This window comes from Chaetodon auriga, chromosome 16 (assembly GCF_051107435.1).
Source record: "Chaetodon auriga isolate fChaAug3 chromosome 16, fChaAug3.hap1, whole genome shotgun sequence".
NCBI classification, from domain to species: domain Eukaryota; kingdom Metazoa; phylum Chordata; class Actinopteri; order Chaetodontiformes; family Chaetodontidae; genus Chaetodon; species Chaetodon auriga.
This window is the reverse complement of record NC_135089.1, coordinates 21,388,145-21,664,554: the sequence shown is the minus strand read 5'-3', so window position 1 is coordinate 21,664,554 and position 276,410 is coordinate 21,388,145. Positions and strand designations below refer to the sequence as shown.

At 41.0% G+C, this 276,410-nt stretch overlaps 11 protein-coding genes and 1 non-coding gene across 14 annotated transcripts; 8 read left to right on the top strand and 4 right to left on the bottom strand.

Annotated features, from left to right (window-relative positions):
- Window positions 1–24,485: 24,485 nt before the first annotated feature.
- On the bottom strand, window positions 24,486–36,362 carry LOC143334590 (primary amine oxidase, liver isozyme-like). The gene is made up of 5 exons (XM_076753443.1): window positions 34,692–36,362; window positions 33,054–33,172; window positions 28,505–28,671; window positions 27,216–27,348; window positions 24,486–27,097 (listed from the first exon to the last, which is right to left on the bottom strand). Exons 1-5 carry the CDS (start codon window positions 36,262–36,264, stop codon window positions 26,804–26,806), a joined length of 2,286 nt encoding a protein of 761 aa, XP_076609558.1. The 5' UTR covers window positions 36,265–36,362; the 3' UTR covers window positions 24,486–26,803.
- Window positions 36,363–68,514: 32,152 nt separating this feature from the next.
- LOC143333909 (sodium- and chloride-dependent GABA transporter 2-like) lies at window positions 68,515–86,574 on the top strand. Its single transcript, XM_076752285.1, has 14 exons — window positions 68,515–68,644; window positions 74,468–74,602; window positions 75,530–75,667; window positions 79,443–79,554; window positions 79,679–79,811; window positions 80,421–80,555; window positions 80,699–80,802; window positions 81,289–81,413; window positions 81,559–81,671; window positions 83,262–83,399; window positions 83,509–83,611; window positions 85,503–85,603; window positions 86,164–86,334; window positions 86,458–86,574. The coding sequence occupies exons 1-14, from the start codon at window positions 68,515–68,517 to the stop codon at window positions 86,572–86,574; spliced, it is 1,755 nt and encodes a 584-aa protein (XP_076608400.1).
- A 4,174-nt stretch (window positions 86,575–90,748) lies between these two features.
- Window positions 90,749–108,130, top strand: LOC143333908 (sodium- and chloride-dependent betaine transporter-like). The gene is made up of 14 exons (XM_076752284.1): window positions 90,749–90,922; window positions 92,562–92,696; window positions 93,354–93,491; window positions 101,401–101,512; window positions 101,616–101,748; window positions 102,364–102,498; window positions 102,643–102,746; window positions 104,039–104,163; window positions 104,307–104,419; window positions 106,057–106,194; window positions 106,304–106,406; window positions 106,934–107,034; window positions 107,727–107,897; window positions 108,014–108,130. Exons 1-14 carry the CDS (start codon window positions 90,793–90,795, stop codon window positions 108,128–108,130), a joined length of 1,755 nt encoding a protein of 584 aa, XP_076608399.1. The 5' UTR covers window positions 90,749–90,792.
- Window positions 94,348–98,803, bottom strand: LOC143333828 (uncharacterized). Its single transcript, XM_076752188.1, has 6 exons — window positions 98,797–98,803; window positions 97,544–97,791; window positions 95,716–95,738; window positions 95,512–95,582; window positions 95,227–95,382; window positions 94,348–94,788 (listed from the first exon to the last, which is right to left on the bottom strand). The coding sequence occupies exons 1-6, from the start codon at window positions 98,801–98,803 to the stop codon at window positions 94,469–94,471; spliced, it is 825 nt and encodes a 274-aa protein (XP_076608303.1). The 3' UTR covers window positions 94,348–94,468.
- Window positions 108,131–111,403: 3,273 nt separating the features above from the next.
- Window positions 111,404–113,160, bottom strand: LOC143333678 (protein FAM200B-like). The gene is given in 1 exon segment (XM_076751858.1): window positions 111,404–113,160. A coding segment is annotated over 1 exon segment (1,722 nt). The 5' UTR covers window positions 113,126–113,160.
- A 4,276-nt stretch (window positions 113,161–117,436) lies between these two features.
- On the top strand, window positions 117,437–133,065 carry LOC143333907 (sodium- and chloride-dependent betaine transporter-like). Its single transcript, XM_076752283.1, has 14 exons — window positions 117,437–117,580; window positions 119,205–119,339; window positions 120,010–120,147; window positions 126,025–126,136; window positions 126,261–126,393; window positions 127,015–127,149; window positions 127,294–127,397; window positions 128,307–128,431; window positions 128,577–128,689; window positions 130,605–130,742; window positions 130,852–130,954; window positions 131,865–131,965; window positions 132,658–132,828; window positions 132,949–133,065. Exons 1-14 carry the CDS (start codon window positions 117,451–117,453, stop codon window positions 133,063–133,065), a joined length of 1,755 nt encoding a protein of 584 aa, XP_076608398.1. The 5' UTR covers window positions 117,437–117,450.
- Window positions 133,066–140,940: 7,875 nt separating this feature from the next.
- LOC143334338 (sodium- and chloride-dependent GABA transporter 2-like) lies at window positions 140,941–162,145 on the top strand. Of its 2 annotated transcripts, none has more exons than XM_076753101.1 (14): window positions 140,941–141,141; window positions 142,255–142,389; window positions 142,971–143,108; window positions 149,752–149,863; window positions 149,988–150,120; window positions 150,391–150,525; window positions 150,670–150,773; window positions 151,568–151,692; window positions 151,781–151,893; window positions 158,612–158,749; window positions 158,859–158,961; window positions 160,394–160,494; window positions 161,568–161,705; window positions 161,829–162,145. In XM_076753101.1, exons 1-14 carry the CDS (start codon window positions 141,012–141,014, stop codon window positions 161,943–161,945), a joined length of 1,722 nt encoding a protein of 573 aa, XP_076609216.1. In that variant the 5' UTR covers window positions 140,941–141,011; the 3' UTR covers window positions 161,946–162,145. The 2 variants fall into 2 exon arrangements, with proteins under 2 accessions (XP_076609216.1, XP_076609215.1); XM_076753100.1 differs by having other exon boundaries at window positions 161,535–161,705.
- A 4,840-nt stretch (window positions 162,146–166,985) lies between these two features.
- LOC143334235 (glucose-6-phosphatase catalytic subunit 1-like) lies at window positions 166,986–171,058 on the top strand. The gene is made up of 5 exons (XM_076752914.1): window positions 166,986–167,209; window positions 167,423–167,532; window positions 167,626–167,715; window positions 167,794–167,928; window positions 170,306–171,058. The coding sequence occupies exons 1-5, from the start codon at window positions 166,992–166,994 to the stop codon at window positions 170,827–170,829; spliced, it is 1,077 nt and encodes a 358-aa protein (XP_076609029.1). The 5' UTR covers window positions 166,986–166,991; the 3' UTR covers window positions 170,830–171,058.
- A 1,954-nt stretch (window positions 171,059–173,012) lies between these two features.
- Window positions 173,013–201,836, top strand: nbr1b (NBR1 autophagy cargo receptor b). Of its 2 annotated transcripts, XM_076752056.1 has the most exons (23): window positions 173,013–173,249; window positions 176,260–176,322; window positions 177,075–177,093; window positions 177,217–177,239; window positions 177,999–178,187; window positions 179,798–179,875; window positions 180,038–180,294; window positions 181,602–181,727; window positions 182,716–182,922; window positions 185,012–185,171; window positions 185,930–186,013; window positions 186,156–186,341; window positions 186,547–186,663; window positions 187,508–187,583; window positions 187,888–187,998; window positions 189,566–189,742; window positions 190,847–191,119; window positions 193,062–193,242; window positions 193,555–193,806; window positions 194,279–194,364; window positions 194,490–194,568; window positions 195,915–196,008; window positions 196,355–201,836. In XM_076752056.1, exons 1-23 carry the CDS (start codon window positions 173,148–173,150, stop codon window positions 196,526–196,528), a joined length of 3,114 nt encoding a protein of 1,037 aa, XP_076608171.1. In that variant the 5' UTR covers window positions 173,013–173,147; the 3' UTR covers window positions 196,529–201,836. The 2 variants fall into 2 exon arrangements, with proteins under 2 accessions (XP_076608171.1, XP_076608172.1); XM_076752057.1 differs by lacking the exon at window positions 190,847–191,119.
- Window positions 201,837–203,122: 1,286 nt separating this feature from the next.
- LOC143334659 (transmembrane protein 106B-like) lies at window positions 203,123–211,460 on the top strand. The gene is given in 9 exon segments (XM_076753546.1): window positions 203,123–203,256; window positions 206,323–206,505; window positions 207,827–207,890; window positions 208,505–208,658; window positions 208,787–208,927; window positions 209,854–209,897; window positions 210,203–210,256; window positions 211,183–211,298; window positions 211,301–211,460. Coding segments are annotated over 8 exon segments (771 nt in total). The 5' UTR covers window positions 203,123–203,256; window positions 206,323–206,324; the 3' UTR covers window positions 211,318–211,460.
- Window positions 211,461–216,001: 4,541 nt separating this feature from the next.
- Window positions 216,002–216,073, bottom strand: trnae-uuc (transfer RNA glutamic acid (anticodon UUC)). The gene has a single exon. It is a non-coding gene; the product is annotated as a tRNA-Glu (tRNA).
- An 11,855-nt stretch (window positions 216,074–227,928) lies between these two features.
- Window positions 227,929–231,557, top strand: LOC143334440 (ADP-ribosylation factor-like protein 4D). Its single transcript, XM_076753248.1, has 3 exons — window positions 227,929–228,074; window positions 228,847–229,565; window positions 230,502–231,557. The coding sequence occupies exons 2-3, from the start codon at window positions 229,122–229,124 to the stop codon at window positions 230,664–230,666; spliced, it is 609 nt and encodes a 202-aa protein (XP_076609363.1). The 5' UTR covers window positions 227,929–228,074; window positions 228,847–229,121; the 3' UTR covers window positions 230,667–231,557.
- The last annotated feature ends 44,853 nt before the right edge of the window (window positions 231,558–276,410 follow it).

The window sequence follows — 276,410 nt, the reverse complement described above, 5'->3', positions numbered from 1 at the left end:
CTTTGGATAAATGCATCTACAAATGACTAATTGACTAATAATTGACTAATTTTGTGCCTGTTAGAGTGAATCAGTCAGCAGGAATACTATGCAAACTTGTGCTATTTTACTTTTGCTTGTCTTGAACAAATTGACTGTAAGTAAATCCTCTCTTAAATTCCTGCTTTGTGGCATTGTGCCTCTTTAAGAAGCCGAACAAACAGATGTTCAGTTGCTCGGTTACTGATCGTGAACAAAGATGAAGAATGATTTGGTTAGAGTTTCGCAGGTGCTGGAACACTGTCAAAGCTAAGCAAACTTGTCTTCTTTTGACAGTCAAGCTGATCCATTAATTATCTTTGCTGAAAGCTTGCTGTTGAAGACCTGTGAGGAGTCCAAACTGCAGTGTGTGTATTTGACTGTGTATGAAAATAATAACTGCTTGTTATACTGTATATTGTGACTGACTGTGTGTATGCACACACATGTCGCTTGCTATGTCGCTTTTAGGAGCTCAGTGAATTCCAGCGTGGTACTATGATACGATGCCACCTGTGCAAGAAGTCCAGTTGTGAAATTTCCTCGCTTCTAAATATTCCACAGTCAACTGTCATTGGTATTATACCAAAGTGGAAGTGATTGGGAATGACAGTGAGCGGGGTCAGCGGATGCTGAGGTGCATAGTGCGCAGAGGTTGCCAATTTTCTGCAGTGTCAATCGCTACAGACCTCCAGACCTCATGCGGCCTTCAGATTAGCTCAAGAACTGTGTGTAGAGAGCTTCATGGAATGGGTTTCCATCGCCGAGCAGCTGGATCCAAGCAATACATCACAAAGTGCAATACAAAGCATCGGATGCAGTGGTGTAAAGCACGCTGCCACTGGACTCTAGAGCAGTGGACACACAGTCTCTGAAGTGACGAATCGCGCTCGACCATCTGGCGATCTGATGGACAAGTCTGGGTTTGGTGGTTGCCAGGAGAACGGAACTTGTCTGACTGCATTGTGCCAAGTGTAAAGTTTGGTGGAGGGGGGATTATGGTGTGAGGTTGTTTGTTCAGGAGCTGGGCTTGGCACCTTAGTTCCAGTGAAAGGAACTCTGAAAGGAACTCTTCCTGTTCCAACATGACTGTGCACCAGTGCCCAAAGCAAGGTCCATAAAGAAATGGCTGAGAGAGTTTGGTGTGGATGAACTTGACTGGTCTGCACAGAGTCCTGACCTCAACCTGATCGAACACCTTTGGGGTGAATTAGAGCGGAGACTGAGAGCCAGGCCTTCTCGTCCAACATCAGTGTGTGACCTCACAAATCGCTTCTGGAAGAATGGTCAAAAGTTCCCATAAATACACTCCTAAACCTTGTGGAAAGTCTTCCCAGAAAGTTGAAGCTGTTATAGCTGCAAAGGGTGGACCGATGTATGAACTCTGAACTGTCTGTTCCATTTGCAGAGCAGTCCTGTTTTAATAGTCTGAAAAGCTGAAGTAAAACCCAATAACAGCTCAGTGAGACATGCTCTTGGCTTGTTCGTGTTGTCATTTGAAGGATTACTAGAGTGAGAACCAAAATGTTTTAAAAATAAAAACACTGATAACATAAAAACAACAAAGAAGAATGTTAAATAACCACAAAATGTATGAAACATTGCTGTCAGAAGATGACAGAGCAGAAGTGACAAGCTAAAACCAATACTTACTGTAAAAGGCTGATCTAAACCAGGCCTTATATGGTGCTGGTTTACAGTCCATCCCAGTAAAAGTGAGCCTCCAGTAAAACTTTCCTCACTCTGCTTCAAGTGTTGGAGTGTCAGTGATGGCCTGAAGGATTTTCAGAGGCTTTTCCAGGCCATAGAGGCATGCTTTGTTTTTCCTGAAAGAATGAAAGTATGAAGAACAGGCACTCTGTTGATGGTCTTCTGTCATGTGATTATTGGCTGAGCAGTGACACCATGTGGTGAAGTTTGAGAATGACCATTAATTCAGATCTTTTTTCTTTTCTTTTCTTTTTTTTTTCTTTGCAAAGGTATTTAGTGTGGTTCTTTTACAGTCCTCCTGTATTAGTGAACAATGATATAATATTATAATTACATGCTTTTATAATGACCAAAAATCAGGAAGAGGAGCACCTTCCAGGGAACAATGCCAGAGAGGTTTGGAGGGGCCTGAAAACCATCTCAGGGCACAGCAGCTGACAGCGGTAGGGGCCCTGAATCTGGAGACTGGGAATGGGCTAATGACCAGAATCTGTTTTTCAACAGATTTGATTCTACCCCCATTCCACCCCCCACCCAGAGTCCAAACCTGACAGTGTTACACTGAAAGAAGGAAACTGGCTATCTCTTGGATTTATGTAAGCATCTTGGGTGGGTCATTAGCGGCATTAAGTTAGCTACCCCCCTCTCCCTCTCCCCTGTCCCCTCTCTTCCCCCTCCCCCTGTCCCCTGTCTCCTCTCCCTTTTTTTCTGTTTTGCTGCAGATTGACAAACAAACTCAAGTCTGCATTTCACCTGGAGTCAGCTGATGGATTGTAGGCTCAAGTTTTTGCGGTGAGAACAGGATGTTGTATTGCTCTTAAAGTTCCCGTAATTCTAATGTATTACAGATTTTATTGAATCACTCAGCACATGCATACACACACTGGCCACCTCATTAATACATCTGTGAAATCAAAACTCTGCCATAGGTTCAACTTCTGCCTGTATATATTGTCAGACAGGTGATTAATGTAATCAGTTTAACTGAAATCTTCAAGAAATGTTTAATCTTTAACCAGGACATGACTGAGGCCACTGCACTGAGTGCCATTGAGAAAACAATGGTGGGAATCTACGTCACCAGAGAGACGCCAGGCAATGACTTTTATGATGTTGGCATCATCATCATCGAGGGTGTGGTGGTTCTTCAAGATCTGGATAACGCGGCCCTTGCAACAGCCATGCTGTTTGGACTTTTTTACTCCCTGAACATGAGTTACCCATCACAGCTCCGCTACACTTTCGAGGTGATTCAAAAGATGGTAATGGAGTCGGATACGACTCAACTCTTGAGAAAAGCCCAAAACTTAAAGACAAAACTGCTCCAGTAAGGAGAGCTCACTGCTGTTGTGCATGTGAGGTGGTTAGCTCCAAGAGGACATTTAAAGCTCATACTTGCTCTCCTGCATTTTGGAGATTGAAGTTCCAGGTGAGCAATCAGCAACCCACAACAAATCACAGCATCATTGTTAAGTGTTTATACTGTAACTGTTATTCTGTAACTGCCATGTGGACAGGGCCAGTTTTTATTTCCCTCTTCCTCTCTGCTACAATTTCTCTGATTGGCAGCATTCTTCAATTTTAGTTTCTATTTGTCTTTACGAGTGAAGAGATGGAGAACTGTACACAGTCTAAATAGTCACATCAGGGCCGTGTGAAACGGGATGTTTAGTTTAATTCAGGTGGAGTTAAGAATTTTGAATACTTCCTCTAAGAATACTGTTTTGAACCAAGATGTCACAATAAGGTCAGTGTTGGAATTTTTAAAACTCACTGTATCACTGTTTATCCTGTGGCTCTTGAATAAAGGTTTTGACATGGAACTGTTCATTTTTATTATTAATTGGGGTAAAAATGGGTAATGTTAGTGATTAAGAGAATTAATAAAAAAGTGTTTGCCATTCCAGCAATAATTTATTTTAATGTATATGTAACTTAATGTTTAATCAGTTCAATAGTTACATCGAATTGTTTATAATTACAATTGTTATTTAATTTAATCTTGACAATAGAGGCCTTAAACAGAATGTTGGTATTGTTCTCTTCCAAGATGGTTGCCTGTAACCTTTTTCAAAAGAAAGGGCCTAATTTCTATGCCGTGATTGAGTTGATAGAGAAGGCTGAAGAGGTTTTGTAATATTATGAGATCATTTGAGCTATGACTGCCCTCAGTTCTCTACATCAAACTGTGAAGAACCTGCATCGTTCTTCACTAACAAAATAACCTCAATCAGAGCCAGCATTACTGCTGAGTCGAACACAGATGAGTTTAATAAATCCTGTAAAAAGATGTAACATGGGAAAATCCATCTATATTACATTAGCTGAGCTCTGCAAGACTGTCACTGAGTCTAACTCCTCCACCTCATATGTCTACCCTGTACCAAGATCATTTATAAAGCTGGTGTTTGACAGTGTGTCAAATCATGTCCTGAAGATTACAAATATATCTCTGCAAACAGGTATCTTCCTTGATGCGTTTATAACAGCTGCTGTACACCCATTACTAAAGAAACCCAACCTAGATGGTAATGCACTCAAGAAATACAGGCCAATATCCAACCTTCAGTTTGAAAATAAGGTCCTCTTAGATCCACAAGCAGCATTTGATACGACTGACCATGACATCGTAATCAATCATTTTGAACATTTGGTTGGTCTTTCTGACTCTGTGCTACACTGCTTTAAAACATACATCAAAAGGAGAAACTTTGATGTCAGTCTTGGAGATCATGTGTCTGAGAAACATGACATCTGTTTTGGGGGTTGCACAAGGCAGCAGCCTTGGTCCATTACTGTTCTCACTATACATGCTGCCAGTTGGTGACATCATTGGAGAACACAATGTATGTTTCCATAATTACACAGATGACACACAGCTGTACATGTGTGCTGAACCAAATGATACTGCATCTGTTGACTCCGTTACAAACTGTCTGTTGGCAATAAACAAGTGGATGAGCAATAATCTCTTCAAGTTAAATGAATACAAAACTGAAATCCTACTAGTTTTGTCTAGGACACATCAGAAGCCAGAATGGACACAGTATAAGAGGCCACAGCAGACCCTGTCACTGGGCTAGCCCCTGGAATAGGCGCACTTGGGGGTGGGCCTCATTTGTCCATGTCCTCTAAGACAAGGTAAGAATGCCAGATGATGCCTAATGAGTCTGAACCCAAAGATGGTGATGGCTAACATTTAGTGACCCAGACTAGGTTTACTGTATGCAGGTTGCTTGGTTCTCTCTGTTATGAATGCTGTCTGTGTACTGGTAATCTCATGTACTGTATAGGATAGAGAACCTCCAGGTTGTCGTGAGCCTTGCCTTTTGTCAACTCATGCATCAGACCAAAACATGATAATTGTAAAATCATCATTAATGAGTATATCAAAGGCTTGGACATGTGCAACCGTGTGATTTTGGACTACAAACAGAACAGCCGACATCCAAGGTATATCAACTTTGTGTAAACTGTCACAATTATTCCATGAATTGATCCAAGTATACTTTGAAGAGCTCTTGTAAAGTGGGTCATTTTAAGGTATTTCTGCAATATCTTTATTTTTTGGGCGGATTTATATCAACAACATTTTAGAGATGTTTAATAATGTGACATGCTTTTTAGTCTTTAGTCTTGCTTTTTAGTCTACATTTGGACTGTAAAAATGCTGAGAATGTCTCCAATAAATATTTGTATTTCAAGAAAAACGTTTTTTTTGTTTGTTTGTTTTACTTTGATTTGATATTACGAGGCACCTTTGCTGCCACACTTTTTCCAATTTGTTTTAACATTTATGTTGAAATTAAAGTTTTATTGTAAAAGAAAAAAAGAAAGTTGTCTTTATTTTAAATTCAGTAACAGGAGGTGTATTTTGTATATTTTTACATAGAATTCAATAGAATTTAACAATCAGAACATTTAAGCAACTGGATAATTCTGTTAAACAACTAGAATTTCCTGTAATACTACTCTACAGAATTGAACCATTATTTTATGGCCAATGATAACCTTTCGCTTTGCAAAGTTACTGGTGCAGACTTTCTGAAGTCAGAGAATATAACCACTGATCCGATGTCTCAGCTTGGCCTTGAAGACTTCAATGAACAAATAAATAAAATGAATTGTAATCATGTCCAGTGTTGGATTGAGGGTCAGGGGCAACAACAAATGAATAATTAAATGAATTAAAAGGGCAACAGCATGCAGAAAGTTGTCCTGCATTTATTTTCCATACCTGGAGATTAAAACTGTTTTATTATGTGACTCAGATTTAAAGAATACAGAGCCTGTGAAGGATCATGCAATATCTTTGAATGATGACATAATCGAAACATTTTATTAAGTCTGCACCATTTAATAAAATGTGAGCATTTAATTAACTAAGCACACATTATATTAACTTGTGTTAACAAGTAACAACTGTATTGCCTCAAGAAGGGTTAGGAGTTGATGGTGGCATTCCTCAAACTAATTAACAAGTGAGTTGCAGTTAGTTGCAATTATTTGACTCAAATTTTCACCATGAACCAGTTTTTCATATTGCTAGATTAAGCTGGTTTCAACTTTCTTTTCTTAAAGATATTAAGGAACTTGTTGATAAATACCTGTGGACATTCTTTTAATAAGGAAAAATCTTGTTTTTCTAAGCACACAACCCCCCGATCTGCATATGTTTTACATACAGGGCCGCTTTTAAGGTTAACTGTCAACATATTGTGACTGTCTGTATGCCCATTATTCTTCTTCAGTCTGAAATTACTTGCTGAACAGGCAAGTAAATAGAAAAGTGGCTTTAATTTAACAAACAATTTGTTTTATTAAGCACTTTTTTTTTTTTTTTTTGTATTTTAGATATGTGCAATGTTTAGGTAGATGTAAAAAACCAAAATATTAAAATGAAACAAAAATAGGCTACAGAATAGGCTACTTTATTTTCTTTGAATTTGCACACTGGGATTCAAAGGAGTGATGTAAGACATGTAGGTATTGATTTATCAAATATAACATTTCGAAAATATAGCCTATTTTTTCTGAGCTATGCACCATGTTGAGTTCTGGCTGATTTACATGTTCAACAATAAACAGTGTGTTGTTTTTGAAAACGTATTGTGTGTGTGATGCTCTCTACTCCAATATCAGCAGACGCACAATGTTTTACAAAGATACAATTCTGCTGCCTGGTGTGAACAATTCGATAACTGTAATCCTCTCTCATACATGACAATAGCGCAAAAATCAAGTACATCGGGGTCGCAGGGAACGGAGCTGAGGAATGTGCAGTTTTCTTTGACAGCCAAGTCATTCTCATTCAGAGGAACGAGGTGATTGTCAGCCCCCCACAGATGTGATGGCACATATGACATCAGGTATGCCAGACAGAACACCTGGATTTGTAGCGGGTCGAATGCGATGCGCACCCCACACGTTTATTAAATTTGGACCAATGGTAAGTAAATCGTACTCATGATTTTCTGATGTATTGTGCCCACAATTTTCAAAAACGGGTACACGTTTTGTTAATCGTGCCCATGCTATAGTAAATTTTGCTCACGATGATATATAACGTGCTCTCAATTAACTTTAAGGTGGCCACGATGTGACTTTTTTTCCCTTCACGAGCTCTTAGAGGCGCCGTAAAAGAATATTTAACGTACTAATAAATATAAAATTGACTTTTAATGGACGATTAATTCAATTAAAATGGCATTTAACTGTTCGGCCTTTTGAATGAAAGTTTAAAAGATTTGTTTTATGTTTAAGAAATTATCGAATGGGCCTATCAAATTATCCTGGGAGATACATCCTCCATACTGAAAAATGGAAAAATAGAAGTCACCTTCAGAAAAAGTCAAAAAATTCTGTTACTTGACAATGACTTTTCTTTCTGTTTGTCTTCAGAATTTGGTGCAATAAATTTACTTCCACTTGCAAATTCTACAAAATGTGTATTCATTGCTGCAACATGACAAAAAGAAAACAACAATACGAAAACGTAAGGGGTCATGTGTTAAAGTCAATTACTTCAGAATAAATGTGTTGCCTTTTTGTATCTTGAAATCACCAGATTTCACTGCATCACGTCTCACGTTCCTGGCCGCGTAATTGTGTTCTTAACATGTAATGTAAATAGTCTGCCGGAAGATGGCGCCGCTTCCTCTCCCTCCGCTCAGACACTCAGAAGGCTCCGATTCCTCACCACTGAATGAGTGGAGCCCTTTTTCTCTCTTCGATCACAGAGGGAATGGGACAGACGGAGTTAGAGGTAGGCAGAGAGGAAAGTCAGCTGGGCTTTTGCCAGATCTTACTTTTCGTTCGGGATTTCAAAGAGCAGGGAAAGACTGAGGTTTGGTGCGTAAACAGGATAGCTTGTTCTCCAAATTCTGAGGAGTTGTCTTACGCTTTGAGACAGGCCGAGCAGTTTAGTTGGAGGTAGTGTCCTGGGTGCAGTTTACTTTGACTCGTAAGAATATTTCATACACATTAAGTGCACACTTATCCATCTGAGCATCATTTATTGTCATTGTTTTGTGCTTGTCTTGATTTTGTCTTTATCATAATTCATTAGTATTCAGTCTGATGATTTTGTCTCCATTGCATTTCAGCGCAGGAGTCTCTGCGGTGCACAGATCGCAATGCAAAAGATTTTGGAGGTTTGAGTCACCTTGGTGACAGTTTCTGGGATGACCAAGGGGTCTTTGGAGGATATGATAGAGAAAGGGAACCCACAGAGATGCATCCCCGACTTCGTCAACTCCGCGATTGGTGCAGACGTGCACCTGTGGCAACCCCGCCGCCAGGTACTGCGTGGTGACCGAGAAGAGAGAGGGGAGGACCAGGGGACCCCAGGAAGTCCCATCCACCGGTGTATTTAACTGACTTCAACAACCCTCACAACTTCACCTGCTGGTCTGAAAAATACGCGCAGTATCCGCAGGACGGTCAGCTGGGCGCTGGGTAAAAAGTTTGGAGTCACAGCTTGCAGTTTTGCTCAGAGACCTGAGTTTCTGCCAATCTACAAATCCAAGGACTACGGTAAATCGTGCCGTTTCAGTACTAAAAAAAAAATAAAAAATAAAAAAAAAAATGAACAACTGGCAACATCAAGGTGATCTTCAGCTGGCTTCACACGTTCTGAGATGACAACGAGCACGATTCGTTGATGGTCCCGTTACGGGACGATGCAAATGCAACGGACACGCTTCAAAATGCGCCAAAGACAGAAAAGGGAATCTGGTCTGTGAGTGCAAACACAAGTGCGACAGGTGCCACAGTTTCCACTATGACCGACCTTGGCAGCGCGCCACGGCCAGAGAAGCCAACGAGCGTGTCCATACGTCAAGCCCCTCTTTTGTCCTTCACTGTGGAATTAATTTGAATTCAGTATTTTTGTGCTTCATTGTATTATTAGATTCGTGTTAAAGGTGCTGTGACAAATAAGTAATTTTTGGTGATCACTGAGTCCTGCCGTTACGCACAAAGATGACGCGACAGCCTGATGTTCTTGTTTGTGTGAATTTCATATTTACTATTTTATTGATATCTGCAAAGATAATGTTCTTGATGTTGCTCTAAATAAATGTTTGTGCTATAGGCATAACAGGTGGTGATCTGGCTTTCAATGAGGTAATACGTGATTTGATTGTCGCCCGATAAATCCGAGTAGAAGCAAAGAGAAAGGAGAAGGCCTCGAGCTGAAGCCCCACCTCCTAACCGGTAAAAGAACCATCCGGGTTATTAAAATCAAGAGACGAAATCAAGAGATTAAATATTTAAACCCAATTGAATAGATTTAAGTATTTATTCGAAAATCAAACTGCGTCATTGCTGGTGTTAATGTTTTTTGTGCCCAAAACGAAGTTAACTACTTTTGAAACCAGCACTGAAAAGAGTGACATAAATTTACATAAAATACATTCTGTAAATGGAAATACATTCAGTATAATTTGGGCCTAAATACATCAGACATTGTTTCAATAAACTGTTCAAATTCAGGCATTCAAATTTGTAGCAGAAATTGATATATTTATATTAAAAAAAAAATCTGCCTGTTAAAAGAAACTTAAATGCACGCAATTTATCTAACTTGTAAACATAACACAAACCATATCCCCTGTATGCCAAGATCAATGTTTCAGAGGCTACATATTTTGCCCAATAACAAATAGGCACTTTGTTGACCCCTGATTTTGGTCAACGTTAAGAAGAAAAGAAAAGGCATCAGTCAGACAACTTTTCGTTTACACTAACCGGTGTATGTATGCCGTCGACGCTTGCGGTGAAGCGGACTGGCTCTGCGTGTTGGGGAGGGGGGGGTTGCAAAACTGCTGACCTCCAACCACTCATTCGTCACTGCTGCTCCATATAATAGAGTAGCTGTATTTACAAATGCAAACATACAAAAAGGGTTTGCACCAACATAAATGTGACTGTTACTCTGAATGCATCCATGATCACCATAGCCAAATGAAAATGTAAACATCGCACTTTTGGCGCAGCTGCAAGGTAATGTGACGTCAGCTACCTAAAACTACGTTTTCCTCCGTTTTTCTCAGTTTACACGCAAACGTGCAACCGAAGTTTTCCAAAATCTCCACTCTGGCTGGAGTTTTTAGAATGCATGGTTTTAAGAGCCGTATTCTCCTTTTGCGTGTAAACAAAGGGCAGAAACGAAGGGAAATGTCTCCGTTTTTCAAATTATCCGTGTACGTGTAAACGGGGCTTTAAACTCAACGTTTCTTGCTCCTGGTTGTCGGATCATTCTGGTATCTTGTATTCTGTATGTGGCAGGTGGTAGGTTTCGTTGCCACGCAGCCTCTGCTTGTTTTCTGAGACTGTTTCTGTATATTTAGATTCCCGCCTGCCCGCCTCCTTAGTTTTGTACCATTTAGTTTGTGGGACACTCTTAGTTATCTTGTGTTTTGTGTTTAATGGTTTTTTATCTCCTGTGGGAGAGATTTATCTTAGTTGCCTTATTTTTTTTTTTTAGTTTTACTAATAAAGCCATTTAAACGGCTCTCCCGTGTTTGTCCTCTGTGCCTTGGCGTTTAAATCATATTGTTTAAGTGGTCTACAGACCTAACAAGAAAGTGCGTCTGTCCGTCCGAATGCGTAAATGCGTTTTGAGCAGTGTTTTAAAACCGCAAGGAAACATTGCAGCCGCAGAGATAGACTGCAGGGGCGTGTTATGTTTCCACAAGCAGATGTTACAGATTGGATGGGCGATTAAGGCGGTTTTATTGACGTTTTTGGAACGTAGAGTATAAAGTGCCACTTTGCAGCCAGTCAACTATTAAAAGAGGACGATAAAAGTGCGAGGTAATTTGCAGCCAGGTCTGACATTTTTTTCTAGCAACAGCGAGCGTAACAGTGGTTACAAACGTAGATACACAAAATTGCAGAAAGTGGAAAATAACATGTAGTCAACTGAAAATGTTCCTTCTCCAGGAGTGAAGAATATTTTCAACGAAAGACACGTGGAGTTTGTGAATGTGAAAAAAAAGATAAAAACACTACCCATTATTATCATTATCATCATTCTTATTTTCATAACAATTCCAGTTGAAGTTCATTTGTATTTCATGATAGACATTTTTATGTTAAAATTCTATTTTCAAGTCTCTTGTAATTTCTCCCAGTGAACATATTTTCATTTTTTTATTTCACAATGTCTCTTTTTATTTTATTGTTACTCATTACAGCAATGGGCAAGTGCTCTGATTGCTATTTAGCACAGGAAGTGGGGATGTGTTGCATTGTGTAGATTGACAACTGCTGCTTGTGATCACCTTGTGTCTACATTTTTAGGAAATATCTGAACCAGCTTTAATAATCTAACTTTATCCAACTCTTTCTTCAATAGCAGTTTGACAGACCTTAACTCCAACATCACAACACCAGGATCAGCTGGTCATGTTATTCAGTCACAGTGAATGCTCAGAATGTGTTGGTATTTGTGCTTTACTATGTGTTTATCACAATACGATATTGTAACATATTGTAACACATTATAAGATGATTAGAGGATTAGACTTTGTGTTTGTGTCTCAGAAATATGTGCTACTGTCCTACAAATGTGTAGACTCTAATATATGTTGTACATGATTTGAAATTTGTCATTCGCTTGTACATGCCATAGCATCCTAGCTATTCAGTAATGATATTTCTATCAAGAGCGAACCGCTGCAAAACCCCTTTTATTTCCAGAAGCAGTACCTCCGCTTTGGTCATGCTTTCCAACAAACACAACTGGTCATGTTTGCTGATGGGAAGCTGACCTGACTTGTCCTTGTCAGTGCCAGTGAGTCCTCCTGGGTGGTGGGATCACATGAAGAGTAGCCTGATAGTCACACTGAAGAGTGCTGTTCCAGTCGGGCCAAATGGCTTCCTGCTGCATCCACACAAACATGAATGTCTCTTCCAAGATTTTCCAATTTTACTGAACCTAAGGGATCAAATTCTGATAAAACAAAAAAATATTTTAGTGCATTTGTGTTAGAAAAAAAAAATGTTTTACAGCAGTTCCTTTTGCAGTGACTGTGTATGTGAAAATAATTCTTAGGTCAGTATGTGTCACATGACCCGCCATTCCCTGTCCCTCTCAGAGCCTCCACAGCCCCAGCAGACCACTGCATAGAAAACTGCAGATGCCACCACAGAGTCATAAAATGATTTTAACACTGTCCTCCATACACTCAGTCTTCTTAGAAGATGGTGACAACTTTGGCCCCTCCTGTACAGGACATCTGTGCTGTTTGTCCAGTCCAGTTTGTGGTTAAGGTGAACACCCAAGTATTTGTACACATCCACAATCTCAATGTTCAAACCCTGGATGCTGACTGATGTAATCCATGGCACTTTCCTGTGGATGTCTTTCAACATGGCTGTATCATTGTGGCAGTTGTCAGTGTTGTGTCTGAAGTCTGATGTGTAGAGGGTGAAGAGGAAAGGAAAGAGCATTGTACCCTGCAGAGCCCCTTCAGGAAGCCTCACATACTATGGTCTGTTGAGAGGTAGTTGATGGTCCATGCAACCAGGTGACAGTCTATTCCAGCTTCTTCTAGCTTCACCCTGGGCAGTGATGACTGGATTGTGTTAAAAGCACTACAGAAGTCAAAAAACATGACCCTCACCGTGCTCCCAGTATTCCCTGGGTGAGAAAGGGATCTGTGAAGTAGGTAGGTGATCACATCCTCTACTGGGGCTGTGAAAGCTCTGAGAGGGACAGAAAAAGACTAAACTGTTGAATGGAGAGCTCACTCCGTCCAGGACTGTGCAATAGTACAAACACTGTATTTATCTCCCTCAGTGTATTAACCTGAACACTGTTTCATCTTTCCCAGGTCTCTTCGGCAGCAAGGGCCTGGGCTCAACTTTGGCTCCCAAAAACAACTTTTTCTTAAGCTACTTAAATAAGCCAGTGGCCCCTACGGCTTAGAGCACTGTGCAGAGACTCACAGAATCAGGATTTACAGTATGTAACTTAGGTTCATATGGACATCTCACGAAGGCTATCGGTACCAGCAATGATAAACACATTGTTTTGTGTGGGCTTTTCTGTAAGGCTATTGCTACCCACAAGCACAAACCTTGCTAGAGTGTTGCAGCCCAATCATGCATCACCGTACATTCATATACGCACATAACTGGTATTCACAATGAGGGAATGGGTAACACTTTTTTTGATAAGCTGACATGACCCTTTCATAACAATGACATGACACCTGCCATGAACAGGAAAGACTCATGTTTGGGAAAAGGAGAAAATGTCAAAACTAGCCACATATGACAGTGTAATGTACTGTTAACACATAAAGCTAAATAGTTTCTTTCATTTTGATAAGTAGACTTGCTAAAGCATGTCCATGACATGTTATGTTGTCTTGGTTTATGTCATAGTGTCTTAACAAACACATCTCAAACAATGTTAACTTTGTGTTACTAGTGACATAATTGACCAAATGACAGTCAGAAACATTCATAAAGACTCCTTTGTGTTACCGACAGGTGTCATGTCATGTTATGATGATGTCATATTAGTCTTATGCACATCCCTTCAAAACAAGTTCTACCAGGGAGAGAAAATAGAAAAAAACATAAAACCTACAGCTGTGAGAAACCGAAACAATGGTTACTCACTGTAATAGTCCAGCAGAGAGCAGAGAAGGAGAGAACACAGCTGCCCCTGCAGTGAGTAGTGGTACAAGGGTTAGCATGCCAGATAATAATCAATCTGACAAAACAGTCAATACAGACAGCCATACAGCCAGAGTGCATCATAGAAAAAGAGGATATCCTGTGGAAAGAAACAAATGAAAGTGCAAGGGGGTTTATAGATAATTAGAACACTAAAAATTATAAGAAGCTCTCTTTCAAGTCAAACCCTTTAAGACATGAGTACAAAGTATTGTTCTCAGCTGCATTTCGGATATTTTTTTGACTCCATCATAGCTTAACTAAGTCATGTGATATGCTACTACTGTATACTTAAATAACAACTATCACTGGGATCACTACAATTGCAGATAAACATTTGATATCCAGGAATTTACATTATACACACTACCGATGACAACACACTAGGTTTCAACCAAGTCTAGTATAAACATTTAAACAGAAAGTCTGGACTCGGTTGTCATATTCTGCTTCTCTGCTTAGTAATTAAAGGCCTACTGTTTCTGTGATCGTTACAGCAATGCAAATATGCAACAACACATATAAAACGTGGAAACAGCATACAGTTTAGCCTGGCAGCCATCTTGTCATTGACTGCTCTATTTTTGTCATATTGTCACCATCTGTTGGACTGGACCAGTGGGCCTGACATTGGCTAACAGCGTGGTAATGACATAGGCATGTCCTATGAGGCCACCATACTGTGGTTAGATGTGAACAGGAAGAGGTTAAATAAAGTCAGATCTCAAAGTAACGCAGTGCGTCCTTTTTGATAACACACTTCTTGGTAATGGGCAGCCTCTACTGTGTGACTGCCACTGATACATTTCACTGAATACGTACTAGCATTATACTATTTAATAACATCAATGTCTTGTAGTTCCCTCTGATAAACAGCAAGAGTGTATTTTAAGACATGAGATTCTGAAGCAGCTTTATGTCAAGACAAACTACAAAAGATAGGGAGTGTGTTTGTTTGTTGCCTTTGTTGTGCTCTCTTTGTTTTTAGCCCACCCTCAAACCCACTGTTGCCTATTGTATTTGATAGGAAACGGTTGAGGAAAGGAAGTGCTGTTGTGTTGTGCTGATGTGATGTTTGTTTTCATGCTAAATGCTACTAGCAGCATGAAAACACACACACACACACACACACACACACATCCAACGTTCCAGGTTGAATAAACAAACCACAGTGCTTTCAGGAATTCCAGCACTTATCAAAATGCAGTCCTCAGATCTTTAAGTCACATAGTCACATAGTCACATAAGCAGAGACAGTAACCTTCCTGGACCTTTATTGGAAGAGGGAATGCAAATCACTGTGATTTATGCTTTGTTAAATAATTCTCCTGCAGGATTCTCCTCCTCTCTGGCTAAATGCATCATTTTGGCCTACAATGGCCATTTATGTTGGTGTCGTTGGCCCCAGGGTCTGTCTTTCATGGGAGTGTTGATTATATAGCAGTAACCTGCATAGTCCATTTTGACACCTCTGTTCCTCAATATAGTGGAAGAGTAACTACATTTATCTGTAAGCATGTAAAAAATAAATTTAGCAACATTAGCGCTAGCACTATTTTGGCCACATGTGCCAACATTGCCTCATGCAAATGGGAGCTAATGCTGCACAGTCCATCATCACAAGCTAAAACTGCTTTCCCACACTACATGCCTCCGCTGAAAACGGAGCTCCTAAATCTTTATGCTAGGCTTTCATCTTAAATACAATTTAAGGAGACAGGAGACAAGATAAAGAATGAAAATTATTTATTTAACAATAAATGTGAATAAAAGATGCACTCGTAAGGAGTGGAAAAAAGATCCACAAGAAACGCAATCTTAAAGAGCAGAGAAAACCAACACAGAGTATTCACTACGAATGGAAAAAACTAACATAGGAAAACCACCGGACGGGTTGAAGCAGAGCAAACGCTGGACGTGGCTCGTAGTTACTGAATCAAAAGAGCACACAAAGGGCAAAAAGAAAAAAAAAATCTGACATGTGGTTCACAAAAGCACACAAGGAAGATACTGGCAAAAGACTGGAAAATACTCACAACTCATGGAAGAGATCAGGATAATTTGGCAAGACACTAGAACCAGACAAGTTAGCAGATCCTAACACTTTACCCTGGGAGGAGTTTTCAAAAAGGGAAGACAACCTTCCCCTTCCTTGAATTGCATAAATGGGGCAAATTCTACTGCTGATTATAAACACTGAATGACTTAAAGCCAAGATCTGCTGCTCCATTATGAAAAAGCCACTACCTTTTATTAAGTTCAACTCTGCACTATTTAACCATATCTTGCAGTGCATGGTAGTAACACTGTAAGTTTTACTCTACTTAATCTTATTGCATCTTACCTGAGCTTTGTCTTCTGTTTTATTTTTGTTTTCCTCTTTAAAATCACATTTACTTTGCCCCATGTTTCATTTATATCTTAAAGTCTTTATTTCTTTAATAAAGCCTTGCCTCACCATCATCTCAATGAGATTACCTGATTAAAGTAAAGTTATACTGTATTTTGAAATCACTAACATCTCCCATTAATCATCTCAGGACAACTCATGCAGCAGTAAAAAGCTGCTTCCACATTGATGCATCAGTACTGACAATCTAATACTGTCATACATTAAGAAATCAGTTGCAGGGGATATTTTACTTCGTAACCACTACTTTTACTCACTACCTTAGTTTGATAATACCTCTGCACTTTTTCTTAAGTAGGATTTTAATGCAGAACCAGTCTGTCTCAGCATGGTCTAACTTGGTCTTTGAGTGGAAGTTTTTCCTGATTGTTTATAGGAGCTCTGCTCTTCTTCGTTTCTCACATCCTTCCACAGCCTTCCTCCAACAAGTTCAAGTCACAAAGGGAAAAGAAAAAGAATGAGGGGTCAAGGAGTTGAGGGTAGTGATGGGCACAGCAGTTCTTTTAGATGTACTGAATCTCTAGAATCAGTTCACTAGAAAGATTCGTTCAAAAGATTCATTCACCGAATCACCGAATCATTCAGTGCTTGGCAGGAGGAGCCTGCGACTCCTGAATTGATATACGACTAAACGGTTCAGGTTTCAGTTCAGTTCACAGCTTCCAGGACCGAGAGACGAGAGTGTTGTGACTGTGTTGCTTTGACAAACACATTTGTAAATATAAAACTCGTTTATAAATCATGATGTTTTAAGTGTCCTGTCCTATGGTATGCTATCTAACTGATCTACTTGGCAAATTGGGCTCAGTGAGTGTGATCCGTTCACTGAATATATACCCCACAGTACATTCAGTGAAGGATTCACACTGAATATGCACCGTTCCCTCGCAAATTGTCGCAACGAGATGATCAGACAGTCACGCATTTTCTCAAACTGCGGGTTTTATACACTACTTGTTACATGCTGTGTCCTACTGTACGTGAGTTGTTGCGGTGGCAAATTTAGCAGAGTTAAAAAAAAAGTTCGTTTTCTCCGAGGTACACTTGAACACAACGACACAACACTAGCGCGCGGTCCCTCCCTCCCTCCCTGCCTGCAGCGGCTCGCCGGTGCTGACAGTTCAACTGAACTGACTGAGAAACGAACGAATCACTTGAGGAAGTGATTCGGTTCAGTACGTTCACTTAAAAGATTCATTCTTTTGAACGAATCGTTCGTGAACGACACAACACTAGTCGAGGGATAAAGGGATGAGGGTCGAGGGGTGAGGGTTGAGGGGTGGAGGGATGAAGTGATGAGGGTTGAGGGATGAAGGAATGAGGGATGAAGGGGTGAGGTTAAAGAGGATGAAAAGGGGAAGGGGAAGGAAGGAGGGGACAGAAGAACAGATGGTGGACTTTGGGTCTTGGATGAATGGGGTGCGATGTCAGATCGGTGTTGGCTGTTGGTGAGGGAAGGGTACTGTTAGGATCTGCTAACTTGTCTGGTCCTAGTGTTCTCTTTTCCCTTTTCCCTTAGTGTTATTTGTCTGTCTGTTCCCCTGTCTGTTTTAGCTGGGTGTGTCCCTGCACTCAGCTGGCTCCGCTCTACCAGCAGCACACCTGCGGCACATGAGCCTGATTAGGGCTGAGTATTTAAGGAAGGCTCTCAGCTTTGTCTGTTGCCAAATTATCCTGACCTCTTCCATGAGTTTCCAGAGTATTTGTCTTGTGAGTATCTCCAGTCGTTTGCCAGTTGCTCTCTGTGTTTTTTGTAAGACTTAGAATAGTCCTTTTCTTTTGCCACTCACGTGTGCTCTTTTGTTTCAGTGCCTACAAGCCACGTCAAGTGTTTGTCCTGCCTCAACCCACCATGTGGTGTTCTTTTGTTTGTTATCTCCACTTGTTGTGAGTGTGTTTTGTGTTTGTTTAGCTCCACTCTTTGAGAGTGTGTTTTTTGTTGTTCTTTCCACTCCTTATGAGTGTGCTTTTTGTTCACCCTTATTGTTAATAAATGCTTTTCTTTCCAAACTCTTGTCTCCAGTCTGTATTTTGAGTCAGGCAGCACCTGTGAGAAATGAGTGACCTGGGTACAGTTCAGGTTGAATTCTGGGTCTGAATTAAATTCGGTGGAGGCGATGGTAAAATTGGAAGCGTGTGGCTACGTGGCCCATTTCAGAGATAAAGGAAGGATCTTGGGGTGAAGCTCGATGGCTAGTCTGAAGCCTACATAGTCACGGATGGGTTCGTATGGACTTAGAAATGGATTTAATCAGAAGAAGCGAATGTGTTGAGGCAGACCAGATTAGGTTGGTCTTACTGCGTTTGAGGTGGAAGACACGATGGTTGGGCGAGAGGATGGAAATATCAGAGATGGCTGCATGCCAGGATGGTTGGTAGTCTAGATCAGCGGCAGTGAATTCAGAACAGCATAGGAAGCTGAAGGATGCGGATAAGAACATGGTTCCTGGTACATTGTCTAAGAATGAAGACAGATAATATGACCACAGAGTAAATATGCAGCGGGCCTGAAGGTAGGAGGTGAAAGGCAATGTTGAGAGATGGGAAAGGAGGGCTGAAGGAGGTGTGGAAAGCTTTTTCCATCTAGTCAGATAAGAGGAGAGTGTTCGGGGGATACTCTATTAAGGATGGCATCTGGCAAAGCGATCCATGAATTTCTTTAAAGAGAAGCGAGAGTGAGTCAGCGATTGAGTTGGTCTGGAACATGGGATACACTGATGATGGACTGGTATTGTGCTGAAAATAAGGTGAGCCTCTGCACGAATTGTGTAATGTCTAGACAGTCAGTGTGGATTGCGATTATCTTTTAGACCATTCGTGCTCTCAAAAATGACTGGATACAGTTTGCATATATTGGAGGAAGTTTTTGGCTGAGAACCGCTTTCCACCGTGGTAACCAATGAATCCAATGGAAGAAGCAGCATCTGTGAATGTGTGCATATTTTCTTGCTTGGTGACGTGGTTGTTGTAGAGGGAGATGCTGTTCCAGGACAATAGGAATTGGTAGCACAGGAGGTGTGACACAAATGATCGACCTTGGGGGATAATGGAAGTGGCATAATTCTCTGAAAATCTGGAAATCAAGGTGTTATAGACGACATCGATAGTAGCGCCAATAAATAATAGAGACATAAGGGGGAATAGAAATACGAGATATGAAAAAAATATCAACTGTGTGTATGTAGGTTCTGTCTGAAAAAGGGGATATAAAAATAATATTGCCAATGGAAAATTGGTAGGGTATGGAAAATTAAGTACAGTGTTTTGTTGCACAGTATTCTAGAGCAGTGGCTCTCAACTGGTCTGGCTTCAGGACGCACCCCTTCATGACAAGTTGCAACCCAAATTGAGGAACATTTTCAACTTCTCAAATTTATTTAATGAAAGATAGTGCAGTTTGAACGTGAGATAGTACAGAATATCACAGTATGCAAACACAAAAAACAGTTTACTGATAAACCAAAACGATGGTGGCGATGCTAGAGAGAGAAATATTCCCTTTTACACTCAATTAGCTGAATTTTAATTAAAAACCAAAAAGTGCTCCTTCGGGACACAAGATAATACAACATATATATCAATTCAGTAACTTCAGCCTTTCTTAACAGACTCAACAGTGCACAAACATGAAATAAAAAAGTCCAACTACTGAGAAGTAGTTTAAAAAAATTACTCACTCACTGAATCTATGACAACCAACACTGCACTTTGGAAAGAAATCAGTGTCTTGACCACCAGTTTTTATCCACAACCTCAAATTAAACAAAAAATGCAATTCAAAAAGATTCAAGTATGCAAAATTAACTCTTCTTCTGATTAACTTATCAGTAGGTAAATATTGAAAAACATTGTGCTTTGACGACAATTAAGCAGCACTCACTTCAACCTTAGGTGTCACACTGACATCACAGACCTGAGATTGGAGGAATTAATGGGAGAACTGGGGATATTTTTTACTCCTGACAACAGTCTCAAAGTCCGGAGTTATAGTACTAGAAGGGAACTCTGAGGTCATGCTCAATGTCCAGTCTGTTTCTGTGTTTTGTCTCAGCTGAACCAGAGCTAAGAGGCCACACACACACAGATAGGTAGTGCTGAATGGTAGGAGGATTTTTACTGCTTGAGTGATAAGGGAAGGATACTTGCTCATCACAGTGCTGCACCAGAACAGGGAGAGGCTTACCTCCGTGACTTTCTTTTTCAGCATGTGGTCACATGACAGCTCCACCAGCTGACTCTCTTCGTTGCATGGCAATGTGACGCTTTCCATGTTAATTCCATAGGGGTGACGTATTAAGTCGTCATCCCTCTGTTTCTCGGGAAAGTAATCATTAAACGGCTCCAGGCGTTTATTCAGATGTGCCGTGATTGTTTTAATTTTTTGCTGCGGTGTTGCTGTCCCTCATGACAGGCATTGGGGAACATGTCAAGTTGTTTTTTAGAGACATGACTTACCCACATGGAGATCTTTTTTTTCGAAAGCATAGATTGTGTCATCATGTTCAAAATTGTTGTGCCCCCTCCCCTGCATAGACACATTTAATGTCTTCAATTGTTCAAACAAATCAGCAAGGTAAGCAATGTGTGCTTGTTCTGGCCGAGAAAGCCTGCAAATTCAGGTTGTAGTTCATAAAAACAACGTAAACGAGTAAAACCGCTTTGTTATGTCTGTAGATTTGTCCATTTGTAATGCAAAATGACCACTTGCCTTAATTCGAGCTGTGGTCTGTTGTTTGATGTCATCCGACATGTCTTCAATTTGCCTACTTACAGTGTCATTTGACAGAGGTGTAGTTTTCAGTTGATCCAACCCTCTCTGCAGGTAAGATAAGGTCCTACATGTGCTTCGGTTAATTGTGAAGTTTGGGAGAAAAGGGGTGAGAGGATGAGACGACTTTGAAATTAGGAGAGCTTGAATAAGATTTAATACAACTTGGCCCTCAAAGGGCTGATGTGGAAGGCGCTGTGATGTCATCTGCATTGACATGGATGCTGCGCTGGGAACCTGTTAGTGCTCCAGGTGATTGTGTTTTCCTCCATCAGCGGTTTGAATAGTTTTGTTTTTTCTTTTCAGAACGGTGAGGAGGGTTGAGGGATGAGGGATGAGGGATGAGGGGTGAGGGACCGGCTACGCACAAATTGTTGGGGGTTGTGAGATGTGATTGTCAGGGGAAGTCTATTTCTGAGTGCAGCCGGATTTGCTGGCAGTGTTGGAATGCAGACAACAAAACCTTGCAGAAAACGAGTTGAAGGGGAAATTAATGAATCAGGAACGTTTCAATACCTTGGTGTGGAAACAGGGTGTGTTTGAGGTGTGGTCTTGTTCCTGAACTTAGTTATTAAACTTCATTTAGAGCAGTGTTTCTCAATTACGGTTCTCGGGCCCCCCTGCCCTGCATGTTTTAGATGTTTCCCTCCTCCACCACAGCTGATTCAAATGATCGGCTCGTCATCAAGCTCTGCAGTGGCTTGATAACGAGCCACTCATTTGAATTGGAGCAGGAAATATCTAAAACATGCAGGGCAGGGGGGCCCGAGGACTGGAATGGAGAAACACTGATTTAGAGTGTGTAGGAGGTTACACTGTGCATGTGTGTGTGTGTCTGGTGGGTTTTTTTTGGTTTTTTTTTTCTTATCTAACCCCTATTTTATTTCGTTCAGATTTCAGTTTCCTCCTGTGAGGAAGTGGGACCTACACATCCATGCATCCATGCATGTGTGTATGTGTATATATTCACAGCATCTTGAACTTATATTTTGTACCTTATGCTTTAAATATCCTTAAATGTCTTCAAAGCAATAGTGACTACACTAACACTAATGTGCAAATCAACATTTTGATGATTTTGTCATTCTACAAAATCTTGTGACAATTTTCTTAAAACGTGTGTGTGTGTGTGTGTGTGTGTGTGTGCGCGTGTGTGTGTGTGTGTGTGTGTGTGTGTTTGCAAAGACCAAATGTGGCAGATCTGTGGACTCTTTCTTCAACAAATAATTTCTTCTTTTATTTTGAGAGGATACAAAAACCACAACAACAGTAGGTCAAAACCTACAGTATAAGTGCTCCTGAGGACATAATTGAGGGATGTCCACACCTCACTGGAAAGCTTTGTTTATGCTTAACATAGAGCTGGCCCCACTCTTCTGCGGTCAAGCCAAAAATCTACAAATGAATCAGATATCAGTCAGATTCAGTAACCCCATCCTCGGGCCACATTAGAGAGTGACCCTGCTTTGGGCTGAATGGTTCATATTTGTCAGTGCACACATTTACACACAGCTGACGATACAGTGTCAGTTTACAATGTATTATCACAGTTTATATCACAGCGGTTCATCAGCAAGAAAGAGAGAGAACAAAGAAAACAAAGAATTGTGTCTTTCCAATTGCAAACATTACTGAAATGATAGATGACAGCCTCTTTGCTTGCAAAATCTAAAACCATGTCACATTCCTGAGGACGTCGTCAAATGATTCTGAAAAAAAATAGTGATGAATCCCTGGCAACAATGACTGCTGATAAAGTATCAGCTTAGCATGGACATTCTTGGAAGTAAATGTAAAGTAATTCATTTCCCGTAAAATATAACTCGTGTTGGCACAAACCTTATTCCTGTGAACCTAATTCTACCTACAACTTCACATTTTATTTTAATAATGATAAATTTCTGTGTTAAGTTTTAGAAATGCAATTACTAACTAAAATTAATAAAATCCATCTCGGAAACTCATCTCAAAGATTGCTATCTTTGTTGATACCACCAAAAAAGGCAAAAAAAAAAAAAAAATAATAATAATAATCATAATAAAAAATACAAAAAAAATGCCATACAGCCATGCTAGCACCTCCATGAGACTGTGCTCATGCACAGTGGCACTAGATGCTAAAAACAGCATGCTAACATGTGCACAATGGCAATGCTAGCATGATGTTATGCAGGTTTGACCATTTCTGCATTAGCTGTCTTAGTTTAGTATGTTAACATGGTAACATTACGTAACAGGACTGAACACAGCTGAATCTGGTGAATTAGTTTTGCAGATATTTTGTCAGAAATGCTCTGGGAACCTTGAATGTTCATGAATCAATCCATTCAATAATTATTCAGATATTTCAGTCTGGACTAAAGAGACAGATTGACTGAGCGACTGACCTCAGTCATGTACTGTGTTAACAGAGAAACATGTTCATTTGTATCATTTCTATTTAAACAGTTGCTGTACTTTATTACTTTAATTCTTTATGGCACGCAGAGGAGGTTCTTGAACATTTTGTTAGTCTGGTGATATTTCTATTTTTCTTATTGGCAACAAATCCCATGCATCTTATTCCTTGATCTTGGAACCCATCGACTATCATCTGACAACAGTTTAGCCTTTGGGGGCAATGGCCAATGGTTGAAGCCAGCAGATCAGCACAGTCAAAAATATTAATTTAGGTGGTCCTGTGGGATATAATGTGTGCAAGAACCAATGCAAAAAATGATGTGGAGATCAAAACTTTAGTACTAGCCTACTATCAGTTTTATAGATTGTAGCGATAGCTACAAGCTCCTAGTTTTGTTTACTGTTGCTTAGCAACATGTGATAGTTTAGGAAATAAGGTGGCAGAGGCCAGTTGTAACATTATTTCTTCATTTAACACTGCAATGATTTATCCAATACCATCGTAGTACAACTGTTGCATAAAAGCAATGTCAGACCTGGATTTGTGGCAACCGCAGTGGTAATTTCTGAATAATGACTGAGCAAATCCACAGATTACGTTTTGACCAATGCAATCCACCTCTTTTGCTCTCCACACAGACTGTTTACATGCATGTAACCAAAGCCCACTCAAACATGATTGGTCAGTACTACTCATAATACCAAAATCCTGTCCCTTGCCGACAGATTCTGCATTCATATGCCAATACTGTATCTGTTTTTTACAGGTTTTTATTCTTTGAAAAAGATGCACATGGGATTCCGCATACACAGTCCTGCTTACCCAAATACTCACTGGAGTCCAAATGTGGATTACTCTGCTGTAGAAAATAGTGCCCAACAAATTATTCTCCTGTTTGAGTAAGCATCACTGGGCTGATTTCCTAAATCGACCGAGTTACTCGAAAAATGTAACTAATTTTTGGGAGACATTTTTTTTTTTTTGAAGATTTATGTCTTGAGTAGGACTGGATTGCCTTGGGACTGAGGGTAAGGAGAACATATTGAGAAATGAATATTTCATGGGATTTGTTGACAATAGGAAAAACATAGCATAATAGGAGCCTTATGAATGATGATTTCTCACTGATCCAAGTTGAACAGCAATAGTAAATTAATTGCAGATAACGAAGTTGAGGGTTAATAGTAAAGAAAATGAAATGTCATCAGGCAAGGCAGTGTGGCTCTCGTCTCTATGTGCTTCACAGATGTTTGTTTTCATGTGGATTTCCAGATTAGAATTATATCACTATAATTATCAAACTTTTTGATTGATTCCCCACAGGTTGCTCTACATATCTAACTGTGAACTTTGCCAAGGCTGGACTAACAACCAACAACAAAAACTAGCCCAGGAGCCCAAAGGGACCCAGGTTTATTTATCGTGTTGTAATGATTTTTATAAACTTGTTTGGTGATATATACCACTGATACACAATATAAAGAAAAGCAACAAAGAAATAAGTCCCATGAGTTGGCTCCTGCATTGTTACTTAGTCTTGCAGTGATATTATATTTACATGGTACATATTCTCAAATAAATTTGCATTTAATGAAATTACAGAGCTGAGCGGGGAGTCTACGGGGGCCCGTAGCTTGGTTTTGCCCAGGACCCCTTTGCAGGTTAATCCAGCCATGGTTTCCATTCTCTTTAGTACAGTATAAAAGTCATCATTCAGAGATTTAAAACATGCTTGAGATAACTAATTTATCTCAGTAAACAGTTTATTTTTGTTAAAACTAAGTTACTTTTCTATTGGAATGGAGATGCAGGACTGTTTACTTTCAGACACCAAATATAAAAATATGCTGTCAGTAAACCAAACCCAGAAGATACAGGAGGCAAACACAAACAGCTAGGAAATATTTGGCCTTGCATTGAAATATTTCTATTTGCCAGCACAGTCTCACATTTCAGAGCATAATTTAAAACAAACACAGTGATAATTCTGAAACCCTTATAACTGTACTGTCATGTGATGTCAATGTAACTGACACAACATAAGGCCACATGACATTCTGGGGCATGAATTATTTACGTCAAGCATGTTTCAAGTCTGTAGTTGATTTTCCAACTTAGTAGTGAAATGATTAGAAACCAAGGGCAACCTGGAAAATAGGAAATCACTATAAAAGCGCTTTGAAAAATGGTCAGCAGTTATGCATGATTTGTGGTTGATGAGCTAAACCATGTCAGCCAAAAGAATGGACCTCTAAAGCTGCACATGCCTCCCTCAGTGGCAGTGATCACTGAGAAGATTTCCCACCAGTGTCCATACCAACATGATTAGGATACATGGAATTTGTAGAGGACTCCATTATTGGTGACAGAATACTATAATGTTTCTAGGTCATATAGGCCAATAACTTCTATTTCATATGAATATTTCAGTATTTTGGGAAATCATTATTTTTTTTGTCTTTCTTAGGATTGGATGAGAAGATATCGATCTCATGTCTGCATGTTAAGTATTGAGCTAAAGTTGTGATGTGGTTAGCCTAGCTTAGCATAAAGACTGGATGCAAGGGGGAACAGCTAACCTGGCTCTGTCCAAAGAGAAAGAAAATCCTCCCAGCCTCTAAAGCTCATGTATCGTGTTTGTTTGACAGGTATCAAAATATAAATCCAAAACTTACCATTTAATGGCAGTTACATGCTTAAACAGTTCCTGAACTAACACATTTATTCATCCACCAAGTGCTTCTGTGCAGCATCTCCAGCTAAAGTATGGATTTCCAGATATGGTCTGTGAGCACATTTTTGGTTTTGGTCTCAGTACAGGCATAACATTACCAAACTTGGCAACCTCACTGTGAAAACAAATTATGGAAAGCTGCACAGTCACTGCAACAAACTGCTGTGAGTTAAGAGAGTAAGAGTAATCAGCTTAGATAGGTTACAGTGTCTTAAATAGTAAGCTTTAGAGGTAAGGGTAGACATATTTTTTTAACATTTTATACAGAAAAGCTGTTGCCCCTCTACTTCCAGTCCTTATGCTAAGCTACGCTAACCAGATCCTGACTCCAGGACAAAATTTTCATCTCTCTCTCTCTCTCTCTCAAAGAAAGTGAAAAATGGTTGAACAGCCCTTTATTCAATTTATTGCCTGGTGTAGCTTTAAAACACATAATTATGGCACAAAAAATGTTGTCCCACACTGCCTCCATACACATGCTAAAATTGACAGTTTCTTGATAGATCAGAAAACGACCCCAATCTTACCTCTGTGTTCACCAGGGCTTTTAAACTCAGTAGTGCTCTATCAATCAGTCCAATCCTCAAACTTCATGACTCCATCGAAGCCTTGGAAAGTGAAGGGTTCCAGCACGGGGCTGCAGGTCTCTTGAGCAAGGCAGGCCATCCTGTTGTTGTCACAGCTGTGCTCATTGCCCACCTTTATGTACACCCCATCAGCAGAGTGGATGGACGGGTCCTCATCAAAGTAATTGTGGGGCCGCAGCAGGACCCCTCCCCCATTGCCCACTGTTACTGTGTTGGGGATGTCCTCAGCGTGAGGGATGTGGAGGAACCCAGTGGTCACCCAGGCAACCAGGTCCTGCAGACACATTTTCATACACGTCAGGGAAATTCTTTCAGCTAAGTTATCCACCTTCAGATTCATATGTGTTTGCATTATCTTATCATTTTTACACGCAGATTTTATCTCAGCACACCTCGTCTTCGATGCTTTCGTTGTCTTCAATGTACTTGCTGAAGTCAACAGCTGGAGTCCAGATGTTGTTTTGACTGTACAGACTGCTGCTGGTCTGCTCTAAGTCCTTTTGCTTGGTGATAGCAACCTTATACCTGCAGCCAGACAGAAGAGAGAGAGATGGCATTGGATTGGATGAGACATTAATGCTCGTCTCCTGCATGAAAGTCTGATGTACTCCACAGACTTCTGTTGCATGGACTGCCTTTATATAGCGCTTTCCTAGTCTTACCAACCATTCAAAGCACTTAACAACTCAAGTCAGCACTTACCTATTCACACACACATGCATACACTGATGGCAGAGGCTACCATGCAAGGTGCAATCTGCTCATCAGGAATTCGTTCACACACTGATGACACAGCAGCAGCAATTTGAGGTTCAGTATCTTGCCCAAGGACACTTTGACATGTACAGTGCAAACTATCCTGACCTTCTGATCAGTGCAAGACCACTCTACCTCCTGAGCCACAGCCACCCCTGATGATAAACTAAATTATGAGTTAACTGATTGTTGCAGCTCTGACTAGTAGCACAAGTAGAAAAGAGTCATACCATTAGAAAACTGACTCAGTGATGCCAGTTACACAGCCATGCCTGTCTAAAGTTTGCTAATATTAGCTTTATGTTACCCATCATAAGCTACTTTCCTTGCCAGACTAAGTAAAGCCATAGCAACAAACCACTGAATGTACTGAATTAATTAAGGGTGTGCTTTATTGAATATAAAGTCGACTTTCCAACTTCTTTGTAAAAGCAATATTTTGTTATTTTTCAAACCAAAGGTTACTGCTTTAAAGGTTATCAGCATGCATATTGGTGAAATATGATGTCATGTTTACGTCATATGTGGCACAGTAACAGCATAGAAATAGAAACTGAGATTGGTCAGAAAATTAATCATTAGGAAATTTGGGAAATGCATTCTGCCGTCAGGGAGTGCACATGAAAAAACAGTCTGGCTCCAGGACTTCCCTGTCCACAGGGAGTCTCATCCTCTCATTGTTACTTTCCAGTCATGGGGTACTGACTGTGATTTTCACAGGAATAATTTCCAGAAATGTTTAACTTCAGTTTAAAATGAACCTGCTGGAGTTGACCTTCTGAGATATCCCTATAAATATTTTTAGAAGAAAAAAAACATCTTGTTTGACTCAATAATCAATAATCATCAAGGCAAAAGATGTGCTAGCAATCATCAACTTTTGAGTAACAGTTTTTTTCTTGACTTTTCAAATGTCAGGTCTCACCTAGCCCAGGACATGGCCCTCTCTTCGGCCTGGCTCTCTGGGAGGTGATCTCCAGCGAAGGTGAACACCTGCAGCCTGTAGGAGCGCTGGTGACCCCAGCGGTTGGTTTTTTGGCTAGCAATGTGGAGGTAGCGAGGACTACTGGTGTCATAACGCAGAGCGGCCTCCTACAGAAGTGTCACAGTAGACATTAGTGCCACAAGATTCAAGAGATACTTTGTTGACTGTAGCACTGGAGGATTAAGAAATGCATCATGGGTCGCTGGCAACAAGCAAGAAATGGGCTATTTGACAAGTTGTAAGTAAATAGACAGCCTTTTGAGCTGCCTTATATCCTGCAATATTACCACAATAATAGAACATAACCACTTGTGCATCTTAAATTACTGATTAATTTAAGTCTAACTGAAATATAACAAATACCTTTTGCAATAAAAAAAAACAATGGCAAAATGTTTTTTAATATCATTTTTATGCAAGGTGGAAAGGTCTTTGAGTAAATATTAGAAACATTTCTTTTTCTTTCTTATTGATGTCTGTGCTTGATTGACAGTGGAGCCGACAGCCTGAACCCCAACAGGGAGTGCAGGGGCAAACAATTTTGTGCTGTAGCTTACAGGCCACAGGCAGACAGCATGACACCAGCATCAAAACTGGTGGAGAAAACATGCAGCTATGTTTACATGCATACATCACTGATGATGTGTCCCAGCACATCCGCAAGATGTTTCTCTCACCTGTCAATCTGGCCTAGCCAGTGACGCTCAGTAATGGACTGGAACCCAAATTGCTTCAAAAAAGCCTTCTGAGACATACCCCCAGGGGAGTCCGAGAGGGGGGGAGAATGACAGCCCCAACCTGTCGTACCGGTTGGGGCTGTCATTCTCGTAACTCATCGTAACGGTATTGACCCATGCGAGCAGAAATTCAACCAAAAAAAAGTGTGAAAAGTGTGCAAGAACTCGCGTGGCCTAAAAATACATCTGGCCAGGATGAAGTACAGGTAGCAGGAGAATATATTGCAATACACAGGATCTGATCCTGGTGAGACGCAGGAGGAGCCCGGCCAGGAATCACCCCACAGAGCCCAGTCCCTCCAAGCAGTAGAGCCTCCGAACCCCTGCCGAACAGTCCAACAGAAGCGGATCAAGTGGCCTTCAGCTAACAGCCAGGCAGTGTGGACACAGTTTGATGCAGACGTGAGCCAGATCTTGGAGACTACAGTCAAGGGAGAGGTGGACCGGTGTCTTGAGACCATGATGGCAATCATAATCAGCTATGCAGCTGAGAGGTTTGGCCACATTGAGGGCAGGAACATCAAGACCAACTACACGATGAACAGTAGAGCCACCCAGATTCACAAACTACGTCAAGAACTCCAAAGCCTCACAAAACAGCACAAGGTGGCTAGCGAAGAAGAAAAACAACTACTTGCTGAGCTTCACAACATTCTGAGGAAGAAGCTCATGACGCTGTGCTGGGCAGTGTCACCGAAGGCCGGGGAAGGAAAGAGCGAGGAAGCGCACCGCTTTCATCTCCAACCCTTTTACCTTCACCAAGAAGCTGCTGGGGGACAAGCATAGCGGCAACCTCATGTGCTCAACCGAGGATACAAACTCCTTCCTGCATAACACCCTGAGCGACCCAGAGAGAGACCAGGAGCTTGGACCACAGAGGGCCCTCAATAAGCCCATAACCTCCAACAGTGAACTTCAGCCCCAGGCCCCAGCGAGGTTCCATACATCGTGTACAAGCGCTGCCCCCAACTCCTTTGACACCTGTGGAAGATCTTGAGGGTCATCTGGCACAGGGGAAAAGTTGCAGACCAATGGCGGTGCGCAGAGGGTGTGTGGATCCCCTAGGAAGAGGACTCCAAAAACATCAGTCAGTTTAGAACCATCTCGCCGCTAAGTGTCTAAGGCAAAGTTTTCATCAGCATCTTGTCATGACGACTAACAGAGTTCCTCCTGAAGAACGGCTACATCGACACCTCTGTTCAGAAGGGTGGGATCCCTGGAGTGCCCGGCTGTTTGGAACACACTGGCGTGGTGACTCAACTTATCAGGGAGGCCCATGAAGGGAAAGGAGATCTCACCGTACTTGGGCTGGACCTCGCCAATGCATACGGTTCCATAACGCACAAGCTTGTTAAGCTCGCCCTTCAATGACATCATGTTCCCAGCCAAGTCATAGACCTTATCCTGGATTACTACAATAATTTCAGTCTAAGACTCACTGCTGGGTCAGGTACATCAGACTGGCACCAACTTGACAAAGTCGTACTCAGTCATACTTTTTGCCCTTGCCATGAACATGATAGTTAAGTCAGCAGAGGTGGAGTGCAGGGGACCCTTGACCAAACCAGGAGTACGCCAGCCCCAATAAGAGCCTTTATGGACGACCTGACTGTCACCACCACATCTGTCCCAGGCAGTAGATGGATTCTCCAAGGCCTAGAGAAGCTAATCACCTGGGCAAGGATGAGCTTTAAGCCAGTAAAATCAAGGTCTTTAGTGCTCAAGAGGGGAAAAGTAGTGGACAAGTTCCGCTTCTCACTATCTGGAGCCGCCATCCCATCCATCACAGAGCAGCCAGTTAAGAGCCTCGGGAAGTACTTTAACTGCAGCCTGAAAACCAGCAAAGATCTTGAGGACTGGCTGATTCAAGTTGACAAATCAGGTCTGGCAGGGAGGTTCAAGGCCTGGATTGAACAGCAATCCATCTTGCCCTGGATCCTGTGGCCTCTGCTCATGTACACGGTACCCATGACAACAGTCGAGGTCATGGAGAGGAACATCAGCAGCTACCTGCGTAGATGGCTTGGTCTACTGCACAGTCTGAGCAGCTCCGCCCTGTATGGGACCAGTAGCATCCTGCAGCTTCCATTCAGCGGCCTCGCCGAAGAGTTCATGGTGTCCAGAACACGGAAGTCTTGCAGCACAGGGAATCCAGATACATACATAAGATATATCTTTTACCACACATGGTTTTTAAAGGTCCCATATTATAAATCTTTTTCAACAAATTAACATGGATCTATGAGTTCCATGGTAATGTCCCATTACCTTTTTTTATGTGAAAGTATTGAATATTATCAGTGGCCATATTGCTGCAGCACGGATACAAGGGACTATGAAATAGACTTTTTGTTGTGATTTGTTTATTTCATTTTCTGAGTGCTTCGGAGGTATTAAAAACAGGAAGTGACATTGGTCGGGAGAGACAGACAGAGAGGAAAGAGAGAAGAGGTTACGTCGGCATTTGGAGGTTAGCGGTGTGGGAGGATAATCGGCCTAACTTTCCTTGGTTTAAGGACTCTAACCGAGGTATGAAGTGTTTTTTGGGTGGTGTGAATTGTGCCTCTGCATCACCGCAAAGGGGACCTGGATTCCAACAGGACATTTTTTGGTTCTTTTCTTTGGACTCGGACTACTGGGGGTAAATCAATCTTTCATGGGACTGATTTATTTTTATTGACGTACTGAAGAAACCTGAAAGATCTCTGAACTGGGTGTATGTGCTTATGTTGTTTTTGAATTGTTTATAGGTGACCATGCTGCACTGTCTAACCCGTACTGCAGGGGACACGATTTAAGTTTGTTTTCATTGATAAATTCTGATAATCAGAAGTTGTAGAAGCACTTTCGTTAATTAATAATTTCAACATTAATTTTGGTTGTGGGTTGGTTCATGTTTGTGCTTTTAATTTATGTATAACTTGTTTGATCAGTCTCTTGGGGTGGCCTAACCCAACCGCCCATGACCTATAGATTAGCGCGTAGCTTTTCCCCTTAGGTTTTTTATGAATAAGGACAATTGTTACCACCCCTCGTTTAGAAAAAGTCTCCTGACTAATCCTGCCTTGTACTGAGCAAGGTTGGAGAAACAGTCAGCCTCGAAGCGGGTGGGAATATGTAAATGTGCCTGCTTGTTATGTCAGTGTAGGTGCCGAATTTGATCAGCTCGTTTGGAATCTGCAGGCAGGCTGCTTTCAGAAAGGCGTATCTCACTCAAAAAAGCATGGACGGTCTTATTTCACACTTTGTATGCGTATGGCAGCACTAGAGACCCAAAATAGCAGCCCAAATTCCAGAAAAAGTGAGTTTTTGATAATATGGGACCTTTAATGTGCTGCAGTTGACTGCCTAATGAACAATTCATCCTACAAACTGGCGTCAACAGTAAAGTTTTCCCTGGTAGAAATGTGTTTGGTCACTATGTTCATCAGTTAGTCCCTGTCTGTCAGAGCTGCTGCAGGACAGCTCATGTACAGTGGATTCATGAATATGCAAATGTGAGCAACAGGTGCATCTAAAATTCAATGTGTGTAGTGACATGCAGTCTTTACAAAAATAAATTGCACTGTGCCTTTGCAGAGAAATGTTCATGCTTTCTCCACACTCACAAAAATCTGAAAGAACTACTCATGACTGTGACTCTTTACTGTCCTTAAGGAGTCCTTACTGTCCCTCTGTACTCCTTAATGTGGTTAAATGAAACCGAAATGTAAATGAACATTTCAAAGAAGTAAAAGAAGATGAAGCCAAACCTGTTCTGTTTTGAGTTGCTTCTCCACGAGCTGAGGGACCATAGCGTAGTGATCAGGCATCCATGGCAGCGACACATTGACAAATTCCATGTCTTTGGTCTGGAAAACATTCTTCACCCCTGTGAAGGAAATTATGCAAAAATGTTTGCAATAATATTTGTTTTCTGTTGTAGTTTCCAAGCAATGAAATAGCTGCATTGGACTTGCATGCTCCTACAGATTCATGTCAAGTGGTTCTTTATTTTTTTAGGAATTAATTTAAAACTGCACCCTTCAATATTATTAGTCAACAATGGACCTAATGGCTATGTGTAATGTGAAAAGGGGTTCTTGTTCTGATGAACCCACAGTGAATTATCACTAAATCTGAAGTTCCCCTCAGCTTTACAAAGTGTTTTACAGTCATTCAGCTCATTGTTTTGGTGTTACATCTTTAATGTTCAGATTGTGTAACCTGAAAATTAGATACTGCTCATCCATTCATATTTTTGCATTTTTATTCCCACATTAAATTCAGTTCAATCCACAACAGACACACAGCCAAGTTCTGTGATTAATAATGGTTCATCCCTGTTCCTTTGTAAGGCTGGACATCAAGGGCTTTGTGATCCATGAAGTCACAGCAGCCGATAACAGGCAGAGAAACATATAGTTTTGACTCTATATCATCAAAAGACCTTCAGACCTGCATGGGAAGTCAAATGGATGGAATCAGCTCTCTGGTAAGGGGCCCTGGAGGTGACATAGGTGAATTGTTTTTTATCGCGTGGCAATGACTTAGTAAGGCGAGGGAATGAGTTACTAAGGCAAGGGAACGAGATACAGAATCTGATGTTGACAACACTGGACCAGAAGAGCTTTGTATGGCTATTATCTATCAAACAAAAAGCATGGATGAATTTGATTTGCTGTCATTTTATTTTAACCTTGGGATGAATTATAATGATATCTTGCAATCTCTTGCGGTTCAGTACAAAGCTCGTCTGTATCTGTATGTTTCTGTATCTCGTTCCCTCGCCTTTGTATCTCGTTCCCTCGCCTTAGTAACTCGTTCCCTCCCCTTATTAAGTCGTGGCCACACAATAAAAAAATTCACCCATGTCACCACCAGGGCTCCCTACTCTGGCAATCAGCAGTACTTTGGGTGCCTATTTTGGACAAGCAGGGACGAAAAATCCAGTGGACCAATTTCTCATCACTGGTCAGAAACCAATCTCCCTTAGTTAAATCAAAGGCGCCTTGTTTCACTATGACATACGCTTTATAGTCCACAATATGCGTGCATTGTTGCAACACTATCATCGCCATGGATAAACCTGCTGCAGGGCCCAAGGTAGAACTTGCTGTTGAGCTGCTACTGCCCCCCCCCAATTTTTACCATAGTGTCGGCTTACAATTTTTGTGGGTGATGTGGGGACCTTGAATTCATCCTGGCTATGGTTGTAGTCATGAAGTCCCTTGGCCATGGATGCATCAATTGTTTTTTCATAGCTAAACGTTTATTATGAAATCAGATTCTTCTCTTTGTGCTAACAGAACTTTTAACTCTTGACAACGTTTTTCCCCCACATTACCGTACTCTTCAGTGTTCTGTGCCCTGCACAGATAAACAGTTTTAAATGTTGTGCTGCCACTCACCCAACACATCCAGGTCCACTTTAAAGTTGATGAAGTGAGTGTGGATGTTCCCCAGCACCTTATCCGCCACCTGGTGTCCGTATTTCAGGCTACCGTCCATCAGGTAAGAAGAGGTGATGTAGCCGGTGGCGTGCACCTTGGCCTCCACTGATCCGCTCTGGTAGAAGATGAAATCCCACATATAGTCATAGTTTCCTATAGCTGTGATGGTCCTGAGCACCAGGGCGCTGTTCACCATCCCCCCGTAACTGTTGTGGAAAAAGTCAGAGAAGTGCCTCCGCAGGGGCTGACCCATGTTGTGCTCAAAGAGACAGATTGAGTTTCTAAATCTGATCGGAGCTGGGGCATCAATGTAGCGGTATGTATCCACGTAGGTGGCTTCGTAGGGACAATCCACGCCACGGGCCAGTTCGTGCGCGAAACGCCCCACCCCGATGCTTGAATCCAGAAACTTGGTGAGCATCATCCCTGGAGTGACTGAACCGTACACCGACATGGCCTCTTGCACGCTCAGTTCGTAGATTATCCTCTCACCCTTGAAACGCACATCAAAAACCCTCATGCCTGTGAGAGAGCTGAGTCCGAAGGCGAAGCTCCAGTCCAGGTACAGGACGTGGTTATTGCTGACGCCGAAGCGCTTCCCCTCGGCGTAAGACAGCTGCGGGCCGATCTGCAGAGGCTTCTTTCTGGGTTTCAGTGAACCATAGTCAGGCGACTCTTTGTAAACTATCTTCTTGACAGATCCCGCGTCATATTTCTGTCTAAGTTCTTCTACGGTGTCGAAGTATTGGCCGTTATAAAGCAGCCGCTCCACTCTCCAGTCGGATGCGTTTACGCTCTCATGGTTAACCAGCACCTCAAAGCCCACAGGGTGGATATACATGCCATCCATATTCCTCAAGAAAGACACCCAGGTCTTCCTGTCCCCGGATCGGACTCCACGGGGCATCTGCTCAAACGCGTCCAGATTCTTGTCCTCACCCACGTCGAAGCTCTCTTTCATGAGCTTCTTCAGTTTGGAGAAGACTGCAACCTCAAAAAACTTGAAAAGCAAGGTGTATTCCCCGATGGTGACAGTGCGCGCATTGATAGGCAGATCCATATTATACCTCTCCTTTGTGACATCTTTGTGGTGTGTTGGGTTGGGAAGCGGCCCCACTGTGTATTCCTTAATGTAGCCTTGCGCGCCGTAGAAGACCACCACTGTCGCCTCTCTAGCCGGCTTGGCACCTTTCCCGTCCAAGTAAGCCAGCACGTCCGCTTTCTTGGGCAGAGATAGGTCTATTAAAAACAAGAAATTTTCCGATGGCTTGGTGATCTGGTTAGTGGATATGTCCAAGCCTTTCTGCTTGAGCATGTACTGCTGGACCTGCAGGTACTCTTCCCTGGCGAGGTCAGCGAACACGAGGCTGCGCTCGTCGTGTTTGCCCCGCAGCGGGTGGACACGCTGAGTGGTACATTTGGGCGCCCTGCTGGAGTGGATACCGATCAGGATGATGTTGAGGATGACGGAGACGAGGACAAAGAGGATCAGCGCCCATTTCACGAGAGAGTTCATTCTCCTCTCTACCATTGCGCACGGCTTTGGAGAAAAGGCGGAGAGGAATGAGTTCTAGGCGGCACAAAGCTGTCTGACCGTTTTGGAAAGGAGAGGCGCGCCCTCAACTCTGCAGTTTCCCACCCCTCTCCACATGGATTCTATAATCCTCTGCCCCTCCCTCCCTCTTGCATGAGGAGTTCTGGAGCTACGGTTTCATCCAGCCTCTGTTCAGCTGCACAGACCAACATGATTTTACGCACGGTCATAGGCGCTAATCATCGCGATTAGATGAAATAGAAAAGTCACAACGAGGTTATGAGTTACACATACACAATTCCCTAAAAACAAAAACTATGACTCTGAACTATAAGTTTGCTATGTTGCATTACATGCACAGTAAATGCACTTGTGTTTCTAAAGCATATAAAGAGAACAGTGGGAAAAGGAAAATGTAAAAAACAGACAGACAAACAAACAAACAAAAAACAAACAAAAACAGGTGATTGGAACAAACAAAAACAAACATCCCCTGAAATTGAATATATTTCCTGAACCCTGTTTTCTCGTGTTATGTTAATATTGAGTTTATCAATCTGACTGTCCAAATTCATACATGTCAGAAGCTCCACATATATCATTTTCTACACTAAATACACTTTCTGTGGTCATAGCCAAGGGTTCCAAGCTGCCCAAGCAGAGACGCTGTCAAACAAATTCTGTTTGATTTTCTGCAACAACTAAGAAATGACAAACTTTCATTTTTTTTCACTGTTCAGCTATATTTTCTGATAATCATATCTACTTACAAAGAGATGAAATCTCCCAGCCTTTTCCAGTAAGCGTTCCTGATGAAGACTTCCATCCCTTTTAGCCCTTTTAAATTACTTAGTTTATTGCCATAACAATATAAGATACTTTGTCTAAAAAATACCAGAATCAAACATGAAAAATCCCCCAATCAGAAAAATCACTCCTCCTCCAGTCACAAACCGTGATAACTTCACCAAGAGCATGAACTGTGTGTCTTCAGAGGTATTCACTGCCTATGTTGTACACTGTCAAAAAGATAACTTCTGCACTTTTGCAAAAATCACAATTTCAAGTTGTCCGACCTTAGAAAACTAAATTATGAGCCGAAAGTGTGCTATCAAATCAAGCTAGTCTTTTGCTTCAACCAAAGCAAGTCATTTGAATTCTTCATCTGCTATTCATTAAAAAAAAAAGTTCTTTTCTGCTCTTTAGTTGGGAAATGCAGAAAAAAACACCTTTCACTTTGTGTCAGCGCCAGACTCCTTTGCACTGTAAAGTCTCACATACAAGTTTTAAATGAACGTTTAATTAACTATTAACCGAGTGTAATTAGATACATTTGTCTTTTTCAAGATTAAATTCTTTAAAAATTACTTTCAGAACTTTCCAATAAAGCATTTATGTAACTCATCAAATTGAATTATTTAGAAACTATTTTAGCATATTCACATATCATTCCCAACATGCATTGCATTAAAGTTAAAATGATGCAGGAATGATATGAAAAGAGTTACATGGTGGAGACATTGTGTAACTCTTTACATATCAGAAGAAAGAAAGACTCCTACTTAAGCGTCTTTTTATCCACGTCTCTCAGAGGAGTGAGATGCTCTTCTCCCTGATTGAAATTAAACTGCAAACCATTTACTTCAGTCAGTCCCTGAACCCTTATTGCATAAAGCATTTAAGTAATAAGGCTAATATAGACAATCCTGTCACTTGTTTAAATGTGACTGCCTAAAGCTGCTTATTCAATTGAAGAGCTGCATTAGCTCAAAGTGAAATAATAGAAGCAAAAATCTAATTGTGATTAAGTGAAATAACATGTTACTCTAATGGGATAAAGCTGTAAAGAAGAGAGTAATAATTCTGAATTGGATGAACTCAAAGCCTAAATGTAAATTGACATTAGACGTATAACTAACAGATCACTTTGCTGATGTGATTCACTTCATTCAGTCGAGTTCAAGGATTCAAAATTCAAATGCATCTCAGTATCTTTGTCAGTAAGTGAACACATCAAGGTCAGACAGCCGAGATGTTCAGTGTTGATTCTGTCTGTCTTAAAGTCAGTAATATGTTCAGTCTGTTGCTAATCAAGTCAAATCAAATTATATTTCTATAGCACAGGATCAGAAATCAGCTTCACAATCTGTACAGAATATGGCACCCCTATGCTTGGACCTGTCTTGTCCATTAACAGGGAAAAATGAAAGAAACAAGGGATGAGGGGTCCTTCTCACAGGGCGCACAGACATGCAATAGATGTCATGTATACAGAGCAGACCAACATGCTAAAATTACAGTAAATTGGAAATTGACTCAAAACATATTTGAAGAATATATCCAGGAGGACGTCAAGCAACTTGGTGTGGCCAAACAGATGTGAGCTAAACAAACTTTTCTCCACCATAGAGACCTAGAAAAAGCACAGGCAACACAAACACACATGGGGAGACAGTTAAGGACAGCATACACACAATGACGAGACAGGGAATAGGAGACACTGAATCTCCTGGAGGACAAAGACAAAAACATGTGGAATGAGGCACCAACAGCCGGGGGGGGGAGAGAGAGAGAGAGAGAGAGAGAGAGAGAGGGAGAGAGAGAGAGAGAGAGAGAGAGAGAGAGAGAGAGAGAGAGAGAGAGGGGAACAATCATCAGTCCAGCACAGAGAAGCCTGGGTGAAAAAGAGGAAAAGGTGGAGGAACTAGGAAGACAGCTGCACTTGTGTGACACAAACAAACAGTATTCTCATCTACAGTACAAACATGGAATATAGCACTAAGTTTAATAGATGGACTGAGACTGAGATCAACCCACTACATACACATTAGTGCTCCTCAACACCTCGAAACAAACGCTGTTATGGAGAAATGGTGGAGTTCTACACTTCATCTTAATTCTAAGAAAAAAGCACTTTTTTTTTTAAATGTACTTTAGAAACATTTTACTCTGAGCAGCTTTGTATATATTGACTATTCACATGTTGATACATGGTGAGATACACCTGGAGGAAGAGAGGAACAGGAGCTTTCTTCAGGAACTGATAAAGTCAAACAGTGAAATATGAACCCATATTTAACATCCTCATAGCAAGATAGGTGTAATAAATGAGCTTTCCAGTTTTAGCTAAATATTTTAGTATATCTCTCTTCCCTGAATAACTCCTCTCCCATCAGTGAAGCTGGACCAACAGGACCAATTTAGACGCCCATTGTTGTTTTTTCCAGGTCCTGTTAGGTCACACAGAAAAGGAAAGCAGCTCTAATTGGCCTGCTCTTGACCTGCCGGGCTTCCTGTCAGCCTGGTGGGAAATGTTTTTGTCAGATTAAGCTTGCAGCCAGCATTTTCTCCCACATTCTGATGTGTTTGATAGCCACTGGATTTTTCAGCCTTTCCTCCAACATGTTGGAGAGGGAGAGATGCAAGAGAACAGAAACAGGGTTTGGCACAGAGTATGGTCTGCTTGAATGAAGACAGTTTTGCAATACAGTGACTTTTTTTTTTTATGTGCAATTCACAATTAACTACTTTGATTAAGAATACTGACATGTTTTTTAAGAGCTTTTCCTCTGAAAACAACTGCCTTTGCTGCGACTGAAAACAACAAACACTTTGTTTTGCAGCCATATCCGGTGCATACAGAAAGTTTTCACGCCCTTTCAAGTTTTCTTCTCTGAAGGTAACCTGGAGCAGGTTAGCACTGCATTCATGGTGATCTACCTTGGTTAAAAGAGAGGTAGCTTGTTGGTACCAGTTAAACCTGAAAAGAGCTGGAAAATCCCCTGATACAGGCCCCTCGTCCACAGACAGGACTGACATGTTGTCTAGTGGAAAACGCACCTTTCTGACCTTTGACAAAAGTGACGTTTTTTTCTCTGCTGTACTTTAAAGCGGTGTTAGGTGTCACGCTTTGTTCCTTGTGTTCTTTCCACTGTTGTTTTCTGCTGTCTGCGACCACCATTCAGTCTCTTCTCCTTTTATTTAAAGAGATACAAACATTATGTGTCTTGCTTTTGTGCACGTCCTTTGTGCATGTTGCTTCTCTGTCTCTTTTTCCTCACACAGGTATCATCTTGAGCTCACCATTCGATCCCTTTTCTCTGTGTTTTCTTAAGAAAGAAGTGCCAACTGCTTTTGTGGTTCCATTCCTAATTTCTTGCAAATCAGAAGCAAATTTTTTACCTTAAGAAGTAATGTTAATCAATAAGTAATAATTGTTAGAACTCTTCTTGGCGGGGCTCATCCTCTTTGATTGGCCTGTGATGGCAGCTGACCTGAGAAAAACCCTCTCTGGTTGACTGTCGTAAATATTCAAAAGAATGCTAAGAGGAAGAAGAGGTCTGCAAACTCTCCGTCCAACACATACACATTTAACATTGGGAATGTTAATAGACTGCTGGATGGATAACTGCACTGCTCTAGTTGTAAACACACACACACACACACACACACACATAGAGCACACAGTTGTTGCACACTTGCATGGATCTTGCACATCCAGTTCAAATGAACACACATTCAGGAAGGCTCTCCTCCACACAAAGACACGCACGCTGTTCCCACTTAGGCTTTATAAATGGCTGTTTAGATTGACCCTGTGCTCTCCATACATTCCAACTTTTTCTGGACACACACCCCCACTCAGCCTCAGCTCCAGATGGCCAAGTCGTCAGAGATCTCCCTCTCTGCTGGAATGCAGTGTGTATTATTTGCTTTCCAATTCTCCGGTGGATTCCTTTATGCTTTCATAGTTTGTTTAGTGTCAACTTATCTCAACTGGAGCTGTAGCAGGAGCTGAATTCTCTTACAAATGCTGAAAGTCCCCTGTCTCTTCTTGTTACATTAAAAATGAGGCTCATTCAGTGAACAGGATGCTGAAGCTCCCACCCCCAACTGCTCTGTGCACTTCTGTGAACGTGGTCCTTCCCCTAAAGCTCCTCTGCTTTTTCATGGATTTAAGAAGTTATATAAAATGTTAGGACCAACCTGTTAAAGTTTTAATCCTCAGGATTTTAATCAGACCCAGTTTGTGATACCATTTATGGTGAGCACTTTTTCAGAAATGTATTTACATTGTGCATTTACCTCTAGAACAGAGCAGCCAGATTAGTTCTTCACTGTTCTCTCCATACTAAAGTGTCTGAGATACATAAATGGATATTTGGGATAACTGTGGAGACTAATTTAAAATCTAGTCTTCTGTTATTCATGCAAATGTCATTTGAGATAATACAGCACAAACATTTTGTGAAAAACTGTCATAATCTGTTTTTGTTAGAGGTATAATACACGTCAAGTGAGCACTGGTCATCTGATGATGTCCACAAACACATGATACGAACCTTTTTTTATAGAGCCGTCTGCATGGAGTATGCTCCCCACCAACATCAAGAGTAGATTCTCCTTCAGAAAGTTACAATATGTTATTTATTCATTTCTTATTATTTAGTTATCCATTTATTTACTTATTTATCTTTGTCTATTTGTTCACCCTGTTTGTTTTCCCTTATTACTACACTATGTAATGTATATTTGATATACATTTGCATCATATGCAGCAATATCTAGGTATGGGATATGTAATTTTTTTTTTTTTTACACACCACTGATCTTGTCTCAGATACTGTTCAATGTTTAAGAGAAAAGAAAGAAAAATCTAAATAAAAAGTTCTAAAAAAAAAAAAGAAAGAAAGTTACAATAATAAATAAATAAAAATAATTGGTGTGTATCATGTTCCTTTTAGTTTTTGCTGTTTATTTTCTGATTTTTAGATTTGTCCTGTGTTGGTGTTTATTTCTATTGATACTGTGTTACTTTAAATTGTTGGTTTTCATTAGGGGTCCAAGCATTAAGGGTGCTGCTGCTTTGCATGCATGGGCCCCAGCACCCAATAGAGGCTTGGGCCTCTATTGTAATCAATGAGATTTTCTTCCATTGATAAAAGTGGTACTGCAGCATACACTGTAAAAGTTATGTAAGGTCAAATTTCAGGAGTGGTATAGGACTGTACACATACATCAAGCACCAAAACTTTCACATATCCACCAGCAGGCGGCACTATATCAAGGTAAGTGCATTTTGGCCAGTAACTCCAACATTGTACATCACACATTCAAAAACTTTACATGCATGCCTTCCCTGAATTTATCTGAATCTTTTGACATACATAGGTCATGACCATGTCTGCTAATGTTATTTTTTTTCCTCAAAATTGTGAAATATGTTATGTAACCTGTTATGTTGTTAAAAAATGTCTAACTTATATAAGAACAACTTCCTGTAGGCTACAGTGAAAACAGGAAGTGACTCAGGTCTGTACTTCACCTCGCTGGAATGAGGCTCTGTCTAAAATTTGGTACCAGTCACCCACTAGAGGGTGCCACAAATGCAAAAAGTTCATATCTTGTAATCAGCTACATGGATTAATTCAAAATTCTGTTTGTGTAATCTAGTGTCATGAAAATCTACCTGGCCCCAGTATTTGTAATTGACATGAAACAGATTTCTCAAAACCAACAGTCTGCTGTTGCTGTTGTTTCAGATGATCAAATGAGGCACCAATGGCATGCACACATTGAGGTGTTGAAGTCATTGTTTGCCAAACTATGCTTTAAATGTACACACTGATACAGAGAAACCGGAGTTTTGAAAAACCTCCACTTTAGAAGGTGTTTTTAAAAAATCTCTGTTAATTGCCTAAAACACTGTTTGCCTGTGAACAAGAGGCCCAAATGCAAAGGAAAATGTTCATTTTGCAAAAATATCTGTGTATGTGTGATCAAGCCTTTGTCTTTCACAAGTGAGAATGGGGCGAGGTTCAGCACTTTGTTAACATAAATAATTGTATAAAGGATATATCTACATCTACATGGGCTTGGGAACACTTTGTAAACTGTTGTTGGCAAACACAATTCATTTGTAGATGATTGCATTCTGTTTTTATTTAGGTTTTGTACAGCGTCCCAACGTTTTTGGAATCAGGATTGTAAAGAAATCTGCATGTGTACAGGAGCACAGCAGTCTTCTGTCATTTTGTCAGATGTTTTCTTCAGCCCTGAATAATTATCCACAGTCCACTTTGAGCTTTTGAGTTTGTCACTATAGAAGACTCCGGTGTCGAAATTTTGTACGATCTGAGAACGCAACAGAAGCCACACCAATCAGACAGGCTTAACAGGCAAATATGTGGAAATACTCGTGTCTTACAGGCTGACAGGTCTGTCAGTTCTTCAGTTGATGGGTTACCACCAAACGTTAGCTCAGTCCGCCAGTCGAAACGAGAAGGAGAAGGTAAAGTTTGAATATCACGGCAGCTCAGACTAAAAACACAAGTAAATTGAAACGTTAGCAATTCAAATGGCAGAATGTTCTGACAGAGAATGTTGGGTCAAATTGGTCGCTGTGACTTGTCTGGAAAGTGAAAGTGTCTGTTGTGCATTTAGTGTAAAAGAACGTTAGCTGACGCTGGTGAGCAAGCTTGCTCCGAGACTACCGGCTACTGCAATGTTAGTTCTCTGACTCTTCTTGAGAAGAATCTGGGTTCAGCTCCTGATAGTTAGCAGTACAGCCAACGCCCCTGGTCTGAATCACGTATCTGAAAAAGTTTATTCAATTATGCGCACAAGAGAAAAAGACTGTGAGAGCAAAATGAGTAGATTCTGACTTGGAATTTCCCATTCCTTTTATAAGGACTGAAAAAACATCTTCCACTCCAAGTTGACCTTCACGTGATCTGGACATGATCTTGCCTTATGACCGCTTCTAACCAGTTGGTGTATGTGCGCACACACACACACACACACACGCATGCAAGCACACACAAACATTTGCAATCTAGCCAGATCTAGATGAAAAATTAAACAGTATCTGTTCCCTGACTCTTTCATGCAATAGTACTTTGCTTGCTTACAAGAACTCCATAAACTTTTCCTTGACACAGTAAGCTGTTCATACTTACTGATGAACTGATACAATATTAACCTTTAAGTTTCTAAACCAGTTTATTCCTAACGCACAATTTAAATGCTTCTTTTCCCTGTCAAGCAAAGCCACTTACTTAACAGCATGTTTATGTTCACAGATGTGTGAAGGTGCTAAATACGATTTTAAACAGTAATATTTTCTCTGTGAAGAGAACAGGACCAGTCACCAGTGACTGACCTTTGATCCCTTTCCTGTAACGTTAGGGCAAGTAAATGATTAACAACTAAAAGCAATAACAAAAACATGTCTCTCTCACACACACACGTACATACATCATGCTTGCACACACACTTAATTCATTCCTGTATGTATGGAACAGATATGCCCTCAATTGTACAGGAGGAACTTTTATTTTATAAAACCAGGGGCGGGGCGTGCGGACAGGCAAGCCAGTTGCTTGGAGCCCCCAGTCACTAGGGGGGCCTCGGCCATTTATTTACAACAATGATTATTGATAGGCCTGGGCTTTCAGGTCCCTGGACCTCACTTTGAGAACCACTAATCTATTTTTTCAGTATTCATCTCAAATGTCCCAGAATTTGTGCATTTATGTGTACAAAAACCAAATTTTTGCAGCGTGCTTGGGTGGGGTGGGGTCCCCAGGGATTTGTTGCTTGGAGCCCCAAGAGACCCTAGCAACGCTGTATAAAACATATCTTGAGTGGGTGATGGTCAATCATATGTGTTGATAGGGACATGTGACGCATACGTATAAAACCGTGTGTGCGCTACAATAAATTCTCTTTGTCCTTTTGGATTGAACGTTGAGCAGTTTATTCGTCCATATTATTAACCTCTAGGTTTTATCAATGTAACTGAGTATGCATGAATCTCTGTGCAATTCAACTCACAACAATTCCTAATTCCCAACTTCCTCTTGATGTGATAACCAATCTCTCCTCCCATCCTCCCTCCTTTGTATCTTTTCCATTCCCCCTCCACTGGCCGCAGTCTGTTGCTTCAGATGGAACAGTACTTCTTTATCACATATGTTATTTAAAGCTTTTTAGTTAAAACATCCACACCTAAAAAAGGAAAAACTTATATGCTATGATGGGATGTCAGGGCCACTGTTAGAAAAACAGCAACGACTGAGAATTTATTTTTCAAGGAAAAAAGCTACAATATTTCAAAGTGGGAGGTTGCTTCCAGAACAAAATGTTGTAATTTATTTTATTATTCTTTCGCATTTTTGTCCTTATTTCAATAGCTGGCACAGAAAGAGACAGGAGAGGGTGGAGAAAGAGGGGGCTGACTATGGCCTGCATCGAGGGTCCCCTGACCAGAGTTTTTGTTGTATTGTATTTTTTATTAATGATTTTTATTTAGTTTTTATTATTATTTATTTATTATTATTATTTATTATATTTTTTTTTGTTTCATTTCTGTTTAGTTTCTGTTTCTCTCCAGAGTAGGTTTGCTCATTTCAGTTGAGTTTTTATTCTTTCCAAATGTTTGTTTTAGTTATTAGTTTTCAGTATTAGTTATTTTCACCAGTGTAATATGGGGAGGGGTATTTGTCAGCGGCAAGACTTAACAAGTTTTTTATAGGTGATAAATAGAAACACACTTGTGTCCATGACCGACTCACAGTCATGTGACATGCCAGTCTCAACAAACATACACACCACTGCCTCCTCATGCACATATTGACACGTTTCACCAACTTCACAAAATGTAAAACTAAAGACTATGTCGGTATATTTTATTTTATCTCAGTTTGGTAAGTACACAATATCATTTCATCTACTTCTCTTTTTTCCTGTTTTTATTTTTCTATCACTTAACTGAAATGATTTTTTACACCTAGTTTTAGGTTTTAGTTTCATTTTAGTTAATAATAATAATAACCTTGCCCCCAGCTGGGAGTTGAGCGGGAGACATTAGGTTATGTGGTATGTGCTTGAACCTTCTCCAGCTGTAATTGCTTTCTAATTTAGCTCAACCGAAGCAAACCAAATTCCTGCTGTGCTCCAGCTACCACTCCAAAATGTCTGGTGGTGTGATTACGAAATCATGTAACCAGCTTCAGTTCACTTCCATATGTTAAAGTCTTATAAGGCACTCATTGGGAAAACCTTTAACTTAAGCTCTGACCTATTTACTACTAACTAAATAATAGTAAACATTTTCAGTGGGTGACAAGTCAGGACTGCAGACAGGCCAGTTTAACACCCACACTCTTTAGCTACAGAGCCATGCTGTTGGAATATGTTCAGACTGTGGTTTGGTCTTCCCTGAAAAAGACGTCGTCTTCTTGGAAGCATATGTTACCCCAGAACCTGTATACATCATTCAGCATTAATGGTGTCTTCAGAAATGTGCAGGTTAGCAATGCCATGTGGACTACTGCAGCCCCATACTATGATCCATGATTTCCAAAAAGAATTCTTTGTTATCTTACATTGAGAAACTTGCACAACTTGTCAGCGCAGTCTGTCACAGAGTGATTATCCCCTCCTCATCTTTCCTTCAGAAACACTCATGTTAGTAACCTGTTGCCAGTTAACCTAAATTCACTGTGAGATGGTCCACCAGGTGTTTGCTTTAAGCATTTCACAACGTTTCCAGTCTTTTGTTGCCACTGTCCCAACTTTTTGGAAACTTGTTGCAAATTCTAAATGAGGATATCATTTTCAAAAACAAATGAAATTTCTCTGTTTCAACATCTGATGTTGTCTTTGTGTAATTTTATAATAAATATAAGGTTTCAGTGTTTAGCAAATCATTACATTCTGTTTGTATTAACATTTTTGACAGCGTCCCAACTTTTGTGAAAACGGGGTTGTACATCTTAGTAGCTCCGTAACACCTATTATTTAGGTAAAGATATTATAAACCCCCCCTTGTTTCTCCTATAATAAGAAAGCATAGGAGTTTGATGAAGGACTGCAAAGACTCGATGTCTTCACTACATTTCTTGAATGAATAACATTTGCTTTTATGCCCTCCTTTCTTTCCACTGTGGAAAGAAGTGGGAGAGACAGAGATATACAAACTGTGTGCAGTAGATTTATGTCTGTGATGTTATTAGCTGAACCTGTGCGCCTCAGTCTGTAACACTCCTCCACTCAGTCCTTTTACAGAGACAGAGACTGCAGCGTCTGGTCTTTCTCTGTAAGACTTTTGTCATTTTAACTTTAGAAAGCTCCCGTTGCTGATTCATGTCCACATAACTGTTTACATTTCAGTTTATTTCCATCTACACATCCAATCCTCTGTGACTTAGTTGGGCTGTATACTGCAAGTAGTATTTTATCCTCAGCAAGTTTGACAAACCAGTAGAAATACTGGCAACAAATGAGATACTTGCTGTTATCTGTCTTTACACATTGTGACAAGAAGAGGGAGCTGCTCTCACACAGGAAATAGAGCCTTGTCTGTTGGCCAGATCTCAACAATTACTGCATGTGTTGCCTTTGCTGTTGAAGTTTGGGTACAGACATTCACCTTCACAGAGAATGACACCTTGTGACCTTGTTGACACCCTGACTTTTCCTCTTTGGTTTATGACCAAATACCTGTATAACTGTTGACATTGCCATCAGCCTGAGATATACTTTGTGTTTCGTGCTAACTAGCAAATTCTGACATGCTATCACCCGAACATGGTGAAGATGGCAAACACTATACCTGCTCAACGTCAGTACGTTAGGATTGTACAGCCTCGCTAAGCTCTGGGCAGGGGTGTGTTCACTCTGAGAAACTGTCAGGAAAGCCTTGCTCATGCTTACACAAATATACTCAATAAAATACACTTGATTATTGGCAGAAAAGTTATTGCGCCTGGCTAGACTCAGCTCAGCTCAGTTGTTAGGGTGGTAGCTGACAGGTCAAACCAGGAACCTCCTCTGTGGTTATTATGAGTCAGGTACGCTTGAAACTTCCTGTAAAAACCTTGAGAATGTTTTGCACACAATTGTTCTGAAGCTTTTGCAACTGCATCAAAAAAAAAAAAATCACTAAAAGGAAACCATAAACGTGGTGCTTCTGGGTTTTTTGTATTGTTTTTTGAGATTCTGGTGTCTCACTCTCTCTCTCTTCTGTGCAGGTTGGAGGTGCAGCAATTATCTCCACCAGTTTTAAGCTCCACATTTCTTGCTCCTTGTTGTCAGATTGTTTTTGTATTCTGCGTGTGAACTCTGTACCCTGTTTCATCGTTCCTGGTGAGGTTTCACTGCTGCACCGCTGCTGCTTATTTCTGATACTGTGTTTTGGTATACTTACTTTCGTGCCTGCCTGCCTGCCTCCTTAGTTTTGGACTGTTGTGTTTTAGGAACACCCTTTGTTATCTTAGTGGTTTTGTCTTTTATAGTTTATACCTCCTGTGAGAGGGATTTTTGCTCTTGGCTTTTCATTTGACTAAATAAAACCGTTTAATGGCTCTATTGCAGTTTGCATATTCTCAGCACAAAGGCTTGGCTGAACCACAGATCGCATGTGTGTGCTTGAGCAAACAGCCTGAATTTAAATTTTTTAAAAAAAGAAAAGAGCCTTTTGCTCTGAACGGCATCCGTTCTAAAACTTAAATGGGATGCATAGTACAGACACACGCATGCATTATGCCGCCCCAAGCCTTCTTTTAATCTACAACAATACCTTATTTAGTCTTTGGACTGGTAAACAGAGGAAGAGAGGGAGGAGCGATGCTTGGAATGTAGGAATGTACCACACACTTCACTGCAGATTATCCTGTGCGTCAAACCACAAGCAGTGTACAGTTTCAAACATGTGATATAATCAGCCCAGTGCTTTACTAATAAGCAGTGTAACTTTCAGCATTTGTGGCTGAGTTCAGTAATCTTTCAACATCAGTCAAGTGATGGCTTTCCCTGTTACATAATCAGGCTGATCATGTCAATTGAGGTTTGGAGTTTGTATTTTCAAGTATGTAGCCTACATATATACACAGTACAACTTTATTCAGATATAGAACAACTTTCCATAATGAGGTAAACTCAGACTGAACTGTGCTGGAGAACAAAATATGGTGAAATTAATGAAGTTACGTTACATAACAGTAAAACAGTAAACACAACCAGAGTCATTGATCATACTTTAAGTGTAATTGTAAAGTAAGAAGAAAATAAGTAATATAAATAAGTCAAAGATTCATTTACACAAGGTAATAGTAACAGAATACATCAGCGCTTAAGATGAAGCACTGAACTGTGTTTGTCACCGGTGTCAGTTTTCCTGCCTGTGTTCCTCATGCCATATCGCTTTGGTTACTTGTTTAGTTACTCCCTCAGTTTTTGTTTCCTACCCGTTTTGTTTGTCTGGAATCAGCTTTTCGTTTTTTGCTTTTCCCCCCCAACTGATTCAGAACTGATCTGCCGTGGGTAAACTCTGTTTTTGTACATCCAGCCTGGTAGCATCCAGCCCACCAACCTCTTGCCTTCTCCAGCTCCTGAGTCAGCTAGTCACTGGCCTTCTAGCATTAGTTAGTTTCTCTTCCTGAGTTGTCTAGCTTCCTGCCTGATTCCACCTCCCATGTTTCCCATTTTTCTGCCGTCTAGAGAACCTGGCTAGCTATCAAGATGGCTGTCACAGGATAGTAAGGCTCCCATTGACACGCAGGCAGTCTATCATCTAAGTCCCTGTCATTCGGCTCCCTGCGGCCATATTCACAAACCTTCTGCTCGTAATTCTGCCGGTAATTTTAGTACTTAATCTATTTGATAGATCTGTTAAAGGGAGAAAAATTGGCTCAGCTTTCATCAATTTCTGTGATTGTTGATGTTATAGGGTCATTGCACTGGGTGGGAGGTGTGAGCAGATCTCTAATGAGATCTACCACAAATATCATCCCTGCACAGTCTAATCTGTAGCATTTCATTAACTCACTGTCATTCAGCAAGAATATTTCTCCTGCCTCTTCGTCTTTCTGCCATTTTCTCCTCTCCTTAAGAAACTCTTTAAACTCATGACCAGTTGGGAAGCAGAGAACCAGGGAGTACCCCACCTGTTTCTGGCTTGGAGCCACCTTCTGGGAAGCCTGAAGTGACTAATGGCAGCAAAAATTTGATGATCCACCTGAAGACCAAAATAAAGAAAAGGAAGAAGTCGTAGAGCAACCAACACATTCGCATCAGATTTGCAGAATCAATGATACTCATCCACATGAAATGCAAAAGTACATTGTTTATGAGGACGGCTTGCTGTAGCTCTTCAGAAGATGTTTGTTTTGTAGTCACAGATGTGACACAGCAGTTTTATGTAGGCACCACGATCAGCATAGAAGCTACCTGTACTGGAAGAATACAGACAGATACAGCCTTAACCTTTGAGTGGTCTAATGAGCTAACATATAGCCAGGCTGGTCTAATTAAGCCAGAGTGGTCTTAAAGGGAGTGTGAAGCATATGAGCAAGGACAGTACTCTGTAGTTGCAGTCACTCACATTCAGGTGTTCTCACTTCAGAATGAATATAAAGATACTAATATTAAAGGAGGTCATTCTCTCAGCCTGAAACTCTGTTGAAGGTTGTTTGCAAGTATGAAAATGAAGACCATGTTTGTGCATGGATGTCTGTGTGCATTCTAACTCTAGAGGGTGACACTAGTGCAGTGTTTATTATTTTGTTATGTTTTTCTGTGTATCTGTTGTGTTTCAGTTTTCCTTCCAGTTCTGAGGTGTGGCCACGCTGAGCACACCTGATGCTCATCCACTGATTCTCTCATTTTAAGCGGCTGTATGCCGTCGACGCTCAAATGTCCCAGACATTGTGCATTTATGTGTGCAAAAACCACATTTTTGCAGCGTGCACGGGTGGGTTGGGGGCCCCAGGGATTTCTTGCATGGAGCCCCAAGTGACCCTAGCAACGTCACTGGAAAAGGGTTTGCACCAACATAAATGCGACTGCTACTCTGAATGCATCCATGATCACCATAGCCAAATGAAAAGGTAAACATAGATCGCGCTTTTGGTGCAGGTGCAAACTCCGTTTTTCTCGTTTGTGTGTAAACGAAGGGCACAAATGAAGGGAAATGTCTCAGTTTTTCAAAATATCCGTGCATGTGTAAACGAAGCTTCAGTCTTGTTCCTTGTCGCCTGTGAGTGTATCTCAGTTCAGTTTGGTTTGTTATTCCTTAGCGTGTTTCTCTAGTTTTGTTTTTTTGTTCTAGTTGTGCATTTGTTCCTACCCGCTAGCCACAGTGTAGTTGATTGTTTTGGGGCTGTTTTTGTGTTTAGGAAATTGTGTTCTTTTGTTTGTTCTCATTCATACTAGTGTATCAGGGTTTTTTCATTCTTGTTAATAAACCGTTCTTTGGTTTAAACAGCTCCCTTCATTCCGTGCTTGGAGTCTGCTCCTTGGGTCCTATTTGAATTTATTATATCATAACCTAACATGTATGTGTTTTTGGTTTTGTTTGACAGAGCAGGGAAGAAAGGTGCCCTCCGAGCTGTAGCATTTGCTCAAATTAAATAAAATAGGCTTGTGCCTTGACAATCAGCCCGAATTCTTTTGGTTGTGTCTCCTTACTCTCAGGAGTAAAATTACGTTAATTTGATTTGAAAATTTGTAAATAAATAAATAAAATAATGTTGGACTAAAACTGGATTTAAAATTATTTTCAGCTCGCCATTGTGTTCAACATTGTGCAGTATTACAGAAAATACTTAAAGAGTTAATGTCTGTTGCATCTTTGCTGTGTGCTCTTATCATATTTTTGCTTGCGGCCTTTTAATTAATCCACTGAGTTCACCTCACTGATTCTAAATATTTACTTTCAGGTACATAATCCTATTTGCACAGCATACACACTGAAAGGCTTTATAATGGTAAGTGCTGTCATATTTCTTTTCTTTTGTGTTGCTGTTAAAGCCCTAAATCTGCATTTTTTTCTTTTTCTTTTTTTTTTTTAACTTTTTGAGGTACATTTCCAAAAATATTTGAAGACTTTGAGTTACAGATTGAAAATATCAATTATGTTTGTTTCTCAATTGATAATAATTGAAAATATAGACTTGCCTTACTCTTACAAACATTGTCATTGTAAACAAGCCTTTAACAGCATCAGAAAACATTAAAAACACGTTTAGTCGTTTAGTGTTAGTCCTTGTATTTAAAGACCTGTCCATTAAGTTGGAAGTAGATTTTCTTGATGTGTTTTGAATTTTGGTTGTGCTGTAGACCATTTTGTTTATATCTGAATTGCAGATTGGAGCTTTAATGATGTGACTAATGATGATCTTGATGTGTGTTACAGGGTTAGGTGGTGGGAATGTGGAGTTGTAAGGCGTGCACAGAAACCATGTCAAGTAGGTCCAAGCTTTTGTATCACTACAAATTAAAGCATCCACATTTTGGACATAGTTCTCGCTTTCCATGTACATACCTGCTCTGTGCGTGCACATTTAAGACGTGGAATGCCCTTATTGTCCACCAAAGTAAAATGCACTCCAGAGGGGTCACTCGCAAAGAGGAAGCAATATTCAGTTGCCACCTATGTGCTTGTTGTGATTTAGCATCAAAGAGGGATTATTTTGGTTGTATAAAAGCACATCTAAAAGAAAAAGAGAGACGGTCATTTGTGTGTTTTTAGGCTGTGACTTTAAAACCAACATCTATTGTACATTTAAATCACACAAAAACCAAAACACACTGCCATCATACATTGGTTGATTTCAAACCTGGAGTAGCTGTAACTACTAGGATATCACCTTGGAATGAATTGATTAGTCAGGAGTGTGTAGAGCAGTCAGATACTGCCATTCCTTCAAATAGTCATTCTCATACTATATTACAGTATCTTTTACATTTTTGAGAGTTGTGGAAAGGTTTTGAAAAAAAAAAAAATGCATTGGCAAGAAGGGCATACAAATTGTACAGAAAGCCAGGGAGGCTTTACGATTATGATGTATTTGTGATTTTGCGTTTTGATTCCACTGTGAAATCAGTTAACGGCAACTCCACTGAGTCCTCCATTCTGGGTGAAGTTTGTGCATGCTCAATATAACTAAAATTTTCATACACTCTAAAACACATATGTCAAACCTATTCCACAAAGAGCCAAGTAACTTTTCTTTCCAACCAAGCAGCAGCACACCAGACTTGACTCATTTCATTAGCTGATCTCAGTCTTCACCGCTGATTGGTCAGACTGCGTGTTCTTGATTGGTTGGAGGAAAAACCTGCAGCCACACGGCCCTTTGTGGAATAGGTTTGACATGTCTGCAAATCAAGCAAGGAGGTAGTAAATTCAGCTTAAATAAATATGCAATTTCAATATAAACATCTAAGTAAACCAACTTGAAAATAAAAGAAATTATCCCAACTCATTTTCATGTGTAATTTGAATGAATAACAGTGCATCAGCTCAACAAGTCACTAAGTTAGCTCAGCTAAAATAATCTTTTGAAACCTGTGAAAAGAAGAGGGTGGGTGTGGCTTCTCAAGCAGCAGACGAGAGACTCCAGGTGCAGCCAGTTTGGAACGTCGAGGCACACGTGTTGCAGAGATCTGCCCCCTGCTTTGAAGTTTCATGTCTTGCATTTTCTAACAGCTAATTTTTAATCGCCTGGATTGCTGAGCTGCCAACGAAACGCCAGGTTCTCTATCGGGATCTTAATTATTGCTGGACCATTAGTGTAATGTTCTCACGCAGAATGTAATGATTCTGCTTTAACATCCAGCTAAACCTTGTCCAAAGAAAACATCAGCCGTAGTTGTGGATTTGACTTTTACTCTGAAGTCTTCAGTGACATTGGTGAAAAGGCGTTGCCTGTATAATGCTTCTCAGTGTACAGCTGCATTCAGCTCCAGCACAGTTAACATGGCTGGCTCACTCGAGGAAAGGAAGGTAAACAGAAAGTAAATTCAACACAGGCGACTCTCAAGGAAGTGATGTCGTCATGCCTTGACCTTCAAAATAAAATCCCGTCAAAAGACTTTTTAACATTTTTTCTATTATTTTAAACATTATAAATTATAAATGAATTGCTTTATATGTGCAGATAAACAACAGAAATGCCTTAAAGGCAACACAATTAGCCTACCACGTGCCTGGCTGCCGTTGCCGTTTGAGAGGTAAGCCCTCTGACCGCCATTTTAGTAGCTCGCTAGCATCAGAGGAAACAGCTATTGATTGTTGACTGATTGATTCTGACTTGTTTATTGTTAAGCAATGTTTAGAATGTTTTCACTGAATCTTTTTCACAATGAATTGGTGCTAAAATTTGTAAATATGAAACACCCAGAAAGACTGAGCGTTTAAAACACTACAGGCTATGACGTGCATTGTGGACAATTTCTGCTTTGTCTGTATTGGGAATGCTAATGCTCTTTCAAAACATGGGCCAGCCTTAAATCACACATGACAAGAAGTCATTCATCTTACCAAACGACAAAAGTGAATGATGTCTTGTCTTTTAAATGTCCATGTTGTACCCTAAGCACCATCACCACAGAGGGAGTACTTTGAGCATATTGGCCATCATTTTAAAAAACAAGAAACTGTTACATGCGTTTTTGAAAATTGCCATTTCAAAACAAACATCTATGGTACTCTTGCCTCTCATAGGACACGCAAACACACTCCACTCACTCAATGACTTCAAGGCTGGGCTTGTACACAGGTATGTGTTAATGCAGGGGATGATCCTACAGATGATGAAGATATTGAGTGTGGGGAAGGCTATGATGAAGGAAGGATAGAATTGCCTAATATAATTGAAGCTAATCTTGCCCACCTCTTTCTGAAATTGGAAAGCATATATAATGTGCCCAAACAGTGTATTAATAAGATGGTGGAAGAACTAAACTTTATTTCTGTGTGAAGTTTGCATGTTCTTCCCGGAGAGAACCCCGTGCATGTGTGGGTTTCTCTCTTCCACAGACCAAAAACATGCTCATTAGGTTGATTGGTGACTCCAAATTGTCCTTAGGTGTGAGTGTGAATGGTTGTCTGTCTGTATATTTTGCCCTGCAATCGACTGCCGACTGGTTCAGGGTGTACCCCGCCTCCCGCCCGTTGACAGCTGGGATAGGCTCCAGCCCCCCGCAACCCTGAAAGGGATAGTCGGGTATAGAAGATGAATGAATGAATGAAATGCAGGATTTCCACATAAACAGTGGTTAAAAAAAAAAAAAAAAAAAAGGACAGAACACAGAAAATCAGTATGCGTCATTTTATGATGCTACCCACTTTAAAGCCAGTTAATTATTCTCCAAAAATGATCCAGCAGTAGCTCTTAATTTATATGTGGATGAATTTGAAGTGTGCAATCCAGTTGGAACAGAAAAACAAAAAGCAGAAAAAAGAAAAAAGCACAAAATCACTGCTGTCTATTGACTTCTTGCAAATGTACTACCATTGCTCCGGCCCTCACTGACTTACTTTTAGCCATTCTGTGCAAAGCTGAGGACATAAAACAATATGGATATGATGCTGTGTTGGAGCCACTTCTCAAAGATTTTGTTAGTCTTGAGGAGGATGGACTTTACATTCCCTCTCTTGGCAGACGAGCTAACGGTACTGTCTTTTCTGTCATTGCAGACAACCTGGGCGCTCATTCCATCAGTGGATTTGTTGAGAGTTTCTCAAGTTCATATTTCTGTAGATGGTGTCTTGGAGAATGCTCCAAATTGCAAGACTGTGAGGTTCGAACAGGAACATTTCCTCCCCTGACCAAAGAAGACCACACAGTGCACGTTCAGACTGCACAGGTGAGTGGGTGCCATAGCTGTCGGGTAAAGAGACTATGTCCACTAATAGATAAACTTAAGCATTTTGACGTTCTATCAGGCTACCCCCTTGATTTGCTGCATGATCTTTTTGAAGGTGTTGTACCAAAAAATGTAGCACTGTGCCTAGATACATTGATTAAGAAGAAATATTTCACTCTCATAGAACTGAATAAATTGATTGCAGAGGTTCCATAAAGTGGACAGATAAGAAGGATGCACCACAACCAGTACCCCTTAATTTTTGCTATCAAAAAACAGTTGGTGGGAATGCACATGAAAATTGGGCTTTGCTGCGACTCCTTCCTTTCATCATTGGCACGAGCATACCGCTGAGTGACCCAACATGGCAGGTAGATTTGACCATGCTGACAGAGGACATCAAGGGAGCAGTGGAAGCCAAGAACCCTAGTAAGTCATGTATTCACTTGGCTAACACTGTGTGTTACAGTGGCACTAGATATGCCACTGGAATGATCTTGGCTAATGGTTCAACAAGTGGCCTCCCAGATTTTGGAGAGCTGATTCAGACTGTGGTTGTTGATGTTAAACCTGGATTTATTGTGAAATGCTTAGATGCTTGGTACATTGAGCACCTTGGAAGCTATGAGCTTGAGAATACTATTAAAATTTTTGAGCCAGCTCAATTGTTCGATATATTCCCTTTAGCTACATACACCATTGCAGGGAAGCGTATGGTCACTCTGAAGCAATACATTTACTTGCCATAGATGCCTTTTCTCACACTGTCTTTGTGTTATCTTGTGATAGCAAAACAAGATAGCAGATTTCACAGCAAACAAGCAATCCCAAGGTACAAACTCTCATTGTGTTCAATGGCATACAGTATGTTGTTAACCAATGGACTGCTAATTTGACACTTTTTTTAAAAGATGATATGATGCAAGTAAAAGTATTTGCTGTTTTATTCTCTTTATGCAATACATTTTCAGGAAATATTTTCCCTGCTGAAAGAATGCTGAATGCATGATGCAATGAAATGGATATTCCTGATTTAGATGTTCCTGGTATGTTGTAATTCTTAATGAGGTCCTGCTAACATCATGACTCCCAAAAATGTAAAATGTATGCCAACAAAATCTCAGGCTGATGTTGCAATGCTCACATATTATGTCAGATCCACATTATGTCTTTTTTCTTTACAGATGTACAAACATCTCATCAGAGTAAACCTGCTGCACTTCGTGTTATTGTTCAAGACCATATGATTGACAAGCTTGAACTGCCTTGTGGAGTACCAGAGACGGTGGATGAGCTACAGTCTATTGTGCAACAGAAATAAAGATTGGAGGCAGGGAAATTTACCTTACATTACAAGGATGTTGATTTTGGAGGGGAGTTTTTTTCTCTTGCATCAACAAAAGATTTTAAAGACAAAGACACAATTAACGTTGTCCATATTGTTGATCTCACCTCCATGCAATTCATTGTAACTGACCTGGAAAGATCCAACACAGGTGCCGCCAGCAGCTCCACTCAGCCTGCCAGTACTGCCTCATCTGATACAATGATCCTGTCATCAACTGAGCATGGGAATCTGCGCTGAAAGTCTTGGCCCTCTGGATTTCCAGTACCACGCTTCCGCAATGACACAGAGCTTGTGCTAGTAGCAGGTAAAGAAGCTTTCAATAAAGATGGATGTCCACTCAGCTCTACTACCATCCTGCCAAACATCCTTGAGAGATTAGCTGAAATCATCTTTGAGTTTGTTGCATATCCTACAAGTGCACAGTTTGCTGATGTAGCAGAAGCATTGATTCGAAAGCATCCTTGCCTGAAAGAACCAGGGTCCTACAATGGATGTTACAGATAGCTCAGAGACTGAAATTTAAAATGGGCAATTACAGATCAAAGCTTATGGGTCTTGGGTGCCCAGAGCTTGAAGTTAACTCCCTCCAAAAAAAAGCGAGCCAATGAGAACACTCCTGCAAAGGACGTGAAGAAAGCACGTAAGGGTGAGGCAAACTACCTGCCACCTTGTCCACTAGGAGAAACAGAGGAAAGCCTTGAACAACAAAGACTCGATCTTATAAGTGAGGTAAAGAAGAGAAATAATTCCCAGATCATCGCTCACTACGTTAACATGCAGTCAATGCTCGGGTTATGGTCATTTTTCCGGTTTCTGAAACATTCGGAATAACCTGTTTACATGTGTGAGCAAACAGGGTTATTCCTGTATACATGGTAATTGTAATCAATTGGGATACCCCGATCAAAACAGCGACGTATGGACAACGTGTCGACGCACGGACAATGTCATGATGCAATGCGCGTCATTTCAGTGTTTGTACAAACTCTGCTTCGTGTAACTTTTCGCTCACCTTCTTGTATATCTCGCTATCCCGGTACTTTCTACCGTCTACATAAGACATAATATTCATGTCTTTCACCACACTTACGAGGTGACTTGTCTCCTCCTCGCTCCTAAAGTGTGGTGTCCTCCGTTTCGCCATGTTTTCAACAAGTAGTTCTTGCACTCAAAAGACCAAGATTCCTTGCAAGTAGAACATGCGCAGAACACAAATTAATGTTCCGTTCGATGGGAATATTCCGATAGGCGTATACATGACCAAATATTCGGGTTAGAAAAGGAGTAACCCAGGGGTCATATTCCGGTTTTTAAAAACCGGAATATGGGCATATTCCAGTTATTCAAGGTGTTTACATTGGCTGTGCACAACCGGGTTATTGCTGATATTCTGGTTATGAAAGGGTTTTTGACTGCATGTAAAAGTAGTCACTGAGAAAATGGAAAGGATCTTTTCCACTCAGAGACAAGAAATTGTCATCCTGGCTCCACCTGTCAGTGACTTGAAGGAACGATGGCCTGCTCTACTTCTTTCAGCACAGGTTTGTTTTTTTGTATTTTGTTGTTGTATTTGGCATAGGCAATTTGGCAGGAGTATGATTTCAACTGAGTGATTTAATTCTGATATCTCTTATACCATGTTGCTTTATTTTGTGTCACACAGATCAAAGAAGAAAATAAAAGAATCACCACTGCCAATCTGGAGTCAACTTTTATGGCAAATCTGGACCAGTGCATACCAAGATTGATGCCGTTGGTGATGCCAAGAGGAGGGGCTGCCAAATATAAGATCCAGAAAATCATGGAACTTCTGAAGGTGCATGATTTGATATTTACTTTCGGAGAAACAAAACTAACCACTATCAAAAAAGCATCTATTTGACCTTTTTTCTTTTGAATTTTCCATAATATCAACACAGTTGAAATTTGCAGAGAGGTTGCCATTTGCTGCTTAGTGGTCTACCTTGGGGAAAATGACAACAATCTTTTCGAATATGTGGTAGGTAAAACTGAATCCCCTCACAACACCTTGAAATTGAAGTTATGAAATTGAAGTTATGAAATGGAACTTTCCTTTCATGCTGTCTTTGTGAATCACTCACCAGTATCTGTGCCTCCCTACCATGTCCTTGTTTCTTTTTGCTGCTGCCTGTTGCTCAGCACTTGGTGATCAACGGGGACAAAGCAACTTGTTTTACTTCTGCGCATGTCCTGAATAGAAATGTGGTTAAAAACTTGTTTTTTTTTGTCTCCAGAGAATTGTTACAGCATTTGTACAGTCAGAAATTACCCCTTATTTTTCCCAGTGGCCCTAATACTCTTCCGTACATTTGCATTTCACTATGTTAAAACAAGAAACCAGTGCAAAACCAGTATCTAGTTTTCATGGCGGCAGGCACTATCTAGGCAAGGCAAGGCAAGGCAAATTTATTTGTATAGCACAATTCATACACCAGGCAATTCAAAGTGCTTTAGAGAAGCATAAAAGTACATTAAAATCATACATTTCAAAGAAAGAAAGAAAGAGATTAGAAGAGAATAAAAAAAATAAAAATAAAATACAGTTAAAGGAAAATTAAAAACCGAAGCCAGTAAAAGACAATAATTTAGCATTAAGAATGATTAAAGTCATTGAGCAAATATAATTACTTTAAGTAAAAGCCGTAGCAAATAATAATGTTTTCAACCCTGATTTAAATGAGCTGACAGTTGGTGCAGACCTCAGGTGTGCAGGGACAGTGTTCCACAGGTGAGGAGCATAATAACTGAAAGCTGCTTCACTTTGTTTGGTTCTCATTCTGGGAACACACAATAGACCTGTCCCTGATGACATGAGAGGTCTGGATACTTCATATGGAGTTAATAAATCTAAAATATATTTTGGTCCTAGACCATATAATGCTTTATAGACCAACAGTAAGATTTTGAAGTCTATTCTTTGACTCACAGGAAGCCAATGTAGTGATCTGAGGACTGGTGTGATATGGTCCATTTTTCTGGTGTTTGTAAGGACTCGGGCAGCAGCATTTTGAATCAGCTGTAGTTGCCTAATTGATTTTTTGTTTAGGCCAGTAAAGACTCCATTGCAATAGTCCAACCTACTGAAAATAAATGCATGAACCAGTTTTTCCATGTCTTCTTTGGACAGACATCCCTTAATTCTGGTTATATTTTTCAGGTCCTAGTAGGCTGATTTGGTAATGAGCTTTAAAGTTGTTAAAATTCAGGTCAGAATCAATAATTACACCAAGATTTCTGGCTTTATCTGTTGTTGTCAGTGACATGGCATTAAGGTGAGCGCTGATCTTTGACCTTTCATTTTTGGGGCCAAATACAATCACTTCTGTCTTATCTGCATTAAGCTGAAGAAAATTCTGGCACATCCACTCATTGATTTGATGAATACACTCAGTGAAAGTAAGGGACTGTAATCATGTGATGACACAGAAATATAAAGTTGTGTATCATCTGCGTAAGTATGATAAGAAATATTATGATGCTCCATAATCTGAGCTAGGGGCAACATGTAGATATTGAAAAGAAGTGGTCCGAGAATGGACCCTTGTGGCACCCCACACATCATCTTTTTTCGTTCAGGCACATGCTCACCAATTGACACAAAGTAGTCTCTGTCTTGTAAATAAGATTTGAACCAGTGTAGTACAGTGCCAGTAAGTCCCACCCACTTTTCCAGTCTGTCAAGAAGTATGTCATGATCAACTGTATCAAAGGCAGCACTGAGATCTAATAATACTAAGACTGAGGTTTTGGAAGCATCATTATTCAGAAGTATGTCATTTAAAACTTTGATAAGTACAGTCTCAGTGCTGTGGTGTGGACGAAATCCAGACTGAAATGCATTAAAAAGATTGTTCTGCATCATGAAAGCATGCATTTGTTGAAAAACAACCCTTTCAATAATTTTTCCTAAAAGGGAAGATTTGATATTGGCCTGTAGTTACTTATCGCTGAAGCATCCAGATTAGTCTTTTTTAGGAGAGGTTTTATTACTGCAGTTTTTAAGGCCTGGGGAAAGTGACCAAACTGAAGAGAATTATTTATTATCTGCAACACATCTGGAGCTATGCAATTAAAGACATTTTTAAAAAAGTCTGTTGGCAGAGTATCAAGGCAGCATGTTGTGGATTTTAACTGTGATACAGTTTCTGTCAGCCTTGTATGATCTAGAAGGTTAAATGTGCTAGATTAACTGGAGAACAAGAAGGCACAGATGGACTTATCATTTTGCCTGAGCTGGAGCTGTACACTGTTTGTCTTATCCTTGAAATTTTATATGTAAAAAAGGCTGCAAATTCATTGCATAACTTGTTGGATAGCAGCTCAGGAGGGACTGATGCTGTTGGGTTTGTCAGTCTATCCACAACAGAAAACAAAGTGCGGGCATTATTACAGTTTCTGTTGATAATCTCTGAGAAGAATGCTTGCCTTGCCTTCTTTAGTTCATGGTTATAGGTGTGGAGACTGTTTTTGTAAATCTCATAATGAACCTGGAGTTTGGTTTTTCGCCACCAGCGCTCTGCCTGTCTGTAGACTCTTTTCTGGACTTTGACCAGTGTGGTGTTTCTCCAAGGTGTCTTTTTCCTCCCTGATAAAACTTTTGTCTTAACTGGGGCGATGGAGTCAATAATAGCCATAACTTTGGAACTGAAACTATTTACAAGGTCATCAGTTGAAGCTGAGGGCAGTGTTGGTGATGGTGTAAAACACTGAGTGAAGACTGCACAGGTGTTATCATTAATATAACGCTTTTTGATTACCTCTGTTCCACTTTTGTTAAGAATAGCAGGTGTGGCCATTTTAAATGACACACAGTAAAGATCGGAAAGAGCAACATCTGTCACCACAACTTCAGAGATATTAAGCCCTTTGGAAATAACCAAATCTAATATATGCCCTTTGTTATGTGTTGAATGTGTTACATGCTGAGATAGGCCAAAATGATCCCGGATGTTTAAAAGTTCTTTAACACATCCATCTTTGAGATTATCAACATGAATGTTGAAGTCACCCACTAACACAACACAGTCAAAATCAAGACAAACAACAGACAGTAGATTGGCAAACTCATTGGAAAACTTTGCATTATCATATTTTGGAGGCTTGTAGATGGTTATGAAGACTGATCGACAGGGAGACTTAGATTGAATGGCAACATATTCAAAAGATTCAAAGTGACCATAAGAGACTCTACTGAATTGAATGCTATCATTAAACAAAATGGCGACTCCACCTCCTCTCTTATGCATTCTTACTTCACTTATGAAACTGAAATTCGGAGGGGCTGACTCATTGAGAACTGCTGCGCTGTTATCTTGTCCTAACCAAGTTTCAGTTAAAAACATAAAATCAAGCTTGTGCTTGATGATAAAGTCATTGATTAAGAATGATTTGCCTGCCAAAGACCTAACATTTAAAAGAGCTAACTTAAATGTGCTAAAAAGTCCGACATCCCCATGTTTTAGAACATGCTGTGGCTGACGTGGAATACATGTTAAATTCGATGATGTGATGTTTCTGGAGAGATGGGCCGATCTTCTCCTCCTACCTATTGAGACATGAATCAATGAAGCTTCCGGCACAATGGGCCCTGGCTTTTCCTTGGAAAAGTCAGGCATAACATTTGCCTTAAAAGCTGGACCCGGAGCACATCAGTTACCAACACAAATAGGTGGCTGTGCTGGGCTCTTACTAGGGGACTGGAGTAGGTTCAGATCAAGCCGCGGAGGGGGTGGAGGTGGTGCCCGTCGGCGCTGTGGTGGTGGAGGGGGACAGGGTGGTTGTAGGGGGCGGGGTGGAATTTGGGGGGACAGGATCCTAGATGGGCGAGGAGTAAGTCTGATACCAGCGCTGACAAGTTTGTTCATTTGGTCAGTAAACTCCAGCAAGGGGGAGGAGGGTGATGGGATACCCAGTGAAGATGATGAGCTAGATGGAGTTTGGGCAGTTGGAGATGGTGACCTAGTGGAGTTTTAGTGGTTGGAGTCGATGAATCCTCACGAGCAGTGGCCCCTGGTGGAGGACATGAGGCATCCCTTTTTTTGCTCTGGAGTCCTTCATGGTCAGAGCATACAGGCGGGGGGAGAGTTGGTTCTCCTTCATGTTTTGGTGTTTGCTGCTTTTGTTTGGATTCCTCTTGTCTCTTGTCCTTGGGAGTGGGAACAGTGTTACACAGGAAGAAAGATAGGTTGGAGGCAAAAAGTTTTACTCCTGACTTGTTTAGGGAAAGTCTGTCTCCTTAAAAAAAATGTCTGCGGTCCCAGAAAAAGTTGAAATTGTCAATAAAATGCACTGAGTGGACATCACATGCAGTTGAAAGCCATCTGTTTACTGCCAATAATCTGCTGAATCTCTCTCCTCCTCCTCTGACTGGTGGTAAAGGCCCACTGAAGAAGACCCCAGCATTCAGAGAGCTCACTGCATTTAGCAGTTTATCTAAATCTCGTTTGAGCACTTCAGATTGTCGTTTCGCAATATCATTTGCCCCAGTGTGCAGTACAAGGTATTTCAAAGTTGGAATTTCTGCAACAATACTGAGGATTCTGTCGGTCATGTTGGAGACCGTATCATCAGGAAAGCGCAATACTTTCGTGTTTCTGCTGTACATGCTTCCCACGTCTTTAATAGCAGAATCACCAACAACCAGAGTCTCAGGACCAGTCAGTAGCTTTCCTTGTAGCTTTCTAGCTTCTGACTTCCTGTCAGGCCTTACCCTTCTATGTGAGTCCGAGGAGTTATCCAGGTTTTCAGTTGGAGATCCAGGGTCCTGCAGTAGTGGAGCAAACCGATTTTGTAACTGCACACTAGCTGGTTTGGAAGCTTTGTTGCTCATCTTCCCTTTAGCTTTTATCCACAGCTGTGTCTTACTCTGCACAGGTGTTGAGGAGGATGATAACGCAGGCCAGCCTGTCGCATCACAGATCTCTGGGCGCTGTTGGACGTCTCCCCATATCAGCTGATTTACTCTTGGGCTTTGCCCCGAGAGCATTCCAGGGAGGACTAATACTGGCAGATTTATTACCCGGTACACAGCCCTTTAGTTTCGTGGCAGCTGTATCAGAGCTAATTAGCTGGATGTTAGCATTCTCCAGTCTGCTGTTTTGAGTCAGTGGCAAAGTGCTGTCATTTCCACAAGGTCCGTTCAGTTCTGCGTTTATTTCCAGACGCTGAACTTTAGTTTCCAACACTGCAGCCTGCTGCAGAAGTTTGTAGAGGTCATCTGTGGAGAAAGGAGGCATCTTGGTGCTAGTTAGCTTTAGCTGCCAGCGGGCTTTTTCTGTTGGTAGACCGTAGCAGGCTTTTTCTGTCAGTAGGCCAGAGCGGAGTGTATCCGTGAAATATCAGAGGTTGCAAGGGTCATCCACAACTTTTAAATATTTGTCCATAAAATATGTCTTTAGATGTCCAATTCAGCCAAAAATTAAAACTTTCAAGTTTAAGGAAAGTAAAATAAATACAGAAAACAAGATGGGAAAATCACGAGCCCAGACAGAAACCAGCTACCAGAGGAGGAGGAGGAGGAGTAATGATCTATGTCTGCAGGACATTGTGTGTATATACATCCCAGACATTTTTACTGGGAGTCAATGAGAATTGGAAATTTGTTTGTTAGTGTGATAGGGACATTTGAATGTATAGGTGGCTCTGGCCTCTACCCACAGCCACAAAAAGTAAACATAGGTAGTCAATCACTTATGATGCAATGTTTTCTCCCAACCTCACTGTAAGAGGAATTGAGTGTGCCAGCTTAATAACAATGAATACTGATCTTTGTGTCTGACATTCTTGCATTCAGGATTCTGAGGGCCAAATTGGAGATCTTGAGACTTAGGTTATGAAGATCCTCGTCACCAAAGGTGCCACAGTATCTGATCCAGCCAGCGCGACCATCATGATAGAGGGCATAGAAGTCCTGCAGGGGGTGGATGTGCCAAGGGCCTGTGCTTTGCTGATGGGCCTCATCTATGCCCTCAATCTGAGCTATCCACGAGAGCTGAAGTACACTTATGAGGTATTTCAGAAGGTGTTCCTGAAATTAGATGGTCAGAAAAGCAGCCCCAAAGTCACATCTCTAAAGCAAAAGCTGCTAGGAAACCCCTTTGAATCTCATAGCTGAAAAATCAAAAATGGACACCTCATTTGTGCTGTGATGGACTTACTGTTGCACGGTTTCTGCTTGTGTTATTCCAGTCTTTGAAGTTGATTGTCATGTCTGGAAAGCTGGAATATTGGTGAGTGTATATTGTTTTCAGCTGACCCAGAATGTTAACTGTTTTTCATGGTGCTGTCAGATATATTTGCACTTAATTTGGATCCATAACCATAAAGGCATAGTTAATGAGTTTGCCAAAATGTAGAACCATCCTTCTACCCTTGTAAAGGGTCACAGTCATTGGAAGTCACTGACTCAACTCACTACTGATTGTTCTCTGAATCTGGAGCTGTTTAACCTGTTAAATCCCACAAAAATTCTAAAAATATTTTCCCAACACAAACTGTATGTACAGTGTTTTTCAAATTTTCTGATGGTTAAGTCAATAAAATGTAAGTTTTGTCCTTGGCCACAGTTGTGACTGGTGGGAAACAACATGGGCCTAGTCAAAATTGAGATATTCAGTATGACCCATTTACCCATCAGAAAATAAAATATATAAAATAACTAAATAAAATGACATGTGCAGCCTATAACACTTAGGCACACTACATATGCACACAAACACACTACCCACACTACATACACACTACACACAAACACACCACACACACTAACACACCACCCACACCACAACACACATTAACACACTACTCATCAAAATAGCAGGATGAAGATAATTAAAAAATGGAAATGTACGTTAAACAGCTCTCAATTCAGAGAACTATCTGTTGGAAGTTTTGATGGTGCTGTTAGCAATATTTGCACTTAATTTGGATCCACAACCATAAAGGCATACCATCCATTTGCCTCTAAGGGTCAAAGTGGCTTGAAATCACTGGCTCAACTCACTACTGATTGTTCTCTGAATCAAATGAATGCTGTTAAAATTTTACATATGTTTATGAAATAAACTGTTCGAGTTGTGAATTGTGGTTCTTCTTTGTTATTTCCCACAACATTTACGATAATTACTATGTTTACTTTTTGCATGGACATTTCTGAGTAGAAAATGTTAACATATTCAATTTACAACAACTTAAATTTGAATGATGAGATAACATTTCAAGGAATATTGATTAATTTTAAGTAAGCACTACTTGATTTAGCTCTTGGATATGTGTAAAAAACATGGCCATTGTACTTGATTTTTTGTTTTACCTAAAACAGTTTCTTACATTTATAATTTTGTATTTGCACACACTTAAACATGGAACCGATGTCTACAATACAATTGGAAAGAGTTGACTTACAAAAAAAGAAAAAAAAAAATGATGTGCAGAGAATGTGCACTTACACATTCTGACTCAGTTGTGATTTTGAGAGAGGCTACTGGCAAGAGAGATTTGTCATGCTCACATTGGCCCATTAATACGCTAAAATGGGGCTTTTTAAAAACATTTTCACAATTTTAATTAAAAGGCTTGTGCTACACTGCATTCAAAAACCTCCTCTGCTCCCGGGGTCCTGGCATATAATTCACAAGAGATGACAAATAAAAGCAAAAGTAAGTAAAAACTCAAATAAAACTCAGAAAGTAGTGAATTCATTTACATTAGTCCTCATGTGCGTCCAAAAGAGATTCCAAGAGTAATAAGACAAATCTTGGAAATCTTGGAATAATTGTGGATGTAGTGAAACCAACCATAAAAACAGAAAGTTCACAACACAATTTAGAGAAAAGTGAGATGGTCAAAACATCTGATATTATATAGAGGGAAAGTGACAAATCTGCCAAACATAAGCTCCCAAAAGTTCAGAAACATGCTCCACTAATGACCACCAGTTTCATAATCATCCTCTCCTTCCATCTGTCTCTCTGAATGATTTAGGAGGATCTATAGGGGAATATCGTATTAATAATTGTGTTTTCATTAGTGTACAATCACCTGAATATAAAATTTGATGTGTCTTTATTACCTTAGAATGAGCTCTTTATACCTACAATGGATGGAATCATGTTGGACCACCATTATTCTACAGGAGCTGAGAACAGACAGACACTGGCTCTAGAGAGCATGTTTTGCATTTTCACATTTTTAGCAGCCACCATAAGGACGGTGAGGAGAGGGGTATTCAGTTGGTTGTAATTTGCAACATCACTGCTAGATACTACTAAATCTGGCAAACTGTCTATTTAACATTGCAATAAAAATTAGATTGTAAATGAAATGTAATGTAGGGGGCAGACATACAGTGCAGTAACAAATGAAATTTAGGCAGCAGTGTTCTGGGCAGAGCAGCAGGAACCACAACAAAAAAGAATGTGGTGGGCGGTTCACACTATTCTCATGGTGCTGTAGGTGTCATATAAGAGATAAGAGACTGCTTGTATGCAGTGCAGGAGAGAAAAAAGTAAGGAATTTCTAGTTCTCCTGTTCCAAGGTGCAAAACAAGTGGTCCGTGCTGCACTTACTCTTGACCTTGGCCCCAGATGGTCTCGGCTTGTCAGCTCCAAGAGATACCCCTTCTTGACATGCAGTACCTCTGAAAAGAAGTATATGCAAGCAAGAAACACAAGTTTCAAAAAACCAGTTATTCAAAGACAGGAGAAACTGGAATTTCAACCATGCCATCTTTCAGTTTTGAACCCCTGTGTGAGGAGGTCAGGAGTAACGATTCTAAATGTCTTCTCTGACATTTATTTTTATGAACTTATTTGCCTTATGCATTATCATCATCAAATTATCACACTGTAAACATCACAAACAACAGTGTGCACTGTGTGCACATTAACACTTTAAATGTATATTTAGTTCATATTCCTCTACTAATAAATTTCGGAAAGTGTATTCAATTTTATTTTTATTACTGTTGTAAAATTATTAAATGTTGACAATCCTGAATTTAACACTAGTAATTTGAAACAGAACATACGTTTTGAAAGGCATGTGATGACAGGGTTAAATTAAAGAACCTCTACCAACGAGCACGTCCTTGCCTTACTGCGCTTTACCAAACAGCCATGGCCTCGGGCCAACAGTCAGTATTGTGACTACAGGTGAGCATGACACCAGCCTGACAGAGGTGTGCACTGCTAGTACTGACCAGGCACTGGAGAGGTGACACAGAGATGGAGATGCAAGCGGAAAAGAGGGAACAGTGGAGGAAGAAAAGGGAATATATTCTGGCAGCTGCAGGCAATGTGGTTGGCCTGGGCAATGTGTGGAGATTCCCCTACCTGTGCTATAAGAACGGAGGAGGTGAGCTGGAACACACGAAGTCAATGTACTGTCACATTTGACTGAGTGCTTTCACCTTTCATGGCAATAACTTTTTAGGTAAAGGCAAAAATCAGTTATCAATTTCTTCATTACACCTAGAAGTAGAATAGTTGAAGAAGAGCTTAACCTCTGTCAGACAAATGAAATGGGGATTGTGTTAAAGAAACTGCAAGTTGATCACAAAAATTTGTCACTATTTGCACATTGAGTGTATCTGAAATGATACTTCAGGAACAAGAGTTAAACTAATCTACCGTCTCCTGTTTGCAGGAGAACATGGTCAAACTTACTGTATATACTACAGCAGCTTGTGATTAAGATAAAAAGTCATTATTCAGATTTTATTTATTAAGGTTTATGAAAGCTCACCCCAACTCTGTTTAACTTCACTGTATTAGCAACATGCATAACTGGGACCAGCAGCTAAAACAAAGTTACTAGAACAATGGCATTTGTGGGCAACAGAAGGAAGCTGCTAATTTTAATGAAAAATAAAAACATGATACTGTTTCTGAATCTATTCTAAATGTAAATGACTGTGAACATCTGAAGTTGTCACTATGGAGAGCCGTATGCATGGAAAAGTCAAAGCGTTCAATTCAATTCAATTCAATTCAATATTCCTTTATTAGTCTCACGAGGGGAAATTCCAAATTACAGCAGCATCAATAAAGCAGATAGATAATATAAGAAGTGCATGCAAATTAAAAAACAACATCAGTATATACAAAAGAGTGGGAATTTTAAATAAAAAGAAAAAGAAACGTCATCCTAAAAAAAATTGTAAAAAATTGTAAGAAATTGTAAATAGTATTTACAGACTGTTATGTACATGTTTTATTGCACAGACTATTGTACTGATTACTTGGAGCAGTTTTTATTGTACAGTCTGACAGCTGCAGGGAGGAATGCCCTGTGATACTGCTCTTTCACACACTTTGGATGTAGAGCATGGGAAATAACTAAAACGTGCGCACGTTTTAGTATCTCATGCGCTCGATTTAATATCTTGTGTGCACCTTTTAGTATCTTGTGCGTGTGATAAAGTTTTTTTTTTTTCCTTGTGGCACTTTGTGGCTCCATAGAATTGAATAGTTGTGGTTCCACTCCACTGTGGTTTTGCAGGTTTGAGCCGTTCAGTTACAGTTTACATTCCCATCAGCCTCAACTGTACTTTGTGATTGGTCTAATTGGCAAATATTTGGTATGCTAAGAACATGTAAAAAAGAAAAAAAAGATATGTTCAAATATTTTCTCAGGTTCAATATATTTATCCAAGTTTTTATTATTAACTGTTAAAGACTGCATGAGTTCTTATACACAAGAAAGTCTGATTGATTTGGATTGGATTAGTGTGTGTGTGTGTGTGTGTGTGTGTGTGTGTGTGTGTGTGTATTTTATAACTGTATTTGGGTTTGGCCAATAGGGCAGACAAACCAAGACATCTGAGGACATCACTTTTGAGTTTTGTGAAAGTTTGATGGACATTTTTCACTTTTCTGATATTTTATAGATCAACAGATTAATCAATGAATCAGGAAAGTATTGGTCAGACTAACTCATCATGAAAATAATACTCTACATTGGATCAAACACTCACTTTACTAATGCTGATCCAGTGCTCATCCCACTACAGCAAGGCATTTCAATTACAAATTCAGTTGGGCCAGATTCTAAAATCGAGACCTTAAGCTGGGCCAGACATTTTGCGGTCAGTCAGGAGGAGGTAATGACAAATTTCAAACCAACACAAATTAATATAATGAAATAACAAGTGATGTTTTTTAATCAATTTTTGTAAAATGTAGCCGCTTCAAAAAGTGCATAAAAACACAGTTCAAAACTTTTAATTGAACAGAGGTAGTATATTCTCACTCATGAAATAATAGCATTAAAAAAAAGTGCACATCAGTCGTGATGAGATTGTTTTCCCCTTTGAAATAAAATAAACATATCTGACATAAGAACATCAAAAAGTGCATGAAAACCTTCTCTAAATAAACAGAACCTGAGGTAGCAGCAAAGCTATTTTTCACTTTAATAACGAAAAAGAATATTTCGGTCACAAAATATTGTTCCTTTCGGAATGAAATCAAAGTAACATTCTGGTCACGTCTGACCGAGGCACATCACAAGGTGCATTTACCTGAATAAAAAAGAACCATCAAGGCTTTTAGTGCAAAAAACCCATTACAAGTCATAACAGTAATTAACAATCAACAATGAATACTACACCACACTGTTTTAAATCATCACGTGTGAATAGGCATCTCTTCTTTACCGATCCCACTTCTGTTGCCATGTATGCTACAGTTTGTAGTACTTAGTGGGGGAAGTTTTAAGTGTACTGATGAAATCTGGGATGCAACAGCAGAAAAACGTGCTACCAAACCATTTACTTTCCCCATCATGGATGGGGCCCCGTCTGTCACAAGCATGCACACACGCTCCATATCCAGACCATTGTCTTTAAAAAAAAAAAAAAACTGAGATTTTCTCAAAGATTACCTCGCCAGTTGTGTGCCCGTCTAATGGCAGTAAGCCGAGCAATTCCTCTCGGAATATTTTACCATCAAAAAAAACGGACATATATGCACAACTGTGCAGTATCACCTCTGTCCGCAGAGTCATCTACTGCTGTAGACATAGTGTCAGCTTTCTTCAGATCTTTCAACAGCGTTTCAAACACATCTGTAGCAAGAATTTCAACCCTGCGAAAGTTTGAAGTGTCTGATAGGGGCACATCTTTAATAGCAGATGTTACACTCGTTTTAACTGTGTTGTCACATGCTCGCTGACCAGATACTGCGTGTGGAGCGGACCAACCCGGACTCTTTAGTTATTGTCCTTGGCGACTTTAACAAAGGTAACCTCAAGCACCAACTGCCTAAATACAGACAGTTTACAGTTCAGAATGTTCTCCTCTCTGGAGAACATTCTGGATCACTGTTACACCACAGTCAGGGATGCTTATCACGCCGTCCCCCGTGCTGCACTGGGCCACTCTGACCACGTCATGGTACACCTGATTCCTGCGTACAGGCAGAAACTAAAGCTCTGCAAACCTGTAGTGAGGACATCAAGGAAGAAAAGGAAGAGGCCTTCAGGAGTGGGGACAAAGACAGATACAAAGAGTCGAAGTACAAGTTTAGCAAGGCGGTGAAAGAGGCTAAACGACTGTACTCTGAGAAGCTCCAACACCAGTTCTCAGCTCAACGACTCTGTGTCTGTCTGGAAAGGGCTCAGGCAGATCACTAACTACAAGCCTAAAGCCCCCCACTCCATCAACGATCCACGCCTAGCCAACGACCTGAACCAGTTCTACTGCCGCTTTGAAATACAAAGGGACAGTCCAGCAACCATCCCCCACGACACCTCCATACAGCTCCAGCTCCAGTCACCTCCACCAATGCCCACCTTAAAGGCCCCCCCCTCCCCCTCCCCACCCACCTCAGTGACGACTCTTTCCATCCATGAGAGGGACGTCAACAGACTCTTCAGGAGACAGAACCCCCGGAAAGCAGCTGGACCGGATTCTGTCTCCCCATCTGCCTTGAAGCACTGCGCTGATCAGCTGTCTCCAGTGTTCACAGACATTTTTAACACCTCATTGGAGACATGTCACGTGCCTGCCTGCTTCAAGTCTTCAACCATCATCCCTGTTCCCAAGAAGCCAAGGACCACAGGACTTAATGACTTCAGACCCGTCGCCCTGACCTCTGTGGTCATGAAGTCCTTTGAGCACCTTGTGCTCTCACACCTCAGAGACATCACCAACCCTCTCCTGGACCCCCTGCAGTTTGCCTACAGAGCCAACAGGTCTGTAGACGATGCAGTCAACTTGGGCCTCCACTTCATCCTCCAGCACCTGGACTCCGCAGGAACCTACGCTAGGATCCTGTTTGTCGATTTCAGCTCTGCCTTCAACACCATCATCCCAACTCCGCTTCAGGAGAAGCTCTCCTAGCTGAGCGTGCCTGACCCCACCTGCAGGTGGATTACAGACTTCCTGTCTGACAGGAAACAGTGCGTGAAGCTGGGGAAACACGTCTCCGACGCTAAGACCATCAGCACCGGATCCCCCCAGGGCTGTGTTCTTTCTCCTCTGCTCTTCTCCCTGTACACGAACAGCTGCACCTCCAGTCACCAGTCTTTCAAGCTCCTGAAGTTTGCGGACGACACCACCCTCATCGGACTCATCTCATACAGGTGGGAGGTTGACCATCTGGTGACCTGGTGCAACCAGAACAACCTGGAGCTCAATGCTCTAAAGACCGTGGAGATGGTTGTGGACAACAGGAAGAACTCAGCCTCACCTGCCCCCATCACCCTCTGTGATTCCACTATTGACACTGTGGAGTCTTTCCGCTTCCTGGGAACTATCATCTCCCAGGACCTCAAGTGGGAGCCGAATATCAGCTCCCTCATCAGGAAAGCACAGCAGAGGACGTACTTCCTATGGCAGCTGAAGAAATTCAGCCTGCCAAAGACAATGATGGTGCACTTCTACACAGCCATCATTGAGTCCATCCTCACCTCCTCCATCACTGTCTGGTACGCTGCTGCCACCGCCAAGGACAAGGGCAGACTGCAGCGTGTCATTCGGTCTGCAGAGAAGGTGATTGGCTGCAATCTCCCATCTCTTCAGGACCTGTACGCCTCCAGGACCCTGAGGTGTGCAGAGAAGATTGTGGCTGATCCCTCTCACCCCGGACACAAACTCTTTGAGTCACTCCCCTCTGGCAGGAGGCTGCGGTCCATCAGGACCAAAACCTCACGGCACAAGAACAGTTTTTTCCCGTCTGCTGTCAGCCTTATCAACAAGGGCCGGAACCCCCCTGACAGTCTTCACATCCCACCTCGGACTCATTTTGTCACATTGATATAAATACAACTCTATGCATTACATTAACGCTCAACTTCTTTCTGAAAAACAGACTGTGTTTCCGGAAAATAGCAAACAACAAAAAACAGACTTGTGTATATATGTTTAAATTGTTATATTTTGTGCTCTTATTTTAGTAGATGTGTCATGCACCAATTTCACCACAACAAATTCCTTGTATGTGTAAAAGCGTACTTGGCAATAAAGCATTTTCTGATTCTGATTCTGATTCTGACTTCATCAGCGACTGCAAGCATGCAGTCTTTAACGGAGTCTGTGAATGGCCTTTTTTTCTTTACTAAAATCCACGAAACACGGAGGGAAGCTGCTGTGACTCTCTCTTGAGCTGTAACTGTCCGCACCAGAGTTGTACTACTCCTGTTGTACAAAACCCTCTGTTGGGATCCTTCGGGAAAGTTTCCTGGGAAAGTCGGGTGTTTTTCCAGGTGGTGTCTCCGGACATTATACTATAAGTACCGCAACGCAGTCATTGCAAAGTAAACACATAGGTTTGGCGTTTGGAGTTGGCGGTAAAATAAAACAGTATTTGTCCGTCCAGGCAGGGTTAAAACGACGGTTTTCATTGTCAATTTTTCGTTGAAGGGTTGAGAGATACATACTTTCATGTGCTGGAGTTGGGATTCTATCGGCAACTTTCAAAACAACGCGCTGCATTGTTGGTTGGTTGTGTGTTGCTAGGCTACGCGGAGTGTTGCACTCATTTTATAATCTACTGTAGGAATTTTGAGTTCATTTTCGCAAAATGTATTTTTCATGTTTTGTCTCTGCTTTTTTGACTGAACCACGAGTTGGGCCACTCGAGTATTGCTTCTGGGCCGCATGTGGCCCGCGGGCCGCCATTTGAATAGCCCGGCACTACAGCGTCACTGATCTCAGGTGTATTTCTGTGTGTGCAGGTGTCTTCCTGTTGCCTTACTTACTCTTTGCTGTGCTGTGTGGCCTGCCACTCTTCCTGATGGAGTCTGCGATTGGCCAGTACACACAGGAGGGCGCCATCACCTGCTGGACCAAGCTCTGCCCCCTGGCAAAGGGTAATCACATCATTTCTGGTTAAGTCACTGTTAACTAAAAGCATTTCCTAAACTCGTTGAGTTTGTGAATTTTAAATACTGTATGTCTTCTCTGTCTGTGTGTGGCTAAATACATACATTGAGCATTTAATCTGAAGACAGTAGGTCACCCAAAATGGACTAGAACTGAACCGTGAACATTGTTAGTTTAGAGTTTTTGTGAGATTTGTTTACAATGACGAAAATATAATATATCACCAGGCTTTATTTTTTGAAAGGAATTGAGGTTTTTCGTGTTAAATTCTAAAGATCTGGCTCTAATCTTGATGTGGGGACAAAATGCTGCTAGAAGCTTGAACCTTACTCTACCAACACTCTGCGTTCCGGGACAGTATTCACACTATTCTCATGGTGTTGTAGGTGTCATATAAGAGATAAGACACTGCTTGTATGCAGTGCAGGAGAGAAAAAAGTCAGGATTTTTTTCCAAGGTGCAAAACAAAAAGTGTGAGTGAGTGATGGAACATTCACTGGGAGTCCTACTTTGGGAATCCCTGCTCTAGCAGATCTGAGGGTTGCCATAGACCTATTTTCAAAGACAGCATTGTGGGTTTTCAACATGCCAACATCACTGGACATCGATGACTTCAGGTTAGGACATGTGGAGATCTTCTAAAAGACGGTGACATCATCTATGCACCTGCTGATGTAGCCAGTCACAGATGCTGCATATTCTTCCAAATCAGTTACATGTCTATGGTGATAGGTTCCTTGAACATGCTTCAGTCTGTGTCATGAAAGTAGTCTTGTAGGGCTGAGGCAGCTCCAGCTGGCCACACTCATCTTGGGAAAGACATACACTGCTGCAATAATAATGATGGTGAATTCTGGAGATAGACAAAGGGAATGAGCTTAAACTGGGATGTTTTGGCTGTTGTCTCCCTCCAGGGACCGGGTATTCTTTGATAGTTGTCCAGCTGTATTCCAGACTCTACAGCATTGTCCTGGCCTGGGCCTTCGTCTATCTCATCTACTGCTTCAGAGACCCTCTGCCCTGGACCACCTGCAACAATCCCTGGAACACAGGTCAGTGCAGTATGAGGGTGGGTGGATGTATAGCAAATTAAAAGAATCTCAGCGCTTTTTATTATTATTATTATTATTATTATTATTATTATTGATTCATGATATGAGTCTTACATTTCAGACATGCTCCCCTTTACATTAATGTGATGTTGGTTTGATATTTGAATACATGCCCTGGTCAGTTACATGTAAAAGTTTGATTTGAATGTAAAGGCTGCAGCAGCATAAGGCAAAATATGCAGATAGAAAAGTTTGTCATGTACCACCATCTAAGACCACTGTGATAAATTTACTGTTCTGTCTTCATCTCTTCTGAACAACGAAAACAAAATCCTTTTGATAACCTGTGAAACACAGAAAGACAGGAGGTAAAATAAAATATTAGACATGAGAGTAACCTTGAAAATATAACAGGAAACAGATTAAGCAACCCCGTAACCATAACAACAATTTCAGTACGCCACCAGTTTTAGGTACTCCCAACACATGAGCTAAATCTAAATGATCATTACTGTTATTTCTGCTTCTTTGTTATGTGACATTTAATTGAGTGAATGAAGGCCAAAGACCACTGCACACATAAAAAGCAATATGCACAATCATTTAAAAACATTATCAGCATTTGTGGGAAATGTTGCAAGAAAAGTCCTTCCACTGAAATCTCACTCTGGAATGAATGAAATCTCTACAAAAATTCTTATTATTTAACTGGAAAAGATTTGAAAATTTTCATACCTGTCAAGATTTCCTGAATCATCAAACAAAGCTGTAAGAAAGGTAACAAAGGCCCTTTTAACCAGTTCTCTTTACACATGCTTTTATTGTTAACAGTAATATTACGGCTGTGCACGTGGTATCCTTAGGTGGCAAAAAGTTGCAAACATAACACAGTAAAGCCTGCTAATGGGATCCTGAGAGTTTTACCAGCTATTAAGAAACGGTATAATTTTGCCCTGCTATAAACTTTAAGCCACCTACATTTTTTAATATATTGTGTGGTGTAGAATTCCACAATAATTCTACTACTTCCAAACATTTTTGAGCCATTTGATCTTAAAGGTGCAGTTTAGCTATTGTCAAAAACTCTTTTCCAAAAATGGAAAGGTCTCTCTGAAGCCACATTTTCTTGATTTAAAGAGGAACATTTGACTGTTTTCTGAGAGTCATATCATATGTGTTTACGTACAGTTTTATAGGACTATTGATCATAAACATTCAGTTTTGTTGATATTGAGCTTGAGAGCCAGATCTTTGGAAAATTCACCAGTTATATGTAATGCTTTGCGCATTTGTCATTCAGTCATCTTCAAGAAATAATACTGTGTCATCAGCTAAGAGCTAGAGTAGATTTGTGTAGTTTCAATAGTCACGTAAATCTAATCCTGATCTGATATTATAGCGAATGTGACCTTTGAGCCTCCAGTTTTCAATTAATAAATGATCTTTGTCTGGTTTAGGAATTAGGCTTATCAGACCTTGTCTCGTGGCTGTTGCCATCTCCTTTCTATCCATGCATTCTTTGAACATGAGTAATAGATGATCCCTAATTAAATCCCAAAAACAGACATAACATTCTACTATCAAGGTGCAAATGTACAACTTCACAGACATCTTCAGAAATCAAGGGGCTTCTTTTTTTATGTGTTCCATAAACTTGCTACACTTAAATTTTAACACTTAAATTTTGATATTTTTAATTTTCTATAAAAGGATGTAATATACCAGCTATATTATAGATGCAATGTTGTTTCTTTTGTTCGATTTCTTTTTTCAAACCACTTCTTCACCACATCTTCCTGGATCTGACGAAGCTACCTCTGGCCAGGCTCATATACACGTACATTCTATCAAGTTGTTCACTTTTAAGTGTTTTTATATTTATGTTAAGATAAATTGTGTCTAGATGTCAGGAACTGACTCATTAAGAGACTTTCTTAGCTAGAATTTAGTTTATTATTATTATTATTATTATTATTATTATTATTATTATTATTATTATTATTATTATTATTATTATTATTTCTTTGCAGTGTTTTATTTGGATCTTCTCTTACTTTGAATTCAAAGAATTTCCTTTTTTGACTTTGACTCATTTCTTTTTCATTACAGATAATAGTAAATTTGTGTCATCAAAATTTCTTCTGATGGTTGATTCGGATTCTTCAATCAATTCAATCAAAGACTTGTGATTTTATGATGAGACAGCGGAGCGTGAGAAAGAGAAACGTCTGAAAGCTGTAATCTTGTGGTGACAATAACCAGAATAAATTCTTGACTGAAAACACCTGCATCCATATATAAAATGATGATTAAAAAAAGGTTCTTCGTACATTCTTTTAAAGACAGTTTTAAAGACAGTTTAGAAAAGATATGTTTTGCTTGAGCTGTCCCTTTTGGTCCATAAACATTGCAAATAATGAACAGAAGGTTGTTCACCTTTAAGATCAAGATTTTTTCCACGATATAATTCATCATCCCTCCTCTGAAACAATGGACTCCAGTACATCATCATTAAATCTATTTAATGGCATTGCAACCAGCGCAATGATTTGAACCATAAGAAAAATTTATTGTGTACCCTGACTAAGATTTCCAAAATTTTCATCATTACTCCATGATAGAGTTTCTTGTAAGAAATCTGTACCTGCATGAAGTCTACTCAAGCACAAAACTGCCTTCCTACATGTGCTATCGCGTGTCAAATCATGTCACTAGTAGTTTCTTCTCTTTCAAGATCCCACTATTATGACAAATCTTCCAGATTTTGTTTCTCAAAGACCACATTGTGTACTGCACAATAAAAGGCTGAGTTGCATTTTCATGAGACACCCCAACTCTATGCACCATGTTGACAAGAAAGCCCATCTTTTTCTTCCAGTGTGGGCAATGCCACAAGTTTGATATCACCTCTGATGTTCTCTGCAGGTGTCTCTCATTCCATACAAATGGAGGTTCCATCCCCTGCTGTATGGTTTGTATGTCTTCCATGCGCATGGATAAGTTTTACTCAAGAGTAGTGAAGTACTTTGTCAACTCAACCACAACTTTCAGGATACAAGCGTTTGAAATATCCTTCAATTCTCTACCACCATTGATACACTGTTTCTTCTAGACTTCTTATTTGGCTTGTTGATCATAAAATGACAAAGCTAGGAAGTTAAGATTTATTTCATAAGAAAGCCGTGTTAGGTGCTATTCCTTATACTCACATTGTTCTTCTTTTTCAAAACTTAGGCACAGCGGGCATAATGTTTGGTTTAGCTGTCTCTTTTTGACATGGTACATCTTACAGTTTGGAAGCTCACCACACACCAACCTCATATATCGCCATCTTGATCCCCACTTCCTCAGATGTCATGCAGATGTAAGCAATGATAACCTCGCCAGATCGAGGCAGCCACAGTTTTTAGAGTCGTCACCTCATCTGGACAAAGAGACAGTTAGCACTAGCGAGATCCCTCGTCGTTGCAGTGTCAGCAGTGAAGAAACAAACATTATCCAAACAAAGAAAATTCTACAACTACGATTTATTTGCTCATATACAAAATCACTTAAGCATCTTTTCTTTACTGTACTTTGATTTCTCAATTTTGTCTTGAAGACACAGGCTGCTAATCATTGAAATGTACATTAATTTAAATGCCAAAAATGAAAGTTCTGCTAAGACTGAAAATAATAGCCAAATAATATTACATTCTGATGACCATTGCAGTCACGTGATGCAGTATGAAGATTAACATTTAATCACTGTGATTATTTCCCTTCCTATCAACAGACAGATGTGTGGACCTCACCTCTACAAACGGGACTGCAATACACAGCAGCAACCTGACAGGAAACTGGACATCTGGAAACCTCACCAAGTCTTCCGTCTCTGAGTTCTGGGAGTAAGTCAGTGTTGTCACATCAAACTCATGCTAAATTACACAGGGCAGCAGCAATCTTTGCATGTCAGATATGGTAATTCTTCATGCATGTAACCTTCACTGACTGTGTGGTGTCCCCATACAGGAGAGGGTTGTTGTCCATGTCTGGGGGAATAGAGGAGATTGGTACAGTCAGGTGGGAGCTGCTGCTGTCTCTCCTGGCCTGCTGGGTGGCTTGCTACTTCTGCATCTGGAAAGGGGTCCGTTCCACAGGAAAGGTCTGTGAACATTGTTGTGAAAGTTCAGGGGCCAACCAGTCTCTTATAGAAATGAAACAACGTTTTTGATCTCATTTGGGGAAATCCACTTTTTACACTTTATTTTCATTACACACACACACACACACACACACACACACACACACACACACACAAAGGCCCAAAACATACACACAGTGCCCTGTAGAGGTGAACTGGTACCTCTATAGTCCACAATTAATTAATTAATTAACGTAGACTGATTTGCTCTGTAATAATTTTGACTGTAAAACTCCAAACCTGAAATGGTCTTTCAACAAGCTGAGAAACACCCCAACTGTGACAAGCACTAAAAGAGAATGCAGGAAGGCTGAGTGCAAATGGAGAAAGTCGTCTCATTCTTCCCATTGTGCCAACATGACATGAAAGCTGCATTATCTTTTGATTTTGTCTGTGTTACTGACGGCATTGCAGAAGAACAGCTGAAGTGTTTTAATACTTGAAACTTTCTTCAAACCTACAGCACTACTCAAAGAAGTAACCAACATTAGAATAGCAGCAGCATTTCGATAACCTAATGCAGTAAATGTGTATGACCAGTAATATGCTAAATAATCACTAAAATTTTAGGCGGTGTACGTCACGGCTGTGTTTCCCTATGTGACTCTGGTCATCCTGCTGGTCAGGGGGTTGACTCTGCCAGGAGCCTGGCAGGGTGTGGTCTACTATCTGTATCCAGATTTCTCTCGCCTGGCAGACTTTCAGGTGAGACACCTTGGACAAATCTTGCAGCATTACAGTGTCTGGTTTGTTCTTTTTATTGTTAAACCGTAAGCATCACACCCAGCTGGGCCAATTATCACTGGAGATGAGTGAATTACATGTAATTTTTCATCTTTGTTAATCAGGTGTGGATGGAGGCTTCTGCTCAGGTCCTCTTCTCGTATGGTGTTGCAGGAGGAAGCATGATCACACTGGGCAGCTACAACAAAGTCAAGAACAACTGCTACAGGTAAGCCATTTGATTAGTAGTTCCACTAACGTTCAACATACTCCAGGCTTCTTTTTTCATCATCTGTCCCCACAATGCTGTGTTGGTTGCTGCTCTTAATCAGGGCTAGGAAAGATTACGCAACCTCATTTCTCAAGTCTTTTCTCTTGTGACCCAAAAGATACAGGTTGAAAACACCCCTAAAAGCATAGATCTACCAAATGATGTAATTTCTACATCATTCAAACCATCTTGAACATCAACTAGGGTTCTAAAGTTAAGAGCCGTCTTTGTGATAATGGAGGAGCTCTGCCGAAGGGAGAGAGGGTGTTTGGGAGAGAACATGGTGATCAAATACTTCTTTGCATCTCCAAAGTAAAGGCATCATAGGAGAACCATGGGGCTGACTGGCTGTCCCACAGTGACAATAGGACAGTCAGGACACTGTAAGTGCATTCCCCCACATAGTCCTGCTCTGTATGCTAAGCTCTGTGGGTCTGTATGCAGGGACAGTCTGTGGTTGTGTGCACTGAACAGCTGCACCAGCTTTGTTGCCGGCTTCGCAGTCTTCTCAGCTCTGGGCTTCATGTCCCACAAACAAGGAATTCCCATCAACTTGGTGGTCGACTCAGGTACATATGATTTAACGCCCAATGCTATTGTCTCTGTTAGGCAGATAATCAAATTTACCCTCACACTTTTGCTAGAAAATGACAAAAATCTAAAGTCAAGTCAGGTGGAGAGGACAACAATTGAAATGTGTCTTCTGTCCTCCAGGCCCTGGGCTGGCATTCATAGCTTTTCCTCAGGCTGTAGCCATGATGCCCCTACCTCAGCTGTGGGCCGCCTGCTTCTTCATTATGCTCATTCTGTTGGGACTGGATACAGTGGTAAGATGAAGAGAACACACAACATACCACTGTGTTGTATTCATTTAATGTATAAGGATATACTGCAACTGTTTATGGAGGCTCAACACCATGTTCATTGTGAAACCATTGTTTTACAATGAACATGTAAAACTGCAGCTTAAAGTCCATTTGTGGAGAATTTAATATGATTGTAACAAATCTTTGTCTTTGTATATGTTTTTAGCCATGCTAGCTGCCTGGCTCTAAAATATCTCTGAAATATCTTGACCGCTTTTGCTTGTATTGCCATGACATTTTGTATGGTATGGTAAAAGTAATATTTTGGTTTACTTTACTTTCGAAAGAAACTGATTAATGACGTGACTGCTGGATTTTGATAGCCTGACCCTTGGATGATAAGTCTGAGGTTCTGTTTGATTCCCCAGATTCCATCAGCACTGTTGCTGCTTATCTTGGCTTATCTGTCAAATTATATTAAGCAAGCTGTTTGGAATCAAGGGGAAACATTTGATGCTAACCTCTGTTTTGATGATCAAATAACAAATGTTGTTCAGTCATGTTTCTTCCAGGTCAACATAATGTCTAATATTAAGTCATATTTATCAGTTGCTGATTTGAAAATTTCCACATGCTTTTATGTATTCTTAGATTGATTATTGCAATGCACGTTAATCAAATATTAGCCAGGGCTCTGTCCATCATCTCTAGCTGGTACAAAAGACTGCTAGACTCATTTATGCAATTCAGTGCAATTTATTTATATATCTCCGAACAGACAAACAAACAAAGGTTATGTCATCACACTTTCCATATGGAGCAGGTCTAGACCATAGTCTTTAATTTGCAGAGACCCAGCAATTCCCCTGTGAGCAAGCATTTGGTGATGGCAGCAAAGAAAAACTTTCTTTTTAACAGGCAGGAACCTTGAACAGAACCAGACTCTACATTGGCGGCCATCTGCCTCAACCAGTTGGGTTTAGAGAGAGAGCGAGAGATAGAGCAGATACGCACACCAATGACAGTAATAACAATAACAGCTCTGGCAATAACAGAAATATGGCTGATAACAAAAAATAGTATATGACAGTATATATATGTGGTATGTGTATGATAGAATATGCATATGATAACAATAATATGTATGTAATAATAGAAATGTGACTGATAATAATAACACTCACAGTTGGAATCAAGCAAGGCCACAGCAGCAGGTGTCAAAGGTGCGTCACACGAAAAGTCTGAGACAAAGGGGTGGTTTCAGGCAGAAAAGGACTTATAGAATCTTATTTCTATTTGTCATTGGAGTCCTCATTGCTTAAACCAAAGACTTGAAGAACAAGTGATGAAACAGAGACATTTGAAGCATTTCTTTGCATTGCATAATGCACCAGACATTCCAATGAGAAGAAAGAACAAACATTAAGAAAAAAAAAACAGGATAGAAGCTTTCCTCACTGCACTGGAGGAGAAAGGGACAGTCAATCATCCAGTTTAATTACAACAGCTACATATGGAGTGATATTGAAGGCCCAGCCAGGCTCCTCACTTCACCTGTTTGATGTAATGAGTTGGTAAAATTCTATTCTTCTGTCTGCTTGTGTGTGTTAGTTTACAGGTTTGGAGACTATAACATCATCAGTGATTGACATGTTCCCAGGACAGATGCGCAAACCCTGGCGCAGAGAAATCTTCCTCATCTTGTTCTGCTCTCTCTGTTTCATCTCACAGATCCCTCTCACCTCTCAGGTACAATGCAGGCCTGTGTAATCCTAATAAAAAACACTAGTTAACACTGTCATATTGGAGTAGTATTTTAAGTGACACTACATGTGTTTACTTGTTCTGTTTTGTCCAGGGAGGAGTGTACCTATTCCAGCTGATTGACTACTATGGTGCAAATGGAGCATGTATATTGTTTGTGTCTCTGATTGAGTGTGTGGCTGTTGGCTGGGCTTTTGGTAAGTGATTACCAGATGTCATTGTACTATCCAGCTATCTGTCACCAGTTACCAGGGTCTAAATTTCAACCCAGTATCCTAGGACTTCTGGTCATATTTGATGATTGTGCCTAACAATTTTGCGATGTGGTTTTTGTTAAAAATCCTCCTGAGTTCTTCAGATATTCCTGCAAAGTAAGGAATGACAATGTTATTCTGTTCATGGTCCTTTTCTAACCTTTTTCTAATCAGTAATATAGTGGTTGGTCAATGATATTGTTTCTGATCTCTGCTGTGCCTGTAATGTTTGAAATTTTTGTGTCTGTCAGTCCTTGCCCTTGGTGGACTGTGATGTCTGTGCCTTCTCCACAAACTTGGAGACTTCACTGGGTATTTTGGTAGATTGGTAGACAGTCCTTTGAGCATCTGGTCCATCTTAACTTTAAGTGTGTTGATGGTGAAATTAATCTGTCTCACTCTCTGGTTGAGCGGTTGATACTGAGCTTTTTGGAGAATTCTATCAGCTCTGTGGCATTTCATGGTGGAACCCAGGTGTAAGCCATAGAGAATGATCCCGTGTTGCCTGCATCTCAAGTTGGAACACATATGGTTCCTATAGTCCGCAAGATTACTGGATGTCCTTTCATATTCCCATACCATTCAAAGGGTGTTCATCCCAAACTGTGTAGCAACATGTCTGTAAAGATTCTCATTCACCCAGCTCATGGTACTTCTAAGTGTTTTCCAACAGCGACTGGACTTGCTTGTAGTTCTAGAACACATCAAGTGGGTCTACGACCCACCCATTATTCTCCATTAACACACATTGACCCAACACCATGACTTGTGACCTTAATGACTCACATGATAGCTGAGCAGAGCTACGATTGTACAAGAGGATAACTGCCTGGCACCTCCCACCAGTCAGTTAGAGCTGAAGAAACCTCTTGGATGAGAGGCAAAACATCTTCTAGAACCACAAGCAAGTCCAGTTGCCATTGGAAAGGACTTACAAGTACCATGACCAGGATGAATGAGAATCTTCACAGACATGCTGGTAGATGGATTTTGCGGTGGCACGGTGGCAACACTGTCGCCTCACAGCAAGAAGGTCCCGGGTTCGAATCTCGCTGCGGGCACCGGGTGTGTCCTCCACCATGCCTTCGGTGCCTGCTGCTCGAGGAGGGCCTTTCTGTGTGGAGTTTGCATGTTCTCCCCGTGTTCACCTGGGGTATCCTCTGTAAAATATACCCCCACTAAAAAAAAAAACATGCAAGAAGATCACCACCTGACCAATGGTGACGCCGAAGATGGGTCCCCGGGCGCCGGTCTGGCTGCCCACCGCTCCTGGTCTGCCGCGGAGGAAGGACGACCAGGATGGGTTAAAGGCGGAAGTTAAATTTCACCTCGTGTGCCGTGTGCCGTCATGCTCGCATGTGTGTGTGACAAATAAAGGGGAATGTCTCCCCCCGATTCTTTTTCTTCGATTCTTCTTCTTCTTACCTTTAAGCATAGCCAGCCTGTAGTTTGTTTGCCATAACCATGTTTCTGTAGTTGGCAAGGACAGATATTGTATAAGAAATTCTTTAGAAAACATTACATATGTACAAAACGTATTGAACATGATTAAGGATTTTGCAGAATCATCCAATGTCAGAGTTCATGTCTGGCAAGAGAGATATCAGTTTGAGTTCCCCTGCCATAGCTTCTATACCCAGAAATTTCCCTTTAGTAGGTGTTGTACTTTCTGATGTACATTTCCATTCCCTCCTCCCGTTTTCACCTCACCTGTCCTCTCTGTCTGAAAGTTGACAGACAGCTGCACTTCTGATCACATCTATAGTAAGTGTTGGGCTTTGTCAAAAGTGTGCTCTTTAACACTTGTTACTGACAAACTGTAATTATCATGCAGGGGCTGAACAGATGTGTGATGCAGTTGAAGCCATGACAGGACAGAGGCCGTGGGTTCTGTTCAAACTTTGCTGGCGTTACATCACCCCTCTGATCACCATGGTTAGTCACACACTGTTAACAGCTGCAGGAGTCTGACACAAAGCAGAAATGGAATTAAATCAAGACAACTGTGGTGACGACTAAGGTTTGGCCATCAGCAATCAATAAGAAGGTGAAGAGAGTCTCTGCAGGGCCCATATTTAGGTCAGACAAAGATATTCTGTGAGAGGAAAGATTTTTTGGGCTTAATGACAATAAGCTTATTAAAAGATTGTTTTGGCAAAAAATCAACAAAACATCATAAGTAACTTGATGAAATTAAGTGTAGGAGACTTCACGTATGACTTTGAAGTCCTACTCTGAGGTATTCTGAGATGGTTGGTAAATGCAGACCCAGAACTGCATAAGGAATTTCTGACACCAAAAATGTTACAACTGACTTCATTGCACAAGCAAAGCCTGAGTCATCAAAAGATGTTACATCATCGTGTCTTGATTTATAAGCAACACAGTATCAAGCTACAAAAGGTTTTCTTCCATAAAGCTGGATGACATCACCATGTCAGTGCAGTCTGTTTGTCTGCAGAAATACTAGTTTGTTCCTCTGCTTGTCCTTCAAGGTTTTCTTCATCTGCTCGTTTCTGGACTACCAGCCGCTGACATCCAGTGGGGGCTATGTGTACCCAGACTGGGCTTACTATCTGGGCTGGGCCATGGCCTTCTCCTCTGTGGTTCCGGTACCCATCTGGGCTGTCTACAAGATCTGCTTCACTGATGGCACGCTCAGACAGGTAAGACCACCAACACATCCTGCTTTGTATTTTTACTCTACCTGACTTTTAATAATTGATTACCATTCAGGACACCTCAAGCTGCACACAATGTCAAAATGTCCCTTTTTCTGTCCTCAACAGCGTCTGTCGGTCCTGTGGCATCCTGTTAGAGATCCTGTTGATCCCAAGACAAACAACGAACTCCTAAATGAAACAGAGATGAAACCAGTGTCAGCTCCTTTTCCTGACATGTTATAAGTTGTTGTCATTACCATACAGTAGATGCTGCATTTGTGCTTGTGAGATGGATCGCTACTGCCAGTATCTTACACCAGAGGTGTTCTGACCCGTTCAAATAGCAGAATATGCTCGACTTTTGTGGTGCTTTCATATGTTCTATCAAAAAAATGCCAAATCCGTGCTACAGGCAATAAAGTGATGGCTTTCTCTGTTACATAATCAGGCAGATCATGTCAATTGAGGTTTGGAGTTTGTCTTTTCAGGTACGTAACCTACATATATACACAGTACAACTTTATTCAAATATAGAACAACTTTCCATAATGAGGTAAACTCAGACTGAACTGTGCTGGAGAACAAAATATGGTGAAATTAATGAAATTACATTACATAACAGTAAAACAGTAAATACAAACCGAGTCATTGATCATACTTTAAGTGTAATTGTAAAGTAAGAAGAAAATACGTAATATAAATAAGTCAAAGATTCATTTACACAAGGTAATAGTAACAGAATGCACCAGTGCTTAAGAAAGTCTTTAAACTCATGACCAGTTGGGAAGCAGAGAACCAGGTAGTACCCCACCTGATCCTGGCCCGGAGCCACCTTCTGGGAAGCCCAAAGTGACTAATGGCAGCAAAAATTTGATGATCCACCTGAAGACCAAAATAAAGAAAAGAAAGAAGTCATACAGCAACCAACACATTCACATCAAAATTTGCAGAATCAATGATACTCATCCACATGAAATGCAAAAGTACATTGTTTATGAGGACGGCTTGCTGTAGCTCTTCAGAAGATGTTTGTTTTGTAGTCACAGATGTGACACTGAGCAGTTTTACGTAGGCTCCACGATCAGCATAGAAGCTACCTGTACTGGAAGAATACAGACAGATACAGCCTTAACCTTTGAGTGGTCTAATGAGCTAACATATAGCCAGGCTGGTCTAATTAAGCGAGAGTGGTCTTAAAGGGAGTGTGAAGCATATGAGCAAGGACAGTACTCTGTAGTTGCAGTCACTCACATTCAGGTGTTCTCACTTCAGAATGAATATAAAGATACTGATATTAAAGGAGGTCATTCTCTCAGCCTGAAACTCTGTTGAAGCTTGTTTGTAGGTATGAAAATGAAGACCATGTTTGTGCATGGATGTCTGTGTGCATTCCCATTCTAGAGAAACTACTCAGGTGAAATCTTTATGGAACAACCGTTTTTCTAGTTGTTACACAAACAGATATCAGTTCTATTTTTGAATGTGACATGCAGAAGGAAAATACATTCATGGATAAATGTATAATAATTCTAGAGTATGTTGACAACCTACTGGAAAATAGAGTACTGCAAAACATAGTTGTACAATCAGTAGAAATATCACATCTGAAGGTCTATGATGGATTTGTTGTACGCGGGTCTGAGGAGTGAAGGCCTGAACTGTGTGGCTACCACAGGTGGGAAGCTGATTAAATCTGTACAGTAACCATGAGGAGGCTGATGAGAGGTGCTATGAGATTGGAGTTGCATACCATACATTGTGCATGCTCGCATTCTTCTCCTCTTATTATCAAATGTGATGACTCAAATGTCTTTATTTTCCTTTTCTGTGATGCAAGCAAAGGGATGTTTTCATCATCTACTTTCTCCATGTTCTGTGGACATGGCCCAAAGGAAAGATTTGTTGCATTCTGTGCTATTCCACAGACATTTAGAGTTCATTTCCAGTTGTCTTTAAAGCTTTAAAATATCAAGACAACAAGGATTGCGGTAATTAGTTCCTACATTAAGTGACTAGAATCAGATACCTGGCTGAAAATGAAATAGTGTGAACATCCCTGCATTATATCAATGAAAACACTAAAGGACATATAAATTCAGCACTTAGTTTATTGATGTATTAATTAGGATTTGTACACATCACTTACACATTCTGACTCAGTTGTGATTTTGAGAGAGGCTACTGACAGGAGAGATTTGTCATGCTCACATTGTTTTTCCCTCAGTGGCCCTTTAATACACTAAAATGGGCCTTAAAAAAAATATTTTCCACAATAATATTAAGAGGCTTGTGGTACACTGTATTCAGAAAACTCCTCTACCCCCCAGGGTCCTGGCATATAATTCACAAGAGATGACATATGAAAGCAAAAGTAAGTAAAAACTCAAATAAAACTCAGGTAAAAACAACAAAAGTATGAATTGGATATGGACAAGTCAGAAAGTCAGTCTACAGTGAATGGAGAGGAAATGTATTCCAACCTGCAGAGGAATCTTGGTTAGTCCTAGAATCCAAAAAAACAATCTTCATGTGAGTTCAAAAGATATTCCAAGAGTAATAAGAGTCTTGTAATAATTGTGGATGGAGTGAAACCAACAAGAACAGAAAATGTACCCATTGAAATGTGTGCATATACCATACTTGAGGAGTTGACAACACAATTTTGAGAAAAGCGAGATGGTCAAAACATCTGATATTATATAGAGGGAGAGTGACAAATCTGCCAAACATAAGCTCCAAAAAAGTTCAGAAACATGCTCCACTAATGACCACCAGTTTCACAATCACCCTCTCCTTCCATCTGTCTCTCTGAATGATTTAGGAGGATAGGGGGAATATCGTATTAATAATTGTGTTTTCATTAGTGTACAATCACCTGAATATAAAATTTGATGTCTCCTTATTACCTTAGAATGAGCTCTTTATACCTACAATGGATGGAATCATGTTGGACCATCATTATTCTACAGGAGCTGAGAACAGGCAGACACTGGCTCTAGAGAGCACGTTTTGCATTTTCACATTTTTAGCAGCCACCATAAGGACGGTGAGGAGAGGGGTATTCAGTTGGTTGTAATTTGCAACCTCACTGCTAGATACTACAAAATCTGGCAAACTGTCTATTTAACATTGCTATAAAAATTCGATTGTAAATGAAATGTAATGTAGGGGGCAGACATACTGTAGAAGCCATTTTTTATAATGGTCTTTATTAGTTCAGTTTATGGTGAAAATGAGTTTAATTTAATTTAAGTAGACAGTAAATTATGAATTGCATTATGTTGCGAATATTAAGGAAAGAAAATTATTTATTTTGTCTCTTAGTTTGAATTTATCTTAGTAATATTTGGTTATGGGTGGAGTATCCAATTATATATGGCCGGGCGCACAGGTGGTATGGTTGGCCCTTTTGTTCCTTGAAGGTGAAGAAGAGCGTCACGGTAAATGTTTTTTGACCGTTTAATTGTTTAGTAATCAATTACGCCTTTGGACTTTTTGTTGTCATGGATCCGCACTAATGATGGAAATTGTGAAACAAATGAGAAAATAAAGGAACGCTAAGAACGGATCCGTGAGTACTGAAAGTTGTTTTATATTGTGGACGGTGGATGCGTGTCAAAATTACGAGACTGCTCCTGTCACCTAAGTGACAATTTCATTTCATGGGAAAATTGTCACTACACATACAGTGCAGTAACAAATGAAATTTAGGCAGCAGTGTTCTGGGCAGAGCAGCAGGAACCACAACAAAAAAGAATGTGGTGGGCGGTCCGTGCTGCACTTAATATTGACCTTGGCCCCAGATGGTCTCGGCTTGTGAGCTCCAAGAGATACCGCTGCTTGGCATGCAGCATCTCTGAAACAAAGTACATGCAAGCAAGAAACACAAGTTTCAAAAAACCAGTTATTCAAGGACAGGAGAAACTGGAATTTCAACCATGCCATCTTTCAGTTTTGAACCCCTGTGTGAGGATATCAGGCTTCTACATTGAGTAACAATTCTAAATGTCTTCTCTGACATTTATTTTTATGAACTTATTTGCCTTATGCATTATCATCATCAAATTATCACACTGTAAACACCACAAACAACAGTGTGCACTGTGTGTACATTAACACTTTAAATGTATATTTAGTTCATATTCCTCTACTAATAAATTTCAGAGGAAAGTGTACTCAATTTTATTTCTATTACTGTTAAAATTATTAAATGTTGATAATCCTGTTACCTGAATTTAACACTAGTAATTTGAAACAGAACATACATTTTGAAAGGCATGCGATGATAGGGTTAAGTTAGAGAACCTCTACCAACGAGCACGTCCTTGCTTTATTGAGCTTTCCCAGACAGCCATGGCCTCGGGCGAACAGTCAGTATTGTGACTACAGGTGAGCATGACACCAGCCTGACAGAGGTGTGCACTGCTAGTACTGACCAGGCACTGGAGAGGTGACACAGAGATGGAGATGCAAGTGGAAAAGAGGGAACAGTGGAGGAAGAAAAGGGAATATATTCTGGCAGCTGCAGGCAATGTGGTTGGCCTGGGCAATGTGTGGAGATTCCCCTACCTGTGCTATAAGAACGGAGGAGGTGAGCTGGAACACACGAAGTCAATGTACTGTCACATTTGACTGAGTGCTTTCACCTTTCATGGCAATAACTTTTTAGGTAAAGGTAAAGATCAGTTATCAATTTCTTCATTACACCTAGAAGTAGAATAGTTGAAGAAGAGCTTAACCTCTGTCAGACAAATGAAATGGGGATTGTGCTAAAGAAACTGCAAGTTGATCGCAAAAATTTGTCACTATTTGCACATTGAGTGTATCTGAAATGATGCTTCAGGAACAAGAGTTAAACTAATCTACCGTTTCCTGTTTGCAGGAGAACATGCTCAAACTTACTGTATATACTACAGCAGCTTGTGATTAAGATAAAAAGTCATTATTCAGATTTTATTTGTAAAAGTTTATGAAAGCTCACCCCAACTCTGTTTAACTTCACTGTATTAGCAACATGCATAACTGGGACCAGCAGCTAAAACAAAGTTACCAGAACAATGGCATTTGTGGGCAACAGAAGGAAGCTGCTAATTTTAATGAAAAGCAAAAACATGATACTGTTTCTGAATCTATTCTAAATGTAAAATTGGCAACTTGCAAAGTGCAACATTTATTTGTACTTGTTATACAGTTTACACTAAGAGAAAGAGAAGTTAAGTGACTATTGGCATGAATACGCTGAATTGAATAGTTGTAGTTCCACTCTACTGTGGTTACGCAGGTTTGAGCCATTCAGTTACGGTTGACAATCCCATCAGCCTACAGCGGCGTGTGTTTGTGTGTGTGTGTGTGTGTGTGTGTGTGTGTGTGTAATTTTATAACTAAACGTATTTAGGTTTGGCCAATAGGTCAGACAATATAAGACATCTGAGGACATCATTTTTGAGTTCCACTAAAGTTTGATGGACATTTTTCACTTTTCTGATATTTTATAAATCAACAGATTAATCAATGAATCAAGAAAGTATTGGTGTTATGACTAGTAATCTAATAGTTTTTGTCTGAACCCAAAAAAATGGCAGAAACAAAGCACTTGAACAACAAACGGTTTATTATAACCCACCAAGAAAATAACAAACACAACCAAACAATCCCAAATCTAAATAAACACAAATTCAGCCCTAAACTAAACTATCTACTACGCCATGGCGAGCGGGTAGGAAAACAGACAAACATTAAGAATAAACTAAGTAAGGTGGGAACCACTAAGGGAACTATACAATAACAGACCAAATCTATAACACAGAGAAGAAAACCAACAACACAAAACCTGCACAAGGTGACTAGAGCACAAACAAGAGATCTAGGACAAGAGAAATGGCTGGAAAGTCTGGCAATGACCATAAACAGTCCGGCAGCAACGCGAAGCTGCCACGCTGCTTAAGAGCAGGTGAAATTAGCGAGACGAGCCTCAGGTGCGCTGTCTGCCCACAGCACCGCCAGGCCACACCTCCACTGCTGCCACAGGAGGAGGAAAAACAAAAAAGGAAAACGTGAGCACAAGCAGAAACAAAAAAATCACAAAGAAAACCAACTCATAACAATTGGTCAGATTAACTCATAAGGAAAATAATACTCTACATTGGATCAAACACTCACTTTACTAATGCTGATCCAGTGCTCATCCCACTACAGCGTCACTGATCTCAGGTGTATTTCTGTGTGTGCAGGTGTCTTCCTGTTGCCTTACTTACTCTTTGCTGTGCTGTGTGGCCTGCCACTCTTCCTGATGGAGACTGTGATTGGTCAATATACACAGGAGGGCGCCGTCACCTGCTGGACCAAGCTCTGCCCCCTGGCAAAGGGTAATCACATCATTTCTGGTTAAGTCACTGTTAACAAAAAGCATTTCCCAGACTTGGTGAGTTTGTGAATTTTAAATACTGTATGTCTTCTCTGTGTGTGTGTGGCTAAATACATACATTGAGCATTTAAGCTGAAGATAGTACATCACCCAAAATGGACTAGAACTGAACTGTGAACATTGTTAGTTCAGTGTTTTTGTGAGATTTGTGAAGAATGACAAAAATATAAAATATCACCAGCCTTTATTTTTTTGATTTGAAATTAAGTTTTTTGTGTTAAATTCTTACTAAAAAACTGGCTCTAATCTTGTTGTGGGGACAAAAATGCTGCTAGAAGCTTGAGCCTTGAACCTTACTCTACTAACACTGCAATCGGAGACAATATTCACACTTTTCTCATAGTGCTGTAGGTTTCATATAAGAGATAAGACACTGCTTGTATGCAGTGCAGGAAAGAAAAAAGTAAGGAATTTCTAGTTCTCCTGTTCCAAGGTGCAAAACAAAAAGAATGAGTGATGGAACCTCCAATGGAAGTCCCAGTTTGGGAATCCCTGCTCCAGGAGATCTGAGGGTAGCCATAATAATGATGGTGAATTCTGGAGATAGACAGAAGGGATGAACTTAAACTGGGATGTTTTGGCTGTTGTCTCCCTCCAGGGACGGGGTATTCTTTGATAGTTGTCCAGCTGTATTCCAGATTCTACAGCATTGTCCTGGCCTGGGCCTTCGTCTACCTCATCTACTGCTTCAGAGACCCTCTGCCCTGGACCACCTGCAACAATCCCTGGAACACAGGTCAGTGCAGTATGAGGGTGGGTGGATGTATAGCAAATTAAAAGAATCTCAGCGCTTTTATTATTGTTATTATTATTATTATTGATTCATGATATGAGTCTTCGCACATTTCAGACATGCTCCCCTTTACATTAATGTGATGTTGGTTTGATATTTGGGTAACGCTTTATATTACGGTCCTTGTAATAAGCATTAATAAGACCTTTGTAAGTTCTTATAAGATGCTTATTAACATTATTATTAGTTTATAAGGCTGCATGAGTGTCTAATAACGTCATTGTAATAGTTAATACAAGAATAAAAGGAAGTTATAAGAACTTAGTTTGCAAGACTCTACAAGCTTTAATAAGATCTTATGAGATGCTTATTAAGTTAAGCTTATTAAGTTATTAAGTGTTTATAAGATTGTATGACCTTTAATAAAGCCTTTATGAGGTGTTTATTTAGCGTTTTTAAGACTGTAAAAGCCTTGTAAGAGACAATCCACGCATTATGTCATAATTTCTTGCTCATCTATAATCAGTTTACTAGGCACTTGTCAACAGTTAATTGTGCTTTTTACAGCTACCTGATCTAAAGCAAGAACAAGACCTTATTTTGACTAATAAAGCTTTTATTATGCATTACTTAATGGTCAGTAATGATTTTCACAACTTCCCCATCTAGAATGAACACTACATGTGGTCAAGATTATTAATATGGTTCGAAAAAACGCACGTTTCAACAGTGAAGCTCAAAAGTGCCATTTATTGTGTAGGAGTCATTTTAGAGGTAGATTTATTTTTTTTGACAGTAAACATGTAAAAGTTATCTAAATGAGGCATTTAGAAGAGAAAAAAAAGAGTCCACTCTATAAACAAAAACAGGTACAAGTCGATAAGGTGCTGTAAAACTGAACTGGATTGGTTTCAAAAAAGTTCCAAACATTTCACAATTTAGCATTTTAAATAGCAACCGCTATTGGCTTCAAAAGCAGTTCAATAGTTCCCCCTCCCTACAGGCAAAGGTTTTCCTGATTTCTTAAGTGCTGTAACTGCACTGGCGATATCTGGACTGTCACAGATGGCATCAAGACATTTCCCAGCAAAATCACCAAGCTTGTGCTTTCTTGTATGCTTATCTTCTAACTCTGCAAACTTTTCTGGGGCAGCAATGGAGAGCTCTGTGATTGGTGCATTCAAGACAATTGTGTTGCGATCCACTCCCACTATTTTGCAAGCAGCAATGATGCTATGCTTCTTCTTGTAGAGCTTCAGCACTTTCTGGTAATGTACAATCACCTCTTTTGGACCACATGCTGTTGGTGAAGAAGAAAGAAAGTAGATATTAGTCTCAGTGACAAAGGATCTTCCATTTAATACACTTAGACCATTCATGAAGTAAACTAACTATCCACACAAGTTAAGAGCATTCAGCACTAATTAAAGCAGCACTCCAGAAGATTCAAGCCTTCAAATACCCCGCCACAGAATCGCTCGTATTTTTTTTCCTCTTAATTTTCTCTTTTCAATTATCAAATACAATAAATTTAATTCAATCATTCCAAAAGAGAGTTCATTCATTCCAAAAGAGAGTTCATAATACTTTCAGTCACACATGAGAAAAAAAATAAAATAAAAAACAAACCCAACAAACAAAACAATTAAACAAATTAAATCACCATGATTTGTGTAACAAAATATAGAAACATAATACTACTAAACATATTTGTGATAAACTCCAATTATTGACTTACCCTCCACCAGTTGTTCCTTTAAGAAATCTCTCTCCTTGGTTAGTTCCTTGATCAAGTCTTCCTGACATGTTATTTTAACTTTTGCCAGCTCCAGCTCATGTTTGTGCTTCTGGAGTTTTGCAATGGGGGCCATTCGTGTGGCAGCACCTTTGGCACCTTTAGCATTGGCACAGAAATAACAGTTCAAAAACAATACTAATCACATACACTGCTAGCTATGCAGCTAGCCTAGCTAGCTGCGTGTTTGAGAGTTTGCAGTAACTTGTTCATACCGGTGAAACTTACCAGCAGACACATCTGTCTCGAAACGCTTCCTCTTGTCCGGTTTTCGTGGCCCAGAACGGGTTTGAATTCTCCTGGGGGGCGAAGATGGCGGGAGAGGATCGACTTCCTCCACGTTGGACGAGTCGTTGTTGGTACATGACCTACGCGCTAGCTCAAACCGGAACTTCTCGTTTTACTGCCTGTCTTCAAAATAAAAGCGCATACTTGAACGCAATACGTAAGAAGCGCTGGAAGAGAAGGAAGAACCATTCCGGATTTCAAAATAAAGTAATGCATCATGAAATATTCATAAGCTTTAATAAGGTATTGTTCTCGCTTTAGATCCGGTAGCTGCAAAAAGCACAATTAACTGTTGACAAGTGCCTAGTAAACTGATTATAGATGAGCAAGAAATTATGACATAATGTGTGGATTGTCTCTTACAAGGCTTTTACAGTCTTAAAAACGCTAAATAAACACCTCATAAAGGCTTTATTAAAGGTTATACAATCTTATAAACACTTAATAACTTAATAAGCTTAACTTAATAAGCATCTCATAAGATCTTATTAAAGCTTGTAGAGTCTTATTAACACATACTAAGGTTGTTAAGCACCTTATAAGACCATATAACTTGCAAACTAAGTTCTTATAACTTCCTTTTAGTCTTGTATTAACTATTACAATGACGTTATTAGACACTCATACAGCCTTATAAACTAATAATAATGTTAATAAGCATCTTATAGGAACTTACAAAGGTCTTATTAATGCTTATTACAAGGACCGTAATATAAAGCGTTACCGATATTTGAATACATGCCCTGGTCACTTTCATGTGAAAGTCATGATGGCAGTCTAAGTAGGTCGGACCTTTCAATACGGCATAAGTTTGATTTGAATGTAAAGGCTGCAGCAGCATAAGGCAAAATATGCAGATAGAAACATTTGTCATGTACCACCATCTAAGACCACTGTGATAAATTTACTGCTCAGTCTTCATCTCTTCTGAACAAAGACACACTGTACACGTAAAAAGCAATATGCACAATCATTTAGCATTTGTGGGAAATGTTGGAAGAACAGCCCCTCTACTGAAATCTCACTCTGGAATGAATGAAATCTTTACACAAACTCTTTATATGTAACTGGAAAAGATTTGGAAATTTTCGTACCTGTCAAGATTTCCTGAATCATCAAACAAAGCTGTAACAAAGGTAACAGAGGCCCTTTTAACCAGTTCTCTTTACATATGCTTTTTTTGTTAACAGTAATATTACAGTTGCTTCACATGGTATCCTTAGGTGGAGAAAAGTTGCAAACACAACACAGTAAAGCTTGAGACCTGGATCTTCTAAAAATTCACCAGTTATATGCATTGTGCATTTGCCATCTATCTTCAAGAAATAATACTGTGTCATCAACTACAGAGCTAATATTGAACATGTTAATATTATTAAGGAAAAATTATGTAAACCATAAATTTACAGGGCCTGTATAATGAAAGAATGTTCAATTGAATCAAATGCAAAGTCAAGGAAGATGAGTAATCTGTTTGAATTTGTGTAGTTTGAATAGTCAAGTAAATCTAATCCTGATCTGATATTTGAGTGAATGTGACTGTTAGGCTTACACCTGAGAATTTGTTTTGGACCCAAAGATGCAGACCAGTAACAATTTATTTTAAACACAATGGGTGAAACAGAAAACAATCCCAAATCTAAACAAACACAAATTCAGCCCTAAACTAAACTATCTACTACACCATGGCGAGCGGGTAGGAAAACAGACAAACATTAAGAATAAACTAAGTAAGGTAGGAACCGCTAAGGGAACTATACAATAACAGACCAAATCTATAAGACAGAGAAGAAAACCAACAACACAAAACCTGCACAAGGTGACTAGAGCACGATCACAGACAATGTCATGAGGGATACCATGTAGTCTAATGACATGGAGGATGAGTAATTCAGTGGTCTCCAGAGCAGAGGGTTGCACCTGAAGTGGAATGAAGTGGGCAGCCTTGGAAAAATGGCGAGAACAGTATTACCTCGAGAGGGTGGCAGACCAGTGACAAAATCCACAGGGATGTGAGACCAGGGTCTTCCAGGAATGGGTAGAGGATGAAGAAGTCCAGCCGGAGTCTTGTGGGAGGCCTTGCTCCGAGCATAGGTCGAGCAGGCCGCAACATACTGGCGGGCATCAGCCTCCAGTGATGGCCACCAAAGTCACGCCGACGCAGTGCAGTTGGCTCCTGGATGACAGGCAAGACGGTGACAATGAGTCCACAATGAGGACCTGTGAATGAATGGTGTGAGGGACAAGCAGTTTATCCTGAGGATTATTACCAGGGTCAGGGTGTTGTAGCTGAGTCTCTCTGATAACCCCCTCGATGTCTCATGTGAGAGCTGCTATCACCCTGTCCACAGGGAGAATGGTCTCAGGTTCGGTCACTGCTTCAGAGGTGGAGAATTGCCAAGATAAAGCGTCAGGTTTAGTATCCTTGGAACCAGGACTGTAGGTGAGAGTACAGTTGAAACGACTGAAAAACAACGGGCCTGGTGGGAGTTTAGTCTCTAGGCTGACTTGATGTAGGCTAAATTTTTGTGGTCAGTCCAGACCATGCGAACTTTTTGTACATGCGACTTTTTGTACAGGTCTCGTCTTCACGAAGTCTATCATGAGCACAACATCTTCCAGAACAGGAGCTAAGCCTGCTGGTAATGTCTTGGCCACGAGTGCTTCTCGGTGCAGAAAACAATGCATCGCAATGATATCTGGATGTTGTTCTTTCACTCTGTTTACAAATCCTTTGGTGCGCCCGAGCATGGCAGCTGCTATATCGGTGCAAACACTTACGCAGTTTTGCCACTTCAGTCCTTCTTGTTCAAGGTACTCTGACACAACTTGAAAAATTTCCTCTCCTTTTGTTCTTTCTTGCAGTTCCTTGCAAAACAGAAGGGTTTCTCTGATGGTGTCTCCATCTACAAAGCGCGCATTTGCCATAAGTTGTGCATGTCCAGTGATATCCGTAGATTCATTGAGTTGCAATGCAAATTTCCCACTAATGTGCACCTTTCCAAAACTATCTTCTCAATGTCTGCAGACATGTCTTCAATACATCTGGAAATTGTATTATTTGATAGAAGGACTTGGGCTATTTTGTCAACGGGTCCAGGGCCAAGCATCTCTTTTAAGATAATTATGCAGGCAGGCAGTATTAATGTCTCTGCCACGGTGTGTGGCTGTTTTGATTTAGCGTTGAGTTCAGCAATTTGTAGCTAGCTTTGAGAGCTTTCTCACTTGTCATGGTGGTTTTGCTCAATAACACTGGCTGTTTCTCAGTCTGTTCACGCAGTTGAACAAAATAGTCCATTTACATGACACCATGGCACTGTTGGACAACTTTTCCCCGCACACCAGGCATAGCGGAGTTGGCTTGGTTAGTTCCCCAGTAAAAGTAAATAGAAAGGCAAGATAACTTTCATTGTATTGTCTTGAGCCGTCCTTTTTGGTCCATAAACATTGCAAATAATGAATAGAAGCTTGTTCACCTTTAAGACCAAGATTTTTTCCACGATATAATTCATCATCCCTCCTCTGAAACAATGGACTCTAGTACATCATTAAATCTATTTAGTGGCATTGCAACCAGCCCAATGATTTGAACCATGAGAAAAATTTGTTGTATCCCCCGACTAAGATTTCTAAAATTTTTCATCATTACTCCATGATAGTTTCTTGTAAGAAATCTTTACCTGCATGAAGCCTACTCAAGCACAAAACTGCCTTCTTTCATGTGCTATCACGTGTCAAATCATCTGCCACTAGTAGTTTCTTCTCTTTCAAGATCCCACATTTATGACCTTCGCTATCTACAGAGGACATTTAGGGATTTTCAATGATACCAAATGTGACGGGGTGCAGCTTTGGTACCTTTTAAAGAAAATGGCGTCCATCAGTGCAAGCACCTTTTATGGGAAAAGGAAAAGTAAGTGCATTATACTTTTTATTGAGCAAATTTGGGCTTGAAATGTTGTTGGCATATTTTATATAAGTCTCTTAGCAACACATTAAAACATTGTTTGAATTATTTTAATTGTACTTTAGCAAAGTATTTAAGTGTTTAAAAAATGTCCTCCATAGTGGATATTTGTAGTTATTTCCTCCATTTACTGGTCAATGCCCAGTGTACCAGTATGTACCAGGCAAACCATACCCAACTGGATTGAAGGTGTTTGTCTTGGCTGCACCAACTGGTCTGATCTTAGACTTTGTGGTCTACCAAGGCAAGACTACCTTCAGAGTTACAGAAGGAAAGGGCATTGGAGAACAAGCTGAGTCTGTTCCCCAAGGAACCCACCTGCTCTATTACAGATCAACCTCCTTGACACCCTGATGACAAAAGGGCTGACAGGGACTGGAACCCTCATGAATAACATGGTTCCAAAGGAGTGCAGAGATGGTAGTCAGACGAAGCCCCCCTGAACTTGCTGTCATAAAGTGGTTGGACAACAAGCCGGTTGTCATGGTATTCTCTGCCTACGGCATTGAACCTCGGGACACACACAGGAGATGGTCCAAGAAAGACAAAAGGTTTGTCCAGGTGTCAAGGCCACTGGCAATTGCTGAGTACAACACCAACATGGGTGATGTGGACTTGGTTGACTGAATGTTGAGTTTCTACAGGATGGCCTCTCGCAGTCGGAAATGCACAGTGCATGCAGTTTTCCACTTTTTTGGCCTGGCAATCACCACCTCATGGCTTCAGTATAAGAGTGACGACCAGTTTCTGGGTAAGAAACCACTGAAGTTCCTTGACTTCAAACTGCTCCTTGGTGAACAGTTGATTACTCAGGCCCAAGCAGGAATCATAAGTGACAGCAAAGATGACAACACTCCCCCACATCAAAAGTGGAAACCACAGCCAAATGCAGCTCTGAGACACTATGGCACCATCCATCTTCCAGAGATGGTGGACGAAACACATGCATCAAGGTGTCGCAGATCCGGCTGCAAGAGCAAAACGTATGTCATGTGCACGAAGTGCAAGTTATTCCATTGTATTTCCAAGAAGGGGAATTGCTTTTTGAAGTATCATACCAAAGAAGCACAACAAAGCAAAACAAAACAAAAGTGATGATGGACAGTTATGTGGATGTGGACTCATTCTTATGTTGACTTTTTCGTATTTCCTTTGGAACTAACTGGTTGCCTTTGTAGTATCTGCTCTTCTGCAGGAAACTCCTCCCTCCTGGGCTTTGAGGAATCTGTCCACTCGTAAATAATGTATACCTTTAACATAAACGTTGAGAGGCCATGACCATATTAGGCCCTCTCCTGTTTTGTAGTATATGCTCTGCCATACCCATATTAGGTCTTCTTTAACCCTTCTGTGTTAGTTGTATCAACACAACTCCCCTATATAATTCATGTCTGAGATGGTGTATGTGTGTGTTGATTCTATTGGCTGAAACCACCCAGACATAGCATGCTGTCTGAGATGCTGTACTTGCTTTAATAAACCTTTTTTATATATAAACAAGACAGTATCGGTGGAGAACTTCTTCATCATCTTAACCTCATTGCTGCATCATTTATACACAACACCTTCAAGGTTCAGTTTCACATGTATGGCGTTCCGATGTCCACTGTAGTGGACACACAATATCTTAAATATAAAAACTTTTTTTTTTTCAAAAGAATGTTTTCAGTAATCTAATTACCTTACGAAGATTGGGGAATTTGAAAAAATTGTGACTGGACAATATTTTTTTTCCTGGTAGCCCGCAGGTTAAGACTGAAAATAATAGCCAAATAATATTACATTCTGATGACCATTGCAGTCATGTGATGCAGTATGAAAATTAACATTTAATCACTGATCATTTCCCTTCCTATCAACAGACAGATGTGTGGACCTCACCTCTACAAATGGGACTGCAATACACAGCAGCAACCTGACAGGAAACTGGACATCTGGAAACCTCACCAAGTCTTCCGTCTCTGAGTTCTGGGAGTAAGTCAGTGTTGTCACATCAAACTCATGTTAAATTACACAGGGCAGCAGCAATCTTTGCATGTCAAATAACCTTCACTGACTGTGTGGTGTCCCCATACAGGAGAGGGGTGTTGTCCATGTCTGGGGGAATAGAGGAGATTGGTACAGTCAGGTGGGAGCTGCTGCTGTCTCTCCTAGCCTGCTGGGTGGCTTGCTACTTCTGCATCTGGAAAGGGGTCCGTTCCACAGGAAAGGTCTGTGAACATTGTTGTGAAAATTCAGGGGCCAACCAGTCTCTTATCCAAAAAAAACGAAAATTCACCCTTTTTTAATCTCATTTGGGGAAATCTAATTTTTACACTTTATTTTCATTACACACACACACACACACACACACACACACACACACACAAACACAGACCCAAAACATACACACAGTGCCCTGTAGAGATGAACTAGCACTTCTATAGTCCACAATTCATAACATGGACTGATTTGCTCTGTAATAATTTTGACTGTAAAACTCCAAACCTGAAATGGTCTTTCAACAAGCTGAGAAACACCCCAACTGTGACAAGCACTAAAAGAGAATGCAGGAAGGCTGAGTGCAAATGGAGAAAGTCGTCTCATTCTTCCCATTGAATGCCAACATGACATGAAAGTAGCATTATCTTTTGATTTTGTCTCTGTTACTGACGGCATTGCAGAAGAACAGCTGAAGTGTTTTACTAGTTGAAACTTTCTTCAAACCTACAGCACTACTCAAAGAAGTAACCAACATTAACAGGAGAATGGCTGCAGCATTTCTATCACCTAATGCAGTAAATGTATATGACCAGTAATATGCTAAATAATCACTAAAATTTTAGGCGGTGTACGTCACGGCTGTGTTCCCTTATGTGACTCTGGTCATCCTGCTGGTCAGGGGGTTAACTCTGCCAGGAGCCTGGCAGGGTGTGGTCTACTATCTGTATCCAGATTTCTCTCGTCTGGCAGACTTTCAGGTGAGACACCTTGGACAAATCCTTACAGCTTTACAGTGTCTGGTTTGTTCTTTTTATTGTTGAACCATAAGCATCACACCCAGCTGGGCCAATTATCACTGGAGATGAGTGAATTACATACAGTTTTTCATCTTTGTTAATTAGGTGTGGATGGAGGCTTGTGCTCAGGTCTTCTTTTCATATGGTGTTGCAGCAGGAAGCATAATCACACTGGGCAGCTACAACAAAGTCAAGAACAACTGTTACAGGTAAGGCATTTGATCAGTAGTTCCACTAACGTTCAACACACTCCAGGCTTCTTTTTTCATCATCTGTCCCCAAATTGCTGTGTTGGTATTGTTAATTCGGTGATGGGTTTGCCTTGTGCTACTCTTAATCAGGGATTGGAAAGATTACAGAAGATCATTTCTCAAGTCTTTTCTCTTGTGACCCAAAAGATACAAAGAACAGCCCTTAAAAAGCATAGATCTACCAAAGGGTGTCATTTTTACATCATTCAAACCATTTTCAACATCACCCAGGGTTCGGGAGTCAACAGCCGGCTCTGTCTCAATGTAGGAGCTCTGCCGAAGGGAGAGAAGGTGTTTGAGAGAACCATTTGAATATGGTGATCAAATACTTTTTTGCATCTCCAAAGTAAAGGCATCATAGGAGAACCATGGGGCTGACTGGCTGTATCACACAGCTGATCCCCAGGCATGGGCAGATCTAGTCACAAAAAAATAAAATATGCTATACACAAGCCATCTGTGGTATATGAGAGGGGCCGCTGCTTAAAGACCAGTGAACATTGAATCAAAAACTCTGCAACCAGAGGGGAAGGCTGAGGTACAGAGGGAGGCACTGAGGTGCTGGTTGAGTCATCAGAGGGGTTACATGGGTGGTTAATTGGCCAGTTTGATTTATCATGGTCTGATTGCTTTCAAGGAGGGCTTTCTAAATATGCTCATGCTGCCCCAGGAGTTGGCCCTGAGATACTGCTGTTAATTTTGGAATAGTCTGAAGACTCATCTTAGTCTGGTTCATCTTACTTTGCCAGATCATACTGTTACGCAGGACTAATTGTGTGGACCAAGCGCAAAACACAAAAGCTGAGGCAGGAAGTAGGTGTGCGAGTTTTGTAACATTCAAATAATAATTTGCGGCAGCAAAATCACTTGAGTAGGGGAGAGTAGTGGCTGAGCAGTGAGCCTTTGAGTGAACCAGGCAATGTAGATAAACTGGCAAGTGAAGACTGAGCAAGGGGAGTTCAGAGGCTGCAGGCACAGAGAAACAAGAATTAGCGAGAGTTTCATCAAACATATTCCGAAGGCTGGAATCAGACTAACTGTGGAGCTAACTGTTTGGACCGGCAGTGTGGTGGAGTTGAAGCCTGTTGAGGCCTGATATTTTTAGATTGGAGATGATAAGCATCTGGCCAGTATCATTAGGCTGTGACAATAAATAAATTTCAAATTTTATATAGATAGATAAATAGATAGACAAAAAGATAGATACATAGTCCTGCTCTGTATGCTAAGCTCTGTGTGTCTGTATGCAGGGACAGTCTGTGGTTGTGTGCACTGAACAGCTGCACCAGCTTTGTTGCCGGCTTCGCAGTCTTCTCAGCTCTGGGTTTCATGTCCCACAAACAAGGAATTCCCATCAACTTGGTGGTCGAATCAGGTACATATGATTTAAAACCCAATACTATTGTTTCTATTGGCAGATAATCAAATTTACCCTCACACCTTTGCTCCAAAATGACAAAAATCTAAAACAAGTTAGGTGGAGAGGACAACAATTGAAATGTGTCTTCTGTCCTCCAGGCCCTGGGCTGGCATTCATAGCTTTTCCTCAGGCTGTGGCCATGATGCCCCTACCTCAGCTGTGGGCCACCTGCTTCTTCATTATGCTCATTCTGTTGGGACTGGATACAGTGGTAAGATGAAGAGAACACGGAACATACAACTGTGTTGTATTCATTTAATGTATAAGGATATACTGCAACTGTTTATGGAGGCTCAACACCATGTCATTGTAAAACTACTGTTTTACAATGAACATGTAAAACTGCAGCTTAAAGTCCATTTGTGGAGAATTTAATATTTAATTTAACAAACCTTTTTCTTTGTATATGTTTTTAGCCATGCTAGCAGCCTGACTGAATAATAATATTAGATATATCTCTAAAATATCTCAACAGCTGTTGGTTGTACAGTATTGCCATGACATTTGTATGGTATGGTAAGAGTAATATTTTGGTTTACTTTACTTTCGAAAGTAACTAACTAATGAGGTGGCTGCTTGATTTTGATAGCCTAAGCCTCGAATATTTAATCCTTGATGGCCAAAAAATTCCTTAAATTTAAGGATGATAAGTCTGACGTCCTATTTGATTCCCCAGATTCCATCAGCACTGTTGCTGCTTATCTTGGCTTATCTTTCAAATTATATTAAGCAAGCTGCTTGGAATTGAGGGAAAACATTTGATGCTAAACTCTGTTTTGATGATCAAATAACAAATGTTGTTCAGTCATGTTTCTTCCAGGTCAACATAATCTCTGATATTAAGTCATTTTTATCAGTTGCTGATTTGAAACTTTTCACATGCTTTTATGTATTCTCAGCTTGATTATTGCAATTGCAAGTATCAGCCAGGGCGCTGTCCATCATCTCTAGCTGCTACAAAAGACTGCTAGACTCATTTATTCAATTCAATGCAATTTATTAACATATCTCCAAACAAACAAAGTTATGTCATGACACTTTCCATATGGAGCAGGTCTAGACCAAACTCTTTAATTTGCAGAGACCCAGCAATTCCCCATGAGCAAGCATTTGGTGATGGCAAAGCGAAGAAATACTTTCTTTTTAACAGGCAGAAACCTTGAACAGAACCAGACTCTACGTTGGCGGCCATCTGCCTCGACCAGTTGGGTTTAGAGAGAGAGCGAGAGATAGAGCAGATACGCACACCAATGACAGTAATAACAATAACAGCTCTGACAATAATAGAAATATGGCTAATAACAAAAATAGTATTTGGTAGTATATAGATATGATATGTGTAACAATAATGTGTATATAATAACAATAGAAATGTGAAAGATAACAATAACATTCAGTTGGAATCAAGCAGGGCCGCAGCAGTAGGTGTCAATGTCAATGGTGCGTCAATGGAAAAGTCTGACTGTATCAGGCATGAGTGCAATAAGAGTCAAAGGGGTGGTTTCAGGCAGTAAAGGATTTATAGAATTTTATTTCTATTTGCCATTGGAGTCCTAATTGCTTCAACCAAAGACTTGAGGAACAAGAGATGAAACAGAGAAATCTGAAGCATTTCTTTGCTTTGGATAGTGCACCAAGCATTCCAGTGAAGAGAAAGAACACTAAGAAAATAACCAGGATAGAAGCTTTCCTCACTGCACTGGAGGAGAAAAGGACAGTCAGTCATCCAGTATAATTAAAACAGCTACATATGGAGTGATACTGAAGGCCCAGCCAGGCTCTTCACTCTGCCTGTTTGATGTAATGAGTTGGTAAAATTCTATTCTTCTGTCTGCTTGTGTGTGTTAGTTTACAGGTTTGGAGACTATAATATCATCAGTGATTGACATGTTCCCAGGACAGATGCGCAAACCCTGGCGCAGAGAAATCTTCCTCATCTTGTTCTGCTCTGTCTGCTTCATCTCACAGATCCCTCTCACCACTCAGGTACAACGCAGGCCTGTGTAATCCTAATAAAAAACACCAGCTAACACTGTCATATTGGAGTAGTATTTTAAGTGCAACTACATATATTTACTTGTTCTGTGTTGTCCAGGGAGGAGTGTACCTATTCCAGCTGATTGACTACTATGGTGCAAATGGAGCGTGTATATTGTTTGTGTCTCTGATTGAGTGTGTGGCTGTTGGCTGGGCCTTTGGTAAGTGATTACCAGATATCACCAGTTACCAGGGTCTAAATTTCAACCCAGTATCCTAGGAATTCTGGTCATATTTGATGATTGTGCCTAACAATTTTGGGATGTGGTGTACTTGAAGCATTTTCATCCCAACATGTCTGTGAAGATTCTCATTCATCCAGCTCATGGTACTTCTAAGTGCTTTCCAAAAGCGACTGGACTTGCTTGTAGTAGAAGAAGATGTCAAGTGGGTCAACGAACCACCCATTCTCCTCCATTAACACACACTGACCCATCAACACCATGACTTGTGACCCTAAAGACTCACATGATAGCACAGCAGAGCTATGATCCTGCAAGAGGATAACTGCCTGGCACCTCCCACCAGTCCGTTAGAACTGAAGAAACCTCTTGGATGAGAGGCAAAACATCTTCTAAAACCACAAGCAAGTCCAGTTGCCTTCTGATCACATCTATAGTAAGTGTTGGGCTTTGTCAAAAGTGTGCTCTTTAACACCTGTTACTAACAAACTGTAATTATCATGCAGGGGCTGAACAGATGTGTGATGCAGTTGAAGCCATGACAGGACAGAGGCCGTGGGTTCTGTTCAAACTTTGCTGGCGTTACATCACCCCTTTGATCACCATGGTTAGTCACACACTGTTAACAGCTGCAGGAGTCTGACACAAAGCAGAAATGGAATGAAATCAAGACAACTGTGGTGATGATTAAGGTTTGGCTATCAGCAATCAATAAGAAGGTGAAGAAAGTCTCTGCAGGGCCCATATTTATCAAGCATTAAAGTGTGTTCTGTTGACTGTCATAACTCAGGAAATCATTCCGTAGTTGGCCAATATTGACATGGTAGAGTCTTAAGCTCTTAGGAGCCACCAGGAGATGTAGGTCAGGCAAAGATATTCCATGAGAGGAAAGATGTTTTGGGCTTAATGACAATGGGCTTATTAAAAGATTGTTTTGACAAAAAATCAACAAAACATCATAAGTAACTTGATGAAATTAAGTGTAGGAGACTTCACGTATGACTTATCATGTATGAAGTCCTACTCTGAGGTATTCTGAGATGGTTGGTAAATGAAGACCCCGAACCGCATAAGGAATTTCTGACACCAAAAATGTTACAACTGACTTCATTGCACAAGCAAAGCCTGAGTCACCCAAAGATGTTACATCATGTCTTGTCATCATGTCTTGATTTATAAGTAATACAATATCAAGCTATAGTAAAAGGTTTACTTCCATAAAGCTGGATGACATCACCATGTTAGCGTAGTCTGTTTGTCTACAGAAATACTAGTTTGTTCCTTTGCTTGTCCTTCAAGGTTTTCTTCATCTGCTCGTTTCTGGACTACCAGCCGCTGACATCCAGTGGGGATGATGTGTACCCTGACTGGGCCTATTATCTGGGCTGGGCCATGGCCTTCTCCTCTGTGGTTCCAGTGCCCATCTGGGCTGTCTACAAGATCTGCTTCACTGATGGCACGCTCAAACAGGTAAGACCACCAACACATCCTGATTAGTATTTTTACTCTGACTTTTTATTGATTACCATTCAGGACACCTCAAGCTGCACACAATGTCAAAATGTCCCTTTTTCTGTCCTCAACAGCGTCTGTCAGTCCTGTGGCATCCTGTTAGAGATCCTGTTGAATCCGAGACAAACAATGAACTCCTAAATGAAACAGAGATGAAACCAGTGCCAGCTCCTTTTCCTGACATGTTATAAGTTTTTGTCGTTACCATAGATATATACAGTAGATGCTGCATTTGTGCTTGTGAGATGGATCGCTACTGCCAGCATCTTACACCAGAGGTGTTCTGACCCGCTCAAATAGCAGAATATACTCGACTTTTGTGATGCTTTCATATGTTCTATCAAAAGAAATGCAAAACCATGCTGCAGGCAATAAACAAGCAAGAATTTTAGTCAGCTTTTTAATTTGTGTTACTGAGGGTGACTGAATTCAGTAATCTTTCAACATCAGTCAAGTGATGGCTTTCCCTGTTACATAATCATAATCATGTTCATGTCAATTGAGGTTTGAAGTTTTTTATTTTCAGGTACGTGGCCTACATATATACTCAGTACAACTTTAATGAGATCCAAGAAGGCAGCACGTCTCTACACGTCAGTTTGTCCGAGTGACTGCGCTTGTATTGTCTGATTGTATTGTCTGATTGTCTGAGTGGAAACGTGGTTTTTATGAAGTGTTATTGGTCAAGTTCGGCTAAACCCTCAAGAAGCCACCACCTAACATCAATCTAGCCTTTATACCATGTTGATTTTAAATCGGACGTCTTTCGGGCTCATAGCCTACAGCTGGTTTTGGTATGCGGGTTACCTGCTAAGACTAGCTGGTAAAGCCTGCCTTGAAATTACCCATCCTTGTATTTTTTACGTGGTCTTGGTTAATCATCGGTGCTGTTCTATCGTGCCATATAAGTGGATTATATCTGAAATTGTGGCTTACTTTTCACCGCTTCTGGATGACCAGGACCTCGCCACCCGTCTTGGAGCCTGGAACTTGTCCCATCTGTCAGACTGGTTGGATCTATCGGAGTTGAACTGCCAGTCGGCGTCTTGCTGGTTCTAATGGGCTCATATTTCCCAGAATGAAAGAAAGTGCTTCTTTCTTGGCTCTACTGTGCATGAAACTGTGTTCCAACAGTTTTAGACACCAGTTTGGCTGATTTTATTTCTTTATCCATAGCACTGTTTTCCTCACGTTTCCCCGGTTTGATTTCCTGTTGAAAATGTCACGCAACGTCATCATCTGATCAAGGAGATCGAAAAATCCGGGGACATATTACATCAACGTTGACCTGGACCTTTTGAAAAACACCTGGCTTCTCCCTTCAGACATGCCGATCAGCATGTTTGTCTCGTCACCTCTTCTTCTCTTTATTTTATTGACTATAATTTTTCGACATAAGGTGCATGATAGTTGTGGAGACCAGGATGTGCCACATCTTTTATTTCCCCAATTATGCACAAATTGGGATTTTAAACCTTTTATGAACACTTGGTGTGGCACACATCAACTACAAAGGAGGTTGTGACTTGTGACTTGTGACCATTTTTATAAATTTATTTATCCCATATAATTGGTTGGTTTCTTCGCAGTTTTATCATCCTTTTAACCCAAAGACACAATCTTTATCATCACAGACCTCTGTCAGAAGAAAATGTCTTGTTATTCTCTTGCTTTTATTGTCAGGAAATGTGGAACCTAACCCAGGCCCAGAAATTAATAGTCTGAATACCCCCTGCGAATTTAAAACTAGATCTGGCCTTGGTATCATCCACAATAATGTTAGAAGTTTACTGCCAAAACTGGATCTAATAAAAATCTGGGTGAAATCGTCTGATGCTGATGTATTTGTTTTATCTGAAACATGGCTAAACAAGTCTATCTCTGACAAAGGTATAGAAATTGGAGGTTACAACATATTTCAGTGTGACCATCCGAGAAAAGGGGGCGGTGTTGCTGTCTGTATTAAAAACAAATATCATGCCACTATCCAATCCTCAGTATCAATCAGCAAACAGTTTGAATTTCTGGCCCTGAAACTGGAACTTCTCAAGGGTCATTTCATTATGATTGTTGCATGCTATAGACCTCCCTCTGCAAGCACTGAGGCCTTATCTAACAAAATCTGAGCCTGACTGGCTGACTTTTAGACAGCTTCGCAATCGCTTTACCTCTCTGGTCTGAATTCCTTCTGTCTAAAACAACTGCTCACCTAAATGACCCCAAAAAATTTTGGAAAGTGATCAAATCCTAAACTAAACTAAACTAAAAATAATTACAACTAAAAATGAGCTACCAGCCTGCATTATGAAAGACTTAGGTCCTGTCATTGATAAGTTAGCCATTTTAGAGCAGTGTTTCCCAAACTTTTTCTCTGGTGACCCACATTTTAAAAGTCACAAACTCTTGTGACCCACATCAGTAGAAATTATATGTTAATCAAAAAATAAAGACGTAATTGACCAGTATTGAACAGTAAGGTGGATATTTTAAGGTGGCACGGTGGCACGGTGGAAACACTGTCGCCTCACAGCAAGAAGGTCCCGAGTTCGATTCTCGCTGGGGGTGTGTCCTCCACCATGCCTTCGGTGCCTGCTGCTTGAGGAAAAAGGCCTTTCTGTGTGGAGTTTGCATGTTCTCCCCGTGTTCACCTGGGGTATCCTCCATAAAATATACCCCCACTAAAAACATGCAAGAAGATCACCACCTGACCAATGGTGACACAAGGAACTGGGTACCCGGGCGCCGGTTGGATGGCAGCCCATCGCTCCTGGTCTGCCGCGGAGGAAGGACGACCAGGATGGGTTAAAGGCGGAAGATAAATTTCACCAGTGCATGGCGTGTGTGGGCATGATGCATGTATCTGTGTATCTGTGTGACGAATAAAGGGGATTGTCCCTCTGATTCTTCTTCTTATTATTGTTGAATAATCTATCAACTGAACAAAATGATTTCTTAATATTTCTTTTCAAGTATTTATATTATAGGTTATATTTTCTTTTAAGTATGGGGCCTATTGTCTTTAAACCACAAATAACGGAACCAGCCATAGGCCTAATCCACAAGCACCCACAAGGAAATGTCCCTTTGGAACATGAAATGTAACTATTTTTCCTTTTAAACATTCAAATGAGCCAGCAATAAAGTTAAAAAAAAGTAAATATAAAAGTATTTAATAATTCTGTTCAGTAAAATTATTCATAGTGAGTTCCATACAGGGGTGCAGGAGAACAGTAAATCAGGGACAGTCTTGTTGAACATTAAGGATGATATTTTACAAGTAACAGTAATTGAACCAGCAATAATCCAAAAGCTGACTTCCTTACTTTCTCTTGGGATAAATTAAGTAACTCTATTCATTTTCTTTTTCTTTTCAATTGAACCAACAATAAAGTAACAAAATAGTCAGTATAATAATTACATCAAGATAACTAGGCCTAACGAGATTGGATGGGCTGATGACTCAGCTAATGAGACGGGTGGGCCTGTCTGCGCTTCTGTAGTGCGTTCCAGTCCGGGGTGCAGGAGGAGAGCGCAACACGCATGTCAGCAGCAGCGTTCAGTCGATTTCTGTGCTTCGTCTTTGTTTTCGTGAGCACCGAAAATCCCAGTTCACACATGTATGTTGTGGTGAATGGGATGAGCACTGAAATGCTGGCCCCACTGAGGACAGGGTATTCCACCGAAACCCCAATCCAAAATGACGACAAAGTCGCCGCACATTCATGCCGCTTTTTCAGAGTGCCATCACAGCTGAGCTGCAACAATTCCGCCTCCTCTGCAGGGCTGAGCGTCAACTTGAGCAAAGACTCTGCAGTCTCAAATTCAAATGGATTTTGTATCCACCTTTTGTTGTGCAGGGCGGAATATTTCTCTTGTGGAAAGTAGCCATCAAACCTATCCACAAGCACGGCAAGGTGGCTTTGAATAAGCGCAGAGAGGCGGTTGACTTGCGCGGCCACGACGTCCTGTTCCTCGATGTGCTGCTGCAGAGTGGGGAACATGTAGAGGCTGGGGTCTGGCTTTCTGAGCCGTGCAACCCACAGCTTCAGTGATTTTTGAAAGGGCTGCACATTTTTCAGATTGATAAAAACATTGTCTTGGCGACCTTGCAATTTAAGATTCAGCTCGTTGAGCGACGAGAAGATGTCAGCCAGGTAAGACAGGTTCAGCAGCCACTCATCAGTGAATAATTCGGCCAGATGTGACTTTTTCTGTATGAGGAACGCGTGGATTTCGTGCCGCAGTTCATAAAACCTTGTCAACACTCTGCCTTTCGACAACCAGCGCACTTCTGTGTGAAAGAGTAAGTGCGTGTGTTCGGCTCCCATGTCAATGCACAATTGATCAAACAGCCGATGGTTAAGTGAGCTGGCCCTTACGAAATTTACGACGCGAACAACTTCGCTCAGTGTTTTCTCGAGGGCGGGGGGCATACCTTTGCATGCTAGTGCCTGGCGGTGTATGAAACAATGATTCGATGTGATCTCCTTCCCCGCTGCCTCCTTTATTCGTGCCACCACTCCACTTTTCCTGCCCGTCATATTTGCTGCCCCATCACTGGTTACACCTGTGCAGTTACCCCAGTCAAGTCCACTCTTAATCATATAGTCGTTCAAGACACGGAACATGTCTTTTCCTGTAGTTCCCATTGGGATATTCAAGCAGCACAACAAGTCCTCCATAAAGTCATTTTCCCACGGATATCTGATGTACACCAGCAATGTGGCGCAATCGGAGACGTCTGTGCTCTCATCCAGTTGTATGGAAAATCATCCTGCTTTCTTTAGTCGGCTAACAAGCTGCTCTTCCAAGTTGTCTGCACTGTCATGTATTCTTTGTGACACAGTGTTGTTGCTCAGGGGGACGCTTTTTTCAGCCGACTTCTCATCAATCACAATGCTGACCATGTCAATTGCGGAAGGCAAAATTAACCGCTCCGCTATGGTGTGTGGTTCTTTCTCCATTGCCACACAGTGAGCCACCTTGTACGAGGCAAGTTGGACTTTTTCGTTTAATGTGACATTTTTTCGTAGATCATCGGCTGATGCTTTGATCTCCTGTGCTTTTCTTTGAAAAAAATCTAAGGGCTTGTCCACTAAATCTGGATGCAGGGTTTCTAGATGCCTCTTGAGTTTAGTTGGCTTTAAACTTTCGTTGGCCAGTTTTTCCCTGCAGATAACACACATTGGCTTTGCATCGTGGCTCGGAGCAGCACAGTTGACAAAACCATAATTCAAAAAATAGTCTTTGTAAGGTCTTGCCGTGATTTTTCGTCTTTTTGCTGGATGCTCCTGCTCCAATCCTTGCACGTTACTGCCTGTGCTAGCTTCATTTTCATCACTTGCAATGCTAGTGTTCGCATCAGCATCATCCTGGACGGCCCCCTGGTTTCCCTCACACTGAGCTGCACTGAGATTTTGCACTGAGCTTTTTTTTGACAGCCAAGCAAGCATTTCTCAACTTGCATGAAAAACTTACTGCAATATCGATTTTTGCTCACACTACCAGACCAGATCAAAAACACAGCGTGGCTGGAGTGACAGTTAGTACGAAAGCACTGTTACGGAGGCCGTCTTAGCTCAAACAACACGGAGAAGGAGAAGACACGTAAGCCCACTGTCCATTCCACAATCGGTCTTGTCTTTGCAACATTGTTGCAAGTTTTAATGGGACTAGAACGTTGTTCAACTGCTTGTTGTTACATTGTATTTAATCAGTTCAAGCACGCAGTTTCGGTCATGGCAGCTTTGTAGCGCGTTTGTCTAGCGTGGACAATGACGAGGCATGAATATTACATTTAATATACACAGGCTGTAATTAATACACTAAAAGCCTACATATTTTTTTTTTTACTTTGCAGAAACAGATGGCGGCTTTTAATCTGGCAGTTATTTTGGCGTTATAGATGCAGACATGCGGGATGACCGTCAACCAGAGAAACATGCGAGGCGACCCAAAAAAAATCTTCCGCGACCAACATGAGGGTCGCGACCCAGTCTTTAGGAAACAATGTTTTAGAGTGTCTTAATGAACATTCTATTTCCTCTGGCTCCTTATTTGAATCTTTAGATCCTTCTTTGAAACAGTCAGTTGACCAATGCACTAACTGTCTTCAAAGTGAAGGGGACCTTACATTCAGTATCACTCCACTTACAGTAACTGAAGTCCACAGAGCCCTGAAGCAGCTGGATCCAGATAAATCAGCAGGTCCTGATAATCTCAAGCCCTATTTTCTTAAGCTAGATGTGGGCATCATAGCAGAACCTCTGACATACAGTTTTAATTTTTCCTTTTCCTCCAATGAGATCCCCAGTATATGGAAATCTACCTGTGTTCTCCCCTTGTTGAAAGGAGGGGATCCATCAGTTATTAATAACTACAGAAAGATTTCTAAATTATGTGTTTTAGCTAAGACCCTCGAAAAACGAACTCAACTAAGTATTTTTGGAAACAAATAGTCTTCTGTCTCCTCATCAGTCAGGCTTCAGAAAGTCACAGTACTATAACTGCTGCTATGAGAGTAGTAAATGATATCATTGAGGCACTAGACTGTAAAAAATACTGTGCAGGTCTTTTCATCAATTTATCAAAGCCATTTGACACAGTTGACCATGCCATTTTGGCAACTAAACTGCAAAATATTGGTTTGTCTGGCTTTGCTCTAAAGTGGTTCTCAAACTATTTGTTAGGCAGATCACAGTGTGTGCAGTTTGCCGGGTCCTCTTCTTCCATCCTCCCTATTTCAAAGGTACCACAGGGCTCTGTACTAGGACCACTGCTTTTTTAAATTTATGTAAACAACCTCTGTGATAACCTTGAGAATGCTGCCTCTCATTTTTATGCTGATGATACTGTTATTTATTGTTCGTCTCCATCAGTGCTACGAACCTTAGAAACTTGCTTTTGATGTTGTTCAGTCTCATTTAACTCATCTTAAACTGGTTTTAAATCCAGATAAGTCAAAATTCATGCTATTTTCAAATGGTAAAAAACTACCATCAGTTCTACCTAAGATCTTAACCTCTCGCAGGGCTGAAATTGAAATGGTCTCAACATGTAAGTATTTGAGTATTTTCATTGATCAGAATTTTTCATTTCAGCCACATATCAACAACCTTGTTTCTAAGTTGAAACTGAAACTTGGGTTATTTTTTTAGAAACAAATCCTGTTTCTTCCTTCAGGCAAGGAAACGCCTGATTTCTGCTATGTTTTTACCTTTGTTGGACTATGGTGATCTGCTGTATATGGGTGCATCTGACCAACGCCTTAAGAAGTTGGACACTGTCTGTCACTGTGCTATACGATTTCTTACTGGCTGTGGACGTTTTGTACACCACTGTTCTTTATACGCTGCTGCTGAGTGGCCATCTCTGTATCTCCACAGATTTTCACACTGGTTGGTTTTTGTGTATAAGTCCTTCCTTGGTCTGCTTCCCTCTTATCTGTGCACATTCATGTGTAAAATCGAAAATCAATATGGCCTGCGTTCTCAAAATATCCTACAGATGTTGGTCCCCATAGTTAGAACGGACTTAGACAAAAAGGCTTTTAAATATGCTGCTCCCACTTGTTCAAACAACCTCCAGAAGGATCTGAAACTGCCTGAACTGGTCACCTTGGGAGAATTTAAATCAATTTTAAAAAAACGTGAAAATAGCAGTCTTGGCCATTGTGTCTGTTTTTAGCAACCCCTTCATTATTTATACACTTGCCCCATTTTAAGCACCGTATTAGTTGTTCTGCTGTATGCTTTATTGGTGTTTTGTCTTTCTGATAATCAGTTATTGCGTTTTGTTGTAAACTGTTTCGCTCACTTGTAGTGAATGCAAACTGAGTGTGTGTGAACTGAGTCTCTGCATGAAATAGGAGGATCTATCGGGGAATATAGTATTAATAATTATGTTTTCTGTTAGCCTTTTGCCTGAGAATTTTGTTCAGACCCAAAGATGCAGACCAGAGACAGAGATATAAAAATAATTACACTTTATTTTAAACACAAATGAAGAAACAAAAAACGAACTCATAAGGAGTGGATAATAAATAATATAAGGCACACTCAAAAGGAGTGGGAGAGTAACTAAGGGAGCACCGATGAAGCGGATTTGAGGCAAGGCACGCACTGACACAGCTAGCAGACACTGAAACACAAAAGCACTCTTTAAGTGGCAGTCCAAAAACAGTTAGCATTAGCAACTCACATGGAGAGGAGATAGTGTAGCATAGTACTCACAATGAACAAACAACGACACCACCAGGGATTCAGGACAATCGGGCAACAGGTAGGAGAGAGCTCTCCCCCTCTATTCTGTGCCTAATCAGGATCATGCGAAGGCGGAGCTGGTTGGGTGTAGGTGAACAACCAGCTAGACAGACAGGGGAGAACACACAGGCAACAATAACACTGGGGAAAAGGAAAAGAGAACACACTGGGAGAAAACAGGTCTGAATGATCGTAACAGGTTTCATTAGTGTACAATCACCTGAATATAGAAATTGATGTCTCTTTATTACCTTAGAATGTGCTCTTTATAGCTACAATGGATGGAATCATGTTGGACCACCATTACAATAGCTGAGAACAGACAGACTGAACACTGGCTCTAGAGAGCGTTTTGCATTTTCACATTTTTTGCAGCCACCAAAAGGGCAGTGAGGGTGGAAATCTTGCTCACTGTTTCTTTAACATTGCTATAAAAATTCAATTGTAAATGAAGTGTAATGTAGGCGGCAGACATACAGTGCAGTAACAAATGAAATTTAGGCAGCAGTGTTCTGGGCAGAGCAGCAGGAACCACAACAAAAAAGAATGTGGTGGGCGGTCCGTGCTGCACTTACTCTTGATCTTGGCCTCAGATGGTCTCGGCTTGTCAGCTCCAAGAGACACCGCTGCTTGGCATGCAGCATCTCTGAAACAAGTACATGCAAGCAAGAAACACACCTTTCAAAAAAACAGTTACTCAAGTACAGGAGAAACTGGAATTTCAACCATGCCATCTTTCAGTTTTGAACCCCTGTGTGATAATATCAGGCTTTTATATTGAGTAACAATTCTAAATGTCTTCTCTGACATTTATTTTTATGAACTTATTTGCCTTATGCATTATCATCATCAAATTATCACACTGTAAACACCACAAACAACAGTGTGCACTGTGTGCACATTAACACTTTAAATGTATATTTAGTTCATATTCCTTGACTAATAAATTTCAGAGGAAAGTGTACTCAATTTTATTTCTATTACTGTTAAAATTATTAATTGTTGACAATACCGTTACCTGGATTTAACACTAGTAATTTGAAACAGTACATACATTTTGAAAGGCATGTGATGACAGGGTTAAATGAAAGAACCTCTACCAATGAGCATGTCCTTGCTTTATTAAGCTTTCCCAGAGAGCCATGGCCTCGGGCGAACAGTCAGTATTGTGACTACAGGTGAGCATGACACCAGCCTGACAGAGGTGTGCACTGCTACTACTAACCAGGCACTGGAGAGGTGACACAGAGATGGAGATGCAAGTGGAAAAGAGGGAACAGTGGAGGAAGAAAAGGGAATATATTCTGGCAGCTGCAGGCAATGTGGTTGGCCTGGGCAATGTGTGGAGATTCCCCTACCTGTGCTATAAGAACGGAGGAGGTGAGCTGGAACACACAAAGTCAATGTACTGTCACATTTGACTGAGTGCTTTCACCTTTCATGGCAATAACTTTTTAGGTAAAGGTTAAGATCAGTTATCAATTTCTTCATTACACCTAGAAGTAGAATAGTTGAAGAAGAACTTGAAATCAAATGAAATGGGGATTGTGCTAAAGAAACTGCAAGTTGATCACAAAAATTTGTCACTATTTGCACATTGAGTGTATCTGAAATGATGCTTCAGGAACAAGAGTTATACTAATCTACCGTTTCCTGTTTGCAGGAGAACATGGTCAAACTTACTGTATATACTACAGCAGCTTGTGATTAAGATAAAAATTCATTATTCAGATTTTATTTGTAAAAGTTTATGAAAGCTCACCCCAACTCTGTTTAACTTCACTGTATTAGCAACATGCATAACTGGGACCAGCAGCTAAAACAAAGTTACCAGAACAATGGCATTTGTGGGCAACAGAAGGAAGCTGCTAATTTTAATGAAAAATAAAAACATGATACTGTTTCTGAATCCATTCTAAATGTAAAATTGGCAACTTGCTAAGTGCAACATTTATTTGTACTTGTTATACAGTTTACACTAAGAGAAAGAGAAGTTAAGTGACTATTGGCATGAATACGCTGAATTGAATAGTTGTGGTTCCACTCCACTGTGGTTACGCAGGTTTGAGCCATTCAGTTACGGTTGACACTCCCATCAGCCTACAGCGGTGTGTGTTTCTGTGTGTGTGTAATTTTATAACTGAATGTATTTAGGTTTGGCCAATAGGTCAGACAATATAAGACACCTGAGGACATCACTTTTGAGTTTCACGAAAGTTTGATGGACATTTTTCACTTTTCTGATATTTTATAAATCAACAGATTAATCAATGAATCAAGAAAGTATTGGTGTTATGACTAGTAATCTAGTAGTTTTTGTCTGAACCCAAAAAAATGGCAGAAACGAAGCACTTGAACAAAAGGAGTCGTTGAACAACAAACGGTTTATTATAACCCACCAAGAAAATAACAAACACAACCAAACAATCCCAAATCTAAATAAACACAAATTCAGCCCTAAACTAAACTATCTACTACACCATGGCAAGCGGATAGGAAAACAGACAAACATTAAGAATAAACTAAGTAAGGTGGGAACCACTAAGGGAACTATACAATAACAGACCAAATCTATAACACAGAGAAGAAAACCAACAACACAAAACCTGCACAAGGTGACTAGAGCACAAACAAGAGATCTAGGACAAGAGAAATGGCTGGAAAGTCTGGCAATGACCATAAACAGTCCGGCAGCGACGCGAAGCTGCCACGCTGCTTAAGAGCAGGTGAAATTAGCGAGACGAGCCTCAGGTGCGCTGTCTGCCCACAGCACCGCCAGGCCACACCTCCACTGCTGCCACAGGAGGAGGGAAAAAAAAAGGAAAACGTGAGCACAAGCAGTAACAAAAAAATCACAAAGAAAACCAACTCATAACAATTGGTCAGATTAACTCATAAGGAAAATAATACTCTACATTGGATCAAACACTCACTTTACTAATGCTGATCCAATGCTCATCCCACTACAGCGTCACTGATCTCAGGTGTATTTCTGTGTGTGCAGGTGTCTTCCTGTTGCCTTACTTACTCTTTGCTGTGCTGTGTGGCCTGCCACTCTTCCTGATGGAGACTGTGATTGGTCAATATACACAGGAGGGCGCCGTCACCTGCTGGACCAAGCTCTGCCCCCTGGCAAAGGGTAATCACATCATTTCTGGTTAAGTCACTCTTAACAAAAAACATTTCCCAAACTCGTTGAGTTTCTGAATTTCAAATACTGTATGTCTTCTCTGTCTGTGTGTGGCTAAATACATACATTGAGCATTTAATCTGAAGACAGTACGTCACCCAAAATGGACTAGAACTGAACTGTGAACATTGTTAGTTTAGTGTTTTTGTGAGATTTGTGTACAATGACAAAACTATAAAATATCACCAGTCTTTATTTTTTTGAATTGAAATTAAGTTTTTTGTGTTAAATTCTTACTAAAAAACTGGCTCTAATCTTGTTGTGGGGACAAAAATGCTGCTAGAAGCTTGAGCCTTGAACCTTACTCTACTAACACTCTGCAATCGGAGACAGTATTCACACTTTTCTCATAGTGCTGTAGGTGTCATATAAGAGATAAGTAAGTAAGTAAGTAAGTAGTAAGATAAGTATGCAGTGCAGGAAAGAAAAAAGTAAGGAATTTCTAGTTCTCCTGTTCCAAGGTGCAAAAGAGTGAGTGATGGAACCTTCAATGGAAGTCCCAGTTTGGGAATCCCTGCTCCAGGAGATCTGAGGGTAGCCATAATAATGATGGTGAATTCTGGAGATAGACAAAAGGGATGAACTTAAACTGGGATGTTTTGGCTGTTGTCTCCTCCAGGGATGGGGTATTCTTTGATAGTTATCCAGCTGTATGCCAGATTCTACAGCATTGTCCTGGCCTGGGCCTTCGTTTACCTCATCTACTGCTTCAGAGACCCTCTGCCCTGGACCACCTGCAACAATCCCTGGAACACAGGTCAGTGCAGTATGAGGGTGGGTGGATGTATAGCAAATTAAAAGAATCTCAGCACTCTTATTATTGTTATTATTATTATTATTGATTCATGGTATGAGCCTTCGCACATTTCAGACATGCTCCCCTTTACATTAATGTGATGTTGGTTTGATATTTGAATACATGCCCTGGTCACTTTCATGTGAAAGTCATGACGGCAGTCTAAGTAGGTCGGACCTTTCAATACGGCATAAGTTTGATTTGAATGTAAAGGCTGCAGCAGCATAAGGCAAAATATGCAGATAGAAATGTTTGTCATGTACCACCATCTAAGACCACTGTGATAAATTTACTGCTCAGTCTTCATCTCTTCTGAACAAAGACACACTGTACACGTAAAAAGCAATATGCACAATCATTTAGCATTTGTGGGAAATGTTGGAAGAACAGCCCCTCCACTGAAATCTCACTCTGGAATGAATGAAATCTTTACACAAATTCTTAATATGTAACTGGAAAAGATTTGGAAATTTTCGTACCTGTCAAGATTTCCTGAATCATCAAACAAAGCTGTAACAAAGGTAACAGAGGCCCTTTTAACCAGTTCTCTTTACATATGCTTTTTTTGTTAACAGTAATATTACAGTTGCTTCACATGGTATCCTTAGGTGGAGAAAAGTTGCAAACACAACACAGTAAAGCCTGCTGATAGGATCCTGAGAGTTTTACCATATGAGAGCCATGTCCTTTGGAATATGTGTTCACATACAGTTTACGGGGGTATTGAACATACATTTTCAGTTTTGCTGATATTGAGCTTGAGACCTGGATCTTCTGAAAATTCACCAGTTATATGCATTGTGTATTTGCCATCTATCTTCAAGAAATAATACTGTGTCATCAACTACAGAGCTAATATTGAACATGTTAATATTATTAAGGAAAAATTATCTAAACCAGAAATTTACAGGGCCTGTATAATGAAAGAATGTTCAATTGAATCAAATGCAAAGTCAAGGAAGATGAGTAATCTGTTTGAATTTGTGTAGTTTGAATAGTCAAGTAAATCTAATCCTGATCTGATATTTGAGTGAATGTGACTGTTAGGCTTACACCTGAGAATTTGTTTTGGACCCAAAGATGCAGACCAGTAACAATTTATTTTAAACACAATGGGTGAAACAGAAAACAATCCCAAATCTAAACAAACACAAATTCAGCCCTTAACTAAACTATCTACTTAGTAGATAGTTTAGTTAAGGGCTGAATTTGTGGGGTCACTAACAGGCGGACCGCGGTCCGAGTCCGGACCCAGACATCGTCCTATACGGACCCGGACCTATAACCAGTAAATTATTAAGGGATTTCAAATTTTGACGGGACACTTATATTTTAACCGGCGCAACTTTTCTAGTCTTTACGGCACCGGTTTAGCGGCTCAGGAAACGCACAAACCAATTGCATGCGAGTTAAGCCATCCCACGTGATGCTACCCAGCCAGTCGCATCTCTGCATTGCGGACGATAAACATAGCAACTCTGACTGCAGTCAGATGAGGAGTGAGAAGCGAACGGAGAGACGATAGAAAATTAGAAAGTTAGAAAGATAGAAAAAGAAAGAAGCGATACAGGGCGAGAGGCAGCTTTCTCCACGATGAACATAATTAAAACTAAATATCGTTCCAGGCTCACCAATGAGCACCTGCACGTGTGTATGAGGATGGCCTTGACACCATTCCAGCCCAGGTTTAAAATCCTGGCAGGACAAGCTCGAGCTCAGTTCTCTCACTGAACAACAAAAAGTGTGGAGAGTGGGAAAAGAGGGAAAGAAAGAGAAACTGTATAACTGTTCAGCTGTTATTTTCAAATTAGTTGAGACTGTTAAGATGTGAAAGTTAACAAAGAAAAAGGAATATTCAAGCTGTTGCTTCACTTTTACTTTTTCTAAAATTAAACACTTTCTTTTATAATGCACAATTTTTCCAAAAACATTTTATTTTCTCTATTTCATTTTTAAATTCAAATCTGCCTGGTTTAATGTTAAGTGACAATAAATACTGTCGAAATGTTTTTGAATTGTACTTTCTTTATTTGATCAGATGTTGATTACATGCAGATGTTGATACAACTACTAGGCTACTTCAGTATATATATCACACAAATCATAACGTTATGACATTATGATGTTCCGGACCTTTGCTTTAGGAAATTTTCTCTAACTGGACCTCTTTGAATTTTAGTTGAATACCCCTGTACTACACCATGGCGAGTGGGTAGGAAAACAGACAAACATTAAGAATAAACTAAGTAAGGTAGGAACCGCTAAGGGAACTATACAATAACAGACCAAATCTATAAGACAGAGAAGAAAACCAACAACACAAAACCTGCACAAGGTGACTAGAGCACGATCACAGACAATGTCATGAGGGATACCATGTAGTCTAATGACATGGAGGATGAGCAATTCAGTGGTCTCCAGAGCAGAGGGTAGCTCCTGAAGTGGAATGAAGTGGGCAGCCTTGGAAAAATGGCGACAACAGTATTACCTCGAGAGGGTGGCAGACCAGTGACAAAATCCACAGGGATGTGAGACCAGGGTCTTCCAGGAATGGGTAGAGGATGAAGAAGTCCAGCCGGAGTCTTGTGGGAGGCCTTGCTCCGAGCATAGGTCAAGCAGGCCGCAACATACTGGCAGGCATCAGCCTCCAGTGATGGCCACCAAAGTCGCGCCGACGCAGTGCAGTTGGCTCCTGGATGACAGGCAAGACGGTGACAATGAGTCCAATTAACGACCTGTGAATGACAAGCAGTTTATCCTGAGGACCATTACCAGGGTCAGGGTGTTGTAGCTGAGTCTCTCTGATAACCCCCTCGATGTCTCATGTGAGAGCTGCTATCACCCTGTCCACAGGGAGAATGGTCTCAGGTTCGGTCACTGCTTCAGAGGTGGAGAATTGCCAAGATAAAGCGTCAGGTTTAGTATCCTTGGAACCAGGACTGTAGGTGAGAGTAAAGTTGAAACGACTGAAAAACAACGGGCCTGGTGGGAGTTTAGTCTCTAGGCTGACTTGATGTAGGCTAAATTTTGTGGTCAGTCCAGACCATGCGAACTTTTTGTACATGCGACTTTTTGTACAGGTCTCGTCTTCACAAAGTCTATCATGAGCACAACATCTTCCAGTACAGGAGCTAAGCCTGCTGGTAATGTCTGGCCACGAGTGCTTCTCGGTGCAGAAAACAATGCATCGCAATGATATCTGGATGTTGTTCTTTCACTCTGTTTACAAATCCTTTGGTGCGCCCGAGCATGGCAGCTGCTATATCGGTGCAAACACTTACGCAGTTTTGCCACTTCAGTCCTTCTTGTTCAAGGTACTCTGACACAACTTGAAAATTTTCCTCTCCTGTTGCAATTCCTTGCAAAACAGAAGGGTTTCTCTGATGGTGTCTCCGTCGACAAAGCGCGCATTTGCCATAAGTTGTGCATGTCCAATGATATCCGTAGATTTGCAATGCAGTTGCAATGCAAATTTTCCACTAATGTGCACCTTTCCAAAACTATCTTCTCAATGTCTGCAGACATGTCTTCAATACATCTGGAAATTGTATTATTTGATAGAGGGACTTGGGTTATTTTGTCAACGGGTTCAGGGCCAAGCTTCTCTTTTAAGATAATTATGCAGGCAGGCAGTATTAATGTCTCTGCCACGGTGTGTGGCTGTTTTCATTTAGCGTTGAGCTCAGCACTTGGTAGCTAGCTTTACGAGCTTTCTCACTTGTCGTGGTGGTTTTGCTCAATAACACTGGCTGTTTCTCAGTCTGTTCACGCAGTTGAACAAAATAGTCCGTGTTCTTGTTTTTAAGTGACAGGTGTTGTCTGGAGATGGCTTTTAAGTTTACATGACACCATGGCACTGTTGGACAACTTTTCCCCGCTCACCAGGCATAGCAGAGTTGGCTCGGATAGTTCCCCAGTAAAAGTAAATAGAAAGGCAAGATAACTTTCATTGTATTGTCTTGAGCTGTCCTTTTTGGTCCATAAACATTGCAAATAATGAATAGAAGGTTGTTCACCTTTAAGACCAAGAATTTTTCCACAAAATAATTCATCATCCCTCCTCTGAAACAATGGACTCCAGTACATCATCATTAAATCTATTTAGTGGCAACCAGCCCAATGATTTGAACCATGAGAAAAATTTGTTGTATCCCCTGACTAAGATTTCCAAAATTTTTCATCATTACTCCATGATAGAGTTTCTTGTAAGAAATCTTTACCTGCATGAAGCCTACTCAAGCACAAAACTGCCTTCCTTTATGTGCTATCACGTGTCAAATCATCTGCCACTAGTAGTTTCTTCTCTGTCAAGATCCCACATTTATGACCTTCGCTATCTACAGAGGACATTTAGGGATTTTCAATGATACCAAATGTGACGGGGTGCAGCTTTGGTACCTTTCTCTTTCTCATTAAAGAAAATGGCCTCCATCAGTGCAAGCACCTTTTATGGGAAAAGGAAAAGTAAGTGCATTATACTTTTTATTGAGCAAATTTAGGCTTGAAATGTTGTTGGCATATTTTATATAAGTCTCTTAACAACACATTAAAACATTGTTCGAATTATTTTAATTGTACTTTAACAAAGTATTTAAGTGTTTAAAAATGTCCTCCATAGTGGATATTTTTGGTTATTTCCTCCATTTACTGGTCAATGCCCAGTGCGGCAGTATGTACCAGGCAAACCATACCCAACTGGATTGAAGGTGTTTGTCTTGGCTGCACCAAACTGGTCTGGTCTTAGACTTTGTGATCTTCCAAGGCAAGACTACCTTCAGAGTTACAGAGGGAAAGGGCATTGGAGAACAAGCTGAGTCTGTTCCCCAAGGAACCCACCTGCTCTATTACAGATCAACCTTCTTGACACCCTGATATCAAAAGGGCTGACAGGGACTGGAACCCTCATGAATAAAAGGGTTCCAAAGGAGTGCAGAGATGGTAGTCAGACGAAGCCCCCCTGAACTTGCGGTCATAAAGTGGTTGGACAACAAGCCAGTTGTCATGGTATCCTCTGCCTATGGCATTGAACCTCGGGACACACACAGGAGATGGTCCAAGAAAGACAAAAGGTTTGTCCAGGTGTCAAGGCCACTGGCAATTGCTGAGTACAACACCAACATGGGTGATGTGGACTTGGTTGACTGAATGTTGAGTTTCTACAGGATGGCCTCTCGCAGTCGGAAATGCACAGTGCATGCAGTTTTCCACTTTTTTGGCCTGGCAATCACCACCTCATGGCTTCAGTATAAGAGTGACGACCAGTTTCTGGGTAAGAAACCACTGAAGTTCCTTGACTTCAAACTGCTCCTTGGTGAACAGTTGATTACTCAGGCCCAAGCAGGAATCGTAAGTGACAGCAAAGATGACTACACTCCCCCACATCAAAAGTGGAAACCACAGCCAAATGCAGCTCTAAGACACTATGGCACCATCCATCTTCCAGAGATGGTGGACGAAACACATGCAACAAGGTGTCGCAGATCCGGCTGCAAGAGCAAAACATATGTCATGTGCACGAAGTGCAAGTTATTCCATTGTATTTCCAAGAAGGGGAATTGCTTTTTGAAGTATCATACCAAATAAGCACAACAAAGCAAAACAAAACAAAACAAAAGTGATGATGGACAGTTATGTGGATGTGGACTCATTCTTATGTTGACTTTTTTGTATTTCCTTTGGAACTAACTGGTTGCCTTCAAGGTTCAGTTTCACATGTATGGCGTTCCGATGTCCACTGTAGTGGACACACAATATCTTAAATATAAAAACTTTTGCAGTAACGTGATGCAGTATGAAGATTAACATTTAATCACTGATCATTTCCCTTCCTATCAACAGACAGATGTGTGGACCTCACCTCTACAAATGGGACTGCAATACACAGCAGCAACCTGACAGGAAACTGGACATCTGGAAACCTCACCAAGTCTTCCGTCTCTGAGTTCTGGGAGTAAGTCAGTGTTGTCACATCAAACTCGTGTTAAATTACACAGGGCAGCAGCAATCTTTGCATGTCAGATATGGTAATTCTTCATGCATGTAACTTTCACTGACTGTGTGGTGTCCCCATACAGGAGAGGGTTGTTGTCCATGTCTGGGGGAATAGAGGAGATTGGTACAGTCAGGTGGGAGCTGCTGCTGTCTCTCCTGGCCTGCTGGGTGGCTTGCTACTTCTGCATCTGGAAAGGGGTCCGTTCCACAGGAAAGGTCTGTGAACATTGTTGTGAAAATTCAGGGGCCAACCAGTCTCTTATCCAAAAAAAACGAAAATTCACCCTTTTTTAATCTCATTTGGGGAAATCTAATTTTTACACTTTATTTTCATTACACACACATACACACACACACACACACACACACACACACACACACACACACAAACCCAAAACATACACACAGTGCCCTGTAGAGATGAACTAGCACTTCTATAGTCCACAATTCATAACATGGACTGATTTGCTCTGTAATAATTTTGACTGTAAAACTCCAAACCTGAAATGGTCTTTCAACAAGCTGAGAAACACCCCAACTGTGACAAGCACTAAAAGAGAATGCAGGAAGGCTGAGTGCAAATGGAGAAAGTCGTCTCATTCTTCCCATTGTGCCAACATGACATGAAAGCTGCATTATCTTTTGATTTTGTCTGTGTTACTGACGGCATTGCAGAAGAACAGCTGAAGTGTTTTAATACTTGAAACTTTCTTCAAACCTACAGCACTACTCAAAGAAGTAACCAACATTAACAGGAGAACAGCTGCAGCGTTTCTATCACCTAATGCAGTAAATGTGTATGACCAGTAATATGCTAAATAATCACTAAAATTTTAGGCGGTGTACGTCACGGCTGTGTTCCCTTATGTGACACTGGTCATCCTGCTGGTCAGGGGGTTGACTCTGCCAGGAGCCTGGCAGGGTGTGGTCTACTATCTGTATCCAGATTTCTCTCGCCTGGCAGATTTTCAGGTGAGACACCTTGGACAAATCCTTACAGCTTTACAGTGTCTGGTTTGTTCTTTTTATTGTTGAACCATAAGCATCACACCCACCTGGGCCAATTATCACTGGAGATGAGTGAATTACATGCAATTTTTCATCTTTGTTAATCAGGTGTGGATGGAGGCTTGTGCTCAGGTCTTCTTTTCATATGGTGTTGCAGCAGGAAGCATAATCACACTGGGCAGCTACAACAAAGTCAAGAACAACTGCTACAGGTAAGGCATTTGATCAGTAGTTCCACTAACGTTCAACATTCTCCAGGCTTCTTTTTTCATCATCTGTCCCCACAATGCTGTGTTGGTATTGTTAATTCGGTGATGGGTCTGCCATGCGCTGCTCTTAATCAGGGATTGGAAGGAGTACACAAGATCATTTCTAAAGTCTTTTCTCGTGTGACCCAAAAGATACAAAGAACAGCCCCTAAAAAGCATAGATCTACCAAAAGGGTGTCATTTTTACATGGGTGGTTAATTGGCCAGTTTGATTTATCATGGTCTGATTGCTTTCAAGGAGGGCTTTCTAAATATGCTCATGCTGCCCCAGGAGTTGGCCCTGAGATACTGCTGTTAATTTTGGAATAGTCTGAAGACTCATCTTAGTCTGGTTCATCTTACTTTGCCAGATCATGCTGTTACGCAGGACTAATTGTGTGGACCAAGCACAAAACACAGAAGCTGAGGCAGGAAGTAGGTGTGCAAGTTTTGTAAAATTCAAATAATAATTTGCTGGCAGCAAAATCACTTCAGTAGGGGAGAGTAGAGGCTGAGCAGTGAGCCTTTGAGTGAACCAGGCAAGGCAGATAAACTGGCAAGTGAAGACTGAGCAAGGGGAGTTCAGAGGCTGCAGGCACAGAGAAACAAGAATTAGCGAGAGTTTCATCAAACATATTCCGAAGGCTGGAATCAGACTAACTGTGGAGCTAACTGTTCGAACCGGCAGTGTGGTGGAGTTGAAGCCTGTTGAGGCCTGATATTTTTAGATTGGAGATGATAAGCATCTGGCAAGTATCATTAGGCTGTGACAATAAATAAATTTCAAATTTTATATAGATAGATAATTAGATAGACAAAAAGATAGATACATAGTCCTGCCCTGTACGCTAAGCTCTGTGGGTCTGTATGCAGGGACAGTCTGTGGTTGTGTGCGCTGAACAGCTGCACCAGCTTTGTTGCCGGCTTCGCAGTCTTCTCAGCTCTGGGCTTCATGTCCCACAAACAAGGAATTCCCATCAACTTGGTGGTCGAATCAGGTACATATGATTTAAAGCCCAATACTATTGTCTCTGTTAGGCAGATAATCAAATTTACCCTCATACCTTTGCTACAAAATGACAAAAATCTAAAGTCAAGTCAGGTGGAGAGGACAACAATTGAAATGTGTCTTCTGTCCTCCAGGCCCTGGGCTGGCATTCATAGCTTTTCCTCAGGCTGTAGCCATGATGCCCCTACCTCAGCTGTGGGCCGCCTGCTTCTTCATTATGCTCATTCTGTTGGGACTGGATACAGTGGTAAGATGAAGAGAACACGGAACATACAACTGTGTTGTGCACAAAGTACTCATTTAATGTATTAGGACATGAAGCAACTGTTTATGGAGGTTCAACACCATGTCATTGTAAAACTACTGTTTTGCAATGAACATGTAAAACTGCAGCTTAAAGTCCATTTGTGGAGAATTTAATATTTAATTTAACAAACCTTTTTCTTTGTATATGTTTTTAGCCATGCTAGCAGCCTGGCTCTAATAATATTAGATATATCTCTAAAATATCTCAACAGCTGTTGGTTGTACAGTATTGCCATGACATTTTGTATGGTATGGTAAGAGTAATATTTTAGTTTACTTTACTTTCGAAAGTAGCTAACTAATGAGGTGGCTGCTTGATTTTGATAACCTAAGCCTCGAATATTTAATCCTTGATGGCCAAAAAATTTCCTTAAATTTAAGGATGATAAGTCTGAGGTCCTCTTTGATTCCCCAGATTCCATCAGCACTGTTGCTGCTTATCTTGGCTTATCTTTCAAATTATATTAAGCAAGCTGCTTGGAATTGAGGGAAAACATTTGATGCTAAACTCTGTTTTGATGATCAAATAACAAATGTTGTTCAGTCATGTTTCTTCCAGGTCAACATAATCTCTGATATTAAGTCATTTTTATCAGTTGCTGATTTGAAAATTTTCACATGCTTTTATGTATTCTCAGCTTGATTATTGCAATTGCAAGTATCAGCCAGGGCGCTGTCCATCATCTCTAGCTGGTACAAAAGACTGCTAGACTCATTTATTCAATTCAATGCAATTTATTAACATATCTCCAAACAAAGAAAGTTATGTCATGACACTTTCCATATGGAGCAGGTCTAGACCAAACTCTTTAATTTGCAGAGACCCAGCAATTCCCCATGAGCAAGCATTTGGTGATGGCAAAGCGAAGAAATACTTTCTTTTTAACAGGCAGAAACCTTGAACAGAACCAGACTCTACTTTGGCGGCCATCTGCCTCGACCAGTTGGGTTTAGAGAGAGAGCGAGAGATAGAGCAGATACGCACACCAATGACAGTAATAACAATAACAGCTCTGACAATAATAGAAATATGGCTAATAACAAAAATAGTATTTGGTAGTATATAGATATGATATGTGTAACAATAATGTGTATATAATAACAATAGAAATGTGAAAGATAACAATAACACTCAGTTGGAATCAAGCAGGGCCACAGCAGTAGGTGTCAATGTCAAAGGTGCATCAATGGAAAAGTCTGACTGTATCAGGGGTGGTTTCAGACAGAAAAGGATTTATAGAATCTTATTTCTATTTGCCATTGGAGTCCTTATTGCTTCAACCAAAGACTTGAGGAACAAGAGATGAAATAGAGAAATCTGAAGCATTTCTTTGCTTTGGATAATGCACCAAGCATTCCAGTGAAGAGAAAGAACACTAAGAAAACTAGACAATTTCCCCTAGGGAAATTTTGAAAGGGCCACGGGGTCTACTGCCCGACTGTGTACATATACATTACATTATATGCCCATTATGTCTGTTTGTGTGTGTGGGAGTGCGAGAGAGAAGTGCTCATGGAGGTACTGAGCCTCAGAGGTTGCCACAGCAACTTGAGAGGCCATGCTCTATGAGACACAGCTGCGCACGCATGCACACGCCCACTCTCAGCACTCAGGCACACATGCAGTCAGAGAGATATATATATATATATATCAAAAACACACGCCCCGAGGCCCTAATAACCAGGATAGAAGCTTTCCTCACTGCACTGGAGGAGAAAAGGACAGTCAGTCATCCAGTATAATTAAAACAGCTACATATGGAGTGATACTGAAGGCCCAGCCAGGCTCTTCACTTCACCTGTTTGATGTAATGAGTTGGTAAAATTCTATTCTTCTGTCTGCTTGTGTGTGTTAGTTTACAGGTTTGGAGACTATAATATCATCAGTGATTGACATGTTCCCAGGACAGATGCGCAAACCCTGGCGCAGAGAAATCTTCCTCATCTTGTTCTGCTCTGTCTGCTTCATCTCACAGATCCCTCTCGGCACTCAGGTACAACGCAGGCCTGTGTGATCCTAATAAAAAACACCAGCTAACACTGTCATATTGGAGTAGTATTTTAAGTGCAACTACATATATTTACTTGTTCTGTGTTGTCCAGGGAGGAGTGTACCTATTCCAGCTGATTGACTACTATGGTGCAAATGGAGCGTGTATATTGTTTGTGTCTCTGATTGAGTGTGTGGCTGTTGGCTGGGCCTTTGGTAAGTGATTACCAGACATCACCAGTTAACAGGGTCTAAATTTCAACCCAGTATCCTAGGAATTCTGGTCATATTTGATGATTGTGCCTAACAATTTGGGGATGTGGTGTACTTGAAGCATTTTCATCCCAACATGTCTGTGAAGATTCTCATTCATCCAGCTCATGGTACTAGCGACTGGACTTGCTTGTAGTAGAAGAAGATGTCAAGTGGGTCAACGAACCACCCATTCTCCTCCATTAACACACACTGACCCATCAACACCATGACTTGTGACCCTAAAGACTCACATGATAGCACAGCAGAGCTATGATCCTGCAAGAGGATAACTGCCTGGCACCTCCCACCAGTCCGTTAGAACTGAAGAAACCTCTTGGATGAGAGGCAAAACGTCTTCTAGAACCACAAGCAAGTCCAGTTGCCTTTGGAAAGGACTTACAAGTACCATGACCAGGATGAATGAGAATCTTCACAGACATGCTGGTAGATGGATTTTGTTACCTTTAAACATAGCCAGCCTATAGTTTATTTGCCATAACCATGTTTCTGTAGTTGGCAAGGACAGATATTGTGTAAGAAATCCTTTAGAAAACATTACATATGTACAAAACGTATTGAACATGATTAAGGATTTTGCAGAATCATCCAATGTCAGAGTTCATGTCTGGCAAGAGAGATATCAGTTTGAGTTCCCCTGCCATAGTTCTTGTACCCAGAAATTTCCCTTTTGTAGGTGTTGTACTTTCTGTTGTACATTTCCATTCCCTCCTCCCATTTTCACCTCACCTGTCTTCTCTGTCTGAAAGTTCTATGTCAGCTGCACTTCTGATCACATCTATAGTAAGTGTTGGGCTTTGTCAAAAGTGTGCTCTTTAACACCTGTTACTAACAAACTGTAATTATCATGCAGGGGCTGAACAGATGTGTGATGCAGTTGAAGCCATGACAGGACAGAGGCCGTGGGTTCTGTTCAAACTGTGCTGGCGTTACATCACCCCTCTGATCACCATGGTTAGTCACACACTGTTAACAGCTGCAGGAGTCTGACACAAAGCAGAAATGGAATGAAATCAAGACAACTGTGGTGATGATTAAGGTTTGGCTATCAGCAATCAATGAGAAGGTGAAGAGAGTCTCTGCAGGGCCCATATTTATCAAGCATTAAAGTGTGTTCTGTTGACTGTCGTAACTCAGGAAATCATTCCGTAGTTGGCCAATATTGACATGGTAGAGTCTTAAGCTTTTAGGAGTCACCAGGAGATGTAGGTCAGGCAAAGATATCCCATGAGAGGAAAGATGTTCTGGGCTTAATGACAATAGGTTTATTAAAAGATTGTTTTGACAAAAAATCAACAAAACATCATAAATAACTTGATGAAATCAAGTGTAGGAGACTTCACGTATGACTTATCACATATGAAGTCCTACTCTGAGGTATTCTGAGATGGTTGGTAAATGAAGACCCCGAACCGCATAAGGAATTTCTGACACCAAAAATGTTACAACTGACTTCATTGCACAAGCAAAGCCTGAGTCACCCAAAGATGTTACATCATGTCTTGTCATCATGTCTTGATTTATAAGTAATACAATATCAAGCTATAGTAAAAGGTTTACTTCCATAAAGCTGGATGACATCACCATGTTAGCGCAGTCTGTTTGTCTGCAGAAATACTAGTTTGTTCCTCTGCTTGTCCTTCAAGGTTTTCTTCATCTGCTCGTTTCTGGACTACCAGCCGCTGACATCCAGTGGGGATGATGTGTACCCTGACTGGGCCTACTATCTGGGCTGGGCCATGGCTTTATCCTCTGTGGTTCCAGTGCCCATCTGGGCTGTCTACAAGATCTGCTTCACTGATGGCACGCTCAGACAGGTAAGACCACCAACAGATCCTGCTTAGTATTTTTACTCTATCTGACTTTTTGTTGATTACCATTCAGGACACCTCAAGCTGCACACAATGTCAAAATGTCCCTTTTTCTGTCCTCAACAGCGTCTGTCGGTCCTGTGGCATCCTGTTAGAGATCCTGTTGATCCCAAGACAAACAACGAACTCCTAAATGAAACAGAGATGAAACCAGTGCCAGCTCCTTTTCCTGACATGTTATAAGTTTTTGTCGTTACCATAGATATATACAGTAGATGCTGCATTTGTGCTTGTGAGATGGATCGCTACTGCCAGCATCTTACACCAGAGGTGTTCTGACCCGCTCAAATAGCAGAATATGCTCGACTTTTGTGATGCTTTCATATGTTCTATCAAAAGAAATGCAAAACCATGCTGCAGGCAATAAACAAGCAAGAATTTTAGTCAGCTTTTTAATTTGTGTTACTGAGTGTGACTGAATTCCGTAATCTTTCAACATCAATCAAGTGATGGCTTTCCCTGTTACATAATCATAATCATGTTCATGTCAATTGAGGTTTGAAGTTTTTTATTTTCAGGTACGTGGCCTACATATATACTCAGTACAACTTTAATGAGATCCAAGATGGCAGCACGTCTCTACACGCCAGTTTGTCCGAGTGACTGTGCTTATATTGTCTGATTGTATTGTCTGATTGTCTGAGTGGAAACGTGGTTTTTATGAAGTGTTATTGGTCAAGTTCGGCTAAACCCTCAGGAAGCCACCACCTAACATCAATCTAGCCTTTATACCATGTTGATTTTAAATTGGACGTCTTTCGGGCTCGTAGCCTACAGCTGGTTTTGGTATGCGGGTTACCTGCTAAGACTAGCTGGTAAAGCCTGCCTTGAAATTACCCATCCTTGCATTTTTTACGTGGTCTTAGTTAATCATCGGTGCTGTTCTATCGTGCCATATAAGTGGATTATAGGTGCATGATAGTTGTGGAGACCAGGATGTGCCACATCTTTTATTTCCCCAATCATGCACAAATTGGGATTTTAAACCTTTTATGAACACTTGGTGTGGAACATACCAACTACAAAGGAGGTTGTGACTTTACCATTTTTATAAATTTATTAATCCCATATAATTGGTTGGTTTCTTCGCAGTTTTATCATCCTTTTAACCCAAAGACACAATCTTTATCATCACAGACCTCTGTCAGAAGAAAATGTCTTGTTATTCTCTTGCTTGTATTGTCAGGAAATGTGGAACCTAACCCAGGCCCAGAAATTAATAGTCTGAATACCCCCTGCGAATTTAAAGCTAGATCTGGCCTTGGTATCATCCACATCAATGTTAGAAGTTTACTGCCAAAACTGGATCTAATGAAAATCTGGGTGAAATCATCTGATGCTGATGTATTTGTTTTATCTGAAACATGGCTAAATAAGTCTATCTCTGACAAAGGTATAGAAATTGGAGGTTACAACATATTTCAGTGTGACCATCCGAGAAAAGGGGGCGGTGTTGCTGTCTGTATTAAAAACAAATATCATGCCACTATCCAATCCTCAGTATCAATCAGCAAACAGTTTGAATTTCTGGCCCTGAAACTGGAACTTCTCAAGGGTCATTTCATTACGATTGCTGTGTAACGGGGTTGAAACCCCTAATTGTTTTCTTTACAGCTCTACTGGGGAGCAATCTGCTAATCAGCACACAGAGGAAGCCTTAGTAGGAACATTTATTTGAATTAAAACACATAAAAAGAATTGTTAAAATAGTCCAGGGCTAGAGCCTCCCGAAAAGCCCACAGTTCACTGGCCGCTAGGAGTTCAGGGTCCTGGGGGAGCCTCGTCTTGCACGACAGCTGGCCCTGTGGCTGCATCCACAGGTGTGGCGGCAGGGAGCCTATGTGAAAAAGGGCTGAATTACTTCAAAATCTGATAACTGCCTGTACAGTAGGTCCATCCAATAAACAGGGGTACAGTCATAGTGTCTCTTTCCCCTCCAAAACAAGCATCAAAAGAAATTCCAAACAAACAAAAAAGAACACTCTTAGATAAATATCCACACCAACCAAATTAATAAAGACAGATTAATTAGATAAATTATGATAAAGGGAGGGGGAAGGAAGACACAACTATGAATGTCCCCCTGGCATAGGTTGTGGGAATTAGCGTGCCCCTGACGTCATGAAGGTAAAGAGAGGTTACCTAGCTGAGAAGAGGAGTGAAGCGTGCCTCACTCCTCCACCATCCTTACAGCGCCTCCTCTCTCTCTCTCTCTCTCTCTCTCTCTCTCTCTCTCTCTCTCTCTCTCTCTCCCTCTCGCCAGTTCCTCTTTCGGGTCCTGCCGCACGGATCTTTCGGGTCCACCAAGCGATTGCGCGCTGGTCCCTCTACCTGCGGTGTGTCGTCACGGTGTCCTCCCGCTGCCACCGTTCAGCTCCGTCTCTCTCGCCCCGGTGCGCTCCTTCCCGATTCCGCGGCTGCCTGTCATCCTGTGGTCTGACTCCCTTCTCTGCTTTAATGCAACACACCTGTGTCTTTTAAGGGAAAACTAACCACCCCCCGTGCACCAATCACAGTCGCTGCCGTTTTTGTGGACAGGTGCACCTAATCACTGCAATTCAATCGGTGCCCTTAGTAACAACTGGGGAGCAGGAGCAGACCTGCAACCCAGCCACCGGCACGCACGCACACACGCGCACACACACACGCCCTGTGACAGCTGCATGCTATAGACCTCCCTCTGCAAGCATTGAGGCCTTATCTAACAAAATCTGAGCCTGACTGGCTGACTTTTAGACAGCTTCGCAATTGCTTTACCTCTCTGGTCAGGAAAGCAAAGTCTGAATTCCTTCTGTCTATAACAACTGCTCACCTAAATGACCCCAAAATTTTGGAAAGTGATCAAATCCTCGTATGGCAACATAACTAAAAATGAGCTACCAGCCTGCATTATGAAAGACTCAGGTCCTGTCATTGATAAGTTAGCCATTTTAGAGTGTTTTAATGAACATTCTATTTCCTCTGGCTCCTTATTTGAATCTTTAGATCCTACTTTGAAACAGTCAGTTGACCAATGCACTAACTGTCTTCAAAGTGAAGGGGACCTTACATTCAGTATCACTCCACTTACAGTAACTGAAGTCCACAGAGCCCTGAAGCAGCTGAATCCAGATAAATCAGCAGGTCCTGATAATCTCAAGCCCTATTTTCTTAAGCTAGATGTTTACCTCATAGCAGAACATCTGACATACATTTTTAATTTTTCCTTTTCCTCCAATCCCCAGTATATGGAAATCTGCCTGTGTTGAAAGGAGGGGATCCCTCAGTTATTAATAACTACAGAAAGATTTCTAAATTATGTGTTTTAGCTAAGACCCTCGAAAAACGAACTCAACTAAGTATTTTTGGAAACAAATAGTCTTCTGTCTCCTCATCAGTCAGGCTTCAGAAAGTCACAGTACTGTAACTGCTGCTATGAGAGTAGTAAATGATATCATTGAGGCACTAGACTGCAAAAAATACTGTGCAGCTCTTTTCATCAATTTATCAAAGCCATTTGACACAGTTGACCATGCCATTTTGCCAACTAAACTGCAAAATATTGGTTTGTCTGGCTTTGCTCTAAAGTGGTTCTCAAACCAGTTGTTAGGCAGATCACAGTGTGTGCAGTTTGCCGGGTCCTCTTCTTCCCTCCTCCCTATTTCAAAGGTACCACAGGGCTCTGTACTAGGACCACTGCTTTTTTAAATTTATGTAAACAACCTCTGTGATAACCTTGAGAATGCTGCCTCTCATTTTTATGCTGATGATACTGTTATTTATTGTTTGTCTCCATCAGTGCTACAAACCTTAGAAACTTGCTTTTGATGTTGTTCAGTCTCATTTAACTCATCTTAAACTGGTTTTAAATCCAGATAAGTCAAAATTCATGCTATTTTCAAATGGCAAAAAACTACCATCAGTTCTACCTAAGATCTTAACCTCTCGCGGGGCTGAAATTGAAATGGTCTCAACATGTAAGTATTTGAGTATTTTTATTGATCAGAATTTTTCATTTCAGCCACATATCAACAACCTTGTTTCTAAGTTGAAACTGAAACTTGGGTTATTTTTTAGAAACAAATCCTGTTTCTTCCTTCAGGCAAGGAAATAGGACTTAGGCAAAAAGGCTTTTAAATATGCTGCTCCCAATTGTTCAAACAACCTCCAGAAGGATCTGAAACTGCCTGAACTGGTCACCCTGGGAGAATTTAAATCAATTAAAAAAAAACGTGAAAATAGCAGTCTTGGCCATTGTGTCTGTTTTTAGCAACCCCTTCATTATTTATACACTTGCCCCATTTTAAGCACCGTATTAGTTGTTCTGCTGTATGCTTTATTGGTGTTTTGTCTTTCTGATAATCAGTTATTGCGTTTTGTTGTAAACTGTTTCGCTCACTTGTAGTGAATGCAAACTGACTGTGTGTGAATTGTACTGTACTGTTCTTGTAACTGAGTCTATGCTGCCCTCTTGGCCAGGTCACTCTTGTAAAAGAGATTTTAATCTCAATGAGGCTTTTACCTGGTCAAATAAAGTATATATATATAAACTCAGACTGATGTCATGTCCAGGAAATTATGTTAAGTTGTGTTTAGTTTTTGTCTTGTGTCTATGTTGTCTCGTGGCTTTTTTTTTGACATCCCTCTCTCCTCTCATTTCAGGTAACTTGCCCTTCCCATGTGTGTCTCTGATTGTCTGCCCCGCCCTGATTATCTCCACCTGTTTCCCATTACCTTGTGTGTGCGTGTGTATATATGAGCTGTGTCCCAATTCAGTGGCTGCATCCTTCGGAGGACCCAGCCGACGCGGTCTCCGGAGGCTGAGTCCTTCGGAGGATCCTCCGTCGGCTGCATCAACTATCGCTAAATGGGACCATTAAAATCGTAAGTTTTTAACAAGAGGCGGCTGAGTGGACTATTTAATATCGCTCATTGTGACGTGTTGCCAAGGTAACCGGCTCTGGCCACAGAACCTGCAGCTCGGTCTGTTATATTAGGCCTAATCAGTGGAGGGAAGTGACATGATTGCTTAACGTTATGTTACATGATACAAAGTATCATTTCAGAGGGCAAGTGCACCTCTTACCGTTTGTGTGTGTCCAGAGGATGATGCCAAATTTTGTTTCAAAGACTCAAAGTCCACAGATAGTTTCCTAAATCATTTTTATTGCAAGAAATATTATCCACCATTCACTCTGATCATTAAATGTGGTTAAAGGAAACTATAAAATCACCCATGTTGTCTACTGTCTTGCCGTTGTGTTAAATAAACTGTGAAATAACGTATGTTCTGAGTTTCTGTTGCCACGGTTACCAACTAGCGTTTGAGCCAGCGCAATAATTTAGAACAATCAGGCTATTTGACCGGAACTTTTTTATAGTTGTCCTACAACACTTTTTAACGGACACCCTGCAGCCAATCACAATCGAGTATTCACCCAAAATAAGATATTAGTTGACATGCGAGCTTGTAACATTTGTAAGTGAAGAGTTTTAATAAGGCTAACTGTTAACTGAGCTCCTCATATCAACAGGTCGCCATTTTTAAAAAAAACAATCGGTGCGCAAAGCATCTTGGGATATGGGAGGCCGTGAAGGATAGTAGCGACGCATCCTCCAAATACAGGGAAAAGGAGGACGCATTTGTCGGCTGCATTTGGAGGATCCTTCGAATTTGGACGAATTGGGACAGCCTTCGCGCAGCGTTATGACGCAATCGGCCTTCAAATCCATCCTCCGAAGGATGCAGCCCCTGAATTGGGACACAGCTATAGTCTTTGTCTCCCTTTGTCCTGTGCCAGTTTGTCTTGTCTGTCATGTCAGAGAACCACGCCAGTCCCATGCCAAGCGTCTTGTTATTCCAGGTCTTGTGTTACATTGATACGTTGTTTAGCCTTTGTCATTGCCTTGCCATTAGTTATTTTGATACTTTGTCTTACCTTTGCTTATTTTGATACTTTGCCTTTGCCATAGCCTGAGTCGCTTTCCTCATTAGAGTGTTTTTTGTTTTCGTTATTTCCTCATAGTGAGTGATTCCTTATTTAGTGCATTTTGTGATTTTCCTTGAAAGAGTGATTTTCTGTTGATACTTTGTCCTTAATAAATTGTTTGCGTTAACCTTGTCTCCTGAGTCGTGCATTTGGGTTCACGTCCTAGCTCAGTCATGACAACTGAACTGTGCTGGAGAACAAAATATGGTGAAATTAATGACATTACATTACATAAAAGTAAAAAAGTTATTTAGTCATTAGTCAGTTTCTCTTAAGTTGGCTAGCTTCCTGCCTGATTCCACCTCCCATGTTTCCCATCTGTCTGCTGTCTAGAGGACCTGGGTAGCTATCAAGACGGCCCTCACAGGATAGCAAGGCTCCCACTGACATAGAGGTTGTCTATCATCAATATTATTTAGTGGGAAAGTGACAAATCTGCCACGCATAAGCACCTAAAAAGTGCAGAAACATGCTCCACTAATTACCACCAGTTTCATAATCACTCTGTCCTTCCAACTGAGTCTCTGCATGAAATAGGAGGATCTATCGGGGAATATAGTATTAATAATTATGTTTTCTGTTAGGCTTTTGCCTGAGAATTTTGTTCAGACCCAAAGATGCAGACCAGAGACAGAGATATAAAAATAATGACACTTTATTTTAAACACAAATGGAGAAACAAAAACGAACTCATAAGGAGTGGATAATATAAGGCACACTCAAAAGGAGTGGGAGAGTAACCGATGAAGCGGATTTGAGGCAAGGCACGCACTGACACAGCTAGCAGACACTGAAACACAAAAGCACTCTTTAAGTGGCAGTCCAAAAACAGTTAGCATTAGCAGCTCACATGGAGAGGAGATAGTGTAGCATAGTACTCACAATGAACAAACAACGACACCACCAGGGATTCAGGACAATCGGGCAACAGGTAGGAGAGAGCTCTCCCCCTCTATTCTGTGCCTAATCAGGATCATGCGACGGCGGAGCTGGTTGGGTGTAGGTGAACAACCAGCTAGACAGACAGGGGAGAACACACAGGCAACAATAACACTGGGGAAAAGGAAAAGAGAACACACTGGGAGAAAACAGGTCTGAATGATCGTAACAGGTTTCATTAGTGTACAATCATCTGAATATAGAAATTGATGTCTCTTTATTACCTTAGAATGTGCTCTTTATAGCTACAATGGATGGAATCATGTTGGACCACCATTACAATAGCTGAGAACAGACAGACTGAACACTGGCTCTAGAGAGCGTTTTGCATTTTCACATTTTTTGCAGCCACCAAAAGGGCAGTGAGGGTGGAAATCTTGCACACTGTTTCTTTAACATTGCTATAAAAATTCAATTGTAAATGAAATGTAATGTAGGGGGCAGACATACAGTGCAGTAACAAATGAAATTTAGGCAGCAGTGTTCTGGGCAGAGCAGCAGGAACCACAACAAAAAAGAATGTGGTGGGCGGTCCATGCTGCACTTAATCTTGATCTTGGCCCCAGATGGTCTCGGCTTGTGAGCTCCAAGAGATACCCCTGCTTGGCATGCAGCATCTCTGAAACAAAGTACATGCAAGCAAGAAACACACCTTTCAAAAAACCAGTTATTCAAGTACAGGAGAATTTCAACCATGCCATCTTTCAGTTTTGAACTCCCTGTGTGAGGATGTCAGGCTTTTATATTTAGGAACAATTTTAAATGTCTTCTCTAACTGTTATTTTAATGAACCTATTTGCCTTATGCATTATTATCATTATCAGATTATCACACTGTAAACACCACAAACAACAGTGTGCACTGTGTGCAGATTAACACTTTAAATGTATATTTAGTTCAGATTCCTCGACTAATAAATTTCAGAGGAAAGTGTACTCAATTTTATTTTTATTACTGTTAAAATTATTAAATGTTGACAATACTGTTACCTGGATTTAACGCTAGTAATTTGAAACAGAACATACATTTTGAAAGGCATGTGATGACAGGGTTAAATGAAAGAACCTTTACCAACGAGCACGTCCTTGCCTTACTGCGCTTTACCAAACAGCCATGGCCTCAGGCCAACAGTCAGCACTGTGACTACAGATGAGCATGACACCAGCCTGACAGAGGTGTGCACTGCTAGTACTAACCAGGCACTGGAGAGGTGACACAGAGATGGAGATGCAAGTGGAAAAGAGGGAACAGTGGAGGAAGAAAAGGGAATATATTCTGGCAGCTGCAGGCAATGTGGTTGGCCTGGGCAATGTGTGGAGATTCCCCTACCTGTGCTATAAGAACGGAGGAGGTGAGCTGGAACACACAAAGTCAATTTACTGTCACATTTGACTGAGTGCTTTCACCTTTCATGGTAATAACTTTTTAGGTAAAGGCAAAAATCAGTTATCAATTTCTTCATTACACCTAGAAGTAGAATACAAACTCAATTTCAATTGAATCAATTGATCAGTCAATTATCAATTTCTACATTACACCTAGAAGTAGAATAGTTGAAGAAGAGCTTAACCTCTGTCAGACAAATGAAATGGGGATTGTGCTAAAGAAACTGCAAGTTGATCGCAAAAATTTGTCACTATTTGCACATTGAGTGTATCTGAAATGATACTTCAGGAACAAGAGTTAAACTAATCTACCGTCTCCTGTTTGCAGGAGAACATGGTCAAACTTACTGTATATACTACAGCAGCTTGTGATTAAGATAAAAACTCATTATTCAGATTTTATTTGTAAAAGTTTATGAAAGCTCACCCCAACTCTGTTTAACTTCACTGTATTAGCAACATGCATAACTGGGACCAGCAGCTAAAACAAAGTTACTAGAACAATGGCATTTGTGGGCAACAGAAGGAAGCTGCTAATTTTAATGAAAAATAAAAACATGATACTGTTTCTGAATCTGTTCTAAATGTAATACTGGCAACTTGCTGAGTGCAGCATTTATTTGTACTTGTTATACAGTTTACACTAAGAGAAAGAGAAGTTAAGTGACTATTGGCATGAATACGCTGAATTGAATAGTTGTAGTTCCACTCCACTGTGGTTACGCAGGTTTGAGCCATTCAGTTACGGTTGACATTCCCATCAGCCTACAGCGGCGTGTGTGTGTGTGTGTGTGTGTGTGTGTGTGTGTGTGTGTGTGTGTGTGTGTATTTTTTAACTGAATGTATTTAGGTTTGGCCAATAGGTCAGACAATCTAAGACATCTGAGGACATCACTCTTGAGTTTTCTGATATTTTATAGATCAACAGATTAATCAATGAATCAAAAAAAGTACTGGTCAGATTAACTCATAATGAAAATAATACTCTACATTGAATCAAACACTCACTTTACTAATGCTGCTCGAGTGCTCATCCCACTACAGCGTCACTGATCTCAGGTGTATTTCTGTGTGTGCAGGTGTCTTCCTGTTGCCTTACTTACTCTTTGCTGTGCTGTGTGGCCTGCCACTCTTCCTGATGGAGACTGTGATTGGTCAATATACACAGGAGGGCGCCGTCACCTGCTGGACCAAGCTCTGCCCCCTGGCAAAGGGTAATCACATCATTTCTGGTTAAGTCACTGTTAACAAAAAGCATTTCCCAGACTTGGTGAGTTTGTGAATTTCAAATACTGTATGTCTTCTCTGTCTGTGTGTGGCTAAATACATACATTGAGCATATAATCTGAAGACAGTATGTCACCCAAAATGGACTAGAACTGAACTGTGAACATTGTTAAATTAAGTTTTTGTGTTAAATTCTTCCTAAAAACCTGGCTCTAATCTTGTGGGGACAAAAATGCTGCTAGAAGCTTGAACCTTGAACCTTATTCTCCCAACATCCTGTGTTCAGGGAAAGTATTCACACTATTCTCATGATGCTGTAGGTGTCATATAAGAGATAAGACACTGCTTGTATGCAGTGCAGGAGAGGATATAAAGTAAGGAATTTCTAGTTCTCCTGTTCCAAGATGCAAAACAAAAAGAATGAGTGATGGAACCTTCACTTAGAGTCCCACTTTGGAATCCCTGCTCCAGCAGAACTGAGGGTAGCCATAATAATGATGGTGAATTCTGGAGATAGACAGAAGGGATGAACTTAAACTGGGATGTTTTGGCTGTTGTCTCCCTCCAGGGACGGGGTATTCTTTGATAGTTGTCCAGCTGTTTTCCAGACTCTACAGCATTGTCCTGGCCTGGGCCTTCGTTTACCTCATCTACTGCTTCAGAGACCCTCTGCCCTGGACCACCTGCAACAATCCCTGGAACACAGGTCAGTGCAGTATGAGGGTGGGTGGATGTATAGCAAATTAAAAGAATCTCAGCACATTTTTTTTTTATTGATTAATGATATGAGTCTTAGCAAATTTCAAACATGCTCCCCTTTACATTAATGTGATGTTGGTTTGATATTTGAATACATGCCCTGGTCACTTTCATGTTAGAGTCATGATGGCATTCTAAGTAGGTCGAACTATTCAAGGTCGGCAGCATAAGACAAGATGAGCAGAGAGAAATGTTTGTCATGTACCACCATCTAAGATCACTGTGATAAATTTACTGTTCAGTCTTCATCTCTTCTGAACAATGAAAACAAAATCCTTTTGATAACCTGTGAAACACAGAAAGACAGGAGGTAAAATAAAATATTACACATGAGAGTAACCTTGAAAATATAACAGGAAACAGATTGAGCAACCCCATAACCATAACAAAAATTTCATTGTTTTAGGTACTCCCAACACATGAGCCAAATCTAAATTATCATTATTGTTATTTCTGCTTCTTTGTTACATGACATTTAATTGACTGAATGAAGGCCAAAGACCACTGCACACGTAAAAAGCAATATGCACAATCATTTAAAAACATTATCAGCATTTGTGGGAAATGTTGCAAGAAAAGTCCTTCCACTGAAATCGAACTCCGGAATGAATGAAATCTCTACAAAAATTCTTATTATTTAACTTGAAAAGAGTTGAAAATTTTCATACTTGTGAAGATTTCCTGAATCATCAAACAAAGCTGTAACAAGGGTAATAAAGGCCCTTTTACCCAGTTCTCTTTACACATGCTTTTATTGTTAACAGTAATATTACGGCTGTGCACATGGTATCCTTAAGTGGCGAAAAGTTGCAAACATAACACAGTAAAGCCTGCTGATGGGATCTTGAGAGTTTTACCAGCTATTAAGGAACAGTAGTGTTCTTACTGAACATTATTATTAAGAAAAAATTATCTAAGCCATAAATTTCCTAGACCTGTATAATTAAAGAATGTTCAATTGAATCAAATGCAAAGTCAAGGAAGATGAGTTTTGTATTTGTATAGTTTGAATAAACAAGTAAATCTTATCCCGATCTGATATTAGAGTGGATGTGACCTTTGGCCGTGAAGCTATTTTGGTGTCTCATTTATTATCTCTTCCAGTTTCTTTTTTAAAATTTATCATAAACCTGCGATGGATTTGCACAATGTATGTTTAAATGTGAAATGAGCCTCCAGTTTTCAATTAATAAATGATCTTTTTCTGGTTGAGGAATTAGGGTTATCAGAGCTTGTCTCGTGGCTGTTGCCATCTCCTTTCTATCCATGCATTCTTTAAAGGTCCCATATTATGAAAAACTCACTTTTTCTGGGATTTGGGATGTAATTTTGGGTCTCTGGTGCTGCCACGTGTTTTCAAAGTGTGAAATAAGACAGTCCTTGCTTTTTTGAGTGAGATACAGATTTCTGAAAGCAGAAAGAAGAAGCTCATTTGGAATTTGAATTCAGCGCGGACACTGACGTAACAAGCCCGCATAAGTACGGTGTCTCTCCTCCCACCAGTTACAGGCTACCTTCTCAGAGATCCGCCATTTCGTTATCGAAAACATTGTGTTAGGAATCATAATGTGGAGGTGCCACACGCAGTGTTCTGTTGTTGGCTGTAAAGACGAGCTCAAATCACTCCATCGGCTCCCAGCCGCAGAGGCAGTGGTGTTGCTAGGGTCTCTTGGGGCTCTAAGCAAGAAATCCCTGGGGCCCCCACCCCACCCATGCATGCCCCAAGCAACTGCCTGGTGTGCCTGTCCGCATGCCCCACCCCTGCACAGAGGACAGAAGAGCAGCGTGGATTGAATTCATTTTTGAAGTCAATGTTCCCACTACAGTCGCAAAAGCCTGTTGGTGTGTGGTTGTGTTAACCACTTCAAGGCTGACCGTTTCTCCAACCTCAGTCAGTACAAGGCAGGATTAGTCGGGAGACTTTCTCTAAAGGAGGCGTCACTTCCAGCTTTGCGTGGAAAACCTGCAGACGAGGGACAAGTAAGTATACAAATAATTAGCTGTGTGTTTCTTTTGTAGATTAGCACGAACTCTTGCGTGTTGTAGCAAGTGTTTTGCCATTGAGAACAATGTAAGGCTAACCACTAGCTTCTAGTTAGCAATCAGCATGGTCTCCACATGCAAACCCAGCCACCCAGTCGGTCAAGCGATACATACACAGACCCTCCGCTGGGTCTAAGCTTTGGGAATTTGTAAACATAATGCATTTGTACTTTCAACACAATAGATAAAACAAAAAAAATACACACTTAAATACCTGAGAAACTATAAAATTCAAATTGCAAAATGTCAGTGATTCACTTTTGTGTGTGTGTGTGTGTGTGTGTGTGTGTGTGTGTGTGTGTGTGTGTGTGTCTGTATTTCGCGGGATATATTGATGATTTGATGGACATGATCATGGAGAAGGTCTTTGTTGACTCATCATCATACAGAGCTGAGATTCTGAAGATAAACATCCAACATCAGGAAACTCCTGACGTATCCAAAGTATACGCATGATGGGACGACTACACATATTATCTTCCACCCAAGGAAGCCGCAGCACCAGCTCACAAACTCCTATAAGCTAAATGCCTGTAATGACTGAGAAAATTGAACATTATGTTAGTCAACAGGTTCTATAATGTCAACATCTGTATTCATTTTTCTAATTTGGATTCAGTGAATCCTTCACTTGTACTGTATTTCCATCTACAAATATTCATGACTGCAGTCAATAAATATTTATTGTATATCTACAAAATGTTTCATGTGAATAAATGTGTAATATACAGTATTTGCTCAGGAAAAACTTGGCTATATGTTCAAGAAAAAATACAAAGTGAATTTGTGACAAACTCACTGCTCTATCCCCCATAGCTGTATTCAGCCCTGTAAATGTTATGTGCGTTCTGCAGCGAGAACACATTTAGGCAAACAAGTTCTAAACCTGGATGGTTGATCCTGCATTGAGGCCTTTCATCCAGCGGCTGCAGCCATGTTGTAACCTATTATGCACAACATAAGGTGAGTGTCTGCGGTGGCATGTTATCTGCAACCATACACTGCGATCATAAACGTAGGTAAAGATAATGTGACCTGTGACACCTGTGGCATGTCCTCAGGCTCTGACTGCATTGTTGCACAATTTCCACCTGTGCACTGATACAAACAAATAAAAAAATCATGCACGTATAAAGCTAAAGAAATAAGAACTCTTGCATACCAACATTCTCAACCAATAATAGCACCCACACTTTAGATTTGAATGTGCGTGTTCTCTCTCACTACTTTTTCTCAGCCTGAGGTGAATGGCCAGTAGTGCTGGTCAGCAGTGTCGTCTGTGTGTGCTCTGAAACTAACAGCACAGTTAGACCGGACAATGTCTCAGCAACCCAGCGGTTGAATTTGATGATCGACACCTCTATCAACCAGTCAGAGTCAAGAGAATCGAGGGGCACCACCCAAGTTCACCATAGAAATACCAATGACGGTCCAGAAGGAACTAACCCCAGAGACAGTATATCACATGAAGAGCGCTCCCCCGACTCTAGAAACCCCCTCCTCTTTATGTAAACAACCAGGACCTTCGGGCTGTGCTTTTATATGGTACCAGGTTTGTGTGGTTTTCGTGACGTGGTGAAATCAGCAGACGCACTAAATTGGACATATGCTATTTTCGTGTTTTCGTTACATGCCCATATAATTTCTTGGGGAATGAGTTATGTTTTATTTGGGTGGCAATGCCTGGTAGAGGCTTTTAGCTGAGTTTCTCCCCGTCATTCTGGGATGCTACTGTAGTAGGTTGAAAAGGCTACATGCTCATTTTCTTAGGGAAACAGACACCCCCTATTTTTTGTTAAATATTTGAACTGATATAACATTTACACAGTTAAGTTGATGCTTGAACACGTCGGTAGATGGCGATACTGTGCCACTGTGGATACCCTAGGGAGAATCGTATAACTGCACTGCTCATGCACAGCTCAGAATTTAATGAGCAACGGCTGGAGCAAGACGCAAACTTGTGTCCTCTCTCTCATTAATCCACAGGTATGTTTAAACTTGCTTTTCCGAGATAAGCTCTGTTTAATAACTAATGTAAGGTTATTGTAAGTAGTTTTGTGTTGTTTAGAGATGTTGTTAAGATGTATAGTGACGAGAGAAGAGTGCATTTGGAACACCTTAGTGAACGGGCACCGCCGAGACCCGCCATTGTGAGCGTTTACTTGCAATCGTTAAACTGTAAAAAGTAGTAACTGTAAACATTTTAAGTGTATGTTACAGATGTTTGTTATTAGAGATATGCAGAAATTTGTTTAAGGAATGTTACAGAGTTCAATTCAGTCAATTAAAAGTAGATATTAGAGAGAGAAACAGCATTTTCAAACTAGTAGTTTGTGAAGCATACTTACGCCATAAATGCGAGACAGTTATGTTCAAAGCTAAAGCAGTGTTAACGTCAATGTTGTAGGGATTATATGTTTGTTATGTGAGCGTAAGTTAAGTGTGGAAGCATGTATATGTGTTAGAACAAGAGTGAATGTAGATGTAAAAGTGCGAATGTGATTTAGGGTGTATAATTTTTGTAAAGGTAATATTTTAGTTAAGCCAATCTTAGTTAAAATGTTCAATACAAGCGCCCCCTGTACAGGGGGCAGTGTAGAGGCTGCTGGCAGTTTAGATGGTCAATGCTCACGCTAGGAAGCACCAATCCTAACTTGCAGTGTTACCGGCGCCAGACCTTGGGGAAATCTGGGCCAATAGACAAGGTCCACAGGCAAGGGTGCATTGTGGATGAATGAGAGAGAGGACACAAGTTTGTGTCTTGCTCCAGCTGTTGCTCATTTAATTCTGGATAATTTCTTAGAACTATAATACATTTTCAGTGAAATCAAACCTACTTCATATGTTATTCATCACTTACATTCCCAACAAGTCTTTTCAACATTCACACCAAACACAAATAAATAAATATACAAAACCAAAATATATATATAAAAAAAAATCTGTTTTACCAAAAATAAATACAAGCAGGTCGACAATAACTTAAATTTTATTCCACATACGTTAAAAAATCTAAGTTCCAAAAAAAAAAAAAAAATAGAAAGACATTTTTAGAGTAACCTTTCAGAAGCGTCCTGCTGAATTCTCTGAGTCTGAGGTTTTATAGGAGCCTCCCCTCCATTCAGGATCCGATTCAGGTTCGAACATGTACAGTTGAACTATGGAAGAAGCAGGTGTGTTCATTGCCGCCATGTCCGCTACTTTCACACGGGTAGTGCTGAGTGAGTCTACGCTCTCCCTGTTAACATGTTAACAGTTTATGGGTTGGGCATAGGCATTAGCAGCAGGTCATTTGCATTTAAAGAAACAGCACATTCTGAAAGGGACTGAAACAGAGGGAAGTAGAGGGAGGCAAGAATCTTTTCTTAAAGCTTATTTCCAGCAAACAGCTTCAAAAACATGTTTTAGGGAACTCATAGACCTATGTAACTTATTGAAAAAGCTTTATAATATGGGACCTTTAAACATGAGTAATAGATGATCCCTAATTACATCCCAAAAACAGAGATAACATTCTACTATGAGGGTACAAGTGTACAACTTCACAGACATCTTCAGAAATCAGGGGGCTTCATTTTTTCTATGTTCCATAAATGTGCTACACTTAAACTTTAACACTTAAATTTCGATGTATTATATTAACTATAAAAGGATGTACAATAATTTGCAATATTACTGGTGTTAAGATGAATTGTGTATAGATGTAAGAGACTTTCCCATTTAGAATTTTGTTTTATTATCATTATTATTATTATTTCTTCTTTGCTGTGTTTTATTTGGATCTTCTCTCACTTTGAAATTAAAGAATTTCCATTTTTGGCTTTGACTCATTTCTTTTTCATTACAGATAATAGTAAATTTGTATCATCCACTGTATTGTTATTTAACTTCCAATATCTTCTGTCGGTGGACTCAGATTCTTTAGAGCCTTTCAACCAAAAACTTATGATTTTATGATGAAACAGCAGAGCGTGAGAATGAGAAACGTCTGAAAGCTGTAATCTTGAGGTGACAATGACCATAATAAGTTCTTGACTGAAAACACCTGCATCCATATATAGTCTTTGATATCTTATCTAATCTTACACTTTGGAAGCTCACCACACACCAACCTCATATGTCGCCATTTTGATCCCCACTTCCTCAGATGTCATGCAGATGTAAGCAATGATAACCCGCCAGATCGAGGCGGCCACAGTTTTAAGAACCGTCACCTCATCTGGACTGAGAGACAGTTGGCACTAGCTAGATCCCTCATCGTTGCAGTGTCAGCACTGAAGAAACAAATATTGTGCAAACAAAGAAAATTCCACTTCCACAATTTTTTTTTGTACTTTATTGTACTTTGATTTCTCAATTTTGTCTTGAAGACACAGGCTGCTAATCATTGAAATGTACATTAATTTAAATGCCAAAAATGAAAGTTCTGCTAAGACTGAAAATAATAGCCAAATGATATTACATTCTGATGACCATTGCAGTCACGTGATGCAGTATGAAGATTAACATTTAATCACTGTGATTATTTCCCTTCCTATCAACAGACAGATGTGTGGACCTCACCTCTACAAATGGGACTGCAATACACAGCAGCAACCTGACAGGAAACTGGACATCTGGAAACCTCACCAAGTCTTCCGTCTCTGAGTTCTGGGAGTAAGTCAGTGTTGTCACATCAAACTCATGCTAAATTACACAGGGCAGCAGCAATCTTTGCATGTCAAATTTGGTAATTCTTCATGCATGTAACCTTCACTGACTGTGTGGTGTCCCCATACAGGAGAGGGGTGTTGTCCATGTCTGGGGGAATAGAGGAGATTGGTACAGTCAGGTGGGAGCTGCTGCTGTCTCTCCTGGCCTGCTGGGTGGCTTGCTACTTCTGCATCTGGAAAGGGGTCCGTTCCACAGGAAAGGTCTGTGAACACTGTTGTGAGAATTCAGGGGCCAACCAGTCTCTTATAGAAAATTCACACTCTCATTTGGGGAAATCCGATTTTTTCACTTTATTTTCATTACACAAACACATACACACACAGGCCCAAAACATACACACAGTGCCCTGTAGAGGTGAACTGGCACCTCTGTAGTCCACAATTAACAGGAGAATAGCTGCAGCGTTTCTATCACCTAATGCAGTTAATGTATATGACCAGTAATATGCTAAATAATCACTAAAATTTTAGGCGGTGTACGTCACGGCTGTGTTCCCTTATGTGACACTGGTCATCCTGCTGGTCAGGGGGTTGACTCTGCCAGGAGCCTGGCAGGGTGTGGTCTACTATCTGTATCCAGATTTCTCTCGCCTGGCAGATTTTCAGGTGAGACACCTTGGACAAATCCTTACAGCTTTACGGTGTCTGGTTTGGTCTTTTTATTGTTGATCTGTAAGGGTCACACCCAGCTGGGCCAATTATCACTGGAGATGAGTGAATTAAATACAATTTTTCATCGTTGTTAATCAGGTGTGGATGGAGGCTTGTACTCAGGTCCTCTTCTCATATAGTATTGCAACAGGAAGCATAATCACACTGGGCAGCTACAACAAAGTCAAGAACAACTGCTACAGGTAAGCCATTTGATCAGTAGTTCCACTAACATTCAACACACTCCAGGCTTCTTTTTTCAGCATCTGTCCCCACAATGCTGTGTTGGTATTGTTAATTCAATGATGGGTCTGCCATGCGCTGCTCTTAATCAGGGATTGGAAAGATTACACAAGATCATTTCTCAAGTCTTTTCTCTTGTGAACCAAAAGACACAGGTTCAAAACACCCCTAAAAGACATTGATCTACCAAAAGGTGTCATTTTTACATCATTTAAACCATTTTCAACATCACCCAGGGTTCAGAAGTTAACAGGCGGCTCTGTGATAATGGAGGAGCTCTGCCGAAGGGAGAAAAGATGTTTGGGAGAGTCTTTCGAACATGGTGATCAAATACTTTTTTGCATCTCCAAAGTAAAGGCATCATAGGAGAACGATGGGGCTGACTGGCTGTCCCACATAACTGATCCCCAGGCATGGGCAGATCTGGTCACAACGTAAATAAAATATGATGATAAGCAGCTGGCCAGTAGGATTAGGCAGAGGCTGTGACAATAAATACATTTCAAATTATATATATGTACAGGAGATAGATAGATAGATAGATAGATAGATAGATAGATAGATAGATAGATAGATAGATAAATAGGGGTATCTCCAAAAAAAAAAAAAAAAAAAAACTATCTGCATAGCAAAAGAAAATAATTCAAGGATGCCCGACAATCTGAGGCCTAACAGTAGGACAGCCAAGACACTGTAAGGGCATTCCCCCACATAGTCCTGCTCTGTATGCTAAGCTCTGTGGGTCTGTATGCAGGGACAGTCTGTGGTTGTGTGCACTGAACAGCTGCACCAGCTTTGTTGCCGGCTTCGCAGTCTTCTCAGCTCTGGGCTTCATGTCCCACAAACAAGGAATTCCCATCAACTTGGTGGTTGAATCAGGTACATATGATTTAAAGCCCAATGCTATTGTCTCTAACACAAGTGAGGTGGAGAGGACAACAATTGAAATGTGTCTTCTGTCCTCCAGGCCCTGGGCTGGCATTCATAGCTTTTCCTCAGGCTGTAGCCATGATGCCCCTACCTCAGCTGTGGGCCGCCTGCTTCTTCATTATGCTCATTCTGTTGGGACTGGATACAGTGGTAAGATGAAGAGAACACACAACATACCACTGTGTTGTATTCATTTAATGTATAAGGATATACTGCAACTGTTTATGGAGGTTCAACACCAAGTTCATTGTGAAACCATTGTTTTACAATGAACATGTAAAACTGCAGCTTAAAGTCCATTTGTGGAGAAGTTACTATAATTGTAACAAATCTTTGTCTTTGTATATGTTTTTAGCCATGCTAGCAGCCTGGCTCTGAAATATGTCTGAAATATCTCAACAGCTGTGGGTTGTATTGCCATGACATTTTGTATGGTATGGTAGCCTAAGCCTCGAATATTTAATCCTTGATGGCCAAAAAAATTCCTTAAATTTAAGGATGATAAGTCTGAGGTCCTGTTTGATTCCCCAGATTCCATCAGCACTGTTGCTGCTTGGCTTGTCTGTCAAATTATATTAAGCAAGCTGTTTGGAATCAAGGGGAAACATTTGATGCTAACCTCTGTTTTGATGATCAAATAACAAATGTTGTTCAGTCATGTTTCTTCCAGGTCAACATAATCTCTGATATTAAGTCATTTTTATCAGTTGCTGATTTGAAAATTTTCACATGCTTTTATGTATTCTCAGCTTGATTATTGCAATGCACGTTAGTTAAATATCAGCCAGGGCGCTGTCCATCATCTCTAGCTGCTACAAAAGACTAATTATATATCTCCAAACAAACAAACAAAAGTTATGTCATGACACTTTCCATATGGAGCAGGTCTAGACCAAACTCTTTAATTTGCAGAGACCCAGCAATTCCCCATGAGCAAGCATTTGGTGATGGCAGTGAAGAAAAACTTTCTTTTTAACAGGCAGGAACCTTGAACAGAACCAGACTCTACATTGGCGGCCATCTGCCTCAACCAGTTGGGTTTAGAGAGAGAGAGAGAGAGAGAGAGAGCAGATACGCACACCAATGACAGTAATAACAATAACAGCTCTGGCAATAACAGAAATATGGCTGATAACAAAAAATAGTATATGACAGTATACGTTGTGTTTCTCCGCCATACACCTCTGTCTAAATTTGACTTTTTATGAAATTTTAAGCAACTTTTTCATGGCATACTTTTTAGATTTTGTTTCTTTTTAACCACTCCTCCTAATCTGAGAAACAATTCTAGTAATCTGACGCCTTGATCTCACGCAAATTAAACAAACTGAGCACAGCTCAGTCAGCCATGGCTCCACTTACCTCACCATCCGACTGCCAAAGCTGCTTCGCCCTCGGCAAGAAAATTGCTGAGCTGGAGCAGAGGATTTCCACTCTCTACAAAATCCAGGAAGCCGAGAGACACCTGGACACAATCCTCTTCGGCCCTGCACAAGTCTCTGCCACCAATAAAGACCTTGAGGCCACGGCTCCTTACTCGGCTGCTTCGGCTACTGACTTTACGCAGCGCGCCACTATGGCCCCGGCCGCGGGTTCCACTCCACCCGCTGCTGCTTCTGCTCTGGCCGCTACTACCGCTGCCACGATGCTCTGCTCTGCTCTGCGCGGGCCGCTGCTGCCGCGCCGGCCGCTGGCTCCGCTCCTCTCTCCTCTCCTGAGGACCCCTGGTTCCAGCTCGGGGCTAAACCCAAGGTCCCAGTCAGCTCCACTCCTTTACACCCGGACTCCTGGGTGGTCGTTGGCGATCGCAAATGGAGGGAGAGGCCGTCACTTCATACTCCCTCAACCTGTGACATCCAGCTACATAATCGCTATGACATCCTGGACTCACACGAATTTCCACCACTGGCTAGGAACCGGGGGCCTTCTTCTCCACCTCCCAGGATTTTAAATGACTTCAGCGGATCCCCACCGCTCCCGCCTGTCCCGGTGAATGCATCTGGGCGGACAACTCGCCCCATTTCTCGCCGAGCACAACACAATTTCACTCCGGCTCCGCAGGGCTCTTCCTCTGTCCGTCCTTCGCCACCCGATCCCACAACGAGTGCACACCCGCATCATCCGCCACTGGCGGCCGGTGGCGCACAGGTCGCTGGGCACGCCACCTTGAAACCTCAACGGTCCTCATCCCGTTCCACGACATCTTCCGCCCGACGTCGGATCCTGAAGGATGCCGTGCTCCGGCGCTCTGGTGGTCTTCCTCATCCGGAGCCAGCGGGGAATCCCTCCCCCAGCCTCGAAAAAGCATCCTCCTCACCGCATCCGTCTGCCCGGACGCACAGCGCAGACCATGGATTATCCAGCCACGGGACCTCACAACCTCCACTACCTCGTCCCCTCTTCCCTCCAACCACTTTGGTAGTGGGCGATTCAATAACTCGCGGAATTCGCTTCTTCAACGCAGCAACTCACTGCTTCCCAGGAGCCACAGTCCCGGTTATCCTGGAGAAACTTCCTGGTCTGCTGCGGTCACTCCCATCCTCCATAACCCGTGTCTTAGTACACGTGGGCTGCGTTGACACCGCTCAGAAGCCGTCTGAGCTGATTAAAAGGGATTTTAACAACCTTTTTAGCTTTTTAAACAAGTGTGGAAAGTCTGTTTTTATCAGCGGTCCTCTTCCCACACTGTCTCATCATGGAGCATGGCGCTTCAGCAAGCTCCTCTACCTGAACACTTGGCTACAGTCCGCCTGCAGAGCTTTTAATGTTGGTTTTATCTACAATTTTAACCTGTTTTGGAATCGTCCCTCATTTTACAGGGCCGACGGAGTTCACCCCAACAGGCTTGGCAGCCGAATGCTAACGGCTAACATTCACCACGCCGTCCAGTATGCTCCACGAGATTGACTGTTTACCTGTCACACCCCCTCCCCAGATTCTTCGTCTCCGTCTGTACCAGCTGTTCATAGCACTATTGCACTCACTAGCCCCCTCTACAGTCTACAGTTGTCACTACCACCTAAACCGGACATCTTTCCCATACAAACCATTACAGGCAGACGTTTTCCCCGGACTCACATGCAAAGCGCTTTTAACAGAGACAATCTCGTACACCCAGACATTTTATCTCCCTGTGGTCATGAGCGCACGCTCAGCATGAACATTAATCTGGCTGTGCTGAACGTGCGCTCTCTTTTAAACAAATCTTTTATTATAAATGACCTGATTTTAGACAACAAGTTAGATGGGTTACTTTTAACAGAGACATGGCTTGGCACCGAGGCAAAAGTTGTTCTCACCGAGGCTTCCCCACCAAATTTTAACTTTTTATTCTCCACCAGGAGTGGCAAGAGAGGAGGCGGGACTGCATCAATTTTTAATAACGTCTTAATGTCAAAGGAAGTCTATTTTAACAGTTACTCATCTTTTGAGTATCATGCTTTTGTTTTTAGCAGTCCTCCTGTTCTCTGCATCACTGTTTATAGACCACCCCATCATTCCACTGCTTTTATCAGTGAATTTTCAGAGCTTTTATTTATTTTAATATCGCCAGTCTTAACCATCAGGACGCCCCGGTGAGAACAGTGAGGAAACGCCACCTAACTTCTGAGGTGGCTGCAAATTTTATCGAGATTTTACAGAGCACTCCTGCAGAAGTTTTACCTGCACCCTGTGATTTTATTGTTGACAATTTTAACAGGAAACTGCGATTAACCTTAGACTCTGTGGCTCCACTTTTAACAAAAACGGTAAAAACAAAATCTTTACCCCCGTGGAGAAGTAAAGATGAAATTAAAAAATCAAAGAGACTATGCAGGATTGCGGAGAGAAGGTGGAGAAAAAATAAACTCACAGTCCACTATGAGATATTCCGTGAACAACTCAAATCTTACAATAAAACAGTCAAACAGGCAAGAATATCCCATTTCTCAAATCTCATCTCAGAAAACAAAAACAACCCAAAATTTCTTTTCTCCACCTTCAATCTTTTAACTAACACCAATTTTAAAAAATCCCCAGAGACACCAACGGATGCCCTCTGCGAGGACTTTGCAGACCACTTCAGAAGTAAAATCGAAGACATCAGATCCAGTCTTGTATCACATCAGAACGTAACTTTTAACACATCTGGACAGTCGATTTTATCCGAGGAAACACTGGAGAGTTTTGCCCTGGTTGATGCGAGGACACTTGGTCGAGTTTTCTCCCAGGTAAACCCAACAACCTGCCTTTTAGATCCAATTCCCACATCACTTTTAAAGACATTTTATGGATTCTTCAAGGAACAGATTTTAAATATAGTGAATTGCTCTCTTCAGACGGGTGTCTTCCCTGCTGCCTTCAAAACGGCAGTGGTGAGGCCCCTTCTGAAGAAGGACAATTTAGACCCCAGCATTCTTAATAACTACAGACCTGTATCCAACTTACCCTTTTTAAGTAAGATTTTAGAAAAGCTGGTCTTTAACCATCTAAGTTATTTCTTAACTACTAATAACATTTTAGAGAAATATCAGTCTGGTTTTAGAGTGAACCACAGTACCGAGACAGCCCTTTTAAAGATTTTAAATGATATCAGGTGTAATGCAGACTCACAAAAACTCACAGTCCTGGTGCTACTGGATCTAAGTGCTGCCTTTGATACAGTAGATCACCACATTTTATTAAACAGACTCAGAAACCTGGTAGGCCTCTCTGGTACTGTTTTTAATTGGTTTTACTCGTATCTCACAGACCGCTGTTTCTATGTAAGTTTGGATGCATGTTCCTCTGGAACCCGTGAAATGAAGTGTGGGGTGCCCCAAGGGTCAATTTTAGGTCCAGTACTTTTTAATCTTTACATGCTTCCCCTTGGGGATGTTATCAGGAGACACGGCATCAGCTTCCACAGTTATGCTGATGATACACAGCTTTACATTGCCGTGTCTCCTGATGACACGGGGCCCATTGAGACCCTTTTAAACTGTATTTTAGACATCAAGTCATGGATGGCAGAGAACTTCCTGCAGCTCAACCAGGATAAAACAGAGGTTTTAGTTATTGGTCCTGAAGCCCAGAGAGAGACACTTTTAACAAAACTACGAGGTTTTACCCCCTCACAATCCGTTAAGAACCTGGGCGTCATTTTCGACTCTGAGCTCAGTTTTATTCCTCATATTAAAAATGTAACAAAGATAGGTTTTTACCACCTTAAAAATATAGCCAGAGTCCGCCCGTTTCTCTCTCAGGCTAACACGGAGGTACTGATGCATGCTTTTATCTCTTGCCGTCTAGATTATTGTAATGCCCTGCTCTCTGGTCTTCCCAAAAAGACTATCAATAACTTGCAATTACTCCAGAACTCAGCGTGTGTGCTGACGAGGACCAGAGGGCGGGAGCACATTACACCAGTTCTAGAATCGCTGCATTGGCTCCCCGTGTGTTTCAGGATTGATTTTAAGGTGCTTTTATTAGTTTTTAAGTGTTTTAATGGTCTTGGGCCATCTTATTTGTCTGAACTGCTTTTACCATACCAGCCCTCGCGGAACCTGAGGTCCTCTGGCACTGGCCTCTTAATTGTTCCAAGGGTCCGGACCAAAACCCACGGGGAGGCGGCATTCAGCCATTATGGTCCGAGGCTTTGGAACAGCCTGCCGGAGGGCATCAGGACCGCAGAGACCGTTGGTGTTTTTAAGAGGAGGCTCAAGACTCACCTTTTTAGTTTGGCTTTCAATTGATTTCTTTTACTCTTTTAATTCAGACCTGTTTTATCCTAGCCTATTGTCTTTAGCCTTTAGGCGATTTTACTTTAGGCCTTATGTCTCTTATTCCATTGTCTTTTAGGTTTCAGGTCTTTTTATTCCATTGTCTTTTATGTTTTAGCTCCAGTGTCTCCTCATGGGGGGCCTCCATGCTGGGAGGTGTGTCTGGCCTGCCCGCTGGGGCGTCGTCCTGGGGACTCCTTGGGCCCGGAGGACTGGGGGGATCTGCCCTGTGTGTGGAGTCCATCCCGGTCTATCTGGGTCGGGGGTCTCTGCTACGGCAGCGCTGCCTGTGGGCTGTGACCCCTTGCAGTGTGGATGAGCTCCCCATGGATGGTTTTTTCCTCTCTTGATTCCTCAGTGCCCTGCCATGTCATTATACCGACAGCTACGTTGGGGTGTGTGTGTGTGTGTGTGTGTGTGTGTGTGTGTGTGTGTGTGGCTGTGTGGTTGCGTACTATTTTGCACTATCATGGGTGGGTGTATGTATTTGTGGTTGTGTTCTATTTTCTATTATCATGTTTTTATCTTTTGTCAAGCACCTTGTGTTGCATTTTTTATGTATGAAAGGTGCTATACAAATAAAGTTTGATTGATTGATTGATTGATATATGTATGTGGTATGTGTATGATAGAATATGCATATGATAACAATAATATGTATGTAATAACAATAGAAATGTGACTGATAATAATAACACTCGCAGTTTGCATCAAGCAAAGCCACAGCAGCAGGTGTCAAAGGTGCGTCAAATGAAAAGTCTGAGTCAAAGGGGTGGTTTCAGGCAGAAAAGGATTTATAGAATCTTATTTCTATTTGTCATTGGAGTCCTCATTGCTTAAACCAAGGACTTGAAGAACAAGGGATGAAACGGAGAAATTTGAAGCATTTCTTTGCATTGCATAATGCACCAGACATTCCAATGAGAAGAAAGAACAAACATTAAGAAAAAAAACAGGATAGAAGCTTTCCTCACTGCACTGGAGGAGAAAAGGACAGTCAATCATCCAGTTTAATTACAACAGCTACATATGGAGTGATATTGAAGGCCCAGCCAGGCTCTTCACTCTGCCTGTTTGATGTAATGAGTTGGTAAAATTCTATTCTTCTGTCTGCTTGTGTGTGTTAGTTTACAGGCTTGGAAGCTATAATATCATCAGTGATTGACATGTTCCCAGGACAGATGCGCAAACCCTGGCGCAGAGAAATCTTCCTCATCTTGTTCTGCTCTGTCTGCTTCATCTTACAGATCCCTCTCACCACTCAGGTACAACGCAGGCCTGTGTAATCCTAATAAAAAACACCAGCTAACACTGTCATATTGGAGTAGTATTTTAAGTGCAACTACATATATTTACTTGTTCTGTGTTGTCCAGGGAGGAGTGTACCTATTCCAGCTGATGGACTACTATGGTGCAAATGGAGCGTGTATATTGTTTGTGTCTCTGATTGAGTGTGTGGCTGTTGGCTGGGCCTTTGGTAAGTGATTACCAGATATAATTGTACTATCCAGCTATCTGTCACCAGTTACCAGGATCTAAATTTCAGCCCTGTGTCCTAGGAATTCTGGTCATATTTGATGATTGTGCCTAACAATTTAGGGATGTGGTGTTCATTAAAAATCCTCCTGAGCTTTTCAGATACTCCTGCAAAGTAAGGGATGACAATGTTATTCTGTTCATGGTCCTTTCCTAATCTTTCTCTTCTGTGCCTCTTTGTGGTCTCAGTGAAGGCCCAGTTTGGGTAACCACGCTTTCTGAATGCATCCCTGACATATTTCTGCTCCTTATCCTTGCCTTCTGTCCTTGTGGGCACAGTCTGAGCCCGGTGGTGTAGATTTCTGATAAACCCCCAACTCCATAAATACAAAGATTAGCTTCTCCAGGGTACATGCAGTAATATAGTGGTTGGTCAATGATGTTTCTGGTGGGTGATTCTCTGGCCTTGATGTGTTCTACCACTGGTATCTGTTCAAGTGTGACTGCAAAATTCAGTCCAAGACATCTTTTTCTGGTTAGGTTAGGACTAGTTCTTAACCCACTTCTCTATATAGTGGTTGGTCAATGATGTTGTTTCTGATCTCTGCTGTGCTTGTAATGCTTGAAATTTTCATGTCTCTCAGTCCTTGACCTTGGTGTACTGTTATGTCTGTGCCTTGTAGACAGTCCCTTAAGCATCTGGTCCATCTTAACTTTAAGTTTGTTGATGGTGAAATTAATCTGTCTCACTCTCTGGTTGAGCAGTTGATGCTGAGCTTTTTTGGAGAAACCTATCAGCTCTGTGGCATTTCATGGTGGACCCCAGGTGTAAGCCATAGAGAATGATCCTGTGTTGCCTGCATCTTCAAGTTGAAACAAAGATGGTTCCTATAGTCCATGAGTTTTCTGGATGTCCTTTCATATTCCCATACCACTCAAAGGGTGTTCCTACCAAAGTGTGTAGCAACATGTCTGTAAAGACATGTTGCTACACAGACATGCTGGTAGATGGATTTTGTTACCTTTAAACATAGCCAGCCTATAGTTTGTTTGCCATTACCGTGTTTCTCTAGTTGGCAAGCACATATATTGTATAAGAAATTCTTTATAAAACATTACAAAATTACAAAACATAATCGAACATAATAAAGGACTTTGCAGAAGCATCCAATGTCAGAGTTCATGTCTGGCAAGAGAGATGTCAATTTTGAGTTCCCCTGCCATAGTTCCTTTACCCAGAAATTTCCCTTTTGTAGGTGTTGTACTTTTTGATGTACATTTCCATTCCCTCCTCCCATTTTCACCTCGCCTGTCTTCTCTGTCTGAAAGTTCTATGTCAGCTGCACTTCTGATCACATCTATAGTAAGTGTTGGGCTTTGTCAAAAGTGTGCTCTTTAACACTTGTTACTGACAAACTGTAATTATCATGCAGGTGCTGAACAGATGTGTGATGCAGTTAAAGCCATGACAGGACAGAGGCCGTGGGTTCTGTTCAAACTGTGCTGGCGTTACATCACCCCTCTGATCACCATGGTTAGTCACACACTGTTAACAGCTGCAGGAGTCTGACACAAAACAGAAATGGAATGAAATCAAGACAACTGTGGTGACGATTAAGGTTTGGCTATCAGCAATCAATAAGAAGGTGAAGCGAGTCTCTGTAGGGCCCATATTTGTCTAGCGTTAAAATGTGTTATATTGACTGCCTTAACCCAGGAAATCATTCCTAATATATTCTGTGAGAGGAAAGATGTTTTGGGCTTGATGACGATAAGCTTATTAAAAGGTTGTTTTGGCAAAAAAAAAAATCAACAATACATCACAAGTAACTTGACGAAATTAAGTGTAGGAGACTTCATTTATGACTTTGAAGTCCTACTCAGAGGTCTTAGTGTTTTTAGTCCTAGGTAGTTTACTTTCAGTGCAGGGATTCTGAGATGGTTGGTAAATCCAGACCCAGAACCGCATCAGGAATTTATGAATGTTACATGAATGCTACAACCGATTTCATTGCACAAGCAAAAACCTGAATCACCAAAAAATGTTACAGCATCATATCTGATAGGCTCCTATACCTCCTCCCAGAGGGCAGGTGGCTGAAGAGATTGCGTGCGGGGTGGCTTGCATCGCTCACAATTGTGATCGCTTTGTGGGTGAGGCAGGTGGTGTATATGTCTTGCAGGGAGGGGAGTGGGGCAACAATGATCCTTCCAGCTGTGTTCACTATGCTCTGCAGGGCTGTCCTGCTGTAGTTAGTGCAGCTCCCACCCCATACAGTGATACAGCTGGAAAGGATGCTCTCAGTGGTGCCTCAGTAAAATGTGCTCATGATGGGTGGTAGAGCACTAGCCCGCTTGACTTTGCGTAGGAAGTAGAGGCACTGGCTGGGCTTTGTTCACCAGTGATGCGGTGTTGGTGGTCCAGGAGAGGTCCCCACTGATGTGTACCTCCAGGAAGTTGGTGCTGCTCACTCTCTCCACAGCAGCACCGTCGATGGTCGGTGGCGGGTGTTGGGTGTGGCCTCTCTGGAAGTCTGCAGAAATACTAGTTTGTTCCTCTGCTTGTCCTTCAAGATTTTCTTCATCTGCTCATTTCTGGACTACCAGCCGCTGACATCCACTGGGGGCTATGTGTACCCAGACTGGGCTTACTATCTGGGCTGGGCCATGGCCTTCTCCTCTGTGGTTCCAGTGCCCATCTGGGCTGTCTACAAGATCTGCTTCACTGATGGCACGCTCCGACAGGTAAGACCACCAAAACATCCTGCTTTGTATTTTTACTCTACCTGACTTTTAATAATTGATTACCATTCAGGGCACCTCAAGCTGCACACAATGTCAAAATGTCCCTTTTTCTGTCCTCAACAGCGTCTGTCGGTCCTGTGGCATCCTGTTAGAGATCCTGTTGAACCCAAGACAAACAACGAACTCCTAAATGAAATAGAGATGAAACCAGTGTCAGCTCCTTTTCCTGACATGTTATAAGTTATAGTCATTCTTGTCATTACCGTAGAGATATACAGTAGATGCTGCATTTGTGCTTGTGAGATGGATTACCATCGCCAGCATCTTACAACAGAGGTGTTCTGAAACGTTCAAATAGCAGAATGTGCTAGACTTTTGTGATGCTTTCATATGTTCTATCAAAAGAAATGCAAAACCATGCTACAGGGAATAAACATTTCACGAATGGGAAATTTTGTTCAGCTTTTTATTCCGTGTTACAAAAGTATTGAATTTGTTACATAACAATAAGTAAATCTTTCTTTTAAGCTGAAAAAGTTAAGCGACTAACCTGATACTAAATAAAAGCTAGCTAGCTCATGCCAGGTAACAAAAAAAAATCAACATTTTTATTATGTAATATATCAGTAAGATGCTGGGAATTGCATGTGTCAGCTATGTTGCTGATGTCATGTATTTTATCATTATCATCATCTGCTTTAAAATGTTAAATCTGTTTCGAAACACTGACATGACATACATACAACAAACATGACAACTCTGCACAACCCTGTTGAGTCACTGGATCTATTTTTTGTATATAATATGTGGCTAAAAATGTAAATTAGCAATTATTCCCCAAACTAGTGACAAAGGGATGAAAGCAGTTCTTTTCAGTGTACTGAATCACTCAAATCTAGACTAGAGTTGAGCATGTGTGCCATTTCTCAGCACCTATTATGCTGAAATTTGGTCACATCAAATATTGCAGTGGACCTATAGTTTGCGTTTCCTTCCTCTTTTGAAGATAAATAATATACTTTTCCTTTAAAATACTCATAGAAAATAGTCATAGAACACACAAGGGCAACAGTTTGGATGGCCATAGGGCATTACTTTGCATCATCTTTTTTTCTCTGTCATGCCTGTCAAAAAGTAAGAAAAGTGAGTTGAGTAGAAATAAGTTGTTGTTTGAGCACATCCTACGGCTAAAAAGTTGAAACAATGACTTTCAAACAGAGTGTTGATGACTTTTATGGCCATGGATGAAACCAAGTTACAGTGACATAATGGGGAGCTGTAAATGCTTGTATGTTAAGTTAATAGTTGTTCACCTTAAAAATCAAGAGGGTATCATGGTATCAACTTCTAATATCCAGTGCTGTAGGGGGTTGCATTGAATATGAAAGTAAATCCCAGGAACATGTTTCTTTCTTTGTTTTCAGAGAGACCATTGAAGGAAATGCTGAATGAGAGCATGCACTGAGTTATAGAAGCTAGTGGAACATAGGCTGGCATGGGGACTGCATGGGGACTGCGACTCTGTGTCACATTAACTAAAACAAACAATTTTAGCACTTTCTATGAAGACAGACAGCAAAAGTTAGTGTCAGTGGAGCAGTTTGCAGTGTTAGTCACCTTCATCCTGTACGCTGATTCATCAGGTCTTGTTATTAGTCTGACAAACTATCTGGCAGACTATCTGCAGTAAATAACTGATCATCGTCATGAGTGGTGCAGTCATTGACAGAATAGGTTTGGAGCAGTAGACAAATGCAGCAACCCTGGGAACAAGAGTGTGTTGTCAACTTAAAGCATGTTGTGTGTGAGCTCATTTCTCGATCAGGTCCGGCTGTAGCAGGGTGTAGGTCGCCATATGGTTCATGATCCATTAGCTACTGTACATACCATAATGTATGTGTCTGCAAGGCGGTGATGGAAGGGGTGCGTTAGTGGAATTAATGTGGTCAGTGCACCAAAACACTGGCGGCTGTATGAGTGTGAGTGTGAAAATAGGTCAGTTGAACTAACACAACAACATACGGCAAAGAGCAAAGTTCCTGAGGTAAATATGGGTACAGAAGTGGTTAGAAATTTGGTCCAGGTATTTGTGATCCCCTAAACGTTATTTTTCCGCAGTGTGGTGGAAATGTGATCAATTAGACAAAGATGCCACAAAATACAAAGACATTAACACAAGACAACAAACAGAAATTATGATTTGAATACAGTGTAGATTTTTAGTTCAGTTTTTGTTAGTGGGAGTGTTGTGATTGAGTGTGTGTATGAAAGTGGATTGTATAAGTGTGCTGCCAAACTGTGACCAGATGCACAGGTAGACTACATGTGAGGAGGAGGAGGAGGAGGAGGAGGAGGAGGAATAAAATAAGTTAACTCAATTTTTCTTCCATCATCAAGTCAGAATTTTTATCTGACAGGCACCGCGGTTGATGACCAAAGACCTGCAAAAAAGCTGCACTTTGTATGCCAATGAGCAAATGTTTGCATGCTAACAAATCATGTTTTGCTGTCTGTTTGCTCATTGATTAAATTGATTAAATTGCTACTTAAAGTGTCTAAAGTAACTGGATGTATAAAAACATATGTTTGTTTTAATAATTTTGATGAACTGATCCTTTAAGGTTTGACAAAGATGAGTGACATTTTATGGCTGTATGGCAAAGAAAGACATGAGGATTGATTTGAAATAGAAAGAAACTGCTGGGGAGTCAGACAGGGCGACGAGTGGAGAGGGGATGTGCAGAGGATGCTCAGTCAGACACAGTCTATGTGTATCCATGCATGTGTTTGCAGACCAGCAGATGTGTTTACACGTGGACATGCCTGTGCACGTGTGTTCCTCCTCAGCCATGTGGTGATCCTGTGTCACAGTGGAAACATGTGGCTGGGAAGTGGAACAGTGTCACACATAATACTGGTCAACATGAAATCGGAGTAACCTCACTGTTTACCCCCTGTTGTTCATGTTTTCTGATCATGTCTCTTGCTTGCATTCATTTTCATCTTGTTTAAAAATGTTACAGTACATTCTAATTTATGTGTAGGCCAAATGAAAAGAATAAGAATAATATCTAATCAGCATTCTAATCAATAATTTTGATAGTAAGATATTGGATAGAATTAAGCTGGTCTCATAGGTTTCCTAAATGAATGTGGAAGAGCAGTCAGTCCCAAACTGACAAACTGACCGTTCAACTGAACTTCCCAAAATTGTCTAATGAGCTTCTTTGTCTTTGGTGGTCCTCAGGCCACAGTTAACAACAAAGCTGAACTGAGAGCACCCATCCAGTGTGATATGCAGGTTTAGCTGGTTGCTCAACAGAGGCAGGAAATACTACATAGCTGCTGTGCTAGTCCTGGATGAGACTTTCAGTGATGTGACCTATAACACAAAAACTAAAGTAACCTATTTAGTCAAAGATGATGGCTTTGGAAGTAATCTAGTAAGTAAGCTAGTTAGCTGGACATGCTATCTATTGCAGTTTATGAGCAGACTAACACTGTTTAATCTACTCCTTGCACTTCTGTCTTTGTAAAAAAAATAAGAAAATAAAAAAAAAGACAACACTCAATGTAACTGGTTTCAATAACTGTTATAATGACCCCACAGAGGTTAAACACCTGGGACCCCCCACCAGTCACTTAGAACTGAGGAAGCACCTTGGATGACAGCTGAGATGTTTTCAGGTTTCTACATCATGTCCAGTTGCCTTAGATTCAACCCTCCGTAAACCACAAGTTTATCCATGTCATCATATCAAGCCTCATCTTTCCCTGTCTCTGTGTGCCCCCCTCCCTCCCTCTCTCACTCCAGTTCAAAGTCCAAGCCTGACGGCCAGATGATCTGTCCCGATATAAAAGAGACCCTTTGTTGGACAAGCAGCACACAGCCACACAGAAACTCATCATCTATCCGCCTATCACAGACACAAACACAACCTGCACTGATCCAATTTATTTTTTTTCCCCAAACTTTTAATACTACATCATAAGAAAACACTCAATGATCAGATACACACAGGCTTTAAGCACACACAACACTCGCACATGGAACATCTGAACAGTCATTAGGCATCTCAGCAGACACCTTAAAATTAAATTGCTTAAAAATACTTAAATTAAAGACTCAGTCATACACACACACACGCACACAAACACACCACTGGCTGCACTGATAAAGCTGTTGTTAAGAGTAGCACTCGAGGACTGACTTGTTGTTTGTACAGCCCACATCCAAACTGAGTTTGACCAACGGAAGATGCACTAACCGGGATCTCATTACAAAGTTCTGTGAGTATGATTCTATCTGTCTATAAACCTTGTGTTGCCATATCAGGGTGCTGTTGCTCTGTCATTAGCTTAACTGTCAATACATTTTTAAGATGAGTTTAAGTCAGAGCTCCAGTTTAAATTCTACCTGTGGCTTTTATATCTACAGAAAAGATGCTAATATATCAATGTTGTTTCACAATGTTTTCACTGCAGCCAGTGGCCAAACAAATCAGTTATTGCAGATCAGTTATTGCACTCTGTATATTATTTTGTAAAACTGCTCATATATTTGTTGAAATGGTGTCACTATGATCACAAGCAGCAAATGTCAACTTATACAAATACAACTTTTACAACAAAATTAGTTCACATAGGTTTTTTAAACATAGGTAAACCTGCTAAAAATGACTGCTCTCCCATTGCCAGGCAAGTTTACCTTTCTGTTTTTTTTCTGGTGTGTCACCTTCAATGTAAAAAGAGCTCCAAAAATCAGGGAATGGTAGAAAGCTGGATGGAGGCCACTAACAATAGTATAGTGGATATTTAAAAAAAAAAAAAAAAAAAATAGTTGGCCATCCGATCTTCAATGTGCGTGCATTGTCATTGCACTAGAAAAGAGACAAAAATAAGCATGTCCCCCCAGGTGTCAGGTTTCCATTACTGCTGATCCGAGCTGGTGTCAATAAACACTTCAGCCAAGTCATTTGACCAGGGACTGAATAAATGTTGTACCTTTTCTACTGAAGACAAAAGCCAGATGTTAGTGGGTGGATTTTCTTTTTTCTTTTTCTTCTTTTTTTTTTTTCAGTTTCAGTTTAGCTGAACCTGCACTAACCCACAGCTAAAATAATCTGATGTCAGACTAGTTTAGCTGAAGAGACACACCAACAGCCCCAGGATGCTGTCATACACATGACACATTCACACATAACTGTTTTTTTCTTTCAGAGGTATAAGTGAATTAACACACACACACAATGTCACTTTTGTCCACCCTCCTCTCTTGCAGTGGTAATGGACTTGCTCCACAGCTCTGGTGTCAGCAGTATATGCTACCTGCAGACCCACTTCAGCCACAGCCAGGGCTACTTCCTGTCAGTCTCCATGGCAATGGACCTACGCAACGCCTTCTACCTATTGTTCCCCATATGGTTCCAGGTACAGCAAGCTGAAGCTATCAAGCTGGTTTGGGTGGCAGTATTGGGAGACTGGGTCAACCTGATGCTGAAATGGTGAGTAGTGGAACTGAGATGTTGATGATGACGGTGATGATGATGAGAAGATGATAACAAAGATGATGATGTTGATGATGATATTGATGCTGATGACTATAATGACAATGATGATATGATTATGATGATGATGATGATAATGACAATGATGATGACAATGATGCAGGCTGCATTTTAATGACCAAATTCATCCACGACATCATTTTTGTTAAGGCTTCTCTTTGGAGAGCGTCCCTATTGGTGGGTTCAGGAGACGGGTTACTATGGTAACACTTCTCAACCAATGATAAAGCAGTTCCCATTGACCTGTGAGACCGGACCAGGTAGGACCATACATACCAGACCGTAACATGCACGAGTTACATCAGTATCAACTTTGGTCTACCTCCTAAAAAACTTTCTTTCTCCCCTGACAGGAAGTCCATCAGGTCATGCCATGGGGGCTGCAGCAATCTACTATACCATAATGTCATCACTCCTTGCCACAGTCCTGAAGAAAGAAGGACATCAAATCAGGGAATGGTAAGATCAGCCACACCTTTATTCACTGTATAAACATCTCTGTGCACTGCACTAGCAATAACATGTGAATCTGTCTTCCAGGTGTGTGCGTGTCTCACTGTGGACACTTTTCTGGTGTGTGCAGGTGTGTGTGTGCCTCTCCAGGGTCTTTGTCGCTGCTCATTTCCCACATCAAGTCATCACTGGAGTTGTCATAGGTACAGACAGAGAACACAATGCCACGTTCGAGTCATGTTGAAAATTGGGAAAAAACAGATATAGCAAAAGTAATTATACAACAGATATATGCGGAAATCCTAATGAGATAACGGCATGATTTTCCACTCTTCATCTGTGAAGTATTGTTATTTAACTCCAATAACCAAAGTAAGACTTGTATCTGACAATGAAATTAATATGAACACTTGATTATCTGTCATTGATATTCATTGCCCTGTTTACTATTAACAAAGATATCACAGCCTTCAAACATTCCCACATATATTTCCCCCAGAAAACAGCCTGTAAATCTAATATGACATCAAGTCTTTCTTCTGTATCTGTTATAAAGTATGGAAGACCATTTCTGCCAGGAAAAGAAACAAAACTGAGAGTAAAATACTAAGACTTTACAGCCATGCTAGTGACTCTGTGAGGCTATATGTAGACATAGCTGTGCTTTGAGCTAAATACTAACATCAGCATGCTGGCATGCTTACAATGTAACATGTCACCATTGTCACCATCTAGCCTTAACATATTAGCATGCTAACATTTGCTAATTAGCACAGAACACATTGGTCAGGCTTATGGATTGTCACTAATTTGCAGATAAATTAAGGCTTTGAACTGTAATTACATTTCAAAAGACAGTATATTCTACAAGTGAAATTTATGATAAATAGTAAGTCATGTATGATATATTAATTGTAATATCATTGTAATATTGATTTCCTGAGTCAAAATTATAAAATCAAAATCCTAATTATGAATTGCCTATGCACATAATTTCCACTTTTTATGCCAAAATAATGGTACTTGAAGTTTCTGAAGATGTTACATCATAATCATGAGAAATTTGAAAATTAGCTTCTAAAATCCAAATGAGACAAGTCAAGCTTTAGTTATGAGATAGTGAATCCAAATATTCACATACAGTAAGAAGTAGCAATCATTAGTATTAATTATTACAGTTTACTTATTAATGCAATTATAGTTTGTTGACTAATTTGAAATGATACAAGAGCTTTCTATTGATTGTGTGTGTTTGACTAAACATTTTTACTGGATTGGATCATCTGGACTTTTGCCAATTTAACAAGACTGTTTTGTTGGGGTGTTTTTTGTAGATTACTATAAGACTTCATTAGTAAGTTTGTTGGTGCCCTTGATTTTACCTGCTGATGTGATTGTACAGTATGTTGAAATGGTTTGTCTCAATCAAATCACAAGAATCTTAGCTGTCCAACAATGTATGACATGCATGTAAACGTAAAAGTAGCAGCAGGTATAGTTGGGTGGAGTACTTGACTTGTTGCGTAAGAGTTACAGGTAAAAATTAAAACAGTAAGCATTTTAGAATGTGCATACATACTTCAAATTGCTACAAGGTGTGCAAAATGGATGTAATTATACATTTTAACTTATAAGTCAAAAGGAGCAAACAAAAAAAATGGGGCCCATGGACGTGCTGACAAAACACGCACGTTATATTACCTCAGTGATGAGGGTAATCTCCAGAAATACATTTAATACGTTTGGGCTGTCCCGACAAGTTGTTTCAGTCATAAATGTGTGTGTAATTGATGGATTTGTTTTGATGCAGTATATGATAGCATCAGTTAAATGGGCTGTATTTATATTGTGCTTTTCTAGTCTGACAACCTCTCAAAGTGCTTTTACAACAAGTCTGCATTCAACAAACCAGCAATTATGTGTTCAGTATCTTGCTCAAGGACTGCTCCACCTCATTCCTCCTGTTACCATTCAGGATATTTAGCTCATCTTCGGGCTAGGGGTTGCTCCTCAGTGTAAGCACAGGAGCTCATCCCTCCACTACAGGCTTTCACATAGCTGGTTGAAAAAAGTGTCACAACGCCAGAAGCACAAGACAGACTTTCAGAAACATTGCAGAGTGTGTAGTTATGCTACATTAATTATACAGACTGACTTAAATAAATGACAATAAAAAGAAAAACAGACAGTCGGACATGAAAATCTTGCATATACTAGGCTGAATTCTCACGATATATTCTTTATATGACTGAACTTTTTGACCGTGGTGGAAGCAAGCTGTTTCTTGGTTTTCATTTAAAATGACATTATTTGGATTTATTTTAGCCAATAATAATACAAGAAATTATTTTTAAAGTATTATTTTTTTAAAGTATTTTCCTGGCAGAAATGGTCTTCCATATAGCATCCTCTCGACACCTTGCATACTTGAGTACGCTCTCAGCAAAAGAGGCTGTACAAAGTTTAAAATCTGAATGGAATAACAAATGGCTTAATGCATAGTGGCAAATGGTTACCGCAGAGTAAACTGTAAATCAAATGATTGAAATGAAAAAAAAAAAAAAAAAATCCCTCCCTCAGGTATCCTGGTGGCGGAATCAGTCAGCCGGAACCAGAAAATGTACAAGGCTGGCCTGTGTTCTTACCTGCTGACCTCCCTACTCCTCCTCTCCCTGGCTCTTCTCCTGTACCTGTGCCTGCGATTAGTAGGTGTTGATCTTCTCTGGAGCGTGGAAAAAGCACATAGCTGGTGCCAACGTGCAGAGTGGGTCAGTATGGACACGAGTCCCTTGGCCAGTTTGTTCAGAAATACTGGGACTCTGTTGGGCTTGGGTCTGGGGTTACACTCTCCACTACATGCACTCACCAACAGAGGGGTGTTTGCCAAAAGGACTGAGGGTGCCATCTATAGGGTGATCTGTTTAAGTGCAACACTAGTGCTGCTGCAGTTATTTGACTCTGCTTTTAGGCCGCCTGTCCACAGTGGAGCTCTATTCTATCTGTTGTCATTCTGTAAAAGTGCTACAATACCTCTGGCTACTGTGGCTATTGTTCCCTACTGTGTCACTACAGCACTGGGATGTAAGAGGGAGAAGGTGCTGTAAACCAGGTGGCCTTAAATTACATGCACTTTTAGTTGCGTGAACATCTGTGCATTATGTCATATACTGCTGAATCTACGGGTTTAATATATGGCCTAAAGTATATGGACACATAGTTTTACATCCTTTTGAAGTCTGTTTAGGCCCTATAGTTCAAATTGTGCCCTCCATGCAGAAAGCCAGTAGTAGTTAACCCAATCCAACACCAGATGAACTGGAACGCCACTTTGAGCCAGGCTTTTCATGTAAACATGCCATGTCAGCATTAGTGAAGAGCTCAATTTGATTCATTTAAGGTCTAAATATATTTTCTCAATCAGCTTCTTACTATGAGCGATGGAGTCTTACAGTAACACACTATTTTCCTTAAACGTTACTTAATGCATTAGTTATGGAGAGATTGTATCTGTGATTTTGCCTGAGCTCCTCTCACTGATTTGAAGTGCGTGGGGTTCAGCTTGAATGATTTAGTAATAAAAAAAGAATCTGATCATCTCAGAAAGAGATGACGGGCAGATATTGCCAAGTCCACTGTCAGTCAGATCTGACCAGGCTCTCACAGTCCTGATGAAGCAGAGTTTTGGAGAAGTAAACTAGTATGATAAATAACATGGGAATGTTTTTGTCCAAACTTTTTATTTATAAAGTCTGAAAATTTGACATTTAGTTATAAATAGAAGCGTTCTGTGTGTTTATCCGCTGCTACAATTTTGAAGTATTACTTACAATTGTATTTATCAACAACACTGATGGGAATAAACCTTCAAGATGGAATAAACCTGAGTTATCATCCTGTGTCACACCCTGTGCTGTCAATCAGCTTGAGCCCCCTTTTCTGCAATGCAAAATTTGTGACTGTAAGTCCACCACTTTGGTCCAGACTGAAATATCTCAGCAATCATGGACTTTGGATCGACTTCCACAAAATACTCTACATTCATGGTACCCAGATGACGAATCCTACCAACTTTGATGATCCCCTGACTTTTCCTCTGGCTCCACCATGAGGTTTGCATTTGTGGCTTCGAATGAAATAGTTCAACTATTGGATGGATTGCCATGACATTTAGAACACACAGTTATGTTCCCCTCAGGATGTAATGATCTTCTGAGTTTTCATGTAGCGTCATGGGGTCAAAATTTTCACCAGAACCAGAATCAGAAAAAGTGTGCGTTGCAAAGGAATGGATTGTTGTCTTTGACATAGCTCACAGAGGCACACATAGACAGCAAAATACACACAGTTAAATGAAAAACTATATATGTTTACACAGTTAAGAGCACTTTGGATGTAAAATACAAGTGTGCACAAGTGCCAAAGTAGCCTACTGAGTCAGTCATAGCTTGTTTGTCATGTTAGTGTCTGTCAATTTGAATGATTTTTTTTAAATATATTTGTCCTGAGGAGAGGATTTTTATGACAGCAGCCTGATGGGAGGAGCTGCGTGATCATAGTCTGCCTAGGAAGCAGCACCTGAACTGGAAATGAATACGTTTGTCCAATTCTTTGGCCACTTAGAGTCTATGAACTTAGACATGTGAATCATGATGAGACAAGATGCAAAAAAGTAGAATATTTCTCTCTGAGATGTAGTGAAATGTTAAAGTAATATAAATACAAAAGTTAAGTACAAGCATCTAAAAACTGTACTTAGGTATGTTACTTGGTTACTTTTCACCACTACGTGTACATATGTGCATATGAAGAGACTGTACCCACTGTTTGAGCTAAAATAGGCCACAGTCTACTCACCAAGGGAAAAAAATCCACTTAAAATTGTCAATGAGGGAGTCTCAGTTTCATAACCATATTTTTTTCTGTGGTTAATCCTACAAAATAAATAATGTTCTTGTGTAGAGACACATTTAGGATTGATTTATTGTTAAGTGACAGTATTTGTGGAAGACAGGATAAAGAGCCATCACGAGAAAGGCTGAAAGTAAACTGAATTCCCAGTGCAGATTTGTTCTCTATGGATTTCTTTATGTTAGGTAAATGCAGTTTTCTAATGTAGTGAATAATGTTGGATCCAGGTCGTGCTCTGACGTCCTCCAGCGGTCCTTATCCGCGCCTCACTGAGCCGCGCTACTTTTCTGTTTTTCCGCACAAGCGGAAGTAGCGATCTTTGTTCCGGACACGTGGGGCAGAGTGGGCGTGCCCAGGACGCTGATGTAAACACAAAATACGCCTCTCATCCCTTGTCGCTAAATCACACAGTGGAGCGAATTGGCGAGATTAACCCACATAGCCTTCGCTGGTTGGGGAAAACGCTCCGTGCCCGTCGTGTATAATATGCGTTAAAGCGCAGACGGGCGACGCCATGGACTTCTACATCAATCTGAAGGTGAATTTCAGGGGAAATTCCAAAAATTTCCTCCTGTCGGGATCCGAGACCAAGAGCTGGGAGTCGATGGAGGCCATGGTAAGAGAGGGGGGAATCACCGGGCCCGTTCTCAAACACCACAGATCACAGCCCGCCGCTGCCTTCATCCTGCTCTCATACACTCATTCACACTGGCTGCTCATTGTGATCGATGCTGTTCTGCATCGCAGTGTTGTGCTCACCCTGAAGGGAGTCGCCTGCCAGAAATGCTGTTTGAGAGATGCTATTGACAAACTGTAGCATTGCCATCATGCAGCTGAGACATTCAAGCCGTGAAAATGTGCCATCAGACTGAGGGAGCAGTTTAACAGACGACAGGGAGCACACACCGCGGTCCTTACGCCATTATTATAACGGTTGTCGTCATGGAAACAGTGTTTACCAGCTCACCATAACTGGTCTGAGCAGTTTGAATCACTCATCCACCATTTTTAAATGTATTCCTCTGGTCTGTCAGCTGGAACTGAGTTCTAGGCTAGTCCAGTGGTGTAGTGGGGTCTACACCTTAAATGAAAGTATAAAACCACACCAAAACAGTTGACTAAGCTAACAGTTGTGACTTAGCTAACAGCTAGCAGTCGTGTTATTAACCGTTGTGCTCATGAATGGATTACTAGCTATGTGTGTGCACAAGCTAGCTAGCTAATACTGGGGCTCAACTCTTCTCATCCATTTAATGCGCCTCCATGAAGGTTGTTTGTTATGGAAAGATAAGACAGAGACTCATTCAGTGTCTGAGGCTGTATTTAGACAGGTATACAGTGACGCCCCCTGCCCAGAGGCGCCATGTATACCTGTGTAAACACAGCTCAGCGCCCCAGTGACAGCCCGGTCTGTGCTTCTGCTATGTTACTGTGACATGTTCCTCAGAGTGGAGCCCAAGCCAAGACACAGCTATCAGATCCTGAACAACACTGAACACTGCTCTGAAACTATATCCAGAATTCACCGAGACACACATAACAAACCATTCAGCACAGGTACAATGAGACATATTTCAACTGGTCTCCCAAGTTGTGACTCTTTTTGTAATCCAAACCAAGATGGCAGGTGAGAATAACACACACTCTTGTTCCATTTGTGAACCAAAATTAAGTTTCCTTTTTATATATTATATATATATGCCTTTCGCTTGTTTTCTGTTTTTACACTCATTTCCAGCTGCCTGGATTAGGAAATGAAGATGTGATTTTAAAACCCTTTTCAAAATCCCTTTTGTTTTTCACTGGACAGAATATTTTAGAATCGGATAGTTGGAAGGTCTTTAAAGATTGTATGAATGCCTGTAAACCTGTGCCAAACTGTGGTATCGGGAACAAACTGCTACTGATAGTCCAGGCGTGTCATACTTGCTGGTTAAAAACAGTGTAACATGTGATAAGGCCACTATCAGTTGAAAATAAAGATATATTATAGTGTGTATTTTCCCTGGGGAGGGTCAGCCAGCCCTTCTAGATATGAATTAGTAGTTGTAAAGATCATCACAGCTCAGTCAGCTGTTAAGTGACACCATCAGTGATGTCAGCAGAAGTGACCCACATGAGTGTTATCAGTTCCACCTACGCGTGTTAACATGTTTATAGCATCCGATGTCAAAAAGGCCTTTTGACTCATCACTCTGACACAGGTTAGCAGGTCAGACAGGATTAAAGAATAACTTGGATAAATAACTTGTTCTGTGGCCCTCACCACGATCATGCGGTCATAAAAGTGCATGAAGAAAGTGGAGGATGGGCAGAGTGTGTATGTGGGCAGCAGACTCCATCTGCGTGTGTGTGTGGCTGATGAGTCACCGTGGACAACACAACACATTTCAGGCAGCTGGACTGTTGTGCTATCACCGGTCTGTAGTCTGAATCTCACTCAGGCTGATTGGTACGGAGCCACCTGGGGATCATATGGTTGAGGAAAAATGCAAAAGGAGACTATAGCTAATGGCTATTAGTTTGCACAGATGAATATGCTACAAGGTCACAGAATAATTGTAAAGGCCAGCATGCCTCTACCCGGATTTTCACTATTTTCCCGGAATATCAGTTTGTGTTTTCATTTAGATGACAATAGAATTCTGTTTTACATTAGTCTGTGCTTTAACTGAGCATCCAGTTTAGCAATCTGCCTGGATTTGCACAGCAGCTTTCCTTCCACTAGAGTTGGGTTAAGCTTGAGAGGCAGAGACTGAAAACCTGTAACGTGGTGCTTCTGCTGCCTCCAATGGAAAGGACAGGAAAACCTGCTGTCTCTTTGACTGGTAGTGCTCACACATTATTCCAAGATGTCTAATCAGGATCGACCTCAAAGCTGCCAACACCTTACATTAAGTGTTGCCTCCGAAGCAGATGTTATGTTAAGTTCCTTGTGTGGGAAGGGGCTAAGAGTGTACTAATGAGCTAGAATGGAGCCACCGAAAACTGAGGGTGAAAGACCAGAAGACCTGTTTTTGAATTCATGGCATTGTAAACGGGCAGTGTCAGGAAAGAAAGTGAAATATGGGCTCGGAGCCCTGCACCTTTGGATTTATGGTCCATCTCTCTTGGCCACAGCAGCCTGACAGAGTTCATTTGTCTGAGTGCTGCTGAGTCACAGACGTCAGACTCCACTTTGAGTTGTTCTACCAGTGAGAGAGATGCAAGTGGGTTTGGTGTACAGGCTTAGCATTGTCTGTTTTTCATCAGGCATGAATTGCTGAATAATACGTGCAAGACTTATTGGTTTGTGTCAAATCATAAAGAAGAGAAACAGGGAGCCACTGGGGGGGTTCCTCTGGCTGAGCGGGGATGAGCACGAGCCATCGAGCCTTCTCAGAGGTCACCTTTTCATAAAGATAGAGACAAACTGAGCTCACTGAGTCCCTTGGCAACTATCACCAACCACCCCTGCCTGACACACACAAACACACACACACACACACACACGTATCTCAGTAACTGAGTACATCCTAATTGAAATGTTAGGTCTGACATTGTGCAGATATCTCTAATTCAAAAAAGCACAGCTGTCCTCATCAGATCTGTATGTGTGTGTGTGTGTGTGTGTGTTTGATGTGCAGGTGAAGCGATCATTTGGCCTGTGCAGTCTTCAGCTGACCTACTTCGATGAGGAGAACGAGGAGGTGAGAGACTGTTTGTCGTCACTTTGGCTGTTTTTACACTTTACAGCAAAGCTGGACAATATCACCTGAAGAATACCCCGATTTACTGTCACTTTTGCCCCAGTATTGATTAATACGCAGTACGTTATATAATACGCCTGTGCACAAGATTCTGTTGTCACAGTGGATCTCTTATTCATGCAATATTGGCAACTCGACATGTGAAATGAACCCAATGCAAACTCTGACTGTCTGTGAATGACGGCCAGAAGAGTTAGATTCTCTGTTGTACTTCTGAGGTAGGTGGCAGCCTGTATGAGGGAATGAGTACATGCTTTCCTGTAATTTTAAAGGTGTAGTACAACCCTTTAGTTTTGCACATCCGTGAGGTGGGGGGGACTTGCAAGAGATCGATTAAAGAAACAGTTGTCAGAATTGTTACAGTGGAGTCTGAGATAACTGCAGAAAATGCTGGATCCTACATTTCCCTCAATGCAACTCAGAGGCATCCTTCTGTTAACCCTTCCTGCCTGTTAAATGCCAACATGTTGCAAACTTCACACCCTCAATTTACTGTCTGCTAAATATTTTGTAGTCCACAAACCCAGGCTGAGGCAACCTCGATGGCATCGCAATGACACCATCAAGGTTATTGTCTCAAATTAGACAAAGCAGGAGAGGATGTTCTGCAACTGTTTTCACAAACTGATGATTACTAACCATGGTGAATGAATATGAAGCAACATAAAGAATCATCTCCTTTCTTCTTCCAGGTATCTATTAACAGCCAAGGTAAGTCAACAAAAACAGTCACATGACACAATATGCTAAACTAAAAAAAGACAGTCTATGAGCTTTAGAGGGAGCTGCATATGAATGTTATGTTAATAATGAATGCTTCTGCTTTTATTCCAGTGGAGTATGAGGAGGCATTGAAGGTAAGTTGATTTGAAGTACAATTACTATTCACATTGAAATGCTTATGGTAAAGAGAGATGTACTGTACAGTACAGTTTAGCTCTGCTCACACTGCCTTTTTAAAATATGAGCACGGTAATCAGTAGTCCTGCTACCTGACACACACCTGACAGGTCAGGCCAGCAAAGCATGGGCTCTCAGGTTGGGTTCAATCCGTTCCATTGAAAAGCATAGGGCTTGGGTTGGGTTGTTGGGGTTGGTCATTTTCAAAGCAGTGTAATCAAAGTCCTTTATGAAGTTTCGGTATAACTGGGCAGACGTCTGTATGGACGCATTGCATGTGTTGCCAGTAGAGTGATGCCAATACATTGTAGTAGCCTGGTAAACTAATAGTCGTGATAGTAGATGCTCCCTCTTTACCAAGATAGTCTTAACCATAATGCCAACCTTAACCCCAACCAAATTGAAAGTGCACCTTAAATATTAACATTAGTCAAGCTCAAACAGAAACATGTGGGCTTCCTTGATAGATTTTAGTATGACAGGGTTGTATCGTATGCTGATGGCTTGTCTAAGTTTCACAATTATTTCTGATGGATTGCAATTTTCTCTTCATTTCTATGTCCAAAAGTGCTAAATACTGCAGCGCTTCAGGAGTTGTCATAGAGGACCACTCTCACAAAGCATTTTTGTTGTTATCAGAGGAAAGACACAGCTTGGTTGAGAAACTGATCGAGAAAAGGTGACAGGTGAGACTAACCTATTTGCCTGTTTCTCAGAGTGCAGCGAGGCAGGGGAACCGACTGCACATGAACGTGTACGAGACTCGAGGCCAGCCGGCGAGGGTCCCCACCACCAAGGCCAGTGGAACAGAGCCCAAGAGGGGCTTCAGACCCCCACAGCACTGCCCCGCTCTGGCCCAGGTGGTCAGCCGCAAAGTCCAGGCTGCAGTGCCTGAACAGGGCATGGTAAGACCACAACACACAGCAGTGCATGATGGGAACTGGGTATTTCTATGAGCAATCTTCATAACACATCTCACCACTGTACTCAAAGAATGTTGCATTGACAAGGAGTATAGATGAGTCATTTGAACCCTCACAATACATGTGGACACAATGTTATACATGTAGTACAATACAATATTATTAATAATACAATATTAATAATACATATAGTACTGTATTATAATACAGTATTTAATTAATTCCCTCAATTTAATAGTGTTTAATTATACACTTAGGTCCCTGTTTATTAGCTAAAACCAATCCAATCAGTGCTCTGTATAAAGATCCTGAGGCAGCAGCTGGAATATCTAAAACTTCTAAGCTCAAAATAAGCTTATTTTAGTTGTATATTTTATTTTCATTGATTTTGATATATTTAAAGTCCAAATTCACGCAGATTAAGGCATAACGATTCTTACGAGAACATTCAGGGTGCAGAATTTTGCTGAACGCGACAGGTCTGTTGAATCACTTGTGCGTGCCAAATGTGCTCACCTCAGCGGTTCTTGCATTAGGCTCAGTGTTGTGTTATCTTCGGTATCACTTCAGTTTATTTTATGGGATAAATGACAGTTTCTGTTTGGTTAATTCATGTACACATGAAATATGTGAGGGTACTGATTACCGTTGTTTGTGGAAAAGTGTTAATCCAGTGGATTTCATTTCTAATTTGTGTGCCTGCAAAGGCAGAAATTTAAGCCCATCTGGTTCTGTAGTCCAAACATTTGTGACAAATTTCCTTCCACACAAAACAAGATTCAGTGAGTCAGAAACAATAAGAAATAATGGTCATGGTTGGACACATTGCAGTGCCCTAACATCCGTGCTGATGAATTTTGAATTTTTGAAAATTCAGTGCGATGAAGGTCTGTGGACTGAAATGTTATGGCTCACCTCAGCTCAGTGTCACGGCTTAAGAGCATTGATTTGTGCAGGTTGTGTCTGGGAGAGCAGACCAAAACAAAGCAATTCATTCTGATGTAGGAAAACCGCATGAAAGAGACTGACTGACCCAGGTCAGGCAGAGAAGGCTACTTCTTCTTCCTTGGTTGTCGAGCGCTCTCTCAGTGCGACAACATCAATATTAACACTTGTTGGCCTGTTCTCAGATTCTGCACCTGCCAGATGCTTCAAAGATGTACATTTCTGTGTCCAGAGAAGAGTTAAATATATTCAGTCAGTTGACTTAACAGTTTCTAGGAAAGAACCAGGGGCTCCATTTACTATCCAAACCCCGTGCAATAACAAACTGAAAGCACTCACAAATTTCCACAAGGAATCTTCCCCTTTCTTCTTCCCTGTGTCCATCAACTCACCAGCTTTGTAACAGGTTGCGTGTTTAGCATAGGTTACTGTGGACATAGTCCATCAGAAGGATGCAACAGATGAATAGTCACATAGAAATTCCACAGAAGGTGGCTTGAACACCACATGTCTTTCTGTTGGTGTGGATATAACAGCGGGCTACTGGTGAAATTATAATGCAATCTGTATGGTCCTTTACATTGACAATGATGTAAGAAAGATGTTGATTTGCTTGGTTTTACTTTATGAATACTTTTGCTGATCAGGTGATCATGAAAGAAGTGAAGGGGACCAAAGAAGAAGACAAAACTCCCCCAGCCTGGTTCACCTCTTACATGGAGAAGGTAAGAACAGGCCGATGGAAGCGACAGATGTCTCTCAGCACAAGTTAGGTATTTAGCGGGGGGGACTGAGTGAGACAGCTGATCTAATAAGCACCAAACTGATGGAACAGAAGCATAAAAACAGTGAATACTGTTGTTTTCCTCCCCCCTCTCTCTCCCCAGTTTAAAGACCAGGTGGTTCGCGAGGCGGTAGAGAAGATCTGCCGGGAGTTCTCTGGTCAGTGCTGCATCCACAAGCCCCTGGGAGGGGGAGGAGGAGCAGGAGGAGGAGGAGGAGGTAGAGCAGAAGCAGTAGGAGGAGCGGAGGCCCAGCAGGTCCCTGAGGTTTCCTCCTCCACTTTGCCTGGAGCTCCATCCTCCTCCACTCCTCCCTGCTCCTCCTGCAGGGGGCAGACCACCGGAGGAGGCTACCAGTGCAGGTATGTCGGCAGCTAACTGGCCAATCACAAGTTATTTTGGATTATTATATCTTAAGTTTTTTCCAGCAACAACAACCACAACTTAGTCATGGATGCTGGATGGAAAGGCAGGGGATGGTTGTTGTTTTTCAGGACGTAGCAGGACATGCTTTGGCGTGCTCCATAACCGTCTGAGTGCGCGTTGTTTTCCTAGAATTCGTATATTTGGTGTCACACCTCTATGCATGGACATTTGATAGTCTGGCTTGTAAGCCCATTTGGGCCAGTAGTGGAGACGTTTACCTTCAGTGCTTTCCACCAGAAAGCCTTCAGGAAGTCAGGTGACATCGTACAAGGATGGACAAAATCTATATAAGGAGTAAGTATTGATGGAAGAATGGGTTTAGCACTGGGTTTTCACCCAGGAGAGCAGGGTTTGAGTGAAACAGAAACCAGAAATCAGCGATGACTCTTGTTCACAGGCTTAGTTGACTTACTTACAGTTCTTGTTTTTTTTAAGATTTTTGTTGATGGATATAATTTAGTCCATCTAAATGTCTCCATATTTTAGCACTGGTTGGTTGTCCATACTTTGCAGTTTAACAGCAGTATAGTCACGGTTGCAGCTGTGCCGGCAATACAAGGACCAAAAATGTAAGTGTATCTTTATAACTCGATGATTACAAAATAACAGACACTGGACACAAGTACACATAAAATTTATATTAAATCCCAAATTTTCCCAAAATGATGACCTACTCCTTTAACCTCAGGCTACTGAAGTATTTTCCTTATATTGCCTAAAAGAATGAAGTAATACAGATAGTCATATCTCATATGTCTGGTGTCACTTAAAAAATGAGTAAAACTTGTATATTTTACATGATGTTTTCAATGCAAAGTCTCAGTAATGTTTTCTTCTGTGGAGGTGCAGTCACAGACAAAGTTGAAGCCTGACAGGCACTTTTGGAAACTCAAATCTACTTTCTGAGGGAATGAAAAGAGAGGAGGAGGCTGTAGAACAGTGTTGACACAGAAATGTTTTCCTTCCCTGATATCTGAAACTGTTTCTCAGAAAGGTCTGACTCCAGCTGCGCTGCTTTCTCTTTCCATTTGTCTCAGCCTCATAGAAACAGGACTTACTCAGTAACAAACAGTCCTCAGCTGGTCTCAGTGGACAGTGTGGTGGACTCTGAAGGCTTCTTGTGTGTTTCCTGCCTCTGAGTGCTGCAGTTGGAATTACCCTCATCTCCCTCTCTCCCTTTCGTTTTCCACCCTTCTCTATCTCTCCACCCCCTCTCTATCTTTCTTCTTCCGGCTCTGCTTAGTGTGTGTACCTCCTGCACTCTGTGTGAGCCCTGCAGTTTCTCTCATGATCCCAGTCACAACCTGGTGAGAGCCAGGACTCCTCTGTCCATCCCGGAGCACGGATCGCCTGCCCCAGACCACAGCAGGTATGACACCATGATTTTCTTTGAATTACTTTTTTCAAATTACATTTTCATTGAATACATATGCAACAAAATCTCAGCTGACTAGTGGTATATACAAAAAAATCTTGTGAAGTAATTGTTAAAAAAAAAAAAAAAAAAAAGTAATATTTTCCATGTTTAAAGTCTTAGTTAAGCATGCTAGCATGTGCTAATAAGCTGAGGCTGGTGGGAATGTCATTAGTTTTGCAGGTTTTTGGTCATAAATCAAAGCATTGGACAATGGTGGCACTATATGAGTCGACCACCAATGTCTGAAGCACATTTTATGGAAATCCATCAAATAGTTGTTGAGTTATTTCAGTCTGAACCAAGTAATAGACATGACCCGACTTTATGGAGTGAGAGTCCATAAATACTATGTTGTTTACATTTACCACTGGACAGTGCAGCACACCTGCTTAGGGGCCCCTTGGTCCCCTGGATCTTACACCTGGGAGGCCAGTTTGGGAAGAAGTTAGCTATCAGTCAGTACTTGACTGCTGTCGAGCTACAACATACAGGGCTGGAAACTGACGTGTGCTAGATGGTGTATTGTCCCACAGACTCATCACTCTTTCTTTGTGAACAGATGCAATCCTTGCTAACTTTTAAATACTAATTCAGCACAAAGAGTATTTCATTCTCTAACAAAGCAATTTTGACTAAATGTACAGACAGTGGTTAAATATACCTTTACTAACAGCCAGCAGGTTAAATCTGTTTGGTGAACTCATGAAATACATGTTGGCAAAGCAAATTATATATAACAAAGAAGCCTGCTGATACTGGCCCAGATTTTATGTGACACAATTAGGTGCAGGCAGGTTGTGGTTTTCTGTTTTATGGGAGTCATTGTTGCAATAGTACTGGTTCAAACCCTGGTGTCTGTGTTAATCTGCATGGTCGGCATCTCTGTCTACATGATGGATCTTCATCTCTTTCCCATTTTTGTATGGTTGCTCCCTTTCAGGTTCTACAGGCGAGGTGACCGCAGTTTCCGCAAGGCGGAGAAGCAGCGACTGAAAGCAGAGAAGCGCCTGCTGAAGGCTGAGGTCAAAGAAATCCGCAAACAGCTGAGGATGGAGAGGCGGGGCATCCAGTGGAACTCCTCCCACAGAGATGGATGCTCCTCCCCAGTCCTTCTACAGCCTCGAGCCACCCAGCACAACAGCCCCGAGTAAGTGACTAAAAAACATGGCTGGTCCAAACTGGTGTATGGGGATCCTTTTCACTATGTAAAATTTCTAATGATTTTTCATAGGGGGGGGACACACGGAGGAAGTGCGGTTGGGGTCCCTGCAGTAATTGTATCAGGGTGGCCTTGGACCCTTGTTCCCTTGTGGCAGCACTCCTGCCCATACTGAATTACTGAACACATAAATCACACTTATTTCGAATGTGATGGACAGAACTGCTTCTCTTTAGTGAGGCGTCTGATGTCAGATGGTAATGATGATGATGATGATGATGATGATGATGATGATGATGATGATGATGGTATTCATAGCTGGTTGTCCAGGTTTGGGTGGAACTCAGCCTTTGCAAGAATCAGTTTTGAAAAGAAATGCTCGTAGGTTGTTGCTTTGCATCTCAGTGATCTTGTGTTGTAGCTTGTCAGGCACATCGTCTACTTCCGCTTTAAACGGCGTAGCAAATTTCTTCTGTTCCATCTATTTACTTTTCATGTTTTGAAACCTCTCACCCAATGCCTGAAGGAGTTTTCACACTCAGCAGCATATTCAGATGTCAAAGCAGCTTTTGTTCTTGCAGAGGAGGAAAATGCAGTGTTTCCTCTTTCCAGTTGTCACAGGTTTCATTTCACTTCAAATGATTTCACATTTTGAAAGCAGAGAGCTGAGAAGTTGGCTTGAGCTGGAGGTTCAGTTCTGAGAGGTTCTTGGTAATGTCCACCATGAAGACCAAATCGCTCAGACGCTTGTTAACACTGAGCACAAACTGACACGGAACAATTGTACTTTGTCTGGTGTTAGCAGCTCTGCAGCAGCAACAGGGTGCTCCTTCACAAATTCTCCTTCAGAATGAGGTTTCAGCTTCTTGGCTGCTCGCTCGCTCACCACATAACATGCCTGCATAATACTGTGTCAGAATGTGGTCTTGTGAAAACTGATCGCTGGGCATCCAAACTCCACCATGGAACGTTGCCTTTATCCAAGCACATTTGTCCCCCCAGCTCATTCAGTCTAGCTTTTTTCAAGCCGTGATGAGTCTTGAGCCTTTTTCATCACTGCGAGCACATTTCCCACAAAGTAACAGACACACTGGCTTGCCTTTACTAAACAAAAAAAAAAGTTGTTTGTCCACTTCTCTTCGAAAGCCCTACACTCCACTACTCTTGTTTTGTTGAGTCAGCGTGATGCGTTGTTGGGTGATATCAACTCTTCGTAGGTTTTGCGTTCAGTGACCGCTTGAACACATATGTCAAACTCAAGGCATGCGGGCCAAAACCAGCCTGCAGGGGAATTATCTTTGGCTCACATGATAATATCTAATTATTATTAGAGCTGCACGCATTACTAGTACTACAAGTCCCACAATGCACTGCCAGTGCATTGGCACGTCAATCAAAGGCCCGCGAGCGCGATTCCCTGCCCCACTCGTTCATCAGCAGCCTGATGGAGCTTGTTACCTGTGGTCAACTTTCAGCTACCATCTCCCCAAAAAATGGCTAAAGGGACAGTGGACTTGCTGTGTATTTGAATTGACACCCCTGGTTTGGAAGAACATGGTAGTTTATTGTTTTATGTCATGTTTTTGATTGTTGAAACAAAGCAATTACTAATTTGTATTTTTGGATTGCTTTGTAAGATGGATAAAAGGAGGTTCCCCACCCCTGTCCCAGAGAAAAAGAAGTCATTTTCTCATGTCTCAGTAAATGAAGGAAATAATTCACTAAATGTTGTAGGTCAGTGATTTCCAACCAGAGGTACTTCTGCTGTTGCTAGGGCGTTTATGGAAAGATTGTGGAGTAGCTCAAGAAATAGAAAGCTTTAATTGCAAATTCAAGTTCAGTTGGCTATCAAGTTGAAACTTGCTACAAGTGGTGGGAGTACTTAAGTTCATCAGCCAGTGCTGTGGTTGTACACTAAAAGGTTGGGAACTACTGTTGAAGGTTATGCCAAATACATGCTTCATTTAAATCTGCATGGAGGTGCAACAACTGATCAAACCTGGTCTGAACAATGGAAAAAAATATCTTTGAAAGAACAAAGCAAGATAGAGACCAAAGGCCTTTATTTCTTGCCCAGGCGTCCAAAGCGCCCCTGTCCCCTGGTGGTTCCAGCCATGACAGCTGCATTTCTGGACGAGAACCTTCCTGATGGAACACGACTGCGCCCTGGGACCAAGTTTATCAAGTACTGGAAGATGAGGAACACTGGAACAATTGGATGGAGCGCTGATACTAAGGTAAAGAAAGCTACTGTTGTCCAGTCTACGTGTGTGTGTCTGAATGTGTTCAGAAAATTGCATGGAAAGTGCCAAGCAGCATATCATGTGCTCAGTGTTAATATGTTCACTTGCGTGTGCCCTTAGAGAAAAGTAAATGGAATGTCCAAAATGGAATTTGTTCGTCATCTGGGGAGCATGAATGGGCTTGGTTGATATCATGGAAGCCAATAGCTGTAGTAGTGAAATTTCTTGTGCTTAGCCATGCTAGCAGCTCGGCTCTGACGGCAGTGTTGGTTAGTTGGTCAGTCAGTCCACCACTTTGGTTCAGACTGAAATATTTGAATGGATTATTCTAAAGTTTTGTACCAAAATTCCTAGTTCCTATAGGATGGATCTTAACAACTGAACAACTTTACGTTTTGGGTTCTAAGTGAAATGTCTCAACATTGACTGTATTCAATTATTTAATGTTACTGAATATCCATTCTCAAAAATGGTCTATATTCAGACGAGTTTAAAAGTTTTAAATCACTGTTCTCTTTGCTGAGCTGATAACAGCTTTGTATTGTCTCACATACGGCTTTCTGTTTGCGGGATGAACGCACACAATAACACTTTCATTTGTGCTTATTTGCGCTTGCACATCAAAGAGTCCAGTATCATGTCTTTTTTAATTGCACCTCATGCATGCAGCTAGCTCATTTACATTTGTAATCTTAGTAAATACTTACCACTGGTAAGTGCACATCATGTTTTGCCTTGTTTTCTTCCTGCAGCTGAAGTTCATGTGGGGAAACCTGGCGGTGGGATCTGGGGACCGTTGGAGAGAAGTGTCTGTTCCCTTCCTCCAGCCAGGACAGGTAAGATGGCAACACGAGGGAAATATTCATTTTCACTTATCTTTGGAAAAGTGCACTGACCTTGCTTCATCTTTGTAGCACTGTGTCACATGGATATTGTCAGCTCTGTTGTACAGTATATGGTTGCTTTGTGTGTGTCCAGGTTGGTATAGTGAGTGTAGCGCTGTGTGCTCCTGCTGTGGAGGGCTCCTACACCTCCCACTGGCGTCTGGCCCACGCTGGAGAGCAGTTTGGACCCAGGGTCTGGTGCAGCATTGTGGTCGATCCTCTGGCCCCAGCACCCATGATGGCTGATGGGATACTAGTGTCACCCTGTGTCACACCGCAGGTAGAACAAATGGGTGGATGAGTGAAAAGAGGAATGCTACGATGGAAATTAGACAGTGTCAAAAATGACAGTGAATGAATGGATGTGAATAAATAAAGTAGAATACCCACAGATATAGTATAAATATACACACAGAGACATACTGAGGCACTGTAGATATTGTTGTTTACAATATGTAACTGATTTTTTTTTACTTTGTCTTCAGGGTAAGAACCCAGTGGCAAAGGATGGAAAAGCATGTGCAGCTTCAAGGGAGCAGCCGTTAATGTCAGTGGACCAAGAAGAATACTACATCCCCTCTGTTGACCTGCTCACTGCACAGGTAATAATCACGCTGCCTTGCACTTTGCATTCAGGCTACAGCAAAGGTTTATTTCTCCCCCTGATTTCAATGCCTTTACTGGTATTGGCCAAGACAAAGCACTCATCTGATACCAGGGCTCTTTTTTCCAGAATGTGAAAGATGTGAAACTCACTATGTGGAACTGATGAAGATGAGTGTCATCCAACGTGAGGCTGTAACAACAGATCACCTTTAGCAACAAGTGAAGCGATGATCGCACACCAGCATGCTGCTTTTTAGGCTTGTGCAAATTAATTATAATGTTTGATATGTTTATGAGTTTGTCAGCCTCATCATTACTGACACACAATCACGTTCTCATGTTGGTTAATGTTAACAGACACACACACACACACACATACACCCAGGGGTGGAAGAGCAGATCTTTTAATCCAATAAAAGTAGCAATACTACAGGGTAGAAGTACTTTTTTACAAGTGAAAGCCCTACATTAAAAGTTTTACTCAAGTCAAATTACAGACAAATTATGAACAAAATATACTTGAAGTACCAGAAGTAAAGATACTCATTATGCAGAATGGGCCATTTCCAATAGTGTAATTTATATTATACTTTTGGATTTTAACTCATGTTCTCGTGTATTAGAGTAACTATATCGAATACATTTTTGGCAACGTTAGCTGCAAAAGTCAAGCCATCATGTGCAGTTTCAAAGTAAATGCCGACCACTGCCGTCACATTGGAGCAACAGAAGTATCCTGACTTTAAATCTCTAGACTGGGTTAAACACGGCTTCCTACATTTCCCATAATGCAGCCCAAAGGCGTCTTTAATAAGTTATCTGCTGTTGCTGATCTCCCAGGATCTTCTCTCCTTTGAGCTGTTGGACATCAACATCGTCCAAGAGTTGGAGAGTGTCCCAAACAACACCCCTGCTGGTAAGAAGAGTTCTAATGGTTTCCAGTTGTTGGTGTTAGATTCAGGAACATTGAGCTTGAGATCAAAAACTCAGACTGATACTATCAAATGTGCAGATGATACAGATATTTTAGCAGGTAGTATACTGTGCAGTATTGTTGTTGTTGTTGTTGGTGTTTATTTTGTAGCTGCTCTTGTTGCAGTTGCAATTGACAATTCAGCAAACTTGTATCAGTGTAACGTGCTGCTAACTGTAGGGAGCTGGCAGATAAACAGACTTGAGTTCAGTAAATTGACACTCACTGTTATCTTTTGTCCATCCAGACATGACTCCGTGCATGTCCCCTCTGCCTCAAGATGGCCACCTGCAGGACAAGAGCAGTCCCTCTTTGGGTCTCATCCAGGAAGAGACTGAAGTCATCAATAGCATCATGGGTAATGGAGTTTCCTGTTCATCCTTATTTTAGGGCAAATGAAAAGGATCAAGTGAACTATGACTGTTCAATAGAATCTGAGGCCTCATTTATCAAAGAATGCACGGAGCACCCTCAGCTGTTGTCTGCATGAACATGAAAGTAGTTTTTTATTAAACATGGCTTCTCTCAGCTTCCCACAAAGAAAATTACAAATCTCACCTGTTCTTCATCTGTCTGCTCATGCACAAACAGATTATTTACAGACAGAAACACCACCAGACTGTCATATATGGTCAACACTAACCTTTGACAGTCCCAGCAGACTTATTACAGAGTTTAGCTGTTGGAGCAACTGAGAAAGATGGAGATGAAGAGCGTCTCAGGCTCCCGTGAGCAAGCATCTAGGAAAGACTCCCAGCATGCACTGTGACAACTGACTAACTGACATAAGCTTTGTTACTGCTGTCATTGTATTTTACATTGTATTCTACAATGTCTCCACTGTTCATCTCTCTACCGTGAAACTCAAAGGATTGTTTGAAATGATGCTACATCTGTTGCTATCCTATAAATGTACTTTATAATATCAAACCTTTTCTTTATTAATATTTCACAGCTCATGGCTGAGAATCCAAGATTGTCACAGTAAGAAATGAAACTGAGTTAATGCAAACTTTCATATTTGACACTTTTTTTTAAAGAATTATTGAGATCATGCCCTCATTTCCAATGATATAAAGAGTACACTTAAAACAGAATGAATATACACAAAAATAATTAAAGAGAAGCAAACTAACAACAGAACACGGTTTAAATCAGGTACATTCAAGAGCAGTTTGTGATCAGGCAGGTTTATACATGAGACAGGTGCCTGAACGGGTCAAATAATGACTATGGGACTGCTGTCTAGCTCTTCTAGCGCAGGCTACAAGGTAGTCGTCACTAAGGTCAAGCGGAAAAGTAATTGTGTCCCACCCAGTGCACTGAATTAAATGTATCAGTGATGACTTTGAAGGATCCCTGACATTAGATCTTATTGTATCATCAATCAGCTGTGACAGATTGAGTTTGAGACATCTCTTTTAGACTCTTTTAGTCTGCTGATTTATTGACTGCACAAGAGACGGCTGAGGATGGTCTGTGTACCACCACATTCATTGAAGTACTACTAGATAAATTCATTTGCGAGCAATAAATTCAACAGAATGATGTACAGTGACAACATTTAAAACAGTAACAAATAAACATGACTTCATATATAGTCATGTTTATATGTTAGTCACACCACTCCCTCCCTTTTTTCCCCAATTAAAAAATTTCAATTACACCTCTTGATAATTTTACATTTAATAAACAGTTTATCAGTTCTGCTCATGTGATTGACACTAGAGATGGTTTGTGTGTCGGTTTTCCTGTGGTGAACCACTGTGGGTTTGTTGGTCCTCATGGTGAGCAGTGGTTCGAGGTGTACACAAGAGGAAACTGATAAGTCTGGTTCTATATGTAGAGATGAGCACACACATGCTGATAAGTGAGGTCACTGATCTGCACGTCTTAACATTTGTCCACCTGCTACTTGTCCTCAGATGTCCCTCATGGGACAGGATCTGGAGCAGAAGGGGGAGGAGTCCCAGCTCAGGAGGAAGGGGAAGATGACATCAGTGGGACTCAGTTTGTTTGTGAGACTGTGATTCGCTCAATGACCTTGGAGGAGGCCCCTGACCACGCCCCTCTGAGAGGGTCCCGCTCAGGGACAGGAAAAGGTCAGTCGGCACCAGCTTGTTTGCGACACAGAATTCAGTAAAACAGAACATGTGATTAGCAAACACTGCAAGAGAGTTTGGATGTTTTCTGATTCCGAATATCTGACGCGTGTGGGGAATCTGTCTGATCAAGGGCCATTTCAATTTTTATATCATCCTTTGAGGGCCACACTAAATCACTAATACATGTATCACACGAACCTCTAACACGATGGCTTGAGCTGCCTCTCTTTGGTGAGGTGTCTGATGTCAGATGATAGTGATGATAATGATGCTACTTGCAACTGGTTTTCCAGGTTTGAGCTGCTCACAGCAGTAGGTTCAGTGCATGTCCCCTAAGTATGGGAAAATCCTCAGGACATACATGCAGTTTAAACAGCTCAAGCAGAGGGAGGTTGTTGTAGCTAGCTTTGAGTTCATTGTTGCTTTGCAGCTCAGTGATTTCATGTGTAGGTTGTCAGACACATCAGCTGATCCCACATTAAACAGTGCCTGAAATATGTTCAGTTCCTTTAGTTACTTTTCATGTCCTGAAACCTCTCACCCAATGCCTGATGGAGTTTTCACAATCAGCAGTATATGCAGATGTCATAGCAGCTTTTGTTCTTGCGGAGGAGAAAAATGCAGTGTTCCCTCTTTCCAGTTGCATTTGTCACAGCTTTAATTTCAGCAGAGAGCTGAGAAGCTGGCTTGAGCTGGCAGTTCAGTTCTGAGAGGTTCTCGGTAATGTCCACCATGAAGACCAAATCAGACCAACACAACAGGTTTTCCTTCATCTCTATGAATTATTCCAGACAAACTGACACAGAACAATTGTAGTTTGTCTGGTGTTAGCAGCTCTGCAGCAGCAATGGTGCACTACTTCACATGGTACTATATCCATGGAAATGTTGCAGTCTTAAATAATGGAATATTCTCCCAATGAGTAATTCAGTCACAAACCAATGTTGACACAATCAGCTGAAATACCTGATGAGTAAACAAATGGATGTGAAATGTTCTTTGGCGTCTGTATTTGATTTGTGTGTCCAGGTCCAGCAGTATTTCAGATTTCATTTTTTTGACAGTCCTGTCTCTAATAGTTGCCTTCCTGTTTGCTCTCAGTGTTGCGTCCGGCAGCTCAAGGCGGCTCCTCCTCTTCCTGTGCGAAGAGTAAAACAGTGAAAGCAGAGGAGACCCCAGACAGCAGCCCCAGCAGCTCTAAAAATGCCCTGAAACCACCGGCTACGCTGAAAGCTTCCCTCCCTCCCCCGCTGAAAGCCTCCCTTCCTGCTCCCCTGTCTGTGGCCCCAACCCTGGGACCTGGCCCCAGCTCAGCACCAACCCTGCTCCATGCTCCGTCCAGGGCCTCCACACTGCAGGAGCACACAACCACAGGTGACAGAGAGGTCGAGTGGTTGAGCTGACTCCATTTGACCTCAGATCACAACAGTTCATGATTAGGCCATTTTTAAATGACACAGAGTGTTTGGCTGAACATTTTTCCTGTGCATTACTTTCAGTTGACAGTTTATTGCAGAGGTGGACTCAAGTGAGACTTGACTCGTTAATCTGACGACATAACTAGACTCTACTTGACAAAATCCAAAGGCTTGCAACTGGACTTTGAATTTAAAGTTGGAATCCTGAAGATTTCAGCCCTTGTTGGTTACTTGTTGACACTGCACATCCCAGAATTATGGAGGCAGTAAACACACTTGAATATTGTTTATGTCAGAAATACAACAGAGGAGCAGCTGGTGAGTTTACAGTGCAGCTAAACACACTCAGCTTGTTTTAATAAAGACGTCAGTGATGAGGACACAGCTGAAGGAGTTATACTGTGAGAAATACCTGTGACTTTCTTATGACCCCTGGTTTATTGCAATTTCACAGACCTGATTGACCAAACATTATTTAGACATAGAGTGTGTTATACATTTATACACGGTGCGACCGAAGAGATGAGATGTTTTTCCCATTGCTGTTGTGTCTGTGAAGCAGGGTGGTGAAGTTATTATGGATATGTTGTCTTTTGTCAAACAGTTCGACAGAGTTGGTCCATGTTTAGTGTGACAGCCTCCTTGTCTTTAGACAACTTTAGTCCATCTTCAGTAATAATTCAACTATCTTACAGCAGCAAAGAATCTAACTACAAATTAAAACGACGTGATGAAAAATTCTAATTGTAGTCATTTGATTTTTGATAGTTTTAGTCAACAAAAACTAAAGACATTTAGTCCATTTTAAGCATTTTGAGGCTACAGATGTTCCTTGCACAGCCATCTTTGTTATGCACAGTTACCATAGTTACAGGTGTTCTCGTCTGTTGTGAGGTTGATGGAAACTGTTTTGCTCACAGACACACAGCGTCAATGTGATTATGCTCCGTAAAGTAAATCCTGTAAACTTGTTCCTGCTCACCTAGCATTAGCATTACTGCCGCTAGCTCTCTTCACTGCAGAGCAGCAAATCATTCAGAAGCTGATGCATTCACTTGTTCACGAACATGCTGTTCAGTTCCTTTGCCTTTCATTCAAAGACACTGAACAGTGAGACAGTCTGTTGTTTTTCTCCTGATTTTAGCTTTCTGGTTCCCTCAGTGGCCTCCTGAGTGAATCAGGATTGATCTTGACTGTTAAAGAAATACACATATTTGCCTTCTTTCTGAAAGTGAGATGTTCAGATTGAGATCAGTGTCATGTCTGTGTGAAGCACAGAGCTGGAAAGCAGGAAAACAGCTAGCGTGGCTCTGTCCATACACCCACAGACACCTCGGAAGCTCGTTAATTAGAATAACCCAAACAGAAATGTGAAAACGAGAGTTTGTGATTTAAGGGGGATTTACCTGCAGGAACAGTTTGTTGGTGAGCAACAGAGGGGAGCAGTGACCGTGTGTAGCTTCCTTCTTGTCGCCACAGTGATGTTGTCTGATTTGGTACCATCATGCCTGCACAGAGACCAAAACCAAAACCTGTGTTCACCGACCATATCTGGCAACCCATGCCGTAGCCACAGACACTGCACAGAAGTGCTAGGGGGACAGAAAAATTGTTATTCATTAAGAGATAACATAGCTGCTAACACAGGATTAGCATGTGATTTTGGGAAAACAAAATGTTATCGAACTATTCAGAATAGCTTACTGTCCAGTGTGTTATGACTGCAGCAATATACTCATTAAATAGGTCTACTAGACCTTCAAACGGCATTTTAAAGCAATATTCTTATCCGTAGAGTCGAAAAAGTTTGAAGAAATTGCAGTGAATTTTGTTGTGGACTGGGACAACCTGTCCTGTGTCTGTCTGTTAAAGTGATCAGCTTTCTTGATTCATCACAGATGAAGGTGAGGCATCCCACATGGAGAGACAGAAGAACCCAGAGGAGGAAAATGAGAAAGAGGGAGAGGAGAAGAGAGAAGGGACGAGGAGTCGCTCCTCCTCCACCTCATCAGAGGATTACATCATCATTCTCCCTGACTGCTTTGACACCAGTCGGCCACTGGGGGAGTCTATGTACAGGTACATGACTTGCTGGCTCTGCAGTAACAGCATCAGTCGCAATGCAGTTTCATTGGTGTTGTCATGGAAATCTGTGGTCCAAAAAATGGTCTTTAGATAAAGTATAAACAGGCAAGAAGAAGTTATTCATAAGACCAACAATCTAATAATACATTAGATATTAGATATTTATTCATATGTACGTCGCTTTGGATAAAAGCGTCTGATGGAAATGACTGATCATTTAAAATCAGGTGCAGACCTCTAATATGGCCACTGGACAATGTATGCTGTCACACTCATTTTATTTCTTTATTCCTTCTCCCATTGCAGCTCTGCTCTGTCCCAGCCTGGTGATATCCCAGCCAATAGCCCCACAGACCCAGAAACCCCATCTCCTGACCACCTGGGCAGCTCCACCCTAGAGGGGGAGCTGGGGAATGTAGACGAAGCCGTGGCGGCTCCAGGGTCAGGGGTGTCGGGCACCAGCAGCGCTAACGACATGCTATGTACATCTCAGACGCTGGACGATGAGCCGCTGACACCTGAAGTGGTAACGCCGCCTAAAGCCATCGTCACACCCAGGTGTGTCATGACACATTCAGTATAATGCACATTTCCGTTTTTTCCTTTTATTCCCTTTTTATGGCTTCAACTTTTCGAGCTACTGTCAGTGAAGCACAGCTAGTCCTTTACAGATGTTTCACGTTAAAAGCCTTTCAGCAGCCCAGTATATATAATATTAACAGGAAGTGTTTAATCCTCACTGGGTTTGTCACTACGAGTGACACCTTTCAGATTATTGCCTCTTCCTATTTCCTCTATTATTTTGCCTTTATTTCATAGTGATAGTGAAGTTGCAGATAGGAAATGCAGGGAGGGAGAGAGGGATGTAGCATGCAGCAAAGGTACCAAACCACACTGCTCCTGAACGGCAGTGCACCCTTCATTTCATTTAATCAAATTCTGAATTTTTTGGTGCAATGTGTTGGAGGTGCCCTCGTGGTTGTTGCACTGGTATTAAATATTTGAAAAATGCTTTCCTCTTGATGTGCAGTCCAGAGAGCACGGGAGAGACAGATGTTGACCCTGCTGCTGCCGTGGAAGGCGCAGAGAGCTCTGAACTGTACCAAACTGAGGATGGTGAGCACATTGCTGTACAGCTACCAGTGAAATAGCATGACCAAGAGTTTAAACCATGTTAGCTTTTGAAACAGGATTGATGTGTGATAGAGTCAAGGATAACATGATGTTTTGTTGTCCCACAGCCTCTGACCCTGAGCAGCCTCAGACAGATGGTACTGATGCTACTGAAGACACGGAGGAGGACAACCCTGAGGACCCCAGGTCACACACATACTCGCACACACGCACGCTGAAACTCAAACTAGCATGTGTGCCTTTCTGTGTTATGTAAAACAAAACACAGATCATGAATGTGAGAAAAAATGTAAGATTATCAACAGTTTGAAAAAAGAGAGCATCTTGTACTGCCTGCAACATCAAGGACCCTGGCTTAATAAATCTCTCACTCGGTGTAAATGAAACTGTTGCATGTTGCGTTAAGACCCGGTCACACCAGAAGGAGGTATAGTAATATTCACCTTCCCAAATATTTTGTTCTAAAAGCTTGGTGGTGGCTAGTTAGTGACCTATTGTAGCTGGCAAGCTAACCACCAACACGCCACCCGACCAGAACATGCTAGCGCTAGTCCAGGGGTCTGCAACCTTCAACATCAAAAGAGCAATTTTTGCGCCTTTCCCAACAAATAAAATATCACGTGGAGCAAAAACCAAGAACAAAACCTATTCGACCCCCTAAAATGAAAATAACACAGCATATAAAGTTTTCTACACAGTTATGCTACGTATAAAATAACTATATTTTGTTGCATTTATGAAGTCATAGAACTACAAAATGAAAACAGTTGACATTTTATTGCTGTTTGTAACAAAGGAAACCACCAAATTCTTATGAACACTAGAAAAGACAAAAAAAAAAAATACATAAGACATACCTTTTAATAATGCCTTAAATTAATAAAACATGTAGCTGCAGCATATTTACTTTAAAAAGAGCAAACATAACAATATGCCAGTTTATATTTAATTATGACTTAAGTCTATTTCAGTCTTGCCGTCATCATTTTTTTCATTTTTTCATTTTTTTCTCAGTCACATCCGGCAATCAACCGTCAAGCCTGAACATAGAACACAGCTACATCAGTTCAGGGTCCAATATATAAATATGTATTTTATAAATTTTCAAAATAAAATGCCCTGTGCAGACTCCCAATTGTACATCAGCAATAAATTAAAACACACAAAAAAAGAAACTACAAAGCCTACTTACCCATTGTAGAGGCACAAATATCAAGGGAAAATGACCCAATAAACATGATCTGAGCAAGTCAAAAAGCTTGGCAGTCAATTGAGGACACATGGAGGATGGAGCAAATATGCGTTGCATTTGCGACATCACAGATTCGCACTTGGTGAAAATCTCGGGTTAGTCACTGATGGACTTCATTGACCTGTTATTATTCACCAGTATTGCTTGAATTAGTCTAATACTCATTATTTAGGAGTTACTGTGTTTTAATTTGATACATCATTTGAAATTCTGTGTTGGAGATGTATCCAAGGCTTTCACATGGCAGTCACATTTGAACATATCTGATGTGTCTCCTCAGGCATCCAGGCATCACCAGCGGTCTGATGAAAGGAGCTCTGTCAGTCGCTGCTTCTGCCTACAAAGCCCTGTTCACTGGACAAGGCCCCACACAGGTCAGCAAGTGCATTATATGAACCAATCTCATGTCATAGCTCAGGTCAAGTTCACAGTCCTCTTAAAGTGAAACTGGGGATGTTCCTAACAGCTCAGAGTCTTTCAACATGAGATATCTGTGATACCAAGGCCAACCTGATTGTCTGTATACAGCCTTTTTCTTTTGCTGTAAATTATGGATAATGTCTGTTTGTGACAAGGAGACGAGGACAGCTGCAGGGCTGCGCTTAGGTATGTTTTAAGGGGCACTGTGGCATACTGTCTCAAAAACATGTGTGGCTTGGGTAGCTGGAGTGTAGAATTGTCCTTCTCCTCATGGACTCATGAGATCTTGTTCCTATGCAGCCTCCAGTAGATGCCTCCACCCAGGACACCATGATGGCTGTGCTGGTGGAGATGGGTTTTGGGGACCGGCCGCTGAACCAGCGGCTGCTGAACAAGTACAACTACAACCTACTGGATGTGGTCAATGAGCTCGTCCAGATGACTGACAATGACTGGTACTCCACACGCTACTGACAAGAGAGAGAGGAAGAAGTGTGGGAAGAGGAAAAGAGGAGAGGGAAGGGGATGAGACACAAGATTTTGAGGATGAAGAAAGAAGAGGAGGAAAGACTGGAGGAGAGAAATTCATTTCTGCTCATCTACCTTTTTACCTTCCTCCCTCTGCCCAGCTCTCATCTGATTGGTCCAGTTGGATAGGAATCAGTCTTCTTTATGACCACATAAGGAGGTGTTCCATCAAACTCTCTAAGATACTGCACTGGACCATCAAACACCCAGGCATAGGAATTTAGGAGAGATAAAGAGACATATTCCTAAAGTCTTAAAGGAGCTATGTGTAGCATTTAGCATTTCCCCAGATTATGACCACATATCCCATGAGCCTCACTGCAGCCTGTACAGAGGGGGTTCCTCCATTTTTTAAAAGGCAAGGAGTGTACAAACTGATAAAAGCTGTCAGTAACAGCAAATATGTATTTTAGTCTAATATATGTGAAGGTGTGTTACCTTGAAGCACTAAGCAGTTCCACCCCCATACTGTGAAGTAATGTAAGGGATTTTACATTTAATGTTAGATGGCTAGAAGAGGCGCTTGTACCCACTTTGAACTATGGCTATGATAAGATAAGATAAAATAAGACTTTACTGATCCCACACTGGGGACAATAAGTCATTACAGCCAGCTGGTATTACAAAAGATGATTTGTTAGCACTTAAATGCTACACACAGCACCGTCCTGCCTTGCCCTTTTGTTGGGACAGTGATGAAACACAAGGCAGTGATGTAATATTAAGTATCCACATCTGCACTGAGAACAATAGTGATGAGATCCACGTCACGGCTCACTTTGGTTCCTAACCATTTAATCAGAGCATGTGTTCACTTGCCAGTCAGTCACAGATTGAAAATCCACATGGTAGTTATGGTGTGCTTTCACCATGCACCAAACAGCTCAGAGCGCTGATATACCTGCTTTTCACTAGGTGTTTGTGGGCATGATGGTTCCTTAGGAGCGTCCTCAAGTATGATGACCACACAGTCTGCAAGCTAGCTAAGCTCATGAACAGGATGTGATGTAAGGTTAGCAGTAGACTGAGCAAATGACAGTAAGATAAGTCTTTGAACAGAAGCTGATAGAGCTTGAACTAGAGCTCTTCTGCCATGATCTCAACAGTCAATATAAACCTCCATGTTAAGTTATGTTTACATTGTGCACAATCCAAAGTTCTGAATGAAGATTTCCTGTGTTGGCCAAGACTGATTTGCCTTGGAGTTTTGCTACTTGGGCACAAGTAACAAATGGTAGAACTCTGGTGGACCTTACTTTGGGTTTGGGCCATTTGTTGTGTAAAGCTCGGGCTCAACTCATTAAAATTATTTTCAATTGTAATTCATTTCCTTCTTTTCACTTTGGCTGTGCCAGTTGTCTATGTCCATCTGTGTTGTGTGCTGCAGGTACATATGTACTGCAAACGGCACAGACTGCACAGTGTTTTCATAAGTCTGGTAAGGTAACGGGCACTGCGGTTCTTGGCTTGGGACCAGGTCCCAAATTTGGCAGGACCAGTCTGTCCTTAAAGATGCAGGTACGAGCCTGATTCAGGTCAGAGCTTTAGGCCAGTGCAGAACTTCATTGTGCCCCCTTGAAGACATATGTGCAGAAAGAAGTTTTTAATGGCTTCTGTTGTAATAGGCTGTTACTGTTGTTGCAAATCATTGAGCTCAAATCAGTGATTTTGGTGACAATAACATGAACATAAGATGAATGTGAGCCTTAAGTAGTATGAAAATACCTTTGTTTGTCAGGTATTTAAGTCACTGGGTTAGCCAAAAGCAGACATTCCCATCTGGTTATTTTATCATTTAACAGTTTCTCGGGAGACGTTGCAGGAAATTTATTGAAAAATTCACTTGATATTGTGACATAGATTTATGTAAACAACATCACACACAGTACCCAGGCAAGTACTTTGTGAACAGTGCTGCTTGCACTGGAGCCACTTGTCCATGCATTAATGTTGGTGAAAAGCAAGTGTATCATGAGCCTTAGAGTTTGACACGAAGTGATTATCTGTGCTCATTTAGGGTATGGCTGCATTTTTATTGATATTATTTTTGTTTTCTAATTTATGTTGAAATCACTGGAGTGTATGTATACATATATATACATATATATGTGTGTGTATATATATATATATATATATATATATATATATGGTTTCCACACCTCTCACTGTACTGTGTGCATAAGCTGCTGTAGAGAAGTAGATAACTACTGAAAGCAGAGAAACATTCCCCTCTAAATTTTGGATTTGGAGATGGTGTTTGCACTTAAAAGCTTACAGGACGCAGAGACCATTCATTCAACATACACTTTTTTTCCTCATAATGACTTTCCCCTGTCACACATCTTCATCCTGACTAGCAAGCACATATCTGAACCTGATGGTCGTCTTGAACATGTTAGCTGGCTCTCACAATAAGGGTTCTCTCTGTTCCCTGTGCCACCTGGTCAGACTAAAGGTCTCAGTATGCTTCAAATGAACTGGTCTTAGTTACTTACAAACATTGTTGGACTCAGAGATTGGACACATGCTTTCATCTCATTTGGTTCATTTTAAACAAACTAACAGACTACACAAGCACGCTGATGCTGCCTAAAAAGGATGCTGTTGATGTGGTTATTCTGCTGTGGTTTGTGGTGTGAAAAGAAAGTGGACCAACCAAGGGATTGTATAATAGTAGATACAGTACTTATGTATGAAGCAATATTCATATTTATGCATTTGGTAACCATCGTAATGCATGCACATCAGCGAGTGAGTTTGGGGATTTTCTGTTCTACATCAGAGAATGAAAAGAGGTGTGTTGAACACGTCCTATGTCGGTTCCTTTAAGAAAGGAGACGTAGTGACAATGATGTTGTGTCCTATATGCGCCTGTGTCGTTACTCTGATGGGTCCAGTGCTGATGATGCAAGACGACACCACCAAAACTTTCCAGTAAATGAGTTACCGGTCAGTACAAATGACTCTATATTTACAGCTCTTGGTTCATTTGTAACAAGACCGCATGAACACGAAATGGACCAGAAATCAAAAGTTCCAATGGATCTGTTTTTTTATGGTCCAGACCAAATGAAGTGCATGAAAGGTGCAACAGCAGCCTTAGATGATCTAATATATTCTTCGTTTGAAGCATGCTGAGGACTTTGGTTGAAAGTCAAGACTTTCCTCACATTTTGTTCACTGTCTTTTCACATCACACGAGACAGATCTGAGACACATGGCTGCTTAGCATGACTGTATTTAGTTGAGTTAGAATATCTAAGTTCAGTGACTTCAGATAGGATTCAGTTATAATGAGTTGGATCCTGTCAGCAGAGCTCATATGTCTTCATATCATTTTACACTCCTGACGTCTGTTTTGTGCTCCTTCAGAGTGGTCTGGTGTGGGGACTGATACTGCTAAAGGATGTGTACTCCTTTGATAGAGCCCATGAAGAGCATGTACAGTACAGTAACAGTAAGGTCATTCCAAGCTTAAACTGGAAAAAACAGTGTGTAACAATGTGAAAATGTGTTTGTTTTTTTCACTTTCAAAAATGTATGAATATATACAGAACCTGCTAGTTGGAAGCAATGACTATCAGTTGACTTCATTAGTTTAAGTTAAAAGTTAAGATTGTTTAAGGTGTTTTTGCTTTGAATGCTTGAAGGCTTGTTTGGAAATGTAAAAATTAGAGCTGTGGATGTTGTATTTTTAGGCTTATTGTGTGGTGGTTACATTTTCTCTGCTGTATGTGTGTGTGTTAGTGTTTTCCTTTGTGAAAAAATGTTTCCAGGTTGATTGAAGATTGTCTGTTTGTTTGCCAATGAGAGGACTTGAAGGATTTGGAGTGGAGTTGAAGAAATAATTTAATAAAACAGCACTTGTTGTAGGATAAGGATTAATGTTGTGCATACATAATACGTAAATCAGAGGTCCAAAAAAAGCTTTGGTATAGAGGTGCTAAATTTGTTTTTGTTTTTGTTTTTTTTTTGTTTTTTTTTTGGCCAAGCTGCAAGTGAAATAAAAACTCTGCACTGAAATTTAAAAGGAATAGTTAGATATTTTGGGGAATTTGCTGATTCAAGTGAGATGGGAAGATTGATTGATACCACTCTCATGTCTCTACACTAAATATGATGCTACCACAGCCATTAGCTTAGCTTAGCATAAAGATTGGAAATTAGCTTGGCTCTGTCGAATGGTAACAAAAACCGCCCAACAGGATCACCCCACAGGCATGACATTTTTACACTTGTTTTTTGTCGGTTAAAACAAACAATAAAACATGCTTATTAGTGAGCTTTAGAGGTGCTGGTAAGCATATTATTGCACTTTGGAGTGCTGGACCCACTCTTTCCCCATTATCAGTGTGCAAAGCTAAGCTAACAGGCTGCTGGCTGCAGCTTCATATTCACTGCACACATGAGAGCGGCAGCAATATTCTCATCTAACTGTCAGCGAGAGAGCAAATAAGTGTATTTCCCACAATGTTGAACTCTTCCTTTAAGGTGTAAACACCAGATGTTAGCTTAACTGAGTGATTTCCATCTTTGCAGCTTGGCCAAAAAAAACAAACTCGACCCAGGCGGAATAATGCATGCAAGATTTGAACTGGACATTTTCCACTCAACAGTGCTCATTTCCGCAGGTGTTAAAATTGCATACAGGTTTATACAGAGAGACCGCTGTTGAGTTCATACAGCCAGTCTTACCACCTAACCTTAATTTTTATGACAATGTGGCTAAGTATATAAAAAGGGAATGGGGACAATGAGAAATAGTTTGTTTGTTTGTTTTTTTTTTGGAGATGTCCTTTTCTTGGGAGAACAGGTATTATCCACCATAGCTTCCCTGAGCTTCATGTCATGTATTCCAGGGTTTCTGGTAGGTTGTTCATTACATTCACTCCTCTGAATCTCTCCATGGTCCCTTTAAAAGACATACCCCGTAGGTAATTAATGAAACCCTGCTGCACATGTCTGATCCAAACTCAAGTGTTAGGAAATGGACCCTGGCTGAAATGTGCACTTCATAAACATGAAGACTTTCGCATACTGTACTGTGTGTCATTTTACTTTAAGTTAACATGTGCGTTCCACAAGGGCCAGTCTGGTGGAATATTTTCATACTGGGGGAAGGAAAAGAAGTGAAGTATTTAAGGAGGAAGAGAAAAGCTGGATTGTTTGAGCTTTTTTTCTGTGTTGCACTTTATGAGCATTGTTATGGTGTACAAATCAATCTGTCTCCAATTAAAGTCACAATGACTCATGAGGGAGTTCTGGTTTATTTTCCTTTTTAGGAACATAAAGACATTTGACTAAAGGGCAAGCAGATGTTACTACAGAAAGCAGAGTTTCAATGAGGACACAGAGTCACTGACATGAAGCATCATTTTACACAGAACACTTGATGCTGTGTATGTGTGAGGAAATTTGTTAAAAATGTCTGCTTGGACAGCAGTTCTCTTTGCCCTAAGCCACTATATGACCAAAAGTATGTGGACAACCTTGTCTATGTACAAGTGTTTAAGTATGTTTGTTCTGTACAACAGTAAAAACAGTACATACAGGCCAGTTAATGGAAATTGTTAATTGTACGGGTAATGAAAGAGCAGGCTTATGTTAGCTGTCATGTGTTGAAAACTACAGGAAAGTATGGGAAGGGAGATGAGAAAAAAAAAACTGATGAATAAAAAAAAGATAAAAATGTCCACCTAACTTTTGCTGCTTACAAAGCTGCTGCTACAATGACTACTACTACCACTACTACTACTACTACTACTACTACTACTAATAATAATAATAATAATAATAATAATGATAATGATAATAATAACAAGTCATAGGGGGGTCGAGTGGTGACGAAGCAGGATCAGGGCACAATCAGAGAACTCCAGAACTGGTCTACAGGGTCAGTCCAGAAGGATCAACATAGGTTATTGTTTCATTTTGTAATTACTGATATATAATTGGACTGTTTGAGCTGCTGTAACCATGTTGTCCATATTGTTTTGTATATAAATTACAAGCCTAGAATTAAAAGTTAGCATTTATTCGCAGTTTTTCAAATACATTTTAGTATTGTCATAAATAAATTTGTAGTTTATTACTGATTGTATGAAAAAAAGAATCAGAGAAGAGTAGAAAAAAAAGGTGACTAACTGCTGAGTTACGCTTCCAGGAACGGAAAGTAATACCGGAAGTAAGATGGGGTTTTTTTAATTATTCAAAATAGAGGTGGACTGAAACTTGGCAGCGTCCTGTTACCACAGCATGTAATACTTTGATATGATCGTTTTAATTTAACCAAGCACATCTATGAGAAAAAGAAGAAATTGAAAAGAGGTCAGCAGGAAAATGGCATAAAATCTTTAATGTTCTTGTTGACAGACTTGTAAAAACAAGTAAATAAGATCATATCAAAACACGCTACTCTCTATGCTACTGAATGTTGAGTGAATTTGAAATAGCCTGCTGTACATAATGGAAAGGGGTAGCAATATGAGATTTACTTTGAAAGTTGTGACCGGAAGTGTTTGTATTTCGTGTCTCGTGTGCTGTGACGGTGCCGCAGCAGTTTGCCGCTGCCGGCCGCACCACCAAACATAAACCGACAAGAAGACATCGTTGGTCCCCAGCTGAACAGGAGAAGAGGAGGCTGTCCACCTGTGAAGACAGCAGCTCAGGGTCAGGTAAGCTGTCAGTATGATTATCTTACAACTGGGAAACATCTGAAGGAGGCGGACATTGAGCGGAAATGAAAGTGCGACATGTCTGACAGGGAGCTCGTTGTAGAAACTAGTCGAAACGTCAACAAGAAACGCTTCATGTCCCTGTCCAGAGAGGCTACATTAGAGTCCAGACGAAACTTTTTTTTTTTTTTATTCCAGGACAACACTGCACCTGTCCTCCAGGTATTTAAAGTACCACTTTTGCTTTGTGCTACTCTCTCTCTATATATATATTTAAAAAAAAAAACAAAAAAAAACCAAAAACGTTTAGAGTTCTGTCATGTATGAGTCAAGTCATTTTTCTAACCTGGTATCCCACTGCCATCACTGTGTGAGTGTCTGTGAATGGAGGAAGAGAGGCAATAAAAGATCAGTTAGAAGTGCTTTACAGTTGACAGTTGACAATTGCAGCGCATGTGGGCCTTGTTTGTGTCCACCTGATGAGGCACTGTTTCCTCTTTTATGTAGCTCTGGTTTGGTCTCTACCACCTCCTGCAAAAAACCACATCTGGCTCTTTAGCTGCTAAATGTTCCATGGTGGTCACCTGCTGAGCAGATGGTGTACAGGAAGCCAAAAGCTCAAAAAACAACAAGCTTAAAGATGTTAAAATGCTCCATAAAGCACGGCGAACTGCAGCTGGCAATAGTTTGGCAAGTGACACTGATGTTTGGCATTGCAGAGTCATTTCATCCATTGCTAAAATAAAACTCTGGTATATTTCATCCTGTTATATCTCCTGGACGTGAGGCCATTGTGATAACATAACAACACACATAACATTTTTAAATTTAATTGTCAGAAAATCCGGAATAGAACAGAATAAGAAAACTGACATATTTAGTGATTAATTAAATAATTTAATTACCTTTTATATCAAGTTTATCAATACTCTGCCTTAATGCATTTAAATACAATTTAATCCATTTATAAAGCCTTTTAAAAACAAATGATTCATACATTTAAACACTGTATAAAGACTTATCTTTTGCCACAGTCCACACTCAGGCTGTCAAAACTGGCCAAAAATGATGTTTGAATATTTCCTCTAAAAAAAACCCCGCATAGCTTTGATCCATTTGAATATCTATTTTTGTGCATTACAGCACAATCCAGTACAACCAGAGACATACTGCTTTTATATTATTTCTACATAAACACGTCTTTTTAAAGATCTTGCTTGACCCACATCAGTCAGTGAAAGTGACGTTGTGTGCCCAGTTGTACAGGTCCAAGTGTCCTGGAAGACTTGAGTGTCCCAGACAAACTTCTGGGGCACTCATTCTGGTCCCTTATTATCTGATCATGGACCCTATTTTCGCATGTTTTTGTGTTCAAGTGAGTGGAAGAGACAACAGTTTTTGCAGTTTTTTCAGTATTGAACAAGAGCACTGCAGCTGCAGCCATGAGATGGACTGCAATGTTATCCCTCCGGGTGTTTGCACATGCACATCCACTAAAAGTGTTTGTTTTTGCCACTGACAGGCTCTCATTGTTATGATAAGTGTCTGGCGGCACTATGGAAGGGATCCATCCAGACATGTATCTGTTTTGTTTAACCAGAAACAGCTGTTATCTGACTCTGGCCAAAACCACCAGACTCCATTCACAGAAACATCGATTTTATCATCATAAAACACACTTCATTCAAATGTGACTCAAACAAAATCAACCTCACCAAAGCCTTCTTGGTTCCAACAATCACTAACTCTGGTTTGGTTGAATAAAAATTCATGAATTGAGAGAGGAGTTAGAGACAGGGCAGACATCAGAAAGAAACAAAAATGGCACTTTTAGCGGCAATATTTTCACATTTAAAGCAATTTTTTTCACTGTATATTATAACCGGAGATATTAAATATGTCAGACTTCAACAGATTTTTCCAGTAAAGCAAAGAAAAACAGTAATTACTGGACAGCAGAAACTCTGTTTTTTTGAGTCCTGTCCATCATGCAGTGCAGCGGTGCAGCTTTTTTTTGTTTGTTTTTTTTATCGAATATTAAATGTCACAACTGAGTGTATGGTATTTATGGATTTTTTAACAATTCAAATTTAAAATTTGAGTATTTGACAGCCGTATTCCACACAGACTGCAAGGAGGATTTGTAGAAACTAAATTCAAAGTAGCAACTGAAGTTAAGGCCTTGAATTGTTGAATTGTTGAATTGTTGAGTGAATCATGACTCCATTACCTGGTCAGTTAGAGTATGTTACATATATCATCCCTTATAAACAGATTACAGTAATACACAGTAGTTCACCACATGACAAGCTGTCATTAGAATCCATTTGAGTGGATATTTACAACATCATAACAAAGACTGATAGTATGCAGTAGTGCAGTCAGGAAACCAAAGGTCTCCAAGCTGATTTCTGTTTTGATTGTTTCTTCATCTGAAAGCTGTCATTGTGTTCGGTTGGTGTGTCGGGCCTATGTGCACCTGCACTTTGTCAGCATGAAACTTCACCACATTCACACAGTGTTCAGCAGTATTCTATGTATACGAAACACTGCTGTAGTGGGATAACTTTATTTTCCACTTTCCTTCAGTTGAGGCAGCTATTTTGTCCACATGCAGATGCTCTTAGTTCCTGTTTTAGTTTTAGTGAGCATACAACACACTACATCACCAACAGTTAGTGGAACAGTCCACCCATGAACCTGTCATTCCAAACACATGGGTGTTAAAGGATTTCTATGCTTCTGTTTATATTATATTATTTATATTCCATATTAAATTCTTATATTACATTATTAATATTTCAAGATAAATCATAATTTTACAATTTTTAAAAACTGATAATATCAGTAAAATGTTCATGATTTTAGTAAAGACTTGTAAGGTTTCAAATATAACTTCAGTTTTGTTAGAAAAATAATGTTACAGTAAAGTCACAAACTCACAAGAAAGTCATAATACTTAAAAGAATAAAGCCATAATTCTAAAATGAAATAGTAAAAGATTTTTTTTCTCCATCTCAGTTGTGTAGTTGACTAGTGATTGAAATGGTCGTTGTGTTTCTTCAGGTATGGGGGCTGTTGCTAGCAGATGTGATGGTGGCAGTGGGGGGGCAGGATCACAGAGCGGCCAAGACAACCAGCCAATAATTGAGAACAATGGCACCAAGAAGGGGGGTGCCAGTCGGAGACACAGCTCAGGAGAAACAGTGGACTGTCCCACCTGCCAGGGTACTGGACGCATACCCAGAGGTAACATAGACACACACACAAAAGCTCTGCATGTTAGTTATGGGCATGGCTGCTTTGAGTGACAGCTAGCCACTAGGTTTCAGCAGCCAGGCTTCATTTGGCTGGACACAGCTCCACCCATGCTCCACCTCTTAGCTGGAGGTTTGGTGGAGTCAGGCGCTGCCAAAATGGTGACTGCCGGAGCCACTGTCTCTGAGCTTCACAGGGTGAAGTCACAGAGGCTACGTCCACGTATTATACAGGCCATGGTTAACACTCATAAAACTGGACTGGTAGATGTCGGCCACCATGGCTCGTGTTCTACCACTGACATAAATTGTAAACCGATTATGTGACTTTCGATCAAATCCAGTAGATTCCTGGCATTTCAAAAAAGAATTTGTTGATCAGCATGATCAAAAGCTTTTGATAAGTCAATAAAAAGTGCAACACGATGTTGATGCTGCTGTTACAGTATTATGTCCCCGTCTAAAACTTGATTGACACAATTTTAAGATGAGAGTTGAGATAAAAATGATCTTTATTCATATAACTGATCCTTTATGCAAAGGTGGGATGAGGAAGAATGGCAGGACATTTCTAATGCTGTGGTCTGTTATATAATAATATCTAAGAGTGTGGCCTCTTGTATGTAATCTGTATTTCTGACTTTGTTCGATAACCATGTTTCAGAGTTGTAGATTAGTTTTGTTGGTAAATCTAATTATCTTTTTTAGTTATTTCACTTTTTTTAAGTCCATCCTAATACAGCACTTAGATAATCGTATCCAGGTTTAGATTTCTTGGCCTCTGTAAGCTCTTCATCCTGTCCACGCTGGCTTTCTTTTCTAAGACAACCACACTGTAAAGCTTTGAACATACTTTGCTACTACAGTCAGGGTCTGCACACACAGACGCATTCCACACTTGTGAACTAGAAAACAAGATGGCGACCTCACTGCAGCAAGAAGAAGGGCTCCTTTGTCATAAACAGACAATGATGTGTCACATATTTGGGACGGTGTGCGGGCCTTATGTTAGACTGTATTTTCAATAGGCACCTTTCGTACATAGCTGCTTTATGTTAAGTAGAACTCAACTGATAAATTGAGTCGGCCGCATATCAGGAGGTGCAAAGGATTTGTTTGTTAATTTGGACACAGAGTCACCATTACATAGTTTGTCCACCAGAGAGCACTGACCAGCTGTTTTTTTCACTGTAAAATGCTCAGTGCATCTTGGGGTGTTGTGACACAAACATGAGAGGATCCAGCCTCTCAGAATATCACATCTGCTTCCACTTTGGCATCTTTGATATGAAACCATGTCCCGTGTGTTACAGGTCAGGAGAGCAAACTGGTGGCTGTCATCCCCTGTAACGACCAGAGGCTGAAACCCAGACACACGTAAGAAAACAAATACTCAACATTTACGTTTGAATCACACTATGTACAAAAAACGACATGTTTAGCCAGAGTATTTTCACAATCAAAGCAATTAATTTCACTGGATATTATGACTGGAGATGCTTGAATATGTCGGACTTCCACAGATTTTCCTTTTAAAAAACAAAAGACATTAACTACTGGACAATGGAAGCTGGTTCTGTGACTCCTGTGTGTCTTGCAGTGCAGTCAATGCAGCTGTCACTGTGGTGCTTCTCCCCCCACAATTAGATACTAACTTTCACAATCGAGTTTATGGATTTTTTTTTACAAATTTAAATTTAAAATATTCCTTGACAGCCTTAATATACATACATGCATCTATGGAGCCAGATGCCGCAGTGTATGATGGAGACAGTCATAATAATGCCCAAGATATTCACAACACTATAACAGCCAGTCTGCCAGCTACTGTATGCTTTATTGAGACATGAGGTCTCATTCTCAAGAGAGATGTGGTCAAGACAACACCAACAATACAACACAAATGGGCGGAAGTTGTGACACGAAGAGGCTGAGTTGGTTTCGTTGGACTGATATCGACTGTTGTGTCTCGGTGTTTCCTCTTCTCTCAGGAAGCTGTACGTTGCCGTGTCTGTTGGTGTGTGCCTCCTGGTCAGCTCCCTGGTGTTGTTCTTCCTGTTTCCTCGCTCCGTCCTTCTCTCTCCAGTAGCCGTCAACTCGTCCTATGTTTACTTCACTGAAGAGGATGTTCAAATTAACATCACGGTAGGTAGATAGGAGAGATGGATGTCTTGTCCTAATTTTTTTGATCGTTATAACCCTTACTAACAACGTACTCTCATTGTAGGGTGATGTATTATTCGTTGTAAAATCACACCTGTGTTTCCTTGTAGAACATCCTGAACATCACCAACTACAACTTTGTGGAAGTGCAGGCCTACAATCTGACCGTGCAGGCCCTGAACTTTGACACGGTGGTGGGAACAGTTGCCATTAAGAATGTGACCTCTATCAAACCTCTGTCTATCAAAATGGTGAGATATCGCAACCTCACAGGAGCAGAAAGCATCATCTAGGAATGGATGACTATACAGTGTGCTGGATCTTAGTGAAAATCATGGTTTATTGTCCCCAAATGCCATGGAAAGACTTAAACCAACAACAAATTAGATTGGGTTTGCTTACATGTGGGAAGGTATTTTAAATTAAGGAGGGCTGCCCAGCATATGTAAGTGTTTAGAGTAAAACAGTGACAGATGTAGTGTCGCATTTACTAAACTAAGATCTGAAACTTGTGTGGAAATAATTACAGCAGTGGAGGATGAGCAATGAGGTCAGTATCATCAAGGATATTAAACATTGCAATTTAAGATGGCATTTCTCCACAGAGAGAGTATTAAAGCACTCCGATGGGCTTAGCACATGCTGATCACTCAGCATGTCAGTATTGATGGGTCATGTTTCGATAGTGTCAGATGTCAGTCTGTCTGTTCTCAGAACTTGCAGCACATGTTTTTATCTTTGCACAAATGATCAGTTTGTTAGTTGCTGCTCTATGCTCACATGAGTCTGAGTGTGAAGGTATTTCTGAAGAAGAGACTGTCTCTATAGTCCCTAATGTCCTCCTGTTTGAGTGACGCTTGTTAGAAACTACAGCAAATGGCTGTTTAAGGAAACTACAGAGCCTTTTTTTTTTTTAATATGAAGCTGTATTTTTGGGAGCTGTTTGTAAAGATTTCTGTCTTCAGTAGAAACTAGTGGTTTGGAGCTGAGAGCTTCAGACAGAGTAGTCAGAAATCATAGACAGACAGACTCACACATTGCTGCTGTTGGTCTTGTCATGGGATTTGTTGGCAATAAGAAAAACATTCAATCTGAGCCTTTAACATACATTTTACATGGTGGAGTTCAGGATTGAGTAACGCTTCTGAATTTCTTTTGCCTTTTTCCTTCCTTCCAGTACTCGTTTGTGATCCCCATCACTCTGGCAGACCCTGGCATGAGGTGAGCAGCCAGTGTCACTTACTCTGTCTTGCTGGTTGTAAGATTCTCTGCATTTTTCACTTCTTCCTGTTCATTCTGGATTGCAAAATATATCCCCGATGCTTCGGCTTGTAGCCAACGCAAATCTAATAACGGGTCACTACTTTGAGATTTCACACTCAGCAGCATGTTCAGATGTCATAGCAGTGTTTAAGCTCAGTGTCGCTGCTTCAACATCTGCTTAGTCAGTTCAAAACATGTATCATTGTATAAATACTGTACATAGCACCACTCATTAGCTGTTTTTTACCTCCTTTTCTCTGCAGTAACTACTGTAAGAAAGCTTCCTTGCCAGTCCACATTCTGTATCTGCATCTGCAGTGAGTATCATCATGTGTTCAGTAATGTGTTTTAATAGGTCTTGTGAAACCTCTCAGATTTGTGATCCGTGTGTCATGAAGAAATACTTACTTAATCATATTTAAACCAGGTTTTCATGAGCTTTAAACAACCTCAGAAATGTCAACAAACAATTTGTGCAATCAGAACTCTTGAAAAGAAAATCCTCTGCTTGAACCTTGAAACAGAGTTTATTCAGGAATATTCTGTGGATGGGTTCACTGTTATCAGTGCTGAGTCTAAAGCCAGAGAACGCAGGAATAACCAATCACAGTATCTGTCTTGACTTATGGCCCAGTTTGCATTGCTCACGCGCCTCATGGTGAACGGATTAAACAATCCTCCTCAGTGCTTCACATACTTCAGACTGGAAGGAGAAGAAAAGCATCTTTGTTTAGACATAACTGGAAAATATGTGGAAAAAGTACGCATTTTAAAGAACACAGTAACAAACAGCAGTGATACTATTTCTCGTTGTAAAGTCTACATATGAAATGTGTTGTTACAGTGTTGATCAAAAACGGTGTTTGTTTAAAGTTACGATAAAAACAACCTTGATTTTGACTTTACGCCTGCTCCTGACCAGGCATAAGATGCACAGCCGATTGTAGCTTAAGCCTAGATGGTACAACCGCCATAACTATTTAGGTGGAGTCAGAGCATGGTGAGCATCGTTTAGTGTAAAGACTGGAAAAATGCAGACATGCCACCTCTGAAGCCATAACGTGACTATCATTATTGAACTCTGGACAGAGCCGGGCACTCCCAAAAAGAAAGCAGAAATGTGTACTTAAACTGTTCTTTTGAATCCAAACATTGCTAACCTTGACTCCTGTGACACTCATATGTTCAAGTTAATATCAGTGTCAGCATAATTCTGCTGTGTTTTGTCTTCCTGTCACTGCAGGATGTCTATGACGGTGTACTACCTGGCCCACTATGAGCAGCTCTCCCTGGAGACATACGAGTACATCGACTGTGGAGCAAACAGCACCATACCACACAGTGTGCAACCCCCACCGCCCTGATGGATGGTGGATGAATGGACATATCGATGAACACATACTGTGGATATACTGTGAGATGGAGTAGTTGGGCCTGCAATGTTTTTTTAAATGTTTTTCTCTTCCATGAACTGTGTCGCTAAATTTTTGGATGAGATATAATGTGATACCAGGATGCTAAATGAAGAATGGGCTCTTTCTAGCCCACCCTACATGTGAACAACGAAACTGATGAAGGATGGGTTCATGGGTTCACATGCTCCACTCTCACCATCTCTGCTGACAGTTTTACAGTTCGACAGATAAAAGTGAACATTGGAGGAAACCCTGAAAAACGTTTGGCCTTGAGTGGATGTTAAGAGGCCAAGGCCATTATCAAAGCACTGAGGACACAGTGGCAGTATGAAAGTAAGCAGAAATGCCATCTGAGGACCTGAATGTATTCTGATTTCTGCTGTTGTCATGACAATGTGATTGCTTGTGTTGCTGTAGAAGTCCATCACTGTCTGGAAATCACTATTTAATAAGTGTAAATACATCTAGTAATACTCAGCTATATTTTGTCCTTTTTCAAGTGAAAATTACACCGTAGCTTTGATGCAGCTGTGCTCAGACTACAAACAGTTGAAATTCTGAATTAAGTCTTTTTGTAAATGATCTTTATTTTTATTCCCTTTTCAGCAGTATGTGGCATCCTGGTGGCTTCTAATCATGCCATACTCCACTCCCTCCACTCTGCAATAAAATGCTGAAACACAATTTTAAAGCCGCACTTAGGAACAATGGATCAAATGACTGCATGCAGTGTGAAAGGTGGTAGTGGTAGTAGCACATCGACAGGGAATTGGCATCAACTCTCAAGTTCCTCTCAGCTCCACAGAGCCTTTTAGCTCGTTTTGGTTTTTCTGCCCACAAACCAGCATTGTCTCGAGCAGCAGGCAGCTGTTTCCGCTGAAAACACTGTGATAAAGCCTCAGTACACGACCTGCCCAGCACCACACAGCGGACAGAGAGTAGCTCGTGAATGTAGCTGAGCATTTAGCAGGTAGAGCCAGACTGCTCTCAGGAGTTGGTGGAGACCAAACCGGAGTGAAAAGAGACTCCAGATGGCCGTATAAAGTTTATAGGGTGGTATAATATGTCAGGTTTTGCATGTCAGATTGTTTGTTCTGCTGGTAAAAAATGTAAATGACAGCACATTATGAGATGCAAGATCTGGAATGACTTCAGTTGTAGATTTCAGCACTGCATATCATGGTTACATCTTCCATTTGTTCTATTTGTGGTGCATGTTTTAAATCTGAAGTAGCCAGAGGATTAAGTGGAGTCGCTGAAGAGGACACACAGACAGTGACACAGTACACATTATCAGCACACTCAACACACACATCTGTCTACTTCTCACTAGAAATCCCACATTAACATCTGGACGAAAACCTGCTACGGGGGAAAAGAAGTGGTGTTTAAATGTAAAGTTCAACATTTTGGGAAAGATGTCTTTTTGCTTTCTGGCAGTCAGATGAGAAGATCAAATGTTCTCATGTCTTTGAGTTAAAATAAAGCGACAGCCAGGAGTCTGTAACACTTGCTAGACTATTTCTGTACTGTGAGCAGTTGCCCTGCAGCCAGTGGAGACTGAAGAAGAAGACGATACTCAGTGAAGAAAGTCTCACTGAATATTGAGAACCTCACTATATGTTTAGAAACACACAAACACTCAAGTCCACATTCTTAAATGCAACTTAAATGCTGCATTATAGGCCTGCACTGATATTTTAAACAACAGCATGCCTCTAATTTTGTGCCAGTAGTTGTATTTGTACCCTTCCTGTTTCACTATCACAATGCCCCCACGCACAAAGCTGGCTCCATACACAAATGATTACACAGAGTCCTGAGCTCAGCCCCATCCAACACCTTTGGGTTGAACTGGAACACTGACCGTGAGCCAGAACTTATCACTTAACATCAGCGTTGGAGCTCACTCAGAGGTCAGCTGTCATATGTAAAGCTCAGTTCATGTGGAGCTTTGGTTCCACTTTGGTTCAGTTTCATTCATCCGCAGACATTGGCCTTTCTTTGTCAACTCATTTTCATGTTTGCTGTTCCATTTTTTAGAGATGATGTCGCAGCAGTCTCATACTGCACTGCACATAATGTAACTGTTAACTCCACTTACTGCACGAGCAGGTTTGTGCAAGAGCAGCAATGAAGCCTACACTGAGTAACAAATAGTTTTTAGTAGATGTTGTAATATTAGTCAGTAGCAGTCACGGGGCCCATGAAAGTTGTTTTTACCACTTTTGTCAAATAAATTGGCAAATAAAAATCGATTCTCAGCAGATAATATGCATTTTCTCAAATTATTGTACATATATATCAGTATCAATAAATGTTTTATTTGTACAAATATGTTCAGCTGGTCAGTGGTGTATTGAGTTAGTCTTGGTGGTCAGAATGGATGAATGGATTTTCAGTTGAATTGTATTCTGTCAGATTTGTTTAGCATTGTACCTATTATGCAAATACACATTTCAAATGTTTAAAGCAACAAGAGCATAACTCTTCAAGCATATTTTTCAGTAATCTTGTATTACCATACAAAGTTATGATACCAGATGAATCTTCAAGAAGTAACATGTTCCGCCTCATTTTTAGAGCTACTCAACACGTCAAAAGTACTTACAGGCGCAACTCCTCAGCTCCCACATTCACACCGCTGAACATGTCCCAGGCAGACATCAGAGAGAGACAACAGCCCACAGAGTGATGTGCTCGTTCAGAGGAGAGGTGGACGCAGACAGACAGGACAGAGACAACATGCTCATTGTTACCGGAGTTTTGTTTTTGATTGTTTATTTGTTTGTTTGTTCTACAGTTGGTTGCAAACACATCTGTATACTGTGTTCACAAAGAAAGCCCACTGAAACATATTCCAGCATTTGAACCCATGAAGTAAAGAGGTGTCCTCCTTTTTTGTTGTTTGTAATGGAATCTGTGGTATATGCTAAATACATAAATAAATAAAAGCTACTACAGTTTCCTGAGATAAAGGTCTTTCCTGCATTAGTGCATTTTGGAGTCTAGGAAAAGTGAACTGTGCTGCACTCAGCAAAAAGATTCTGTGTGTGTACTGACAAATATCAGATGAAAAACACTGTGACTCAATAGAAAGGGTGATTACGTGAACTTTTAGGTGTTTTTTTAAGGAAATTTTGTTTTTTATCTACAAATAATGAAACATGAAAAAAGTACATGAATTTGATGTATTGATTGAATGACAACTTTACTCAGTTAACTGTTGAGGATATTCATGTATTACTAGGTCAATGTAAGTCTCACTGAGAAATGTCATGCTGGCACAGTTCCTTAGACACTTGACTGTCCTGTCTTCGTCAGCGATAAAGGGAAAGAGATGCACTTACTGATTAGAATAAAAGCCACACAAATGAAACAGGAGGACACATTTTCCAGGTGATCATGAGCTCAGCTGGGCTTTGAGAAGGCATGTTTTAAGCCACATTCCTCCCATGAATTGTACAAAACCAAATGCAGGGTTGTTGCTCAGCACTTCCAAACATGGTCCAGCAATCCAGGGAGGTTATCAGAGGACAGCGCTGTCACTTGTCTTCCTCACCACTGCTGCGTGTACTGTAAAGACTGTAAGATAAACAGCCATTATTCCTCTGAAAATACTTTTACAAGCACATTTTGTTGCTATTACAGGTGATCCTCTTATCCGTCAGGCAGAGGAGGGTAAATGTGACAATCCAAACTCATCATGATGAAGGCATTGATTCTTACTGAGTATCTGTTTGGGATCTTGCCACTGTGATGGACAGGTGTCCTCAGGTCGCCCTTGCAGTGTGGACACCGGTCTCCAGCTGGAAACAACACATGAAAAATATGACGTATGCCTAGCAATTCTTCCCGAGGTTAAAACTGCGCTAACTAATCATTCTACATTAACAATTCATCAAACCATGTGTGTGCTGTGATAGGAGTGGCTCATAAACCCACCGCCATCGTTAGGTGGTCCAGCACACAAACTGCTGTGTTCATCATATTTGTTTTTGCTGCTGTTTTCCGTGAAAACTACAGATTATATAAAGATGGATGATGCATCTCCACTTCCTCTCACTGTACAAATATGAAGTCAAAATATCCCAGATACAGGTGCTGCCACTGTGCACTGGTCACATCTTTTGGAGCCGGACTCTGCAGCAGTGATTAGAAGTAGTGATTAGAGCCACAGTATTGAGATCCTGCCCATACACAAACCCAACTAAATCATGAGAAGAGCAGTCAGTGGTGAAAAGGCTCTGATAGACCCCCTGTCCGCTATCCGCTCAGCACCAAACGGCAGACAGACACAGTTAGAGACTAGCAGGTTAACACAGTGGCCGTGTTCAGGAGCTGGTGGAGACCAAAACAGAGCTAAAAGGAGGGTGAAAAGCTGAATTTGCTCCGCTGCGTCCAAGTGGCCAAAAATAATGAATGCAGCTTTAAATTCCAATAGAAAAGTCACCCTGGAAGATGTGACTTCCTAGAGTCTTGTGAGGTTGCCAGGCAATACTGACAGGACTGATGCTGGGCCAAATGGTACACATTTGGTGTAATCTGTAAACAAATGTAGTTCATTCCCTGTTTTATAACAGGGTTTCTGAGTAATACATGCAATGACAACCAGCATTCACACAAATAATCTGACAAACAGGAATCTTCCCATACCGGGAGTCGAACCCGGGCCGCCTGGGTGAAAACCAGGAATCCTAACCGCTAGACCATATGGGACCATACTAACAGCAGAGTGCAGCGAGAAATGATGGCTGAATACAGTCTTTCACTTTGCTCCCATCAATCATTTCCAGTAAATCTGTGGCTGGTGATATCTGATACACACAGTGTGGAGCGCCCGTGTGGCCTTCATGAATCCTTCAGCAGGATCAGCAGCAATCTGTCTAATGAGAACACTGTGGACCATGACGGTCACCCTGGTGTTTGTGTGTGCGTGTGTGTGATTAGTGATTAACTACAGGGATGAAACATTTGCAGACAGTCTCCCCAGGATGACATTTAAAATGTTACACTTGTTGTTTGCATGAAAAGTGACAGAAATAGTTAAGGTAAATTTTAACATTAGCATGCTAACAAGGCCACAATGACCACGCTAACATCCTGATGTTTAGCAGGAATAATGTTTATGTTAACTGTATTACTAGGGTGTGTTAGCATGCTAATGTGTGCTAATTAGCATGACACAAAAAGTAAAGCTGTGGCCTTTTGGGTCAGATCCGTAAACCAAAACACTGGACAATTTATTGTTATCATTTACCTTATGACGATGAAAAGTTGGCAGATCTCCAAAGTCATTACAATGCACCTAAAGGGAACATGAACGTTGCAAACAAATTTCATGGCAATTCATTTAACAAAAGTTGAGATATTTCAGACCAGTGGTGTTTTTGGTGTTTTTGTTTTTTTTCCTTGGGGTATGTGTTGTTGAAACTGCTGTAACACAACAATGACGCCTGAGCTGGCAGGACTGATGAGCACCGTGTGAACAGCCCGTGAGACTGAATGTAATTTGGATATGGTGCAACATCAGGCCAGGTCTCAAGGAACTGAGAAGACCTGTGAAGACCTGTTTCTATGATTACTCATGATGTTGTTTGAGCAATTTTCTCAGACTTGACGTTATACTGTTGTCACAGGCTGAGCGCTGCTCCACATGACCACAAACTGACTTTGACATTTGACAGCTTGCTGGAGTGCCCATTTTAACTCATTGTATTTCTTCAGTGTTTATGTTTTGGGGACCAATTGTCTGTTTCAATCTGCTCGTATTTCACTGTGTGCATATACACAGCGTACACGAGCCTCCCTGTGTTTACATTCAGTAGTAGTATGCAGATGTTTTGTTGGCACTGTGTACTGTGACTGACTTCGCTGATGAGGCCACTCAAGTGTTGAGCCCATCAAAGATCACAAAGATATTCATGAGGCTGTAACAGAGCCAACAATGACACCTGTGTGTTTGTGTGTTTGTGTGTGTGTGGAAGCGGCAGGACTTGAGTTTGGGGTGGATGCGTGTGGATGGTTGTACAGTAGTCATGTCTGGACATGATTCAAAGGGGAGTTCTCAGGCAGAAAACTGGCTCCCTCTGTGGTGACTCAGTGTGTAAAGAGCAGACAGATTATTATTCCCACTGCAAAATGAAGTTGATCATTTACAGATGGCGGCAGATGAGAGGATGTTTCCAAGGATTTTGCAAGTTGTAGCTCCTTAAGTATTTCATTAATATCATTAGCTGTTTTACAAACTATGCTGTAATCATTCAGATATTTGAATGTGTTTGATTGGTTTGGCTGGTTTGAAAAAACAACTCTTGTCCCAACAAATACTTCTGTTTCATCATAGTGCTCTCGCTCTAAGCCCTTTTCCTCTGCAGGATCTTAACAAGCTTTAGCCTGAGGCTTCTCGTAACCTGAACTTGTAAGGCCCTTGTGAGGCTGCTGTTTCCACCGTATTTTACAAACCAAAATGTTTCAGATATACATCTTTAAAAAGACAATAGTAGGACTATCTTGTTTGGAAGGTGAAGCAGTTGTTGGACCGTCAAAACTGAAGAAAGTCTTCACTGAATATCGAGAACTACACTATATGGTTAAAAATATGTAAAAGTCCATATGCAAAAGTCCACATTTGTTCTAAGTCTGTTTTTCCTGGTTTAGATGATTTAGTTCCAATGAAGGGGTCATCAGCGCTGCCTCCAATGCCTGACAGCATTAGCGTAAGGCCTCCTGAGCAGTGCTGAAATTTAGCTCCAGGAACTCGTCCCTAACTTGGACGAAGAGCAGTGGCAACAAAAGCAAACCCATGATACACAGTACATCATGTTTTTTAAAGTTCCTGCAGTGATAAGCAGCTTCTTGCTTCATCTTTAAATGTAGCTGTGCCAAAAAAAAAAGTAAGTACAACCTGTCATCCAGCCTTGTTCTGAATATAACCATTTTAAGAATAATGATACCTGCATGCTCTTGTGTTGGGTTTGTTTCAGTTGTGTTGTGGCTGGTCTCAGAACCCCTCTGCAGCAGCTGTAAACAGAGGCAAACTGAAATAAATGCTCCAAACACATGCAGTGAAAAGAGACTGCATCATCTCTTACTTTATAAGACCCAATCACAAAACATCACTGAATCATTTGCCATGTTTTCACTGGAGGATATGGTTGGGCTGGAATGGGCTCCACTCTACTTGCTCTTTTTTTTGCTTCCATTGTCAACTGTTGTGGACAGTTCACCAGCTGAGCCAATACTAAATGGTGGCATGACAATACTGCAGACCACAAATTAGTTAGACAGAATTGTCACTAGAATCCCTAGTTGTACCCCATGGACATCCTGAACACAACCACATTACAACCACGTTTTTTTAATTCACTGGACTCAATTGATAAAGTTTGACTGTTGATGAAGGGATCTTACAGGGAAAAGATATCTTCCATTGCTAGCGTGGGATTATGTCTTGTTGAAGATGATGTCACAGGAGTTCAACCCGCGCATCTACAATCAGTTAAGAATCCTGCCTACATTGAGGGGGTGCCACCCGCAGCCGAAAGCCAAACTGAGAAACGTACCTGGTACCAAAACTGCATCAAGTCGAGTTGAGCCGCACTGCTCAGTGGAAACGTGGCTATTGTTTAAATGTGTTCCATGCTTGCATGTTAGCATTACTGGTTATATGCATAACACATGATATAGGACTCAAGAAGTTGTTATTTGCATTGATCATATGAGTGCATTATTACATCTTCAACATTTACCAGAATAAAAAGAAAAGACGAAACTTTTCATTGACTTGATGTATGCAGTCTATTTCTAGAAACATGCTAAAGTCACCTGTGTGTGAATGAATGAGTTGAGTGCATATAACTTTTGAAAAGCACATTTTAACATTTTTTGATATCCTTCCTTCTTGCACTTTCACATCCATGTTCGCTTGCAAGCAGGCTTCCTCTCCCTTGCCTTTGATGGTGCACTGCTACACTGATTTGTGTGTTACTGTCACCAACTGTCGATCAGTGGATTACCATGATACCAGAAGCACACCGATGAGCAAAAACTCAGTGGGACAACTTTAATTTCTCTTGCCATCTTCTCTTTATTCCTTTCTTGTTGATTTCTACAGAAGGTCCTGATGATATAGTCCATCCTAAAGAGCTGCATCAGAGAAACACTCCGCTCAGGATATCTGAGCTGCAGTTGTCTCAGTGACCCTGTGATACCAGCATCCTGTTGCAGTGGTCTGTAAACAGATTTCCCTGTTGATTCTTTCATTCAAAAAGAAGCTATTTTTTGTCTTTCTTTTAAGTACCTACAGTTTGCCCAAGTGATGCCTTATTTTGAAATAAGTCTTGCTACTTAACTCAGGTTAACCATTAAATCCAAATGAAAGAAACATTTTTGTGTCTGAACACATCCTGGAAATCAGCAACAAGATACAAGTTGTCAGATTCACACAGGAAACGAGTTTGACCCCTTGCTGGGGTGTCGCATGTCCCTGCTCAGTTTCCAGTCAGCCCTGCAGTTGTTCAATAATAAAGTAGACCAGACAGACTGCTGGATCACCATTAGTAGAGCAGTATATATCACATTAGACTAGGGACCACTGGAAAGTGTGACAGGAGGATATCATGTTAGGATTTATGCCTTATGTCCTCAGGCTGTGTTGCATTCCGGTGGCGCTGCCATATATCTATATAGCTTTAAGTGAATTTGACTGTGTTACAAATATTAGTGAAAAGTAATGCACAGTACAAGGTACTTATATTTAACTTGAATATTTCCATTTGATGCTACTTTATATTTCTATTCCACTATAAGCAAATATTGTACTATTTACTGCACCACGTAAATTTGATGACTTTAGTAAGTGCTTACTTTGCAGATTCAAAATATTCATAGAAAATATAATCAACAAATAATTTGTGATGTGTTACTATCAGTTAAAATAAGACTGCTGATCCCTGTGGGGACATTCACAAGCAAAGCAACTGCAATTAAATCCAACGTTTACCTGCTGCAACATTAAAGTAATGATCACATTAATGGATCAATAATGATAATCCAATAATATAATACACATTATTCAGAAATTGGCCATTTTGCATGATGAGTACTTATACTTTTGGTACTCTAGGTATATTTTGATGCTAACACTTATGCACCTTACGTTTACTTCTTCCTTTTCTGATGACAATACAGTGATAATGATCACAGCTTCCCTTCATCTTTCACTTTTTCTTCTCCTTCCTCACTACTTACAGACACACAGAAAAGGTTTTGCTGTATATGTTATAAGACAAAGTCAGTAACGAATGAAATGTACCATTGAATATTAATTTAAAGTCAACTGCCAACAAATGGAGGCTGGATGAAGCTGGGTGGACTCTGGGGGCCTTGTGTGATTTTGCAGCAGAAGTGACACCAAGCAACAACTTTGACCTTACATGGAAGATAAATCTCTAGGACTCTTGGACAATGGTAACAACGCTTCATCATAACATTGTAGAATATAATATTACACCATTATTGCATATTAATACTTATTCAGCTTCTGTATAAATGGTGAGGTAGTTCAATCAACAATGCACCATATTTTAGATGCGTGTTGTATACTTTGTATATAAAATAGTCATCTGCAGAGTAATATAACTGTCAGATTAATTTAGCCCAGAAAAATATATATAACAAACTAAAATGCAAGTACTCAGGTGAAGTAAAATGACCTCAAATTGTACTTAAACTGTACTTAATTGTACTGTAACCTTAACAGTTTGGTACAACATGTTATTTACCTGCTGTTGGTTTTTGGCCATCCTGCGGTCCAGAGCACTCTGACGCCGTCTGGCCTCCCAGTGCATAGCTGACATCCTGCTGTACAGCAGCTAGAGGAGGCAGTGAAGATGAATATTCACTATGGAAGAAAAGAATAATATAGAATATATATTTAATAAAGGACTGCAAGACAAATGTGAATTGTTAATGGAAGATTTAAACCTTCAATAATGTTTTTTTCCCCATTTGAGTGCAGAACAAGCATATCACATATTATCACTTATAAATCTGATATGGTGAACATGGTATTGATCCTCTCATCTGACTTTTGTCCCCAAAACAAATAAGTGTATCTCCCAAAATGTCAAAACATTACTGCAAATTATGTTTTTGGGGTTTTCCCCTTTCCTTTAGTCTGTTATATACCTTTTTTATGCATGTAAAATCTTATAAAACCCAAAGTCCAAGCCAAGGGGAGTCTTTCTGCTACAGAAAACACTGTTCCTGAACAGCCTGGATTGCCTTGTCAGTTTCGTAAAGCATTTTCTTCCATTACTTGTCTACTCCCCTATGTAACACAGCACCACCTCTGCCATGGTGACCATCCTCTGCCATGGTGACCGTCCTGCCCACCAAGATGTGGAAGTTATCATTATGAGCAAATCATCCAATGTCTCTGCTGTTGGCTGCAATAACCAACACAAGTCTTCATCAACTCCCATCATCTGAGGAGAGACGCAGCGGATTAACTTAACTGTTAATGGAAATATGACAAAAAATGTCCCCACAAGGACTGGAAAACTCTTGCATGTGATAACTGTTTTACTTCAGACTGCTCTGAGAGCCAGTACAAAGCTAAACTCTAAGCACAGGAATTGCTCTATCATTGGCTGCAAGAATCAACACAAAAAGTCATCATCTACTCCCACCATCTGAGGATGTCAAGACCCAGTGAATTAACTGGAAAACTGTGGAAATCTGTGTGTGCATTTAAATGCTATCCCACCAGACTGCTTTGTAAATGAGGGCTGGAAACAGCGCAAGCTCAAGGATGCATCAATACCGACTGCCCACGATCCAACTTCTAAGCTGTTAGTTTTGCCATGTTTTATGTTGTTTTACTGTTTTACACATTTTGCACAAAACTATTTGCACTATTTGTACTCTAGTTATAGTCTATTTGTACTCTATTTGTACTTGTACTATTTGCTTGGTTTGCCTGATTAACTTGGCGCTAATGTGCTGCACAGCTAATGTGGCTACTCCCACAGACTGGTAGCAATGTTGGACTGATTTTGTAATGTTGAGGACCAGAGAAGAGAAACTGTATGAATGCTAAGCCTCATTTGAAGCCAACCAAAAAACGAGAGTAGTGGGTTGGATGCCAGTAACTGTTTTTTCATGTTGCCTTTTTGTGTGGTTATACTGCAGTGCTAACTCAGATAGAGTTAGCTTTGTTGTTATATGAAGCCTGTTCTGCTCCTGGATCCTCGCCAGTTTGGGTACATGTGTTGCTGCTGTATGCAAATTTACATGAAGCACGGAAATAATATAGTTACATGTGAAAAAATGGGATCAAACTTCAGGGATTAATTTGCCTGGTAACATTGTGTAACTTTAATTAGCACCCAACAGCTAGCTTGCTCAGACCATACAAAGACTGCTACAAAGCTGTGATGTTCGTGGCCCACTGGGCAGTGAGAATGATGCTACCATCGATCAGATTCCTGCCAAACAAGCGGCGGTAAAATTTTTATTAGTCACTCCAGTGGAGATAATCATGGTCGAAGTGTGGCTGGCTTTAGTGTGGATTAACATTAATGTGTTAAAGCTGCAGTAAGCAACAGTTGTACATACATACATAATGCAGAACTATCTGTCTCTCAAGTCCCACAAGTTTGAATGACAGCAGAAGGAGTCGGCTGCCCTGTGAAACCTCATGGCTTGTAGGGCCCACTCCTCATGGCGTGAGACTTGCCAAGGCCCTGGTCCCTCTCACTGTTACTTGTCTTCTGACAAACGCCCCCCCAGCACTTTGGGGCAGAGCACCCCTGGCTTCAGAGGCAGCTGCAATGCCATCTTTCCGCTGTTTGTCATCATGTCAATTGTGGATGAGCGCCGTGGCACCGATCATAATGTACCTAAAGCTCCTGTGGAGGCGGGACATGTTCACACACGTATTTTGTGCCGTATGCTGTGTGAGCAAAAGTAAATTTCTCACAAGTTGGAGGACTTTCTGGTGGATTTTCCACTGCTGATGATTCAAGTTAGCAAATGAGGCATGTGAGTGAGCATGTGACATTTTGTGTGTTGTACTGAAATGAAGTGGAAACCACACCTATCTGGCTCCACTGTGATGGTGGGGTTTCGGAGAGCACCCACAGATCACTTCTGCCCACACCCTGGTGACACTTTCAGCCAGAGGGGCCAGTGAACCACTTTGAGCCCAGTGTTAAGCTACTCTTTAATATTTAGAACTCAAAAGTTGGCAGCTATCTTAATCAAGCAGCATGTTACAATACAATTACAATAAATGATATTTGCTTCTGACACCACATGAATATTTAGACATACACCTGCTTCCTCTGTCTATCTGCATTGTGTGTTTTTGATTTAACAACAGAGTTACCTGATACACCGTGACTCCCAACCACTGCCATCAGCTCCTCTGATTACTGATCTCTTTCCTGTGTTACCTGCTCTCCATGCACTCCTCTCATCTGGCACTCACTAGATACCAACGTCAGCCAATTGCCCGGTGGGCCCATTTTGTTTTGATATGACAATGATTATTACATTTTATCATTGTGCCATGCATATATACAGCTTATTTGGGTTTACAATGAATATAAATCAGAAACAGAATGCAGCACGTGCATTTTCAAATGATAGTACAGTGAGTCAAAAAATTAAGAATACCATTTCACCTAATTTATGTCACATTAGTGTCTGTTACAAAAATTGTATATTAATCATAAGGCCTGTGATTGTAACCATAGTAGGGAATCAAAGTCAACACTAATTAATAGTCCATCTTACCTTTACATGATATGTACGTAAAATAAACCTCAGTATGTAATGTACACTGTATCGAGGTGGAACACACTACCACAGGATAAAACATGATGTTTGCTGTACAAAACAAACTGTGGATCAACACACGGGTCTGTATGTTACAGCTGGCAATACAGTTGAATACAGTGACGTCTGAGAAATAATGAGCAAGCAAATAAAAGTGTTTACTCACCTGACTTGTGCCCTGGAGAGAAAGCAGACGTAGCAGCCTGCAGGAGGACTGGTGGAGGCTGAGGTGTCAGTCTCTCTTTAGTGCTCTCCTGTCTCTGACCCTGTTAAGTGGAGTTTCCAGGTAACATAATGCTCTCCTGGGCAGCTTTTGTAAGAAAGGAACAGAAAGGTAGGGTGGATAAATCATTGCTGACTACCTCCTGTGGCTCACTAACAATGGTCCCACTTCACTGTGATTCTGGGTTTATGGTTTTATTTCTTCTCTCAGACATTTTGCTTATCCATATAGTAACTAATGAACCTTCACCAGAAGTATTAAATGGTTTTCTTTCTTAAAACAGTACTGACATGTCCATACAGTATGTATTTAAAGTGTTACTGGTCACTGTAATCATTTCTGCGGCCCACATTAGCCATGACATATTCATGTGCAGAAATTAATTCAGCAAATTCATTTTAGCACAAAATGAGGACTGTAGGTGAGTTGCAATGTTGTGCCAAGATGAAAGACTTTTGCTGTTTAGCTTAATTTTAAGCCTAGAACTTTCCAGAGCAGGAGACATCAATGTAATCTAAAGTTTATCTCAGGTCTGAGCACGAAAACAATGGAAACTGCTGCTATATGCACTTCAGACAGGACAGTATTCGTGCTACTGTCCATCCTGTGGTCTGTGGTCTACGACATGCGCCGTTCTTTGCTCCTTGGCTTCTCTTTTTGATTCCAGAACTGAATTAACTGAAAGAAATGTATGAAGAACAAATGTAACTCCACATATTTTCACTTTACAGTGAGGTTGGCCAAATGTCTGATAGTCCACCAGGGCTGCCATTCACCCAGCAGACAACAGAGTGCGCTATTACCCTGCACAATAAGGAATCTATGGTTGACTGCTCCAGGACCAGTTAATCAAATTCACCATGTCTAGATAAGGACAGGAGAGAAGAGGAGGCTGATCCGTCATTAGGCAGGAATATTTGTGTAGTTGTTAAGTCTAAGTTGTTCGGTCTCATTTGAAGGATGTTGGTTTTGAGGACTGTTTATTCAGGATAATGAACTTTACAACCTACAAACTTAAGACAATAGAGAAAAACGATTACTCATAGAAGACAGAAAGGTCAATGACTGCTGTGCCCAATGGTCGAGAACAAACTTTCACTCATGCAGCAAATTGTTTGTGAATTGTTTTCTGCTCTGAGGGCTTGGTGTAGTTTGATAAAAAGAAAGCCCTTAAAACCTAGTGCTATATAAAATAGTTAAAATTAGCCCCACCTTTACCAGCTGCAAGTTGTTTTACGCACATTAATGCATTAACAATTATATTCCAAGGATATAATAAACAGAAGTAAAATTAAAAAGGACCATTCTGCATGATGAGTACTTTTACTTTTGGTACTTCAAGTATATTTTGATGCTAATACTTAGATACAATTTGAATGGCTTTGACTTCTAATTGAGGACTTTTACAATGTAGCATTTCTTCTTTTACTCAAGTAAAAGGTCCGGGTCCCTCTTACACCACTGGTCAGTGTGATAAAGCCCCCCATTGGTAGCTGTTTGATACCGGTGCCAATGTGGTACCCAAGTTTAGGAAACAACACCAAAACAAAACATTTCTCTATCTGACTTAGACAAAAATAATCATGTTTTCTTCTAAAAAGGCTTATTTTTCTTTTAAATTCCAAGCAGCTGTCAAGGACCACAATAAAATACACTCAAACATTACATTATAATGTAAATAAGGAAATGTCTGAACAATGAATAAGTGAAAAAATGACCAAACATTTCATACTGTCTTCGTTATTTCCGTTGCAGTGCTAATATGGAAGTATGAAGATGCAAAAACCTGACCTAGAACAATAACCCCACCCAATCGGACAAACATGACAGCTGAGAGAAAGAGAAAGAGGCTTGTGATGCCTGCTGAAAAAACAAGGCAATTTTCCGATCTGCAAAACCCCCATTAGGTTTCATTCTTCATTCTAGCTCTTCTTCTAGCACAGAATGTTGCAGTGTAGCATATGGAGTAGAATACTGACTTACTATGGCACTGTAACACTGTATAATCTGCCGCTATTAATGATTTCCGTTGTGTGTGTGTGGATGTGCGTGGGTGTGTGTGATTGTACATTTATGTGCTCATATCTTTCCTCCTGCTGGTCACACCTGACACAGCTGATAACAGCCTTTAGGTTTGACACAGTTGTCATGTATGTCTCTGAAGTTTCCGTGATGCTGATAATCAATTTCACATCAAATCTACAAGCCCTCTGTCGAAACTTCAGTTACTGTCAGACGACACCCTGCTTCCGCAACAGGCAGTCAGTCAGCCTGGCTCCAGTCAGTCAGTCAATAGGTCATCACTTGTTTCACACACACACAGTCAGTGTTAGGTATCAGGGAAAGAACTACATCGACCATTATAATGCAAATCAGTACAGCAGAGCCATTGTGTCATAGGTGGCTCATGCTGACCCCTGGTGACCTCTGCTGTGTGCTGTGAGGTGTAACTTCTTCAGTTGTCCATTAGAGCTTCTTCTAATTTGAACATGTCTTGCTCTGAGGTGAAAGAGCTGTGTTGCTTTTTCTGAACATAATTATTCATGTGTGCTTGTTGTGCAGCTGCTGTTGATGCAGTTTCATCATAAGGACTGCATGAAAATTCTACATAGCTGAAGTTCTGACACCACGTCACTCCATATTGACCAGCTACAACATCAAAATTCTTTGTTTCTTTGTTTAATTCTATAGTATGGGTGCTTTTAAAGATGATACTTTTGTATGTAAATGAGTATGTTTACATGATGTTATGGTTATTGTGGAATGGTCTGGTAGAACTCACCTGCTGCTTAATGTGGCCAAGACCAAGGAGATGGTTATTGATTTTAGAAGGAACAGGACGACCACACAACCACTGTGCATTCTGGGGGAGAATGTCACAGTGGTTGATTGGAGTGCACCGTCACAACAGACTGAACTGGAAAACTAACATCAACACTGTGTGTAAGAAGGGAACTCTTCTTTGCTGCAGTGTGCTGGGGGAGCGACACTGGAGCCAGCGACACCAACAGACTGAACAAACTGATCAGGAAGACCGGCTCCATTATTGGCTGCAAACTGGACACTTTTGAGGAGGTGGTGGAGAGGAGGACATTCTGTATATATTTTTTTTGTCACTTTTTGTTTATTTTTTAAAATTCTTGTATATATTCTTTGGTCGTCTGTATGTTTAACTGTTCATTGCTACTGCAACCAAACAATTTCCCGGATTAGGATCAATAAAGAAGCAGTCTAAAGTCTAAAGTTATTGCTAGTTACTCACAACCCAACCCATTCCACATCAGCATTTTTAACTGTCCTCCAACAGAAAGTATATACAGATGATTACACAAGCCTGAGAAGATTCAGCCTTGTAAGGAATATGAGGAAACCGCAGAGAAATGACATACTGGAACTACTTTAATTAGGGACTGTTTATCTTCCATTTTGGCTGTGTCCCTCCTGCTGCTGACGTCACAGCGGGGGGTGGGGAGAGTCTTTACTGTGCTGCTTCGCTCGCGCTGCCACTGTTCATCGGACAGACGGGAGAGCTGCACATCGCTAATGCACGAGTCTATTGGGATTACTTGGGCATTATAACTTGGATATTGTTCGCCAATTCGTCGCACTGCAACAATGTTAACTACTTTAAGGAGCTAGAAGTGGTGCCAGGTGAGATATATAAACTATTTAACACAATCCAAATATCCTCCGTGTGTTGACTTTGCTGGAGCGGAGAGACGCTCGCGACACCAGCCCTTTGAAGATTTCGCCGCGAAGCGTCCGACCAGGAGAACCATTCTCTACTTTTTACTGAATTTTAACTTCGTAACCACAGTCTTTGTTTCTGCAGAACTTATCAAACACCTAAAAGCTTGGGTTCTCTTTTTCCAAAATGTGTTATTAGTCGTGTGTGAAGCTGTTTTTAACCGGATTTCTTACTGGAGTGCCTGTTTAGGTAACGCGCTGTAGTTGACGCGAACAAAAGCCAGAACAGCCATGATAGGCTTTCCCAGCTGCTGGAGGCTCTCTGCTCCCAGTCCTCCCAGTTCTCTGGAGGATACAGCTAGAAACGCCAAACACCACAGCTGCTGACAATGCCGTGTGCCGTGCAAATACACTGGCTCACCATTTCTTCTGCAGAACAAAAGCTTACCGGCAGTTTACAACAAAAAGCCTTTTTCAACATGGTCGTTTTACAAAAAAAATTAACACTTTAGCCATAACTAACCGCGTATGTAACATCAGTGTTTCCTTTTAAACGATTAAAAACCTGCAGCCCACATTAAACCCACGTTGTGTTTTTAAGAAGTCGTTGAATACAGCACAGATTTGTCATATTCTTTTATGGTGAGGCTGTTTTGGAGTCTCAGCTCATCTAATTACTGACAGCCCAGTGCTCTTGTTGAAAAAGCTGACTCATGTCCCCCCCTCCTCCCCTCAGGTCCTCAGTGACTGCAGCCAGTGGTCTGTCCCCCACCACCACCCTCCTGCACCAACCTTTGAAGTGAGGCCAGGAGTTTGAACTGCTCTCCAGCCAAACCCTCTCCTCCCTGTCCCTCCTGCCATCTTCAAAGCGTCTCCAGACAAACACTTTTTGCTGCCAAGGACACAGACGGCAAGTGAGACAAGGACCCAGGAAAACACTGAGTTAGTGAGAGTTTTAACGGAAGACCAAAGGAAATAATTTGGTGCTGTAAATCTTTCGAGGACCTAAACATGGGGAACCAGCTAACAGAGATTGCCCCCAACACCCCGTTCCTCCCAAGCTTCCAGTCTTTACATGTTGTGGTGATAGGTTTGGACTCTGCAGGGAAAACCTCCCTCCTCTACAGACTCAAGCTGCGGGAGTTTGTTGAGACGATCCCCACTAAAGGCTTCAACATGGAGAGGATTAAAGTGCCCATGGGGAACTCTAAAACCAACACCACCACGTTCCAGGTGTGGGACGTGGGCGGTCAGGAGAAACTGAGGCCCCTCTGGAAGTCGTACACTAGGAGGACGGACGGGCTGGTGTTTGTGGTGGACGCAGCTGAGACTGAGCGCATGGAGGAGGCCAAGGTGGAGCTCCACCGAATCACCCGGTCGGCGGAGAATCAGGGGGTGCCTGTGCTTGTTCTGGCAAACAAACAGGACCTGGATGGAGCCATGTCCGCTTCAGAGGTAACTATACCTCATAAGTAGGCTGTATGTAGTATCAACCAAAATATATCTGAGCACAAATTGTTGAAAACTGTCAAGTCCTAAAAGGTGCCATTTAATGTGTGCTCAGGATCATAGTCTTCTCTACAGCTGCAGCATTACAAGGTTTTGATTTTTTTGGTCTTATAATAGCCCTGTTTGCTCTGATGATGATGGTCACCAGGAGGGGCAGCTCAGCTGGAAAGTGGAAACAATGGCATGTCTTCTCGAGCCTTGCAGAAGCATCCGCAATTATTTCTGTCCATTGAATATTTCATTTGCTAGCTTGATTGCCTAAAAACCCTCCCCCCTCCAACTGGCTGATGATCATGGCACCAGTGGAGGTGAAACCATCATACAGTAGAGCATCATTACCCAGAAATGGTGCTGCTTTCTCTTCCTTCAGAAACAGAAGAGTTGCCAACATTTTACTGGGATTGAAGAGCTGAAACAGATGATCCATCTGCTCTGTTCAGTGTGCAGCCACATGACACAAAAAAGAAGCAAATCGATCAATTGACTGATTTTTTTCACTGTGCATGTGTGTGATGACATGGTTTTAGTCTCTCACTCATCTTGCTGTCCAGATTTCTAATGTCTCTGTTACACCTCTTGCCTGATAATATCTCTTGGTAGCTAAGAAATAGCTCCACTTGATGTAATAATTGTTTGAGACCCTGTTTTTTAAATTAAATAAGGGGAATATGGAAGATATTGAATTTTGGCAGCCATGGGCCACTTTGTATCAACATATCATCAGCCTTTAGAAAATCCTAATTTGTCAAACCTGAGTCTTTAAGATTCCTTATTGGAAACATAACCATATCTGTTTTGTACACATACATGAATTCTTGTTAAGTGTTCACATCATTCCGTTAGAGAAACAGGTTGTGACTGTCATGTGTTTCTATGTTTCAGGTGGAGAAGGTTCTGGCTCTCCATGAGCTGAGCTCGTCCACACTGCACCACACGCAGGGCTGCTCGGCACAGGATGGTCAGGGCCTGCAGCCCGGCCTCGAGAAGCTCTACGAGATGATCCTGAAGAGGAAGAAGATGCTCCGGCACAGCAAGAAGAAGAGATGAGGTAGAGGCTTGCAGTGGTGCTGGGGATAGAGGTGACTTTTTGAACCACTACTTGTCTGAGGACCTCCTCAGCAGGCACGTCTAAGACAATTTTTGGAACCTCAGCGGGTGAAACCAGAGGGAAGCCTGTCAGTCCTTCAGACAAGATGTCCTACACCAAGTTCAAACTGTGGCTCCGAAGTTTGTGCCAAATGATAGCGCCCTCCTTCACCCTCTAGACATTTGGGCAGACCTGCTTCCTTTGGGATTGTTTCAGCTCTTGAGCACTCGTCGCTCCCTTCATCTCCCATCCACCAAGAAGCACGGCAGAGACAGATACAGCTCCAGAGGGAATGACTGAGGACAACCTGTGCAATATATGATGAACACTCACTGATGCACTCACTCCAATGTTGAAGGATGTTTTGTACCACTGCTTGTACAAACTGTAGTGCCAACAGAGACCTGTAGGCCTGACCCAAGCATAGTTCCTGTTTCCTTTCACTAAGTTTCAATGTCACACTTTACTCTAAATCATTATGTTGCATGATGTTCACCCAAATACCTGCTTGGGAGTATTAAGACAATACTTTTGTTGATCAAAAGAAGACTTTTATGATTATTCTAGGTTAGTGACTTCCCAGTGTTCATTTAGGTAGGCCACTGGGACTACAGTTAAGATGTACCACCAACGTGACATTTACTGACTGATAAACTGAGGCTGCTGAATCCAGCCATGCAAGTTTAGATAGTTTTTCACTCCCCACCAAAGTTGTTTGCTTGTCTCAGTTCAGTGTCTTTCAGGGTTGGCTGAATGGATGGGTGGTTGGTAATTTCAAACAAGAAGTTGTTTTTACTTTGTGTATATTTTGTTTTGTAAAATGTCAACACATGAATAAATTATTGAGCAACTTTTCTTGAAATGTGTCTCTTTATTCTGAGTATATTACATTAGAATCTGGCGAAGCTGAACTGGAGAAATGTGAATCAGAGTCATGATGCACTGAGAAATGTGGGCAGACATAATGTCTGACAGGTGCATACTAATGATCCAGTCAGTGTTGTTAGAACATGTCTTTAAATACATCAGCAATGTTCCCACATTCTACATAGCTGCTGTTCCCTGGAGACGGCCAGAATGTGATTAACACAATGGTGAATGATTCATACTCGCAGGTTGTTACATGTATGTATTGACAGTTGTAAAGGGTGGACAAAATAAGTGCAAACTGCATTACCTGTCCCATATGATGCCCATCTCTTCCCTACCTTATCTGGTGCTGTCTGCTCTAAGTCCATTGGTTCCCACTTGGCTCCATCTGTAAAAACCAGTTCCAAATATACTGTGTGTTTTATAAGTATTAGGAAAAATAGACCTGTTTCATTAGCTTTTTGTAAATGGCCTGTCGATACACTACTGTTCCAAAGTTTGGGCCCGCCACAAAAAATTTGATTCAGTGTAGTGAGATGTTTGAGAGGACATCTCTATATTTTTTAATGATCTTTTAGGTTATAGAAAGTCATCTTTACAAATAGATTTTACTTTATATGAAGGATTTCCAGAGGAAGTGATGTTTGTATGGAAACACAATGGCTCAACCAGACTGACAGTTGAAAGAGACAAAGATCCCTCTGAGCAACAGACAAGAATAGAAGGAAATCAACAGTCATTGGTGAAAGAAAGAGGAGGCTTAACATCAAAATCTGTGCAGATTTAAATGGGAACAGGTTCTTGTTTCAGTGGCAAGTGCTCATTAAAGCCTGTAACAAGCTGAAATTAACAGGCATGTTGCTTTAGCAAAGCTATTCTTCAAACTTTAACATAGATATAGAAGGCTGGTCTGGGGTCTGGGATTAGCGCAAATGGAATTTGATGATTGAATATCTGCTTGACTTACTATTGACTGACGAATCACAGTTTAAACCTGTTCACTCTAACCAATGAGTACACTGCAGAGGGCCCAAAGAAAAACGGGATCCCAAAATATTTAGAGCCCAAGTTCATCGTTGTGGTTCAGTTAGAATCTAGGTCTTAGATTCTACTGTCACTTAGGCCTTTCTGGACCGGAAAACACATTCAAAATTGAAGGTATCATGGGGTGAAAGGGTACTCTCCCCCCCTGTGAAACACCACGACGTGAAAGTGATTTAATTCTGTTGTGGCCAAAACTATTCAAATGTAAATAATGACATTTGGTATATTTTTGTGTGTGTGTTAAAATAGCCATTATTGAAGGAAAGAAGAAAAACATGTCCAAACCTTTGGACAGTTGTATACTTATTTATTCATTATATTTTATAATTTTGGGCCATTTAATGAGTTTATTAGACAGCGACAGCAAAGAAATGCAACAAACGTCCCTTGCTGGACCTGACCTGGTGAGGCTGTGGTCAATGGTCAACATCTAAGCGCACCCTAAGCCACCCTACGCCCTCACATTCAGGCTGAGATACAAAGAGACTGTGGGAAGGTTGAAGCAGACAGGCTGATGCTCTGTTGCAGTATTTGTTGTCATTTGAGCATCAAACAGGTTTCATGTCAGTGTCCTCAGGCTAGAGTTTCGTCAGTAGGTCATTCCATTATTTCTCCCACACACCTCTTACCCTTCTCTCTTTCTGTGCCCCCCCTCCCTTGCTCTGCCATATAGTGGTATCAAGTGCTTGGGCTCCTATCTTTGACCTGTTTGAGGTGGTTGCGCCCTGCAGAGTCCATTCATGAGAAGCCCTTCCCAGCGTGAAACAACTGTTGTCTTATGTTTCTCTTTTCATGGCGTCACAAGCAGCTCAGATTTATATTGACACCAGAGCTGGGATACATGTAGGTTTGGAATGTGAAGGGTTCATGGGATACATAAATCCACTTTACTTGTAGCTGACACCAAATGAATTCCTCTTGATTGGTTTGGTCTGAGAATGCTGCTACTGTCATGTCAAACTTAATTTTAGCAGTGGTGCCATGTTCAACTTTGGTGAGTTCTGTATTAGTTGTACTGTCAGAACTGATGGCCAGAGCAACGGAAATAAAACCCACACTGTAATATGCCTCAGTTTTCCCTTATGACAGACTATTGGCTGGCAATCTCTGAGACATCTACTGCTGAACCATTGAAATTGTTATATTGCTTTTTAGGTTGTGGCCTCACATACCAGGCATCGATATAGTTTGAATGAATTAACAGTACATTATTTCTTCAGCCCACAATTTCCAATTGTGAGTGTTACATAAGTCCAGAATGACACGCGCGATTATGGTCAAAGTGCTCATGCCATTGGTGTGCCCTATGCACTACACTTATCTTTGTGTCGTAATCATCAAGGCACTTTGTTGCAGTGTGTGGATTCATGGTAATATTTGTTATTTGTGCACAGAATACCAAGAATCAAACATGAGAGTTTTGGCCTTTCATGAATATTTGAAGAAGAAATGAAAGAGAAGCTGTGTGCAAGGTAGACTTCAAACAAACATACTGTACGCACACAGACAGCTGCAGGCACACTCACACACATGCACACACACAATAGAAATCAATAGTTGTGGAAGATTATACAGTGCTGCAGTGCCATAGTACGTCAGTATTCCACTCCATATGCTACACTGCAACACTCTGTGCACTACTCTGATCTAGTGTGTTGATTTAATCAGAAATTTGTCATGTTAAGAGTTCCTGACATGCAAATATGTGTTTTAGAAACATTTGTAACCTAGATTTTTGCTGTTTAGAACACAAAAAAGTGCTGATAGGATTGTGCAGAAACTATGATTCAAACCAATGTATGATCTCATGTATATTTAATCCAAAAGGGTAGCCATCAAATATCAAAATATCCATCTTAGAAGCCTCCCGTGACCCTTAAGACAGCCAAGCAACTCCCATGTTAGGTCAAGAAACCAAGGCTAATTAACTCCTGCCTGAAATGTAAATACAGGATTAGAGATAAGGCTGGAAATTTTGATAGTGTTAAAATTAGAGACTTGCATTGTCCAAGTAGCACTATGACAAAGCTGTGCTCATCATATAAAATATGAATTTTAGCTCATGGTGGCAGGCTAAAAGCTCCTGTATGATAACTATCAGTAGTTCATCACTGATATCAGCACTGTGTTCATGGAGACCCTCTGGAATTCAGCCAGTGAACAGTCACACAGGAATGTTAAAGCCCTCCTCCAGCAGCAAAGCCCCCACCCACATGAATTGTCTGGCCTGTTCTCTGATACCAAACACTGGTACCCAACTGCCTCTTTGTTTAACCTCTATCACTTCACTGTGATACTTAGACCAACAGTAGTGTATTCATACATGTGACCCTGCCTGACTGGGGGCCACCCACACTGGGCCATGAAACCTTCAACCAACCATACTGGCAAGGTGAGTTTCAATAGCAAATGTAGGAGCTTCACTCTTCTTTACAACAGAGCATAGTTCTTCAATTTGGTTCAGTAAAAGACGAAATGGGAGTAAGACTTGAGACATCCTGTCTGTCTGAAATGATGCAAGACGTAATTTGACACGTCATATAGATCAGCATGCGGATGTAAACCAACCATGTACTTTCTGACTTTGTCTCTGCTTACTACGTGATGCCTATCATGGCTAATCCTTTAAAAGGTAAGTCTGATAATATGGTATATCTTTCCCAAACTACTGATACCCCCACTGATGGTCCACCCACCCATTTCCAGAGCTGTAGATACTGAAGGTAGATCACTGCCCAACCCCCATCAGTCAGTCATTTGCCATTAATGCTAAAGCCATGCTAAACCCTGCAGTCTAATCCCCAAGTCCACTTTATACCAAGAACCATATGCTATAGGTGTTCTTCCTGCTTCCTCAGGTTGGGCAGTTCCACCTGGAAGATTAACATACATTAAACAAGCATTATTCTGACACCTGTATGAAGCCTTCAAATAGAGTCAATATTTATCAATTAGATCAAAGAATTGATGATTAAAATCAGTTTGTTATCCCAAAAGATGAGACAGTTTTCACAAATAATGGTGATACAGGTTTCATCTGCAGTTAAGTGGATGGAAACACAAATAGCATCAGTGTTGTATAAGGCAAGAGAGAGTTTGTTGACTATCAAAAGAGGAAAGAATGAGATTTTAGGAATGACAGAAATGGAATGGAATGGTTTGCAAATCCTTTCCAACCTATATTCAATTAAATACAGTACAGGATATGAAGAATAAGCCAGTTTGGAAAAGGCATTGTGTCTAATGTACGTTTAGCTGGAGTTGTTGGAGTGTGAACTTCCCCAAAACAAAGAGGAGGACTGCTGCTATCATTACTCTAAATTCTGATACAGTTGCATCTTGGCTCACAGATTGTCATATCCACAAACAGTGGATGTGTCGCCCTGAGCAGATATTTTTTTAATGTTAGTCAGACATGCTAGCATTTGCGGCCTGTGTTTTAGATTTTTGAAAGACTGTTAAAGAAAAGACGCCACTATCCTATCTCTTACTGAATATTGCTTTTCTTAGAACCTCATGGACACGACATCACCATATGAAGCTATGATTGGACAGCTGCTGTTTTAACAAATTAGCTATAACTTTTTGGAGGTAAAGTCAGCATATCCATAATGCTGCTGACAATTACTTTTTGCACAGAAATTCTGGTCTGTAATCATAAATGGACAATTTGAATGATCATTTTACTGTTTGCCTTTCTTCTTCTCCCCCAGGTGTGTTCGGCTAACCTAGTTTTGTGGACAATAGGTCCGACTGCTGCTCATGTTTCAAGTTGACTTGTTTTCAGACTGGTTTTCTGAACTTAAGTAGAACTTAACTCATGTGTCACTTTTCTAAACCAGGGTTACAAAGTGCTTCACAGTTGCAGAAAGATGAACATGTCTAGACATTTGGGGACTTCAACAGTCACTTTGGTGTGTACAATAATAACTGATATGACTGATGGCCAGAACTACTAATAAACCACATTTTCCCTTTGCTTCTGTCAGCACTATATAAGACAACTGAAGGTTTGTTCATTATAAAAGTTCCATTTTGAATGTGCAGGATAGCAACATGCAAGTTTGCAGATTTTAGTTTTGGTAAACAATAGTCTTTTTTCAGCAAACTAAAAACATCCCAAACTGATGAAAAACAATATACACATTTTTTGTTATAATGGCAAACAGGTGAGTGTCATGCATACAAATACTTGGGCTTTCACCTTAACCACAAACAGGACTGGACGAACAACACCAATGTCCTGTACAGGAAGGGGCAAAGTCATGTGCACCTGCTAAGAAGACTGAGGTCCTTTGGAGTATGCAGGACACTGTTAAAAACTTTTTTGACTCTGTGGTGTCATCTGCAGTTTTCTATGCAGTGGTCTGCTGGGGCTGTGGAGGCTCTGAGAGGAACAGAAAAAGACAAACTGATCAGGAGAGCCCGCCCTGGACTGCCCTCTTGACTCCATCAAGGAGGTGGGTGAGGGGAGGACGTTAGCCAGGCTCATAAAGTCGTATCTTATCTTCTGTTGTCTTATCTTATCTTACACATGGTTGTGTGGAATTGCATTTTCTATGCTGGATCACAGAGGGCCTGTTGCTAAGAAGATGTTTCATGGCGCAGAGCTGTCTGTGGCATCTGTCTCATCTCCCTATAGTCTTTAAATCACTGGTCTAACCCTCCCATGGCTACTTACTGCTCAGTCAATCCAATTATCCTGATTGGAGGATCCCTCCTGCTGCGACTCAGCTGTTGGACCAATAAGTAAGTAACAGGATTAGTGAGTCAGCAGAATGCACAGGAAAACCCTCCACATGAAAGTCTTTAGCCAGCAAGAGCTGACTTCGATTTGATTACTTACTTACTGTCTTGTCATTAAATATTTCCCTCATCATGAGCCTGTTGGGATTTTTTCTTTGTGCTTGCTGGTCTGTCTTTCTGTTGTTGTCTCCTCCATTTGGTGCCTTTCTGTCTCCTCCTCCACACTGCTGCTGATAAAGCAGTGTCTCCCCCTCTGTCCTTTCGTTTGTCTATCCTTGACATTTTCTCTCAAACCGAGGAGCCTGCTTCTTTGGTTATGTCTCTGTCTCAGCTTTATTTACCTGTCTCTTGCACTCTGTGTCAACACAGAGACAACTAAAACTCAAAAGCGATCACTCTCTCTTGGTTCATTATATTTCTTACCAGTAGATATTTCTTCATGGGAAATAGCTCCAGTAGCTATGTTTCAAAGTAGAATCCCCAACACTGGCAAACAACACTTTGAGTTGGACACAAATCAGTACTCATTCAGCAGTGGCAAGCTGTCTCCTATTATCTGAGGTTGAGCCTAAATCTCTGCTAAGGATGTCAGCAGGCCTCACCACAGGATCAGGATCAGGACCAAACTCTAACCAGATGTCCAGCTCTGGCTCTCACTCTCCATCTGCCTTTGTGTCTTCTTTCTCCTTTCTGCCTCTGCTAAAGCTCCTCTTGCAGGTTTGCACTCAAACCACACATTCTTATATATGAAGCAGTTCCCCTGCTTGCTAACAATCCTAAAGAACTGGCAGAATTTATCCAGTGAGTCACCATTCTGACACAGAGACAAATATCTTGAGTCATATCAGTCACTGAATTTGATTGCTCTCATATCCACATACAGAAATTATTTCACTTCCCATTGCTTCTGTTTCTCCCCGTTTCCCTCCCCAGAGCAGCACAGTAATTGTAGAAAGCTGTGTGGTTTTTGATGGGTATCTGCATGTTTGTCAGTCCAAGCGGGTCTGGCTGGTTAAAAGGAGGCTCTGACTTCATGCACCATTTCAAATGAGACATGCCTTCCAAAATAGAACTGAGCGCATCCAAAATATAATGTTACCACAATCTGTGGAGTTAAACCATCCCAAGAAAACCCAGAGAAGGCAAACCTTCACTATAAACATCAAATTTCACATTAGTTGCGAATTGAAGCAGAACAATGGAATATAGCGAATAACACTCAATTTGACACCAACACATCCCCATCTCCCACCCTCATACCACATCCACACACAGCTGGCCCTTCACTTTGATGAGCACAGGCGGTCCTAGGGCTGTTCTGAATTTTCACTGTTTGTCTCATCTCGTTTGGCATTTTTGGTACATAACCCAGACTGTGGTGGAACAAATGTGTTTTAAATGAAAGCAGAACCCCTCCACTCCCCCGTGTAGTCTTCTTGCTCAGCCCCTGTCACTGGAGCACTGGACGGGAGACTTTCCAAATTTCATGTCCTGACAGGGAGGCCACGAAAATGAAGCAATTAGAATAAACACAATGCTCTGTTCACACATGGCTAAGATGGAAAAACCTTAAAAATGTTACCTTAAATTGACAACTTCACCATACTATGTATACTGTTAGAAAGCTGTAAATTAGCATGATGAAACATGTGCCACCTCGTCCTTGGTAATGATGAGAATGACAGCCTGAATCATCTAACGTTAAAATGTTACCCAGTTAGTTCATTCACTGGTCAGTTCTAAGTTCAAACAAAGATTGGCTGGAATAGCTGCTCAAAACTGGATGGAGCATTCTGTAATATTTGCCATTAAATGTAGCAGTTGCTAATTTGAGCTCTTCTAATGTGCAAACTGGTGCCTTTGAGGCAAATTTAACAATATGTTTATTATTGAGGTTGCACTTTGCAGTGGTGCTGAAGTGGACTGCATTGTATTGAGAGGGGTTTCTCATGTTTTATCCAGCCGTTTAAAAATGTGAGCGGGTAAGAATATCAGAAAGACATTTCAGTAATAAACACATGGTAGAAGGCTCTCTCTCAGTCCCCTACACCAGCTCAGAGAATGTATAAGGCAAAATCTCTGCATGACAAGAGTTAGAAACACATTACAAGTCATACTGGTATGTTTTCATATAGTTTGAACTGAAAAATATCACTGTTAAACTGACTAGCTTTACTTGTTCTTGGAATCTGCTGTCTGCTGTTTTATGTACATCTCACATGTATTTCATCAAGTAAAGCTCCCCCAGCTACAACAGGCAAACAGATTTGCCCAGAGAACACTAGAAAAGAAAGAAAGAAAGAAAATAAAACAATGCATTGACTTCCCACACATGAACCACAGAGCATCACATTCTAGAGCAGCCACAATAGCAAATGACACTGAACACCCCCTCCATCAGCACTCCATTGGACAGAGCTGCAGGACCATAAAATGGAGATGAGCTCGCTTCTGCAGGAGTTTTGTCCCTTCTGCCACTGAAACACTGAGCAAACGGCCTCAGTGACAATACACATACAACTCTGTGTATTGTCTTTATCAGCACGCTGTTGCATTTCTATCTGTGTGTTTCTGTTCTAGACTGGCCGTGAAATCAGTGTGTAAAGTCTCAGCTACAAGTGTAACTGTTCAGGTTGCTCAGAAACATGACTTGTGGTTAAAAAAAGGAGCATTTTTCTGCTATCCTGTCCTGCTTTTCACACACATCAACACTTTTTAAAAACATTTTTTAAAAATCCAAACTTTTCTTCTTTCAAATCATGCTTCCTGATTTCTATTGCATGCTGGGCTTTTTGCTTCTTAGTGTCAAAAAAAGGTTAAAAAAAGAAAAGTTTATTCCAGGGATTGAGCACACAGTTCCAGCCTGTTCTTCAGTACGTGAAATATGTCAAGGATTTCAGCTATGTGCTACAATGACATGCTTAGGCTACTAATCATGTTACACACCCACAGGGAGGCATCTGGCTGCGTATCTTTCAGGGCCATTCACACATTCTGTGGTATCACTATTTTATTTTCTCAGTTAGATCAGGTCCTGCTCTTTCTATTCATATGTACTAGTCAGTGCTATGTACAACAGAAAGGCTTTAGCGGCATACAGTCTGTAAAAAATAAGTATTTGAATCTTTTTTAAAGGGGAAATCCAGCAATTTACTGTTGCACTTCCACAAAGATGAAAGACTCACCAAGGACAGATATAAAAAAAAGAATAGTTTGTCCTTTGAACATGCGGCAGATTGTGTTTCTAGTCTTTCTACTAAGCTTGACTAATCAGTCAAGTGTGCCTCTCAGATGTGTGTTACCAATCTTCTCATCTAACTCTGCAAGCGAGTGAATGAGTGTATTTGCCAAAATGTCAAATTATTCATGTAAAATGAACTCTTGTGTCTGTATATAAAGGTAAATATGCTGCTGCTGTGCCACTCAACTCTAGCAGTGCCATACGCAGGATTTTATGAATACTCACCCCTCTCACTTTGGCCAGAAACAGAGGGGAATGTTAATAAAAAGTCATTTAATGTAAGTTTAACCCTGTTTCTAAAACAGTTGGGAAGCTGCCTAAAACATAAATAAAACAGAATGTGATAATTAGCCAATGCTTTATGACACAACTGAAAACAGTACAAAGACAATGTATTTAATATTTGACCTCATCAGCTTCACTAATTTTTGTAAATATATGCTTATTCTGAATTTGATACAGCAACACATTTCAAAAGTGTAGGGACAGGAGTGAAACACTCCAAAAATACCTGTTTGGAACATTCCACAGGCAAACAGGTTCTGGTAACAGGTGATAGTATCATGATGGGTATGAAGGGACATCCTGGAAAGGCTCAGTCGATCACGAGCGAGGATGGAGCGAGGTTCACCACTTCGTGAACACATGATTGGATTAAAGATATTACTAAATGAGCTCAGGAACACTTTGTAAAACTGCTGTCAGTAAACACAGTTTGTTTGTTAATGATTTTTGATTCCATTTTATATTGCATCCCAACTTTTTGGGAATCTGGGTTGTAGTCAAATTTAAACATACTCAAATTCTGGAATCATCTTATAAAATAGCCAGCAAATGTAAGCTTTTTTTTCATTATAGAGACTTACCTCAGGTGTCTAAAAGCCAGTAAGTTACAAAAATAAAATAAAATAAGATTAGGTTTTTTGGTTTTTAAGGGGAACCATGCTCTTGAGCATCATGATCATTTCTTAAAAGACATGTAAGATGTTCAGACTGATAGTTACAGCCAGCAGCTGGTTAGCAAAGGTAACTAAATCCACCTTTTTATACTTCATGTGACAAATTAAAGACACAAGACATAAAGTGCCTGCATGCGGATTCTGTTATGTTTGGAGAGGAGCCAGGCTAGCTGTTTCCCCCCTGATTCCAGTGTTTGTGCTAAGCTAAGCAAAGCGGCTGCTGGCTGTAGCCTTCTAATTATCAGATCTTGTCTAACTCTCTGCAAGACAGTGAATAAGCATGTTTCCCTGCACCACTGCAGTATTCCTTTAACTGACATGAGATGCAGGTTGTATGATTTGACATAGCCTTGTGATAACTCCTCAAGTCAACGGGATGGTGACTTTTTTGAGTCTTTCAAAAGCGACTTTTCTGAGCCTGGAAGATTTCTAAAAAAGAGCAACCAACATTTAGAAAATATGCGACCTTCTTATTATTATTAAACTTTAGTTTACTAAGTAAACAACAGGAAACACTGTCTCCTTATTACATTTAAATAAGCCAGTATCACAGTACGTGTATCATGTGTCTGAGGCAGAAAAACTGGTTCATTCAGTTACTTGGGCAACCCCAATGCTGGGAGAACTGCTCTCCAACCTTTGTTGTTCATCTTGTTCTCTCTTGTCATTCATTCAGATGTGCACAGTTGGTATGTCACAACAAGAAGAAGAGAGGAACCAGTAGCTGGACTGACGTCAGAGATTTGTTCCACCCCTGCAGCTCCACACCCTCCTGAGCTGTTGAAAACAGGCCCGTCTGGATGTACAGCATCATCCCTCCAGGAGAAAGATGGTAACATACAATACACATCGCTGCTTTTTAAGTCACAGCTGGGAGGCAGGGTGGACTGGGTGAACTGTTGAAAGGGGATCATACATAACCAGAGTGCTGAGAGGGAACATATTTGTCATGCTGACACCCAGATTTACAGGAGACTTGTTACTTAATTCATCTAACCACAAACATCCAATGTTTTTAAAATATCACCATTAATGACATGAAACACAGCAGATGATTGTTAACAAACCTCATAACTACTATATAAGATATACTGTACGCAAATACAATGGTTCACGTCCTGCAGTGGGCCGGATGGGCAAAAATAAATCCACTGTTCATAATGTTTCTTTCCAAGCATTAATATGACAAATAAAAAGAAGTAAAATTGTATTTTTGTTCCATTGTATGCTGCATTCTTGAAGTATCTTCAGAACTTACACAAGATAGTTATCACATAGTTACATAAGACCAGAAAAATGTGTGCATAGGTCGTCTGTGCAAGTATGCTACTAAGACTCATATTTACGTTGAGTAGTAACCTCTTGTAGCCATAGTAATTGTGACAAGAACAAAGGAGGAAGTCAGGTGATGCAGTTTAAAGTGCAAGACAGTCCACAAATCTGAGGTGGATGGATGGGCCAAACAAACACGTCTCTTAAAACCCTGGAGAACGCTAGTCATGTTCCCTGTGACACAGAAAGTCAACGCTTACTTTAACTTATGTAATACACTGAAGGTTACATCATGTAACATACTCATTTTAACCCAAAACATGATATTTTCCTAAACCTAACCGAGTAGTTTTGGTGCCTAAACCTAACCAACAGCAGCTGTTTCACAAAGTTAACCACTGAGGTGACGACAGAGGTATGGTCAGCCTGTTGCTGGTACTCTCCAATGGTCATATACTGTATACTGTTTTGAGAATCACTGGCAATCAACTTGTTCAGCTGTTAGGCATGAGGAGGTGTTGGAGAACTCATTTACATCACATATAGCGCAACAGAAGGCCGAGGTGTAGGAGGGACACAAAAGAGAAATGCTGGTATCATCCAGCTGATAGTATTAACCATCAGTGCTACTTCAACCATGCTCTTCATCCCTGAGCTGGGCTTGTTCTTCACATGCTCTCATGTTGCAGGCAGACCTGCAAGTCATTTACTGCTAAGTTTTCTACATGTGCAAAACACACAGCGGATGGAGGAATGACAACAGAACACTGGATTTCTGCCTCACCTTGAACAAGAAGAAGAAGCCTTTATTGTCACACCACATAGTACATGCATTTAGTACACACACACACATGCTTGGTGAAATTTCCTCCCATCCTTGCTCAGTCCTTCCTCTGCGGCAGACCAGGAGCGGTGGGCTGCCATCCGACCCGTGCCCGGGGACCCAGTTTCTTTTTTCGTCACCATTGGTCAGGTGGTGATCTTCATGCATGTTTTTTAGAGGGGGCTTTCATTTTTTGGAGGATCCCCCAGGTGCACATGGGAGAGCATGTAAACTCCACACAGAAAGGCCCCTTTTCCCCTCGAGATAAGGGCAGCAGGCACTAAAGGCATGGTGGAGGACACGCCCTCAGCGCCCACACAGCGCCCCAGGTGGGAATTGAACCCGGGGCCTTCTAGCTGTGAGGCGACAGTGTTGCTGTGCCACCTTTCACACATGTATTAGTCAACTCATTTAATGCAGTTGTCATTACAAGCCAGTTGGTGTTAAAATGGTTATGTCCTTCCAGGTTCAGTCAACCGGTTGAAATCTATGTTTTGGAACAAAGTGCTCACATTAGGACACTCCTATGAAACTGCATGGGGAAACTTCACAGCGTTTTGATTTTGATGCTTTAAGCACTGAGCCATCACAGTTCCTGAAATTAATTTGGCCCAGCCAAGTTCTACTCCAGGGAATCATCAGAGCTCACTCAGACACGCCTCTACTGATTAAGTGACCCATTTTTATTCTAAAGACAGTCAAGAGCGCTGCTCCTCGTATAATATGTCTTTGCCTTGACAACTAACCCGCCTTCTTCGCCCTCTGTACCAGCGTGCTTATTTCAAATGAAACATCAAACATTTCACTGCAGCCGAGCGTTTTTTATACATTTTGAGTTGTATGTTCGTTCTCCATTAATCTCAGTCAAAAGTTATTCATGATCCATTTTTAAATTCAGCTTTCTTTATGATGAATCTTTATTCTCTAATGAATTCATTTAAATTAAGTTGGTGAAACAATTAAGGGCTCCAGAACAGCCAGAGGCGACCTTGTGGTGAGATTGTTTTTGCTGTGTGAGTGTTGTGTCTTTCTCTCTCTTCTGTTGTTCTAGCAGGATGTTCACATGTCCATGCTTGCTTGTCCTGGATTCCTTTCAACTTCTTTTCCATTGAGTTGCAGTAAATGGGTTCATGCACTCCCAACAGAGATTTCAGAGATAACAGTGTATGTATTTCTACATCTTACTGTAACAGCAGTGTCCTTATCTTGGTCTCCTTCTCAGTCATTTTCTTTAGGTTCTTCTGGTATGAAAGGAGTATTATTCTGTGATGGCTGCATAGTTTTAGCTCTTTATTTATTATTTCTTGTACTAAAGAGTCCAGCAGCAATAGGAATGACAATCATGTTGGATAACTCTGCAAAGACAGCTAATGCTGCAGGCAGACAGTCTGGGTGACGTGAACGTTGAGAGTTCATGTTTGCGTAATATTACCAAAGTGCAGTTTTTACTCCTGTGTATCAATTAGCTTTGACTGGCTGCTGCCAGGTGACGAAACGGCACAGCTCCTCTCACGGTGACGACAGATCAGGACTTTTCCTCTTGAAATTACTCTGAAATTACAAGAAAAGGTGCAGTAGAGCATATAGACAAATACCAAGTTCACCATTTTTGTGTAGTGTGCTAGCCTGTGCTAACATTTGCACATTTGCACTAAACAGAGTACAGTAGAGGATGATGGAAATGTTGTTTTGCATGTTTGTGGTTATATAACTCTGTCATTGACTCAGCTCATCCTCATTTCCATGAATGAAACTGACAGCATTTTGTGTTTATGTTATTTTGTTTTAGTCTGTATGTTATTTTATTTTAGTCTGAACAAATGCAAATGGTGAACTCTAGCTGCCTTTTTTTATTGGAGGAAGGTTGAGAGTCTGGCATATTTCACCCACACGGTCCATGTGGTTAAAAACAAGACAAAGGGAAAATGAAAGAGACATTATAAGAAAAACCCAGTATTGAGTCACGCCAAAGTGTATAATAATGATCCACTAGAGGATAGCGTGTCAGTGTGACGGTTTGCCTTACCTTTGTGTGAAAACTACATGTTTGTATGAAGGTTCTTGCATCGTGGAGGGCCTCCCTATATGTTTTAAGACTATATTGCCAGACTAAATGAAATTCTTCCATATTGTTGGAAAACCATTTCTTTTGAAGTTTCCCAGTGTTTGCTTTGTTTTGCAGTTTGGGGGGTATACCATGGAGCTACCCTCATCTGTTTTATTACCTTCTTTTTTTAGACGGCAATAGAGTCGAGTATCATACACAGTAAGCCTGCAGCACTATCAACAAGATGATCCATTGGCGAGGTACTAAAGTCATCAGAGGAGTCCTCTGTTACATTGAGACGTGGCATTTAATTAATGCTGATGCAATCACTTCCTTAAATTTAGCTACAGCATTACCATCTAGTGTAGGATTTTTTTTTCTAGTGGCATGAAGTCTGGTAATAGGAATTCAAAAGCTATTAAATGATGGCCCAATAAAAGAGGATTCTGTGAAGAAACTAATAAATGTTCAATTTCAATGCCATATGTCAGAGCGAGGTTGGTTAATGTAGTGAGTGGGTTCATATGCACTCTGACAGAAGCCAACCGAGTCTAATAATGAGATGAGCACTAAAGCTTTCATTATCACCATCCACGTGAATATTACGATCACCTGCAATAATTACTTTGTCTTTTTTAAGGACAACGCTCGATAATAACTTGTAAGTCAAAGCTGGCTGCAACTTTACCTCCTCGGCTGGTGCCTCGAAGAATGTGGGTATTATTGTGACTGGGGGGAGGGGCTTCAGTTAGGCTTAGGTGTTTGGGTTATGAATGCTTGCTAAGTTCGGTAGCTAACGGATGATCCTGCGTTGTCTATTAGCATTATGTATTTAATTAGTTTGCTAAGACTAGTGTTAAATGTCACAGCACTAACTTAGCAAACATTCATAACTCAAATTTAATCATAAACAACAGGAGAGTTATCAGCTCCCTGTAGAGGGCAGCTACCCAACGCCAGGCAGCTGTTTGATGTTCGAACTCTCTTTGTGTTCTAATTTACGAAATGCTGCTGATGTAACGCGACCATAGTGACCACAATCTATGCTTACATGACCGTGATTGACTGAAACAGCAGCAGCCATCTGATTGGTTACAGATAATTCCCTGTTTTAAAAAAAGCACTTGTGAATCGAACCTTGTCAGGGGAGTCCCACACACAAAACAGTGAAGATCACACATGCAAAACAGTCTCTACATGCAGGTTCAACAGTGTGTATAGAAATGTAACAACATCCAAATATGCTTTGGATGAAAACTGCGAACTGTTATATAACAGTTTATGTATTTGTGGATTTCGACTATGTTTATTTAAAACAAGAAGCATTTGTGTGTGCATCAGAAATACATTTGTGAACCTTATATTTTATATGTGGAGTTATTTCACATTTCCATACAACAATAGCTATTTTTGTGGGCTTCCTGTACATTTGTGTCGAGAGAGTAATTTATCAATAAATCCTGAAAGACATTTGTGAATACGTCTGTGTTCATTCATTAGATCAAAATAGACTGCTCTGACTTCATATAGGGATGCTTTTGACATTGTCTAGTTGAATGCTCAAGTCTATTACAGACCATAGGCTGTAATGTCCCAATGGTTAAAAAAGTGGATAACTTAGCAAATGTACAGTTGGTAAATGATGCCACAGAATTGATCACTATCACATTGGACATTTGCACTCCACAGCAGTAAAAGAACAGTGCAGAGTAGACAGACACTTTATCAACTCATTTAAAAAGATCAAGCGGGCTCTCCATCATTCTGTCCCCTCCCATCTATTTTCCCTCTGGGGGAGAACACACAGGCATGCAATGATTACCTAACAACCGAGAGGAGTGCCAGGATGGAAGGGGAGGTGGAGGGATTGTTATCCAGTCAGTTCAGTTCAGTCAGGACTGGAACAGAAGACAACTGAGGAGACCCTGCATCTGCCCTGCTATCACTGCACTGTCTCTTCTCTATGGGGTAGAGGCAGCAGCACAGAAAGAATACCAAATGATTTCTAGACAGAGAAATACACAGCAGAGTTCAGATAAAATCATGACATTGGTGGCATTTTGCCTCCCCTCCCCTTGTCAAGGTGTTAACAGAGGGTACATATGAAGATTAGGACTGGGTTTACAGTTAGAGGTTACAGCAGAAAATCTGGATTATTGTGAAAGAGTTACGAGTTACGCAGAACGAGAAAGTGCACATGTTACTTTTCTATACAACTCCTGCTACTACTACTACTAATAATGTCATAATAAGTAAAGGGCTACACAAGATAATCCTTTATTAAACCCACAGTGGCAAAATTTGCCATATTACAGCAGCAAATGGGAGAGTGTATTAATAAGCATCAGGAAAAAGGCAATATATGATAAATACGTAAACTATGATACAGAAGTCAACAATATAATAAGTAAAACAGACAGTGGTTGAATTCACATTATTGCACATAGGAAATGTTGATATTGGCCTGTTTAGCACGCACTGATATTGCACACGAGGGAATTTGTCTGTTTGGATGTGTGTGATCTACTGGGAGCAGTGTTGACTGTCTGACAGCAGCAGGAAGGAAGGACCTGCAGTATCTCTCTGTCACACACTGTGAGTGAAGCAGTCTGTCACTGAAGGAACTGCTCAGTTCGTTATTCCGAGGAACAGCCAGGGTAACACCATCTGTTGACTAGATGTTCACTGGTGTAGAGAGTTTGCACCTGTGGAAGTCCACCAGCACCTCCCTTCACTGATCTGGAGGTGGTTCAGCGGGCATCAATCCACAAATCCCTGGGTTAGTTCTCTATACTGCCTGTCATCCCCATCTGTGATGAGGCAGACAATTTCAGAGTTGTCAGAGAACTTTATGCAGGTGGCAGTTAGGTGATCTGTGTGTGAGGTCTGCAGTGCAGAGGGTGAGGAGAAAGTTAGCCAGGACTGCTCAGTGTGGGGCCCCTGTGCTGCTGACAATCGTGTCAGACTTATAGTTCAATATCCTCACATGCTGTGGTCACTTGGTTGGTAGACCATGGTTCATGCTGTGAGGTGGTGGTGAACCCCTGTGTGCTCCATCGTGTCCCTCAGATGCGTGGCCTGTATGGCATTGAAGGCACTGGATAAAAAAAAATCAGTCTCACAGTGCTCCCAGACTTTTCTAGGTGAGAGAGCGATCTATGTAGAAGGCCTTTGTCCCTGGTACAGTGCAGGAGGTGGTGGGAAGTAGGTGAGAGTGGCACTTTACACATGGCCTGGAGACGACTGGGGGTAGGAGCAGGGAGGACCGGACATGCTCATTCACTTTTTGCCCAGAAGGATATTAATCAACAAGAACTCGCATTTAACCTACACACAAAATTAGTAATCGCTATAAAAGTACCTGGTGCAACCCAATTCTGCTCCTCCTTATTGTTGTCTATCTGATTTTCAAAGTCATACATGGAAACAAAGAAAGATGAGAGTACAATAGAGAGGAAGCAAGTAGGATGGCGAGAGAGACATGCAGTTGCTCCTTAGTACTCTGTACTGTAATTGGTTCAGTGACCGACAGGACAGAGGGAAGAGAGAAAGGGAGACCTAATTGGTGTATGAAAGGAAAGTGAGTGTCAGCTCGAACATGTGGAGCTGCTTGCCTGCAGAAAACCAGCTCTGCTCTCCTCAGCTGAATTTTCAGGGAGCTCTAGAGAGCAGCCAGCTCATTGCAGCTGTTGGCTGAAGAACAGTTACCAGTATTGGAATTACAGGCTGAGTTTTTGTGAATTAAACAGAAATAGTCCCAGTGGTGCAGCTATGAAATCAAAGTCAATACTTGAATTAAAAACCATCAGCTATTTTACAGTTTATTATGTAGTCAGCCAGGCAGCCCGTCTTCATTAGCTTGGGTAATATGAGCTCACCCGCTTTAAGAAAAAGACTAATAGCCCTTTTCAACTGTAGGAACTTAGAAAAAAAAAAGGAAAAAAAAAGACGACCTCGTAGTGGCGTTAGAGCAAAGGTCAGGGGATCACCAGTCAGTAGGATTCACACTCTTCTTAACACCGAAGTGGTGGCCTCACAACTCTAAGCTCCAAGTTCTGAAATAACCCAGATTACTGGTTGCGCACCACAAATAGGCCATAAAGATTCATTCATTCAGTGAGCAGCTGCTGCCACTCAATACAGGAACTGATCTTACAGCTCTTCACCAGCAGAGAACAAACAGATCCATAAAGAGAAACACGCACCAGAGCAGTAGCCTCAAGGCTGGTTATCCCATCTGGGACAATAAGCAACTTTTATTATCCAAGCTAGCAAAACTTGCTATAGTCATTATACTCATATATTAATATATTCATATCTGATTTTTTTTCCCATGAAAAAATCCCTTCCTGCTTTAGGTATATTACATATGTAGCCCTGGCTGTCTGGATTGGTCTCTGACCCACTGCAGTTCCAAGGTGGAAATGCTCAGCCGTGCTACTGACTGCTTGTTTTGCTCATATATGCCTTGTAGCATATTTAAAAAAAACAAAAACAAAAACAAAAACATATGGACATATTAACACGATAAAAAGCTTACTACACAGTGAGTGAAGAGTCTTTATTCCTGTGAGCATAAACATTCCTGTGAACGGTGCTCTAAAGCAGAACTGAACTGTCCCATGTGTGTTTACCAGCCGTCTGGAAAAAGATGGTCAGAACCACACACACACACACACGTACGCACACAGTCTGTATTTCTCATGTGGAAAACAGCTGTTGAAGCCTCTTGGTGATGTAATGACAAAAAACGTTTAAGACTAAATCTGAGCTGTTATATGATGTGTGGCGACGTGTGTGTGTGTGTGTATATGCATGTGTGTGCCTGTGTGTGAAGGCTGATTGTTCTGCCAGGTAGACTGATGATTTGTTTTACTGCTGTTAGCCCTTTGGCAGTCTGTACAGTCTATGTGTGTGTGTGTGTGTGTGTGTGTGTGTGTGCATGCATTTGGTGTGGTATCAAATAAAACTTTGCACAAGTCATCATTATGGGATATTGTCAAGCTTGTGTGTGCTTGCTTATAGTGTACATGGCTTTTGTAAGCAACACACTGTGTGTGTACCCAAATGGAAAACAGTTGATTTTGGGGTCGGTGGTTAAGGTCAGGGTTTGGGTGAGGGTAAGTCTGCAAGAAATGAGTGCAAGTCCATGTAATGTCCTCAAACGTGATTGAAGTCAGTGGTTGTGTGTGTGTGTGTGTGTGTGTGTGTGTGTGTGTGTGTGTGTGTGTGTGTGTGTGTCTGTGCCTGCTTGATGTTTTGGAGTGTGGTGGTAAGACAGCAGGTCTGTTGTTCAGGGAAAGGATGAGTCAGACGGACTGAGAAGAGCAAAACAAAGGGCTCCAGCCTTGGAGGGATGAGAAAACACAGATATAAACCCACTGTGTTTGTGTGATTGTGTGAGTGTGTGTGTGTGTCATTCAGATGAATAAGCTCAATGATAAATGCAAAAACCTGCATGTCAGCTGAAATGTGTTGGATGAGCAGGTATAGAATTACAAATATAAAGCTGGATGTGAGTCAGCTGTTGGTGGACGATGATCCTCTGAGTTCACCTCTTTCACAAGCTTTTATTATTTGATTTTTTTTAACTGTAAATTCATGAAATGGATACAAGTCATTATGTAATATGAACTCATTAACAGCACCGATTCACCCAAATTACAAAACACACGTTTCCCACGTCCCTGTCGTGACATGCAGCCATGCGTCTTTGGTGCCCTTTGTTAATGTTTTGAGATGACGGCCTGTGAGGTTTCCATCCCAGGTCAGTGGGGGTGAATGCAGTGTAGTTTACTGTAGAAACAGCTCCTCTTTAACTTTGTTTGCAATGCAGAATGTTTTTATAGGGAAACTAATTAAAGGGAGAGTTCAACATTTTGGGAAATGTCTTAATTTGGTTTATTTCCAAGAGTGACACGAGAAAATTTCATGCCTGGGTGTTAAGTATGGAGCTGGAGCCCTGACGTGGAAGCGGGGTGAAAGAACTAGCCTGGCTCTGTCCAAAAAGTAAAAAAGATATGCTTACAACACTTATAACACTCTGTAGTTAACATGTCTAACACGTATCTCATTTGATAAATATGTACACAAAAAGCATGGAGAGAGATAATGTGTGGTCTTACAGGTGAGTTACATGATGGAGCTATTTGTGTGTCTATTTCAGCTGGCACGGATTTCACAAAAACTGATGTTCCAACCTGTCTTCGCAATAAGAAGTGCTGAGAACGTTTAACGTTCCTGTAAGATTAACTCTTCCAAGTGATTAGTCAAGTATCCCAGAGCTAACATCGCTGGCAATCCCCAACTAAAGCAAATCCTGTAACAAACAAACACACATGCACACACGCACACACACACACACACACACATGCACACACAACTCAGAAATGATAGTGGACTAGCTGTATGAAACAGTCTCTCCAGTGGAACAGTTTTGTGCTTCTAAAACAGAACTGTTTGTTAACTCAACAGTGAAGTAAGTTTCTTACAGGATGAAATGACCCAGAAGTATCGAAGCTGCAGCCATGATTAGAGCTGCTCAGATTCTCTAAATGCTAAGTGATATGAGACGTTTTTAGCCAGACCATCTCTTTAATTCAACAGGGTTGAATCTTTTGCCTAATGCTGGGTTGTGTTAACAACATTATGCCTATCTTGCATCCATTTAAGAATTGTTTTCATGCAATACAAAGCAAACTTGAAGACCTGCTTACTGTATGTCAAAGTAACCAAAGCAACCACAGTCAACAACATGGAACTAATGCATGAGAACTGCAAGGAGATGAAGAGGGAGAAACAGCGCGTGGACGCAGGCTAGAGATGTGACCCACAACCACTTCATCATAGTTAACAGTGGTACAGTGCAGTGAGGATACAGACGAGCAGCATCAATATGCATGTTCTCTTTCTTTCTCAGTGCTACGAGTCTGCCTCATACTTCTTCTTTTTTTAAATCATTATATGGTTTCTTTAATGGCTGGTTTTTGGGAATGCTGCAGCCTCCTCAGCACCCCAACATTCCTCCTTTTTTATTTCAATTCCAACCTTGGTGATGAAGTAATATTTTTTAGCAGGTTGTCCACATTAGTCTGCATGAAACAACACATCAGAGCTCACAGGGCCAAATACCTACCATGCACTTACAGTAGTCCATCTACGAAATGTTACAGTTTCCACATGGCAGACCCACAACAGCAACATCTGCCATTACATAATTCTGAGCCTGGTGTAAGTGTAACTGTAGCGCTCACACTGTTGTTGTCTTAGCTTTTTATTCTCTATTATTATTATTTGGTACTTTTTGACATCCATCTACTTCTGTTTGTCATACAAACTTCATTTCAACATCATTTCACACTCTATTGGAGATGTATGCTTTTACTTTTCATTATGCCATCATGTTTTAGTGATTTTATATATATTTTTTTATTATTGAAATGTATAATTTAAGGGAGGAATATTAAAAAGCTGAAACGTAAAGAAATACAGGCACTGAAGTATTCTTACTTTATGGACAGGTGCCCCATCTGGAAATGCTTAGCATTATAAAACATGGCACCAATAATGCCACCATGTAGTCAGTTATTATGTGTATGGGACGCCAACATGGTCTCTGACATGTCAGATGTTCTACCTGCCCATTCCCCACCACCCAACATCAATCCAACCTCCCCACTCTTTACGAATTTGGCTTTAGGTTGTACAAAGCCAAAAATGAATATGACAGAGTAAATGTTGGCATTTTACTTCTCTGCAAACCATGGATATGTTTAAATGTTCCACTCCTCCTGTTCATAGACATGTACCAGTAATCTAAACGATGCCAATTTGACACATAAAGTAGAAATGTTGATATGACACATATGAAATGTGCAAATAATGTATTAATGTATTTGTTGTTTGCAGAAACATTCAATCAACTCATCAAATCAACTTTTTATTGTGGTGAGAAGGTTTACTGACAACACATAGAAATTAACTTTGCGACAAGAAATTAAAAGCCAAAAGAAATTGTTCAATAAAATGTGAGTGTACTTGTAGTGCTGGCTCAGTAGAGATCAGATAACGCTATAGACATAGTGATAGACCAAGAGTGTGTGAAGGAGGGTCGAAGGACTGTGACGTACGCGGACATAAAACAGCAGTTGTGCTGCATTTCATGAATTCCAGCCACATTCCATCCCCTTCCCGCCATGCACCTGTGACTGCTCAGCAACAACAACATACACTGAAGCTGGTCAAGCCTGCAGGGCCGGCTGCTCCATCAGTCTATTGTTCAGACGCACTGGCTCTGAGATGCTGTGGTGTAAAGTGTAAAACTGTGGTTCTCACGCCTGGTAAATATCCACAGAGAACGGACTGAGTCAAGCAGTTCCAACACTGAAAAAGATTATGATGTGCTTACCGCACTTGAAACTCCGAAACATCTTGTTTAAGATTTAAGATATACTTTATTTATCACAGTACACACATGCTACACGGGGGAAACTGCACACATGCCATGCTTTAGTGAAATTATTTTCTCCGCATTCGACCCATCCTGGAAAGTCCTTCCTCCTCGGCAGACCAGGAGCGGTGGGCTGCCAGCCGACAGCGCCTGGGGACCCAGTTCCTCTTGTCACCATTGGTGGTGATCTTCTTGCATGTTTTTAGTGTTTTTTTTTTTTTTTCATGGAGGATACCCCAGGTGAACACGGGGAGAACATGCAAACTCCACACAGAAAGGCCCTTTCCTCGAGCAGGCAGCGAAGGCGTGGTGGAGGACATGCCCCCGGCACCAACAGCGGGAATCGAACCCGGGACCTTCTAGCTGTGAAGCGACAGTGTTGTCCCAAATTATTGTTGTTAGATTTATTCTCAATTCTGATGGATTATGTACATAAACATTTGACAGTGTATCCAGAAGTGTCTGGATTTTTTAAACTCAGAGGCAAAGACCAGCGACCAGTGGTGTGCTCATCCAGCCAGGAGGGCTAAAAGGGCTGATTTTAACGTCTCAGCGAAAGTCACCTGGCAGTTTGAAAATGTACTTCCTGATTGAAATGTTGCCTCTCCCAATTAAAAGCCCTTTGAGCCTTTCCAGACCACAATGAATTGCTGGCTGCATGTAGCTGCCTGAAATCACCCCTGACTGTGTGTGTGTGTGTGTGTGTGTGTGTGTGTGTGTGTGTGTGTGTGTGTGTGTGTGTGCAATAATACTTGTACTGTAATAGTTGCACGTTTTCATAATCTCTGAGCTCATCTATTTACACACATTTTACATAAACACACAGATGTCACATGCTGTGTGCAGGGAGTACATATTACATCAGCGTTTGTTACATGTAAATAGCACACACACATACACACACACACACACACACACACACACACCTGTATATGCATAAATAAATATGCAGGTGCAGTGTGTTCATAAAAACAGATACGCTGTCCTGCTTCCATGCCACTGCTCACGCTGACTTAACCACAGACGGGCTGGATGAAGACATAGGTGAGACGTAAGAGCCTGCAGCCCACAGTAAACACGAGCAGGAGTCTGCCTCTGTTTATGGAGCATCATCAATAGCCTCTCACTGTCTTTTGATTTTGCATGTTGTTTTACACTTTCTTATGTTTTGTACTGCATATTAAAATATCCCTTTTCAGTGTCCCAAACCATGTCTCTGTCCTCGGATTTAGCATGTAGTAGTGGCTGTTTATGGAATAACAGAAGAGCACCAGCATGAATATCCCAGAGGCCTTCTCCTGTCAAACTGTTTCGGGGTAAAACCTCAAATCTAAATCTCTCTCAACTGTGTGCTTGTATTATAATTTAATAAAGCACTCAGGCTGAGAGGCAGTACATTTTTTAGACAGGCTCTTTAGTGTGTTGGATTGATTTTTATCCACGTGCAGCTCTTCCTTAGCCTCAGTCCACCTCAGTGTGTGGGTGCTTTAAGGCTGCCTTATGCTCTATATTTTCATTGTCAGTGAATTCCATGAAAAGACCAAAACCAGCAATGTGCTAGTGTGTCTCTCAGTACTTTCTGACCTCCCTACCCTGTTTGTGGGTCTTAGTTCAAAGCCTAGTGGTTCCCACTGAAGACATAAATCTTTAAAACAAGTCACAAATGCAGTCTCTAGTCTCATTAAAAAAAAAAAAAAAAAAAAAAAAAAAAAGACTCAGTTGTCCATCTGGAAAAACTGCAGTTTTTAACAAACTTTACTCAAGCAAGAGGAAATAATGCATTTGTTGGGGACTATTTCAAGTGGTGGATTTATTTTATTTATTTTTATTTATGTGGGATTGAATCAAAGTAAATGACTGTATGTGTGTGTGTTTTCATGTAAATGAAGGAATATGTCCCCAGTGCAACAGTGTGGCTCAGAGATATGTTTTTGTGTAATATTCTCAGTCACACCTGGCATTAGAATGCTTCTCCACACATCTCGAGTGACCACTTGTGATCAGAACTCACTTTCTTGCTCTGTATGCAAGTTAGCATGTACATCATTTCCGTTTACAAAGGTTGTGTTTGGTTCTTTCAATAACGCTGACAACTTCTGCAAGAACATTTTCTGACTTTTATTGAACATCATTTGACAGCATAAGGCTAACTGTCTCTGCTTGTGACCCCTGAACTCTGAAGCATGATGAAGCAGGACATAACACATGACATTACACCATCACACCACAGCGAAGACCAAATGTATAATTTTTAACCAATGGCACAAATGGGATGTGCATACCGTATGTTTGTTGTTATGCAGAGGATGCCACACTGGCGTACACACTGGCGTGTGTGGCCATATGAGGCCATCTCAGTGCATCCTGAACGTGTCTTGGGTGTGTTCACACTTGTACTTCAAGCTGTCCACTTGACAGTTTTAACCCCTTTTCACTTTCTGCGTCATGGAAAATCCAAACACTCACATGCTCTTGTGCATAGGTGTTAGTGCGCTTCCCAAATCTTGCACAAACATGTATTTTGTTTATATTGATTCATGACTACCACTTTCACAAAGTCCTGTGGTTGGTCCGGTTTGTGTTCACACCAAACAAAAGTTTATTCAAGCAGATTTCAACTGTCTACAAACACTGTAACACTGTTGAACAAACCACAGCACATGAGACATGAGTTGTTGATTTTACAGTTGTTTTGATATCAGAGCATCATTTCATGAGGCTTCTAGGGCCACAGTTCCCTGAGAGATTTATTTTTACATTCTACTCCAAACCAGCACTTAAATGCACTTGAATCTGCGCAGGGAACTTCCAACTGGAGACCAAGACGAACGCCTGAAACATTCAGACTGTACCACAGGATTAAGTCTGTTTGCTTATCTTCGTTATCAAATTCACTCAGCTATTTCATTTTTACCCCCACATTAATTCATAAATAAGAGAATTTTGTACTTTTTGCGCCTGTTAGTGGTTAAACTGACTCCAGTTCTTCAAAACACATCTAATGCTGGGTTGTGTTAACAAGCTGAGCTGAAACCAAGCAAGCATTTTATGTGGCAGTGGGAGGGGGCAGAGAGGATTTGGGGTTCCCATGGACACAGTGGGGGTAGAGAGAACCCCAGCATGGGACGTCTAAGCTAATTATGTTGTCTCTGCTCTGAACCATATTTTTACACATCCCACAATACGTACTGTCGTACTACGTCAGCCTATGTCTCCATTTTTGCTCATTTCTAGGTCATGCACACACCCTGGACCCTGGGCGCTCTCTCAGAGCCTGAGCCTTGACTAGTAATTAGCTGTTATACGTGGTGGACCACTAACATATGTCTGTGCATGTGTATGTTACATAGACCTGTTAAAAGTGTGAAATGTCAGTGCAGCAGCGCTCTGAATTTACACCAACTTCACTGCTCAGTAGATAGATAGATAGATAGATAGATAGATAGATAGATAGACACCTTGTTCAGCAAAGCTGTGACACCTGAGTGGTTGAAGCTTTGGACCAATGGGGAATCCATCATCCTGTTCAAACACTGCTTGAAGCGCTGTTTATGATCTCCAACACACACACACTGTTGTTGCTGCTCTTAAGTGAGACATCCTGTCTCCTGTGGAAGTAATTAGTGCGGTTTCCTCACAGACAACAAGGCCCACTAACAACACAGCAGACAAAAGGTTCACTTGCTGGTTTTGTCCTCTTTGAGAGATCCATGTGACCTCTGATGAACCCAAAGTCAACCCTCCGCTTGAAATGGCAAAAACATCCCATTAATCCTTCTGTTATGGCTGATGTACACACTGTCCCCTCTAAACTCTTTAAATCCCAAAGGTCGTAAAGTGAGGGACCCTGATGTCGCAGTTTTATGGCCACTCATTTGAAAGTAACACCTCCAATTCGTCTCTGCTGCCCTCTGATCTTTGTCTCAGTCCTCTGTTGCTGTTGCAATTAGAGTCCCGACATTTAATGGGCCCGCTTATCAACATTTGACCTGCATTGTGTGGAAGGGAGCTGGCTTTTTATGGGGTTTGTTTAGTCTTCATTTAATCTGGGAGACTTGTGCCAGAAATGTAAGGAGGGAAGAGGGAAGAGGGAAGGGAGGCAAACAGAGAAGGGACTGATGGAAAGAGGGGGACTGAAGACTTCAGGGTGTCTGAAATGAATGCCTTTTCAATGGAGAGGACATTATTATTCACAACCAGGTGCCTTTTTTTTTGTTTGTGTGTGTTTTATACACTTCAGTACCCCCACCCCCACCCCCATCTTAATATAATCTCTTGCAGTAATTGCAGTCTCAGCAGGAGGTGCCCACCGTGTGTGGGATGGGAATGTGGGGGGTACTGAGGCTTTGTGAGAGGAGGATGAGAAGGAGGCACAAAGGAGAGACGATAATGAGAAGTGCACGGGGTGAATGATGAGGAAGAGGTACAGGGAGCGACTTTCCCAGTGTTTCATTAAAAACACAGCATATTGCATATCGCTGTAATTCTCTCCTCATATATCACTGATTCCTTCTTCTTTTTCCTTTTTAGGTTCTGGCTATTTACTATAGTAATGTACATTCAGCCAGAGATGCAGACAGTAGGGACTGCTTAACTTACTATTACAGACACTAAGACACCCACCATCAACTCCAAAAGGTCCAACTATTTCAAGAATGAGTCAACAAATTCCTGGTAAAAAGTTTGGCAGAGGAGCTTTGGCTCCTTCAAATTAAAAGTATAATTGAGTGTCATTCTTCAGTGCCCACTGCAGTTACTTCTCTGGGGGTAGGTTGCATGTTGTGACAGACCTTGAATATTATATCAACTTATCATCATCTGTTTCTACATATATCATTCCAAGCTGACTGCAGCTCACTGAAATCACGTGTCACTGAGGAACATTTGTACATTACACTTCTTCTTGATTAGAAAACTGTCGCATTCTTAGAGTTTTGACACACTCAACGTTACTGTTGACTTTCCTGCCCAGGTTGCCAGCTCTCGTAGGAGACTGGAGCTCTGCTGTTATGCCCCCATAGAGTATTTGTCATATAACAACCAAACATCTTTATTACAGATGTGTAGTGTCATGCACAATTTCAATAATGCAACATAAGGCAAATATATGTTATTTCCTGCTTGTGTTACATTTCAAACTTTTCTAAATTCAAAGGACTGGAGTGGTTAGCATTGGATCACACTGGTTAATTTTTTGTTGTTCTGGTCTGTACTGCTGCATTATCCCTTTTTTCTTTCCTTTTTTAGGTCTCCTCATGTTTCTAAAAGTAATATTCTCAACAACCCCACATAAAAATGTTGAAGGAGCAGTTTTGGAAATTCAAATATAATATCTAGGTAAGGGAGGCTCATAACAGAAGTATCTGTTTCCCAGCACAGATTTAGAAACCAGCTTGTCCACCACCAAGATGTGTTCCAGTAAATACAAGAGCTGATAGCCTTGACTGAACACAACAAGCTCAGATAGGAAGAGAAAAAACAGAGAAAAACAGAAGACGATACAAACATAGAGACAGTATCATGACATCCTGCACAGACAGGAAAGTTCATATCAAGAGGCAGATTAGAACTGAGAAACATTTCCTTGCCAACTTTAGAAAGTTACAACAAGTCAACAGTGTGTTTGTATCCAAACTGACCGTGTAAAGTGGTCATAAAGTGGTATTGAATGAAAGTGACAAGATAATAACACAAGATGGCTAAAATTACAGCTGGGTTACAGCAACATATGGTTATACAAGTGACATCTGGGGTGGGTGAATTCTGTCCGCCAGTGGCAGTCAGAGCCACAAAGCCATAAACGAGCATCCAGTAAGTTTGCTGGTGAGGTGAACGACAGCTGACACAATCTTCAGAGGTCAACAGCATCCATGACGACACACTGTCTCCTGGACCTTTGTTCCAAAGTACACGGACAGATTTATTCCATAGTTCTCTGAAGTACCCAAAAATTGTAAAGGAACAATGTAGTTTGCTTGTTTGCTGGTAGCCTAAGATGGTCATACATAAAATCCCATCAGTTTTAAGTTTTGCCGAAATCATCAGTCCATCTCTCCTGAGACATCCAGATTTTTGCTCAGTTTTATGGTCATACTGTAACCTACAGTAGCAGTAATTAAATAGGTACCCAATAATTAAATCATATGCACAGTTTAAGTTCCTCCTAAACTTCCCGATTATTGTCATACACACCTTGTAACAATAGAATAGATACCCAGTGATTAAGAAATAACTACAATATAAATTCTTTGTAAGATCCTGACCCCCTTCCATAACTTGTTCCACATCATGTTAACTCCTGATTAAATATGCTGTATGTTGCAGGCTGTAATCCAAAGCATTACCAGAAAAGGAAAGACATCCTCTCTGAATGAAGTTAAAGGAAGGCACTGGGGAAAAACCATTGGAGACTAAATGAAAAGTAGTCACGTGGCACCCTAATACCACAGCTAATCACTTTCCCAACAACTTTCCTTACTAAGAAGGAGCTCATCCACAAAGTCATAACTGACTGACCTCTGGAACACCAGCCTCCTTCTCTCTTTTTCTACTCAACAGCTTAAAGTAGCAGCATGCTGAGGCCACAAAAGCCTGCCTATCCTTTACAAAGACTCTATTGTGCTTTGTGATTTCAAATGTCATCATATTTCAGCATGTAACTACTGGTTGTCTCTGTACAGAGAGTCTAGAAAATGATAGAGTGGAGCAGAGTGACACATTGGCACTCACACTTTGGTCTGCAGTCCGGCAGAAACCCTGCAGCTGTTACAGTTTAGGGTATCTGGCTCATGTTTGCCTTCCAACATGGTATCTAGAGCAGGTTCACAGCAGAAATGTCCAAAAACTGAAAGGAATCAAATAAGACGAGGCTGAAATGTGTAGCAACCTTTGCATGGTCATTCCACACACCCACTGTGACCTGTTACATGCTAGCAGTCCACATGAAAGTGACTTTGCAACACAATGTGTTGTATTGTCTTCATCAGCTGTCTGAGGGCAGAGAGTCTCTGCAAGGCTCCTGTTACACCTGTCAGGATGCCAGCATTTCCACAGAAACACAGGAGAGGCTGTTTAACCCGATGTGCCCTGGAACTCAGCTTTTCACATCCAAACAAAGAGACAAGCACTCGATAGACAATAATGACACAGTGAAACGTAATAATGAATCAATCATACATCGTTATTACATTTCATTATTATTTCACAAAAGATTTCATCTTATCAGTATCTGATGAAAATCTCAGGTTGACAGATGATGAATGCAGTTTTGCAGAAAGTTTCTGGTCTAGTGGGCTGATGGTATCAACTTAAGGAATACGTCCAGATTCATTTGGAATCCAAATCAAATTCATTTTGATGGTAATGTGAAGGACAAATGAGCAGCATTTATAGGCTGTGTCATCAAACACATGCCAAAATACATCAGTGAGTAAGTTGTAGGGCTGTTGTTTATGATTGGTGTATCCCTTTTAGATCGTGAGCTCGCTAGTTTTAGACTGAACCTCCTCGTGCTGCTTTAAATAAACTTGCAATCTAGCTGAAACATCAGCGCTCCCCATACCGTTTGGACTGCTACAGTTTCACATCAGCATCCACGTAAAACCAACACGTGCACCACCATCTGACTGACACAAGCTCTGTCTCTCTCTCTCTGTCTCTCTCTCTCTCTCTCTCTCACACACACACACACACACACACACACACACACACACAAGCTCACTGAATACTGACTGCTGGGCCAGTGTAGTCCTGATATGTACAAGTGCAACTGAAAGACAACATCTTTCATCTTTCATATCTTTCATGCTATTTGGTAAAGTTTTTATTTTTCAAACTACCTATTTTCATCAACAATATAGCATGTTTGTATTGTCACAGTCAGTGTTTAATGACCTTGATGCTACCTGATCTTAAGATTTGAAGCCTAAAGCTGCCTCTGTTACCAACATTCATTCAGCCATTCATTAACATTACAATTAGTGGTGAGGATCTGATTCAAGTGTATGGTGACAACAGTTTGTGGGATTTTGGTTGATACATATATATGACTTCACCTTAGGAATAGTGCTTGTTTTGTTTGTTCATAGGAGAAGTAACTAGTAGTAACAAGTTGCCATGATGAATCTTGCTCCCTTGTGCAATCTCATGATCTCACTCTTTATTGTTGTTCATGTTGGAGGCTTGTTATTGGCTGCCACAAGATGTCACATATTTGTAATAAGGTGTAAGAGGTAACCGTTTTCATTAATGCTGAAAATGGAACTCAACTTTCATGGCCACAGTCTGAGTTAAATATGGAAACTGGGGGAGATCATCAGTATTTGGTATGACGACTGGCTTGACTTAGCAGGGACTCAACCTGACCGGCTTGATTCTCACCACAGTATCTTGGGACTCGCCCGCTAGCTTCTAACTGTCTTCTGTTTGCTGCTGAGCAGGCAGTGTAGTGAAAGTTTTTAGAGCTTCTTCACTGAAAACAGCTGCCTGCTGGGGCAGAAAACAATGTCTAGACTGCAGTGAGAGTGGACAGAACAGTAAAGTTGAGCACCAGTTGAGCAGGTAAACAATGAGCTGAAAGTCACCATAAAGCTGGGATGAGCTGCACATTCAAGTGATCATCATACGGGGAGTTAGATGCCATTCTATTCCTTGGTGGAAGTCACTGTGCAATTATCAGTCAGGAAAAGAACACATCAATAACAGGTTGAAGCATATTTCAATTAAGCTTATTTCTAGTTGTTATATGACAAATTCCTCAACGTGTTCTGTGAAGTTGTCCAATAGAAGCACACAACTCTCTGCGCACAAATGTAGGCAAAGGGGGGTGATGTTACTGGTGCTGAACAGTGGAACTGTGAGGTCACAGTCATTTTTTTGTTTAGTTTTTTAGGGTTTTCACAAGGCGACAAGGAAAATGAAATATGCATCTCAAATGCGGATCAAGTTTCATTCTCACAGGTTTAAAAATATCAGGCAGTATCAGTCTTCACAGAGGACGGTGGATTTACAGTGGATTAAAATAACTGATAAACTCTACAATTACCACAAATCACGAGATTTCCCCAGGAAAGACTGAAAGCCTGTAAATACAGTATCAACATTAAAGTTGAGGTGGCTTCTGCAGGCGCTGCAGAGCGTACATCCTTCTGTGAAATCTGGACCAAGATCTCCCTCAGATGCCACACTATAATCCCATTGTTTGATGTGTGTTAGACTTGGCCTCTTCCTTTGTTTTCTTTCTTTCTTTGGCCACCTCCCCCCTCGTCTCCCCTCCGCAGCAGGAGCACATGTACACATTTTATGAGGTGTTGAACAACCTCACACAATGCATATAATTATGTGAAACAGCTCACAGATGGGAAATCGCTCTGCCACATCAACATGCTGTATAACACAGTTTCAGTGCACACTAAGAGACACACACTTTCACACACACACACACACACGCGCAGAAAAAATGGAAGGCGGTTGGGCAAATGGCTGCGTCTTGCTGAAAGGATGCCACGGGCGAGAGCAGTCACGGGGAATACAGCTCCCACGTGCTGCAGCTCCTCTCAGCACTAGAGAGAATACTGGGAGCAGAGGTCTAATAAATCACATGCACACACATGAACAAAGGTAAAAGCAGCTTTATATGCATGCACTGAAGCAGCACCGTTCTGCAGACTATAGCATGTTCTTCGAGTACATATACACAGATTCACATGCAGGTAAGTGTAAGGAGACAGGGTTGCATATAAACACAGGCACATAGGAACACACAAAAGTACAAGCTGTGAGTGAAATACTCTGACATGCTTGATAACATCCAGTCCTTTTACATCCAGTCTTCACTAAATGTGTCCAAAACATGTGCTGATATTTCAGAATGAATTTATGCCTTTCCTGTTGTATGTATCATCATCATCAATCAAAAATGCAAGCTGTGAAGTGGTTGAATGCTAACATTAGCAGTTGTCTAATGGTCGGTAAAGGTGGGAATATGGTCTTTATATTAACTTTGGTGACTTTTCTTGTAGCAGCATCATCAGCTCAAAATTTAATTTGTCCAATGCTTTGTTTTATGATAAAACCTGCCTGTGTACAGCCTCACAGAGCTGCTAGCATGGCTGCAGACTCTTAAGGGGCCAGCATGCTTCATCAGAACCACCTTACCTTTCTGACGCTGTAACTGACAGGCCTGGGTCCAACAATTTCTCTAACTTTCTAACAATTTAAGTTTCACACTCACTTCATACAGTCATGGTCAGATTTTTGGAGCCAGGGTTTGAACTTCCCCCTTTTGCATTCTTCACACAACTATTTCTGTCACTTTTTATGTGTAGTCTTTTTCACCAAAGAGTGTTTGCTTTAATCTAAAATCATGGTTGGTTAAATGCACATGAGCTGCACCCCCCTACCAAAACAGGCTGTTTGTAGTTCACTGACACAACAGTAACCTGAGCTACTAATGTGACCGGCTGGCACTTTCCTTGACATGACCCAGCAGTATGAATGTGCTTAATAAGGTGTTATCTTATCTTCACTCTAGCAAATACTAAAGGACTAAAATCATCATGTCTTCTAGCTGCAAATAGCCACATGGTACAAAACATCAGGAGTTAGGAGGTTTTTAGCTGATTGCAGCGGCATGAATTTCTGTCCACCATAATGCAGTGAGACATGATGGCTCTGGCTATCAATCATTCATGACTGGTAAGAGAGCACCAGAATAGTATGCAGTGGAATCTGCTCAGCAACAGCCAAATGAGGAAATTCTACTCACTTGCATGAATAAAGCACAAGTATTTGTGCATTCTTTCACTTCATATGTGTCCAGTTTGCAGTCTTTAAGAAAGCGTTAATTAAAAGCTTAATGATCACTGATATGTAAAGGAAAAAACACACCAGTTTGACTGTGTATTTAAGTTAAATTTGAAGAATTCCTTGGAATATGTTTCACTTTATGAAGATGTTTTACTGAAGGAAATCTCCTCTTGATTGCTTTTAAATTCCCAGTTAAACGATAATCAGCCAAAGAGGAAGACGTTAGTCAGAGGCTGCTATTCTTCTGAAGTCTGTCACTGTTGACTGAAGTTCTCCTTACTGCTCAGTCACATTCGCAAAGTTACCTCTACACCACAAGTGTGTACAAGTAATATGTCAGCATACATAAACAATAATCTCCAGATTTTCAAATGTATGGAATTAATGCAGTAAAAACAGTAATACAACTTTGTAAAACTTCACCCAAACTTCAAATGTGTTTCAGATTTGTAGTTTATCTTTCATATGTTTTGAAATATTCTACTTTTTCTCAGCTTTTCCTTGAGCATTTCCATTATATCCAATGTTGCAACTGTAAATTTACAGTTTTTTGTTTTTTTTTTTTAAATTTTCAGCACTCATTTTCACTGCATTTTCTATGGAATATTTAGCCTTTTCTAGCATTATAATGTTTTAATAATACAGAGAATAGGTATTCTGTGATTCTGCCAGCGGGCACAAATACATTTCCATTCTTGAAACCTGGATGACCTGTGACCTGGTGAGTCATGTCACGTCTGAATTCAGACATAACTTCAATACGTTGCAAAGAGGTGAAGGAGAGCCACTAATGCTAAAATGGTTTATGTCTGATTGAGATGAATGAGTCTTTCCTGTTAGCTCAGTAGCAGTCTGGTTTATTCATCAGTAGAGTGGAAAATGAACCTCGACTGTCCAAACAGTCTAGAGTCTAGACTGTCGCTGACATATTCATCCTTGATTTAACAAGCAGATGAGTGTGCTGTAAAAGACACACACACACACACACACACACGCACGCACGCACACACGCACACACACATGCATGTCTATTTTTCTTTACCAGATATATTTTGGAGGAAATGTTAAAAAAGTTAATGCATCCCATCTTGTATTTGAAGTTGCTGTTTTCTATATTTCACTTTGCTGTGAAATACACTGACAGTGACTGTTTTTCAGACATTTTTAAAACAAACCTTTTCCTAATGTTGTTGATGGCCTAAAGCTTGTTGGGAAGAAAACCTGTGTACTATTGTTAAACCTGCTAAAGGCCTGGGTCCAAAATTAGTTTATGAGCTGCAGTTGTTGTGTTAAATCTAAAAATTGGGCAAACAATATGAGATACATTTTGAATACTGCAAGCATAAAGATATTGAAAAACATGTGCGGCCATATTGGGGAGTTTAATTGTGTGAGGATGGTGCATGCAAAAAGGTCCATATGTGTCACTTGTGATATTTTATGACATCTATATCTAGTGTTGTTTGAGCAGAGATGTGAAAAATGAGTCAGAGAAATGTAAGAAATATAGTGTTCATTTTTAGCCAACCAAGTGGTGCGGCTATATGGATGGTAACCCCAAACCCAACAGATTAATTAACTGCTGCACTATGAGCATGTTAGCATGTTCACAATGCAGATCTTAGCTGATGTTAGCATTTGGCTCAAAGTACTGCCGTTCCTAAGTGCAGCCTCACAGAGCTTCTCCTACAGCTGTAGACTAAAAAGCTGAGACAGTGACAGGTTGCTATCCATTGTGAATAGGACCTGCCATTACAGCCCTGTGCTGCATGCTGAGCTGCAGAGATTTTAAAAATGTGCCCGGGGGCACCACAGGGGAAAGTAGAGAAAAGCTCAATCTTAAGCAAATGTCCTCTAACACAATGTGAATGACAACCAGGCCAGAGCCAATCGCACTCATTTTAATGCCTGCAGACATGAATTCACCAAGTTTTTTACTACTTTGCTCCACTAGAGGGGCGGTGATTACTTCCAGTGCAGAAACTCGCCACATAAAAACAAGACAAACAAAACAAGAAAGAAGCCCTGAAACAGGAAATGGACGTGGGGGTTGGACCCAAGTGCAGGGCAAACCAAAGGCAGAGCTACTGCAGTTCAATATAAGTATCTGAATAGTGTGGTAACATACTAAAACTTATGGGATGTTGAGTAAAACTCCTCTGGAAGGCTGGCCGGAGAACGGTGCAGAAACTATGTTCACTGCTCTGCACTGGACTGCTTGCACTCTGAATATTAACTGGATATCAAACTACATTTCAGCAGTTATGATAATAAAGTTGAATCTAATGATTCTGCTCTACTAGTATCAGTTTATTGGAGTGTGAGATTTACGCATTCTGAGATCAATATCATTCTGATTTCTGAGTGCCAAGCTCTCTGTTTATAGCCTTAAGGTGAAAAAGACCAAAGGCTGAGCAGCAGACTGTGTAAATCATGATGTACTGCTGAGTGGGCTACAGTCATTTTTCATCTGATAAACTCATGTCTTTCCTCTGGCCATGTTTCACATTTGGTGAATCTCACATCTTTGCATGTGAAAACAACTTTGAAATCAAAGTTATCCACTTCACAAAATAAATGAAAACATTTTCTGTCCCTTCGGCAGAATGTGCCTAAAATCCTTATACAATTTCACAGATCCTGACGACTCTTTGAGGTATGAAAAAAGTTTGGTCAGTTTGTAGGATTTGCATTTTCAAATACAATCAAGATGATGTTTGTACTCTGTAATTGATAACACTAGTGCAATCATTACTATTGTAATTTTTTTTTTCATGTATGCAAATATATGTGTTGTTCATTTCTTACATATAAATAAATTTGGTACCCTTATCATTAGAAGAGCACAATTTGTCAGTGCCTTCATTAGCAAATGACCATTACAGAAATTAACCTGCCACCTCTATAGGTAAGATTTGATTAAGTTTAGACGTCACATTTGCTCAAATTATCAAAGTCACTACTTTTCTGATGAGGATTGAAGCCAGTTAGTGTACTTAGTAGTTTCCACTTCCATGAGTCCTCTAAGATGTTTAATGTTGTAAAGGGACACATGACTCACTAACCCCTCATAACCAATACTATGTGTACTTGATGAAAAAAGGGACAAACATGTCTTATATCAGTGTTTGGAGGCTATACAGTGCTGACAAATTGGCAATGCCTCAGGCTCACATAGCAACAGAACGGAAAACAGTAGACACAATAGCTGCTGTATCATTATAGTTCATTTTTATGTATGTATTCATTTTTTACATAAAAAGAGACACAAATTAAAGTTTCATCTTGACTCTAAGTTTCCAACTACTCAGTATCAGTTGGGAGAATTGCGTGTTATTACTGGCGTACAGCAGAGACTGTTGAGACACTTCTCTTCTCCTCACTCTCACTCTCTAATTTATATCGCTTATGAGTTTCTGCGATTTGTTGCCCAAATGTGATTCCCTGCTCTCTCTGCCACAACAGAACCTTCTTTGTTTGGCACACCTGGAGGAGGAGAAGAAGGAGAAGCCATACGTCTTGACCATCAGCACACACACACATAGAAAAAAAACACACACTCAATCTTGTACACACAAGCTCCATTGTCCTCCAGAGTCGTATGGCAGAGTTTCAGGACCAATTATGTTCCAAAATTACCTTCCCTGTAATCATGTCATTAGAGTGTGTGGTTCTTTGGTCCCTCCACAGCTTGTGTCATGACTTTACACACGTTGCAACGTCAGTGTGGCAAGGAAAGAAGACTGTACAGAGTCCAGGACTACAGCACCTGTCTGTCTGAAATGAATAGCGTCAGTGTTTTAAGAGAAGGCTGAGATGGATGAAAGCTGAATGATGGCCTGTGTGTGCCTGTGGCCATGTATTCCTTACGTTGTGGGGACATCAATCTGTTTACACAGTCACATTGTGGGGAGTTGCCTTCCTTATGGGGACAAAATGCATGTCATCATAATGTAAATCATTAAATTTTAGGATGAAGACTGAGGTTAGGTTAGGGTTACAGTTACAGTAAAGAATGGGCATTTTTAACTTGTGGCCATCTACAATTATATGAATCGATTTGGAGAAACATCATGGCTGACATGTACAGACATGTCAATCATGACACCAACTTTTTTTCCTAGATAATAACTGCCAACTTTGAGTTGAAAAAACGTCTGTTTCCATTGCATTGTTTGTGCATCCCTTATGAATCAGTAGGCATTCACTAATACAACCCAGCCACCAAACAGAACAGCTGCTTGTGTCTGCAATCTCGTTCTTTCAGTTAGTACCCAAAGCTCTGAAAAAGGTGAGAGCTTGAGTTTAAATTAACTCTCAATTTAAAACTTTGCATTTCGGCTCAGGTCCCAGCCAGGACCAGCAATTCACCCTCAACCTGAATGGAGCAATGCACCATTCTCCAGTTCAGTATCATGACCTCAGCCTCAGAGATGCTGACTCACCCCAACCTCCTCACACTGAAGCCAATAACACATCTATGTGGATGCTTTATTGGCTTCAGCCAATAATCCATTTAACAAATCAAGGTGTGGATGCTGTGTCGCTTTAATTCTGGAAACTTGGCTGGTGAGCAGTGATATTAGTGGTTTATTAGATCAGTGTCGATTAGAGAGCTTGGCTAGGTATTGTGCCACCAGTGTATCCTCATGAAGCACAGACCTGAGGCAAGAGTGGGCTAATGTTAGAGAGGCCAGCTTCTGCCTGCCTTCTGGACAACTTACATGCACAAGTGTTTCTCTTTTCGCACATCATTGCCACACTAGACATGTATGTCCTTCGCTGACAAACATTTAGAATTAGAAACCAGGAGATCCACTGATACTTTAAACATCTAGAAATACTATGTCATGGCTGTTGTCTCGATATTGTGTCTTTTTCCTCCACTCTCACTCAGCAGGTTGGAGCGGGAGAGAGGCGGGGCCGATTTACTCTGGGAGCGAGGTTCATGAGATACACCTGCATCTCATCAGCTTATCAGCTTGGCTTCTTAAGCCACTTCATGCACGACTCCTGTGCCGGACTACTCCCTTCGTTCCAGGTCGCATGCAGCTCGCTGCTGAGTTATCGCTCGTTCTCCCGCCTCGCTTCTCCTGCGTTCTCCTAAACTGTAGTAAGAATCACTGTGAATTTCATAGTCAACTGCTGTTCAGCATTTTTGTGGATTTACCTTCCCAGTATTGGAGAATTTTGAATTACTTTTATTTTGCTACTTTCTTTCAGCATAAGCTTTTCTTATCATCTTTGTTCTTAGTACTTTTTCCCCGTAGTGGTGATTTTCAGTTTTGCTCACTTGTATGTGTTTTCCCTGCCTCAGGTGAATTTTTGTTTGTCCTTTTGGTCAATAAACTCTGGTTTTCAATGTCTCTGCAACTGGGTCCTGGCCTTCCTTTGCCTCAACCGTAACATACTATGCATCACACAACTGGAACAACCTGCAGAAACTTACAGAACTAGACAAGTCTTAACCAATTTAGTTACAGAGGTGTGAACGTACTTGTTCTACTTAGAAACTGACACAATGTTGTTTGTTGTGCAACTTGTTAATGTATCTTTCATGTACTTCTATGACTTTATTGAGTTTTGAGGTAATATAGGCTGTCAGTAATCACCCAAAGACATCTCAAGTCCTACGTCATGGTGATATGAGATGGGTTTTCCTGATCATCCTGCCTCCTGGAACACCCTAATCCTGGAATTTGGCAGGTATGGGGTCATTTGATCAGAGTCTTCTTCAGATCAGTCTCAGGATCGGTAATCACTGTGTAGACATGCTGACACACAAGGTAAAAGGTCAGCAGAAAGTCACAACGTCCCACGGAAAAAGGTCATGTCAGACAGTATGTGTGACGGCCTGCAGCTCAGCAATCCTCCAGATAATCAGCACACACCTACATATATGTATGTGGCTGTATGTAAACTACTCCACAAAAGAGAAATGGTTTGAGACAGGAGTCCATGATATACAAAAATGTAAACTATGTGAAATTATTTCATTATTTTCTCATTAGCGTCCGACAAAGTGGTCATATGATTTATCACTATGTCACCACCTATGTCACGATGATGCGTGGATGACCTCTGCTGTGCCTCTGTAGTGTAAGTGGGCCTTTAGTATGGAAGTGGTATCATTTTGCCCCCCGCCCCGAATGCACACAAAGACACACAACACCCTATTCCAACAAACCACTGAAGCCTTTTTGTACTAAGACACAGTGACTTCTCAAAAATGCATCTGCACACACAAACACACAAAGACAGAGTCATACAGCCTGTGATAGCAAATGAAAGGTTCGTTCTGTGATTTTGGCCTGAGAAGATAACACTTATGTATCTTGTACACATCCACATTATACAGAGTCACAAGAGATCCAACAGAAAGCAAAAGACAGACATAAGTCATAAGACTACTATGCACTGATAAATGTAGGAGCTCAGGTTGTTCAGCTCCAGGCAGTGGTGCTTAGTGTGTGATGATTTAGTGCAAACTCATATTTTCAAGGCAAGTTCTTCTTTCTGTGCAAGATGAGAGATAAGGAGGGGGGAGAGTTGTAATTAGGAGGAGAGCAAGATTCCAAGAATAGCTAATACAGCAATTAGGAAGAGGAAACAACAAGAAAGGGAGGAGGCAAGGGGGAGGAGGAGAGTGAAATATACAGCAGATAGAACGATGATAGGAGAGAGGATGCCGGGGGGGAGGGGGGAAATCTAATACAGAGAATGAGGGAAAGAAAAGTCGAGAAACAGCCAAGGCACAGGGGAGAGAGACAGATGAGGTGAGATAAAGCAGAGTGAGAAGCACTGAAGGAGAGCGGGGAGATGGAGAGAGATAAGAAGTGAGACGCTGACTAGCTTTGGAGGTGATAAAAGCAGGGAAACATTAGAAAGAGGTTTGACTAATATGACCTGTGAGAAAAGGACACAGTGATGGCTATTCCCGAGGAATTTTCTGTTTTTACACTATCACTGATTAAATTCATTCAAGCAGGGTGTTTTGTAGCAGGATATGTGACCCGTATAAGTCCAGTTTTCTTAAGTGAACTTAGTTTTATACCTCTTTCAGGCAAAATGAGTACACACTCACTTGATCTTACTCACAGGATGGTAAGAAAAAAGTAAAGTACACTAATGTAATTTTATTACATGTAATAAAAAAGTCTTTGGCACTGTAAAGGTGGAATGTCAAGAATAAGACAACCAAGCAAGGTAGAGGTATGTGGTCCTTTGTCAGTCCTTCGTCAGCATGTCGCTGAAACTGCAAACATGAAAATTATTGAGGGTTTAAGGGGCAGCTGGAGGTACAATGGGTCATCTACCAATCAAAAGGTAGGTAGTTCAGTCCCCAGCTCCTCCAGTCTGCATGTCTGCAAGTGTCCTTGGGCAAGACACTGAACCCAAAATTGCTCTGTGAGTGTGTGTGAATGGATGACTGTGGCATGTGTATGTGTAGCCCATTTACATTATAAAATGTACTCCATGAAGCCATAAAACGCTTTTGGATTTTCCAATCTATTTTTTCCAAAACTGAAGTTCAGTGTTGGAGCAGCTGATAACAGTAAAGAGCAGGTGGTCCATAGATTCCAGCCTTTATGGTAATAGAATTTGAAAACCGTATATTGAACATGTAAGAGGTTCTACAGAATCCCTTAAGAAGTGAAATCCTCATACATACATTAAAGTGTGACCTGTACATGGTACAGGTACTTCATTTGCTTTACTTTGTGCCGCTCATGTACTAGCATTATAATCAGTGGTAACCATCCTGTTTCTAAATGATAAATACTTGATAAAAGTTTTTTTTTTTTTTTTTTTGCAGTCAGGCCTTGAGGTCACAGCCAGTGGAGATCTGTGACTGTGGATCCACTGTGACCTTTCAGGGGCTCAGTACAAGCACAACCTCCTCACCCACCACCTTCTGCTATTGCTTCATATGCTATAGGAAAAGAATTTTCTTTAACACCGCCACAGATCAACAATGAGAGAGGCAGGGAAGAGAATACCTGAGAGAAGTCCTTCATCATCCTTACACATGAACCTTTGTACAGTGAGCAAAAATAACTCAGAGTGTTGTGTTTGTATGTGTGGTCGTACTTGGAGAACGTCCTTACCTTCAACTCTGACACAGATGCCAAAAATATCTGTCATTTCCCCACAGTGTTTAGACTGGGGCAGGGAACTCACCCTTGTCTCCCTGTGATTAGACCCCACTGAGGCTCCACTGCAGCATGATAATGGCTTGGTGTAATTGTAGTGTTTATTTGTGTGAGTGTGTGCGCCTCTCCACATATTTCAGTCCTCTGCTGTCAGTCTTGCCAGAGGGAAAGAGAATCCAAGGTGTACAGGTAGACGTGGCCTCCCAGAACACGTGAGGATCATGTTCACATAAAATGCCAGTGAAGCATGACTGGTGAACTCTGATCACGCTGATGTTTCATTATGACACTGCATTCATTTCAAAGTATTTCTTCTCTCTGGCTTTGTGGGCTCTGGTTTTGATAACATCTATGCTTGTATTAACAAATGAACCTGTATAGAAACTCCAAACCACAGCTGGTAGTAGTAGTAGCAGGAGAGTGGTAGGAGATTACTTTGGGGTTTTTTGTTTTTTTTTTTTTTTTTAGAATATTTTATGACAATTATACTAATTCTAAAACAAATCTCAGATTTACCTTCACTCAGCTTCTGCTCTGTGTTTTTCCTAAAGTCTCAGCATAAATCATAATGTGTCTTATTCTGTCATCAGCATCATCAGTCAAATAATAACCTCAGCATGAACAAAATACTGACATTTTCACCGTAGTAGTTTAGATGTGTGTTCACCTGCAAAATTTCACTAATTCACTTCCAATAGTGGATTTATAGTCAGTACCTTTGAGTCACAATAAAGACACTTTCATTTAATCATTACAGGCCATCTCTGACTTAGTGACCATGACATTCCAGTAGAGATTTAATTTAATAAAGAGTATTAAATTAATTGGGTGCAACTTTGTGCACTTTATTTTCATTCACTGTGGTCCATGAGATATATATATATATATATATATATATATATATATATATATATATATATATATATATACACACACACACACACACACACACACACATTATATCTTTTACTGTGCCAGTCAGTCTCTAAATGTCTCCCATACTATACATGTAAAGTTGAAAATGAGAAACACAGTTCTTCAGGCCTCAGGGCAACTAACAAATATCTGTGTGAATGTGTGTGTGCTTATTCATAGAAACTGCTCCCAGTAGAACAATTCAACTTTCAAGAGGTCCCGCCAGGATTTTTGCTTTGTCTAAACACAGTCTTGGCCTGACCGTTAAATCAACCATTAGCTTCACTTTTCTCCACTGAGTTAAGTTTATCTAAATAAACTTTAGCAGAGAGGAGTCTCAAGAAAACAGAGGCACAATGACAGTGTGTCATTTGTGTGGTCTCCAGTGTAAATCCCTGTACTGTAGTTAGTGGAGACAGGCACAGGAAGAGGACACTCAGGGAGCCCCATGGGAAACACACAAATTAGCTGTCTTCAAAGTGGATCATGATGTCATAGATCTAAGTACTGCCTGTAGGTCATTTTGTTTTTCTCTCCAGTCCACCATGGTTCTTCATGAAGGCATCAGACAAGCAAACAACAGTGGTGATCAATTTTGCTTTGCAATGTTTTGTAATCCCAAATCCTGTTGACGTTATGTGGACTGATATGTTGCCTTCAGAGGTAACATTTGAGAACTGAGATAGTTAAGTTGTATTTATAGTTGTACATTAAGCGATTGCAGTGAAGAGAAGCTTGAGAGGCTATGCACGTCTCTACCACAGCTGTAGACTAAGGTGGTACCTCGTGGTGACTGCAGTAACTGTGATATGCTTGTCAGATGGCTGAATAGCTTAGACCCCCGTCCCCAACGCCTTTCCAACAAAAGGCTTGGGACGTTGTGTCTGACCATTTCACACCATGACTGGTCAGCTCTGGGGTTGGGGGGAGGCAGACAGCAGACAGAGAGACAGGCAGGTAGACAGACAGACAGGCAGACAGACAGACAGGCAGACAGACAGACAGGCAGATGAGGTCTTTACTGATTTTAGTGAATTGAGTGGACCCAGCTGAGCCTAAATGCTAAGCAGTATTGGACTCATTATGAGTGACAGGCAGAGACACAGGGCATTAAAGGGTATGAAAAAACGCTCATTTTTTTTGCACACACAGTTCTGTGTGTGTGTGTGTGTGTGTGGCTCAAGGTCACACTCTATCCTTTGTTGTTTTTAGGTAGCTCATTAATGCATGATGCAGTTTGACTTCCCTTATACACACACACACACACACACACACACACACACACACACACACACACCTATCGCGTTTCACATCCACTAATACCACCCTGTCACCCTCAAACCTTCTGTTCATCCTCTCTGTTATGCACTGCTGGTATGGCCTCTGACCTCTACCACACACACACACACACACACACACACACACACACACACACAGACCACACATACATGCATACACACACACACACACACACACACACACACACACACACACACACTGAGTGTCTGAGCCCCCCATCACTCTGCCCTTTCCCATCAGAAGTCCCCTTGGATTTCCATCCCCATAAGCCAGCCACTTCCTGTCCTGTCGTCCCTCCCAGTGAGCTGGATGCATTCACCCTTTATTAAGTTCTCATTGAAAACCCTGCCTTTGTGTGATTATGCTGTTTGAAGCCAGCAGAGAGGAAAAGGAAGTCCCTTTAAATAAAGTCAAGTCAGCAGATGATCTGCTTGATGTTATACTGTAGGTTTCTTTCTTGCACAACACAAATCCACAACACACAAACATGCACCACAAACTGAAGGCAGCCACTGTTTGTCTGCAGTGTACGCAGTTCCCCGAACAAACCTGTGTCCTTTAAGGGATAATTCCAGTCTAGTTTTCATAGTTTTGACCTTAATTTCAATTGGTAATAATACCATTGTTGTTAACAAGTGGATTGTTGAGATCTGGGAACATGACAGCACAGCTGCCACAAAATCTGATGGGTCAAGAACCACAAGCAGGTTGTACACATCTGTCAGATTAGTTAAAGGAATTTGGAAAACAAAACAGAGGCTGTTGACGTTGGGGTATTTCTGCAGTTGCCACTTGCTATGTGGATTTAAATGGCAGCAGGACCAGCCAGTTCACAGAAAACAGTAAGTAATAGCTGACCAGTGATCAAGGTTGATTTTGTTAAAATCAAACCACTTCCCCAACAGACATAAATCCAATCGAAATGGTGCACAAGCGGTGGAAGTATGAGCACAACTTGACCAAACCTACTGAAATTAAAAAAGGAGACCAGTCCTGTGATCCAGACAATTCCAGGAGCACTGTGTCTGAGAGGAAAGATAACTATAACAATATCAACTTTTAGATCATCAATAGTGTTAA

Excerpts from the sequence above, each read along its gene's own strand:
- LOC143334590 (XM_076753443.1), bottom strand. The coding sequence starts at position 36,264 with ATGGTAGAGAGGAGAATGAACTCTCTCGTGAAATGGGCGCTGATCCTC. Across the intron at positions 27,349-28,504 it reads AGGGCCATGTCCTGGGCTAG|GTATAAGGTTGCTATCACCA; the intron begins GTGAGACCTGAC and ends GTCTGGCTGCAG. Across the intron at positions 27,098-27,215 it reads ACGAAAGCATCGAAGACGAG|GACCTGGTTGCCTGGGTGAC; the intron begins GTGTGCTGAGAT and ends ATGTGTCTGCAG.
- LOC143333909 (XM_076752285.1), top strand. The coding sequence starts at position 68,515 with ATGGAGATGCAAGCGGAAAAGAGGGAACAGTGGAGGAAGAAAAGGGAA. Across the intron at positions 79,555-79,678 it reads TCCGTCTCTGAGTTCTGGGA|GAGAGGGTTGTTGTCCATGT; the intron begins GTAAGTCAGTGT and ends GTCCCCATACAG. Across the intron at positions 83,612-85,502 it reads GGCTGTTGGCTGGGCTTTTG|GGGCTGAACAGATGTGTGAT; the intron begins GTAAGTGATTAC and ends ATTATCATGCAG.
- LOC143333908 (XM_076752284.1), top strand. The coding sequence starts at position 90,793 with ATGGAGATGCAAGTGGAAAAGAGGGAACAGTGGAGGAAGAAAAGGGAA. Across the intron at positions 102,499-102,642 it reads CTCGTCTGGCAGACTTTCAG|GTGTGGATGGAGGCTTGTGC; the intron begins GTGAGACACCTT and ends TTTGTTAATTAG. Across the intron at positions 106,407-106,933 it reads GGCTGTTGGCTGGGCCTTTG|GGGCTGAACAGATGTGTGAT; the intron begins GTAAGTGATTAC and ends ATTATCATGCAG.
- LOC143333828 (XM_076752188.1), bottom strand. Across the intron at positions 95,583-95,715 it reads TTCTTACGTATTGCGTTCAA|GAGAATTCAAACCCGTTCTG; the intron begins GTATGCGCTTTT and ends TTCGCCCCCCAG. Across the intron at positions 94,789-95,226 it reads AAAGGAACAACTGGTGGAGG|CATGTGGTCCAAAAGAGGTG; the intron begins GTAAGTCAATAA and ends CTTCACCAACAG.
- LOC143333907 (XM_076752283.1), top strand. The coding sequence starts at position 117,451 with ATGGAGATGCAAGTGGAAAAGAGGGAACAGTGGAGGAAGAAAAGGGAA. Across the intron at positions 120,148-126,024 it reads CAACAATCCCTGGAACACAG|ACAGATGTGTGGACCTCACC; the intron begins GTCAGTGCAGTA and ends TCCTATCAACAG. Across the intron at positions 127,398-128,306 it reads GTCAAGAACAACTGCTACAG|GGACAGTCTGTGGTTGTGTG; the intron begins GTAAGGCATTTG and ends GTCTGTATGCAG.
- LOC143334338 (XM_076753100.1), top strand. The coding sequence starts at position 141,012 with ATGGAGATGCAAGTGGAAAAGAGGGAACAGTGGAGGAAGAAAAGGGAA. Across the intron at positions 143,109-149,751 it reads CAACAATCCCTGGAACACAG|ACAGATGTGTGGACCTCACC; the intron begins GTCAGTGCAGTA and ends TCCTATCAACAG. Across the intron at positions 160,495-161,534 it reads TCACCCCTCTGATCACCATG|ATTTTCTTCATCTGCTCATT; the intron begins GTTAGTCACACA and ends TTGTCCTTCAAG.
- LOC143334235 (XM_076752914.1), top strand. The coding sequence starts at position 166,992 with ATGGACTTGCTCCACAGCTCTGGTGTCAGCAGTATATGCTACCTGCAG. Across the intron at positions 167,716-167,793 it reads AGTCCTGAAGAAAGAAGGAC|ATGTGAATCTGTCTTCCAGG; the intron begins ATCAAATCAGGG and ends ACTAGCAATAAC. Across the intron at positions 167,929-170,305 it reads CATCACTGGAGTTGTCATAG|GTATCCTGGTGGCGGAATCA; the intron begins GTACAGACAGAG and ends TCCCTCCCTCAG.
- nbr1b (XM_076752056.1), top strand. The coding sequence starts at position 173,148 with ATGGACTTCTACATCAATCTGAAGGTGAATTTCAGGGGAAATTCCAAA. Across the intron at positions 173,250-176,259 it reads GGGAGTCGATGGAGGCCATG|GTGAAGCGATCATTTGGCCT; the intron begins GTAAGAGAGGGG and ends TTTGATGTGCAG. Across the intron at positions 187,584-187,887 it reads CCCAAACAACACCCCTGCTG|ACATGACTCCGTGCATGTCC; the intron begins GTAAGAAGAGTT and ends TTGTCCATCCAG.
- LOC143334440 (XM_076753248.1), top strand. The coding sequence starts at position 229,122 with ATGGGGAACCAGCTAACAGAGATTGCCCCCAACACCCCGTTCCTCCCA. Across the intron at positions 229,566-230,501 it reads GAGCCATGTCCGCTTCAGAG|GTGGAGAAGGTTCTGGCTCT; the intron begins GTAACTATACCT and ends TCTATGTTTCAG.